At 37.6% G+C, this 288,358-nt stretch overlaps 1 protein-coding gene across 3 annotated transcripts; it reads right to left on the bottom strand.

Annotated features, from left to right (window-relative positions):
• Window positions 1–21,084: 21,084 nt before the first annotated feature.
• On the bottom strand, window positions 21,085–204,352 carry WASF3 (WASP family member 3). 3 transcript variants are annotated; one of them, XM_020997174.2, is made up of 11 exons: window positions 204,264–204,348; window positions 114,613–114,750; window positions 114,086–114,184; window positions 75,147–75,289; window positions 46,745–46,879; window positions 43,788–43,941; window positions 39,631–39,748; window positions 35,580–35,755; window positions 28,678–28,944; window positions 27,044–27,414; window positions 21,085–24,867 (listed from the first exon to the last, which is right to left on the bottom strand). In XM_020997174.2, the coding sequence occupies exons 4-11, from the start codon at window positions 75,277–75,279 to the stop codon at window positions 24,710–24,712; spliced, it is 1,512 nt and encodes a 503-aa protein (XP_020852833.1). In that variant the 5' UTR covers window positions 75,280–75,289; window positions 114,086–114,184; window positions 114,613–114,750; window positions 204,264–204,348; the 3' UTR covers window positions 21,085–24,709. The 3 variants fall into 3 exon arrangements, with proteins under 3 accessions (XP_020852833.1, XP_020852834.1, XP_020852831.1); XM_020997175.2 differs by lacking the exons at window positions 35,580–35,755; window positions 114,613–114,750 and adding an exon at window positions 29,815–29,981 and having other exon boundaries at window positions 204,264–204,352; XM_020997172.2 differs by lacking the exon at window positions 114,613–114,750 and having other exon boundaries at window positions 204,264–204,352.
• Between the last annotated feature and the right edge of the window lie 84,006 nt (window positions 204,353–288,358).

Below are 288,358 nucleotides of genomic sequence, written 5' to 3' on the forward strand. Positions count from 1 at the left end.
ACAGTCTAATGGGGGAGACAACATGCAAACAAATATATACAAAACAAGACATATACAAGATAAATAGGAGATAATTAACAAAGGGATGGCACTGGGATTAAGAGTTGGGGCAAGCTTCCTGTAAGAAGTGGGATTTCAGTTGGGAATTAAAGGAAGCCAGGGAGGTCAGTAGGCAGTAGGCAGAAGTGAAGAGGGAGAGCATTCCAGGCATGAGGGACAGCCAGAGAAAATGCCCAGAGCCAAGAGATGGAGTGTCTTGTTTGTGAAACAGCCAAGGGGGCCAGTGTCACTGGATCAAAGAATATGTATTAGGGAGTAAGGTATAGGAAGACTGGAAAGGTAGAAGGGGACTAGGCTATCAAGAACTTTGAATGCCAAACTGAACATTTTGTTTTCGATCCTGTAAGCAATAGGGAGACACTAGAGTTTATTGAATGTGGTGTGTGTGTGTGTGTGTGTGTGTATGTGTGTGTGTGACGCATGATCAGACTTGTGTTTTAGGAAAATCATGTTAGAGGCTAAATGAAGGATGGATTGGAATAGGGAGAGATGGAGGCAGGCAGACCTGCTAGCAGGCTATTGCAATAATCCAGGCATGAGGTGATGGGGGCCTGCACTAATATGGTGGCAGTGTCAGAGGAGAGAAGGGGGCATATTCAAGAGATGTACAAAGGTAAAATCAACAGGCCTTGGCAACAGTTTGAATATGGAGGTGGTAAGAGGTAGTGAGGAATCCAGGATGACTCCTAGGTTTCAAGCCTGAGGGACTGGGAAGATGGTGTTGCCTTCTACAGTAATAGGGAAGGTAAGGGGTGGGGAGGTAAGAAAGGTTTAGAGAGAAAGGTAAATTCTGTTTTGGATATATAGAGTTTAAGATAGCTACCGATGTCCACTTCAAGATGTCTGAAAGGCAGTTGGAGATGCGAGAATGGAGATCAATGAAGAGATTGGAGCAGGAAAGGTAGATTTGAGAATTATCAGTGCAGAGATGGTGATTAAGTCTATGGGAACTGATGAGATCAACAAATGAAGTAGTATAGAAGGAAAAGAGAAGAGGGACCAGGATAGAACTCTGAGAGACACCTACACTTAGAAGGCATGATCTGGAAGAGGATGGAGCAAAGGAGACAGAGGAGGAGTGGTCAGCTAGATGGGAGGAGAACCAGGAGAAAATGGTGTCCTGAAAACCTAGAGGGAAGAGAGTGTCAAGGAGAGAGTGATCAACAGTGTAAAAGACTGAAGAGAGATCAAGGCGGATAAGGGTTGAGAAAAGCCATTGGATTTGGCAGCTGCAAGATCATTTGTAACTTTGGAGAGGGCAGTTTCAGTGGAATAATGTCAGAAGTCAGATTGTAAGGAGTTAAGAAAAGGGTAAGAGGGGAGAAAGTGGAAACACGTATTGTAGGTGGCCTTTTTAAGGAGTTTATCTTAAAAAAAAGGCAGAAGAGAAATAAGGTGATAGTTTGCAGTAATGAGAGAATCAAGTGAGAATTTTTTCAGGATGAGAGACATGGGCATGTTTGTAGACAGTAGGCAATGAATTGATGGAGAGGGAGAGTTTCAAAAATAAGTGAAAGGTGTGTATGATTGATATCACATTTCTTACCTTCTCTATGGGTATGAAGGGGCAGGAGGAGGAGAATTCAGAACTCAAAAAAAATTTTAAATGAATTTAAAAATAAATAATAATTTTTAAAAAAGAAAGTGAGAGAGTAGGGATGACAAAAGAGGAAGTCTGTTCGAGGAGCCAGGATAGAATGGAATCACCTGAACACACAGAGGAATTAGCCTTGGTAAAGAGTAAGGTCACTTAGTCACATGAAACAGAGAGAAAGGAGGAAAAAGAAGAAGAAAGCATACGTGTGAGAGAAGATAGGGAAAGGGGAAAAAAGAGAATTCATGGCCTCAATTTTTTTTTTGTAAAATAGGAGGTAAGATTCTCAGATGAATGAGTAGGGGGAGGGGGAGCCTTGGGAGGTTTGAGGAAGAAAGAAAAGATTTGGAAGAGCCTTTACTGAGAGTGAGATAATGAGTTGATAAGGATGATAGGCAGAGAGTAGGATTGCCTAGCAGTTGTGTGAGCCCAATTGAGATTATGTAACATAAATTTATAGTGGATCCAGTTAGAACAGTCAAATTATTTTCCCCACCTTTGTTCAGCATTTGTTTTTCTTTACAATATTGTTTTACTTATCCATAAACTTTTCTCTTGATCTGCTCACTTCACTCTATCAGTTCATACTACCCAAGATTTTCTGAAATCATCTCTTTAGACATTTCTTTCTAGCTTTTTTTTTTTTTTACTCATGTTTGAATTTCAAAGTTTCTACTCAACTCTGGTCTTTTTTTTTTTTTTTGGTCAGAAATGGCTGTAAGTCCTATATTTTATTAAATATCCATTTTTTTTCCTTCTAGGGTTATATTTAGTTTTACAGGATAAGTTATTCTTAGTTGTAAAGAATATGGTTACTTTTTGAAAAACTGTATTCCAAGACCTCTTCATGTTTATAGTAGAAGCTGCTAGGTTTTTTTTTTGTGATACTCACTGGTATCCCTTGGTACCCGAACCACTTATTTATGGTTGCCTGCAATTTTTTTTCTTTGACATGAGACTTCTGGATTTTAGCTCCAATAATCCTTTTGAGATTGTCTTCATGAGGTGATCGATGGATTCTTTTTATCTTCACTTTGCCCTTTTGTCTAATAGAGCTGGAAATTTTTCAGTTATGACTACTTGAATTTTAATGTCCAGGTTTTAAAAAAAATTATGGATTTCAGAGAATCCAGTGATTCTTAAATTATCTCTTCATGACCTATTTTCCAGGTCATTTTTTTATATCAATTACTTTACATCTTCTCTTTTTTCCCCCAATCTTTTAAATATTTTCTTCTCTTCTTTCTTTCTCTCAGAGTCATTAATTTCTATTTAGTCTATTCTATTTTTCAGGGTGTTTGTTAATAGAGTAAGATTTTCTAATTCCTCTTCCAATTGATTTATTCTCTTTCCAATTCTTTCCCTTAGAGCTTTTGTTTCATTTTTAAAATTGCTTGCTTCATTTCATTTATGTATTGATATAGTCCTTGGGGAAAATCATTTTCTCCCTTACAGTCATAGCTTACAGTTGTTATAGAATTACTCTTTCCTTTTTTGGGGGGAACATCTAGATGTACAATAATTTTTATACTGATAGCTGAATTCTTTGATTTCCTCATCCCCCTAGCTTTAGTTTCTAAGTTAAGAATTTGTAAGAGGGCCAGGATCTGCCTCCTGCTATGCTTTTGGGTGGGGTAGTAGTTCCTTCTTCATCTCATCCTGGGTCTCCTGGGTTTCAATGCTAACCACCACCTCCCAGAGTTAAACTCTCCTGGATCTTTGAGGTTCAGAGCATTTTGTTTTCAAATCTATTTTATGGCATCACAAGAAAGAATACTGGATAACCTGGAGTTCCTAGTGTTTTAGCTGTGCCAGTCTGAGGACTGCCATGCCATTTTGTTACTGCTACTCCTTAGGACTTCCAAGGAAACCCACTCTGAGACTTTCTGACCTTCTTGGAGATTTCTTGGAGACTCTCAACTCTTGCTGCCTCAGACACAAAGACTTATAGGTTATACTCATCTCTGGCCAGTTGCTACTCCTGCTAGTTGATTAGAATTATTTGCTAGTTAGTACAGTTATCCCTTCCACATCATGGTGGTTAGGGGCACAGCACCCCACCCCACCCCAATCTGGAAAATCCACATAAATTTTTGGCCCTCCTTTCATGCCAAAGAAAGAAGTCTGATTTTTTTTTCTTTTTTATGGGGTGTTTACAGTACTTTATTATAAAATTTGGGTTGATATTATGCAATACTATGAACATATTTTGTGCATTTCTGAGTGTCCAAACTTTTTCTGTGTTGTCTTCCCACATTGTATGTGGCTTCTGCAAACCTCCCCCCCCATTCTCATTTAATTTCTTATGCTCACCTTCAATATATTGAAACCATGATGGAGAAAGTTGTGGTATGGAAGAGATAACTGTACGATTTTGCTGACAATCTTCTTACATATTTCCCATAGGCTTCTAACTAAATCATTGTTCAGTTCTGAGGTAGAAAAAATTACTTACCATAGTTTCTCATAATAATTCTTGATCATTATTTATTTAAGTATATGTTTCAATTTTTTTTCCTATTAAACGTGTTTTCACATTAGTCGTGTTGTAAGGAAGAATTAGAACCAATAGGAGGAATCACAAGAAAGAAGAAACAAAATAAATATGTTTCAAATTTTTACTGGAGTACATACATGGGCACGGGGCACCTTGCTTCCATTTGGGTAGCCATCTTGGCCAAAAGTTTTCTCCTTTCTCTTTTAAAGCCATGTTATTGACCTACCATCCCTATAGTAGGAACTCTGCTTTATCTTTCTAGTAGTGGTGACAGGTTTCTGCCTATGCTCCCTCTACTCCGTTTTGATCCATAAATAAACCCACAGATGAAATTGCAAACCTTTAAAAATGACAAACTGAAGAGTGAATATTGGCCCCTTGGCATAGTGGCTATTGAGCTGATATCAAAGCCAGGAAGACCTCGGTTCAAATCCTACTTCTTACACATACTGGTTGTGTGATCCAGGTCAAGTCCCTTAATCTCTCAGGGCTCTAGATAACTCCCTAAGACTTTAAGTTTCAGAGAAGGTGCTAACCTGCATTAGTAAAGGGAGTTTCCTGACTTAAAAGCTTCCTATACCAGTGAAATCATAGGTCCAGACTCTATGGCTATCCCCACTGACATTAGAAAGGTTTCACCAGCGTTCCTTATCAATGTTATAAGGGTTGATTTGCAGCCTTTTCATAAGGAAGTGGGAGCTCTCCCCATATTTTCATATCCCCAGTGCCTAAATGTAAAACTCTGACCAAAGGATATGCTAAATAAAATCAAAATATCATAACTTTAGAGTGGGAAGAGATCTTAGAAGTCATCAAGACCCACTAAGCTATTTTTGTTGTTTTTGTATGGTGCTTTAAAGTTTGCAAAGCATTTTTATAAAAGTAATCTCATTCAATACTCATAAAAATCCTGTGCGGTATATGCTATTATTATCCCCATTTTACAGATAAGGAAATGAGCTAAGAACATTAGGTGATTTATCCAGGATCACACAGATAGTGTCCAGGGCTGAATTTGGATTTAGGGCTTCTTGACTACAGGTTCTCTTTTGGGAGGTAAAGCACTAACAGTTGATGAGACCCAAAAAACTTCATGTAGATGGTGGTGATTCAACTGTGGCTTTAAGGAAGTTAAGGATTCTCTGAGGCAGAGGGGAAAAGGAGGAGCCCTCCAGAAATGGGGAACAGCTTGTACGAAAGCATTGAGATGTAAGTTGAGGTGCTCTCTGGGAGGAAAAGAGTTTGGCTGGACCATTGAGTACAGGAAGGGAAGACCAGAAGGACAGATTGGGGCCAAGTTTTGAAGGGTGATAAAAGCCAAACAGAAGAATTTACAGTTTATCCTAAAGGCAATAAGGAGCTTATTGAGTAGGATCTGATCTGACCTTAGGGAATGTCATTTTAGTAGCTAAGTGGAGGATTGATTGGGAGAAACTTGAAGCAAAGAGACGAATTTGGTCATTGCAATAATAGGTGAGCGATGATGAGAGCCTTAGCTAAGGTGGTAGCCATGTGAATAGGGAGAATTTAATTGATTTGAGAGGTATCATAGAGGTAAATACAGTAAAATTTGACAACTTATTGAATATGTGGGCTGAAGGATAGTGAATAATCCAGGATGATGCCAATGTTACAAACCTGTGAGTTGGGGGGGATTGTGGAGTACACAGTAAAGATGGGGGAGATCTGAGAATGTGTGAAAGCATGAGAGAAGAAATAAATCAACATGTAGAAGTTAAAGATTAAAGAGAGAAGAAATGGCTGAAGAGACAATCTGTTGGAGGAGACTGGAAGACAGGAGGGGAGGGAATCAAGGACATATGTAGAAAAGTTGACCTTGGCAGAAAAGGCCACCTCATTATCAGAAACTAGAGGAAAGGAAGAAAAAACAGGGAATGATGATAAGGAGTGTGGGGATGAAGGGAAAGGGAGAAGAATGGAGTCATGGCAAATGGTTTCAGTTTTCTCAGTTTCCAGTGATGACTTGTACTTGAGAAGTTATACAAAAGACATCAAGGGCATGTATGTCAGAAAAGTGTACAGATAGTGAGGAATCAGAGATGGACAACCCAAGCTTCCCACTGGTGTCTATGGGACATTCAAAGAACCATAGGTACTGGGTGGCTCTTGTATGGAGATTTACAGAAAAATGAATTTAAATGTCACCCAGGATGAGAGGGAAAGATGGATTGCATCTTAGGCCAGTAAAAGTACCATAGGATTTCAGAGTTGGAAGGGTCTTTAGCATCCACCTGGTTCAACTTTTACCTGAACCAGGATTACATCTGCGGCATCCTAGCTAAGTGCTCATCCAGCTTTTGTGGCAGCCCATTTTACTTTAAGAGTGCTCTGATTGTTAGGCAGCTAGGTGGCTCAGTGGATACAATGCCACGACCGAAATCAGGAAGACCCATCTTCTTGAGTTCAAATCTGACCTCAGACACTTAACTAGCTATGTGAGCCTGGGCAAGTCACTTAACCCTGTTTGTGTCAATTTCCTCACAAGTAAAATGAGTTGGAGAAAGAAATGGCAAACCACTCCAGTGAGTATCTTTGCCAAGAAAACTCCACAAAGGGTCAGAAGGAGTCAGATTCAACTGAAATGACTGAACAACAATTGTTAGAAGTGTTTCCTTACATCAACTGTCACTCTGCTTCTTTGCAGCTCCTGCTTACTGCTCCTGGTTCCACCTTTTGGGGCCAAACAGAATATATCTAATCTCTGTTCCACATAATGGCCCTTTGAAGGCTGCTATTGTATTTCCCCTGAGTCTTTCTTCTCCAGGCTAAACATACTCAGTCCCTTCAATTGACTGTCACACAGCATAAAGGTCAGGCCCTGGTCGTTCTCTGTAGAATGCTCTGCAGCTTATCCACGCCCTTCCTCAAATGTGGTGCTCAGAACTGAACGCACTATTTCCAGACAGCCACTGAAGTAAGGCTCAAAGCTGTGGTTGAAAACAAAGTACCTCTTGACCCAGCAAAAATATTTATTAATCTGACCACTAGAGGGAAGTATTTTCCAAGAGAAAAGCAGGCAGTCCCTGAGTATTAACACTATTTTTACCGGCATTGGGATCAGGGTCAGATTCTCTCCACCCTTTAGGCTTTTCTTAAAAAACCATAGCCCTGGAAGGCTTTACAAGATTGGGAAATGTAGCCTTCCATTTTTCTTCCATTTTACCTTTTACTGGCTTCTCTGTTCCTTTTATTTGGTACATCTGCCTCTGTTCCTCCCCTGTGGGCACACACACACACACACACACACACACACACACACACACCTCCATCATTACCCCACAGGGTTCTGGGTAGGAGTTCTACTAAGGCAGCTGCCCAGGCTATTTCATTTTTATGTTTACAAATGCTGGTCCTGGACAGAGGCCCGTCAGAATGCAAGATTTTGCCCTGGGGAAGGGTTCCCGAAATGGATTTCTCCTCCCAGAGTGGCCTGTTTTCCATGAGCTTTTCCTTGGGTGTTTCCATTCCAATAACACTGCCCTAATTCCCTCTGCTCAGCCTCCTGGATTTCCCCTTCTTTATTATACTTGGTTCATTTCCTAGGATTAGCTCTAAAGCAGCTTGCTGCCAGATTGCTTGGCTTTACAATTCTCCCAAATGTCCAGTGTACAAGTAAGTTCCTTTATTCATCATTAAGGCAATCAAATCAGTCCCCTCTTAGTAGCGTCAGGCCCTGCAGCAACTTCCCAAGAGCCAGCCATTCTGTCTTCTCCCAAGGGCTCCAGGCTCCCACTAGACATTTAAAAATGGAAAACAACTTGGAAAACTGTGGTAGGATCAACCACGCCAAGTGCCCTGCAGAGCTTCTCCCCTCACAAACCCTTGTATTTTGTTAGATTGCGCCCAACCCCGTCACTCTGCTTGTCCCTTGGGTGAACTTTATATCTGCAAGTCCCTACCACGCACTCCAGGCTCCATACAAATGAAACTACTTTCCATCTCCCAACAAACCTTGTCCTCTCCCTCCTCTGTCTCTTGGCTTCCACTGTCCCTTAATGACTGGAATGTCCTCCCTGCCCTTTCTTTGTCTGGATTCCCACTTATCCTTTAAAGCTCATCTCAAGTGTTGGGGACCTCTTCCAGGAAACTTTCCTTGATCTTGATAAAAATCTTTTCCTTCTAGACCTCTCATAGCCCTTCAAATGCATTTCTGCATTATTGTGCATTGGGGTTATGTGTATTCTCAGTTAGTCAGAAGTTAATAGGCATTTATTTATTTATTTAGGCAATTGAGGTTAAGTGACTTGCCCAGAGTCACACAGCTAGTAAGTGTCAAGTGTTTGGTCTGAATAAAACTCCAAGGGTGGCCACCTAGCTGCCCCTTAATAGGCATTTGTTAACAGCCTACTATGATTCAGGCACTCTATAACATACTAGGGATGCAAAGAAAGTCTAAAGACACCCTTGAGGAGCTCCCAATCTAATCATTATAACAATAGATAACATTTAGATAGCACTTGCTATGCACTAGGCACTGTGCTAAGTGTTTTACAATTACCTCATTTGATCCTTTCAGTAATGCTGGGAGGTAGGTACTGTTATTATCCCCAGTTTACCATCGAGGAAGTAAGGTCACATAACTAGAAAGTTTCTGAGGTCATATTTAAACTCAGGTTTTCCCCGCTGCACCACCTATCTAATGGAACAATGACCGTTCTAGTCCTTAAACTTAGGTAAGAGCAGGTTGCTGGATTATTCTTTCTCATCGAAGCATTGTACTCCTTCCAAGGCCTAGCATAGGCCTTTGCTTATAGTAGGCACTTAGTAATATAAGTATTTGTGCATGAATTGGGCTAGATGGCCACCAAGGTCCCTTCCAGCCCTGAAATTCTGTGATGCTCTTAAATTGATTTAAATTTCCTACGCTAGATTAGTCTTGACTCAATAGACTTGGGGAATCTCTACTTAACCTGTTTGCAGTCTCCTTGACCACGAAGTGTCCTCATTTCTCACTGGGCTGCACTCTCTCTAACCGACTTCTTTGTGTCCCAGGAAGCTCATTATTGGTATAGCCTCATTATCCTGTGAGATCTCATCAGCCTTGGCGCTCTACCTCATCACCACTCTCTATCCCTCTCAATGGAAGATGGGGACCATGAGCTCCAAACCTCCATTTAAAGAAAAAGCTCAGCTCAGGCAGCTCCTCATTTCTCACCTGACTACAACTTCTTCATCAAGACCCCTTCTCCTCTTTTCTTGCCCTTGCCCTTCAACCACTCTTTAGCTTTCTTTCACATTTTGTCTCCCCCATTAGATTTTAAGCTCCTTGAGGGCAGACACTTTCTTTTTTCATTTTGCATCCTAATCACTTAGCACAGTGCCTGGCACATAGGCGCTTAATAAATGTATATTGAGGGGGCAGCTAGGTGACACAGTGGATAGAGGACCGGCCCTGAAGTCAGGAGGACCTGAGTTCAAATCTGGCCTCAGGCCAAACACTTGACATTTACTAGCTGTGTGACCCTGGGCAAGTCACTTAACCCCAATTGCCTAAAAAAAAATGTATATTGACTCTTGAAAATATCGCACTTCTGGAATTATCCATCAAAAGCACCTCAGCTCCAGAAATGGTCTCTCTCCCATCTCCCTTCTCCTGGGCACCTTCTGTGGAGTTAATGCATTTCTGGCAAGTGACAGTAACACTAGATTCAGAGAGAGAGAGAGGCTTTTCCTGTCTTGATGCACTTAGTCAGTGACAAGTAATAGAATTGAGAGCTGAAAGTAGTCTTGGAGATCACCTCGTCCTCATTTCAGAGATGAGAAAACTGAGGCCTAAAAACACCAAGAAAGTAAGGAACAGAGTTGGGATCTGAATCCAAGTTTTCTGACCAAATCCAGGAGTCTTTCTTTGCCATCAACTATTCCCTAGACTGAGTGTTTGTAATTCAGCCCATCACTCTCGATTCTACAATTTCATTTTCAAAGCCTTCGGAGCACAGCAGCAAGTGAATGATAAATGAACAGCAGTAACTGCTCCACCAGTTCCTGAGCCCTGTCTAGGGTGCCTCCAATCTGCAGGAGCCCACACCCACTCCCGCACACACACCCCTCACAGAAGAAATTCCAGAGGTTGGATATTCAATCTGTGAAACTCCAACATGGACAATCACAGACATGCTCTAATGCAGTCCTGGCCATGTGGGGTACTTGATTAAAAGCAATCATTCTTAACCCCAGCCTCTATAAGGAAGAGCCCAGTGAGTATACAGCTGCCCTAAAAGGCCAGCAGAAACTTGGGCATGAGAAGAATAATTCCCATTTATACAGTGTACTCTCAATTTACAAGCTCTGTGAAGTCAGCACATGATATTTATCTTTCAGCTTCTTGCTAGAGGACAAATGCATGCTTCCCCTTATCTGTGGATGGTGGTTTGGGGTGTGAAAGGAGGGGAGAATAGCTCCAGAATCAGAGATCTAGGTCTGGAAGGACTCTTAGAAGTCAACTAATCCAACCCCATCTTTCTATGGATGAGGAAACTGAGGTTCATTGAGGTTGCATTGGGCAGTGGAAAAACTTTATAAGCACCTGCTTACTATGTACCAGGAACATGCAAAGAGCTGAGAATACAAAGGGGAGTGTGTGAAGGAGAGAGGATAAGCATTTATATATTGAGTGCTTACTGTGTGCCAAGCACTGTGATAAGTGCTTTACAAATATTATCTCATTCAAAAGACAAAGAAAGACAATAGATAGTCCGTCCTTTCAAGGAACTAATAGGGAAAAAGGTGAACTATGTACAAACAAGACAGATAAAGGATAAATTGGGGATAATCAATAGAAAGAAGGCACTAGAATTAAGGGAGATAGAGAAAGGCTTCTCTTATTATAAGGGACTTGGACATGATCACACAGGTAGAAGATAGCTGAGCTTGAAACTGAACCAACATCTTCTGATTCCTCTGATTTCAAACACTGTGTTTTTCACATGGTGCCAGAATGACTCTTATAATCATAACCTAGCAGGGGCAGCTAGGTGGCATAGTGGATGGACCTCTGCCCCTAGAGTCTGGAAAACCTGAATTCAAATCTAGACTTAGATGCTTCCTAGCTGTGTGACTTTGAACAAATTACTCAACCCCTGCCTCAGTTTCACCAACTATAAAATGGGGATCATAATAATAGTTACCTCCCAGGGCTGTTATGAGGATCAATTGAGATAATATTTGTAATACACTTAGCATAGTGCCTGGCACATAGTAAATGTTATATTAATTTAGCTGTTATTATTATTATTATTATTATTATTATTATTATTATCATTATTATTGTAGCAGTACCTGAAGATTACTTGGGCAGCCATGTGAAGGATAGATGGGAGGCAGAAAGACTGGTTAGAGGTCTATTACAATGGTTGAAGTAGGTGGCAGTAGGAATGCCAAGGAGAGAGAGATCGGCAATAACGGTAGAATGATAGGAAAGTCCCAGCCTGCAAGATTGCAATAGTGGCTTCTGAGGTTTGGGTAATTTTCAGGCATTTTCATGTCCCCAAAAGCTACAGTGGCAATCACTGCACCTGCTGAAATTGCCAGGGGGCCTATTCACTGTACTGTAGTTAACATTTACAAAGAGCTTTGAGCAAGAAATACTACACAGATGCTCACTCTTCTTATTACAGTGAGAAAGACATTTATGTTAACCTACTTTCAAAATCTCTTTCTTCCTGGTACCTGCAAGAATAACCAGTGACTCCTGCCCTCCTTAAGAGAAGCTGACTATGAACCCACGTAGCATCTGGCTGGGGGATCAGCAGGGCCTCAGTTCTTAGCCAGGCTCAGAGAGTCTCACTGGCTTACCCTGAGCACGTCTTTAACCTCTCTGGGCCTCCATGTGGAAAATGGAAACTGTGCTCTCTGTCTATCTTACAGGGAGATTCTGAGAAGCTCTAAATCAGGATCTCAGATCAGCTATTTCTAAAAAGAAAGAAAAAGTTGAGAAAAACACATTTCATTAATAGAAGGGGGACCCAGGAGGAGTGGGGTGAGGAAAGGACACATTGCTTTTATTTTGTTTTATATTCTAACCTTATTATTTACTATAGGAAAACAAGTGAGGGCCTAGAGCCCCATGTAAGCATTTCCCTGGAATGAACTGCTCCAAGCTGCCCCCAAAGGGAAATCCCACTTAGGGGTTTCCATAGGAAAATTTGACTTCTTTCTCTAATTCTTCAGATTTAGGTTTTGTCAAAAGTAAGCAATACCTCTTCTATTCATATAATACACTCAGTGGGAGACAGGTCACAAACTGAAAGCATTTTTAAAAATTGTTTTAAATTCTGGACCCAAATAAAAAGTATTTTTTAGATGTCATCTCTTAAACTGCCTGTACTGGGGAGAAATAAAAGCAGGATTTCCACCATTGTTCTCCAGTCACAGATACGTTTCAACTGACTGAGGAAGGACTTAATGCAAAGAGGCAGGAAGCTGGATAGGAGCCTAGGGAAGGCAGGGAAGAAGGAAAGATGAGCTAAAATGTGGAAAATAAAAGAATTCAGGAAAGGAATTACAGGGAGATGATTCCCAAGGTTTTAAGTCAACAGCAAGAATTTAGTCTGTATCTATCATGTGTAAGACACTTTTTTTTTCAGTTACCCCCCAACTTTCATTTCTGAACTGTCTCCCAAACCCATCACAAGTTTGGGAGTGTGAGATGAAGGAAAGGGGAGAAAAAAGACCTGAATATTGTTTTTCAGATGCCCCCCAAAAAACCTAGATATGGGCAGTGGAGGGGCAGAAAGAGAATCTAAGGTTGGGAAAAGGCCTGACCATTGTATTTCAGACAATGGCCAGTCACTAGGATAGGGCAAGTGAAGGAAGAGGAAAGCAAGAGGCATCCTGAGCCCCCAGTGAGTTCCTATAATGCTGATCCTTGCTCAGATGCCCCCATTAGGCATGGGCATACCTGGGATGCCACGTAACACACTCTTATGGCATTGGGGACATAAAGACTAAATGGAAAAGTCTTTGTTCTCAAAAGGCTTCTGTTCTATTGGAGGATCCAAGTTCACAGATAACCAGTTATGTGACAATCTGAGAAGAGAGGGAGGACTAATTCCTCAGAGATCCTGGAATACTAGAGTTAGAGCAAAAAGGGACATTAGAGGTCATCTAGCTGACCCTTCCTTTTACGATGTGGCAGCTGAAGCCCAGTAAAGTTTTCCTGGGCGGCACTTGCCCTTAGCTGTGAGGTAACCTAAGGATTCTGAGAGACAAAAGCAAAGAAGTAATGCACTTCAAACATGGTGGGAGACACATGAAAAGTGGAGACAGAATGCCAAATTCAAGGAACACAAAGTATGCCTGTAATGCAATATAGAATATACTGTGATGTTTAAAAAGTTTGAGAGATGTAATTCTGGGTAATTAATCATTTTATTAGTAATGTTAGCATTTTATTAGTAAAAGAAGTCAGTGGCATTCTCAAATGCCAAAGACAATCATGACAGTGGGCTCATGGCTTATATGCCCTTGGAAAAGTGGGTATTCCAGAGGGTGGCAATCAACTCTGATTGGTTAACAATTAATTAGAGAATGACAATTACAATGAGAAGTGGGCTCATTCCAATGAGGGGCTGAGAGAGTGACATCATGGCACTCTCCTCTGACAAAGAGATTATCTCTACAACCAGACCAGACCCAGCCTTGGTCAGTCTAGGCAAAAGATCTACTTCCACCCAACCCTGAGTGGAACACAATGGGCAGGAATTCACCTTAGATAAGATTCCTCATAAGATTGGGTCAGGTCTGACCATGACTGGGGAGAAAGTTAGTTCAATCCTCAGAGAATGAACTTTTGAAATAAGAACTTTAAAAAAAGGAGGAACTCTGGATCTCCTCAAATCAATGGTTATCAATAATCATTTCTCTCTGTGCAAAGTAAGCAAGATGAAATCAATCTGGGAAGGGAGGCTGTAGATTGTTCAGGGCTTTAAATAAGGCCAAACTGAAGAGTTTGTATTTTATCTGGGAGTCAAAAGGGAGCCTTTGAGGATCCCTGAGCAGGGTAGTAACATATGCTTTTGGAGACCTACGTGGCTCAGCAGATAGAACACTCAAGTCTGGAGTCAAGAAGGCTTGGGTTTGAATCTGGCCTCAGACACTTACTAGCTGTGTGACCCTGAGCAAGTCACTTAATCTCTGCCTTAATCCACTGGAGAAGGAAATGGCAAACCACTCCAGTCTCTTTTCCAAAAAACCCCCATGGACAATATTGATGTGCTACGGTCCATGGGATTATGAAGAGTCAGCTGCTACTGAACAATAACAATGCTTTTGGAAGATTTTTTTTGACAGCTGGATAATGTGAAAAATGAAATGGAGAAAATGGAGTATTGCAAGAAGACTACTTCAATAGACTGCCCAACAGTTGACAGGGGCCTGAACTAGGGCAGTGACCTTAAGTGAATAAAAGTATGGATGTAAGACATATCACTAACATTTGGCAACTGACTAGACATGGGCAGTAAATGAGAGTGAAAGTCAAGGATGACCAGGACATCGATTTTGACCTGGAGGGACCTCAGAGGCCTCTAGCAGAATCCTTCTCGTTTTTAATAGTTGAGGAAACTTGAGCCCAGAGAGTTTTACTTGCCCAAGGTAATAGAGATATTAAATGTAAGAGCAAAATTTGAAATCAGGCCCTCTGACTTATAATGTTGACTAACCAAAGTTGCTTGTTAGGGAGTAACAGGGATACTGTCATATTGGTTCCCTGAAGAGAAATAGGGAAGTTTAGAGGAAGGACAGGTTTTGGGGAAAAGATAAAGAATTCTGTTTGGGATACATTGAGTTTGAGATGTCAGTGGGACATCCTTGTTCAGAAGAGTTAGTGATATGGAGCTGTAGTTTGGGAGCAAGATAAGGACTAGGCATTTAGATTTGGGATCAATGTGCAAAGAAATCATAACCAGACCTGCAGTGCCTGATGAGATCACTAAGAGGGTATAGGAAGAAAAGGAGGTCAAGGACAAAGCTTTAGGAGAGACCACAATCAGGGGCCAAAGGAGGAGGAGTGGTTAGACAGATAGGAGAATCAAGAGAAAGCAGTGTCATGAAAACCAAGGGAGAAGACAGTAACCAAGAGAAAGGGGTGATCAACAGTGTCAAAAGCTGAAGATGGCCAAGAAATGAGAAGAGGCCTTAACTGCGAGATTTAGCAATTAAGAGATTCCTAGTAACTGTTGTAATCCAGGATGCTAATAGACCTGGAGCAGCTTGAGTTAACTCTCACTTCTATCTCTACCCCATCATTGAAGGTTGTTGTGAGCTAGGAAGCTGTGGGCATCCACTAGACCAGAATAATTTGAGTTAACTTTACCCCCAGGTGGATTGGTAGCTCTGTACTCTTTGCTCAAGTAGTGCATAAAAACCAATCTACAGTTCCACCAGAGAGCCTCTGACACTTCCCATGGAACCTCCTTGTTGGCTCCCTTGATCTACTTGTGGACAGTTTTATCCAAAGGCCATTCACTATATTTTTGCTAAACTAATTGCTCATCTGAACATTCAGGCTCTGAATGGTCTGATGCACCACATGTGGGAACCACTGCTGGGAGAGTAATTTTGGAGAGAAAGCAGTTGAGGTTGGAAACCAGATTGCAAGTAATTGAATGGGAAGGTCAGGAACTGGAAACAATACATCCGGATGGTTTTTTATAGTACATATATATGTGTATGTGTGTGTGTGTGTATGTATATGAATGGGAGGAGAGATGTAAGTTTTCAATGGGAGGAAAGTGGTAAATACTATTTCATGTTTACTGTACTGTGGTACCCATAGGAGAAATGCATCAGAGATCTCAGAGAGTAACAGTTAAGGTAAAGTGGGAGATATCAACATGGAAAGAACACTGGACAAGATAATGAAAGATTTTGGTTCTATCTCCATCTCTTCCACTAACTAATTGTGTTGTGTGACCTTAGGCAAGGGACTAGAACTGAGGTCCTTTGGTTCTCAAGTCTAATGCTTTTAAAAAAAACCTTATCTCTTTCATGCTCATGCCAAATGAAAGTAAAGCACCCTTGGGATATATGTGGACATCTCTGTATCCATTCCCTGTGCATTTACTCGGGAAGGTATTTGTTGTTCAATCATTTCAGTCATATTTGACTCTCTGTGACCCCATTTGGGGTTTTCTTGGCAGAGATACTGGAGTGGTTTGCCATTTCCTTCTCCAACTCATTTTACATATGAAGAAACTGAGGCAAAATAGAGTCCAGGGTCACACAGATAATAAGTGTTTGAGATTAGATTTGAACTCAGGAATAACGTATTTTTAAAAAATTTCTGAAGTCATGAGATGATTCTATAAGGGAGAAAGAATATTCCATAAGATCTATCCAATGAAACACCCACTTATCAAGGCAAATGCCAACTTGTGGGAAGCCATGGAGGACTGAGTAGATGCCCAATGGATTCAGTCTCAATCAGAGCATTTGGACCTTTTACTATAATTCTGGCTTTATGCCAAAGGGAAACAGTAAGTCATATTGATATGATTTTACCCAACATTTTACTCAACATCTACCAGCCATAGCTTCTACCCATTTTCTTTTCTTTTCAATTTGGATGGCTGAGGGTAGAGACAAAATTGAATAGTTAGGTTTGAATAACTAGTTTTCTACTTAAATAATTTAAATCATGTGCTATTTCTTATATCAGACCTCCCAAATCTAGTCTGAGCTGAAACTCATATGCTTAAAAAAAATCAGATTCATTGTTAAATCTTTGAGATACTCAAGAAGACATTTCAAAATTAAAATTGATGCAAGAACTTAAGGCTGAAAATCTTAAAATCCTGATTTCAAAATACAGAAGGTACATTTCAAGTGAGTGTCACATGGAAGGAAACATCCTCTAAGCCTAAATGCCAAGCTATACTTAGATTTTCGGGAAGTCTGAGGCTATAAAATTCTGATTTGCTTGAATTCTATTTAGATTGCTTTTTAGGAGAGAAAAGTCAAATCATTGCCTAGAATATTAAATGTTTTCAGATGTCACTTACATGGTAAGTACCACCTAGTGTGTTTTAAAATTGCTCTCAAAACTCAGAATTTCCTGTCTGTTTTTTTTCCATGGTAATTCATCCAGCAATGCACCAACTCTCACTAATCATGATGATGTATTTGAAGCTAATTACCCAGTCATAAGTGCACTAGGTGAAGGCAGAGCAGGATTCTTAGATATATCATATGTGCAAATGTTCAACACAGACAGCTATTATATTTTTTGCAAACAGATGGCCAGGTGACAGCTCTGTGAAGGTGTACTTTGTAGGCAAATTTCTTCATAATCTAATTATCCATTGAGATGAGTCTGCAGGCTACCCTACACCTTCAAATGTGCTCTCAAAGTCTTTGGATACACTTCAATGTTGCAGTAACCAGACAAGCTCTGAACCTTTAATAAACAGTCAGGGTAGGATGGCTTATTTTTAGAACATCATGCATGGGGAAGTCATCAGAAACCCTGGTCTGAAGGTCAGGAAGTCTCAGTTCTCTTATTAGCTTCCTCTTCATTCTCAAGCACATGTCTGTGTGCTTAGAAAGGTCCATGAGTGACTGGTCAGTCTTTCAAACTCAATACATATAAAGATGGCACAGATAAGGAATTAGGTCTGTATTCAAACCCAGATTAATAGGATTTAAAGCCAGAAGGGAACATAGAGGTCATGTAATCCAAGCTCCACATTTACGCATGTGGAAAATGAAGACCAGAGAAGTTAAGCCACTTGCTTGGGGTCACATAGGTAGTAAGTGATAGAATCAAGATTTGAACCCATGTCTTCTCATTCTAAATCATGTATCTGTTCCTTTAGAAGTTGGAGTCATTGGCAGAATAAAGCAGTTTATCTGAAGGCTTGTAGACTTTCCAAAGCTATTGTCCAAAAAAAGATTGACCTCAATTCTCAATATTGTGCTGGAATCAAATAGAGCTGCCTGCCACCAACATTTTCCAAAAGACCCACAGCTATGGCCATTGTAGTAAAGGAACTAGAAAAGCTTTCTTCTACCTACCAGCTTGCAGCTCTTCCAGTTCAGGCTTTAATATTAGCCTTCTCTTGTTTTACAGTTAGGGATAATACATAGTTAAGATGCCCTGAACTCTCTGGGAAGCTCTTTTTTGTCAACCTGATAAGACCCATGCAAGCAGCTAAGTGGTACAGTGGATAGAGCACTGGGCCTAGAGTCAGGAAGACCCACCGTCCTGAATTCAAATCCAGCCTCAAACATTTACTAGTTGTGTGACCCTGGGCAAGTCACTTAACCCTGTTTGTCTCAGTTTCCTCATCTATAAAATGAGCTGGAGAAGGAAATGGCAAACCACTTCAGTATCTCTGACAAGAAAACCCCAAATGGGGTCATGAAGAGTCAGACATGACTGAAAATGATTGAACAACAAAACCCTGGGACTAACCCTGGTAGGTAAACATGTCGAAGCTCCTCTCTGATCCTCCTCCATTTAAGAAAGGCACCCAGGGAAGTCTCATCATCATCACCTCTTCCCTGCCCCCAGCTCCACACACACAAACTTGATCACCTCCAGAAACTCATCATTCTGCATGATTAAATCAGCTCAGAAACTCACATTTCCACAGATCACTTCCCACGACTTCATCATGCCCCCAAGGTGGGCAAACTCCCTTCTCCCCACTTTTCAGTTTCTTTTTATGTGTTGTCTCCCCCACTAAACCATAATCTTTTTAAGGGCAGGGACTGTCTTATGTCTTTCTTGTGACCTTAGCACAGTGCCTGGAACATGGTAGGCACTTAATAAATGTTTATTGACTCTGACTCTAACTAATAAATAGAATCTAGACCGGACTTTATCAGAAGAGTAAAAATTATTCTGGAATCCTTGAAATTTATTGCTTACGACTTTGATGACTGTTCTATTCTGGAGTGGCAATTCTTGGATGGGAGTTTGGGTAAAAGGTTTTCCATGTAAACCTTGACAATGTATGTGTGTATAAACACACACACACACACATATATGTAAATATACACATATATATGTATACTTATTTATGTATAGTCAAATCTGAACTTAGTGGAACAGGTATAGTCACTTGTATGATTCCAGAATCTTCTTCCTAGTTGGCTTTTTTAATACTACTCTCTCTTACCCCCACACATCTGAACAGAGAACCAGCCAAATCATATTATTCTCATCTTGTGTTCTCTTTTCTCTGGACCTTTGTCCATGCCATCCCTCCTTCCTGCCTTGTGCTGCCACCATCTTTACCTGCTAAAATCCTTCCCTTCAAGGCTCAACTCTGATGTTGTCACTTCTAGAAAGCCTTCCCTGGTCTTCCTAGCTCAAAGTAATATAACTCTGTCTTATTTTTAATTCCTTATAGCACTTTACCTTTGTACTTTTCTTCTGCCTTATATGGCAGTCACTGGTGTACCTGTCTTTTGCCCATTGTTAGATTGTAAGCTTCTTGAGGGTTGGTCCCATGACTTATTTTATTTTATTTTGAACTTATGAAATAAAACAATTATTTCCATAATGAAGTAGAATAGAAAAAAAGATGATTGTACATGAAGCTGCAAATCTATAATGTATTTGCTATTCCTTTCAAATATATAATAATGTAACTTTTTTTGCTTCCTTTTTTTCCCTCCCTCCATCCCTGTCCTTGAGATGGCTACCATTAGACACAAATATGTGTGTGTGTGTGTGTGTGTGTATAATATATATATGTATATGTATGTACTTATGTATGTAAAACCATTCTATACATATTTATATTTATCAGTTCTTTCTTTGGGTGCAGATATGCAGAGAGTGTTTTCTTTCCTATGTCCTTTACAGTTTTGGGTATTTGGGTATTTGTAGTAGTCAAAATGACTTAGTTGCTCAAAGTTGTTCTTAAAACAATATTGTTCTTACTGTATACCAATATTCTCTTGTTTCTGCTCATTTTGCTCACAGTATCCTGCACAATTTTTGTTGTTGTTGTTCAGTCATTTCAGTCATGTCCAACCCAATTGGGGTTCTCTTGGCAAGATATTGGGAGTGGTTTGCCATTTCCTTCTCCAGCTCATTTTTCAGATGCAGAAACTAAGGTAAACCAGGGTTAAGTGACTTGCCCAGGGTCACACAGCTAGTAAGTGTCTGAGGCCAGATTTGAACTCAGGAAAATGAGTCTTCCTGACTCCAGGCCCAGTACTCTATCCACCATGCCACCTACCTGCCCTGCACAAAGTGCTCAATAAGTTTGTGTTAAATTTGAATATTTTTAGTCTTCCTGTATCCTACAAGGCTAAGTCGAAACTCTTCTGACAGCTTTTAGAAGTTCTCTATAATCTCTAATCTTTGGAGGCTCTATCTAATTTATATAAACTTTACTTCTCTAAACTTACTTCGCTCAACACCAACCAGGTCCTCTTCTGCATTAGGCAGGCTGGTTGCCTCACTGCCTCTGTGAACGTGACATGTTCACTTTTGACCTTTGTACTTTCACTCAGGCTTCTTCCCTTGCCTAAAATGCCCTTTCCTTCTCCTCCCCCCTCCACCTGCCAACATATTGTTTATCTTTCTTCAAGGCTAAGTACAAGTATTGTGATTGAGTGGAAGGTGGATTGGGAGTTAGATTCTGGGTTCATAGCCTGACTCTGCCGCTTCCTACCTGTGACCTTGGGGCAAGTCACTGAGCCTCTCTGAAGTTGTACCAGATGACCTCTAAGATCCTTACTAGCTCTACATCCTGTGACCTTGTGATGTGCCAGCTCTTCCATGAAGATTTCTGAAATTTGCTCAAATACTCTAATATTTTACAGTATTTATAGAAATCTAAATACAATTAATGAAAAAAATCTCCTATTATCTAATAAAGTAAAAGTCAAATTACGCTTTTCTCCTTACAGTTACAGCAAACACACAGCTCTACTATGAAAAAGTAAAAGCCTAAAGGGTCAAAAGTGGAATTTTATTTGAATTTTTTTACTTGTACATAATCTATATTAAGATATACAAACAGATAAAAATGGTCTAGTAAGAGTAGGTCTGTTTATATCACTTTAATTCAATTTACAATAATTGTGGCAAAATACTGAAGGAGATGACAAAATACTCCAATTTTAAGGAAAAAAAATTCTTGGCCACTCTGGTTTACATCCCACTAGTCGTTAACAGGTTACAATATATGACTTATTTTCAGTTTACCATTAACAATGGATGCAAATAAGTACAAAATTTTCACAAGACATCAGTGAGGTACTCATAAAAGTTCCTGGTGTTATAAATTCCACTGAAATAAAAAGTAACTATTAGCATAGTTCACTTAAAAGTATGGAATTCTCTAGCACAATCTTTTCTTAGAAAATGGTAATAACAATATGTGCCAAGCCTTCCTATTCATGGGTTGCCTTGGGATGATACTGCAAAGTCAGTTGCCCTCTTGCTATTTGACTTATTTAACTAGGTATCCGTGGTAACTTTTCACATTCAATTACATCATAATTTCTGTCCCTTTTGTCTAAAACTAATACTATCCAATATACAATTACAACAGGTTAATGACCTTATAACAACTTAAAAAATTAAGGACAAATCAAAAGTTAATGGTCTGAGATACTGAGGATAAACAATTTTTTTTGTCCAGTGACCCAAGTTACTATATATTGCTTAACTTTGAAAAAGTTAAAATATTAGAAATGAAATTTACTTTTCATGAGCTCCTTCTCCATGCCCTCCCTCTGCTTTACTTTATTTTGGACAAAAGAAATGAACATTTCAAAGAACTTCCTTTTTCATGTATTAGCATGAAGTTGAAATGGCAATCTGGAATGAGATTTTAGACTAAATCTTATTTGTGAAGAAAATATCTCAATACAACCTAGCCTGTAGAATTAAACCACCTAACAATATCCTTTTAAAAGCAGCACAAACATATCAGAGCAAAACCTTTTTTTTAAAAATACTATAGTAACAAATTCAGGTGGATGAAAATAACTTGTGGCTTACACTATAAGTAGACAGCTAGTAATTAAGCACGTGGATAATTATGGGGGGACCAATTTTAATTTTTTCTAGTGATAAGATATAAATAGAATAAGAAGAGAAAAACCATGAATGGGCAGGGGGCTGGGGAAGGTATTGGGATGTGCTCTTTTCCTCCTGAGAACAGAAGGTTCTTAGGAAACAAGGAAATTTTACCAAATAATAGGCCTAGAATTACGTAGATTTCTTCTGGTACAAAGATTATAATCCTAATGAGATAAGAAAGATTCCCTCTCCCACCCCACCCTTCTAAAATGTCCCAGGAATTAATACAGCAGAAGAGACTTCAACAAAAAGAGAATTTTAAAATTCATTAATAAACAATCAACTCTGTTCAGAAGGACAGGGAAAGGAAATAATAAAAACTAAGAATTCTCACTTATTAGAATAAACTCTAAGTACAGAAAGCCAAGGAGTCAACATCTAGTCAAGTATTGTTAAGGAGATCCAAATGAACAGGTACAAGGGTCTACTATACTCCTATGAGACAGACACCAAATTGCTAAGAGTCTGAATGTTTGTGCTCATCAAAACCCAGCGCAATGGCATTATGAGACTATGCCCATGGGCACCAAGGTAACTATCTATCTTCCTATCGGATATCTATATGTACATGCCTTAGGCCAGAGGGCTAATATCTCAAGTCTGAAAGATGATCAGATTCACTCATTAATGTTCCTGTTTACATTTTTATTGTGAACTCTGTGTGTGTACATGCGTGTGTGTGCATGTATGTAATTCAAAGTCTTCTTCCATTCAGTACAATTATCAGTAGCAGTCAAAAGACTCGAGAGTTCACTTTAAATGTTGTAAGTATTTTAGAGGCAGCATGAAATACTAGATAGAAAGATGGCCTTAGAGTGAGGAAGACCTGGGCTTAAGTCTCACTTCTGACACATACTGGCTCTGTCATCTCAGGAAAGTGACTTACCCTCTAAGTGCCCCAAACAACCCTCTAAAGCCATAAATTGCAGAATAGTTGGCTGACCTAAATTGGTAGAGGTAATTTCCTTAGCAGAAATCCCTTATACTATTAAAAACACAGTTCTAGACCCTCACAAATATATATATATATATATATATATATATATATATATGGGGTTAATCTGGTATGACACATTTTATATATACATAAGTATGTATATATACAGATAGACACACATGTGTATGTGTGGATATCTTTTAAAATTTTACAGTCTTACTTTTTTCTTTTTTTAATATGAGCAGAGTGTGAGTCAGTAGTCTCACAAACTATAATCAGGGCATGGGGAATTAATTTAGGTTAAATAAGTGGCTACTGTTCATCCAGAATTAAAAAACAGAAACTCTGATGTAGGGATTTCCTCAGGATCATTTCAAGGTGGAACATTGGCTTCTGTGGATCTTAAGCCTAAACAAATATAAACAATAGCCAAAAGGAGAGAAAAGTAAATGGGGTGATGGGTTGGGGAGTTTAGTGAGACGCTCCATCTACAAAGATGATCAAGAAAACTTAGTGAGGTACGTTTCTGTTTTATGTGCCAAAGCTAACTGCATGAGAAATTATGTGCTTCCAGGATACCAACAGTGTGGTTTATCTCTGCCTCTAGATAGAACCACTAAAATTGGGAATATACTAATTGCAAGTTTTATATAAACTCTGGCTTCTTAGACCTGTTTTTTGTGGTTCATTCACTAAAAACTCAAGATTCTCAAATGATCTTGGACAATCTCTGAAGAGTTACCATTATTTAACCACTGTCAAAACTCAACAGATATCCATTGGCAACCCCCCAGAGGTAGAAACTCCCTCTCTTTCACTGTATTACCAGAATCGAGGTCCTGGAGCCCTTTGTAATCCCTCTTAACGATGGGCCTTTGCAATTTACAGTTCCTGGTGAATTCTGAGGAACAGTGGAAGAGTATGCAAAGGAAATCGTATTCCATGAGAAACATTCAAGTTCACACACAGGCTACTAAACCAAGAAATAAAGCACATAAGCATGTTAGGAGATTCTGTTTCTGTTCACTTTGTAATTTTTCTCCCCTTGTGCCAAATTCAGGAGCATATACTAAAAGCAAAGCAACAAATTGTCTGACTGATCTGAAGACAGTCACTCTGACAGAAAGCTGTGAATTTCGCAACAATCTTACAACTAGGCAGCTTCACAAATAGAATTCAAGTCAGCAGAGTCATACTGAACAATGAACGTGAAATAAAACTCCTTCCCCAGCAGGAGGAAAACAAAAGGCTTGCTCCATAACAGTGCAATGACAACAGCATGTTTTTTTGTGTGAAGCACATGATTTGCTATGTTTAGTGGCACTTAAATATTACACAGTAAATACTGGGGGGTGGGGGAAACCTGGAATTTTTGGATGTGCAGAAAGCGTAATCACATTATTAATACAAAAGTTGCTAAGCTCTGGTGTTATAATAGCATTACATGAGCACTGAGGCCACTACAAATTTTCAACACACTGCCTTCCTTGTTGGCCCATGGTTCATCAATTTCAATTAGCTGCCCCATGTGGTGAGCTAATGGAGAGAGCCTCAGTCTGACCAGTCATTATCATCAAACTCCGAGTCATCGTCAGAATCGCTGTACTCCACAGCGATACGTCTGGAAAGGATCGTCGCCACGTCATTTCCCACGGGCTCGCGTTTCGCTTCTTGTTCCCGCTGTTCTTGCACCTTTTTCAGCTGAATTCCTGTAGGCAAAACAGTTCAGAATGAACTCCCTTATTCTGACCCAAATGCAAAAATCAAAATCATTATTAGAGCAGCGATACCAGAATTAGGGGGAAAAGGCATTCTGAAAAGTTAAAAGAACTATAGTGAAGGAAATGTTAACATTTCCTTAAGGAGAAAAATGAATGAACATCTATCCATTAAACAATCAGAAGCTGTCTTTTCCCATAAAAGAAATTAACTCAACTAGCAGGAATAAATTTCACATATGGTGTGCTAGCATGTGTTCTTAGGGTGGGTAGGTGGTGCAGTGGATAGGGTGTCAATCCTGCAGTCAAGAACTCATCTTCTTGCGTTCAAATCTGGCCTCAGACACTTACTAGCTGTGTGATTCTGGGCAAGCCACTTAACCTGTTTGCCTCAGTTTCCTCATCTGTAAAATGAGCTGGAGAAGGAAATGGCAAAATCACTCCAGTATCTTTGCCAAGAAAACCCCAAATGGGGTCATGAAGAGGTGGACACAACTGAAGAACAACAAAGCATGTGTCCTTACGTACTGCACTTTTTAAAAGAGAAGCGGTAAAACCTGTTCTAACTGCATTCTCCAATGAAGTGAAAAGTTGGTCAGAAAGCTCTATTTCAATTCTTATTATTGGACACACTTCTCAAATGTGTTCATCTACTTTTCTGTCTTAAACTGTGCTACACTCGAATGCTTCCAGGAGCAGTGGCTTCCTTGATACAGGTGTTCTCTATTCAAAAATCAGTAAACAAGTATTTGTTAAGAGCCTGTTATGTACTAGTAATAGCGCTAGGTTCTGGGATAGAAAGGGAAAACAAATAGAACAATCCCTGCCTACAAGGAGATTATATTCTAACAGGAAGGACAACATGTGTACACCCACACACACACACACACACACACACACACACACACCGCTAAGTAAATACAATTACTAAATAATAGAGAGGAGAAGGGGGAATTAAGAACAGGCTTCATGTAAGAGGTAGTGTCTGAGTTGATAAATTAAGGATTCCAGAAGATGAGGGAAGAATGGGGAGCTGGACAAAAGCACGGGGAGAGGAGTTAAATGTCACATGTTATTCACAGTGAATAGCACTGAAAAGGCCAGATAATCTGGCTGAACTAGGGGAGTAAAATGATGTGCCTGATAGGTGGGAAACAGGTTGTAAAGGGATTTAACTGCCAAACGGGAGTTTGCAGTTGATACTAGAGGCAATTAAGAGCCACTGAAGCTTACTGAGGAAGAGAGAGAAATAGTCCTATCTGTGGCAAAGATGTGATATTCCAATCCAAAGTCCATTGGAGGTGAAAAAAAAATAGTAAGCTATTCAAATAGTAATGAAGGAAGGAAGGAAGGAAGGAAGGAAGGAAGGAAGGAAGGAAGGAAGGAAGGAAGGAAGGAAGGAAGGAAGGAAAGAAACAAGTATTATTAAACACTTACTATGTGCCTGACACTATGATAAGTATTTAACAAATATTTCTCATGTAAATACTTACAACATCCTTGGGAGATAAGTGCTATTGTAATATTCCTATTTTACAGTGAAGAAAACCAAGGCAGACAAAGGTTAAGTGATTTGTCCAGGGTCACATAGCTACTAAGTATCAGGCTGGATTTGAACTGAGGACTTCCTGACTCCAAGCCCAGTACTCTCTCCACTGCACCTCCAGTTACTTATAAAACTAAAACCAATATGAAATTTTTGTGTTGAGACCACTGCCTTAGAAATATCTTATTTTGGGGGCAGGAGGTGGTGCAGTGCATAGAGCCCCGGCCCTGGATTCAGGAGGACCTGCGTTCAAATTCAGCCTCAGACACATAACACTTACTAGCTGTGTGATCCTGGGCAAATCCCTTAACCCCATTGCCTAGCCAAAAAAGAGAAATATCTTATTTTATAGTTAAGCCTAAATTTGTATATTTTCTCATTATTTACATCTTTCTCCTGAAAGTATAATTGGGGGGGATAGCACATGGGAAGAAAGGAAAGAGGGAGAGACCAGTTAACTAAAGGACGGCTGGAATCTAGTTAAGGTATAACTAGGCAATGGTTATTCCAAACAATTATTATGGACATTAGTTATTCCAAGAAGGTAGAAATATAACTAGAAGAGAGTAACAAAAACTCACTTTCTAACAGAAAAGTGTTCTGTGGCACATTTGCACTTACCCATCCGAATGGCGGCAAGAAGATCGCTACGAGCATCACTGATTGCCGGCTGAGCCGGTTCTTGCCTCTTTGCTTCAGCCCCTGGGGGGCCATGCATGGGGGAGGATGAAAGAGAAGGCCCTGCTACAGGAGGGCCCGGTGGTGGAGGGGGTGGGCCTGGAGGAGGAGGAGCTGTAACAGCAAGCCCGGTAGAAGGTGGATGAGGAGTAGCAGTGTATGTGGAACTAGTCGCTAACGAAGGATAGGAAGACGGTGTAGGGATCTGGAGTGGGCTGACGAAAGCAGTTTGTGCTGAAGGAATCATGGGAGGTGGTGGAGGCGGTGGTGGTCCTGATGGGTTGTAATATTCAATTATTTGTGCCGGAAGCATCCTAACAAAAAGAGGGAACGCCAAGTCATCAGAATGTCAGCAGAAGGTGAAATTTTCTGAGGCTCTGAAATCTGTCAGGTTAGACACCCCTAGCCACATCATATATCCTGGGTCTAATTAGAACTACGTAGCGCAAGTATATACATTTTGTGGGAGTTGTTTCAAAGATCCTGCTCAATGCATTACCCTGGGACATCATATCTTTGCTTAATTCATCTCAGACATAAAGATGGCTCCAAAGGTAAAAGGAGTATTTGTGGGAGAAAGAAATATCATTTCTCGGCTGATCCCAGAATCTAGGAAGGCAGGAAGAACATTATTAATGCATACTCTACGGTAGCCAGTAACAGGGAAACACATAGTTAATCAAGGCAGGAGGAAAATCACTGTGAAAACCTGCAGGACAGAAGTGGGACAATTGAATTTACTGAAAAATAAGTGTATTATAGAGGGCAGAGATTGCCATACCCATTTCAGCACTGGCTGTAAGGCAATGCTTCAGAAAATATATTTAAGCTGAGAGAGGGAAATAATAATAAAAGTGGCATATTTGACCAAATGAAAGGGCATTCAGGAACTATGGAATTCAGTTCAAGAAGAGGAAGACAGATATTTGTTTTCTACCTGGATGAGAGAAAATTAGGGGTCCTGGTGAGAAGACATCATTATACTAGATGATGCCAAGCCAAGCCAAGCAAGTCAAGGAGAGGGAGCACATGACTAGGCACAGGGACGGTATGAAGTTAGATGAAGCTGTTTTTTGATTTGCGTTAAGTGTTTCATTTTGACACTTGTTTTTACAATGAAATTTGTGGATTAGAGTTAGGTTCTCCAATCATTTCAATAAGCATTTGCTAAAAGCCTACCATGCAAAATGTCCTGTGCTAGGCACTAAGAGGACTATACAGATAATGGGACATGTGTCATGCCCTCAAGGAGCTTACAATCTAATAAGATTTTTAAAAAATGTTTATTCCTGGTTAGCATATGGAGTTCAAAATGCCTCCTGAAACAATCCATTCAACTTTCCTATAAAACGTGGTTGTTGTTTTTAAACATAATGTAACTAAAAAGGCGAAGAGTCTACTAGTATGTTACTGGCCCATGTCTTTACCTGTAATTTGGCACTCATGATAGAATTATTGTTTAGACAAGTCAGATTTTCTCTTGCAGACATCGTAGCCCATGAATTATTAAAAACACAATCAAAATGCCAGCTACATCTACTATACTTTCAAAGAGTCCAGGCACAAGGAAAGTTTACCCATAGTCCGATGGCACCAACGGGGCAGAGGCCTGTGAGCCCTCCGAGGCCTGTGGTGGGGGTGGTGGTGGCTGCTGAGGTCTGTTCAAGGTCATGTGCCTGACCGTGGCAGAAGGAGGTCTGTTATACTCATGCTCGAGGGGTTGATTCGTAGCCCCATACTGCTGTGCATCTCCTGCTGCGTAAGAAGGAGTCACTGGCTGCTGATGAAGAGAATGATTTGGAGTAGCAGGATAAGAATAATCAGTCACATCAGATGCATGGGACCTATAATTAAAGGAGAAGAAATGAGAAGGAATAGAATGACTTTCAGGTTTTTTTGTCTTCTAATATATATAAAATCTGCTTTTCTGTTATCAATTCATAAGTTATAAATTCCCTATTCCCTTTCCTATATTGTCATGAAAACTACAGAGCAAAAACTGGATTACTATCTTAGCCAGAAAATGCAAGTGTTGTTTGAAATTAAATTCACAGCTTCAGAATGAGTATATCAGATGAGCTGACATGTAGTAAATACCAATACCTTATTTTTTCAATACTTGAGGAATATTTTACTCAGTCATAGAATAGTATAGAACAAATCAAATTAACAAACAATATTTAAGACAAGACATAGCATTCTAGTGCAATGAAATACTGACAGCATATAATTAGAAATTATATAACAGTAGGTGAATTGGATAAACATTAACAGTAAGAGAAGTAAAAGAAATTAAGAATGCAATGCAGTAAATAATTTTTTGCTTAAACAGAGAAAATGTACTTAACCAAAGCACAGTATAATGATTTAATAAGTTTAATATTTAAAAGCCTTGTTTTCTTTGCATAAACAGTTGAGTATAACAAGCTGAAAGGAATGCAAATATTTTATTAGTTGAGCATAGAGTTCACAAAGATGCAGAGACTGCTGTAATCCAGGGTCAGCTAAGCCCAAGGGAGGGGAATGAGTAAAAGGACCTGTTTGTCCCACAGCTGCAGAGAACCAGGTGGCATTAGTAAGAGACAATCGTGCAGTTCTGGCACTCTGTTAAAGGACGCATTGAGTCAGTAAATTGAAGGCGTATCATCGCAGGAAGACTGAAGCAGGGCAGGCAACAAAAAGCCAGAGCTCTGAATAAAACAAAAAAGACCAACCCTCTGGGCATTCTGTCCTCTTTCATGCTCCCTGCCTGTTCCAGTTTCTTGGCGTCACTCATGAATTCAATACCCATTTTCCTTCGCTCCCACTCTTCTTTTCTTGTTCTGACCTTCCTCACATTTATTTGCTGGTTTCTGTTAGGATTCAGCTTGTGTTTCTCCCTCTGAAGCAAAACAGGGAAAGAGACATTGGTGGAAAAGCCACAGACTGGATGTCAGGCTCTGGGATTTTATGCAGTGCAGTCCTGTGAAGGCACCAAGTGATTTTGTTCAATGCAGAGGAGCTGTTGTCATAGAATCCTCCATAGCCGTCCTTGTCCCTAACTGCAGCATAAACTCCAGAAGATGAAGCAAATGTGAAAGCATCTTTGTAGTGTGTAAGCTGCTAGTAAAGGAGTTATAATTGTAACAGGGAAAAATGTAGGGAGAACCTGTCTCGTCCTGAGATTTGGTGTATTTTCTAGATGTGGCCATGTCAAGAACCCAACCCCACTACAGAAGGCAGCAATTAAAGACAACACCTTGAAGGCAAGGGGGAAGGACCAAAAGATACTGAGCACTTCCAAAAGAACCTTAGCCAAAAGAAAGAAATAATGAGGATTATTTAATGAAATTACCTACTTAAAAAAAAAAAGAACTGGGCTGCATTGGTACCCCTATGAAATGTAGGGATGAAAAGGGCTACAGGAGACAAAATAAAGAAGGGTGAATAGTGTAATAATGGTGACTGGATGAAGTGGGGAAAGAGGTATTTGACAGCTGGAATTACAAATTGACAATAGGGCAGTGTAGAGCACTGGACCTGAAGTCAGGAAGAACTGAATTCAAATCCAGCCTCAGAGTCTTACTAAATGTGTGACCCTGGTTAAGTCACTTACCCTCTACCTGTCTCAGTTTCTTCATCTGTAAAATGGGTATAATAATAGCACCTACCTCTCAGGGCTGTTGAGAGGATAAAATGAGGTATTTGTAAAGTGTCTGGCAAATTTAAAGCTCTATGTCAATTATAGCAATTCTTATAATGATCATTATAATCTTATAATTATAGCTAGTAAGGAGTGGAAATCTAAAAGGGGGTAGGTTCTTATGACAGATGGGTGAAAGGTCAGCATATCATTACATCTCTATAATCTTTTAATGGACTGAAAGCGAAGGATAGGTAAATGGAGGGTCTTTAGGGATGTAAGAAGCTACTGCAGAACAGGAGAAGGTCAGAGGGTAGGTGGGAACCAGTAACAAAATGGGTCATTTCAGAGCAGGTATTAGGAAGAGAGACCTATGGATACAGGTAAAGAATCACTGGGTTCAGTTGAGACTATACGTGTTCATAATGCCTCGGTGACCAGAAAGAAATGGAAATAATTCTAAAGTTGTTCTAGCCAGCCTAACAATTCTATATCAGTAAGCAGTGTGATACAAAGCAAAGGATATGGGCTTTGGAGTTAGAAAACCTTGGCTTGCATCCTAACCCTGACACTAACTACCTAGGTGATCTTAGAGAAGTGACTTCATCTCTCCAGATCTCAGTTTCCTCATGTGAAAATGAAGGTATAGGATTAGCTGGCCTCTGAATGCCTCTGTAGTTCTAAATCTATCAATCAATCAATAAGCATTTATTAAGTTTCAGGTACTCTTATAGGTACCAGACATACAAAAAAAATGAAAAAGTCCCTACTTGCAAGAAGTTTACATTAACAGAGAGAAGAACATATACAAGTACATACAGAATAAAATAAAAATGAATAAATAACAAGTAATTCAAAATAAGTGAGCTTAGGAGGGAGCATAATAGCAATTGAGGGGACGTCAGGAAAAGCTTCATTCAGAAGACGGTGCATAAGCTGCATTTTTAATGAAGAGAGTAATTCTATGAGGTGGAGGTGAGGCAGAATTACACTCCAGGAATGGGAGGCATCTAGCACAAAGGCACAGAAATAGTAGGTGGATTTACATGTATAAGAAACAGAAAGCAAGTTGTCTAGATCACAGCATAGATGAGGGAGAATAAAGTCCAATAAAGTTGGAAAGATAGATTAGAGTCAAGTTGTCTAGGGCTTTAAAATCCAAACAGAGAAGTTTTTATTTGATTCTAGAGGCAATAGGGAGCATACTATAGTTTATTGGGTAGAGACGTGATATGATTGGAACTGTGCTTAAGGAAAATAATTTTGGCAGCAGTATATCAGACTGGAATGGAGAGAGAATTGAAGTAAACAAAAAAACAATTAACAGTCCATTGCAATAATCTAGGTGAAAGGTGATGAGGGCCTAGGCTAAGGCATTAGCTGTATGAGTAGAGAAAATGGATAGAAGAAACAGAAATGGCAAGATCTGACAACTGTCCAGATGTGAGGGAAAGTCAGGTCAATGAGTAAGGATAATGCAAAAGCTACAAATCTGGGAAACTAACAGGGTGCTGGTGCTTACAAGAGAAATAGGGAAGTTCAGAAGAAGGGAAGGTTTGGGGAGAAAGATGAATTATTTTCAAATGATATATCTAATAGGAAATGATAATGCAGGAATGATGCTCAGGGGAGAGATGAGGACTGTGTGCATGTACGTCATGCGTGTGTGTGTGTGTGTGTGTGTGTGTGTGTGTGTGTTAGTCATTTTCATAATTCCATGGGAGCTAATGAGGTTACCAAAAGAAAGAGTGTGGAAAGAAAAGAAAGGCAGACCCATGACAGAACCTTGGGGAATACACATAGTTAGGGAGGATGAAATGAAACGAGGGGCTATCAAACGAGACTGAAAAGGAATGGTCGAACAAGAAGGACAAACACAAAAAGAGGAGGGTATTGTTATGAAAACCTAGAGAGGAGACAATATCCAGAAAGGGAAGGTGGTCTTTGACCCAGGAAGACCAATACTAGGTCTGTTTCCCAAGACTACTAGGGAAAAAGAAAAAGAACCTCTATGTTCGAAAGTATTTCTAGAAGCTCTCTTTGTGGTGGCAAAGAACTGGAAATCGCAGGGATGCCTGTCAATTGGAGAAGGTGGTCAACAGTTTCAAATACAGCACATAGGTCTCAACTGAGGATGAGAACCGAGAAAAGATCATCAAATTTGCCAATTAATAGATCATTGATAACTTCAAATACTTTAATAATAAGGTGTGAAGTAAGATTGCAAAGATTTTTGGAGTAAGAGGTGAGGAAGTAGAGATGGAATGCAGAGACAACTAAATCAAGAAATTTGGCTGACAAAGAAGGAAAGAGTGATTAAGATGATAGCTTGAGGGGATGGTATGGCTTAGTGAAGGGTGTGTGTGTGTGTGTGTGTGTGTGTGTGTGTGTGTGTGTGTGTACTTGGGCATGTTTGAAGCCAGCAGGAAAGAAAGTAGGAAATGGGAGAAAAGTTGAAAATAACAGAGTGCAGAGAATGACTGAAGGAGCAATTTTCTGGAAAAGATGGAAGGGGATGGAATTAAGCATACCAGTAGAGAGGGGTTAGCTTTGGCAAAAAGGCTCACCTAATTATCAGAGACTGGGGAGGAGAGAGTAGTGGAGGAAGTCAAAGGGGATTCTGAGATGAAGAGAAGGGGAGAAGCAGGAGCTTAAATTGAGTGACCTCCATTTTTTTTCTGAAAAGCAGTAGATAGGATTATGTGTAGAAGGTATGAAAAAGGAAATACAGTTTGGAATAGCTTCTGTAGGTAGTGAAAAGGGGAAGCAATTAGGAAGAAGTAAAAGAACTGTCTTTCTGCAGTGAGGGGCCATAAATCTACGATCCTATGTTTATGGAGACAATGTTCCCAGTGATCACTATGTAGGGGCAACATCACTTGCTTACGTGTATTTCACTTTCCATGTAAGCTAAAGGTGTGGTATCTGGCAAGTGAATATATTTTCATATGAAAACCTGATGAAAGAAATCATCCAAAACCAATAGTGAATTACATCGTATGCAGTGGTAGAAAAGATTGGTTGATGGATAGCAAAGTGCCATAGGAATGAGTCTTAGAAAAATGCAAATGCAAATAACAATAATGCTGCTGCTGATGACAGTATTTACATAGTGCACACAACATGGCACCCTAAATTTGCCAGGCACTATTTACAAATATCATCTCATTTTAATTTCACAGTAACCCTGGGAGGTAGGTGCTACTATTATACTCATTTTACAGTTGAGGAAACTGAGGCTTAGGTGACTTGTCTAAAGTGACACAGCTGGTAAGTTTCTGAGTCCAGATTTAAATTAAGGTTTTCCTGACCCTAGGCCTAGTGCTGAATCTACTGTGCCCTCTGGATGCCTAGACAGAATTTAGAAATTCAGAAAAAGTACAGCTCATACAACAAAACTAAGAAATATTTAAAACATAATTATGTGTAAAGAGGCTGGAAGAGTCTGAACAACCACCAATTTTGTTGTCAACTCGGATCAATTTGATCTTAAAATCCAGGATTCATACAAGGACCTTCTACAACATAAAAATGAATACTCATCTTCTTCCACTAGGGTTTCTGGAGAACATTACCTGAAATAGGATGTTTCACTTAGAATAAAAAGTTCAGATCCATAATAATCATTTCATTTCTGCATGAGTAGATTAGTAATGAAATTAAATGATAAATTAACCCAATGATTGCCAGTGAGAAAGATAAATGCTTACCCTCTCATGATGTATTCTAATATCTATTTTGCAGAAAACTATTTGGTCATTAAAATTCTAAAGCTGAAGGTAAAATTAATTAGAAAGTCTTGTACTGCACTGATTACAGAGGAGCAAAATTTAACTTAAGGCTTTTTTCATATCATGTTAGTAATAATCAAAATTTGGGGAAGAGAATGGTATTGGGACAAGGAAGTTAATAAAACTATCATAAATGTAAACCCAAGACTAAGTGGTGTTTTACGCTATTTGTTTTTAAATATAAAAACCACCACCAAGAAGAAATCTGGAAGAACAATCTTGAAAAATAAATACACCTTAAGAGCTATGGGAGATGTCTTTTTTTATTTTATATGCTGATAAAAGACTTTGCATAAAGTTTCATTTTTCCCTAATAGAAGATTTTAAGTTAGAAGGCAGAAAAATAATATAAACAAAATGAAAAGTTATCAAGTTAGCTCCACTGGACTCATTGCATCCAATGAATTACAATTGCCACTTAGTGGCCATGCATTTAGACCTGTTGAAGAAACATTTTAATTGAGCAGCTAACAGTTCACAAAAGTAAACTGCAATGATGATCATTTCTTGTAAATTAGAATACATGAGATTAGTTATTTGAAGGCCAGAAACAGACACATGTTTTCTTCCATTACTCTTAGTGAGATTTTCAAGCAGAACAATGGAGTTATTCTATTAATTATTCTGTTAATAGTAACTACCCATCATTTTCAGACACTGTATATCAATGGCAATTCAGCATGCCAAGCTAAAAATGAAAACATCATTACAGTTAATTAAATTGAAATTTAAATATCTTCTAAATTAACAGCGCTAAATTCAACATCAGTAACTCAACTAAATAATAAATTCAAGTCAGAGGGGTTTTAAATCATACAAAGAAAAACAATACACAAAAAAGCTTATAACTTCAACAAAATACTTTCAATGAATAGCCTAAGAAAGTTCTAAGATACATTCCAGACCTTTGAGAACTAAAGCTATTGCTGCATTTCCAAATTATTTTTAAATAAAACAACAAACACCTAATACATTGCCTATATTATTAAAAAAAAAAAGAAAATACCAAGAAATGCCTCATGCATAACTATTTCATGGGGATAAGGGAGCTTTAATGCACACAGACCTAGTATCTGGGGACAGGGATCCCTCGGAAGACGCTCCATGGTACACACTTTGAGACAACCTGTTGTCAGGTCTAAGCTCTTTGTCATATGCCATCATATTCCACTCCTGGCGCCTGTTCCTGGCTTTTCTAACCTTTTTCACCTCACGAGTTGTGCCATCTATACGCTTTTGCTCCTGATGTCCAGGAAAAGAAAGGAAGCATGCCAAGACAGAAGGGAAAGGGAAAACAGCAGGTTAAATGCAGTTAAAAATGAACAGAAATATAAACCTGACATGCAAATAGAAGCCATACCCTAACTGTAAAGGAATTTCTGAAGAAGGCTAATTCTAACCATCATGTGCTATGGAACCAAGAGAAGGCAGTCTATATTTTTCTCCTCATGTTATATCTCTACATAAGGAAAGCTGCTCTTTAGCTTCTCTCTACTGCCCAGATGAAAACATCTGACAAGGTATGATCAGGAAATAGTTTTCTACCACTGCACATTTTTTTTAAAAGCCTTGATATAGAATATCTGCATGGAAAAATATTTTTCTTCCAAAATAAAGATAAATAACCTTTATTCTCAGTTTCCAAGAGGCATTCCAAATGATATTTAAGCCAATTTTGTTAATGGTTAAGTAGAAAAACAGAAAACTTACCTGCCCCGTTAGTGAAACACTTATTTTTGCTCCAGCCCTTTGGCCCTATACAAAAATTGAGAACATGGCCCCACCACCAAAAGGCACAACAGTACAACCTCATCAGTAAACACTTAGGACTTAACACAGATATCTCTAGAGAGTGGTAGCTATTTACTCCTGTTATATTAATTTTTCTTACATAACCCATAAAATTCTACGTTTCTTAAAGACAAGGCCTGACTTTTCTACTTCTGTGTGACTTAAATTTTCAACTTCATCATTCTGGATGTGAGGCACTCAACTTTTTTTCAACTTATTTAGACTGATCAACTGCAGGGACAACACATGGTAAGTACCATAAGCAGGACCGAGCAATAACAACAGTAAATTAAGGTTAAGATTTATAAAGGGCACTTCTGACAGCTCTGTCAGAAAGGCAGGTAGATTAGGCAGGTGTTTTATCTCCATTTTGCAAATGGGGAAAGTGAGGCTGTAAGATATGAACTGACACAAAAGGGAGCAAGTAGGAGAGCAAAGATTTGATCCCAGGTCTTCTGAGCCCAGTGAGCTTTTCAGTCATCATACTATTTCTCCATAAAATTACAGTGAGGATCCAGAAAAGCAGCTCCCAAGACCAATGGTTCCCAACTCTGACTTGAGACATCCCTAACTGTCTCCAATTATTTCAAATAGTATCATAACTTCTAAAAAAATTACAAGTAAACATAGAATTCACTTTCATGTTCTTTATTTTGGAGCTAGATGTGTCATGTAACAATTTCAGGTGGGGTAAAGTACTGAAAAATCAAGCTAACAGCAGTAAGGGGCTGTGACAGCAATGTAGTTGGAAATCACCATCCTAGGAACCCTATGCTGTATCTATCCTTTCCAGATGGCTGATGGCTGATTATATGGTTGATTTAAACTATCATGAAATTACTAAGCTAAAGTACAGAACTGTTGGCCAGCTAAAAAGTACAATGGATAGAGTGCTGGGCCTGAAGTCAGGAAGACCTGAGTTTAAATTCGGCCTCAGACAATGACTGTCTATGTGACCCTGGGCAAGTCACTTAGCCCTGTTTGTCTCAGTTTCCTCATCTGTAAAATGATCTGGAGAAAGAAATGGCAAGCCACTGCAGTATGTTTGCCAAGAAAACCCCCAATAGGGTCATGAAGAGTCAGACACGAATGAAAGAACTCAACGACAACAATAGAGATGTTCGTGCTTGAAGCCTATTTCATTGGTGAATCTAATTTGTTGGTTTTCTGCCATTATTTTATCTTAAAGAATCCAAGCTTTTGACATCATGGGTACTTCCTTCAACACAGACTATGGTAGATTGTCTTGGAGAGCTGCTGTTAGCCTCTCTCAACATAGCTGAGATGGACAAATGCAAAGCCCACAATCAAAACCTTCCTAACTTCTGGGAAACCAAGGTCTTCCTATGCCACAGAGAGGCCATTGAAGGAAGACTTCAGTGGAGGCACTATTGCATCACAATGGAAAACAAATGGATTTTACACTTCAATAAGTGATTCAGGATGAAAAAAGACATGGATGGATTGAGATGTATTTTATACAAAAGAGAAACACAGATGGAAATAAAGTCACTGTATGTGCGTGTGGTTCACATTGGATTGGGAATCATAAGACTCACATTCACCCCCAGCTCTGCCACTTACTACCTATGTGACCTTAGAAAAGTCCCTTCATTGCTTAGGTCTCAGGGTCCGCATCTATAAAATGAAGGAATTAAGACTAGATAAATGCTAAGATCAGCTAATGCCTAAGTTTTCCAAAGATAGGACAATCTTTATTTCTACTCTCAGAATCAAACAATAATTATTGTGACTTTATAGGAAATCTCTATTTGACCTGAAGACAGTGTGATACCACAATGAAGCAATCACCACAATTACAAGTATTTGGGGAATTCAGGAAATCAAAGATCTAGAAGGAGCTACTAGTTTTGTAGACATGATAATTACAGATTTTCCATGAAGGCAAAGAAAAATGATTATATATGTATTTATGCCAAAAGCATCATTTTGGATCATCTGTAAGAGGCATCTGTAAGGTCACTGAAAGGTAAATTATATATATGAAAAGCACTCATAAGTTTCAATGAGCTTCTACATTTCATAAGAAATGTATAGCATGCCAATTAAATATTTCCTTGCCTCTTTTTTCAAGGGAATAGCATCCATCTTTTCTTCACATAGACAATAACTACAGAATCTTATAACTTTCCCATGATGTTCTTGCTCTTAATAAATTCCCCAAATCCAACAACACACACACACACAATAGAGATAACTAAAACAATCCTTTCCTTTTGAACAGGGCCCTATCTCTAGGATCTTTGTAGTTTATGTTACTTAAATGCTAAAAATCACTGAAAAAAATCCTTTGGGCTTACTAAATGCCAAACGTTTCTCTAAGTCAGAGGTTCATAAACTTTTTGTGTCATAAAGCCCTTTGATGGTCTAGTGATGCCTGTGAACCCCTTCTCAACATGTTTTAAAATGCAGAAAATAAAATAACATAAGATTACAAAGGAAACCAAGAGTCAGAAAAAATAAAAATGTAATTTTTTTCCCATTCAAGTTCATAGGCTCCCTCTCCTCTGAAATCTACTCACAGACAAGTTAAGAATCTCTGCTCCAAGCCAAAGCTTTTGGATATTTGCCATACAGACTGGATTGTCCTTTCCAGGAAGTCTGCGCAACAGATTGTCTTCCAACGGAAAAAAATAAACTTCTGGGATGCTAGGAAAACTTTCAGAGAGTGTTCCTTAGCTTTTCTTAATCACAAATGAAACATATCTCCAATAGAGAAGGCAACCTTCTGCAGAGACTGTTTTAGATAGTATCTGTACCTCTTATGATCTCCTCTCCCTTCCCCTCCACCAATCCCCCTAGAAGAGCATCATTTATGGTACATAATCCCTCCTAAATATAAACATCAAACTGGCTTTTCGTTCTAATACATACAATATACCATTTTTTAAAATAGAGTTGGTGAGTGAGAACCCAATCACTAACCACATTTAAAAAATTAAAGTTGATCATCTTCCTCTGCAATGGGAAAATAGGAGTTTTTCTGAGATGTAAGTAAAACCATAGGCAGAGAATTTTAATCACAAACTTATAAACAAAAATTGAGTTATGAGCATCTTCTCTTGTTAAAATGAAGCGGGTTGATTGAAAATGAGAAGGAATAAAAAGTTGAAAATATTTACTGCAAGATAATCACATGTGATTCTCAATTACTTTCATTTTAAAAATGTAACCAATGAAAAAATTTCAGCACCCTGTCTGACCTACCATCATTTCAATAAATAGCAAGATTCAGCAGCTTGGTTTGGATATCATACTCAAATTAGCCTATGAATATACATGTTTTCTATTCTGGAATGATTTACCTTTTGTCTTCTTTTCTCTTTCCTTTTGTCTTCTGTATCCTGTAGCATTTTCTCTTTCCAGAGATCAAAGAAATAGGAAGGATCAGTATAGAACTTCAGTCCATCTTTCTTATCATCTCTATAAAAGTGATATGGAAGTAAAGAAAAGGGAGATTATGTACATTTTTAAGCCTAAAGGTTTAAACTCTGATTCTAATTTACTGAACTACAATATTTAACAAACTGACAACAAGAAACGTTATTAAATGTCTTATTTCAATAACCACCTGAAGAAATCTGTGGAATTGTGACTTTTATATGTAATTTTAGCAACATATGCAAAACTAATTTGGTAACAAAAGCATTTCAAAACTCTCTTGGCTCCATAGTTACATGCAGAAAATTGTTGAAAAGAAATAAAAAAAATTTCCTCAAAACCTAGAAATTTTAAAATATATTCAAATATTACTGGGAAGTGTTTGTGCTGGTATCTCTGCCAACTCCTCAAGCCTGGAATTGGGTTCACCATGTGGAATGGAAACACATGTTTACTTTTATTCTGTAGCCCCAATTCATCTCAAATTTCCAACAGAGGATGCTACTCAGAAGTATTTCCTGATTCCTTCTAACGTTATAAATTTGATTCAACAAGCATTTATTCAATGTCTGCTAGGCACTGGATTTACAAAGACAGAAAGAAGACAGTTTCTCCCCATAAGGAGCTTATATTCCAGTGGATGAAGGGGAAGAGAGAAGAACATGAACACAGATAAATATACACAAAAGATATTCTAAGTAAATAGAAGGTGATTACGGCAGACAGGTGAGAAGTGGGGTGTTAACAATTGAGGGGATCAGGAAAGATTTCATTTAGAAAGTAGCACCTGAGCTGTGTTCTGAAGCAAGGCAGGGATTACACAAAGTAGAATGAGGAGAAAGAGTATTCCAAGCATGGAAGGTGGCCTAAGTAAAGACAAAGAGGAAAAAAGTTAGAGCATTGTCTAAGTGGAGCAGCAAATAATCCAGTTTGGCTGTAATGCAGCATGCACGAGAAGAGGTACATGTGTGATCAGTCTGGAAAAATAGATTGGAGCCACACAGTAAAAGGCCTTAAATGCCAAGTAGAGAAATTTGTCTTCTATCCTGATGACAAGAGGGAGACACTAAAACTTCTCGAGAAGGGAGTAACATAGGTCTGAGTTGTAGGAATATTCATTTGTCAGTTGTGTGGAAATTAGGAGAGAGGAGAAACTGGAGTCAAGGAGATGAACTAATAAATGATTACAATAAGCCAGGCAAAAAGTGATGAGGGCCTCACCAGTGGAGAAAAGGGTAGGAAAAAGATGGCAGTAGAACCAACAGAATTTAATAACTGATTCAATATGAGCAATGGAGGAAAGTTAAAAATGGAGGACACTGAGATTATGAAATAAGGGAGGTTAAGAGGAAGGAGTTCGAAGGGAAAAATGAGTTGTTATGGAGACACTGTATTTAATATTCTATAGGACATCCAGGTAAAAATGTCCATTAGGCAAGATACGTAAGTGTGTGGCTAAAAGGGGGATGGTGGTGGAATGAGGGCTGGAAATGTGGCTTTGGGAGCTACTGAGATCATCTAGAGAACAACAGAGGACTTAGGACGGAATGCTGACCTCTTCCAGCACAAGGGGGGTGAGGCATGCATGATAATGTAGGAAAGGAGACTGCAAAAGAGAACCATGAGAGCAGTGTCACGACAACGAAGAGAGAAGAGTGTCTAGGGGATGACATGGAGATCAATGTTCAAAGCTACTGAGCAGATAAGAAAGAAGATTAATAAAAAAAACATTCTATTTATCAGGTTTCATAATATTACTGGTAATATTGAAGAGTGGTGTCAGTTGAATGGTGGAACAGAAGTCAGACTGCATGAGGTTTAGAAGTAGAAGGTTCAAAAGTGGAGGCACCCACAGTTTTTCTAGGATTTTTGCTGTGAAAAGGAGAACAAGATGATACCTTGAAATGAGTGTAAGAGGCCATAAATTTACCCAGATTTTCTTTTTGGAGCTTGGCAGTGAAAGCGAAGAGATATATAGCATGGTAACTTGAGAGGACAACAGATCAAGGGAAGGTTTTAAGGTCGAAGGAGATCTGTTCAGATATCCTGGAGAAGAATCCTGGTGTGGAGTAGAGAGAGTACTGGGCTTGAATCTTGGTTCTACCATTGACTACCTTGAATAAGTAATTTTATCCACTCCTCTAAGCCTCAGTTTCCTTGTGTGTAAAGTAGATAGACTAAGCATCCCCAATGTCCCCAGAGTTCCAAATCCTATGAGCCTATATCAGACTTCCCCTTCTACTCATATCCCTCATTTACAGAAAACGAAGATTCAGTAGCTGCAAATCACTAACAACCGTCCCCATGACCTTCTGTAAAATGTAAGCTATTTGAGAACATGGGCAATGGCACTGTTTATTTTTGTGTTCCCACTGCTTACTATAGATTTTGCATTTAGCAAGCACTTAATAAATGTTCACTGCACTGCACTGATAGTATCTTATCTGAACTTTGTATCTCTGCCAGTGCCTAACTGCTCTGTACACAGTAGGAATTAATTTCACAGAATCCCAGAAAATAAATAGGGGACTTCAGAAGAAGTAGGGAATAATTGATCAAAGCAAAGGACAAAAGCTGCAAGGCGGATGTCTGACTAATGATGCCAGCATAAGACCATGGTCATTATAGCCAGTCTGGTTGGCATTGAAACCCTCAAGTCCAAAGAACCAATGATGAGGGTCACATTGTTAAGGAGCTATGGGAAGCTGAGGCCTCCTGTTGGTATAAACTCCCAGAAGACGCTTATCTACCAGGCAAGATTTCTTTTCTACTCACCCACTTTTTTTTTTGTCTAGAGGGTTCCAGCGCCTAAATTATTTCCCTTTCCACTATGTTACCCTATTCCTTATGGCCAGAGCTTGTCTTCTTCCTTGGACCTCTTGGAGAATATAATACCACCTCCCACATGTCCTTTGAGGGTTTCCCAAGGTTTTGTTGCTGCTGCTGCTGCTAATTAATAGTTCTCCTCATCCTTCAAGTCTCCAGGTATTGCCTCCTCCAAGAAGTTGCCCTTCCCTTCTCCTCCATCTCTTTCCTCTTTGATTTTCCTTCCTAGAGTACTTTGCCTAGATCTCTTCTCTGCCCCAACACATTTTCTACATTTTATTATATTTAATCTATATACATGTCATATTCTCCTTCTATAAAATGTAAGCTATTTGAGAACATGTACAATGGCACTGTTTATTTTTGTGTTCCCACTGCTTACTATAGATTTTGTATATAGCAGGCACTTAATAAATGTTCACTGCATTGAACTGATAGTATCTTATCTGAACTTTGTATCTTTCCCAGTGTCTAACTACTCTGTACACAATAGGAATTAATTTCATAGATTCACAGAATGTTAAGCAGCAGAGATCTAGCTCAGTAAACATCTTACTTTACTGTACCTCTAAACAAGGGAGTGACCCTTACGGCAATTTAGTTCAACAAAATGGAATAGATGGGTTAGACTAGATGGCTGCATTGTATAGGGGAAAATGAGAAGAAAAAGAAAGAATGCATTTGCATTGGGTGGTTAGGCAGTATTAATTCTTTTGGGGTTCATTTTTTATTTGGCCTAAACTGTATGCTCACTGCTCTATAATGATGGTGGGTTAACTTGTTGATCAAACTGTCTCCCTATAGTCTGTAACACTGCATAATATTCTCTGCTGTCTGGAATGATAAATGTCTCTGCATTGAAATGTGGAGACAGATCAATTGTTTTCTGTATGGTAACTGAATTATGTAGTTACCTTTACATAGTCTTGGAACATATTAAGCACAAATCCCATACACCATCACTGACAAACGAACCATTTCCATTGAAGAAATCCAGAGTTCACTCTTTTGCTAACAAGCATGCTGATAATAAGAAATAATGCAACAACAAGAATTCAAGGCTTTCAAGTTTCATCTTGTTTTGGTCCCTTTGCAACAATCCAAGAATTTAAAAGATTGTCACCTAAAAGAATTTCTCCTCAAAGAAGAGTTTCTATCCAGTTAAATGAGTCTTTTCATAATACTTGTTCATTGCCTAAAACCAGATTTATAATGAAAAAGTAAAATCAGACCTTATGGCTACATAAATCCATACCTGTAAGGTGTGAGTATATTCAGGGGAGGTGGCTTATCACTCTGATTGTAAATGTCAGAAACTGGATTGGGAATACTGTTCTTGGAAACCACCTGCTGGTCTTGTATTGTAGAGCTTTTGAATGCTTTCTTCATGTTAATATCCTGTAGCGATACTGTTGAAAGACCCAGAAAAGTCTGGTTAACAGAGAATACATTTATTTTCACTGCTAAATTCAATTCCTACACATTTAAACCGATCACAAGGTTTTCCAGGACAGCTTTTCAACAGTCTTTGCAAGTAGCCATGTACAGCCATATGTACACACTACATCACCTTTCCCCTAGACAAGCATCTCTCTCTCTCTCTCTGTCTCTCTCTCTCTCTCTCTGTCTCTCTCTCTCTCTCTCTCTCTCTCTCTCTCTCTCTCTCTCTCTCTCTAGGTGTGAACTAATTCAGAACTGACTCCAAAGTAAGAACTTCCTTCTCAGCTTGTGAGGGGATCTGCCTAGTATACTTCAGGTATATTAAGTACCTTCCTTAAATAAAATGCTTTTTTTCTCAAAAATGGCACGTGGGCTGCCAAACCACAGTCACTGTGTAACTATCCCTCTTTAATACATATGAATGGATGCTTATGTGTATGTAACAGTCTTTTTTTTTAAATAGAGAAAATGGCAATAGAGATTTCTTTGAATTAAGCTTATGTTCTTACTAACACCAATGAAGAGATGTAGAAATAGACAAGTGACGAGAGATTCTATCCAGCAACATACACATGTACACATACACACACACACACACACACACAAATAGAGGAATCAGTGTGAAGCCTTTAGTCTCTAGAACAATAGAAGTACACACACCAAATTCAGTTTCCCATGGAATAAATCCATTCAAATAGCAAATATTAATCAATATTTACTTAGATAATTGGACTATGGTTCTACTAGTAACATGAACAGGACTTTTTTTTTTTTGCTGGAAGCACAAACTAGGAAAGATGGCAGAAGTACTACACCAATTATATTAAAAAGCTACAGGAAATTATCAGAACCACAAAATGATCAATAAAAGCATTATGATATAAATCCATCTACAAACTAATTAAAAATGGGGGTTCAGGGCTATTAAAATAAGGTTCAGCTCAGTATTACATAAATTCTGATCTATATATTTACCTTCATGTGGTTTTAAATCTATTGTACCATAAACATTTTAATTATAACAAAGAACTTGAGGCCATGCATATGAAAAAAGTTTGATTTCCAACAATTTAAATAGTCAATTATAGTATAACTTAAGATCAAAGTCCTTTACTCCACTGATATCTGAAGGTCCTAAATTAGTCTCCAAATTTTTGTCTTCTAAAAGAATATTTAGCCATTTTACAAGGCAGAAAAAAAGAACTCTATAACTTTCTAATGTTCAAAGTTGCATTTTTCTTAAGCAGAAAAATTAAAACATCAGGGCGCTGATTGTTATACATTTCTGTCAAATTCCATTTTGTAAATTAGATATTGAGAAGAAATTTGTTTTTAGCATGTACCAGTAGGAACTCTCTTTTTCCTCTTTTGTATTCTTTGTAAGAGACGATGACTCTTTGAGAAAAGGAATGGGGCCACATGTTTGGAAATGCAGGTGACATTGAAAACAAAAGAAAGCAATAACCAATAGTAAAAGGAAACTAAAAACTAAAAAAAAGTGCAAAAGATGGAATTCCATGAAAAACAGCTTTTTAAAGTTAAACTTTACTATATGTTACCTTACAAAAGAGCTAAGCAAATCTAATGACAGAGAGAAGAGGAGAAAGAATCTTTTATCAGACAATGTGAAAAAAAGATTCCATAAAGGTATACAAAAGGGAGAGTGCATAAGGATTCCCTAATGTCTTAAAAACTGTGTCCCATTTTTAAAAAAATTATTTTTTAAATAAAGTTTAGTTTTTTTTAATTAGCTCTTTTAGTTTCTTTAATAAATAAAATAATGTCCTCTATAAATGAGTGTTCAATAAATATTTGACATGAATGAAATGTGCTGCATATACCATTGGCCCAGCAATATAAAGGCAAAAGCAACTTAGGATAAACATTTTTTAATAAAATTAAATTTGAAGCAATAATACAGTCTTTTTTCTAATGCTGGTTTTTTTTTTTCAATACAATCTTTTATAGTAAATACTCTAGTAATGCAATTTTGTTTTTAAAAAGATAAAGGGATGTTGATTGCTTTAAATTTTGTGCCAACTGCCCTAGTACACAATTCCGGTCACTTGGGGTCCAACATAAAAACATTAGTAATGGCACAACCCTTGCAAACATTAACATTATTTAAAAACACAAAGTCTAAAAGCTCCAGATACATGTCACTTCAAGAAGTTTTGAGGGACCCCAAGTGACCAAAACACTTACCCTAAAACACTTACAAGAATTAGTGGAAAAAAATGAATCAGTAGGAAACCTTCAGTTTGCTGTACAATAATGCACATAATTTTCTCTCTCAGTCTTGCTGTCATTCTTCTCAAAAGGACACCTACTGTCCCTACGGCTAAAGTGACTAGATAATGTGGACAAGTTTTCAGGTGCAACAATATTTGAGGCTATTACTTATAGCATGAAGTAGTATTTCTGGATGGAATGGGTGGCATGTATGAGGTCTCATACTAAAAACCTTTTAAAAGAAAATTTTCATTTAGCAAGAATTTTTTATAAATTGGGCATGAGGATAAGATATAGGTAAGATGTATGTATGTATGTATGTATGTATGTATGTATACACACATAACACATAACTTTTTTCTAACTCCTTTCCTAATTAACCCAATGTTGTACATTTCTTTTCTTATCAGAATGTCCTAGGAAAAGACAAAATGAAGGATCAACTTACTGTCCTAAGGAAAAGCTGTAATTGTGCTGTAATTAATTACTACCATCTTGTCAGCATCACTTCTGGCTCACTGCTTTCATGCAATTACCTACCCTCTTCCACTGTTGAATCCAGCTGGGTAACTTTGACAGCGAGGCGATCAATTCTGTCTTGAAGAGAATTTGCTCTGATGTAAAAGTTGTTGGCCTCATTAAACAACTCACCAAATATGTCTTCAGCATGTTTGCCTATAACAAGAAAATGAATGGGGAAAGCCATCTGTTGAAGATCTGCTGAAGCAACCTTCACATGTTTTCACCATTGCCATAATACTGTCAACACATATTGTTTTTTTGCAAAGAACTTCAAAAATGTTTTATTCAAGCACTTTCAAGACTCTCTAAAAATGTATTTGCAACATTCAAATATATGTGAAAGGGACCTGGAGTTGTAATGTTTTAAAATACTTTAGAGATACCTTAGGATTTGCATTTCACTACCTTATGAAATATAATTTAGGTCTAATTTCCCTGAAATTTAAATCCTTTTTCCACTTTGCTGTTATCAAATATGTTTTAAGCTAGAGACCATTTGGCACTAGCCCACAACAGAATGTTTAGTAATTGAAATGATGTAGAGAGTTCTCAGGAATTAATCTCTCCCTTAGTTCCAATATTACCAAGTTTGCATACATTGCCTATATGAGAAACCAGTGCCTATCTGACAAGACAAACCTCAATTACTGTGCTACTAAGGTGATAAAATAAAAGTTGGAGAAACAGCCAGCCCTCTGCCCACAAAAATAACAACACTGTAGATTTCCCTAATATTTAACCTAAATATACCTTAAAAATATATTTTGTTAGGTCATTCATGTTATTTCACAATATCTCAAATATTGAGGCTTTCCCAATAGATGTTTATACCTTTCGAATATTTAGCATATCTTCTAAAATAACTTTCCAAATTTGGTCTTCAACATTTCCTCATAACCATTCTTTTATTTTTTGGAGGGAGGGAAGAGAAGAGGGGAGGTAAAATACTAACTGACTTCAGTTTTCACACCCAATATTCACATTAAACAAAGAGAGACTTGCTGTTTGGGGATGTAATAACTTCACATAGCAGTAACACCATACTTTTGTATACAGCTTTGCCTTTAAAAAAAGTACATACATTATCTCACTAGAAACTCACAGCAGTCCTGTGGAGTAAAAGCCTCCAAAGCCCTGTCGAGTAAAAGCAGTGGGGATAAAGACTGGATCTAAGATTTAACTGAAGTGAAAAGCAGGGGAGATATTAATTCTCATTTTGAAGATAAAGAAACTGGGGGAAGCTATAACCCAAGGTCATAAGACTAGTAACTTGAACCAAAGTCATCTGATTTCGAATCCAAGCACTTTTCAGTGGTTTAGTGGAATTCTTATTCCCCCCCAGATTATCATTTTAAAAATTCAGGTCTAATCTGCTGGATTCTAACAACTTTCCACTTTTGCTCAAAATTCCTACTTTGAATTCTCTTTTGAATCCAACTGTTTTTCTCCAGAATTCTCATTTTTTTAAGGCACACAATACCTCCATGTTCTTTTGAGTACTAGATGCAACTCCAACTTAATAATTAATTAATGAAGCATTAAGTAAGGCAGGATGCTGAATTTACCTTCCTTTTTAGAATCCCCTCCCACTTAGAGAAATACCTTCATGTCTGTCGTTCACTCTATGTGTGGATTTTCACTCAATTTATTGAACTGGGACAGGGACACACAAAAGTACCTAATTATCACAGAACATCAGGGATTGGTAAATTCAAATTACATTAACTAAATGGACTGAGAATGTTAAATACTTAATATGAGGACTAGAACTGTGATATTGATAAACGGAACTCCTAGATAAGAAAATTCCCTTTACCAATGATGGTCAGCCCCATGTCTGCTTCTGCAAGAGGGAGCTAGGTTGTACAGTAGACAGTGGTGGGACTGGAGTGAGGAAGACCCAAGTTCAAAGCCCACTTCAGGAACTTGCTAACGGTGTGACCCTGTGTGACACTTAACCTCTGTTTGCTGTTGGGACAATAATAGCACCTATATGCCAGGGCTGTTGTGAGGATAAAATCAGATAATACTTATAAAGCACTTAACATATGCCTGGAACATAGTACGCACTTAATAAATGCTTGTTCACTTCCTATCTACCATAATCCTAGGGCAGGAGTTGTTCAACTTTTGTTATGTCATGGATGTCTTTGGCAGACTGGTGAAACCTAGGTACCCTTTCTCAGAATATGTCAAATGTATGATATATAATATGTAAGAGTACAAAGGAAATGAATTATATTGAAATATAGCATATATAGTATGTATGTGTGTATGTATGTAAACAGAGAGGGAAGGGAAGAGAATAAGAATTCATGTGGCACCTACTTTGTGCCTGGCACTCTGCTAAGTGTTTTATAATTATTATCTCATTTGACCTCACAACAACCCTGGGGAGTGGGTACTAGTATTACTCTCATTTTATCATCAAGGAAATTGAGGCAAATAGAGGTTAAGCGACATGCCCAGGTAAAGGTCCAGTAAAGGTTTAAAGCTGATCTTAAATTCAGGTCTTCCTGCCTCCAGGTCTAATGCTCTCCTCACTACACCATCAGCTACCTTCTATGCAAACTTGTAGAATTCTGAAAGGATGAGTAACTTGTCCAAGTAATATGGATCAGAAGTGGGACTTAAACTCAAATCTTCCTGGCTCCAAGGCCAAAGGACAGCTCCCTCATGATTCCTCTTATATACTTCATGGTTGTTCAGTCTTTTTTTCCCAATTGTGTCTGACTCTTCATGATCCCATTTTGGGGTTCTCTTGGCAAGGATACTGTAGTGATTTGCCATTTCCTTCTCCAGCTGATTTTACAGATGAGAAAACAGGCAAACAGGGTTAAGTGACTTTCCCATGATCACATAGCTTGTAAGTGTCTGAGGATGGATAAGTTTTCCTAACTTCAGGCCCCCACTATTACTAGCACACCACTAAGCTATTCACATTGTATACTTAACTACTTAAATTTTACTTCTCTAAGGATCTGAGCTGGACAAATGTGGCTCATTGATGTCCTTGAAAGGGAACATCTACTTGAGAGAAGGTCCTTCCAAGCAGAATCACTTCCTGAAATTTATGCATAGTCTAGGAACCATGAAAACACTCAGTAAAAAAACCAAACAAACATTAAAACACCACTCTGTTTCAATGAACAATTTTTTTTCTTAAAAAACACCATCTGCAAGCAAAATCTTTTATATTTCAGTGTGATTTGCTTAAATATGCTCATTTTCAATATAAATGTGCTGAGCAAAATTCATAAATTCTCATGAATTTTCTGAGGAAAATTCAAAAGTCTTTACACAAATTATATGAAGACTTTCATGTGTTCATGTGCACATTTAAAAAAAAAAACAAGTAAACTGAGGGCCAAGGCATCTAATAAGTAGCAAAGGTAAGATTCAAACATCTCTCAATTCCAAAAACATTTTCACCCAAACAACAAGTCTGCCAATATCAATGAACAAACCATGAGGGGGGTTTTGGACATTATGGAGGAAGGCTGCAGAGTAAGGAAGATTCGTGAGGAATTGTCTTCATTTTGGTTCATTTGCCACAGAACCTGAAGTGTGACTCAGTCTCAAAGAATGATTCTTCCTCCAAGTTGGTCTGTGCCCAGAAAGGATAATCAGAACAATGCATCTGAGGCTCCAAATGGAAAGTAACTTGAAGACTATTAGATTGAGTCTCTAGAAGCCTGTGTCTGATAGCGTTTCTTTCTAGGAGGATGTAGCCAAGAATTCAGTGAAACATGGGAAGACCATATGTTCTGATGCAGAGTGAGGTTAGCAGAACCAGGAAGCAATCTATATAACGCCTACAAAAACATACACTAAAGGAATAAAACAAAGTTGTACACTATATAATCTGAATAATTCAATTTGGCCTCTGAGAAGAATTGGAAAAAATGCACCTTCCCCTTTCACTGAAGAGCATGAGGGACCACGGGTATGGGATGTGACAAATGCTGTCAGACATAGTATGGTGGTGGGTTTTACTGAGTTATCTTTCTTTTTCTTTTAAAATCTTTGTTAAAAACATAGAAGATTCACTGAGTAGGATATGGATATTTTCAGAAACACTTATTAAAACAAAAGGCAACAACAATAAAGGAAATAACAAAACTAGAACATCACGGGAATTTTTTTTTAAATAGGAAAAATAGAGAAAGGTAATTTGTACTCCCATTTTAAATTATACAAGGTTAGCTATGTACTTCAGGAAGATCATTTTGGTAGCTGAGTGGAGGACAGAGTGGAGTAGGGGAGAGACTTGTGATTGATAGGAAGACCAATCAGGAGGGTATTTCCTATACTCCAGGTGTGAGATGAGGGGGGCCTGAACCAGAGTAACAGTGGGAGAGAAGGAGGCATAGTCAAGAGATGTTATGTAGGTAAAATTGGCAGGTCTTGGCAACAGGTTGGACCAGCGCATGAAAGAGAGAGCAGAGTAAAGTATGATACCTAGGTTGTGAGCCTGGGTAACTGGAAGGATTACCTTTGACCGAAAAAGGGAAGTTAGGAAAATGTACAGGTTGGGGGAAAGACGAATTCAGTTTTGGAAGAGTTAAAAGACATCCAGTTCCAGATGTCCCAAATATATTTGCCATGTTGTTGCTTGAGAGGCAACACAGTTTAGTGAATGGAGAGTTGGCTTCTAAGCCTGGAGACCTGGATTTGAATCTTCCCTTTGACACATTTTGTCCAGGGGTATGTTACTTTGGACAAGTCGCTTAGTATCTCAGTGCCTAGGCCAGCAGTGTCAAATTCAAATAGAAAGAGGGTAGGGATGCCCACTACTCCACAAATAAGTATCCCTGCAGAATATATATTGACTTGTTTTAAAATTTTAATATTATCTGTTTTATTATACTTTATTTTGTTAAATATTCCCCAGTTAAATTTTAATCTGATTCCTACCTTACTTGGGAATCTTGTGGGCCATGTTTTTGATACCTGTGCTTCAATGAAGTTCTTTAAGACTACAAATTGCAGAGAAGGTGCTATCCTGCACTGGTGGAAGAAGTTTACTCCCCTGACAATTGTCTATAAGACTGAAATCTCAGGGGCAGTCACTATCCTAAGAGTCAAGTAGAACTTAGAACAGAAGGCAGTTCTGTGCTGTCTACAGAGAACTAGGACCAGAGTGGTGACTAAGATAAGACCCAGGCTTCAGCCAGAGCCAGTCCCAGGACCCATCACCCGCTGAATTGTGATACTCATTTTTCAGTTCCATCCATCAATTATAAAAAGGGGTTTTGGGAGAGGGGAGTAGTAAATTTCTATCTTTTCTGAAGTGTATAGGGTAGGGAGAGGTGGGGCAGGGTCATAGGAAGCAGTCTTTGAAGGTCAGGCCCAGTACTAGAGGGGCGGCTGGTCTAGGTGGGAAGAAAGGGCTCATTTCATGGCAGATGGATGCAGAGCTAGATGCCCAGGAAGGCTTTGTTTTCCTGGGGGTGGCTGCCTTTATTTACTTCAGTGTTCTCTGATATGTTAGGCAGGGAGAAGAGAGGGAGATAGTAGGAGTAGGGTTGCCGATTTGAGGGAGTTACTTGGGCCCTACGCCCACTGTGGCAACAGAATCTGGACCCTGAAGCAGTTCTCTTTCCTGCAGATACTCCTGGGTCTGGTATCAGTCCCTTTCTTCTTCTGAAGGAGGGGGGAGAGAAAAGCCCAGACAGAGCAAGGAGTTTGTGGTGTTCTTGCAATGGGGACTGGAAAGAGAGGGCAGAAGGCTGAGAGGGAAATGACTGATTATCAGCCTGCCTGCCAAGAAGGGCACTGGTAGCTGACTTTCTAAGTCAGAGTAGCCCATGCTGGATACACCAGGGGAAGGAAAGAAGCAGAGGCAAGTGATGGCTGCATGCATTCAGCAATGTGGCACTACTCTCCTTATTCTAGAATTTTCTTCCTCCATTCCAATGAATCATCTTGTATATACCACTTTGGAGACCTCTGCTCTAAGAGGAAAGTGGGATCAACAGATTAATGCCCTCCTCTCTTATATCCCAACATCTGAAGAGACCGAGTCTCTCTACAAGCAATTTGTTGGATAGGTCAGGGATGCCCCAAGATTTGGTGTTATAGCATCTACAGTTGTCAGTAGTACATTGTGCTGGAGATCAACTATTGGCTTATTGAAAGAATAGGTTTTGTTTATTTGGTGTGGGGTATGGTAAACTAGAATGACCACGAGGCATACAATATAGATCAAGTTCCTGATATCACCACCAAAGTGCAACACATTAACTATGAATTTTAACATGCCTGGTCCTATAACTTAGGGACTTTGACGGCTGAGAAACTTGGTTCATTAGACTCCCACGGTCATTAATGATAACATGACAAAACTCAGAATCCCTATCTTAGCTCTTTATAGCTCACTAGGGATTAACAGAGACCATCTGGCTGTCCACATGGATGTTGGCCTAGAGATAGGCAATGTCATCCAGCAAAATCATAAGTAGGGTAGGGCAATCAGTATTCTTCTGTCCTGAAGCACCAAAACTTAGAGGGTACAAAGAACATATTTTTCATGTTGCTACTACCATGAGCTATATACCCCAAGTAAGTTCCTCCCTACCTGGCCCAAGTGAAAAAGGTATCTCCTTAACTAAGGGGGCATCTCCTCCTCACACTATAACTAAGAGAGTTTAAGGGACACTGCTAGTGTCTTGATTCCAAGTAGAGTCTTCCTGACTCCAAATCCAATCCTCTTATCTACTGTGCCAACTAGCTGCCCATCTATTAATACTAAATTCACTTTTAGGTATAACTAGCAAAAAGAAAAAACAACCCTAAAGATTAGATGTTGCAAAAGACAAGGGAAATTTGTTCATGTTTCAGTGGCACTGGCCTGGTCTAGCTTTATTGACAGCTCTTTATAGTTTATCATCTATGGTCATTGTTGTTTAGTCACTTTCAGTCCTATCTGACTGTTTATGACCCTACTTGGGGTTTTCTTGGCAAAGATACTGGAGTGGTTTACCATTTCCTTCTCCAGCTCATTTTTTATAGATGAGGCAAATAGGGTTTAAGTGACTTACCCAGCCATGGTCACCTAGCTAGTAAGTGTCTATGGCTAGATTTGAACTCGGGAAGAGGAGGCTTCCTGACTCCAAGCCCAGCATTCTATCCACTGTGCCACCTACCTACTCCCATCATCTATGTGGACATTATGGTAATAAATATTCCATTAAGTATCTCCAAGAGTAAGGATTCTTTTACTTTCCACTGTCCCTTGAGAGGAAGATTAGTTGTTAATGACAGAATGTCTGTCATTACCTTAGAGCTTCACAACAGCTTTTCTGAAGAGACTTTCCTGTGGAACCATGTCACAGAAAAACAGGTCATAAGATAATTCTTCACTCATACTCTACCATGGGTATTTTTTTCCAGGCCCACCTACACTGAATTCAGCACAATAACTGTCTATAATACAAAGCCTGTATTTTCAATGTTCCCCAGTGTCCTTCAAACAGTCCATCTTTTTTAGCATCAATTTATCAACGACTATCTCAGGGTCATCTGTGATGTCTTATAGCTAGTAAGTGGGAAAATATCACCAACATACTAGAAATATATCCTCATATTGCCTCATCACATGTTTAGATAAAATGGGTAGAAAAAAGTGGACTAAGTGAGCGATTTATTTAAATGACCACAGAGTCTTATTTCAAAAGAAATCAGACCTTAAAGAAGATAGGTTCCAAAAAAATTTAAATTAAGTTGAAATTAAGACACACAGCATTCATAATGCACCATTGACCAATAATGCTTGCTATCACCTTCACATTGCCTTTGTTATTTGTGAAGAGAGAGAGAGTGAAAGTTTAAGAGACCTTCAATATTTTACAAGCTGGAAGGCACATGGGTGTGTGGGTGTTTTTAAAGCCTTTCATTGAAGCTATATTTTTTACCTCTCGCTCCCTTTCATAATAATGGACATTTTAAAAAATGGATGAAAGAAAAAACATAACAAATTCAAGCATTCTGCCATGAGATTGTGAATTCCTATAAGAATTGGACTTTAGAGAGATGACATTTAGTATCATACTAGAAACCCAAAAGATAATCAATACATATCTGAAGAGAATGACAGTGACGAAGAAATAATCTACACATGATGTTATACTGATATACTTTTCAAGGCAATATAATTTATGCAGAAGTTCTCACCATCCAGAGCTACTGATGATACCGAATTATTTGCATAGATTTGATGAAGCCAGAGGTCGTTGCCCCTATTTCTACTGTCTTTGAAATATGGCCAAGTATAGTTAGCATGTGTTCCTCGTTGTGCTTGTTATTACAAAAATCCACATGGAAGAAAGGGAGAGAAAGCACCCAACTCCCCAGCTTACTTGGGTTCTGCACAAATTTCATGGTGCTTTGCTTTGATTCCATATCAAATGAACAAATGAGAGTGAGCCAGAGCTGGCAACAGCACCTCTTTGTAATGTTCACCCTCTCTTACTTGTCTCCAAAGTATTTCATTCCAAATCCCACTACTTAACTAGATTTCCATCTTTCATTACTCTAATTAAAATTTCTGCTCCAATGTCACATTAAGGCATGGAAGTCACCTAGGTTCTCAAAGGTTATGGCAACAGCGTGAAAGTTCTGGCAGGTCCAACACAAGCCTGAGTGGTTTCAGGTATAGCTCAGCAATGAATTTTATGTCTTTTTTTTTTTTCCTGAGAACCAGCCTACTTAGACTACACAAAGTGTGTGGTCAGGTTAACCATGGGAATAGTGGTATTTTTCTGACACAACAATTCATGCAGACTGTCACATCTATACAAATATATTCAGTATCCAACGGCGCTGGCCTGGTCTAGCTTTACTGATACTTCTTTATAGTTTATCATTTATACGGTTGTCGTTGTTGTTGTTGTTGTTGTTGTTGTTGTTGTTGTTGAGTTGTTTTCAATCATATCTGACTGAACAGATCTGGATGATGAGAACTTCTGCATAAATTATACTGCCTTGAAAAGTATAACAATTTAACAGCATTTGGAGATTATTTCTTCATCACTGTAATCTTCATCAAATATTTACTGATTATCTTTCGGGTTCCTAGTGGAATACTAAATGTTGTCATCTTTCTAAAGTCTAAGAGTGGAGGGGTCATAAAATCTGTGTCAGTAGAAGCAGTATCTGCAGTAACAAACTATCACAACTTCTTGAAGAATTGTTCTAATTATCCTTCTTGATTACCCTCCTTATGGCTCTTTATCATATATTCAAAGTTGAAAGAAAGGAACTTGAAGACATGTTTCCATCAACTTCTGCATGATTTCCAACAACTCTTGTGTCCATCTGCACAGCCACAATTCATCTACTTGCTGTTGTTAGTAATATCCTTCACCCTCACAAAAACACTTTGGATCAGTTTTCTTTGTACCTTTTTTTCAAACTCTTTCCTTTTGTGAGTGCCATCTTCTCCCATCTATACAAAGGCAAACATTCACCGTATCCTTTCAAAATAATCTTTAAAACGTCTATGTGAGACAATGCACTTATCATAACTAACAAAACCATTCAGAATTCTAGCTCTCATTACGTGTGCTTAGCAGAATTTATACTCAGAGTACAAAGTCTCTAAGGATAGTATTTTTGTGACCAGTTTTGCACCCAGCTAGAGAAGCGACTTGTACATATACATATTATATTTTTAAAAAGATAGACAAACACATAGATATGCCAAATATTAGTGGAAACTTTTAAAAATCTGTAAAGAGTAGTTTTAACCTACTGCATTTATTGTCTACTTATTCTAATAAATGAAAGGGGAAAGAGAGTTCTTATGGTTAATAAAAATTGTTAATAAAGGAGAGAAGGGGAGCCTGAAAGATAAACTATGATGGAAAGCCATTCAATTAAAGCAGGAGGAAAAGGAACATGGACAGAACAAATAGCTGATATGATGGTCTGATTTAGTCCTTGTGGAATTTTTCACACAAATACCATTGGGTCCATGGTATCTAGTGTCTGAGGAGGCCTACTTACTCTACTTTTACTGACTGGCATTCAGGAGATCCAGAATCTAATCTTGGTTCTACTGTAACTAGTTAACCCTGGGCAAGTCACCTAAGTTCTTCGGGCCGCAAGTTACTCATCTATAAAAGAAGGGGATTAGATCAAAATGTTACTACAACTCCATCTGACAGATGGTAAAGAAAGCATAAAGACAATCAAACATGAAAAATGATAAGAACCATGATATAATTTACCATTTTAATTCCATTATTTGAAATCACATACTAGGAAACAACAAGGAAATCATGAGTGTTACACCTATTAGCCAAAAGAAAACAAAAGCTAACTTTGGTTCCTCAAAACTCTAGAATCTAATTGACATGAGGTATGAGTGAATAGGAATGGAGAGATGCAGCATGATAAATATAACAATTCTAATGTATGGCATTGCTTTACCTTACACTAAGATTTTATCTCGATGAAGCAATCTTTTCAAATAAGATTTTCTTTATCTATATAACTACTCATGATTCAAATTAACTCCTTAACCTGTGAAATTCTCTCTATATGCTTGTTATTAAAAGTTGTTAGGTTATTTCTGTTACAAACCCTAAACTTAATTCTAATGCTCACAGTGTTTCTTACTGAAAAAATTATGATTCCAAAATGTAATTCCAAAGCAGGAGATAATTTTTTTAAAAAAGCAAAATGCATTGGTATTGCATTTTATCCTCAAGATCTGAACGGTACCAGTTTCCTTGGCTCTTCCTGTGCTAGAAGAAGGGCAGAGAAGGGAATCTATAAATTTAAATGTTATACAGAAATGTAACAAGTATACAGGATAAGCTTGATATAAAGGGACCATATAATTTGTCTCCTTTATATGATAGTTTCCACTTTCTCCTGGTTCTAATTTCTACTCAGCTGTGAAGATTATTAGCATATTACCAGAAATCACACCCTTGGTTTCTAATTATTCTTTTGTTGGTAGAGGTAAGCAACAACCACTCGAGTTCTTTGTCTCTCTTCCCTTAGGATTTCTTATCAAAAAGATCCAGAATAAGCCCTCTTATTTTCTGAGCAGGTCTTCACTATTCAGTACCTTAGGAAAAAAGTAAGACTCATCATGTAACTGGAGCGTAGCAAATCTACCCACTGACTGATGGACTAAAGACGCAGAGATGGTCAATATGGGAATTTGTTTTGCTTAAAGGAATATTTGTCATTGTACCATAACTGTTATAGTACTATTTTACTATAAGGGTTTTGTTTTTTGGGGATGGGGCAAGGTGGAAAAAGGGAGAGAAAATAAATGTTTGTTAATTGAATAAAAGTTAAATTTTAAAATGTTAAATGTTATGTAGACAATCTAAGACTGTTTCACCTGCTGTAAAGTCAAGGTTGAGATGTTCTAATCAAACCCTTCTATCAGTACTCATTGGTAATAGCGCTACAACCTTGCCCTGAGATATCTCAAGGAAGAGCAATCAGTTGTAAACATCCCTTCCCCAATTCTCAGAAGAAAATGAGGTCCTAGTCCAGGGGGGTAGTACATGTTTATAGTCTCTACTCCTGGAGAGGCAGAGGCAGATCCTGGTGTATCTTATCACTTGGGCTCAGAATTCTGTGCTAAAGGAAAACAAATGCCAATCAGATGTCTGCACTAAATTTGGTACCAATATGGTGAGCTCCCAGGAGCAGGGGGCCTCCAGGTTGCCTAAAAAGGCACAAAACAGCCCAGAACAGAAACAGTAGGTTAAAGCTCCTATGCTTATCAGTACTGGGATCCAGATCATGAGTGGCCACTCTATTTCCAGCCTAGGTATGACAGGGGAAGTCCAGTCAAACTGGACAAATAAGCATGCAAGCAAACAAACAAAGCAAAAGCGAGGTTCTTGTATTTGAATTTAGTGGGGCTGGCAGTTTGTTTCAGTCTAATATAGCTCTAACCCACTAAACAATGACCTCAAAGAATTGAGACCAATTCAAACTCTACTCAGGAAGCATGGAAAGAGCACAGGAGAGACTTGGGTTCAAATCCCACCCCTGACAAATACAAGTTGCATAAATATGGGCAAGTGACTTCAGCTTTCTAAGTTTCAATATCCTCATCTGTAAAAGTGGAGATAATGGGACCAGAAGTAAGGAAGGGACCATTTATTAGGTGGTGACTATGTGCCAGGCTCTGTGCCAATCACTTTACAAATATTATCTCATTTGATCATCACAGCAACCCTTGGGGGTAGGTGTTGTTATTATTCTTATGTTACAGTTGAGGAAACTGAGGTAAATAAGGGATTGTGACTTGCCCACGGTCACATGGCCAATAAATGTATGAGCCTGGATATGAAGTCAGGTCTTCCTAACTCCAGCTTGAGCATTCTGTACACTGTACTACCTAACTTACCTTAACTCATGGGGCTGTGGTAAGGATTGGAATTTCATATGTATCTATATGTATGCATGTATGTATATGTGTGTATATATATATATGTATATATGTATATATACATATATATACACATGTATATATATGTATATATATATACATGTGTATATATATATGTATATATATGTATATGTATATATACATATATATACACATGTATATATATATGTATATATATATACATATATATATACATATATATACACATATATATATATATATGTATATATATATACATATACATATACACATGTATATATATGTATATATATATATATATATATATACACATGTATATATATATATATATATATATGTATATATATAAAGTATTTTGCAAATCTTAAAGAGCTATATAAATGTCAGTTGTTATCCTATTATTAGGAAAATCACTAATATGACAGAGTCATGTAATACCCATACCCAAAGGTACAAAAAGGACATTTTAAAAACATTTTTAATTTGAAAAATTTAAAAACAAAATTTGTTCAGTCTTAAAAATTACATAACATAGTACAGGGAGAAAGTCCTGGATATAGAGCTATAAAACTTGAGTCCAAAGCTCACCCCAAATACGTGACATGAGGCAAGTCATTCAACCCCCCCTGGGACTCATTGTCCATGTCACCTCGGAAGTCCCTGCCGGCTCTAGACCTGATTCTTAAGATCTTTGTGTTGAAGTTTCTCCACTAAACCTCCTTCGATTTACAAAATCAATTCACATTCTAGAAAAGTCTACACAAAATAAACAACACTGTGATGTTCCCTCATCCTTATATTGTTCTGCTGTTTGTCAAAACTGGACATGTCTGTCCTCATATCCATGAGGGTGCTGGCTCTGAATAGGTAGGCACCAGATTTGTTTATTTTATGTAGAACATCACAGAGGACTATGTGGATTTCTGCTATAGAAATACTACCTGTGACCAATAAATGGCTTTTACAATCCATTATCAAATCTTGTCATTTTTAACTTCACACCCCTCATATACATCTCCTTCTTTCCATTCACTCAGCCACCATCCAGATTCAGATACTCATCAAGCATCTCTTGCCTAAACTATTACAGTAGCTTCCTCATTGATCTACCTTCAGCTAGGTGGCACAGTGGGTAGAGTAATAGACCTGCAGTCAGCATAGTCCTGAGTTCAAATCTGGCCTCAGACATTTACTAGCTGTGTGACCTTGGGCAGGTCACAACCTCTGCCTCAGTTTTCTTTCTTTAAAATAGTGATAATAAACACCTCCCTCCCAGGGTTGTTATGAGGGTAAAATGGGATATTTGTAAAACATCCAGCACATCTGAACATGCTATATAAATGCTAGTTATTATTATCATTACTGGTTTCTTCCCTGTCTAATCCTGCACAGGGCTACCAAAATACTCTTCCTAAATCACATGTCTGACAAGATTACTTCCCCGCTCAAGGATCTTGAATTAACCCATTAACTCTAGGATAAAAATCACCCCTCAGTTGGACATTCAAAGCTGTTCAATCTGGCTCCAATTTACATTTTCAGACATTTCACATTGTTCTGCTTGATATATTTTATATTCTAGCCAAATTGGCCTGCTCACTGTTCCCAAACTCAGCATTCCCTCTCCCATGTCTCTATTCTTTTCTACAAGCCATTCTTCCCAAGTCTGAAATGCAATATAGCTTCACTTCAAGGATCAGCTAGGAGGCTACCACCCATGGTAAACCATCTACTGATATGCTCACTTTCCTCAAATTATTTTCTATTTATTGACTGTAAGCTCCTTGAGGTCAGGGGCATTGCTTCTCCTTCTTACCCACAAGTTGCTGCTGCTGCTGACTGAGTACACTATAAATTCATGTTTTCTAATTACTACTGGCTTTCACTGCAGGAAAGAAATGCCTTTATCTCTCCCTAAATAGCTGTCTACCACAATACCTACAAAAGCTATTCCAAACCTTCTCTTATCTCCTCAAATCTAATACCTCCCACTCCTCTACTTGCTCAGCTGTGGACCTCACCTCTTATTTAATAAGAAAATCGAGGCTACTCAAGTCTCCCTTTCCAGCATCCCGAAACTCCTTAACTTCATCCTCCACTTTGATCCTTTTCCCCTAGTCTTTGATGAGGCAAACCTTTTCCATGACAAGGCCAATCATGTATACATGTGTGTGCTTGATCTTATTCCATCCCATCTTCTCCAGAAAATATTCCCTTTAATCTTCTTCCTTCTCTTGAATCTTTAGTTTTTCCCCATCTACTGGTTCCTTCCCTACTCCTTTCAAACATACCCAAGTCTCCCCATCCTTAAAGTAACTGTCCTATAGCTCTCCTCTCTTTTGCAGTCAAACTCTTGGGGAAAAAAGTCTACACTTTTCCTCCTCAACTCTTTACAATCCAACTTTAACTTCATTCCTTAAGTAAAATGGATCTCTCCAAAGTTACCAACAATCTCTTAATTACCAAATCTAATGGTCTTTTATCAATCCTTGTCCCAAGCAGACACCTAACTGCTGCATTTGACACTGAACACCATCATCTCTTCCCGGATACTCTCTCCTCTCTAGGTTTTCAAGACCCTACTTCTTCCTGGCTCTCTCAAGCAAAGGCATTTGACCAATCTATCTCAGACTCTTTTTTTGGCCCATTATCCATCTCCTATTCTCTAAAAATGGGTGTTTTTTAATGCTTTGAGTGCTCTCCTATTCTCTCTACACTTTCTTTCTTAGTGATGTCAACAGCTCCCAGGAAGTTGTCATTTCTATACAAATGATTCCCAGATTTAAATACCCCCCCCCGAACTTTTAGTCTCATACCAACCGCCTATTGAATATTTTAAACTGGATATCATTGGAAATACCTCAAACTCAACAAGTCCAAAACAACTCATTATCCTGCCCCCCTCCCTCCCCCCAAAAATACCCTAGTCTCTTCCAAACTTCCATATTTCTGCTAAAGGCACCACCATTCTTCCACATCAACTAGGTTCGTAATCTAAGTAATCTTAACTCTACCTCACAACATTCTACCTCACAACACATATCTAATCAGTTGTTCAGTCTTGTCATTTCAACTCCATAGCATCTCTTGCATCCTATCTTTTCTCCCTACTTACCAGCCACTGTTCATGCCCTCATCACCTCTTACCTAGACATTGCAAAGTCCTCTTTATGGGATTTCCTGCCTCAAGTCCCTCCCTACTCAAATATATCCTCCACACAGCTGCCGAAACGATGTTCCTTAATAACAGGTCACTCGCCTCAAGAAAGTCTAGTAGGCTACCTATTGCCTATAGGCTCAAATATAAACTCTTTCTGTTCAGCTTTTAAAATTCTTCACAATCTGGCCCCAATCTCTCTCCCCAGCTTAGCTGAGCATTACTACTCTACTTCTTGTACTCTGAAATCTGGCTAAAATGGCTTTCTTTTGTTCCTCATACACAATAATCTATCTTCTATGTCCATTCATGGGTGCTGTCCATTTGCCATGCCTAGAACGCACTCCCTCCTCACCTGTACTTTATAGAGCCCCTCTCCCCCTTCAAGACTCAGCTCATACACCACCTTCCCCATGAAATCCTTCCACATGCCACACTATCACATGCTAGTGTTCCTACCTATCTTGTACCTATATACTTTGTATTTATTTTCACATACTCTCTTTATACTTAATTTGCACATATGTATATATGTACTTCTCCTCTCCTGTGAGTAAAATGCCGTCTTGAGAATAGATTGTTTCATTCTTTGTATCTGTCTCCCTAGCACCAAGCACAATGCGTCAAACATTGTAGGCACTTAATAATGCCTGTGGCTTGATTCATTTTTGTCTATTTTGAGCACAGCACACCATCTTGCTTTGGGGGGGGGGCTTGGGGAATTGGACTGAATCATGAACTTTCCCATTACCACAACTTCCATTGAAAGTATCTTGGACATCTCTAATTGCAACTATTCCACAGAATGAACCCAGATTCCAGAAGCAATCTATATAAAAACCAAACAAAAATATTTTTAAAAAATGGTGTCTAAGGTTATTTTCTATATACAAATGATTAGGGTTGTTATTGGGAAAACAAATCAATGATTCAGGCTGTGATGATTACTGTGGTACATTTTTTTTAAACCACCCACTAGATAAATAAAAGCACTTGAGTGTTCAAAGAGAGGAAGATTTTTTTCATGCTTGAGGCTACCAGTATGTGAAATTCCATGGAGGATTTTCAACTTATTAAAGAGTTTCTGAAAACTTAACTATGAAAACCTGTCACCCAAGATGCAATATAAACTATTTAAACTGAAAAGGAGTGGGTTGAAGTGAGAATGCAAATGTAAAAGTTAGAAAAATAAATCAACTTGAAAGTCTTTTAAGAAAAAAGGCAGCAGAAGTTACATTTTTCCCTTACACTTCAAAAAAGCAATGTTCTTTTGGGCTTAAATTTAAAGTTGAGAATTCAAACAACAGAAGGGACTTCTCTCCTTCCTTATGTTTGGGCTGTTATACAAATCTCTGTGTACATATTATATATAAGCAGAGTACACATGGAGTGTATACACACACACACACACACACACACACATACACACCCCAATTTGTTTTCCTCAAATAGAGGCTCCCTGAAAATGGCCAGATGGGCCTTACTCAGGTTCAGAGACCTATTTGGAGATATTTAAAACCAAACACATTCTCTACCTGTCAAATCACTTTGAAGGAGTGCTACATAAAAAGAACCCAAAATGAAGGAAGAAATAATCTACTCTTCTCTAGCCAGATGACATCTAGAGTATTATGTTCAGCTCTGAACACCACTTTTGAGGAAGGGCATTAACAAATTGGTGTATATAGAGAGGAAGTGAACATTAAAGGATTCAGAAAGGATAGAAACCCATGCCCTAAGAGGAGACTGAAAGAACTGAGAGAAAAGAAGGAGTAGAAGGACAAAACTGAAATAATATAATTGACATTATTACTATTATAACTAGCACTCATATAGCACTGTAAGATTTGTAAAACATTTTACAAATATAATCTTATTTTATCCTCACAACAACCCTGAGAGGAAGGTGCTATCATTATCCCCATCAATGACTGGCCCAGAGTCACACTCCAAGTACGTGAATAAGGCTGGATTTGAACTTGTGTGGGTCTGATGTCTTCAAATAGCTCAAGGGTTGTCATGTTGAAAAGGGATTGATTAATCCTATCCTACTTAATCTCAAAAGGCAGAATTGTCCCTCAGAATATGAGCTTCTTGAGGGCAGGGACTTATGTTTGTGCTTTTTTTTTTTTAATCCCCAGAGATTAACACAGAGCCTGGTACATAAAGAGCATTTAATAAATGCTTGGTGACTGGTTGCCTAACAACTGAGGCCAAAAGGTAGAAGTTGCAAAGAAGATATAATATCAAAAAGAAATTCCTGATCATTTTTGTTCAGTCATTTTTAGTTGTATCCAACTCTTCAAGACCCGATTTTGGGATTTTCTTGGCAAAGATACTGGAATGGTTTGCCATTTCCTTTTCCAGCTCATTTTTACATATGAGTAAATGGAGGCAAACAGGATTAAGTGACTTGCCCAGGGCCACACAGCTAGTATGTATCTGAGGCCAAATTTGAACTCAGGAAAATGAGTCTTCCTGACTCCAGGCCCAGTGCTCTATGCATTATACAACCTAGCTGCCTAAAAATGCAATGGATTGCCTCTGATGATGTTGAGTTCCCTATTACTGCAGGCCTTCAAGGGAAGGCTAGATGATACCTGTCAGGATGTTCTATTGAGGGTCCATCCTTCAAGCAACAGCCCATTTATCTCCAAGATTTTGTCATTATAATAAAGATGCCACATTATCTCTGAATGAGATAAAGAGAATCAGCAAGTTCTTGAGCCTGTGAGAGCTAGGCTGCTTTTTAAAGGAAAAGTCATTTTCTCAAGGAAGCAAACTCTAATAGGGTTTATTTTTTTTTCTTCTGCTTGTCTCCAGTTAGAGTTTGATATGTTCACTTTAACTTTTTATATCTTTACTGAGTTAAGAAACAAAAAAAAAACTCACTAAGATTTTAATTTAATTTTCCTCAAATTAAAAATTATTTTTGAACCTACCATTTTGAATGTTTGAGTCAATAGGTGTTTTCAAGATCAAATTTCATTGTTTTAAAGCCTTGAATAAATAGGCAAAACCAGTCAATGCTGAAAATAGGTCAGTTTTTTCACACATAGGTTTAATACATAGTGTTATAGATGAAAAGTCAGTAACCAGCAGTACATTTCACACTTTATGTAACAGACTAGCTAGTCCTCTAGCTTGCAGATAAGGTAGCTACTTATACAGTCACAAAATCCTCAGCATGTTAAGAGCTGGAAGAGATCCTAGAGATTACCTAATCCTAATTTTGCATGTGAAGAAATTAATGTTACAAAGTCAATCAGTGAGTCACAAATAAAATCATCCTCATTAGAAATCCAATGTTCTTTCCAGTAAACTATAACCCTTCCTCCCACCACCATCCCAGGCATATTTAAATGTTTGTCTAATATCTCTTCTCTAAGTAAATGAACACTGTATATAACAAAAGCTGATATTTCCATAGCACTTTGCATTTTGCAAAGCTCTTTATAGAGGGTATCTTGTTTGATCCTCACAACAACCCTGTGAGGTAGACGCCATTATTAACCCCATTTTATAGAAGAAACTGAGGCTGAGGTCAAACGACTTTCCCAGGATCATACAGCTAGTTAAGTGGCTGAGGCAAGATTCAAATTCAGGTCTTCCTGACTCGAAGTCCAGAGTTCTCTACCCATTATACCCCTAGGTCTCTCAATACTACATATAATAACTAGGCAAAGATCTGAATTAGTGTATTAAAGAATCATAGTGTTAGAAGGAACTTCAAAATACCCTAACAAGAATCTTTCCTTCAATATATTCCACAAGTGGCCAGCCAACCTTGATAGAGGGCTTATATGAAGGGGGAGTTCACTACCTCCCAAAGTGGCCCATTCTACTTTTGGATAGCTTTAATTGTTAGGAAATTTTTGCCACATGAAATCTAAATTTGTCCCACTGCATCCTTCACCCATTGTTTCTAGATCTGCCCTCTGGGATCAAGCAGAACAAACTGAATCCCTATTATACATGTTCAATTGTTTTTCAGTTGTGTCTGACTTTTTAGGACCCCATTTGGGGTTTTTTTGGCAGAGATATTGGAGATGTTTGCCACTTCCTTCTCCAAATCATTTTACAGATGAGGAAACTGAGGCAAACAGGGTTAAGTGATTTGCCCAGGATCACACAGCTAGTAAGTGTCTGAGGCTAGATTTGAACTCAGATAGATAAGTCTTCGTGACTCCAGGCCTGGCACTCTATGCACTGTGTCACCTAGCTGCCCTCTATTACTACACATGACAACCCTTTGAATACTTGAAGACAGCTATCATGACCCCTAAAGTCTCCTTTTCTCCAGGCTAAACATTACTAAGTCCTTAAATAAATCTACATGTGGCATATTTTGAGGTTGCCCCAATCTGGATGCTCAACAGCTTATCATCATCATCATCATCATCATCATCATCATCATCATCATCAATTTCCTACCAGGTGATGATGCCCAGAACTAGACACTACTCCAAATATCGAGCAACCAGGACAAAGTAGATTCCTTCTTTCAGTGCAGCTGAAGAGAGCATAGCTTTCTTCAGCTGCCATGTCACACTATTGATTCAAATTGAGTTTGAAGTCTACTAATGTGTCTAAATTTTTTTTTATATGAACTGTGTACAAACATTCCCATGTCTCTCTCCCATCCTCCAAAAAACCCAGCTTAATTTGCCCGTCCCTACTAGCTGTCATCCAAAAACTCTCCTCCCTTTGTGACTGAGGTCTTTGAGAAGGTCATCTTCAACAGATGTTGCTACTTCCTTTGTTTTCTGCAGTCTGGCTTCTGCCTTCATTTTAATGAAACTGCTCTCTTCAAAGTTACCAATGGTCTCTCTTTTTTTAAAAAAAATTGTTTTGTTTTGGTTTGGTTTTTTTTGGGGGGTAAGTGTCTGAGACTGGATTTTAAGTCAGGGCTGGTGCTCTATCTGCCTCTATCTACCACCTAGTAGCCCCTCAATAGTCTCTTAATTGCCAAATTTAATGATCTTTTCTCAATTCTTATCCTTCTTGATCTCTCTGTAGCCTTTAACACTGTTGATCATCCTCTTCTCCTTGATACTCTCTTCTCTCTAAGTTTTCCTGTCACTACTTTCTCTTGGTTCTCCTCCTACCTATCTGACCCCTTCTCAGTTTCCTCTGCTCTCCTTTGATCTTCATCCAAGTTAGTCACTTACAATGAGTGTCCCCCAAAGGCTATATACTGAGTTCTCTTCTCCCTCCACTATTTCACTTGGTGATTTCATCAGCTCCCATAGGTTCAATTATCATCTCTATGTTGAGGATTCTCAGATCTACTTATCGAGCCCTAACCTCTATGCTAACAACCTCCAAACTTGGACCTACAACTGCCTATTGAACACCTAAAACTAGGTATCTTGTAGACATTTTAAATTCAACACATCTAAACATGAACTCATTATCTTTCCCCCAAAACCCTCCCCTCTTCTTAATTTCCTTAGAATTGTACAGGGCACCAACATCCTGCTAGTCACTCAGGCTCATAACTTAGATGGCATCCTCAACTGATTCTTTACTCTCTCTCACTGCCCATATTAAATCTATTGACAAGGTCAGTCAATTTTCTTCCTAAAATCTCTCACATACACTCCCTTTTCTCTTCTGACACTGTCACCATTCTGGTGCAGGTCCCTATCCCCTTATATATGGACTACTGCAACAGCCTGCTGGTCAGTCTGCCTGCCACAGGTCTTTCCCCACTCTAGTCCATCTTTCATCCAGCTGTCAAAATGATCTTACTAAAGCACAGGTCTGACCATGTCACCTCCACTCCCTTTTCCCTCAAAAAGTCACATTATTTCCCTATCTCCTCAAGGATCCTCTGTTTGGCTTTCAAAGCCCATCATAACTTGTCATCCCCAGACACACCCCTTTCTAGTCTTCTTATGCTTTAGCCTTCTCCTAATCTTCCCCTACCCTCCATCACCAAATACTTGTGAAGCTACTCTCTTTGTTCTCCCTCAAACAAGACACTCCATCTATTGACTTCAGGCATCTTCACTGGCTGCTCCCATGTCTGGAATGCTCTCCATGGCTTCCTTGTCTTCCTTCAAATCCCAGATAAAATTCAACTTTCCACTGGAAGAATTCTCCTTAATTTTAATGCCTTTCATATAGTGCTTATCTCCAATTTATCATGTATATAGCTTGTTTATACATGCATGTTGTCTCCCCGATTAGACTGTGAGCTCCTTGACAGCATGAATTGTTTTCTGCCTTTCTTAGTATTTCCAGCTTTTAACCCAGTGCCTGACACATAAGTAGTTACCTAATAAATGTTTAGTGGCTGACTGGTTGTCTAGACATCTCTGCCATCCCATCTGTGAAGTCGATCTTTTTTAATGTAAATGTGTAATTTCAAACCCTTACTAAATATCATTATGCTCAATTCCTTATGTCAGTCTTGTCTGTTGAGAACTTATAAATCTGAACTCCAGAATACAAAGTATTAGCTATCCCTCCCAGTTTTTGTCATCTACAAATTTGACAAACATACGAAGCATATCTTCATACCAGTCCTTCTACAAAGGTCAATCAGCAGAGGGCCAAAGATAGATGAATGCTGCATACCACCAAAGTTGTCTCCAAACCGTCTGCTGCATTCCATGTCTTTTTGTCATACTTATAATACTGACAGAACATTGACATTGAAAAGATTGGCCTTTGCATTTGACAATAGTTTGGAGCCATCGAAAGAGTTTTGCAATTTCCTAAAGGCAATGAAGCCCACTCTCCTCCTCCTGTTTAGTTACAGGTCCAAGTTGTAGTTTATTTGTATTGTCTAGCCAGATAAACATACTGATGGAAAATCTGTGTAGGTGGCCCATATAACCACACATTATACTCCAGGAAATAAACATTCCAACTATTGTGCCTCTTCCACTTGAATTCTGCCCTGGACCTCCTTCAGCACAGTGGCAAAGACCTTGGTGAGCATGTCTCCCTGTTGCACGTTTCATGTGGTGTTTAGGATTCAGATTTGTTGAACAAAGTTCTCTTTCTTATGATATATTTTAAAGAATTTGTATGATTTTGACATATTGGTAAGAGATACCTTATTAGAAGAGAGCTTTGCACTGCACTGAATGAGATTTTTATAATCCACAAACAACAGGCACAGTAGGATTCTGTATTCTCTTCTCTTTTTAGTCAACTGCACAATGGTAAAGCTATAATCTACTATGGAAGGTCACTTGGGAATGGTTGCCCTTTACGTTATTATTATCCTCATCAAGGATATACTATGTGTGTGTGTGTGTGTGTGTGTGTGTGTGTGTGTGTGTGTGTATGTATGTATGTATGTATGTATGTGTATGTATGTATATACACACACATACACACACACACACATATATATATATATGTATGTATACATGATTCTCATAAAAAATTTACACAGATTAGATCTTTTCCCCTTTTTTTTTCCCTGAGGGAGAAAAGTCTTACTAAGACTTCCAGATCAGAATGCAGTCAGAGAAAAGGGAGAAGAAAGAGAAAAAGTATTCCTCTTGACTTCAAGGAGCAGAAAATGGCATCTTGTAGAGGAAGCACATGATAAGAGGCCAATGGTTGCCAAGGTGAGCCTAAGAGGGGAGTTTCAGTTCTTGAATTCCTTCTGTCTTTCCTGAGCAAGGAGCAGAGACTACTGTTCCTGAAAACAAATGTTTCCATCCTTCAGTGTTTACCTCATGGATAATCCTGATTTTGACAGTTCATGGATTTGAGAGCTAAGTACCAGTCTCCCCAAGGGAGAAGTTTTTCTTAACAGTGAACTTCTCAGAGGAAAAGAGGATCATCCCCAGAGCACTGCTTGACAGCTGAAGGACTGAACTTGTTATGAAAAGATCTAGACCTTTCTAATCTTCTAAGATATTGCAGCCTAGATCTAGATTCTTAAAGTTACAGAGGTTGTTTCTGTAAGGACTTGTGGGTCCTCTGAAATTTATGCATTTTCTGTGGTTGATATGATAAAAGCCGTCCCATATCTTATACCCATATTGAATACTGAATACTTTGTAAGAAAAAGAGATATGATTATCTACATTTGGGGTGACATAAACCTAGGCCATACTTAAGCATTATTCATATTTCCTCAGAGTTTCATTCTGAATAAGAAGGAAAACAAAAACAAAAGCTGAATCCCCAGTATTGAATGTAATCTACACGAGCTCTCAAAGTCTTTGGACAGGTAGGCCACAGGTATCACTCAGATCATTGACAGTTGGTTTCCTTTAAAACATCAATCTCTACTTATTTTTATATCTTTTTATAATTTTTAAAAAAATTTATTTTCCTATTTATCATATATTTTGCAGTTAGAGTGTAACTATTTGAGAAGGGCCATATCTATTTAGTGTCTTGTTTCTACCTCAAAATACCTAGTCCATTGCTTTCTTTTATGGTTAAATGCCTTATTTAAAATTGAATTTGAGCATCAGTGCAAACTTACCTTAGTTGGTAATAATTTGCATTTAAATGAAATTATTTTAATGTTTACAGAATCATAACTTTTCAGTAACTTCTTCTAAATCCCCATCAGGTTTATTTGTCCATTCATTCTCATTCACTTTTCCCCTTATACAGTTATAATTACTTTGCTCTCTTCTCTTCTCTTCTAGTTCTGTTTTTTTCCATCTAAAGTATTCCATAAAGATCTTTCCATAATTATTTATGTTCTTGGTATTTGCTGGCATCTACCTACTAGAAATTTCAAACTAGATATTTCATAAACATCTCAAGCTAAACATGCCTAAGAAAGAGCCCATTATCTTTCCACTCAAACTGAATCCTCTCCACAATTTCCCAATGTCATTTTAGGGTACCACCATCTTTCCATTGCCCCAGGTTTGTAACTTAAACCTTGTCCTCACTCACTCTAACCCTAAACACAGTTGCCAAATCTTGCCATTTCTGTCTTCATAACATTTCTCCCATCCATTCTGTCCTGATTACTCATAAAACCACTATCTTAGTTCATGTCTTCATCACTTTTACCCTGGACTATTGGAATCACCTCCTAATTGTTTTCCTTGCCTCAAGACTCACCCATTCCAATCCATAGAGCTGTCAAAAAATGATTTTCCCTAAGTAGAGGTAAAAACATAACTAAACTTCATCAATAAATAGCAATCAACTGCAGTGACTACACATATTGCCTCTAGAATAAACTACAAAGTGCTGTTTGGCTTTAACTACCCTTCACAACTTGGCCCCAATATATCCAAAGACATGAGTTCAAATTTAGCCTCAGATACTTATAAATGTGTGACCCTGGACAAGCCACTATGTCTGCCTTAGTTTTCCCATCTACTGATGAGGGGTAGAACTCAATGCATTCCAAGGTTCCTTCTACTTCTAAATCTGGATTTATTTCTCTTTGTGCTTCACTCAGAGCACTCCATATCCCATCTTTGCCCATGGTTGGAATGTATTCTCTTCTCACAGAATTTCTCTTTACCTTCACAAGCCAATTCAAGGTCTATCTTCTACACAAAATATTTGCTGATTTTCCCAACTCTTAGTGCCTTCTCTCCTTAAATACCTTGTACGAGGTGACCCAAAAGCTCATTGTAGCTATAAGCTTTAATAACTTCAGAGCTGTAAAGGCTACAAACTTATAAAAGAATCATTTGAAAGTTTAATTATTTAAATTGCTTTTACACTTATTAAGTCTTATGAATTTTGAAGAATAAAAGTTTAATTTTAATGAGATAGGACATGCTATGATTGCATTGCATATGAGACAGTTTCAGGATGACACCTTCTCACACAGGTGGCTCTGTTGAGGGAATCCTTTTGTTTGGCCACTTTAGTTACCTCACCTATTTCAGCTACATTCTTTCTTGTGGGGCTACATCAAACTGTCATGTATGCACCAAAACCTCATTCTTAAGAAGGCATCAAGGCTAGGATTGCAAATGCAATCCTTTCATTCATGAGCTATAGCTAATGAAAGTTTTTACAAGATTGGAAAACTGACTAGAGTGATAAGTGATGAGCACAAGATGATGGTGACAAGGAACTTTAATAAACATCAATATTATAAAAAATGAAATATTTTGTAAGTTTGTAGCATTTATACTTCTGAGGCATTGGAGGTTAAAACTGCACTAAGACTTTTGAGACACTTGGTATTAAATACTTTTTATTCTGTATATACTTAGATATGTACATAGTGTTTCCCCCAACTAATCATAACTTCTTAGGGGACAAGGCAGGGAGTGTTTCATTTTTTTGTTTTCATATCTCTAGTGCCTAGCACATAATAGGTGCTTTATAACAAATGTTTGAATTATTGATTGATTAATGATCCATTAACATTCCATGATCATTTAACTATCCCCTTATTGTTGAATATTTAGGTTATTTTCTTTCTTTTTGTTTTGGAGGGGATTTTTGACAGTTACATATAATGTCACTATGAAAACTTTGAACATAAAGCACTTTCTTGTGTGGTCATGTAAAACTTCTGTGTATGCCTAAAAACCTTGTTCTTTGATCTTAAGGTGAAGATTACAAAACACAATCCTTTTATTTTATATTCCCAACAATGCACTTACTGGGTGAAAAAGTATGATTATCTTAGTAACTTTTACTGCATATTATGCTGATTTATGCTCAATAAATATTGCTGTGTATTGCCAATAAACTTGAAAACAATGTTATATATATGGAAAGTAGACTTTTGAGTCAGTAGTTGTTGATGATCTCTAAATCACCTTTTTCGTTATTAATAAGATTTGAGATTTTTTTCCATGTCCTCTTTATATACTTTGTGAATCAATCTCTCAATGATACTGTAACTGCATAATTTCCAGCAAAGATGCTGGAACAATGAATACAACATATATTAACAATATGAGATTTGCTATGGTGACTGCAGGAAGAGTGTGGAATCTAGGTCTGAAATGAACATGTAGTGAATACAGTGGCAGAAGCCAAATAGCCACACTATGCACACTTAGCCTAATCAGGTTATTTCCCCCATCTTTGTATTCTTTAGTGTCATTTCTACCTCCTCTTCTATAAGCCCATCCAAGACTGTGATGCTACTGAGTCCAAGTGTCTATCTTTGATGGTGAAAAGTTTGTTACAAAAATGTTTATACCTCCATGAGAACCTTGAACATCCTAGCCTAAGATGCCTTTCCTTCCTTTCTTGTGTTAATTTTGTATTTGTTTGGCATATATTAATTCTGTATATATTTATACATACACATCTTTTATTCCCTAATAAAACATACTAAAAATAAAAAAAAAACTTTATAAATCTTTTCCATTTTTCTGTTTGTTCTCCTATTTTTGTCCTTGAATGCCCTCTGGATGCCTGTTCAGTTGAGGCTTTCACCAAGCTTCCTTTACATTGGTTTTACCTCCTCTATTTCTCTCTGTTTTAAGATTCTTTAGAAAGAAATCCATTCATGGATCTCATTTTTAGCTAACTGATAGTTTGGGCACAACAATGATTATGTGAAATCTTAAGCTACTTTTTCAATTTCTATGAGCCACAAAAAAAAGCACCAGGTCACCAAAGAAAAAATTTAAAAAGAGTATGTTTAATTTATAACCAGAATTACTTAGTTACCTGAATTGAATTAAGGAAGTTAGTGAATATTGTACCTCTGACCACTTCTCAATTACGCCATTGTTATAACCCTTCACTCACAGTGGTGTAAAATTACATTATGGTGCTTGTTTACTTGTTTGAAAAGAACTAAAGTCTTAAAAACAAAACCCCAAAGAAATAGAAGATTATAAACCTTGTACTTTTCTAACTAGCATTAATGTGATCTCAACTAGGCTCAAAGATTATATCTAAGTATGTAGCATTTCAAGCTTTCCCAAACTATTAAAAGTACCTAAAGGATGGAATTCAAAGTGTTTGAAAATTCTGAAAGGAATTAAGAGCATATACATATCACTCCTTGAAAAGTCAGTTTAAAGTGGCTCAGCCAACATAGCTAGAAGCTCATTAAAATATTGTCAACCATAAAGAATTCATATTTAAGTTCTATTCACAAGTATTAATGCTGGAGGCATAAGAAGTGAAGTCTAAGTTAAGTAAAAACATCCTCAAGAGGGCTTAAGAAGAGTTTAAAAGGCAAAAATATTTCACAAACTGCTCTGCAAAGTCCTTGATTTAAATTTAAGTTGCATTATTAATCCTTATATACAACATGGAATAGTTGTCAGCTATTGGCTAAAGACTCTATCATAGCTCATGTCTCTTTTTAATTATTTGCAGATGCTTCATCTGTTACTTACTTTAAAGCAATAAAATTCTAAGCATGCCTTTTCAAATACTCAGAATTATAAACTGTTAAATCTAAAAAAGGGGACCTAAAGACTATCTGACCCTACTAACTCATTTTATAGATGCTGAAACAGAAAACTTGAGAAATGAAATAATTTGTTCAAGTTCATGCAGCAAATTAGTGGCAGGATCAAGATTTTACTTATTTCACTTGATTATAGTTGAAAAATGCCAACAAAAGATATTATCCCTTAATGCAAATATTAAGATTAATGGGAATTTTTGAATGCATCCCTCTGAAGCTCTAGTTTTATTTATTTCAATAATTTAATAGAACTCCATGTCCAGAATGATTTACTGCTATTTCTGCCTAATGCTAGAGAGATGGGATTTTAAAAAATGGCCGAGGGTCATGTCTATATCTGAAGTAGGTAAACTCATGCACTCTTACATATTTCAAGCAGTCTCACTAATACCAGAGGATACTCCTCTATCAGAATACATCTTCACATTTTCAAAATATTTTACTAACATTAAAATGAATAGGATACCACTGGTCATCAGAAAAGCTTTTCAGGAAGGAAACTTACTTAGACTGCTTAACTGTCGTATAATAGCTGCCAGGGTACTATTGGTTACACATTCCAGTTCACTGGAAATCCCTTCAGGTAGCGCTCCTCGGCAGAGATGCCTGGGTTCGATGTTCCGCTTGACTAAAGGCATGGTTTATGGTCTGCAATTTTAAAATGATATTTATGAACAACACATACATTCACATCTTAACAATCTAAGAATTATGGTACACAAGGAAATGATAAGCCTCTTAGAGCTAGGTGTTCCTATATCATATCTATAGTGCTAGGTAGGCCCAGACCTAACTTGATAATGTGATGATAATGTCTAAGCTCAGGACCGATTTTTTAAAAATACTTACACAGTACATTATATTCATAAAGTACCATAAATTAGGAAATTTGTTGATGTATGAGGAGAGGAGTGAAGGAGGGGAGAAGGAAAGGAGAGGGCAACAGAGGGAGAGACAGAGAGAGAGAGAGAGAGAGAGAGAGAGAGAGAGAGAGAGAGAGAGAGAGAGAGAGAGAGAGAGGAAGAAAGACAGAGATAGAGAGAAAGATTTATATAGTGGTAAGTCAGAGTTCAAAATTGACATTTCTCGTTTAGAGTCTAATGTTCTTCATACTGGAAATATTGGTGATGATTGAATCTTCATTGGCATTCCTAAGAAGAGGGCAGAGGTCTAAGTGTACAAACAGAATGGACAATTTTGAGAAGTCAAAAAATAAGGTAAATAATTTCTTTTCAACAAATATACTTCAACAGTATAGGCTTGTCACGAACCTCTTGAGCAGTCTGGTGAAGCCTGTGGATCCCTTCTTGGAATAATATTTTTAAATGCATAAGATAAAATACATAGGATTACAAAGGAAACCCAAGATTAGTGAAAATAAAGATGTAATTTTTTTCCCCACCCGAGTTCCTGTACTCCCTGAAATCTATCCATACATTAGGGTTCTGAAATCTATCCATCCCCAGAGTAAGAACTCCTTCTCTAAGGAAATGTGCTGCCCATCCCAATGTGCCAGCACTGCTCCACAAAGAAACACCTTAGTGAAATGGCCTGGAACATTTGATGGTGTGATACAATTTCATTCTGCAAACAATTCAATGATTCCCAGACTGGTAGCCCCATATCCTTCATTGGTAGCACATTCATAAAATACAGTTTCTATTGGATTAAATTATTTTAAGACAAAAAGTCAGAATAAGCTAATATCTGTATATTTACAAATATTCTGTTGAATTCTCTATCTCATGTTTCTGATATAAACCTTACCTCATGTTGGCTCACTATCTATTGCTTCAGCACTTCAAACCCAAACAGTCAAGTGAGAATAATTACCAAAGTTATTGAATACTTGCAATTCTAACTACTCTTCTAACCTCAGATGAGGCAAGTAACTTTAAGATGAGAGGAAATGTCTCACCCAATACCAAGAAAGGGTGAAGATGTTTCTTAATGTATATTAAAAGGTGAAGAGAGCAAAAGGGGACAAAAAAATTAAGGAAGCAGTAAAATATACAAGTTACAAAGGAAAGGTTTACAGAACTGCAAGCTAATATTTTTTTCTTGAAGGCATGCTATATTATAGAATGGTGTGCTAACAAGATAGATTAGAATTCCATATTTGAAAGTGGAGAAAACAAACCACTGTTAAAATATATGGCAAACTGGGAAATACAGGTGAGAGAAATGCTAAAAACCCAGAAGGATCAATTCCATGACAACTAGAAAAAGTGTTAAGTAGAATTTTAAAAGCTTGAGGATAGCACACAAGAGAATAATTGCAGAGAAGGACATAAAGTAAATACTAGAGGTTTATGAGCAGAGGGGGAAAACAGAGCAAAAGATTTCTTCTATGGTTAATGGATACCAGCTAATAAACAAGACAGTAGGCTTGAGCTCTGAGCCTGGGGTTAAGAAGACCTGAGTGGAAATCCAGCCATAAACACTAGTTGTGCAACACTGGGCAAGTCATTTAAACTTTGTCTGCCTCGGTTTCCTTATTTATAAAGTGGAGATAACCCTACTTTGTAGGGTTGTTATAGGATCAAATAAGAATAACTGTAAAACACTTTTCACAGTGAGTGGTACACGGTAGGCATTATATAAATGCTAGCTATCATTACAAAGAATGAATGGCTAAATTTATCAGCAGTCAGTATGTCATGGTAGTCTCTGAAAATGGGTTTCCTATGAAATGTCTTTTATTTTTGAGTTTCTCAAGTGAGACAGTGTATGAAAGGCACTTTGCAAACCTGTAAACATGTTATGATATAAATCCCAACTCTTATCATTAGGGATACAGCCTGACTTGTGATATCACTGGAACAGGGAAGTCCTAGATGAGGAAGTTCCTTACACTAATTCAAGTAGTGATTGTCATCTCTGTAATTTATAGTTTGACAAAGTGGCCTAAAGTACTGAGAGATCAACTGACTTGACCAAGTTTGCACACCCAGTATGTTCTAGGCACAGGACTGAATACACATCTTTCTAGTTCTGAGGCCAGCTCTCCAACCACCATGCCAGCCTCATCATCATCATCATCATCATCATCATCATCATCATCATCATCATCATCATCATCATTTATAAATACAGGTACTGACATCATGGGATTAGGAGATACAAGTTTTTAGAGAGGTGTTGTTAAGAAAACTGAGTACAGAATTATTTAGCACAATCTCTTCCTCTAAAATCCACCACATCACTAACATCATCACATTTAGCATTCACTTTCAGTGTTTTCCAAAATATTTGTAAATTTAATAGAACCCACCTTCCTCATTCCACCCTGCAACCCATCTGTCAATCCTATGACCAATCCATCCAATGTGTATAACTCTATTAAATACAAAGTTGTTTCCAGACCTATTGTTCCTTGGTAATATATAACTGCCTACTCTTGCTCATTATGCTGTGTCCATTATATTTTTAATAAACTGCAAATTCAGTTCTTCATAAACAGTAGTATATTGTATCATTCACAGCTAAACTACACTATTGGAAGAATTCTGACAGTGAGATGGGCATGTGTGTGCATGTGTGTGCATATGTGCATGTACATGTGCATGTATATGTACACAACCATATGCTTGTATACAGACTTGAGCCAGAAAGGTGATATAAAAGATATCATCAGAAAAATTAATGACTAGAAGAAGAGATGGACTCATCATTCAGTAACAGCAAGAGATAACTAAAGGATGGGCCAAATGCCTGATTGGTACCCATGAAACATCAGAAGATGTGGAGAGGGATATCCAGCATATTGATTGGACGGAATATGGCAGGATGCCTATGGACACAGCCAAGAAACACAGGAAATTAAGACATGGTTGGGTTGTGATCTACACTAATAAAGCTAGTAGGCATATCAATGACCCCTAGATTTCATCCAAGTTACTAGCACATAATGGGAGTCTCACTTAGATGCCTTTACCTAGCACAGAGATGACCCTGGGTGTAATCAAAGCTATGTGAATGCAACACAAGTTTTCCAGACTCCACCAACCAGGAAAGGCTCTGAATAGAGGCTATTGATAGCCTAGTGTGGATTATGTTATAACAAGCCTAAGTAAGTTCTGAGAGGCTTCTCTCTAGAACGTTAGTGCCTAAGTGTTGAATTTCTTTTTTCCCCTTTCTTTTGTTTTTGTTTTTGTTTAAAGAGCACAACTGAGGAAAATTATTTACAAAATACTTAGTAAGGTAGTTGGCTGTAAACTCCACTGATGGTGGGGGGGGGGGGAGAGTGTCGTTCACAATGACGAGATCATGGAACTTTAAAGTACTAAATCAAATATTTTTCAAGCATATGTATATACATATCTGCTCTTTGGCTACTCTATATATCTCTTCTCCCCTCCTTTATCAGGACCTAATGTCCAGAATGGTGCCATCTTCTCTATTCCTTGAAAGGTTCCTGACAATGTCCAAACACAGGGAAAATAAAAGTGTTCAATCAGTCAAGATATTTTTTATACCTGTCTTTTCCAAATCTGTGAAAGAGGTTTCTGAGTTCCATCTTAAAAGTCCCTAATTAACCTGTTAATTGCTTTCTCAGCTTTCCAATTAAGTGTCAAATGCTCTGAGAGCTGTTATTTATTGTTCCCAGTGGATTGATTTTTTTTCTGGTATTAAGCAGAATTTTGAATAAACTCAGGAAAAAGTTAAAGCAGAGACATGTTGGATCAGCCTTTTCTTTTGAAAAATGCTTTTCTCTGGGAAAAATAGCATAATTATTAACAAAAACCTATACCCACAAGGGTTTGCTGAGTAGAATAATTTATTGAGAGAAAAAGAAGACACCAGCTCAAATTTGATTTTATGAGATGTAGGCCATTCAAATCATAAGAAAAAAATCATTTTCAAATTCTAAAAGGAAAAGCAATACTTTTATAAAATAAATATTTAATTAACACTTACTATGTTATGCTATGGTTTATTATAGTAGGCATTAGTTAATTTATTTAAAAGCATTTATTAAATGCCTACTATATGTAAGGCTAATTTTTAAAAAAGTAGTTCTTGCCCTCAATAAACTTGAATTCTACTAAGGGTGGAGGGACAACTTTATACAGATAAATTCTGGGTATGTCATGAAAACCTTATCTGGAAAATGGCACCAAACCTGAGTTTTGAAACATTCTAAGGAGCTGAGGTGCTGAGGCAATATATTCCAGGCATGGGAGACAGATTGCACAAAATAAATGACAAGTTTAGATGACAGCAAACAAGCTAGTTTTGCAAGAATCTAGAGTATGTGAAAGGGGGTTGTATGAAATAATTCTGTAATGATAAGCTAGAGACAAATTGAGAAAGCTTTTAAATGAAAAGCTGGAAAGTATGTACTTTATCTTAGATACAACAATAAGCCATTGCAGATTGTTGAAATTCGAATGCCATGGTTGGACATGATTTAGAAAAATTATCTCGACAGCCAAGTGAAGGATCATTTGGAGAATTGGGAGGTGAGAAACCAAGGAGAACAATTAGTAAACTCGTATAATAATTGAGGTAAGAGGTGATGAGGAATTGAACTGGGTAGTATTGGCTTTATCTGTGGAGAGAAAGGGATTGTGTGGAGGGACAAATGACAAAATTGGATTGGATGAGTGGGAGAGAGTGAAAAGTAAAGGCTAACTCCAAGGCTGTAAACTTGGTTGAGTGGGAAAATGGTGGCACAGCAGGGTAACAAGATCATAGATTTACAGCTAGAAGGGACCTCTGAGGTCATCTAGTAATCATGCTGCCATATATACCCAAAGGGGAGTAAATAATGCCATCAGAGAAATGTATGCCAGGAAGAAAAGATGGCAAGGACAAGTAGTGACAGATGGAGAATTAGAGAAAGAAGGGAAGGTTTACCAGCATGTTGAGTAGCGTCCAGGTAGTGAACTAATGGGAGTCCACGGACAGTAGCCACAGTATGAGCAAGTACAAATAAGTTTGTAATCTGCATCATTGGAAGAAATATCCAAATGATGAAATCATAGATAGATTTGAGTAACATCATGTTTTTCACAGAATTCCTCTACCTCCTCACCCTTATAACTGATATAGGTACATGACCTGTAATTATCTTCATGGTGGTATTTTTGAAAATGTATAACATAAGCACTATAATATCATATGAACATATGTCCCATTAAATGAGAGTTAAAACCCACTCCACCAACGCCTTTATTCACTCACTTTCCAAGGTGAGGCTGTGAGCCATCCTTGCTCTTAGTAACATTTACTTTTTGTTTTCTGGTTTCACTTACAGAAAGAATGTCAAGATTCATAGGATCTGGCTCCTTAGTAAGATGTGAGCATTGGACGAGGAATTCGTATTCCAAGAACCAATAGTTAATGTTCATAGACTACCTAAATTCTGAGATTTTTAACCTCTTCTGCCTCCTTTTTTGCTATTCTCTCACCACAACTGCAGAAGAGGAAGGAGATAGACCTAGAAAAAAGGACCATTCTATATTATCTTTATTTCGTGAATTGCCATGGCCAGAGAATCCATGAACTGTAAGTTCACTGATGATGAACAACTCCAAATTTAGCAAGCCTAATCCTCAGGAAGCTAACCTAAGGAAAGTGACTGTCACTCGGACCACATCCTCATAAGAACTGCTTCACTTGTTCTATTTGAAATTATGAGATAATATGTGTAAAGCACTTAGCTGCGAGATGGTGAAGTGGACAGAGTGCTGAGGCTGGAGTCAGTAGGACGTGAATCCAAATCCAGCCTCAGACACTCAGACACACTAGCTGTGTGACCCTTGTCCAAATATTTTGGAGATACCCTGTTTTCCAGAACTAAGGCTTAGCAAGCAGGCTGTACCCTGAGCTTGGCATAACAATAATCCTTTGCGCTCAGGATGACATCACCCTCTGGCAAAGTGTAGTGCTTGGACCAGGTGTTCACTGAGAGATTATTGGAAGAAAATAAAATCAAAAAACTTAATGAAGTCCAAAAATAGATTATGGCCACTGCTTCCAATTTATTCACAAGGTCTGTCTATTGTAATAAAGATACTAGTCTGCACCATTTTCTCCTCAAGAGGGGAGTACTTTTTACTTTAACATTGTTTAATCACAGTCTCATGATTTGTTTTACTATACTATCCAAGTAAATAAGTTAACTATTCTACAATTTCAGAGCTGATCATGTTCATTATTTTTCTCTCCCCAAGAAAAATAAAGATGGAGGTAGAAACTATCTACTTAAAAAAAACACCCTCTATATCCTTCTTGAGGTTCTAAAAAAAAATTCAGTTCAAAAAGTATTCTTAGAGTGCCCTTTACATCACCAACAATCATTTATTATGTACTTAATATGCGGCAAGCTCTGTGTAAGGTGCTGGAATAATAATAATAATGATAGTTAGCATTCATATGGTGCTTTATGATTTGCAAAGAGCTTTACAAATATTATTCTCATTTGATCTTCATAATAACCCTGATATGCAGTTATTATTATTATTATTATTATCACTATTTTACAGATGAGGAAACAGAGGTCGAAAAAAGTTAAGTGATTTGCCTAGAGTCACAGCTAATAAGTGTCTATGATAGGATTCGATCTCAAGTCTTCCTGATTCCAGGCCCAATGTTTTATCAACTGTACCCATCCATTCGGCTGACTCTGAAGTGAGAGTGATACAAAGAAAGGCAACAAAATCATAACTATCTTCAAGGAAATCATATTCTAAGGGCAAGAAAGATGTGAAAATAACTAGGTACATATAAAATATATGCAGAATAGATGGAAGATAATCTCAGAGGGGAAGGCACTAGCAGCTGGTGGGGAAAGGGAAGGCAGGAAAGTCTTTCTGTACAAGGTGGGATTTTAGCTAAGTATTGAAAGAGGCCAGGAGCTGTTCCCCTATCAATGCAAGGATATGAATATGCAGCTTTCGAAGGAAGAAATCCAAACTATCAACAGTCTTATGGGAAAAAATTTATTCTAAATATATTCCAAATGACTAGTAATTAGAGAAATATATATAACTTTGAGGATCTACTTCAGACTTATAAGCCTGACCAAGGAGACGAAATTTAAAAAAATGGCAAATGTTAGAAAGTTTGGGGGGAAACAGGTATACTACTATACTGTTGGGGGTGAATTGATCCAGGCATTTTGGAAAGCATTTTTGAACTATGCCTAGAAAGTTAGAAAATTGTACATACCTTTTAACCTGGATAGATCATTAATAGCCTATACCTCAAGAAAATAAAAGATGGAAAGGATCTATATATAAAAAATTATTTGTAATAGTTTTTTCTGTGGTAGCCAAAAATTGGAAAATAAATGAGTGTCCTTTTGAGGAATGGTTTTGGATATAATGGAATGTTATTATCATGAAACATGATGAAAGAGTAAACTGAGTAAACTGATGCAGAATAAAATGAGCAGAACTAGGAGAACAATTTATACAAAGATAATATGATACGTTAAAAAAAAAGAAATTTGATCAACTCAATGAGAAAGCACAAGTTGAAAAGAATGAAGATGAAATGTGGCATTTACCTGGCTTACAAAGGTAATGAACTAAAAACACAAAAAGTAACATACATTTTCAGATGTGGCTAAGATGGGGATTTGTTTTGCTGAACTATGCAACTCTATATTAAAGGAATGTGAATGTGTGTGTGTGTGTGTGTGTGTGTGTGTGTGTGTGTGTTTAATGTGCCCAATGGTGGTGGGGGATGTGGGAGAGACTAATAAAAACTAATAAAAATGCTATTAATTGAAAAAAGGAATGTACATGAGAGATGTTGTAAAGGTAAAAAACAAGATTTGGCAACAGACTGGATGTGTGGGGTGGTGGGAGGAGTTGAGGGTGATACCAAGGTTGTAAGCCTAGGTTACTGGGATGATGGTAATAGCCTCAATAGTTGATTAACAGAATAACAGCTATTTCAGAAGGTACAAGGGTTTAAAAAGAAAGACAGTGAGTCTTGATTTGGCCATGTTGAGTTTGCAATACCACTCCTGTTAGAATGTAAGCTCCTTGAGGGCAGGGACTATGTTTCCAACATTCTTTTTATTCTATTCCTTTTTTTCTAGGCACTTAGCCCAGTGCCTAGCACATAGTAAGCACTTAATAAATGCTTATTGACTGAATTACTGAGGTCTTCCTTCATTAGGGGCCTCTTAACCCTTGATTCCTCCCCGTCCTCCTTATCCATCACCTCTGTTCTGGCTTAACTTTTCACCCTTCATATGTTTGGTCATTTTAATTAGTTTCAAGGATCTCATCCACCCTTGCATCCCTCGCCCCCTTGACCTTTGTTGTTCCCACCCTGAGCATCCACAATCCTGGAAAACCACTCTGAGACATTTGTTATTGCCACTGTCGTCGTCATCATAGTTGTTGTTGTTCCTATTTCCCAGCAGGAAAGTGCTACTGGAGGAAGTCTGGAAATTATCTACTGTAAAGGTATGGTTCCTAACCTTAACTCAATTCACAAGGCTATAAAGCAATCATTTTATTAATCTACTAATTGACTATCATACTGTTCTCAAAAGCTATTCAAAACCTCCTCTCAAGCATCATCCTACCAATCCTTCAACAAATGACCTTGCTTCCTACTTGGCTAAGGAAACAGGTCAGTCATGGTGAGAATTCAGAATTCTTCTATTACATAGCTTCAAAAGTCTGTCATTTAACCACACTTTATCCTTTCCTCTGGTATCAGATGAGGTAACAGACCTCTTTGTTGACACTAACCATTCAATCCATGTCCCTAAGCTCATCACCTTCTAAGACTATATAACAATAATAATGATGATAATGATGATGAGAGCATTTATGTAGTGCATTAAGGTTCGCAAAATGCTTTAAATTATTATCTCATTTTATCCTCAAAAAGACCCTGGGAAGAAGGTGCTGTTATTATTCACATTTTACATGTAAGGAAACTGAGGCACATAGAAGTTAAGTGACTTGCCCAGAGTCACACAGCTAGTAAGTGTCTGAGGCTGAAATCAGGGCTTTCTGACTTCAGATAAAGCACCTTTCATATACATATATATATATATATGTATATGTGTGTGTATGTATGTATATGTGTGCATGTATATATGCATATATATGTGTGTATGTATATATGTATATACATATATTTAACTGCTCCCTCTTCATGTCTTCTTCCTTTCTGCCTAAAAACATATCCATATTTCCCCTATCTCAAAAATGTTATTACTTGAACCTTCTGTGTTCACACCCTCTCTTTTTTCCCCTTCACTGATAATCTACAAGAAAGAATAGTCTGCTATACATGCCTTTGCCCCTTCCCTATCTATTCACTCTCAGAACCATCCAGTCTGGTTTTTGTCCCTACTACTTTATTTAAATTGTTTTCTCCAAGGTTACCAGTGACCTCCTAATTGATAAATCTAATGGTTTCTTCTCAGTCCCTATTCTCCTTGATCTTATTGAATCTCCTTTATCTTTTTGAAATATATGGCATTAACCCCTCTGTTTTTACTGAATATTTTCTCAACACTTACCTTTTGTGACACTGTTCTTTCCTGTTCCTCCCACCTCTCTGACCATTTCTTTGTCAGTTTCCTTATCTGGCTTCCTAGAGGGTGGTCATTAGCCAAAGCTCCTTCCTTGACCTTCTTCTTTCCTCTGTATTTTCTCCTTCAAAATCTCATCTACACCCACACTTTCAATTATCAGCTAGGCAGATGACTCACAGATCTGTATCTGTAGCTCTGACCTCTTGTCCCACATTTCCAACTGCCTACCTGATATGTCTGCTTGGATATCACATCTGACACCTCAAACCCAATTTTCAAAAGAGAATTCATCATCACCATGCCTCCAATATCTTCCCCTCTTACTAACTTCTTTTTTTTACTGAATTTCACTCTTCTACAGGTCCCTCAAGTTTAAAATCACAGTGAGCCTCAACATGATTCTTCACTGCCTCTCACCAAAGTATCTCATCAATTATCAAGTCCTCTTGATTTTACCTCCAAAATATCTCTCAAACCAGTTTCCTCATTATTCCTTTCCTGGACTTTATAACTGTTTGATAACTGGTTTCCTTATCTCCTGGCTCTTCCCTTTTGCCAACATTTGTAATGGCTCCTAACCTTCATCTCTTGGAATTTCTAATAATGATAACAATTGACATAGTGCTTTAAGGTCTGCAAAGTGCTTTACTTGTTCCATCCCTCTGAGATTTGCTTTGCAAATATTAAATGCAAGCTTTTTTGGTTTGGTTTTCAAGACTCTCTCCATACTGGCTTCAATTTACCTTTCAAGCTTTGTTTCCCAAGTCCCCCTTGTATACCCTAGCCAAACTATTCTAACCACTGTTAGATCTCATGCCACTCTCCTCTCCTACCTTCATGCCTTTGCATAATCCATCATTCAACCTGGAACAGATTTCCACATTCTTCCATTCCCACTCTCTAGTATTCCTCTCCTGCTTTCAAGCCTAGCTCAGATGTTGACTCCTCCACAAAGCCTCCCCTACAGCCTAGCTAGCAGTGATTCTCTCTCCCTCCTTGGATCTTTCAGGTTACTTGGTTTGATCTCTCCTTCACACTACATCACTTTCTGACCTGTATTATAGTTATCTATTCATCTGTCTCTCCTCTCCACTATACTTCTTGAAAAGAGCAGCTGGGTTATTTTTTTTTAATCTTTGTATTCTCAGCATTTAGCACATAGTAGGTGCTTAACAAACATTCCATCTCATTAGTTGTTCAATTGTAAACATTTGTGCCAGTGTCTTTTTAGAACTCTGCCCATTTGGTTTTGCAGCTATTCTATTTCAGCTCTTCATACAGCAGCTGCTTGGGCAGACTGTTTTTAGTCATTCATTCAGTGTTGTTTTCTTCCAGAGTCAGAAAAGACTGAAATTGATCATTTCAATGGTAACAGACATGCTACATTCCTGGAAATGTTTAAGACAACTTTTCTAGACCCTTCCCCATGTGGAGTTGGCAATACAGTCCCAAACCTCAGACATGAGGCTGTTAGCTGAGGTCACACAGCAAGTGAGTGTCAGATTCCTGATTTTAATACAAGGCTCCTGCCTCTAAATCTAGACTATTTCTACTACATTTTTGTGTCTCTCAAATACAAATATTCTGTACAGTGGTAAAATACTTTTAGAGTTGTCTTTTTCTTGTTGAAAAAGTGTGTTGCATTGCTACATCTACCCAATCTCACACAAGGCCTCTATGACCTATACACATTATGGAATCAATGACTGGGTATGAGGGTACAGACAGAGGTCATAGAAGTCTCTCCTCAACAGCAATAGCTATATACCTTTTCAATTCCTATGGCTGCTGGACAAAGCCCTCAGATCCATCATATGAACCATTGTGGTCTTTTCTACTCAAATAGTAACTGAGGATATTATCCAATTCAAGAGTGATAGTGAATGTCAGTATCCAACACACATGTGGCTTATAGTAATAGGCTATGAATATTGCCGGTGCCCTAGATATTAGAAGTGACTGAATTTGAGAAAGGTTACAACTATCAGGTCCAATCTCACCAAATACGGAATTCTTTCCCAGTTAATTAAGCATTTAATCTACTCATTCCATCTCAAGTATTCTTTGGGTTTTTTAAATTTTTAAATTTTATTATTTGTTATTTTATTTATTTATTTTATTTTTGGTTCCAACTTTTCTTCCTACTTCTCTCCCCCTTACCCACCCATTAAGAAGGTAAGAAATACAATATTCATGTGCATAAAGTAATTTATAAACTTTGAAATAGTTATTATTGTTGTTACTGTTGTTGTTTTTATATCAGTGAACACTATACTTTTTTAATTAGAGGGAAAGTGTCACACGAATTCTGATAACATCTTCCAGTGGTTTCCAAGCTCATTGGTGAGTGGACTCATTCCATTAGCTTCCAACGAGGATTAGAATCAGAGCTAGAATTAGCAATGGACAGCACTGTCAGGGCTTTGTCCTGAGCAACAACATCGGGACTGAGGAAAGGAATGCTTCCTCTCCTCCCTTCCCTCTAAGCAAAGCCATAATGGCAAGCCCTAGAGGCCTGATTTATTGCTTGGCCCCCACAATGACTGCTCCAGTCAAGGGCCCTATGGCCAGATCTCTCTTTCTGGCCTGCCTTCCCATAAGGGACCCTAAATCCCTGTAAGAGATGAGGAGAAACATAACTCAGAGGTTGATCAGACAGGAAATAAGTCATGAGAATTAAGGGGCATGAGGACCTGAAAGGCCAGGTTGTTTGTGGGAAGGAGAAGGAAAAATAATGACTGGGGTGGAGAAGAAGAATATGAAGTAGATCCTACACTTAATGAAAAGGCAGGAGAGTGACCCAGAGGTCCATAAATGACAGCAGTAAGAATCTGGAAAGGATGGAGCTGTGGTTGCTGAGTGATGGTGACAGATCTGAAAGTGCCAGCAGGATACAGGGAGTATGTCAGTAATTCTACCTGGTACTGGATGTGAGAGAAGGTCAAAGGGTATGAGAGAAGAAGTCAGCAGGCCTTGGAATGGGAGTGAAGAGACAGTTATCATGGGAATTACAGATCACAAGAGTCACAGGATTATAGATATGGGGCTAGAAGGGGTGTCAAAACTCACCTAGTTCAATTATCTCATTACACCCAGGATGACTGTTTTGCTCAAGGTCACACAGACAGTAAATGGCAGAGCAGGGATCCAAATGTAAATCTCATGAAAACAAATTAATCAATCTTTCCTCTGCACCATGCTGCCTCTTTGAGAAGCAAAATGACTTCAGTGAGTACAAGGAGATGGAAGAAATGTGAAAGGAAGAGATCTAAGATGAAAGGGAGTCTATCAAGCGAGGATGATTCCAGACAACGCAGTGAAAAGGGAAGGCAGAGGAAAACTGGGCTAACTGTGACAACTGGAGTGAGGGAAGCAAGCAGTCAGCATATGCTGCCTTTGCCTTTCTGCTGGACTTCCTGAGTAATATAGGTCCTCTTATGAGAAGTCAAGTCCACAGGAGAAAGTTTTGGGAATAGGATCCTCAGAGAGGAAGGTCAACATGGAGGCAAGCAAAGGGATGGGCCTTGGGCTTGCCAGTGTTTTACTAAGGGGGGGCAGAGGAGAAGCATACCTTCCATCACTCCAGATGTTAGTGCCAAGGACAAAGCTCCAGCCATGTTACCCATTGCTAATTCTAACTCCAGCTTTAATACCCTTCAGACACTGATGGAATAAGCTCATTCACCATTACACTTGGAATCCTTTTGCCACTGGATGATTTTATCAAAATTCTTGTAAGTCTTTTCCTATATTCCAAAGAGTAGTATTCACTGGCATAACAATAATAATAAATAATAAATAATGAATTTATCTCTTATGCTGAAATTTCTAATTATGTCCCTATTAATGAATTGAACTTTTTCATTTTTTTCATTTTTATTAATGAATTGAACTTTTGAAATTAAATTCTCATAACTAGAAACTCCTCTCATACTACAAGATACAACACAGGCACCAGCATCTCTGAAGCTGTCTATGAAACTCTCAACTGAAAGTTTTTCAGTGATCTTAATATTTCAATTACTCACTCATGAGGAAAAGAATGTTCACCTTTGGCAAAAATTTTCAATCTGAAATTAAAATTATTTTTTCATTTTTGCTTGGTGATGTAGCCAAGTACAATATGTTTATTCCTCTGTAATATTTATTTTTGAATGCTCTACTTGGCTAAAGTGACAGCAGAGGAGCTTAATGGCAGAACTGTTTCTATCCCACCACTTTCCACTAGTGAAGTATTCAATCCCTTGGAATATTTTTTATGATATTCTGTTTGAGCACAGAGTTTAACAGGTTCATTAGTTACTCCAACCACACCCCACAGGCAAAACAAACCCAACCAAATGCCAATCAAGGGAGGGAGTCAAAGCCAAATTCATTAGACTTTCCGTTCCTAAGGGTATCAGGAATCAATTTGGTTTGTGAGAGGCTGAGTAAAAACAATGGCATCAGTATCAAATGAATATTAACATTTTCGAGGCACAAATTACAATGAATATAGAACTGTTAAAGATGTTATTTTGATAGTTTTGTTTAAAGAAATTATACCTCTCTAGAAAATTTATCCAAAGGATAAATTCAAATGCAACAGGATAGGTTTTAATTGAAAGGCAAAGTAGTACAATGGAAAGAGTGCTGAATTTGGCATTAAAGGACCTGGGTTCAAATCCTGGCTGCCAGTTTACCACTTATATAACCTTAGCAAATCACTTAATCTCTCTTGGCTTCAATTTCTTCAATTGTAAAAAGAGGGGGTTGGATTAGGATTCCAATTTTTAGCTGTCAATCTAATTCAAAGCATTCTCAATTTCAAACATTATCAATATTAAAAATAATCAGAGCATCCATTGGTATGTGAACTTAATTTTCACAAAGCCCTTTTCTCCCTGTATCCTTGTGTGGCTGCCCATTTTGCAGATGAAAACAGGATCATATAAATAGTCACTGGGTATGAACAGGCAGTTTTCAGATGAAATTAAAGTTATCTGTAGTCATGAAAACATGCTCTAAATCACTATTGATTAGAGAAATGCAAATCAAAACAACTCTGAGGTACCACATCACACATATCAGATTAGCTAACATGACAAAACAGGAAAGTGATAAATGTTGGAGAAGTGTAGGAAAATTGGAACTCTAATACATTGTTGGTGGAGTTGTGAACTGGTCCAACCATTCTGGAGAACAATTTGGAACTATGCCCAAAGGGCTATAAAACTGTGCATACCCTTTGACCCAGCAATACCACTTCTAGGTCTGTATCCCAAAGAGATCACAAAAATGAGAAAAGGACCCACATGTATAAAAGTATTTATAGCAGCTCTTTTGGTGGTGACCAAGGATTGGAAATTGAGGGGATGCCCATCTATTGGGAATGGCTGAACAAGTTGTGGTATATGAATATAATGGAATACTATTGTGCTACAAAAAATGATGAGCAAGTAGATTTCAGAAAAACCTGGAAAGACTTTTATGGACTGATGCTGAGTGAAGCGAGCAGAACCAGGAGAACATTGTACACAGTAACAGCCACATTGTGAGATGACTAATTTTCATAGACTTGGCTCTTCTCAGCAATGCAAGGACCTAAGACATCTCCGAAAGACTCATGATGGAAAATGTTATCTACATCCAGAGAAAGAACTATGGAGTTTGAATGCAGATTGAAGCATACTATTTGATCTCTTTTTTTCTTTTGTTGTTTTGTTTCATGTCTTCTTTCTTGTGGCTCCTCCCATTGGTTCTAATACTTCTTTACATCATGACTAATGTGAAAATATGTTTTATATGAACGTATAAGTAGAGCCTACAAAAGATTGCATGCCATCCAGGGAAGGAGAGAGGGGAAGGAGGGGGAGAAAATTGAAAACTCAAAATCTTATGGAAGTGAATGTTGAAAACTAAAAATTAATTAATTTAAAAATTTTTAAAAGAAAAGAAAAAAAAAACAGGATCAGAGAGGTTAACTGATTAGCAGTAGATCCCATGACATCAGAGCTGGGGAATGATTCCAGGATTCCTTAGAGTCCAGGGCTCTCTCTATCATAATATCTCTCATGATATTAGCATTCAGGTTTGCAAAGCTTTTTATGTTACCTCATTTGAAACTCACAATAATTCTGGGAGGTAGGTGCTACTGTTATCTCCACTTTACAGACAAGAAAATTGAAACACTAGTAAATATCAGAGGTAGGATTTGAACTCTGGTCTTCCTGATTCCAAATCCAGGAATCTACCCATGGTGCCTGTTTTGCTTCCTTTTAGCTGATATTCTTTATTACTAGAATGATTATTAATGTTTTAAAGAATAGACCAATACCAATGGCTAGCTGAAGAAAATTCAAAGTTCAAAGGCAAAACATATTAAAAACTTGGTATTGTATTTATAAAAATATATTTTTGAAGGAAGGGTGAGAAGGTGTTTTCAATCTGTGATGAATTTATCTGTATAAGGAGTTCCCAGTGTGGAAGTCTTTTCTAGCAGTGGAAGAAAGACATCTGTTTTGTCTGAAAGAGTTTCCTGGGGCCCTGAGAAGTTTATGACTTGCTCATGGTCACAGAGCTAGGTCACAAACTGAATTTGAAGACAGTCCTTCCTGTCTCCAAGCTGGCCCACTAGTGACTAGGCCACGCTGCCCCATTAGATAACATTATCACAAAGAAATGCCTGCTATAAAATTCAGTAACTCATGGGATCAGAGATTTAGAGATGAAAGTGATCTTAGAGGCTACCTGGTCTGACCTCCTTATTTGTTTCTTTGGATTTTTGGAAGCAACTGGGGTTAAGTGACTTGCTCAGGGTCACACAACTAGTAAGTGGCTGAATCCAGATTTGAACTTAGGTCCTCCTGACTCCAGAGCCAGTTGCACTATCCACTGTGCCGCCTACCTGCTCCTGACCTCCTCATTTTACAGAAAAGAAAACTGAGGCGGACTGAAGTTAAGTGACTTGCCCAAGGTCACATAGGTCATAAGGGCAGAGTTTGAATTTAAATCCAGGTCTCCCTAACTCCAAATCCAATGTTCTTTCCATTGTACTTCTACCTTGTGATGGAAGTATCATTGGGGCACTCAAATTCAACCCTTTTCTTCAGTCTACATTTCCACCTGTCCATTTTTATCACACATATTCTTCTCATTCAGTTAACAGTCAATAAGCATTTATTAAACACCTACTATGTGTCAGGCATTATGCTAAGTGCTGGGGATATAAATAAAGGCAAAGAACAGTCCCTACTCTCCACAAGCTCACAATCTACTAAGAGATATAACAAGCCAATGGCTAGGTATACACGAGATATATACAGGATAAAATAGAGACAATAATAGTAAATTTTGTGACTCTTTCTTACTTCTCTTCAAGTGTTTTTTTCATTTAAAATGTACAATGAAATCTGTGTTTTATTTATATAAGGAAGAAATGGGAGTTTTTTAAATCTAAATTTTGGATACGAACTTAGAATAGGAATATGTCATTTCAACCTATAAAAATGATAAAGAACTCATTCTTCAGAGCTAACCTTCTCTATTAGCACACTTTAATGTGAAGGGTAATTCACAGAAAATATTTTAATACATCAATTTATCATCACATAATCTGAGAGTGCCCATGGTATCAAGCAAATGTGAGAACTTTTGAGACACTGTATCCTTGCAGGATTTATGAAGATCTTGAACATGATAAAGCCATCTCTCACAAACAGACCACTCTAACAAATGTTATGATTTATAACTCCCAGCACCAGAAAGCATATCAAAATATGGCTTTTATAGACAACACATTGCTCCAAGTACTTCAACAAAATGATTCTGGCATGTTGGGTGTATGGGGTGTTCAGGCAGGACTAGCTCCTCTGGTGTGAGGGCGTGCTGAGTCCTTTTCAGGGCTGCTCATTCACCTTTGGTGTCCACCTGACACCCAACTCTCACGTGTGGCTCCAAGAAGCTGTAGCATGCACAAGGGCCACAGTCTCCTAAAACCATCTCAGCAGACAGGCTAACCCAGTTTGAGGGCAACTGACAGGTCTCAAACAGATTGGCGAATTAGGGAAATGTCTACCCCAAATATGTGAAGACCTCCCCTGGTAGAATGGGTAGATGAAAACAATTTGTTCCAATGGCCATGAAGGCAGCTTAAGCAGGCACTGTGGAGTGCTTACAGCTTGGTCAGACTTCAAAGACATCAGGCACCCTGGGCCATCACCAGTCATCTTGATTTGTCTCTTGCTACTGGGCTTTGATGACTCTGGAAGAAAGAGTGAGGCTGACGACTTTGTGCAATTCTGCCTCACTTAAATCCAATTCATGGGCACATCAAGACATTTCTTGATGTCATTGGTCCTTTTGGAAAATGAAAGACTAACAACAACAGCTGACATGCTAGCATTAAATATAGTGGTCATCAGACATACAACCATGTTTTTTCAGTCTTCATACTGTGATGTGATTTTTAAGTAGAAAAATTTGCTAGCTTACAAATCTCAATTATAAGAAAAATGTCACCTTAATTAATATTAAGAATTATCAAGCACCAGAATGTACTAGGTATGGAACAGAATAGTCAATGAGCCCCAGGTTTAAAAAGATAGCTTTTATAAACCCAGACAGTGGCCAGTCCCTCGTTCCACCCCCAGACCATATCTCTGCTTTTGTTTATTCTTCTATGCATACAGAAGAGCATTTTGCTATTCATCCTACAACACATCTGCTCCTTTTGTACAGTGAGTGATTCCAACATTAGTTATCTGAGCAAATATCAACTCAAACAGCAATGCTTGGGTCATGACAACAGTGGGTCATTTAGAATTACGGATTCAGGAAACAAGAAAATGTCAGTGTCAAAGCAGGGACTGAGAAGCTAGCCAAAAATGGGAAGTATGCAAATATACTAATAAGGATTTTAGACAGGAACTAAGATGATCAGAGGGTCATAGAGCTATAGTTAGAAGGAAATTTAAAGGTAACCTAGTCTAAACCCCCTATTTTACACAAGAGGAAGCTGAAACCCAGAAAGGTTAAGTAATATGCCCCAAGTCACACAGATAATAAGTGGCAATTGGCAAAGATTCAGAAAATTCAAGCTTGGTTTTTGAAATTTCTTCCCACTCCAAGATTTTACAATTCAACTAGAAATACTCTACTATCAGTTACTTCAATATAATCATAATATCAATGACAGGGGCACAAGTTTCTAATTTTTGCCTAACAATTAAGTTGCTCATTTTTTAATAAAGCTGTACATGAAAACTGTTCTATACATCAATATTATTTTTACCCTTTAGAAACAGTCTCCTTGATTCAGGTCCTGCAAACACAACACTAATAACCATAGTGCACAAAACATTCACACCCAGGGGATTTCAGTTTACTTTGTCTTCTCTAGGGCAAATAGTTACCAGATTAAAGTATTAACAAAAGAAGATGCTGACATATTAATCCTGTTCTAACTGTGACAGTTGTTTATCCCAAACATAGGACCTTCTGGATTGCTCCGTGTGAATGAGAATGGAAATGGAAAAAGAGGTTCTGAGTTTTCTGAGTTTTCAAACTATTTTAAAATCTGTTTAAGAATTCTTGCATAATTTTTTAAAAATAAAACTTATTTTTATTAAAATATGCTACAATAAACCTTTGTGAAAACTTCCAAGGTGAAGCATTTGGAATAGAGGGAGAGGAAGGAGGGAAAAAGAGGAAGAAAAGAAAGAAAGGGGTAGACTTAATAAAAACTCTCAATTATGTAATTTTTCATCATTAATTACCAAATGGCTCCAATTAAAAACATATTTCCTAAATCAGGGCCAAAGTACTGTTGTACTTACTATATTCTCACAAACATTTTTTTTTCTGTGAAAACGTGACATTTTCTAATTTAAAAGGTGCAAAATTCTTGCCTTAATAAAAGCAGTTCCAATGTGGGATCTCAGAGGTGACAGAGAGCAAATCAATAATATACCTTTCCCTAGAATGGTGCCACTAAGTGGTGCAGTGGATAGAGTGCCAGGCCTGGCGTCAGAAAGACTCAACTTTTTTATTCCAAATCTGGCCTCAGGCACTTACTAGCTGCGTGACCCTGGGCAAGTCACCTAACTCTGTTTGCCTCCATTCCCTCATCTGTAAAATAAGCTGGAGAAGGAAATGGCAAACCACTCCAGTATCTTTGCCAAGAAAACCCCACAAGTGGTCATGAAGAGTCAGACATGACTGATAACAACTGAACAACAAAAGAAGGACCCCACTGTTCAAGTAAGCACAGTAATATGTCTAAACGGGTAAAAGTAGTTGAAATTTGAAAGTGTATATAATGAGGGTTATATATAAGGGTTCTTCAGCCCATATATTGATATTGCCTCAAAAAGTCTACCTTATTCTTCAGTTTCTTAAGCTTCTATATCCTACTCTTCCAATTCACCTCAGTTGCACACAGGAATGATCACACCCTTGATCTTGCCAACATCCACAAATATTTCACTTCCATATGAAAACCTATGAAATTCCCTTATCTGACCATAATTTCTTATTTTTCCATCTCTCTCTATGCCTCATCACTCCTACATCTATTCTTGCTTCTCACCCGTACTTCCAATTCCTACACTCCTGAGTAGCTTCATCACCTCTGCTCCTACTGCATTCTCCTTTCCCAATCTCACTCATTAACCATTTCAGTTCTATACTGTCCTCTACTCTCAAATCTCTTGCCTCACTGTTCCATGACTTACCAAACCCCTAAGTTACTGCCACCATCTGCCTCCTCCATTCCTACTCAAATGCAACTGAATAAAGCTGGAAGAAATCACCCGACTGAGCTGATTGGTTCCAAATTTAAGTCATATATTTTCAACTGGACCCTCTCACAGTATCAAGTCAATCTTTTTACGTTTCCTTAACTGAATCTATTTCATTCACCAGAGCCTGTTTCAAACCTCTCCTCTCATCAAACCTCCATAAACTATTCCATCCCCCAATCTCTTAGCTAAGGATTTATTGAGAAAACACACTCCACCTACCACGAACTCTCTCTTCTCCAACTCTCAAATCAAGAGATATTTGTAAAGTGCTTAGCACAGTGCCTGGCATGTAGTATGTACTCTATAAAAGTCTGTTTACTTCCTTTCTCTTCCCTCTTAATATACCTTGTTAAAAATCCTCTATTCACTCCAACTTTATTCCATTCCCTGAAAAAGAAGTGGCCCTTCTCACCAAGGTTAAGAATATACTCTTTAAATATATTCTAAATCTCATCTGTCCCATCTGTGTTCCCTAGCTGATTGCTCCAAACAATCATCTCTTCACTCTAATCTTTAATCTCCTCCTATCTAGTGATTCCTTCCTCCAGTCCACAAACACACCATCCTTGGACCCTCCATGCCCTCAAGCTATCATCCTATATCTCACCTTCCATTCACAGCCAAGATCTTAAAAAAGAAAAATCTCTGTTCTCTGGCTTCCATCTTCTCTCCATTCAATCACTTCTTAATATTCTGCTGTCTAATGTCTGACCTCAGCGTTTAACTGCAGCTGTCCTCTCCAATGTTACCTGCTAAATCCTATGGCCTTTTTTCATTCCTTATCTTTCTTGATTTCCCTATAGCAATTCTCTTCCTGGATACTCTTTCTTCTCTGGGTTTTCATAAAAATCCTTCTTTTGGTTCTCCCCCTTCCTAACTATCAGCCCTTTCCTTGTCTCCTTTGCTGATTCATCATCCATCTCATACCCATACTTGTGGGCATACTCTAAGTATCTCTCTTGGCCCCTATTCTCTTCTCTCACTTGGTGACCTTAGGTTCAATGATCATCTCTATGTAGATGACTCACAGATCTATATATCCAACCTAATCTCATCACTGAGCTTCAGTAACACCAATTACTTACTGGACATTTGAGACCCGATGTCCCCCAGCCATCTCAAATTCAACGTGTCCAAAACAAGCCTTTATCTTTTCCCCCCCAAAAATGCATCACTCTTCTGACCTTCCCTCCTATCACATTCCATCTAAGTTCATAATCTCAGCCTTATCAATTATTCCTCAACTCTCCCTTGCCCCACACATCCATTCAGTTGGAAAATCTTTTATTTTTCTACTTTCACAACAGCACTAGAATCCAACCTCATCTTTCTCTTCATTCTAGTTCAGGCACTCATTATGTCTGGCCTAAAGTATTGTTGTTTGTCCTTTGTTTTGAAGAGGACCAATCACATCACAGAGTGATGACTTGCATATGAATTAGATGTAAGTGAGACAGAGTTGCACAAAGTCCCTCATTCTATCTTCTAGAGGCACTGAAGTCCAGGGGCAAGACAAAAGTTAAGAAGAGTGGTAATGGCCTGGGATGCAGCAGACAACTTTGGCTTCTTCAAAATCTGACAAAGCTATAAACACTCCATAGCACCTGTTTCAGATGCTTTCACGGCATTAGAATTGTTCTTGTCCATCCATTCCACCCAAGGGAAGTCTGCATATACTTGGGATAGACAACCCCCTAACTCACCAACAGGTTTGAGGCCTATAGGTTACCCTCAACCTGATTTATCTGGTCTGCCAAGACAGTTTTACCTGGGTATGGCCACTGCTCATGTTACACCCCACCTAAAGCATTACTCTCACTTTGTCATCTTTCTGCTTTCCTCAAGTCTCTCCTCACTCCAATCTATCCTTCATTCAGCTGCTAAAGTGATTTTCCTGTTGTTGAGACTTCCGCTTCCAGGATCCAAGATGGCGGAGTGAAAAGGTAGTTGCTCTCACTCTCCTCTATCAACCTCTGAAAACCCAGAAAATATCACCCCAGAAAAAAAACCCTGGAACACCTGAACTAGAAGAAAGACAGGGAGCAGCAGTGCAGCAGCCCAGCAAACCGGTCTCCCAGTGGCTCAGCAAAAATAAGGGAGGGAGAACTACAAGGGGCCCCAGGCAGATAAGTGCCCTGTGGCATTCATCTGAAAGGAGGTGAAGAAAACATGATAAAGGCTTCCTAAAGCCTCGGCCTTGCTGATTCCAACCCAACACCAGGCTATCAGAGCCCTGCAGCCCCCAATTGTGAAAAAATCCTGAAGCCCAAGTGGTAGAGCAGGCAAACACCAACACCAGGACCTCCAAGTGACTCAGTGAGGGTGGGGAAAACCAGTGAAAACCAGCTCAGAAAACCACCAGGTGCCTCGCACTCCACCAAAGGAATCTCTCAGTGCATTAGCAGAAACCAGGGAGACAACACTGCAGGGGCCCCCAGGCAGATTAAACACCCTACAGCACCCATCTAAAAGGAGCTGAAGAAAGCTAAAGGAAAGGAAAAGCAGGCAACCTAGAATTGCCTGAAAGTTCCAGCCTTGCTGATTCCAGCCCAACACAGGTAAGCTGCCAGAAACCTACAGCCTCCAATTGCCAAGCATAAGAGGCCCAGCACGCAAAGCCAGTGACCAAGACCTAGGCTCCCAACACAAGAAGCTTGGGTCAGTACCCTCTGTTCCCCAGCAGGAGAGCTCAATCTCTTTAAAGGCCAGGGAATAAAGAAACACCATGAGTAAAAAGAAATGTACCATAGATTCATATTATGAGAAGAGTGAAGATCAAGACAGAAATTCTGAAGAGGACAACATTGTCAACAAACCCACATCTGCAACAACAAAAGGGAATATGAACTGGTCTGAAGCCCAAAAAGCCTTCTTAGAAGAGCTCAAGAAGGATTTTAATAGTCAAATGAGAGAGGTAGAAGAGTCCTTCAAAAACACAATTGTCCAATTGGAAAAAAAATACACTGAAGAAAACAAGTTCCTAAAAGCACAATTGGCCAATTGAAGAAGGAAGGACAAAAACTAACAGAAGAGTATACTGAAGAAACAAGTCCCTAAAAAACAAATTGGCCAGTTGAAGAAGGAAGTACAAAAACTAACAGAAGAAAAGAATCTGTTAAAAATTAGAATTGGACAAATGGAAACTAATGTCTCTATGAGAGAGCAAGAATCAGTCAAACAGAAACAAAAAAATGAAAAAATAGATGAAAATGTAAAATACCTCATCAGTAAAACAACCGACCTGGAAAATCGACTCAGGAGAGACAATTTAAAAATTATTGGACTACCTGAAAATCATGATGAAAAAAAGAGCCTGGACAGTATCTTTCAGGAAATCATAAAGGAAAACTGCCCGAAGTCCTAGAACCAGAAGGGAAAATAACCATAGAAAGAATCCACCGATCACCACCTGAAAGAGATCCCAAATTGACAACGCCAAGGAATATAATAGCAAAATTCCAAAATTACCAGATGAAAGAGAAGGTGCTGCAAGCAGCCAGAAAGAAAAATTTAAATATCATGGAACCACAGTCAGGATTACACAGGACCTTGCAGCTTCTACATTAAAAGACCAGGGCATGGAACATGATATTCCATAAGGCAAAGGAGCTTGGAATGCAGCCAAGGATCAATTACCCAGCAAAAATGAGCATCATTTTTCAAGGGAGGAGGTGGATATTCAATGAAATAGGAGACTTCCAAACTTTCCTGATAAAAAGACCAGAGCTCAACAAAAAATTTGATCTTCAAGTACAGGACTCAAGAAGGACTTAAAAAGGTAAATGGGACAGAAGGATACAATATGTTGTTAATAAGGGGGGCTGTTTAAACCCCTACAAGGGAATATGAGACTTGCAACCCTTGAGAACTGTATTGTTATTACACCTTGTTAAAGGAGTATACATAAAGAGGGTGGATATTAGTTGACTTTGATGTAATGATAAAAAAAAATCTAATCAAGTGGGTTAAATGGATCCAAATAAGTGGATCAATCTGATCTTAGAAAATGTACTGAGAAAGGAGGAGGCAGACAAGGGTAAATTACATTACAGGAAAAGACACAAAATCCTATTACAGCAGAGGGAAAGAAGGGAGGGGGAGCATTGTTTGAACCTTACTCTCATCAGATTTGGCTCAAGAAGGGCATAATATAATCAGTTAGGTATAGAAATCTAACTTGCCCTATAGGCAGTAGGGAAAAGGGGAAAGAAAAGGGAGGGGAAAGAAAAGGGAGGGGGGAAAGAAGGGAGGAAGAAGCAGTAAGACTAAAGGGGAAGAAAAGGGAAAGGGATAATAAAAGGGGGAAGGGACTGAAGGAGGCGGTGGTCAAAAGCAAAACACTAGTGAAGGGGAAAGGAAAAAGGAGAAAGAAAAGCATAAATGGGGGAAAAGGATGGAGAAAAAGACACAGATAGTAATCATAACTGTGAATGTGAATGGGATGAACTCTCCCATAAAACGGAAAGGATTGCAGAATGGATTAAAAACCATAATCCTACAATATGTTGTTTACAGGAAACACATTTGAAAAAGAGTGACACATACAGGGTAAAGGTAAAAGGCTGGAGCAGAATATATTATGCGTCAGCTGAAGTAAAAAAGCAGGGGTAGCAATCCTGATCTCAGACAAAGCAAAAGCAAAAATAGATCTAATCAAAAGAGATAAGGAAGGAAACTACATCCTGCTAAAAGGCACCATAGACAATGAAGTAATATCATTACTAAACATATATGCACCAAATGGTATAGCATCCAAATTCTTACAGGAGAAGTTCAGGGAGTTACAGGAAGAAATAGACAGCAAAACTATACTAGTGGGGGACCTGAACCTCCCCTCTCGCACTAGATAAGTCTAACCACAAAATAAACAAGAAAGAAGTTAAGGAGGTGAATAGAACATTAGAAAAGTTAGGTATGATAGACCTCTGGAGAAAACTGAATGGGGATAGAAAGGAATATACTTTTTTCTCGCAGTACATGGCACATACACAAAAATTGACCATGTACTAGGGCATAAAAACCTCACAATCCAATGCAGAAAGGCAGAAATATTAAATGCATCCTTTTCAGATCATGACAATAAAAATTATATGTAATAAAGGGCCATGGAAAGATAGACTAAAAAATAATTGGAAACTAAATAATCTAATCCTAAAAAATGATTGGGTCAAACAACAAATCATAGAAACAATCAATAATTTCATTCAAGAGAATGACAATAATGAGACAACATACCAAAACCTATGGGATGCAGCGAAAGCAGTTCTTAGGGGAAGTTTTATATCTCTAAATGCTTACATAAATAAAATAGAAAAAGAGGAGATTAATGAATTGGGCATACAACTAAAAAAACTAGAAAAAGAACAAATTAAAAATCCTCAACTAAACACCAAATTAGAAATATTGAAAACCAAAGGAAAAATTAAAAAATTGAAATTAAGAAAACTATTGAACTAATAAATAAAACTAAGAGCTGGTTTTATGAAAAAACCAATAAAATAGATAAGCCTTTGGTTAATTTAATTAAAAAAAGAAAGAAGAAAACCAAATTACTAGTATCAAGAATGAAAAGGGAAGCTACCACCAAGGAAGAGGAAATTAAAACAATAATTAGGAATTATTTTGCCCAACTATATGCCAACAAATTTGACAATCTTAGTGAAATGGATACATATTTACAAAAATATAAATTGCCCAGATTAACCGAAGAGGAAGTAAAATACTTAAATAACCCCATCTCAGAAAAAGAAATTGAACAAGCCATTGATGAACTCCCTAGGAAAAAATCTCCAGGGCCAGATGGATTTACATGCAATTCTATCAAACATTTAAAGAACAATTAATTCCAATACTATATAGACTATTTGGGAAAATAGGTGAAGAAGGAGTCTTACCAAATTCTTTTTATGATACAAATATGGTGTTGATACCTAAACCAGGAAGAGTCAAAATAGAGAAAGAAAATTATAGACCAATTTCTCTAATGAATATAGATGCAAAAATTTTAAACAAAATACTAGCAAGTAGATTGCAGCAACTTATCACAAGAATAATACACTATGACCAGGTAGGATTTATACCAGGAATGCAGGGTTGGTTCAATATTAGGAAAACTATCAGCATCATTGAGCATATCAACACAAAACCAACAGAAACCACATGATCATCTCAATAGATGCAGAAAAAGCTTTTGATAAAATACAACACCCATTCCTATTAAAAACACTAGAAAGCATAGGTATAAATGGAGTCTTCCTTAAAATAATAAATAGCATATATCTAAAACCTTCAGCAAGCATTATATGTAATGGGGACAGGCTAGAAGCATTTCCAATAAGATCGGGGTGAAACAAGGATGTCCATTATCACCACTGTTATTCAATATTGTACTGGAAACCTTAGCTTTAGCAATAAGAGAAGAAAAAGAAATTGAAGGCATTAGAATAGGCAAAGAAGAAACAAAGCTATCACTCTTTGCAGATGACATGATGATATACTTAGAGAATCCTAGAGAATCAAGTAAAAAACTACTTGAAATAATAAACAACTTTAGCAAAGTTGCAGGCTATAAAATAAACCCACATAAATCATCAGCATTTCTATATATTACCAACAAAGCCCAACAGCAAGAGATAGAAAGAGAAATCCCATTTAAACTTACTGTAGACATTATAAAATATTTAGGAGTCTACCTCCCGAAAAAACCCAGGAACTCTATGAACACAATTACAAAACACTTTTCACACAAATAAAATCAGATCTAAATAATTGGAAAAACATCAGTTGCTCATGGGTAGGCCGAGCTAATATAATAAAAATGACAATCCTACCTAAGCTAATTTACTTATTCAGTGCCATACCAATCAAACTACCAAAAATTATTTTATAGAGTTAGAAAAAATAATAACAAGATTCATTTGGAAAAACAAAAGGTCCAGAATATCAAAGGAACTAATGAAAAGAAATGCAGGGGAAGGTGGCCTAGCAATTCCAGATCTTAAATTGTATTATAAAGCAGCAATCATCAAAACTGCTTGGTACTGGCTAAGAAATAGGGAGGTGGATCAGTGGAATAGGTTAAATATGCAAGACACAGTAGTCAATGACTATAGTAATCTATTATTTGATAAACCCAAAGACCCCAGCTTCTGGGATAAGAACCCACTCTTTGAAAAAAACTGCTGGGAAAACTGGAAAAGAGTATGGCAGAAACTAGGCATAGACCCAAATCTCACACCATATACCAAAATAAAGTCAAAATGGGTTCATGACTTAGATATAAAGGCTGATACCATAAGTAAACTGGGAGAACAAGGAATAGTTTACCTATCAGATCTATGGAGAACAGAAGAATTCATGACCAAACAGGAGATAGAGAACATTATGAAAAGCAAAATGGATAATTTTGATTACATTAAATTGAAAAGTTTTTGCACAAACAAAGCCAATGCAACTAAGATTAGAAGGAAGGTAGAAAATTGGGAAAGAATTTTTACAACCAGTCTCTCTGATAAAGGCCTCATTTCTAAAATATATAGAGAATTAAGACAAATTTATAAGAACACAAGCCATTCCCCAATTGATAAATGGTCAAAGGATATGAACAGACAGTTCTCAGATGAAGAAATTAAAGCCATCTATAGTCATATGAAAAAATGCTCTAAATCGTTATTGATTAGAGAAATGCAAATCAAAAACTCTGAGGTACCACATCACACCTATCAGATTGGCCAACATGACAAAACAGGAAAATGATAAATGTTGGAGAGATGTGGGAAAATTGGAACACTAATACATTGTTGGTGGAGTTGTGAAATGATCCAACCATTTTGGAGAACAATTTGGAACTATGCCCAAAGGGCTACAAAAATGTGCATACCCTTTGATCCAGCAATAGCACTTCTAGGGCTATATCCCAAAGAGATCAAACAAATGGGAAAAGGACCCACATGTACAAAAATATTCATAGCAGCTCTTTTTGTGGTGGCAATGAATTGGAAATTGAGAGGATGCCCATCAATTGGGGAATGGCTGAGCAAGTTGTGGTACATGAATGTAATGGAATACTATTGTGCTATAAGAAATGATGAACGGGATGACTTCAGAAAAACCTGGAAAGACTTATATGATCTGATGCTGAGTGAAGTGAGCAGAACCAAGAGGTGTTGTACACAATAACAGCCATGTTATGGAATAACTAAGATGGTTAAACTGAACCCTTCTCAGCATTACAAGGATCTAAGACATCTCCAGAGGCCTCGGATGGAAAATGCTGTCCACATCCAAAGAAAGAACTATGGAAGTCGAATCGCTATCACTTATTTTTACCTTGTTGAGTTTTGTTTCCTGTTTCTGATGGTTCCTCCTATTGGTTTTAATTTTTACTTACAACTTCGCTAATGTGAAAATATGTTTAATGGGTATGTAAATGTAAAAGCCTATATCAAATTGTGGGCCATCAACTCAAAAGCATATGGTAGTGATTGTTGATAAATCAAAATCAATTAATAAAATTAAAAAAAAATAAAGTGATTTTGCTGAGGTACAAGCAACAGTCATTATACTTGTATTAAGGGCCAAGAAATGCAATGAACACTGGGGATACAACAAAAGGTGAAAGAGTCCCTGTCCTCCAGAAGCTCACAATCTAATTGGGGAGATAACAAATCAACAGGTACAAATAAGTTATGTGGAGGAAAGATAGGAAATAATTAACAGAGGGAAAGCACTGGAATTAAGAGTGACTGAGAAAGGCTTCTCGTAGAAGATGGGATTTTAACTGGAACTTAAAGGAAGCCAGGAAAGCCAGCAGGCAGAAGTGAGAAGGGAAAACATTCAAGGCAGGGAGGACAGGCAGAGAAAATGCTGGTCTAACCACCTCACTCTCCTACTCCACAGACTACTGCATTGGACTTCTTGGGTCAAACATAAATTCTTCTCTTTGACATATAAAGCCTATTTTCCCAGGTTTATTATACACTACCCCCTCCTTATACTCTATAGTCCAGCCCAACTGGCCTTCTTGCTGTCCCAACACACCCCATCTTGGTGCTTTATCACTGGTTATGCCTCCATGAATAGAAAGTTTTCCGTCCACATCTTTTAGAATCATTTGTTTACTTCAGTAATCAAACAGCCCAAGCACTACCTTCAACCCCAAGTCTTTCCTAACTGCCCTACCACCCACATTCTAGTGCCTACTCCAACAAAATTACCTTGTATTCATTTTGCATATATTCTATATGTGTATATCTATATCTACATCTATATCTATATCTATAATCTATCTATCTATCTATCTATCTATCTATCTATCTATCTATCTATACACGTGTATATATATACACACACGAATATGTTATCCCCCAGATAGAAGAATGGAAATTCCTTGGGGGAAAGGACTATGACTTTTGTCTTTGAGTCTTATGTCTTTCACGATGCCTGGCACATGGTCAGCATTCAGTATATGCTGATTAATTGATTGGTTTTAATGCAACATTTCTTAGTCTGTGTGTGTAAAGATCACTGGATCAGAGTCAGAAACCACAGTGTCCAAGTCTTGTTCTATTCCCATTTCACATCCCCCAATGCCACCTTTTGGACACGAAGGTCAAGAAAGCCTTTACAGCATAGGATCCTACGTATACAATTTGAAAGATCCTGGTTCAAATCTCACAAGAAAAGCAGGATCCAGCAGAACAGAAGATCACTGAGCAGTGTCTCCTACTCAAAAATATCTCCGCCACTGTCCATTACAACATCTGAAGTCCTACCATTATGGATTCCTTCCCTCTTATACTGAAGACTTTGGATTCTTTATGAATCTCCTAATAAATTAAAATAACCCTACAATTATTCCACCTGATCAGTAACCATTCTAGAATACACCAAGAGAGCAATGAGCAGTGTGAGAGAGCTGGAAGCTATGTCATGTAAGGGTTGTTTTAAGGAAATATGTGTTCCATCTTGGAAAAGGGAAGACTTAGGAGACAAAGTTAGAGCTTTCATAAAAGATAAGATGAATTACTGAAAGGCTATGGTATGGAAGAAGTAATAGTAATAATTCTGCATGTATAGTAGAACTTGGATCAATGGGTGGCAACTATGAATCACCAAGGTACCATCATGGTATTATATTTAAGAAATCAAGTTCAAATCCCACTTACTAAGTGACTTCATTTCCCTTTCCTGAGCCTCAGTTTCTACATTATAAAATGAAAATGTTACAAGACAATAAAACTGCAAAACCCAGAAGCCAACTTGGCAGAAAATACACTCAATCCAGCTTCTTTAACATATGTCATGATATATTCCACATGGATGAATTATGTAATAGAAAAAGTTGAGAATGAAAGGCCATATACTTCACAACTATAGATAGAAAAGAATTCATAACCAGATCTAGGATGAAGGAGGTTAGAAAAGACAAAATAGACTATTTCAATTATGTAAAATTTTAAAAGATCTTACATAATAAATAAAATCAATGTAGCTTTAAAGTCAAAAGAAAATAAGTGGATTGAGGAAAAATCATTTGATAAAAAATCTCACAAAAAATCTATGGTGAATGGTGAATCTTAAGAACTTTCATCAAGGATTCAAGTGATGTAAAGATATGAAGAATTAGTTTTCAGAATTAAAGTATGAACAATTATCTGAAAAATTGCTCAAAATTACTAGTAATCAGAAAAAGAACAATTAAAACAATTCTGAAGCATCACCTCACATCTATCAAATCGGCTAAGGTGATAAAAGACAAAAAATTCAATGTTAAAAAGACCATGGGAAGACAACCTAATCTGATGAATTAGTCTAGCCATACCAGAAACTAATTTTGAATTTTACAAGAAAAGTTACTGTTATTCGTTACTCTTAATTCAGTGATTTCAAAGATAGAAATAAAGTTTCTATATGAGCAAAATATACATAGTAACACTGTTTTCAGTAACAAACCATGTGCCCAATTCCTGGAGAATGGCTATATAAACTGTGTTATAAGAAGGTGATGAAATATCATTGTGCCACATTGAACAACAAATTGAGGAATTCAAAGAAATTATGGAAAACTTAAAAAAAAAGATGCATAGTACAGAATGCAGAACCAAAAAATATACACAATGACTACAAAACATAAATGAAGACAACAACAAAAGCTAGCAAAACTCAGGTCAAATGCAATGGTCAATATTGGTTCCATAGTAGTAAAGTTAACTTTTCTGTTAACAAACCAGAAATTAACATAGTTGATCTTACTCACTAGTAAGCTATTGGACTTAATTGTTTTTACAGGAATGTCCTATATAGAGAGGGGAGGAGAACAAATAGTAATTAGGGAGTGAATAATGAAGAGAAACAGTATGTATATATTTTTTAAAAATTAATGAAAAAATTGGTTCTGACTAGATTATTTCTCAGGTAGCTTTTTGTTCTAAAAGTCTATGAATCTTAGTTGTAATAAAGTAGATTTCAGTTCAACATAAGGAAGAACTTCCTAATAATTAGAGCTATCAAAAAATGGAATGATCTGACACAAAAGGACCTCATTAGAGTTCCTTGTCAAAGAAACTGTTCAAGCAGAGCTGGAAAGCTTGTCTAAGTTATTGGATGCATTCTTTAAGTTAGAGTTAGATTAGATGGATTCTAATTTTTTTTTCAAATTCTATGATTCTCATTAATCTGTAACCAAAGATTAGAACATAGCTAGCTGAAAATAAGGCCTTGTAGGAAAAGAGCCTTGGGAGGGGTGATGGGATACCAAAAAAGAAGAAGGGAAGTTACCCAAGATCAGAACCTTGTCTATTAGGGGCAGGTCTAGTGACAAAACCCATGTTAACTTCAACCTAATTTAAAGTGTCATTTACAAGTGTAGGAAAGACAGTAAGTAGCTCAAGAAAGGACGAGGTAAAAAGCAGGAGTGGGAGACTTGAGAGGTAAAAGGAGAAGGTGACTTAACGTATGCTAAGTGTTAGATGCCTCCTTCATACTCCCTGGCAATTCCGCAATCCATGATTAAATCAGAAAATGCTTGCCTGACAAACCGTTGGAATATTGATTACTCTCCTTTTTCACTTTAATTGGATCAGAGTGGGGTGTGGGGAGAGACAACCCTGAGTTATAACAATGCTGAAATCATAGTATGTGATGAACATATAAAGTCCATAAGCTGTTTACCACAAGTTTATTACTATTTATAATCTACACTAAACATTTGTTAAATTGATATCCTTGTAAATCACAAATTGTCTTTAAAAACTTCTTATTTATAATGCAATAAAGACCACGATGTACAACAATTTTTCAAACACATCTTTAACTTCCTCTAAAGCTGAATTATTTTTCAACATAAAAATCAGCAATAAACACTTCAGACTCTAAAACTGTCAGCTTGTTTTAATAGATGAATTCTGCAGAGATACGCCTTGCTGACTAATATTGATCCCACTTAACAAGCGCTTATTGGATTTGAAGATGCTCAGAGTATATGTCTGGGTCACACAGAATGGTAAAGCTCCCATGTTCTGACTTGCTGTAAAAATACGCTATTTAAATTCTCAGGAGTTTTTTAACCTAATCATCAGGCTATAACACTTGTGTTTCTCATTATCAAATTAAAATTTGATTAAAAGTCTGAAGGAAAAACAAATATTATGCCTCCATAATAACCTTATATTTTTCTCTCCCATTAAATTTTATTTTGTTTTTAGTACTAAATTTTCTCCCTCCCCTATCCATTAAGAAGGCAAGAAAAATATAACCCTGATAATAACTTTAAATTGGCAAATTAAGCTCCAAAATCAGTCTAAGAATTTTATAGCTAGAAGGGACTTAAAAGATTATCTCTGCCAACATCTTAATTTTACAGATGAGGTAAGAGAGCCCAGAATGGTAATTTGTCCAGTGATGCAGCCAGTAAAAGGCAGAGTTGGAGCTCTCAGGCTATATTCTCTATAAAAATGCACTTACTTATGTATTATTTAAAGAACCCTAATATATGACCATATTTATTTTTGAATATTTTAAACTAGATCTGAGATTTCATAAGGAACTCTCCAATGAAGAAATATACACTACCAATTTAATTCTTTACATGCCCTGAAACTTAACAGTCAGAGAAAGCTTTGTGTGGCACTGAAACACTAATGACTTACTCAAGGTCAAAAGTTGTTGTTTGTTTGTCCTTCGTTCTCAAAGAGAGCCATGACATCAGGGAGGTGATGCCATGACACTCAAGTGAATTGGATTTAAGTGAGGGAGGGCTGTGCAAAGTCACTAGCCTCACTTTCTCCTCCAGAGCCATCTGGGCCAATGGCCAGATATGGATCAGGACAATTGGAGATGGTCCAGGATGCAGTGGGAGACCTTGGCCTTTTTAAGCTAAGGTCATTAGCAGGCCTCAATTTGACTGAAGCAACACCCATTCAGTGATTAAGGCTAGGTAAGAAATGAGACAGAGAAAGGCCTCTTTTACCTAGTCAAAAAAAAAAATCTATCTGGGAGGGGAAGACCCGCAGGGTTTCTGGCCAAAATAGAAACAATTGCTGTTTACATTCACTCTCAGCCAATCAGGGCTCAAAGTGGGGCTTGGCCTGGGACCTACTGCTGGCCAATCAGTGACAGCCAACGTGATTTGGGTTTAAGGTGTGGTCCTTAAGAGAGCAAGGTTTGATCCAAGGTCAAACATAGAACCCTGAACCCTGGTCCTCCTAACACTGAAGCCAACTTTAATCACTATGCCACATTGTCTCTCAAAGTGTGTACAGTACATAAAAATGCAATTCCAACATATTACAATTGTAATCTTAACCTACCTATAACTATTTTGCTTGATATCATCAATAAACAATAATTAAACATTTAATTAATAATTTGTTTGGCACATTAGAATTTAGAACAACTTGTGGGGAAGGAGATTGAGAAGGTTCAAATTCCTTTTAAAAACTGTCTAAAGATGTTTGAACTTAAACCATTTCATCTTTATTTAAATTTCCCCATAGCAAACAAAAGCATTAAAAATCTGTAACCTATTTTTTCCCAAAAAAACTGCTGTTGAAATGAGCAAAAAATGTGTCAGGTACAGTGTTAACTATGCACTAAAGATACAAATGCAAAACTGAAGCAGGTTTACCCCTTAAGAATCTCACATTTGGATAAAAGTATATACATACAAAATACAACAGAGGTTCCCAAACTTATTTGGCCTACTGCTCCTTTTCGAAAAAAAAATAATAATTATTCAGTACCCCCCTGGAAATCTACTTTCTTTAACCTTTTAATTATTTTTTTTAACTTGAGTCATTTCAAAAAATATGATTAAAAAAAGTTGCATCTTAAGTTTAATAATTTATTGTAAATTTGTAGGTTTTTCCTGCATTGAAATTTTGATGACACAATATTCCATCATGTAATTGTATAGTATTGTATCGTAAGCAAGTCATTACAAGCACATGTTCCTGCCAATACATGCCGGACTTCCCAACAATGGGCAACACTCTTGCCTGCCAACATTTGATTGTTAAGACCTGTCAATCGACTTGACCAGTGATCGGTTATAACTTGTATTTTGTGTGTTTATTTGGAAAACAATGTAATCACTATGACTTTAACTCTGCTACACAATAGATGAAACACGTACAAAAAGTTTTTCAAAAATTTTCTTCTCTTCTCTTCTTTCCTTATGCTTCCACTGCCCCGTTACTTTTACTCAACATCCCCCAATGGCACCTGAGGCTACTCCTGCCCCCAAGATTGTTCCAGCACCCCCAGGGAGCGGTATCACCCACTTTGGGAACCTATGGAATACAAGATGGTTGGGGGAGGGGAGGCACCAGCAGCTGGAATGCACTCCTTCCTCACCTCTGACTCTAAGAAACACCTGTCAGGTGATGTTCTTAAACTGTCTTTTTTTCCTTTTCTTTTATGATGAATTTAATAATCAGCAACAATATTGCAAGACACAAACATCAGGGAGGAGGACTGTGCAAGAAACTCAACTTCTGCTAATTTTCTTTGTTTGTTTGTTTGTTTGTTTCTTTCTTTTTTAAACACAGACAGCTATGTAGCATAGTGAAGAGAACAAACTACTTGGAGACAAAAGGCCTGAGTTCAAATCCTGCCTCAGATACTTACTAGCTTTGTGACCCTGAGCAAATCACTTAACTCTCTCAGCCTCAGCTTCCTTATCTGTAAAAGGGGGATAATAAAAGCACTGATTTCCCAGGGTCAAATTTATACACACACACATATGTATATACATACATATATACACACATATGTATATATTTGTATAATGACTTGATATAATGAACTGCCTTTAAGACACTATTAAGGGCTTTAGCTGTAAATGTTTGAAAAGCAGAAATCTTAGCCTGAATATGTTTCTCTTGTTCATCTTGTCTTTGTTGTTCTGTTCCTGTCCTACCCACAGCAATGGCAAAGGAGAAAAGAAGTTAGGTGGTAAAGGAAAGGCAGAAAACATGCCTTTTCCTTAATGATGGTAGAGATATCTGTGGACTAAATGGATTTGACCCCACCTATCCATACATTCATCTCGGTTTTGTTTTGTTTTGTTCTTGTAAAAATACACAAACTGACAGGTAGTGCTTAGCACAGTGTCCACCACTTAACATAGTGCCTGGCATATAGTAAGTGCTTAATAAATGGCGGACAGAAGCCAGCTTCTTGTACTCCTTCCCTACACACTGAATTGTTGCTGCAGCTATATCTCTCAAAGTACTGTTCTTAGTTATCCAAGCTCTTTGGCACATGGCAAGTTAATGAGGATGTAATAAGCTATTTCAAACTAATGATGAGTTTTCTACAAAACTATGGGCTGGAGACCATCCACTGCATTGGAAAAAAATTGGGAAGTTGTCATCAACTGCACGTAATATGGTTCTCTAATTATTAGAAAAGTCATTCTTCACTTTCATCTGAAATCCACCTCCTTACAACTTTGAATCATGACTTTTAGAATCCTTATATATGTTTAATACAGGAGATTGGGCCTAATGAGAGTGATTTGGTAGGAAAGAAAAGAGAAAGAGATCCAGAAATAGTAGCTTTCAGAATAGCAGTAGTAAAACTTTGACGTTACAGCCATCAGAAAACAGATGGCACAATCTATATTAATATATGTAAAAACAAACACTCATTTCCTAGTTCATATAACTGTAACTATGTTCCCCCCCCCATCACTGGATGTAGTCCTTGGAAAACTCTAATGCAATTCGCCGCGATAAAAGACATCTCTTTAAAAATCTTATTACTATAACTCTCATAAAAGGAAGAAACATCCACCATTACCACATTCGAGGCATTTTTCTTTAGCCAAAAAAGGAAACCATATTATACACAGACGTCCTGACCTCAGTTGAAGTATTAATAAGGACCTGTGAATGAGGTAACAGAGTACAGATTATGCTATAGGAACAGTGAGGGGAAAAGAAGAAAGAAGGAATGAAAAGGAATGGGAATAAAAAGGTCAGTTTGAGATACCCAGTGATAGAAAGCTCTCATTTCTCTCATAATGATCATAATCACTAGTATGTATAAAGACATCCTCCTATGGAACCACTGGCTTCCATATGGCTTATTCAACTAAGCCAATGAGAAAACAGTATTTCATTTATAAAATTTCACTTATTAAGTAACTTTCCAAGAATCAATCAATGTGCATTTATTAAGGGATTATTACGTGGAGGTCAGTAACATGCACTAATTTGTAAGTCACGTGTGTTAAGTTGTAAAGATAGGACGGGGACAGCTTGTGAAAGTTTTGAATATCAAACAGAAAAGTTTGCATTGGATCCTGAAGGCAGTAGGGAATCCCCCGAGTTTACTAAGTGTAGAAGAATGTAACATGGTCAGATTTGCACTATAGGAAAAACTAGCTTGGTGGTTATGTGAAGAGCAGATTGAAAGGGGAAGGTTTGAGACAGAGAGACCAATTGGAGGCTAAAATAATAGTCAAGGTAAGAGGTGATTTGGGCCTGTTATCAATATGGAATATAACATAGAGCAGTAGTGTCAATCTCAAAAAGAAATGGATCTCTATGGGTTCACTTACTAACTTAGAAAATCACAAATAAGCACTGTGTTGTACAGTATTTTTATTTGTTTTATCAATCATTTACCAATTGTATTTTAATCTGGTTCTGGATGCCAAAATTTGAGACTTTTATAGAAAAAAATTACGAGACTGGCAAATGACCTGATGTGGGAGGTGAAGGACAGCATGGAGTCAAGGGTGACATTTAGGCTGGGAATGCATGAAAGATCATGAGTTTATTTTTGTTATATACTACTAGCTTATATTTGCCCAGGGCACAAGTGTTTTCAAATAGTATTCACATAAATTATCGTATTTGACTTTTACAACAACCCTAAATAGGCAAGAAAGATATATCATTTTATACGTGAGAAAAATGAGTCTGAGAGAGGTAAAAGTGATTTGTCCAATGTCACATGGTTAAAATCCAGGTCTTCTGTCTCCCAATTCAATGTCATATGTACTATAACATTCTGCTTCTCTATATCAAGAGATATCTGTAGGTCTTAAGGATAATGTGGATCATTTAAATTCAAAAGTAATACAAATCCTCATGTCAGTTGCTCATCTTCAGTTCAAGTGATCATCTCCAAATTTTCAATTAGAGTAATAGTAGCAGTATATTAGTAGTAGAATATAATAGTAGTAGAATAGTAGTAGAATTGACCAGTTAGTGTTTTGCGTGCGGTTGGGTTTTTTTCCTCTCCTACTCGGACACAAAGTAGAGATGTGTTTGCAAAATAAAAAATGGTCAAAATCTAGGCTAATGGAAATTAAAGGGGGGGAGGGGAAACACTCCTGGGTAAGATGGGAAAAAGAAAGAAGTCACAAGCTCAAGACTTAAGAACTAGATAATTATCTCCTGAATATGAAGAGCTAATAACATTTGGTTCTCAAAAAGGGATTTGGATAAAATGAGTATTAAGATAAATGCTTATCACTTAAATTCTTAATTTGGTGATTAAGATCTGTGCTCTAAGATATCAACCTTTCTGACACTGTGGGCCTTTGCTGAGGTACCAGAAATTAAACTGCAGAACTATAAGGCCAAAAGGAATGAAATGACTTAAGGGGGGTAAAAAGGCAAAAAATCTTACCGTACAAGCAAGCTATACGTGGGCTGTAAAAATTTTCTTCAGCTAGCATCAACACCACCTTGTCTCAGATCTTAGCAGTGATAGCAATTAATGTAAAAACTATAAAAAAATGACAAAATTAAACATCAGTAAGGAAAAATCCAATTAAAACATTTTAAGAAACCAACATTTAAACTATACATTTGAACAATTCAGCAGAGGCAGTTCTAATCCCAAAACTAGTTCCCTTTAGTGTTAATGAGTGCTTGAGGTATGCAGAAGGTTATTAGAGGCCTGGAAAATATTATAATTCTTACTCACAATCCCAGAAGAGCTATAATACTATCTTTAAATGCCTATAGCAAATGAGAAGAGAATAAACAGGCAGAAGAAAAGAAACGTGAGGCAAATTATAGGCAGGCAGCTGAAATACTCAAAATAGTGACCCAACATATACTTTGTGTTAAGCATCTATTTATGAATGTGACATGCAGAGCAGGGAATATATGAATAAGAAGGCAATAAAATACATGTGTTTTGGTCCCCACCTCTGAGTAGACAGCTACATAGGAAGAGAAAAGCGCAGAAGATGTAAAGCTATCTGGATTCATTTCTGCCACATCCATACAGTACTAACTTCTGAGGACAGGTCAATGGCACATGTATAACTCCACACTGAGGCTAATCTGAATAGAGATCAAAGAAAGGGAAAAAGAATATATATGTGCAAAAATATTTATAGTACTTTTTTCTGTAGTGCCAAAGTACTAAAAACTATGGAGGGTGTCCATTAATTGGTGGGTAGTATGGTTGAATGGCTTATGGTATATTAATGCAATGGTATACTTCTTTCTGCATAGTAAGAAACAATGAAAGAGCCAGTTTCATAGAAACCTGGGAAGACTCACATGAACTGATGCAAAGTGAAGTGAGCAGAACCAGAAGAACAATGCAGATAATAACAATAACACTATAAAGGCAACAAATGTAAAAGACTTAAGTATTCTGATCAATGAAATGACCAACTTATTTCAAAGTACCAATAATGAAACAAATATTGACCTCTGCTCAGAGGGATGATAGACTCAAGATGCAGAATGAGAAGATGCAGAATGAGACATGCATTTTTTTTAACACACGTAGGAATCTGTTTTGCTTGACTAAGCAATTTCGTTACAAGGGTTCTATCTTTTTTCCCCTCAAATGGGGATGGTGTATAGCAAGGAGAGGCATAGAGTCTTTCTCTTTGCCCCGAAAAAGAGAACAGAAGGAAGGTCACAAGGAATCAGAGACAAGCAGGACAATTTCAAAAATTACAAGTTGAATTTATACACATTTAAGTAGAAAAGTAAGCTCTAAATAGATTTGTGGTTTTATGAACAATCCTCTCTTGTTCCATAATACATATGGAAATGTTTAATTTATTTAATGTTTCTCAAGTTCCAAACCAAAATAAGCAAATTTTTAAAAAAATACACACAACACACACACCACACAAAGTGATGAATGATCTACAACAAAACAAAGTACTAGTGGTCGCTCAATACTGGCAGACTATCATGTGAAAAGTCAGCAGCTGGTCACATTGCTGGCAAGATGAACAATAGATGAGCCATCCTAACAACAAACCACTTATGATCCTGTGTGAACCAACCAGGAAGCTGAAAACTCAAATGATATGAGCCAGTGAGTTTAATCTTTGGACAAAGATGGAAGGAGTGAGCACAGAATAACTGGTTCTAAAGCCAATAAATAGTTCATTATTGGCTCTGCTCCTAACTAGGTATCTGATTGTGGTAGCTCCGCCTGTCTGAGATCCATAGGGCTCCCTTACTACGGGGTCACATACTATCCTCCTGCATAACACTCCCTTCCTTTCTTGGAATTTTCCATGTTAGATATTTCTAGAGCAGAAAGGTCCCTGGATCAATACCTGTCATTTCCCTACGTGTGAGAAGTGAGAGTTATGAAATCACATATGTCTGAGCAAGTAGTTTCCACTCCCTAGAAAATCCATGGCCCTTCCCAGCTACATCCCTACTATGTGTGTGCTGTCCTCCTATATTGACCATGACCTAGATGTGTCAGGTATGGAGGGCAGACTCACACAGGACCATTGTTGAGCTCTTCCTCCTCCTATTGTGGCCTGACAACCATTTCGCCAAAGGTTCTAGGGATCTCTCTGGTTGCATCCTTGACTGCTCTTCCTTCTCCTCAGCCCCATCCTTTATTACCCTTTATTGTCCCTTCCAACTCTAGTGTCTCATTTTAAAACTTAGGTTTTCCCTTGTGTGAATTAAAACATATCCATAATACAAGCTTACTGCTTTTAGCATCACTGTCTGATATGACTTTTGTGAAAGTCTTTAAGTCCCAAAGCAGCTTTAATAGACTGGGATGGAGACCTAAAACAATCCCCTAATCTTTCAGGTCTCAGTTTACTCATATGTAAAATGAGGGGACTGAATGAGAAGGTCTCTTAGAGTTCAACCACATACACAGTAATGGGCACTAAAATATTTGTTGAATTGAACTGAATCTATTAAACTGCGATACTGAGTAGTTGGTCTGAGGAAGCAAAAGAAAGAAATGTTAGGTCAGCTTTTACTTTTTAAAAAATGCTTTGCAGTCAAAAAAAATACCTAACATTAACATCTACAAATTGAACACCTAAAACTTTAAGCAAAGCTCAAGGTCAATGGATGTTTTTGAAAGGTTTTGCTTCCTACAGGGAAATTAGCAAGAGAGAAATAAAGCATCAGTTTATCATCTCTAAAAATTCCTTCTAAATTCTAAGAAAGCCAACAGTTAAATATTTCAAGTTTACTAATAAGTATATATAAATATATACATATATTATCTTGCATACTATATGTATTGTATATATTTATATGTATATACATATATATGTATGTACATAGCTATATTATATAGTGAGCATCAATCTATTCGTATATTATCTACCTATATTTTGGGACTAGGCTGAGGACCGATTTCATTGGGGTAATAAGCTCCCAGTGAAGAACTTTCTCACAACTAGCTGTGAGAAGCAGTGGGGGGAAATGCATAGAAAATTAGCTTTAGAATCAGAAAGACCAGGGTTCTGATCCTGTCTCTGCCACATGATACATGATACTGACTCAGGCAAGTCACTCAATAGTAACCTAGCCAATTCTCTCAGACCATAAGCAGCTGAGAAGGTGCCAATCTGCATTGGTAGAGAAAGTTCACTGGGAGCTCCTTACACCAATGAAATCACAGTCCCCAACCAATCCCCAAAATAATCAAACAATAGATGGGTAGACAGATGGACAGAGAAAAAGATATATAGTATGTTAATTGGAAGCCATATTTATGAGAAAATAATGATATTTTTACATTGCAGTAAATTAGAACCTCTCCTAAAAGCAATGTATACAGCATATTCGTCTATTATATAGCATTGAGAATTAATTTTACTATTTTGAATGATTATCCTTACTTACAGTTTTATCTTTGGCTTCATGACAGGATAATACCTATTTAAGAGCCCATTCCTCAATTTTAACATTCTTATAGTAAAACGTGATCATTTTAAGATGTTGTTTATAATGTGCATATTCTAGAACAAACTACAACAAAAAGCAGTGGCTGCTTGAATCTGCTGGAATTGTCAATTATCCCTTGAATTTCTAAGTACTGGGAGAAATTTCTGAGTCAGATACTGCAAAGATATTTTTGACCAGATAACCTCTAAGATTTCCTTCCAATCTTAAGTTTGTATGATTTCATGAAGATTTACCAAAAAAAAAAGTATCTTCAATCAATATAACTGGGCAGTAAAGCAAGACACCGCCATGCTTGTAGGAAGCAGTCTAGAAGGCTGTTGTTGGCTGCAGAGATTTCTGTTCCTTTTATGGAGGAATTCTCTTTTATATAGAAATTAAGTTCACATTGATCCTTTCATCAGTTTTAGATTATGTAATCTTCCATGATATACCAACTGTTGGATTTTGATTTACTTGATTTACATAGAACAAAAGCACGTTAAGCTGAATAAGTAACTACAGCAATATTAGCCTGATTCAATAGACAGGTCAATCACAGCATAAAGGGCCCTGAGTGAACAAGTGAGCGACTGGGGAAGAGAAGGGTGTTGTTATTGTTGTTGTTGTTCAGTTGTGTCTGACTCTTCATGGCCCCATTTGGGGTTTTCTTGGCAAAGACACTGGAGTGGTTTGCCCTTTCCTTCTCCAGCTCATTTTACAGATGAGGAAACTGAGGCCAACAGGGTTAAGTAACTTGCCCAGGGTCATACAGCTACTAAGTGTTTGAGGCCATATTTGAACTCAGATCTTCCTGACTCCAGAGCCGGCACTCTACCTGTTGTACCATCGATAAGGGATCTTGTTTCAATGGGTAATCTTTGAGAACCCAGGATCACTTACCTCCATGCTACAATAAGACAATAAAGCAGCATGCTTTTATTCTGAAATGTGTAATCATAAAATTAGACTTGAAGGCAGTGAAATTTCTGACTGTGGTATTTGAATTCCCTAATAACTAGTAAAGTACATGGCACAAAGCACACAATAAATGTTTTTTGACTGATTGATAAAATGAACTGTACTAAATTCTTACATATTGAGTAACTACAAACTCTTATTTCCCTTCTAGAGGTAACCATTATGATTGAATCCATGACATGTGAGGAAGAGCTGAAGGAACTGGGGGTAGGGAGGTTAACTTGGACAGGAGAAGACTCACGGGTTCATGTGGTACTCGATCTTCAAATATCTGACGAACTGTCATGTGGAAGAGAATTTAGATTTTTTTTACTAAAAAACCAGGAGCAATAAGTGGAATTTATAAATATGTATATATGTGTGTGTGTGTGTGTGTGTGTGTGTGTATGTGTGTATATATGTATATATATATATATATATATATACACACATATATGTGTGTGTTATATATATGTGTATATATGTGTATGTATGTATGTATATATGTGTATATACATATGTATGTATGTATGAGCAATTGTACCCATATTACAAATGAAGAAACTGAGAATCACAGAAGATAAATAAGCTGCTCACAAATTATCAAAATGTTAATTTTCAGAGGCAGGACTGAACCCTAGTTTATTGGCTTCAAAGTCCAGTACCCTTTCCACTAAACTTTCAACTATACATCCATCCCTCAACATTTCCTTCCATGTATCTCCCTCACTTTAAAGTGGTTTTATGCCACAAAAACATTTTTTAAAATGCAGATGCTATTTACAGAATCTAACCTTATTATAAAACTGAATATGAATTCCAGCACTGCACAAATGTGTTTAGTTATCTGTGCCAAGATGTCATCTATTAATAGAGTTTCATGTCCTTAACCTTTAGATTCAAATTCTAGGGAATTTAAGATATTAATGTGCATTAGCCTATGAAGTTAAGACTATAAAACAAAAAATTTTATAACCTCGAGTCTTCATTACTCATCCAAATTGCTAAGGTGTAGAGACTAGCAGTTAGAATAAATACATGTATGTTTAAAATGTTGTATAATGCATTGTATAAAAAAGGGAAAATTATCAACAACATTCTGTGAACATGGTTCCCAAACAAATGATTATAGGAAAAACATGGTGGATAATGATTATTGTAATAAGCTTTATTAGTAGCATGACATCACTGCTGAGAACTGTCGTAACACAGTGTTTGATACTTCATGCACTATTCAGTACAGCCTCAATATCAATGCTGCCTTAGGAGAACTGGGTTCAAAATCTTGCTTCAGATACTTACTAGCTGTGTAATGATGGACAACATGCTTCACTTCTAAGAAACTCAATTTCCTACATATCAAGTGAGGTTGTACACAAAAGCACTTTGCAAATCTTGAAGCATCATAAATCTGCTGATATTATGATAAAAGAGGCAACATGGCACAGTTGAAAAAGAGATAGATGACTGGCCTCAAAGCCAAAAAGACCTGGGTTCAAGTCTCACCTTTGATATACTGGCTATGTGACCCTGGGCAAGTCAACTAAACTATGATGGATAACTTTTCTGAAGATTTAATTTCTCCCTCTTCCATTGTTTCACACTATTTTACGAAATGATGCTACTTCCAGTCTTCCACCACTCTCTTCCATAAGGTTTTACAAATGAGTTTATATTCTCAACTAATGTCTTGGTTACCATATCTCTTCCTATGTCAAGGAGATAAAGTGCTTGTTGGCTAAGCCAAGTGGAGGGCTCTTTTGGCCCCCTCACCATTACACACCAATTACACTTCCATAGTCTGAGTCAGTCTTCTCCGTATTCCAGTGGCCATTTTTGAGTATCTCCAGCTTATCTGAATTGGTCAGATTGGAGCTCTTATAACGGTATGGCCCATGTTCTCATATTTATCCATTTTTCTTTTTGGGCCTTGGCTTTTATCTTTGATCTATCGACTCAAAGTTCTGACCATGTAAACAACTGATGTCGATATGACTCCCACATCAGTTTCATGCACAGTAAGGAAGTCAATATTGGTATGACTTAGTTCCTTTTTGAGTATACTGTCACACTGTACAAGGATTCCATGCCTAGAGTACCAACAATAAAAACAATGTTTATAGATAGTTCCTGGCGTCCTCTTCTCCCTTTTATACCGCTCTATAAATATGGATGCAAAACTGAGCTAGATAGAACTAAGGGCTATTTAAAAATTTTTTTCTTCGTTTCATGGGCTGCCATGGCTGAAAACTTCATCAGTTTATAACCATTCTACTAACTGGTGATAGGCCTCTCCACACTTAGTAGGGCTAATACTCTAAAACACTAAATATGAAAATGTTTTTTATCAAAATGTATTACCTCTGGCAATTTTCTGGATTAAAATAGGCCTAATTGTGCAAAAAATTCCACCCACACATAATTTATTCCACCCCATGCCCCCAGTTTAGCACTGGATCATGTCAAGAGATTGGAAACATAAATGTATCCTATGGCCCAATTAATTTTAGAAATATTGATGAGGTCCAATGTCTTCATTTCAAAGAAGAGAAGGAAAATAAATGAGAACTAATACAAAGGCCAAATAATTATTGGTGAATTCAGAAACAAACCAAGACTGAGCATCTTATCAGATCACCACCATACATCTGTATAGGAGATTTCATAAGAAACTCACAAATCCTATTTTGGGTCTTATACCATTACTCAAAATCTGTAGGCAACAAAATCCACTTAAAGATTAGGCTAGAAAACCTTGTGCTAGCTTAGTGGTTCAAAAGAACAGCACTGCTAAATTAAATCCTTTACCTCAACAAATTCTCCTGCCTTCCAGTAAAAAGGAGAAATAATCACATCATGAAAACATAGCAGTCTATAACTTGGGGAATCATCATAAGACTGGGCTGACCAAGAAAGGTGTCTTCGTAAAAAAGAAATGATTGCTTAGTAAAATATGCCCACTATAAAAGAGAGTCCCAGAGAGCTTTACTACACAAGACCCCAGCTGTACTCATCAAGAGAGGCTTGCCTTAAAATATCGCTCTAGACACACAATCACTCCCTAGACTTTCAAGTTGGGGTTAATTTGTATTCTGAAAAAGATTTCTGAGCTTATGCAGTATGTCATTTTTGTCCCATATTTGCACTAGAGATAGCTAAATCTGTGTTCCAGTGAGGCATGCTCTTTTCTAGCCAAAACCAAGACAGGGTTATTGACTTTTGCCAATTTTGCAGCATATTTCTTTCCATAATAATAAGCATTTCCATAATGTAAATTTATCAGAACTTCATGAAAGGCTTTCATCTGATATTACAGTATTTAATTATGGTTGACATTCAATTATAATTTCAAACAAAGAAGCTACTTTAATCTCCCATTTCATCCCCTAGCTTTCAAAAAAAAATCCATCCAGAGCATGTTGCTGTTGTTTTTCAGTTCTTTCACTTATGTCTGACTTTTCATGACCCTATTTGGTGTTTTCTTGGAAAAGATACTGGAGTGGTTTGCCATTTCCTTCTCCAGCTCATTTTACAGATGAGGAAACTGAGACAAACAGGGTTAAATGACTTGCTCAGGGTCACACACGGTAAATATCTGAGACTAGATTTGAACTCAGAAAGATGAATCTTCCTGACTCCAGGCCTAACACTCTATCCACTACACCACCTAGCCACCCAATCTAGGGCATACAAATTCTTAATATAAAACTTACAATCATATCAAAGTCTTCCAAACAACAAAGAACATAGTATTATACAATCACAATTGGAAGGTACCCTATGAAGAAATTTGTACAACCTCCAGCTTTTGCTTGAATATTTCTAGTGACAGAATTTCTTGCCTCACAGAGATTTTTAGACTTCTTTTTCATGAAGCTCCTCTTTATACTGAACTAAAGCCCATCTTCTTTTCCTGCGGTCTCTACTCAATCGTCCCCAGCTGTTCATGTCAAGCACCTGCCTCTTCTGGTGATCTTACCTCTCTTCTCCTCCTCTACACCAGTGGGTCAAACTCAAGTACAAATGGGGCCACTAAGCCATACATAAAAATCCCCAAGGGCCACATATTGACTTTAAAAACCACATATTAATATTATCTATGTGTTATTGTCTCTCTATTTTGCTAAATATTTCCCAATTACATTTTAATCTAGTTCAGGCAGCACTCAGGACTGTTGCGGACAGTACGCTTCATGATAGACTCTTCTGTCCTACTATATCGTTTGCACTACTCTTTTGGTACTTACTCTAGGTGGCCTTGTATTGTTCTATATCTTATTCATTATACTGTCATGTGAGAGGGCTTTTAAAATAGCAAAATATTCTGCAAATAATGACATCAAAATCCCATTCTTCTGTCTTACTTCAGCATAAGGGGTGACCCTGGAGATTTTGGCAATAGGATGTAAGAAGATGGTGCCCGAGCTGAATTGACTTTGGTGGCAGGCTAGGTGACAGGCTATCGTCCAAAAAACCAGACAACTTAAGCTTTTAAACGATCATTACCAAAAGTTTCATTGCAAAGTGGCAAACATTTTTGTACATATTAATTCATTAAACTATATATATGAAGATATAGATCAGTTGAAATGTATCTTTGAAAAGAGTATCTATATTGATGAAATAATGGATTTTTTCCAAGTAACTTAAGTATTATTACATTATTATATTATCAATAATATCATTATTTTTAAAATACCTTATCAATCCCATAAAAAAGCAAAGTCTTGGCCAAAGTACTAACCAAATGCACAGTATAACAAAGCGCAATTCAGTCATTGATAAATTTCTAAAAAATCTTCCTGAACATGTAAAAATTTAGGTTGTGCAAAGGTTTTTGTTTTTTATATTCAGACTTTCATGGCCCTTTTCCTGTTTGTAATTGTGGTGACCTTTATTACTATAATTAAGCCCCTTCATAGTCCTGTAATCACATATAATAAATTAATTAAATCATAGGTATGAAATAGATTCGCTCTTCACCATATGTGGCAAATTGTCAAGTGATGTCCCTCCCTATCTGATTATAATTGCTATGTTATAAAATTATATTACTATCTCACTTGCACACAAATATCCATGAAAAAAATAGCATACTAGGTAGTGTATGGAAAATACCAGGTGTGGAGTATAATTAATGCTGTAGTCATTCAAAGGAAGGAGCAATCCCTGACCATTTGAGAACTCTAGGAAAGGTTTCAGGGAAAAGCTAAAACTTAGTCTGAATTTTAAGGGAAGGTTAGGATTAGAAAGATGGAATAATAAAGACTATTAGGTGCAATAGCTGCCTGCCAAACACAGTTATTTAATCTTAATCTCAATGCATTGGGATTTCCTTATAAGTATTTTGATCTTTGCATTCTCTATCACCTAAGGGACAACTTTTTAGATACAGAAATATTCTGCATTTGCTGCACATCTCACATCCAAAGAAAACTCAACCAACTGCTTTGTCTCCCACTTCAAACTGCAAAAGGACCTCCTTTCTTCAGATTTTAACTTTAAATAGTTGTCTATATAGAAACTCATGACATGTATTTTCTTAAGTATTTTACTGGCAAGGTATAATCGCAAGAATCTCAAATGTCTTTGCTTCTTTTTAGAGTCAATGACATTTTACAAAAATATAAAAAATGAAAAATTAGACGTAAGACTCATCATATCTCAATAAATTAGATATACTATATTTCTATTTCCTTGCTCTCTTAATTTCTGGTATTAATTTTACTTTTCCAAGCAATGCAGCTATATTTCTTTCCACTTCAGTATTTTCTAACCTCTGCAAGTACTTTTGTAAAATGTAACTTTTCCTATAATTCCCAAAATCACAAAGCCAAAGTTCTTTGACAAAAATATCTCCTCCCTGTGACGTACTTGAAGAGCACTGAATCTGAAGTCAAAGGACCTGGCCTTGAATTCTGACCCTACTACTTAATTACCTGTGTGACCCTGGGCAAGACAAATGACCTCTCTGGACCTGTTTTCTTATTCAAAAAGCAAATGGGGCAGAACAAATGATTTTGATCACCTATTCCAACTCTCAGTCTTGAATGTAGGATCAAGTAATCTCAAATTACTAAATGGTGTTGCAAAAAGCACACGGACCATTCAAGGCTGACAAGAGGACTCAAACTACATCACTGCCAGAGTATTCTAATATCAAAACTAACCAGATGCTTCATGGCTCAAATATCTTGTTTTCTGTGAAGACTTTCAACTCTTTCCAACATGGTTGAGGAATAAGGAATATCAGATAAGTGAACTAGGCACGGAAGGATGAAGCTAAAATATCAGACAGGTACCTAAATAGTTGAAGACAATTATTATAATCACTGAAGGGTTGGAAGAATATTAGAAGTCATCAGGTTCAAATGTATTATAATCACTGAAGGGTTGGAAGAATATTAGAAGTCATCAGGTTCAAATGTTCACATGCCATCCAAATGCTGACAACTCCTATAATATCTCTACTTGAACCCTTCCAATGTCAAGGATTTCGCTACTTGACTGGTCACCTTACTCCATTTAAAGACAAATTTAATTGCTCAACATTCTTTATTTTGTGCTAAAATTACAATAATTTTGCCTTCTAAAACAACATTAAATAAGTCTTAGTCCTTTTCAAAATGACTGACCAATCCTTCAAATATTTGAAGACAATCATGTCTCTGAGAGACCTTTTCTTTATCAGATTGTAAATTTACCTAATTCTTTCAATTATTCCTCAGAACATGATTTATAGATCCTTCACCATCCCAGTTAGCCAGACATATGATCTGGCCAATACATAAAGTATGGTTAATCTGTGAATTCCCTTGGTCTGGGTATTACTTCCCTAATTAATATAGTTAGATTTCTGCCATCTTTGCACACTTGCCTTTTTCAATGTAAATGTAAGACTTTCCATGGATCCACATTAAATTTATCATTGTTCAAGTTGGCCCATGTGTTGCTGTTTTTTCAAATTTTGAGTCTCATCCGACATACTGTTAACTTACCGGGTTTGTGTCACATTCAACTCTGATAAGCACATGTTTGGTGAAGTCCTATAAAATGCTGAACACAACAGGGCCTGTGGCAAGTTACTGAAGATCATCATCCAAGTTACCCTCAAACCATTAAGCAACATCTTCTTGAGTACAGTTCTTCAGCCAATTGCTCCATAGCTGGAGTTGTTCAGTGGACAGAACACTAAACCTAGAGTCAAATCCTCATCTGAATTTAAACTAAGCCTCAGACACTTACTAGCTGTGTGACTCTAGGCAAATCACTTAACATGTCTACCTCAATTTCCTCATTTGCAAATGGAAATTAAAATGACACCTACATCCCAGGGTTGTTGTAAAGATAAAATGAGATAATAAAATCATTATTATTAATTATACTAAAACCCAATGTATTTCTTCATTTCCCCACAAGGATATCATAAGAAACTTTTGATTAATGCCTTACCAAATCAAGATACATTATGTTTACAGATACTCCTGATTGATCAGCCTAGTAGCCCACCATGATCCAACATGGCTTATCATCGCACTGATAAGTGTTCTAAAATTTTTCTTTATATTAATATTGCATAAGTTGTTATGGATTAGGACACAGAGATATTGCAAATAAATATAACAAGACAGAAATAGTAAACACATCACACAGCATGATAAAAATAATCATCAGTTCTGAGAGCACAAACAAAAAAACACAGACCCAAATGAATACTTAACAGTGAAATTCTAAATAATGAGTAGACTAAATAACAAATCATAGAAACAAATGACACAACCTAACAAAATTTCTGGTATGCAACTAAAGCAGTCCTCAGGGAGAGAAAATCATATCTCTATGAACAGATATTAACAAACTAAAAAAGAGGATTTATGAATTGAATATGAATTTTAAAAATTAGAAAGCCAACAAATAAACAAACAAACAAACACAGGGGAGATATTAAAAATTAGAGAAGTAGATAAACTGGAAACTAAGAGATATAAAAATAATTTTACAAATTAAAAGGTATTTCTTTGAAAAGACTGATAAAATTGATAAGCCTTTAGACAATATAAAAGAAAAATCAAACGAACAAAATAACAAAGAAAAGAGGTGAAATCAAAACAAAATAAGAAAAAAAAATTATACGGGTTTACTATGCACAATTCTATGTTAGCAAAACTGAGAATACTAAAGAAATAGAAGAATATCTTCGAAAATATAAATATCTGAACTAACAGAATACCAAACAGATGTTAAATAAGCCAATCTGAGAAAATGAAATAGAACTAGCTGTAAAGGAACTATCAAATAAAAGAATTCATGGTTCTAATAGATCCATAGGATAATTCTATCAAATTTTACAAGAAAACTAGTACCAAATATGAAACAAATTATTCTCAAAAACTGAAAAAGAAAGCAACCTACAAAATTCCTTTTATAAAATGAATGTAGTTTTAATACCTAAGTGAAGGAAAGATAAAGTACAAAATGAGAGTGCTAGACCAATAAATATAATCACTGAATATCAATTCAAAATTTGTAAATGAAATCCTGTCATACAGAACACAGCAATTTATTCTTGCATACAAGAAATCATTCATGAGCAAGCTAGAGTTTTGTTTTTTTTTAACCAGGTATACAAGGATGGTTCAACATTAGAGAAACAGTCAACATAATTAATCCTATTAAAAACAAAATCATCATTAAACTGTGCATACCCTTTGATCCAGCAATACCACTGCTAAGTCATTAAAAAAGGGGAAAGGGCCTATTTGTACAAAAATATTTATAGCAGTTCTTTCTGTGGTGGCTAAAAATTGGAAAATGAAAAGGATGCCCATCAATTGGGGAATGGCTAAACAAGCTGTGGCATATGATTGTGATAGTGTAAGTAAGGCAAATTTTAGTGTGTATAAGGAGGATGTTATTCCTTTTTAGATAATAGTTCCAAGATCCTAGATAATATTTCCCATGAATTATGATTGAAAACATCTCCACCACACTTGCGTGGTGAGATAGAAGGATGACATAATAAATGCCTGTGCTAGGTCATGACAATATTGCTAAAGTTAACCTGTGAGCTTAATGTTGGCATGAGACCTTCCTTGTCTGTTGCCCTATAAAGCCAGTGGGCACTGATCAGTAATTGAGGAATCCATTTTGGGATTTTAGTAATGAATAGAGGAATGCATGTACATGCCTTGATTGGCCCTCATCAAGGCTTGGGGGGAATCTGTGTTTGCCTCAAATGGCCCCCATTGAGGCTTAGGGGATCTTGAAGGAGTTATACTCCTATTCTTGCCCACCCCTGTGAGAAGTGTGATTAGGGAATGCTGTAGGAGGAGTTGGTGCTCCCTTTATCAGCAACCATCTTTTAAGAAAACTAGACTAGAATGAAGTAAGCTTATTTAACCCCTCTGAAGCTGTCTTCCTGTCTGACCAGATCAAAAGTGAACCTGTGCTAGAACACCTGTTAGTGTTAGGAGCCCTCCTGTGTTCTCCTGCCCAGCAAATGGTGTTACCTGTGGGTTTACCTGTGAAACAGATGGAATATTACTATGCTATAAGAAATGATGAGCAGAATGATTTCAGAAAAACCTAGAAAGGCTCCCATGAACATGAAAGTGAAGTGAGCAGAACCAGGAGAGTGTTGTACACAGGAACAGCAATATTATAAAATGAAGAACTGTGAATGGCTTAGCTATTCTCAGCAATACAATGATCCAAGACAATTCCAAAGGATTAATGATGAGGCATACTAACCACCTCCAAAGAAAGAACTAATATTGTCTGAATATGGACTGAAGCATGCTATATTTCACTTTCATTCTTTTTCATATAAGTCTTCTTGTACAAAATGACTAGTATGGAAATGTTTTACATGATTGCACGTGTATAACCGATTTGCTTACTGTCTCAGGGAGGGAGGAGGGGAGAGAAAAAGGGAGGGAAGGATAGAATTTGGAACTCAAAACTTTAAAAAAACCCAAAATATTAAAAAAATGTTTTAAATGTTTTAACATATAATTGGTGAAAAATAAAATATTTTTTAAAATAAAGATATCTTCATATTTTAAAAAAATAATTCCAAACCACATTTATTTCAATAGATGCAAAAAACTTTCACTCATTCTGAAAGCCCTACAAAGATAGGCATGGAGGGAACCAATTTAATATCACACAAAGTGTCAAAAGTAAGCATCACATGCAATGGGGATACACTAGATTAGAACCTTTCTCAATAAATATAGGAGTAAAGCATGGAAGCCCACTCTCCCCACTATTATCTGAAATAGTTTTAGAAATACCAACAAGCAATAAGATACGAGAAAGAAATTAAAGGCATAAAGGAAAAGTAAAGAGGGGATACAACTATCCCTATTTGCTGATAACATGATTATAAAATCTTAGGGAATCTGCAAAGATTCAAATTATTCAAAGACAATAAAAAGCTTCAGCAAAGCTGCAGGGTACAAATAAACCTTCAAACATCAGTAGCATTTCAGTATTTCCCATATTTCTCCATATCCCTCCACCTCTATAGCCCCTCTCTCTTTTTCCCAGAACCTCCATTATAAGGACATCCAACGCCACCCTTTATCTACATGCTTCTCCAGGCTGCATGACTGACTCTTCTCCCAGACTTCCTTTATGAAGTCCCTGACCGGTTCTCTTGGCCCCTAAATTCCCTCTAGCTTTCTTTATATGTTGTCTGTCCTCATTACAATATAATGAGCACTAGACATTAAGCATGGGGACAACCTTTCTTTTTTTCTTTATATGAAATCCAGAGCTTGGCACAGTCCTTGGCATATAGTAAGGGCTTAATAAATGCTTCTTGACTTGACTTGTTAATTAAATAATAATAATAAAATCTAAGAGGCAAAAATAGAAACAGAAATTTCATTTCATATAACTACAAGATGCATAAAATATCTGGGGATTAGTCTACCAAAGCACACAAAATACCTGTACGCATCCAATCACAAAGTGCTCCTTAAAGACATAAAGAACAATTTTAATACCTGCAGAAGTATTCAGTGAGCATGGCTGGGCTCTGCCAAAATGAGAAAAATGACAATTCTATAGAAGCTAACATAGTTTTCATTACATACCAATCAAATTATGAAAGATATTTTATAAAACTTGATAAAATAATAAATTCATTTAGAAAAAATAAAATATCTAGAATATCAAGGGAAATCATAAAAAGAAGAAGAACGAAGCAGAATAGCACTTCTAGACCTCAAAATATATTCTATGGTAGCAATGATCAAAACCACTTGGTTTTGGTTAAAAAACAAAGGGGTAGATCAATGGTGGTTGTTATTGTTTGTCCTTCGTTCTTAAAGAGGACCATGACATCAGGGAGGTGATGTCATGACTTGCAAGTGAATTATATTTAACTGAGGGAGGGCTGTGCAAAGTCACCAGCCTCACTTTCTCCTCTGGAGCCATATGGATCCAGTAGCAAGATACAGATCTGGAGGAGTGGAGATGGCCGCCGATGCAGCAGGAAACTCGGCCTGTGTAAGCTAAGGTATTTCCCAGGTCTCAGTCTGTCTAAGACAACACCCATTCAGTGATTAAGGCTAGATAAGAAATGAGGCAAAAAAAAAAAAGGCCTCTTTATAGTTTTTTTTTAAAAAATCAGTCTGACTAGGAAGACCCTCAGGGTTTCTGGTCAAAACAGAAACAATTGCTATTTACATTCACTCTGAGCGATAAGCTAACCATATTGGACGAAGGAAAATCAGAAACAATGAAATTCAACAATCTAGTGTTTGATAAACCAGAAAACATAAATTATTTAAGTAAAGAACTCCTATTTCATAAAAAAAAACTTCTGGGAAAACTAGTATGCAATTTGACAAAAATTAGAATTTAGCTAATACCTTATACCATATTCCACAATACATGGATATATGGTTATATAACCTTGATATAACAGATACATAACTTTGATATTAAACATTATTAAAAAAATTAGAAGAAAAGATCATATACCTTTCATAGCTACAGGTAGGTGATATATTCTTAACCAAACAAGGGACAGAGGAAATTGCAAAAGTTAAATGGATAATTATAATAACACAAAAGTGAAATGCTCCTGAAAAAAATAACATTCATACACTTAGGATAAGAAGGAAAGCAGTTGAATGGTGAGAGGCCAAGAGAAGGAAACAAATCTCTCTATCAAATTTCTCTGATAATGCTCCAAATGACTAATAATAAAAGAAATGTTCAACAAATAACCCTTAACATCCACCTCACACCTTGCAAATTAAGAAAGATGACAAAATATTCAAATAGCCAATATTGGAGTGATTGTGGAAAGGTAAGAACACTAATGTATTACTGGCAGAGCTGTGGTTCAGTACGCTCATTTTGGAAAGCAATTTAGAATAATGCAAATAAAGTGATTAAAATGCCCATAACCTTTGCCTCTCAGAGCTTCTATGTTGAAACCTCAAAGAGGCTAGTGATAAGAAGAAAGTTCTCATATACACCAAAATATTTATGGCCACACTTTTTGTGATAGCTAAGAACTGGAAATTAACTATCCATTGGGAAATGGCTCAACAAATTGTAGGATACAAATGTAATGCAATATTGTGCTGGAGGAAATGACAAAGGTCATGAACACAGAGAATTATGGAAAGATCTACATGTATTGATGAAGAATGAAGCAAGCAGGGCAGAGCCAAGATGGTGGAGTGAAAGCAGTGACTTGCTTGAGCTCTCCCCCAAACCCCTCCAAATACTCATAAAAAATAGCTCTAAACAAATTCTGAAGCAGCAGAACCCACAAAAAGACAGAGTGAAACAAATTTCCAGACCAAGACAACCTGGATGGTTGATCAGAAAGGTATATTGCGTAGGGCTGGGAGTACAGCACAGCGCGGTGTGGGCGCGCAGGCTGCAGTGAACTTGGAGCAGGCCTCAGAGGACTGAATCTCAGGCAGCTCTGGAGGTTTCCAGACTCCTCAATTCACGAATGCCAAAGACAACTTAGAAGGTCAGTGGGAAAAGTCTGTTTCTACAATGCTGAGACAGGAAGGTGGGGCCTCGGCTCCATTCCCCAAAAGCGTGACCCTGGGGGGCACAGCTGCTTCCCAAGCTTCCAGCCCATAGACTGAGGGGGAATCCAGTGGCTGATCAGAGAGGGATTGCAGGGATCTCTTTGTCAGTGCTGAGGCAGGAATCTCTTACTTTGCCCGTGTTTGGATCTGGGTCACAGTTCTGGGCAGCAGTGCTGGGGTGAGGAGGAGCGCTGGTGTGGTGGAGCTTGTAGGGGCTGTGGAGAGGAACCCCTCCTCACAGTTACAGGACAGAAAGGAGTACTTGTGGTCACAGGCCAGGAAAGGAATAAACACCTCGCCCCTTGTCATACCACCTTGGAAGAACTGAAAATTTACAAGTCCCTACAAGTATTTCTGAAAACAGCTGTACAAACCCCTGAAGCTTGGGACAGTACATTCTCCACATTGGAAGCAGATTTGTACCTTAACAAAGAGTTTAAGACTCAAGTCAAGTAATTGGCTGGGATCATGAGCAAGCAGCGCAAAAAGAGTCTTTACTTTATCTTACTTTGGTGAAAAAGAAGATCAAAATATACAACCAGAAGAAGACAACAAAGTCAAAGCTCCTACATCCAAAGCCTCCAAGAAAAATGTGAATCAGTCCCAGGCCTTGGAAGAGCTCAAAAGGGATTTTGAGAAGCAAGTAAGGGAAGTAGAGGAAAAACTGGGAAGAGAAATGAGAGTGATGCAGGAAAATCAGGAAAAACAAGTCAACAGCTTGCTAAAGGAGACCAAAAAAATAGTGAAGAAAATAACACCTTAAAAAATAGCCTAACCCAAATGGCAAAAGAGGTCCAAAAAGTCAATGAGGAGAAAAATATCCTAAGAAGAAAAATTGGCCAAATGGAAAAGGAAGTCCAAAAGACTACTGAAGAAAATACTTCCTTAAAAATTAGAATAGAGCAATTGGAAGCTAGTGACTTTATGAGAAATCAAGACACTGTAAAACAAATCCAAAAGAATGAAAAATTAGAAAACAATGTGAAATATCTCATTTGGAAAAACAACGGACCTAGAAAATAGATCCAGGAGAGAGAATTTAAAAATTACTGGACTATCTGAAAGCCATGATCAAAAAAGAGCCTAGACATCATCTTTCAAGAAATTATCAAGGAAAACTGCCCTGATATTTAGAACCAGAGGGCAAAATAGAAATTGAAAGAATCCACAGATCTCCTCCTGAAAGAGATCCCCAAAGGAAAACTCCTAGGAATATTATAGCCAAATTCCAGAGTTCCCAGGTCAAGGAGAAAATATTACAAGCTGCCAGAAGGAAACAATTCAAGTACTGTGGAAACACAATCAGGATAACACAAGATTTAGCAGCTTCTACATTAAAGGACCACAGGGCATGGAATATAATATTCCAGAGGGCAAAGGAGATAGGATTACAACCAAGAATCACCTACCCAGCAAAACTGAGTATAATCCTTCAGGGGAAAAAATGGTCATTCAGTGAAATAGAGGACTTTCAAGCATTCTTGATGAAAAAACCAGAGCTGAATAGAAAATTTGACTTTCAAATACAGGACTCAAGTGGAACATGAAGAGGTAAACAGGAAAGAGAAATCATAAGAGACTTATTAAGATTGAACTGTTTACATTCCTGCATGGAAAGATGATATTTATAACTCATGAGACCTTTGTCAGTATTAGGGTAGTTGGAGGAAAAAATTATATATGATAGATAGATAGATAGATAGATAGATAGATAGATAGATAGAGGGCACAGGGTGAGTTGAAGATTAAGGGGTCATATCTGGAGAATAAAATTAAGGGATGAGAGAGGATTATACTCAGAGAAGAAGAAAGGGAGAGGTAGAATGGGGTAAATTATCTCACAAAAAAACAGAAAAGAAAAGTCTCTTACAGTGGAGGGGAAATGGGGAAGGTGAGAGGGAATGAGTGAATCTTATTCTCATAGGATTTGGCTTAAGGAGGGAATAACATACACATTCAATTGGGTATGGAAATCTGTCTTACCCTACAGGAAAATAGGGGAGAAGGGGACAAGAGAGCAGGGGGATGATAGAGAGGAGGGCAGATGGGGAAAGGGGGTAATCAGAAGTAAATACTTCTGAGGAGGGACAGGGTCAAAAGAAAGAATAGAATAAATGGGAGGGCAGGATAGGATTAAGGGAAATAGAGTTAGTTTTTCACAACATGTCTATTATGGACATTAACTGCACATGTACAACCTATATTGAGTTGCTTGCCTTTTCAATGAGGGTGGGTGGGGTGGGAGGAAGAAAGAAAATTTGAAACCTAAAGTTTTAAAAAATGTTTAAAAAAAATGTTTTCACATGCTATGGGAAATAAGAAATACAGGAAATGGGGTACAGAAGTCTATCCTGCCTACAGGAAAATAGAAGGGGAAGGGGATAAGAGAAGGGGGAGAGATAGAAGAGAGGACAGACTAGGGGAAGGGATATTCAGAATGCATGCCATCTTGGGGTGGGGGGAAGGGGGAGATGGGGTGAAAATTTGGAACTCAAAAACTTGTGGAAGTGAATGTTGCAAACTAAAAATTAATAAATTTAAACTAAAAAAAAAAGAATGAAGCAAGCAGAGACAAGAAAACTATATACACAATGACTATACCAATGCAAATGGAATAAAGAGCCACTAATTTTTTTTTAATTGAACGTTTCAGAATGACAAAGAGCAAGCATGGCTCAAAATAAAAGGGGGGGGAGATGAGAAGATACTTCCTATGCCTCCCTTTTACAGAGGTGTGAAGTCTACAAATGTAGCAGATTGCACATATTTACAATTTTTTCAATGTATTGATCTATGATTTTCCCTTTTTTTCCTTAAAAATACTATGTGTTATATGAGATACTTGGGACAATTATAGTGGTATAAAAAAGACATTAATAAAAATTATTTTTAAATAAAATAAAAACAAAGGCTCTACTTTGAATGCCACATAGAAGAAATGAGACCAATTTGCATCTTTTCTACTACACAGCCTATCTTTATGCACATCATCTTTCACATTATACATTGAAGTTGTCCTTGCAATCATGGCTAGCGAACATGCTCAGAATTCTACAAGCACCATTAATCTCAGAAAACAACACTCTTCTGAAGAAAAAAAATCAGGATTATAAAGTTATATTAAAGAGGTCAATTGCTAACTTTCTTATCTTCCTCTGGAGCCTGGGAAGAGAAGATTCCACTCCTAACCCTGGGATAGTGTCAGGGACCTGTTTTTTCCAGAGGACAGATGTATTGTATTGTATGCTGGGGTGGAGATTCCTTTGTTGCATGCGGTGTACTAGATAGCCTAACTTTCCAATTCTGGGATTCTATGATGGGGACTGTAAAGATGCAAAACACCTTGTCAATATTTTTGCAGAAAATACACAGCAAATACAGCCACCCTATTACTACTCAAAGCTTGGACCTTACAGTGATAATGAATGGATTCTGTGTCTAAAAAAGCAATGAAATTCAGATTTGAACTGCTTCTTCACTCCCAATATCACCTGCCTCTGAACCTCTTAAGGAATAAGCAATATGGTGATAGAATCTTTGTCAGGATCAAGGTTACAGTTGTAAATGTTGGGTAGGGAGGGTTGCTATATGATTCTTTCAGGTCTAAAAAAATCTGCATGAAGGCACACCCCTCATGTTACATATTTATCCTTTTTCCATACTGTACAGCATATAGAAAAAATATTATATTACCATTTTGCCCTTTAAATATTTTAAAATTCAGTATACATGCAGAATTGAATTCAAAAATTAATATTAAATTTATACTTGGCACTTAACATTTCATCCTGAAAGTGATTAGCAACCTAATGATCAGTAAGCAGCAATCACTCCCTACCCTGCACAACATTTGCATACAATAGAAGCAACATCCAAATTAGAAAAATGTCATTTTCTTTAGGAATTTTTGAAATAAAATCTTAAGTCAGAGAGCATTTCTACTGAAAGCTTATTACCCTTTATCACTTAGAATACAAAGTGATCATTAGGGTTTTTTTTCAAAAATGCCCTTCCAGGCAACAGAATGTACCACTGTATCAGGAAATATTCAAAAGGATCATAGACTTAAGAGCCAAGAGTACCTTAAAAGATAAGCTTCATCTTGCAGTTAAAGAAGTTGAATTTTACAATTAAACTCGTTTTGAATTGGAAGACAATTGCAGTGTTCCTTAAATATAAAATGATGGTTATGTGTACAAAGCAAAAAAGCAAGTTTTACCTAAAAGAATGGTGTTTGGTCATTATACTCACAAAGAAGGCAATTACAATTAGTTAATACTTTATACATGGGGGAAACTTGACGCATTGGAAAGAACACTGGGCTTGGCATCAAAATACCTAGATTTCAAGTCCTTCTGTGTGACATTGGCCAAATCATGTAAACCCACCAAGCTGCAGCTTCTTCATCTGCAAAATGAGGCTCATAGGACAGATCATTAGTTTAACCTCATTTTATGAAGAAGAAACTGAGATCCATAGAAATTACATGACTTACTAGTTTCCATATCTGTCAACCACCAAAGAGAATAGAGGGAGAAAAAGGACTCATATGTCTGAATATATTTATAGTAGCTCTGTTCACAGCAGAAAAAAAAAAACCCTAGACATTAACAGAGTGCCCACCAATTGGAGAACGGTTAAACAAATTATGACATGTGAATGTAATGGAATATTACTGAGCCCTAAGAAATAACAAAGTGAACAGCTTCAGAAGAAACTAGTAGAACTCTAGGAAGTTATGTAGAGTGAAGTGAGCACAATTCATGCAATAACAACACTACAAAGAAAAATCCTTTGAAAAACTGATCAGTGCAATGATAAACCATGTGTCTAGAGGACTGAAGATGAAGGATGCTACCCATACCTCCTGTCAGAGAGGTGATGGATTTAAAAATGCAGAATGAGACATGTATTTTTGGACATTGACAATGTAGAAATTTGTTTTGTTGGAGTATGTACATTTGGTAAAAGGGTTTTCTTTTTATTGTTGGGGGTTAGAGATAAGGGAAGGAGAGAAATGGTTGTAAAAAAAAATTAATTACTTGTATAACATCATACAAGTAAAAGTATCAAAAGCCAGGATTCAAACCTAGATTGACTCCAAATATAATGACTCTCTTTTCACCGTTTTACTCTGGACAACACTATTTGTTTTGTTTACTTTGCAAGGGTGTCAAACATTCAAATGGGATACCATGAAGGAAAGTATTTTGTAAACTACAGAGCGTGAAACAAAGTCAGGACCTGTTAATAAAATCAGTATGAGAGGAGGAAGGAATGGGAATTACAGAAGCAAAACATGACAAAAGAAATTGGGGAAGGAAAAGGGGAAAATCCAGATAGAGAATTTATATCAAAAGGGACTAAAGCACAATTTAACCATCAAAGGAAAACCCACACACCTGATCACCTGAAGTACAGTTTACTTAATCATTTCACTACAAACAGGACCATATCTCCTATGGAACCACAACTGCTTCTTCCTAAGACCAGATCTGGATTCTAGCTGTCTGTCTTCAGAGCAATGGTAACCACAAACAGCTCCCAAAACCTGGTCTCTGCATGAGACCGCATTTGAGTTCATTTTCATGAGCCCATTGCTGGCATGCTTAAGATTAACTGAGCATTTTTTGTTCTGACAGTGTGACTTAGTGAGGTCTTTAATGTTTTAAAAGTAACTCCTTGAAAGTAGAGCATAGTTGTATTGTATGCCTGTAATCCCTGCTACCAAGGAGTCTGAGACAAGGGACCACGTCGGCACCAGCATTCCAAGACTCAGTGGGTTAAAGCTCATTTGATGTCTGCACTAAGCCTGGCGCCAATATGGTGAGCCCCTGGGGGCAGGGGGCCACCAAGTTATCTAAGGAGGGAGAATCAGCCCACATCAGAAATGGAAAAGATCGTACTTCTTTGCTGACCAAAAGTCATAGCAAGCTTATAAATGTTCACTGCATTTCCAGCCTGGACTAGATTTTAAAACACTTTCAAATCTCCATTAAGACCCTAAAATTTCAAACACTGGATTTAGCTTGTATCTTCCCAAAAGTTTACAAAAACTGACCTCTTTTTCAAGTATTCCTGAAGACTGAAGGTCTTAACCATTTGATAAGAATTTAACACTGCATACACTTTCTTACAGTGTGAACAGCCTTCATCAAACTATAGAGAAGACCATCACTCATAAGTGTAATTTTCTTTAGCTTTAAGAAGAAAAAAATTACCTTTCAAGCTATCAAAATCTCATTGCCTTAAACCAGCCAAAGAAATGGATTAAAAGTTATTATCCTGCTGATAAGTTATCTTATCCTCCTGATACTATTTCTACTATTTATCCTTCTGGTGAACTTTGGATATCTGTCATTTGTTGAGGATGGAGGGAATTGAGAAATAAAGATGGGCAACGAATTGCAAAATAAAAATGGGAAGCATTTCAGCATCTGGATTATTTGCTGCCCCTTGGGAACAATGACCACCCAAACTCAAACACTAGCCCTATGTCCAATATATTGGTCTTTATAGTCACCACAATCAATCAAAGCATTGTCCAAAATCAGTCACATAATTATAATAATAAAATTTATTTGCATAACATTTTATAACATATAAAACATTTCCCTTCTTATAAACCTGTGAGGTAGGTAGTTTAGGTATACCTATTTTACAGAGAAAGAAGCTGAGACCCAAAGAGGTTAGAAGGTGATATGCCCAATGAGAGAGTTAGCACCAGCCAGGACTCAAATCCAAGCCGTGTGATTGCAAGTCTGTATTCTTTTCACTACACTATGCTGTCAAAACAAAACAGAGAGGGATAACAGCCAAGACAGCCGCTATGGCCAGCACTCACTCTCCCAACAAAGATCTAAGAAGAATGCTAACTGAAAACAAAGTACAACATCTTATTAGCCCAAGATCTCAAATTGAACCCACAGGCAAATTAACAGGGTAGTACCTGTGGAATAGAAGTGGTCTAGGACTCAGCCCCCAAGACTCTCAGTAGATAGGAGATTTAGCTCCAGAACAGGGCTAGGCAACAGCAAAGTAACTCTGAACCTAATGAATCTTCCAGCCAGCTAACAGTGGTTGGAGCCAGCTACTGTCTACTAGAGTGCCACCTAAGGGCAAGTCTGTAGCTGTATTACCTAGAAACAAACCAGTACCCTAAGCATGGAAGGCCCAGGAAGGTAACGATCAGATCTTTCTCCTCATCTGACTATAAAGAACCTACTGAAAGATTGCAGCTCCCAGGCTTAAGCCAATAAATTTAAGTTTCTGTGATTTTTGAAGAAGACAACATTCAAATGCAAAGAACACTGGGGCAGAATCCCAGATAAGAAAGACTATGGCCAGGACAACAACCCCACCAGAATTGCAAAGAATCTGATTCCAAGACAAAGTCCAGATCTAGGAAATAAGACTGGTAGGATGAGAAACACATACACACATATGCATACACACACAGAGCATATTATATTGCTGTTGTGGGGGGCAAGTAGATGGTGAAGTAGATAAAGTACTAGGCCTACAGACGGTAAGACCAGGGTTCAAATTTTACCTCAGATACTAGCTGTGTGACCCTAGGCAAGTCACTTAACACCTGCACGCATAAAACTGGAGAAGGAAATGGCAAAGCACTCCAGTATCTTTGCCAAGAGAATCCCAAGGACAGTTGGTCCATGGGGTCATGAAAAGTTGGATACAACTGAATGACCAAAAAACAATATATTTAATAACTATATACAAAGTCCAATCTGGGGAATAAGACTTGAAGAATGAGTAACACAGAAAATGTGTGTTATATAGTATGTGTTAAATAATTTACTTGTTTCACATATAATACTTATTGAATTTATTATTATATAATAATGGAGAGAGAGGAAAAAAGACAGAGAGAGAGAGAGAGAGAGAGAGAGAGAGAGAGAGAGAGAGAGAACTAGTACAATGCCAGAGATGCCCAAGAAACAAAACCATTCTCCAGAACACCTATAAGCAAAGTCTCAAAGAAAAATACATCTCGGCCACAAGTTCAATTAGACTTCCTAAAAGAATTGCAAGGAGCAAGCATTCCTAAAACCTGACTTTCATCTCAATTGGTCAAAGGGAAGAAGACCCACACACATATGCAGCAAGAGTTTAGTGTAGAAATACATTCAACTCAACAGGAAAATAGAAGGGAACAGGGAGTGGGGTAAGCAGGGAATAGTGAGTACATTTAGAGAAGGATTAATCATAAGCAAACGGCAAACAAACAAACAAAAACACCCAAATTTATAGGGGAGATTATATAAAAGAGTTTAAAAAGAAAATTTTAGAACTTGTGATTGAGGTCTATTTTTAAAAAATTTACCTTATTTTTATTGATGCCTTTTGTTTTTATATCACATTCATTTCTGAATGTATCCTTTCTCTCTTACCTTATATCTAATATTTATATAGTCCTTTAAGGTTTGCTAAGTGCTTACATATATTAATTCATTTGATCCTCAAAACAATGCTGGAAGGTAGATGCTGTTATCATCTTCATTTTACATATGGAGAAACTTAGGCAAACATGACTTGCTACTGTCATACAGCCAGTAAATGTCTGAGGCATAATTTGATCTGAGGTCTTCCTGATTCCAAGTCTCACACTCTATCCACAGGATCACCTTGCCAAGAGCACCATTCTTTGTAGCGAAGGAAAAAATTAAAAAGATTATTAAAAAATTAAAAGGGGAAAAAACTATTCGGCAAAGTTGACTAGCACAGAGTGTCTGACAGTATAAGCAGTGTTCCATACTCACTATCCCCCAAGTTTGCAAAAAAAAAAAAAAAGGAAGTATATTGTATCATCTCTTCTTTAGGGCTAATATAATTACATAGCATTCAGTTTGGGATTTTCCTTCTCTTTCCATTATTATTGTTATGATTATAGTTGATATTCTTTTCCTGGTTCAGCTTACTTCATTCTGCATCAGTTCATATAAGCATTCCCACGCTTCTCTGGATTCTTTATATTCATTGTTTCTTATATAATTGGTCCACAATTTGTTCATTCCCCATATAGACATTTATTTCCAGTTTTTTTGCTATCACAAAAAATCCTGCATGAGCATTTTGGTATGTGAACATTTGATTTTTAGACAAAAAAGAAACAAAATATGTATTTGAATGTCATCAAAATCAGGTGTGTCTTTTGCTTTTTTAATTATCACACTAACATCTTATTTCAAAACACAAGGTATCTAACCAAATTATAGGTGTTATAGAAAGGGGGCTCTCCCTATATTAGGTGAGCATAATGAGTAAAAAGAGTCCTGTTCATGGGGTCTGGAGACCGCACTTTACAATTTACTGAGCTATATGACCATCGGCACATAACCTGTATAGATTTGGAGTTTTATGGCAAAATTTCTTTTGCTTTTCTCTTTGTATCCCAAACACAGTGCATTACACAGAATAGGCATTTAATAAATTTGTAACACTGTAGTATCACTGTTTTAGACCTTGAAGAAATCTGAGATTGTCACATCCAATCCCCTTTGTTGTCATTGTGGTTTTTGTTGTTGTTATTGTTGCTGCTGAATTGTTTTTCAGTCATGTCTGACTCTTTGTGACCCTACTTGTGGTTTTCTTGGCAGAGATACTGGAGTATTTGGCCATTCCTTCTCTACTTCATTTTACAGAAGAAGAAAGGGAGGCAAACAGGGTTAAGTGATTTGCCCAGGGTCACACAACTAGTAAGTGTCTGAGGCCAGATTTGAACTCACAAAGATGAGCCTTCCTGACTTTGGGTCTGGCCCTGTATCCACTGTGTACCCCACCCCCCAATTTTACAAACAAAACTGAAGATTAGAGAGGTTGCAACCTGTCTATAGTCACAATGTGGAACAGTTCAACATATGATGGATTTGGAGTCAGAAAGCCTGGTTTCAAAGTCCAGTTTTATGACCTGCTAGATGTGTGACCATTGGGCAAGCCACATAACTTCTTTCTCTGGGCCTCAGTTTCTTTATCATTTAGGTTCATTCCAACTCCAAATCTATAATCCCAGGTAGAAGAGCCGGAAAGAGGAACCTCTATCTACTCTGACTCTTAACTGAATATTTTTTTCCCACCACACCTTGTAGCCTCGCTTTGTTTAGTTGCATTATCATGATGAGTCAGCAAAAATAACCTCACATTTCTATTATGCTATAAGGTTTATAGATCATTTCTCTTACAATAATCCTAAATTAGGATTATTATTCCCATTTTACAGATGAGAAAACTGAGGTTTAGAGAGGGTTAAGTGATTTCCCCATATTCAGACAGTAAGTGTCAGGGCCAAGACAACTGAGGTCTTCTAACTTAGGATCCTAGTGTTCTGTGACAGTATCAAATGTCACCATTTTAATTGAATATATACATACACATACACAGATACATCCATATACATATATAAGGTGTCCCAAAAGTCTTCATGCTGTTTAAACCTTTAATAACCTCAGAAATATAAATACTACAAATTTACCAAAAAATTGAAAGGTTGATAACTTAAATTTTAATAGCGTTATATTTCTTATTTAAATTCTGCATAACCATTGTCTTATGCTATATTATACTTGCATTGTAGTCAATTTTCAAATTTTTTAAAAACTTTCATTAGCTGCTGCTCCTTGAATGAAAGGACTGCATTTGTAATCCTAGCCTTAAGATTGTGTGAAGAATAAAGTTTTGATGCATACATGATGGTTTTGATGCCATTCCACAGAAAAAAAATCTAATGGAGACAGATTAGGTGACCGAGATGGCCAAGCAAGAGTATACCCTCTACAAGTCCACTGGGGCAGAAAACTGTCATCCAAAAACTGCAACACACAATGCATAATTATAGGGTGACCTGTGTAGTTAAAATTAAATTTTAAATTTTTTGTTCAAAATTCACAAAAGTGTAGAATAAATTTAAATAATTAAACTTTCAAATGATGTTTTTGTAAGTATATATCATTTATACTTCTGAGGTTATTAAAGCTTAAATGGGATACACTATATGTTCATTCACATGGCAGTAAGTTCACAGCCCATCTTCAAGAAAGAAAGTTTCATGATAAATCAAAATAAATTAATAAAATAAATTTAAAAAAAAGAAAAAAGAAAGAAAAAAGAAAGAAACTTTCAGCTTTGACAACTGTTTATCCTACAAATAGGAAGAATACTCAAGTTTTCAGGAAATGTCTCCTAGTTGTGTGTATGTGTGTGTATTTTAATCAAATTTCATATTCAGCAAGGACAACAGAAAGGTGAAAAATTGAAAGAAAAAAGCTAAAAGAAAATCAAGAAGGCTTCAACTTTTTATTCCCTTTCTCTGATCTTATTCTAGAAGAAGAAAGAAAAATGCCAAAATAAAAAACCTTACTCAAGTAAAAGTAAATAATTACCAATAGCTGCACAATCTGCCCTGTGAACTGGTTACTAGTATCTGCTTGAAAAAAAATTAAAAAAACTGGTAGCATCAGATTTTATACCATTTTCCCTCAGGCAGTGATTAAACAGGAATCTACAAACTTCTCTTCACATGTCCCTGAGAGGAAATTAAGAGGTAGACAATCAAAGCAGACAGATCTAAAACCCAATAGTCCCTGACAATGCTTGACAAACTACAGGGATTAAAAAAGAATGAGGAAGCCAGTGGGGTTAGATATTTAGATATGTGTTTTCAGTGACACCCTTCCCAATTGCCTGTCTCCAAAAACAAAGGGAAAAAGCTACCATGCTGCATAGAGGGCACTTAGACCTTTCATTCATTCCAGATAAAAGCCAAAAGATTGAGGTGGCTGTAAAATGAGCCTTCACTTGAACAAGCATAGACCTACACAAGGGAAGGTGGGGAAGGATACCAAATGAACCAGTACAAAGAAATACGGAATTCCCTTGGGAAAATTACAGTATCACCTCGGCCTCAAATTCAGTGTAAAGCCCATGACTGTGACAGCTATCCAAAATGAATACATCCAACAGCAATGATGATGACGATGATAACAATCAACAAGCATTCATTCAGTGGCTGTTACGTGCCAGCTACCGGACAGCTATGTGGTGCGGTGGATTAAGTGCCAGCTCTCGAATCAGAAAAACTCACTTCCTGAGTTCAAATCTGGCCTCAGTCACTTACTACTTGTGTGACCCTGGGCAAATCACTTAACCCTGTTTGCCTCAGGTTCCTCATCTGAAAAACGAGCTGGAGAAGGAAATGGCAAACCACTCCAGTATCTCTGCCAAAAAAACTCCAAAATGGGGTCATGAAGAGTCGGACATAACTGAAGAAGTAGGTGCCAGGCATTTTTCTAAGTGCCAGGGATACAAATTAAAAGAAGGCATCCCTACTCTCAAGGACCTTGCTTACATTCTATTGAGTAAGACAAGAAATATCTATATGAGTATATTAAGAATAGTTATGGGGGCAGCTAGGTGGCACAGTGGATAGAGCACCAGCCGGGGAGTCAGGAGGACCTGAATTCAAATCCAGCCTCAGACACTTGACACTAGCTGTGTGACCCTGTGCAAGTCACTTAACCCCTTGCCTAGACCAAAAAGAAAATAGTTATGAAGTGACTAAATGCAAGGTACTGGGGAGAGGGGGAAGAAACAGGAAAGGTCATCTATAAGGTGGTGCTTCTTGAAAGCAGAAAGGGCTTATAGGAGTTAGATAAGAAGGGAATTCAGTCCAGCGTAGAGGACAAATATAAAGTCACAAAATCAGTTTACGAGACACAGAGAGGCCAGACTGGTTCAGTCACAGAAAACAGGAAGGGAAGTAATGTACAATGAGGGTGAAAAGAGAGGATGGAGCCAGGAGTCTAAATCATTACCTGGAACCACTGGAGTTTAATGAGTGATATGGTCAGATCCGCCTTTAGGGAAAATCACTATGGCAGGTACATGGAGGATGTATTATGGGGAAGAAACACTTAAGGTCCCTGAGGAGATCAATTAAGAAGCCATTGCAAAAATCCAGGTGAATAATGATGAAGGTCTGAACTAAAGTGGTGGAACAGAGAGAAGGCATGGGCTGCTAGAGGTGTTGTAGAATTAGAAACAGTAAGATCTGGCAACTAACTGGCTATGTGGAGAGAGGGAGAATGAGGATTCACAGGTAATGCCAAAATTCCAAAACTGGGAGACTGGAAGAATGGTAGTAACTTCAACAGAAATTGGAAAGTTTCACAGAGGGAAGAGGTTTAGAGGGAAAATATAATTATTTATGCTTTGGAATTCTTGAATTTGAGATGTCTTTGAGACATCCAGTCTGAAATATCCAATTGGCAATTGGTAATGCAGAAACAGCTGAGGGGTGAGACTGGGGATAGATAGATAGATAGATAGATAGATAGATAGATAGATAGACAGACAGATACATAGATACATAGATACATAGATAGATACATAGATACGTAGATAAGATAGACAGATAGACAGCTGCCCAGTCTCACCCCTGACCTGACCTGTATATAATAGCTAGCATTTATATAGCAATTATATATTATGAATATGTGTGTCTCTCTCCATACATATATATATATATATGCATATATGTATATATATGCATATATATATGCACATATATATGTATAGACACACATACATACATGCTATTTTTAGCTGGTTTTCAGTCATGTCTGATTCTTCGTGACCCCACTTGGGTTCTGAGATGTGCACACGTACGTACACACACACAGAGTGAGAGACGCAGATAGAGAGAGGCAGGTAGGTGGCACAGGGACCAGAGTACTGTATATGGAGTCAGGAAGTCCTGAGTTCAAATCTAGCCTCTGACACTATCTGTGAGACCCTGGGCAAGTCATTCAACCCTGTTTGTCTCAGTTTCCTCATCTGTAAAATAAGCTGTAGAAAAAAAATAGCAAGCCACTCCGAGAAAATCTCAAAAAGGGTCACAGAGTTGAATATGAATGAAAAGACTGAACAACAACAATATATCTCTATTTAGTTACCTATCTCCACAAATACATGAGGTAGCTAGGTGGTACAGTGGATACAGCACTGGGCCTGATATAGAGAGGACCTGAGTTCAAATGTTGTCTCAGATATTTATTTACCAGCTGTATCACTTTGGGCAAGACACTTACCCTTTGTGTCAGTTTCCTCATGTGTAAAATGGTGATAATAATTGTACTTACTCACAGTGTTGTTATGAGAATAAAATGACATATTTGTAAGGCACTTTGTAAACCTTAAAGCACTATACAAAATGCTAGCTATATCTATAGGATTAACTAAGGGGGGAAATAATGCATACAATTCATAAATTCTAAAAATATTCCCACCAGAGTGACTAGATGGTTCTAAATGTTCAACAAATATTAAAACAGCACATCCACTACTGTAAATGTGTTTGCGGGCACTGCCACACCAGGCTAAAATCTTGGCTTTAGCTGAATTTAACAGCTTGCTGACATAAGTAACCTTTCTGAACTCTCGGCATTCAGTTCCTGCTGAGCTAAGTTTAGAGTACCGGTTTGCAGTCCCCTCATCTAAATCCTCACCATGACATCCAGTACAGAGATAATCTCAAAGCGAGCTTTCTATTCCCTCTTTGATGCTTTTTAGTTATACTGCTAGTCTACCTAACTCAAGTCCAAAGATAAATCACTTTCCAGTGTCAAATTTAATAGATAATAGAGGAAAAGTGAGAATTTTACCCAAAGTAATACTCTCACAAAATAGGAAACTCACTATGGCCAACTGGTACACCTGAATGAAAACAGCAGGGAGCCAAGTGTTCCCACCCGGTGATTATTAGCAAAGTGGGCAATGCTACAGATCTGCTGAACTTTTAAAAGAACTACTTGTACAGTGGCTATTTCTTTACTACTACATGACAAGAATTCCAAAAGATTATTGTCACACAATACTGCCCTAATAAGAAATGACAAAGGAAAATGCCAGGTAATCTGCTTATGACTTATTATATAACCAAGCATGACTAAAGTTTGACAATCTTTTCCTTTTATCTTTTCCCTTACTGAGAGATTAAAATGAATATATTTCATATTTTCCAGTTTCTTAATTTCTTATAAGTTAAATTAGTAATCAAAAGCAAAGCTCTTATTTAGTGTTCATGTTAGCCACAGACAACACAGTTAGCATAATTTTTGTCAATTTTTGCTTTCGCTTGCTTATTGAATCATAAACCAGATTAGGGGCAATCCCACATTGACCTATTTTCTTTGTATGCCTCCAGACACACAAGAATAGCAACCATAGCTGGATGGCTCAGTGGCCGCAGGAACTCCTACCCTACCTTCTCCCCTCTGCTACCCCTTGGAACTGTCCTACCCACTTCCTTTCCTTTATGACCCCAACTCATGCCAGTACATTTCGTCCCAAGGCCAACCAAGGGATGAGGAATAAGGGGGACAGAGGAAGCCTTAAAGCTTCTATCCTAGGGTCTCCTTGTTTTCTTCACCCAGGTTCCAAGGCACAAATGGTGGAAAGGAAATTTCTTTTTTTCACTGCAGGGATGGGGAAAGAAGTGGAATTTCCTCCCAAGTAGTTGTAATAACAGTACAGCTAGAGGCAGAATAGTGTAGGGCAGATCTGGCTTCTGAATCTAAAAGACACAGGTTCAAGCCCAGCCTCTGACACATAATGGGTATGTGGTACTGGGTGAATCACTGAGCCTCTGAGTACTCCAGGAAATTGTCTAAGACCTTAAGTGGCAGAAAAGGTACTGAATGTCCTCATCAGGAGCTTTCTGTGCTAAAGAAATATAAGTGTAGTCTGAAAAATAGTACAACTAACTCAATTCTTTATAATAACAATAATGCTGATAACTGACATTTATATATCATTTTAAAGTATTAAGAGTAGCTAGTTGGTGTAGTGGATAGAACTCTGGACCTGGAGTCAAGAAGACCTGAATTTAAATCTGGCCTCAGACACTAGCTCTGTGACCGAGGGTAAGCCATTTAATCCTGTTTGCCTCAGTTTCCTCATCTATAAAATGAGCTGGAGAAGAAAATGGCAAACCACTCCAGTATCTTTTTGCCAAGAAAACCCCAAATGACTGAACAACAAAAAGAGTAATAAAAGAGAAAAGGCTGGTAGAAACTTACTTGATATTTGGAATGTACTTTGTATTGATATTTGAATATGGTTCCTATTAACATTCAAATAATTTATAGTCATTCTTATGGAATAATGAACTCTGTATTGGAAAGTCTCCACTTTGGAAAAGATAGAAAATCCACAAATTGATCATGGAGACCTATGTGAGCTTGGGCCATCCACGTGCCTGCTCCAGCCTTGATTTCCTTCTCTGAATAATAATAGAACTAGATGGAAGAATGTGTAAGGTAGGTCCCTTTAGCTGGAAATTTCTATGATGTACATCTTTTTCTTATGCTTTTCAGCCATAGAACATGCTCTGGGTTCATTCTCCCAACCTTCACTTGCACTTGTCAAGGTGGGCCCCCCCGGGAAGGAAGCTGACTATTTTGTCCTTTACAATTCTAGGGGTAACCCTGATCATTCACTGTACCCACTGGTGTATCTCCCAATATCATTTAACCAATTAGTATCTCCCCAATATAAACTGACCAGTTACCATAGATTGGCTTTTACAAAAGTGGTATTTACTAAGAAGGCACAGCTAGAAACGGAAATACATTTCATCAAACAGGGAGGTGCGATCTTCCTTTTACAATCCCACAAAGTCTCTGGGGAGAGTGGCCTCAAACTTAAAGTGAATGCTACAAAATATTCATCCCTCACCCAAAAGAGTCATGTGGCCATGGGAGTCCTTTTCTCTCATCCAAGGGTCTCTGCCAAGTTTACTTCTATGTGTAGCACAGCCAAAAGATGAGCTATTCTGTGCATCAGCTGGGCTGGATCCTTGCAACAGATTTTTATGCATAAGCTACAACTATTTTTCATCATGTTCTCTTTATAACATACATCAGAAGCACTCAATATGAGATAACCAAAAATCCCAAGAAATGTCTTTTTTTAACCTTTGGATATGTGAAAAAGCCAACACCACCAACTCCTTTATTTGCCTCTCCCAGGACAGCCTGTGAGCTACGCTTCTTTTTGGCTTCAATTTTCCTTCTTTCTTCTGATTTCATTTAAAGAGAGAATATCAGAACTGATATGATTCAGTTCCTCCAGGAGAAATGAATCTTTTTTTAAATCAATCTTTTTATTCAAAGACCACAGACAGAGCAAGTTAGTTGGGATTGGCTAGAGCTGGGAGACTCCTTTCAATGGACAGCCCTGCTCTGTCTTTGGGCAGTGGAAAGTGGTTAAAGGAACAAAGAAAAATAAACCAACTAAGGTCTCCCAAGCCCCTGCTTTGAACCTGGATGGGGAGCACTATGGGTTTCTGTGTGATGTGAGAAGGAATGAGAATGACCTCTTCAGCACCCTCTCTAGGTGTCCAAGAGCTTGAAATTGGAATTTGAGAATCTTCAGTTGCTGGTCAAGGTACTGAGGTGCTTCTGCATGAAGCCATCCTCCCCACTATGTTTGGCAGGTCCTCTGTGGCCTCTCCATCCTCAGCTAAGATCACCTTCACTTTGTTGTTCTTGTTAGGAGTGAGAGGCTTAAGGTATTCACCAGAGATACTGACTACCTTCTCACTGTCTTTCAAATATAGAGAGCACATACCTCCAGTTGACACTCCAGATGATGTCTTTCTGTCCAACCACTTTGCTGTCCAAGTAGGTGCCTCACACTTTCCCCTGGATATCTGTAGTCACCCAGTCATTGGAATTATGTTCAATACCAGAGCCTGGTGTATAAGGGTTGTAGCCGCAAGGGGATAGTACTCCAGGGGTCACTGGACTAAGGCTAGGACTAGCCTGGTAAGCCATGTGAATGAGTAGGTATTCTGGTAGCCAACAGGATTTAGCATCACTTGGTGGTAACTGGATGGGATGGTAGGAGCCTTGTGGCAAAGTCACCAACTCAAGGAAGACTCTAAAAACACCCAGGTCTGACAGGCTGGACAAGGAAAAAGCTAGTGGCAATGGCTGGGGAAAGGGACATATCTCTGTGTGGACCTGTAATAGAGAGCTGTCATCCCCTCCTCCATTTTTCTACATTTTCCCTGTGTGAAGAATAGATCAAAAAAGCAGATCGGGAGTAGTGTTATGATTAGAATAATTAATGGCTTCCTTGAGGCAAAAGCACACATCAGTTGTTTGGGATCACCCACAGTTTTCTGACCAGGGGTCAGAGATCAGACACTTCCATGGACTTTCCCAGCCCAAGAGATGACAACTGCTGGGTCAGTGGCAGCACATCAAGAAAGAGTTCCTGCACTAAGACCATAACAACTGTGGACATGCTTTCCCACGTGGCCCAAGAGGGGAGGTCAATGGACAATGTTCCTGAACCCCAACTTCCTGTGTACATAAGTGTAAAGGAAAAGGGTTGAGGGCAGGAATCTAAATCTAGGCAGCCAGAATTCCAGAATCAGCAAAGCCTGATACTACAGCTACCTTATCAGAATGCTGATGAAGCAAGCAAGGTCAAGGGCAGGAAGGGCAAAAGATGCTTAAGGAAAAGTTGAGCTCCCAGGCCAAAACAAAAAACAAAACTCAGCAAGGACCTTCATTAAGACAGAAGATTACCAGAAAAAGGCCCTTCAATTAAAAATAAAAACCCACAACTAAATTAAACAACAAAGGGGGAGGAGGGAAGGAAGTAGTGAGAGTAATTTGTGACTGAGCTAAAAGATAAATGGAACAGGGGAGAGAACAGAACTTTTGTCCTTCAGAAGTTTTACCTCGAATAAACCACATACAAAAAACAAATATAAGAGAATATAACCCATGAATGGGAAACTAGATTTCAGAGTACACTAGCAGGAAAGAGAAAGAAATAAGAGGGAGAAAAAGGAAATTAATATATCTTGTCTAAGAGTAACACAAATGAATGTTAATCAAAGTAAGAGAAGGGAGGAGCAGAATTCTGAAAGGAACTGTTATCTAGATTGGGAGAGGAAAGAAGAAAAAGAAAATTTCTTCAATTAAAAAAAAGAGAAAATAATAATTAAAGTACATTTTTAAAACTTGAAATAGGGCAGGGAAAGGGTAGAATCAAAGAGTAGATTAGAATCAAATTAATGTAAGGAAAGCTAAGTGAGGAACAAAAAGAGACTTCATTGAAAAAGGAAAGGAGAATATCAGCAAACAAGGAAACAGGAAAACCTCAATCTAAGAATTATAATGTTAAATGTGACTGATTAGTTCCTCGATAAAAGGAAAGAGAATGATAAAATTTATAAGAAAACAAACTCTAATGCCTGTTGTATGTAGGAAATGCATTTTAAAAATAAAGACACCAAGAATGAAAGTGGCTAGATACTTTTTATAGTAGCAAAGAAGTGGGGGAGGGGGAAGTAGGTGTCCATCAAATGGAGAATGGATAAACAAATTGTGAAGTGTGAATGTAATGAAATATTACTGTGCAAAAAAAAAGTATGAATATGCAAAAAGTAAGGATTTCTATGACCACTACAGGGTGAAGTAAGCAAAGCCAAGGGAGCATTAATTAAACGTAAGGACTAGCAAAAAGTCAAAACAAAGAACAAAGGAAAAAAGACAAAACAAAAATAACAAAAATTTTTTTTAAAAAAGCAAAAGTGAATTTTGAAAAATTACAAAAAAAAGAGCAAGACCCCTCCCCCTCCATGCTGTCCCAGGTCCATTGGTGTAGAACACTGCATATTCTGTATTTTCATATTTTTTAAGTGTACCTTTTTGCCAATTGTTTTTTCTCCCTCTTTTTCTTTATTTTCTTTTAAAAATATTCTATAACATAGGACGGCTCTCTGGGAGCAGAAAATTTAGGCAGCATAAAAACAAAGGATTATAAAAATTATTTTAAAAGGAAAAAAGAAAAGGAAAGGTTAAAATAAAATTTACTAAGTATCAAGTCATGAACAGCACACTTGAATCCCAAATTAATATATATGTGTTGGGGGTGGGGAATCTAAATCTCTTAGGCAATTAAAATATAATATGTTAAGAGGGATAAGAGTGAAAACACGCTATAAAAGGCACAACAATGAAATAATATAATTATTAAATATATATGGATATATATATATGTCATAGCATTTACATTCAAAAAAGAAAAGGTAAAGTTAAAAGTCAGCATACAACTATTAAACACCTACTACATGCAGGTATTTGATATAGTTCTAGAAGTGCTAGATATTACAAGAATTATTTATTATAGTATATATTAATTATATATGATGTATTAATTATTAATAATAATTAATTATTAACAAAGCCATGAGTTTAAATGAACTAATACATAAAACAAATTCCAGAATGGGCTAGGAAGCAGAATCTGTTGTTTACAAGAAGCACATTTTAATAAGGGGCTAGATCAGAATTTATTATTTGTCAGGTCAGTCATTTTTCAGTTGACCCCATTTGGGCTGGGGGAGTTTTTTTGTTTGTTTGTTTTTTGGCAAAGATATTGGAGTTGTTTGCCTTTCCTTTCTCCAGCTCATTTTACAGATGAGGAAACTGAAGTAAACAAGATTAAGTGACTTGCCCAGGGTCACACAGCTCTAAGTATCAGGGGTCAGATTTGAACCTAGGAAGATAAGTGTTCTTAACTCTGGGTCTAGCACTCTATCCATTGCCCTATCAAGAGATCTCAAAAAAGGATGAGTAATAATCATGACCACAGAAAAATGAATGTTAAAAATAGACATGATTAAAAGAACCATGTTATGCGTAAAGGCACCATAGACAAGAAACTATCAGTACCTAAGATATAAACCAAAGGACATATTCTCTAAATACTAAAGACTGTAATCAATTTATAAGAAGAAATAAGTAGTGAAATTATAAGAGAGGTACTTCAAGGCATCTGTTTTAGACTTAGATCCAAGAACAATAAAAAAAAGAAAAAATTAGGGACATGAACAGACTTTTAGAAAAGTGAGATATTTTAGATCTCTGGCAATTACCATATGAGAATAGAAAGTCACATATATATTTATAAGATATATACTGTACCATTACAAAAATAATCATTTATTAGGTATAAAAATCTCAAAAACAAATACAGGATAAAAGAAATATTAAACACATCATTTGCCAATCACAATTTAATAAAAATTATATTTAAGAAAGTCTTTGAGGAAAGGATTAAAAATTATATAATAATTTAGTCTGAAAGAATTGATGGGTCAAAGATCAAACCACAGAAACAATATAAAATTTCATCAAAGAAAATGACCAACAATAAGACAACAAACCAAAATTTTAGGGCCATGACCAAAGCATTAATTATTTGGAAATTTCTATTGCTAAACAACTTCGTCAGCAAAAGGGAAAAAAGAACAGATTAGTGAATTGGTCAGACAACCAAACTATGAAGCCCCATTAAACACTAAAACAAAATTTTGAAAATCTAGTAAAAGATTTTAAAAATTGACAGAAAAAAAACACAACTGAATTAATAAGTAAAGCTCAAAAAATACAATAAGTGGACAATCAGCTAATCTTATTTTTTAATGACAAGAAAGCTAAATTACCATTATCAAAAATAAAAAAAACACAACAAAGAAGATGATATAAAAACTACTTTGTCCCATTATGTCAACAAAATTAATCCCCAGAGTAGAATAACAGAGAATTTAAATAACCCAATTATCAGAAAAAGATAAGGTGATTAACGTACTTCTAAAGAAAAAGCCCCAGGACCAAACAGTTTTACAAATTAATTTTATCATATGACCAAAGAACAAATAATTCCAACATTAAGTAAACTATTTACAAAAATAAGAAAATGTCCTACTAAACTTCTTCTATGATACACATATTATCTTCATGCTTAAACCTAAGACAGATAAAGTAAAACAAATTTTCATTAAATATTGATGCAAAATTAGAAAACAAAATACTAGCTTAGAGGCTACAATATGTTTTTTTAAAATCATATGTCACGAATATCTTAGATTTATACTAGGAATGTAGGATTCATTCAATGTAAGAAAAAACTACAAACATGATTATATCAATAGATGCTGAAAACTTTTGACAAAATATTTGACAGAAATTCCTTTCTGTTAAAATATTAAAAAGCATAGAAATTAATTATCTTTTCTTAATATGGCAAATTTTTGTTGTTTTTCAGTCATTTCAGTAGTGTCCAACCATCCATGATCCCATTTGGAATTTTCTTGGCAAAGATATTGGAGAGTTTTGCCTTTTTCTTCTTCAACTTACTTTACAGATAAGGGAACTGAGGCAAAAAGGGTTAAGTGACTTCCCCAGGGTCATACAGCTGGCAATTGTCTGAGGCCAGATTTGAACTCAAGAAGATGAGTCTTCCTAACTCCAGGCCCAGCACTCTATCCACTGCACTTTCTAGTTACCCCATTATGACAAACAGTATCTGTCTAAAATTAAGAGGCAATATTATAGGTAATGGGAAAATACTAAAGGGCTTTTCAATACTAAAAAGGGTAAAGCAAAGATGTCCATTATCACTACTATTATTTGATATACTATTAGGCATGCTAACTATAGCAATAAGATAAGAAAAATAAAGTGAGAGAATAAGCATAGACAAAGAAAAAACTATCTTTTGCAGATATGATAGTCTATTTATAGAAACCCAAAGATTCAATTAAAAATTAATGTAAGTAATAACTTCTCAAGGTAATAGAATATAAAAAAATTCATGCAAATTATTAGGATTTCTGTATGCTACTAATAAAGACCAGCAAAAAAGAGAGAAAAATAAATTTTATTCAAAATAACTACAGAAATTATAAAATGTTGTGAGTTTACTTACCAAGACAAACATGGGAACTATATTAATACAATTAGAAAACATCTTAACAGAAATAAAGACAGACTTAAATAAATGGGAAAATATTACTTGCTCATGGTTAAGCCATATTAATATTACATAAATAACAATGCTACCTAAATTGATTTACTTTTCAGTGCCATACCAAACTGTCAGAGGATTACTATCTGGGCCTATTCTTCAAGGTTCTTTTTTTGAATTATTAAAATTACGAAGGAAACCAATTACACTGAAATACACACATCAAGATTTTGTTTTTAAGCTCACAGACCCTAGGTTAATAACCCTTAAATTAGAGCAACTGTTTTGTCAAAAAGAAAGAGAGTCACTGAAAAATTTTTTAAATGCAAAGAAGCAAATAGGGTGTGGGAAATGTGGCATACCTAAAATACATTCCCCAGTGTCACTCAATGGCTTTGTATCTCTAACCCTGTATAGTTATGTTATTTCTCCTTTTTTCTTTTTTTTCTTTAACAAGCACATATAGCTAAATTCACATTAGTTAAAGGTTCTTATGATACAACAAATACAAATGCAGTACTATGCCAACCAAGCTTCCAATAGTGTTACTTTATAGAAATTGGCAAAATTATGACAAAATTTATTCAGAGGAACAAAAGAACCAGAATCTCCATGGAAATAATTGAAAAAATAAAGAAGGAATAAAGGAGACGTGGAATTAACAAATCTCAAGCTATATTATAAGGCAATAATCCTCAAAAGTAACACTGATCTATAAAAGAGAAAAACAAACAAGTGGAGCAACTGGTATTGATTTGGTATTGATTCCATGTATTTCTATATCAGACTTTTATCAGATACTAATATGAAGGGTTTTATTCCCACTTGAGTTTCTCTTCTGGCTGCATTGATTTTGTTTGTGCAACAATGTTTTGATTTTATTTGATCTAAATTGTCCATTTTCTCTTTTATATCACCTCTGTCCCTTGGGTTAAGAATTCTATCTTTATTCCTAGTTGAAGCAACATCCAAAAGTAAGTTAATAAAGCATCCCTGTACTTGATAAACCCAAGAACACCAACTAACTAGGGGAAGATCTTCTATTTAACAAGAAATGCTCAGAAAATAGAAAAGCAATGTGAAAGAAATTAAGTTAGGCTGGCACCTTACAACCATACACCAAAACAAACTCTGAATGGATTGTGGCCTGAATATAAAAGGCCATGCCATACACAAATTAAAAGAGAATAGAAGGCAGTATCTTTCAAAACTAGGAATAAAGATAGAATTCTTAACCCAAGGGACAGAGGTGATATAAAAGAGAAAATGGACAATTTAGATCAAATAAAATCAAAACATTGTTGCACAAACAAAATCAATGCAGCCAGAAGAGAAACTCAAGTGGGAATAAAACCCTTCATATTAGTATCTGATAAAAGTCTGATATAGAAATACATGGAATCAATACCAAAGCACAAAACCAAGAGCAAGCTCTCAAAATATATGGAGTCAAAGAAAATGAAATTATCTTCAGAAGAAAATGGAAAGCAAATGATCAACAACCATATGAAAGATTATTCCAAATCATTATTAAGAAACAGGCTAATTAAAGTAACTTTGAGGCTTTACTTCATATCCATCAAAACTGGCAAAGTTGGGTAGTATAGATGAAGAAATTTAGGCAATATAAAAATAAGAATTATCAATAAAAATCTATTTTTCTTAACTGGCAATGATAATAAAAAAAGGAAATAGTTAATATCAGAGAGGTTGAAGGGAGAATAGCATATTAATGTATTATTAGTGGTGCTATGAAATAATCCAATAATTCTGATAATCAACTTGAAATTACATGAGAAAAATCACTGGCTCTTTGAGCCAGCAATCCTATTACTTAGTACATATCCCAAGGTTAGTGACTGAAAAAAAATCCTGCAAGTGTCTTAAGTAAGATAATATTACTGTTCCATAAGAAAAATGAATATGTGGACTTAGAGAAGTATAGAAAAATTTATGTAATGTAAAATGAAAAAAGTAGAACCAAGAAAACAATACATACAACTACAAATAAGAACAATAACAATAAAAGGAGTCCAACTCTATTAAATTATATTAAACAATTTCAGTCCTGCAAAACTGTTAAGTAGTAAACACTCCTTACAATTCTCAGATGAGTACAAACTGGGCATGTGCAAAATATACCATATGTAATAGCTTTGATTAGCTATTTCTCTTGTTACAAGGAAGGGCTCAATGTGTAGTCTCAAGGAATTAAGAGGAGATGACTATAATAGGGCAGGTAGGGAGCATAGTGGACAGAGCACCAGGCCTGCAATTAGAAACATCTAAGTTCAAAGTTGGTCTCAGACATTTAATAGCTGTGTGACCCCAGAGAAGTCGCTTAACCCTGTTGTCCTCAGTTTCCTCCTCTGTTAAGTGAGCTGAAGAAGGAAATGGCAAACCACTCCACCATCTTTGCCAAGAAAATCCCAAATGGGATCACAAAGAGTTGAATATGACTGAACAACAACCACTACGATATAGAAAGCAATAGGCAAGAAGACAATTTCAGTTCTTTTATAGTAACATTTACAACTAAACAAAATGCCACAGCATAGTCCTACAAGCACTTCTCACCACTTCTAACAAGGGGATCATTAGTACCTACCTGTACACTTTTATTAGGCCAGAGATCACATCAGTTTTTATTGGCTAACATATCACACTGCTGATTTAATATGGAGCTTGCAGTCAATTACAATCATTTGCAGTCAATTGCAGTCTCTGTCTTTTCAGTGACTACTGTATAGCCATACCTCTACGATCTTGTATTTATAAAGTTTATTTTCTTTTAACCTGAGTACAGAAGTTTATACTTATCTCTATTAAATTGTATTTTTTAAAATTAAGTGAATAATTTTAATGTCTTTTTGGAATTCAATTCCGTGATCAACATCAATGATCATTTCCAACTCCATTGGTCCTCTAAAACCTAAGTATACCATCTATGCCTTAATATAAAGTACACATAAAGAGTAAATAGAAAATGAAAATAACAAAATTCTGAGATCTATCACTGGAGGTTAACAGATTGGCATTGACCAATCCATCAACCTTCCTTGGGAATTTTCTTTCAAACAGTTAGAAAACCGCTCAAGTTTAGTGTCATCCAACAAACATTTCTCCATCTTTTTCATAAAAATCCTATAACCCTGTCCCCCAGAAAAGGTTAGGCAACAAGTCAACAAATATTTATTAAGCACCTTCTATGTGCTAGTACTGAAGATACAAATAAAGTTTAAAAAAAATAGTTCTTGCTTTCAAGAAGTTCATAGTCTAATGCGGAAGAGAACATATAAACACCTATGTGCAAAAAAGATATATATATATATATACATATATATGTATATATACACACACACACATATCAGATAAAGTGAAAATAAATTCAAAGGGAAAACACTAGCATTAACGGGGATTGGGAAAGGTTTCTTGCAGAAAGTGGGATTTTACTTGGAACCTAAAAGAAGCCATAGAAGAGAGAAGGCAGAGTTGAGGAGGGAGAGGATTACAGGCATGAGGGACAGCCAGAAAAAAAATGCCTGAAAATGCCTGGAGTGTCTTATGCAAGGAACAGCAAGTGTCATTGGATCACAAAGTATGTGAGGCAGAATAAATTCTAAGAAGCCTTAAAAGGTAAGAGAACAAGTTGTGAATAGTTTTAAAAGCCAAATAGATAATTTCATATTTAATCCTGGAGGTGATTAGGGACTCGAAGTTTATTCAGTACAAGTGTGACAAGTCAGACTTGCGTTTTATGAAGATCAAATTGATACCTGAGTGAAAAATGTACTGTCATGGGGAGAGACTTGAGGCACGGATACTAGCCAGCAGACTGATGCAATAGTCCATACACGGAGTAATGAGAGCCTGTAGTAGGGTGGTGGCAGTATCAAAGAAGAGAAGGGGGCGTATGTTACACCTTACACATTACAAAGGTAGAATTAAAAGGAATTGGTAACAAATTGTATACGGGAGAGAGTAAGAAAGGATGAATGGTCAAGAATGACACCAAGGTTGGGAGACAGACAGATAGTTATTCTTAGTGAACCAACCCATGTTACTTCCAAGTGATCATTTCCTTTCTAAATGATCATGGACCATCAGTTTAGCAATTTGTCCTATAATTTTACCTGTTATGGGTATCAAAGTTAATAAGGAGGCTTCCAAAAAATACCTTCTTCCATACAAAAATGTGAATATCTGCCTTCTAGTATTCCAGTACCACTTCTATTTTCCATGGTTCTTCAAATAGGGAATCAGAAATCAATTCTACAAGTTCTTTCAATACTTTTGAGTATTGTCTGACCAAGCCAACAGGTGAAAAGCTAGGTGCTCTCTCCTAATCTCTCTACTTATCTGGGGCCTTAATTTCTTCTTGGTCATACTGGTTCTATACTTTCAAGTCTGAAGACAATTTTCTTTGAGAAGACAGAAAAAAATGGAACCCTAAGAATTCTGACTTCTCTTTGTCATTTCTAACATGATACCATCTGGTCTAAGCAGCTGGGCCTGCCCCTTTTTTCTTTTTGCTTTAATAGTCCTTTTGTTATCTTTCCCATTTATCTCTCTCTTCAGTTCATTGTGAGCTCTACCCTTCCTGACACTATTCTTCCAGGTCCAGACCCACTCTTTTGCTCTTTCTTGATCACATATCTCTATTTCCATCTTTTCTACATGGCCTTTCAAAATATGTGTACATCAGAGATCTACTTCACTAGATAAATAATATACATTATTGTATTTTTTGAAAATATAAATGGCTGAGTATGATGGCGCACTTCTGTAATCTCAATTACCACAGAGACCGGCTGGTGGATTTCTTGAGCTCAGGAGTTCTAAGCTGCAGTGGGCTATGCTAATCTGGTGTACACACTCTATTTTGGCATTAATATGGTGAATCCCTAAGAGTGGGATTCTCTCTCTTCTCCTTTCCTGAGTCAGGGTCTGCCTGAGCCCAATGTTATTTGCCCATGGCCTGGATACAGAGACTGGAGTGACAACACAAGATGATGTAGAGGGCTGGGTTGGACTGGCTCTCGTAGGGTAGACAGTTTCTGGCTCGCCTTCAGGGTTCTAGCATGGAATCCTCTATGCACAATAGTAGTGGAGTCAGCTTAGGTTATTAATTTGGTTTTATTTTTATTTGTGGAGAAATGGGTTGAATCCAAAGAGCTCCAAACCAAGAAAAATCTAACTTAATGCCACTCCTGTGCTTTAAGGAGGACCAAAAAAAATAAAATTAAATAAGTCCCATCTGACAAATATTTTGTGTCCTCTTCATCAGATATCTTCTCAATCACAATAGTTGTTTTTGTTGTTGTTGTTGTTTTTTATGAGGGTAGTGCTTTGTTTTTGTTTTGTTTTGTTGTCTACCAAGAGATGTAGCTGGGTTTCTGGAGCAATCAATCAATGAGTTTTAGTCTGCCTCTGATCTGTGAGGCTAGACTCTTGACTCTGATCCTGGACTTCCTCCATAATACCCCAGAAACCTCTCCACCTAGAAAGTTTTCTCTGGCCCTGAATTTTACACGCTAGAAATATCTACCACAATAGCCCTTCCCTCTGATTGGCTGGCTCCTTCCAAAAACTTTATTTTTTTTTTGTGAGGCAATCAGGGTTAAGTGACTTGCCCACTTAAGTAAGTGTCAAGTGTCTGAAACTGGATTTGAACTCAGGTCCTCCTGACTCCAAGAGTGGAGCTCTTTCCACTGTGCCACCTAGCTGCCCCTCTAATTTCCAGAAACTCTGTTTTAAACAGAATGCCCAAGTCTCCTGTGACTTCATTCATCTCCAAGCAGCACTCTTGACTCTCCCTCTGGACTTTCAGGGTACCCTCAGTCCCACTCACTGTCCCAACTTCCTTCTCTGTGTTGTCTTTCCCCCTTAGATTGTAAGCTTCCTTGATGGTAAGGATAGTCTGTCTTTCTTTCCTCTGCTTGCATTAGTATTCCAAATACTTAGGATAGTGCCTGACACATAGTAAACAATCAATAAATACTTACTGATTTGACCAGATTGCCTAAGCAGGGGCAAACTGGCCCAGGTTAGAAATAGAATGGGTCAAAGTTCCCAGGATGATAAACAGTGGTGTAGATAAAGAAGTTATGTGTAGCCCCAATTCCAGCTTGAGTAAGATAGGGAGACCCAATCTTTTTTTTTTAAGGACAAATGCAAGGTAATTCTGTATTCCATTTACATTATATTTTAAAACTTAGATATTCCTCAAGTCCATGTGTTTTCCTCCTATTTATCTGTAATGACAAATGCTATTTTATTCAAGTTTTAGTATCTTAGAAATTTAATATGGTCCTAGGTGGTACAAAAGGAATATTCTAGAATGCCAGGTTCAAAAATGAACAAGTTATTCAAATTACCAAAGCTAAATCCCCCTGCTCACCTATAAAGACTTCCTGTTGTTTATATGGTCAGATCATAAACTCAAGGTTTATGGTCGCATTGGTCAAAATTTCCTCCAGTATGACTATTAAACAGCAATACAGAGAAAAGCACATCAGACACAAAATTAATTTCACACATTTACATGTTTCATGGAACCAGGATCAATGCAGTTACCTCTTGTTACATGATACTAGTATAATGGGGGTCTGGCACATCCATACACCCACCAGCTCATTTGGATGATGTAACCGTTCTAAATGGAAGATTCTGAGGAGCAGCAATGGAGAGACAATGACATGCAACAGAAGTGCTCTGGAGACTGTGGAGCATTCATAGGCATTCTGTAACTGGCTCCAATGGTTAAGCTGAAAGGGAAGCTTTTGGACTGGGGCCCTAGCTTTCTCTATTACCCTCTTGCCTCAGTCCTTTTGAATGCTCTGTTCTTAGTAGTATGAATCTTTCACCTACTGCAACTGGTGACGATCCTCTAAAAGGAGAAGCTTTGGGGTCTTCTCCCCCCTGAGAGTATATGTCTCTCCAAGAAGCAGACCCATTTGTTCTTTTCCCTTCTAGATGAAGGGTGTGGAGCCCCGTGACCTTCTTCAGCATCCCAGGATCCCAAATAAGGCTTTGCGGCCAAACCCAGACCTGCTGACCCAAGGAGCAAAGAATGAACTTTGGGATACTAGGACAGCAGAAGTTAAGACAGATGACTCATCCAGCAGTCATGCAACATCTGGACATGAACTTGGCAGCACCAATGCTATGTAGGAACTGAGCCAAGTGTTGAGCTTCTATCCCAGAGATTGAGGTGATACAAAAGAGCATGCCTCAGAGGTATTTAGAAGGAAGAGGGGTGATAAGAAAAAAATATACATTTGTTCTTGCTACTTCTTTAAAGTAAATGTCCCTCTGTAAAGGCTATCTGGCATTAAGTGGTTAAATGAAACTGAGACTCTAGTCACAGATCCCTAACAAGAGGAAAACACAGCCAATGAAAGATCAAGTCAGCGAAATTAGAGAGCAAAGACCCCAACTTCTCAAGGTGTCCCTCTGGGACCCTGAGGGTCAATGCAGCAGATGTGGATTTGGGAGAGAAAACCAAAATACTAGCAATAATTTCTCCCAATTCAGAAGAAAGAGGGCACATCTTCGTTTTCCCCAGGGGACCAATATAACGGTCCAATAGAATTACTTCTGATTACACATATCTCTTCAGTCAAAAAATATTGATGGTTTTAGTTTAGCCATAGAATTTCCCTCATCCATCATTTCTGGCCAGGTACTTCCTTCATCCTTTCCTCCCAGTCAACCTCTGTGTCAATTATGAGAAAAAAGAAAAATCATCTGAAACTGAATCCTTAAAATCAACAAAACAACCCAATGGGGAGAAGGCAGATTTTTATTTTTACCTCCTCATATTTTTCCTCTTATTTTATAGCAGGGTCAGTTGGCAGACTAGCTGAGTTGCAGAGTAGTACTTAGAGAGATATCTATAGCTATGTAAAAAAATTAGAGCAGATAATCAAATTCTACATTTTAAAATATAATTACTTGAACATTTCTGATGTTTATGCATTATTTAAATTGATAAGATTATTATGGGTTAAAATGATTTCTAATTCAATCTTTGAGTGGTTTGCACTTAAGTAATTGAAAGGCAGTTGACTTTCTATTTGGTATTTCATCCATTAGGCATCTCATCAGAAAGGTTTCATCTTTGAGAGATGGATCTTTGGACATTATATTATATTTACAAGAGTCAATGTGATAAAGTGGAAAGAAGAACTGAGTGAGAGTAAGAAAAAACTAGGTTTGAATACCATTACTTAGCTATGAGCCCACAACTAAGTCATATAACCTCTTCATGCCCAAGCTAGGGCAGCTAGGTGGCAAGCTGCATAGAGTGCCAATCCTAGAGTCAGGGAAGACCTGAGTTCAAATCCAGCCTGAAAAACTTACTAGCTATGTGACCCTGGGCAAGTCACTTAACCCTGTTTGCCTCACTTTCCTTATCTGCAAAATAAGCTGGAGAGGGAAATAGCAAACTACTCCAGTATCTTTGCCAAGAAAATCCTAACTGACATCACAAAGAGTTGGACATGCCTGAAACAACTGAACAACAACAAATGCCTGAGTTTCCTCCCCTACAAAATGGGGAAAATAATGTAAATGACCACTGTCACAGAGCTGCTGTGTGGAAGGCACTTTGTAAAATATAAAGCACTGCAGAAATGTGAACTATTATTGTATTTTCTTGGGATTTTAGAGTTAGAAGGGGCCTTAAAACCTCTAATCCAAATCCCTTTTCTTTTTTCCTTTTTTTTTCTTTTTTTAATTAATTAATTTATTTTTAATTTTCAACATTCACTTCCACAAGATTTTGAATTCCAAATTTTCTCCCCATCTCTCCCCTCCCCCACCCCAAGACTGCGTAGAATCTGAATACTCCTTCCCCCAATCTGCCCTCCCTTCTATTACCAAACTCCTTTTACAGATGAAGAAACTAAAACATGTCACTCAAATGGCATTTATCCCTAGTAAACCTTATCTTTCTCTATTAAAGTCCTACCCTGATACCTCATGGTGACGTAGAAAGGACTTTGAATTTCCAAAGCTTTGCCAACAATGTGCAGGCCCTGGCAAAGGCTTACTAAATGGCAAAGTCTTCCAATTTAAGCCAAAATGGACTTAGGCTGGCCCTCCAATGACAAAGTTTGAAAAGACTCATCAGCAGATTGGCCATTGAGTGACAAATTGTCTGGCCACACCAATTCATGAAATTAGCTACTAAGACATGAGGGGGATAATTAGCAGCAGCAGCAGTAATAGTAATAACTAGCATTCATATAGTGCTTCAATGCTTGCAAAGCACTTTAAAAATATTATCTCATTTTACTTACCCTCACAACAACCCTGCGAGGTAGATGCTATTATTATCTCCATTTTACAGATGAAGAAACTAACGCAGACAGAGGTTAAGTGACTTTCCCAGGGTCACACAACTAACCAGTAAGTGTCTGAGGCTGGATTTGGGCACAAGTATTCCTGACTCTAGGTCCAACATTCTATTCATTGGGCCATACAGCTGTGGAACTGAAATTTGCGTGAGTGGAGGGCATATCCAAATCATGGCTCTTTGAAGTAATCAAATTAGAAGGTTTCTCTTGTTGGTTTCAGCCTTGTAATATTGCTTTTGGAAATAATTCTGAATTCAATTCCCTCATTTATCACACTAGCTTTTCTTCCCAGCTTTGTGTCATCTGCAAATTTGATGATGTGCCTTTTATGCCTTCATCTGAGGCACTGATTTTTTTTAAAGTATTTCTTTTTTATTTTGCATAATTTAAAACCAGAAATAAAAGTTTTTAAATAGTACTTCAAACTTAATTACTATATTAAATTGTTTCCAAAATTAAGTTGAAAAGAATGCTACTATACATATCTGAAAGTCATAACCAAAACAAAATTTTGCAATACCATTATAAAGAACTTCAAGAAAAAAAAATAAATAGAAATTGTAGCAAGAGGACAGTCCAGGAACTAGCTTCAGAAATGCATATTACAAATATACAAAAAAAAATTTTCCCTAACTGAATGTGACCTTGTCCACAAATGGTTGGTTGGTTGTTGTCCTTCATTTTCTAAGAGGACCACAATGACATCACTACATTGGAGTGAAGGTATAGTGATCAGATTGCCACAGGCTTCGCACAAATAATCCATAGGAACATTTGGAGTAGAGACATCTCTACACCTGCACACCTCCACAAATAAAGAGACTCCATCACACACTATAAATTAGACGACCCTTCTCAAACAAGGGTCAAATTACACCCAGTTTTCAGCCCCTGAAAATAATTTTGCAAACAACAAAAAACAACTATAGAGTTGTTTTGTTTTGTTTTGTTTTGTTTTTAAGTAAATAAGGCCCCTAAGGACACCATGACAAGATCTTACCAAGTTCTAACAGAAATACTTTTTTCTAGTGTTGCAGTCTGTAACTATAACTGAAAACTTAAATCATAAAATCTGCATCTTAGAATGACTTACTAATGTAATTAACAGAAAGAGACAAATATCCATGGAGAACTACTTATGAGGACACATGTAAACAAGAAGTAAAAATGGCAAATGGCTCAGAATACAATTAAGTATCTATTACATACCTACTATGTGCCAAATATCATATTAGGTGTTGGAAATACAAAGACAAAAAAAAAAGTGGGAGCCCTCAGAAGATTACATTCTGCCGGGGACAGAATACAGAGGTGTAGCCAATGTAAGTTCTGAGGATCATTATCCCAACTCCCACTCTCAAAGATGAATCTCATGTATAGCCAAAAGTTAGTCAAAAATAGTAAATAAATTTTATAAGATACAAACTATACAAAAATTATTTCAAACTATAAAAATCAAAGGCCAATTTGAAAAGCCATTAAGCTAATTTAAGCCAGACAATCCCCATGTAGCCTAAGGATGATAATAGTTCTTCAAAAAAAAGTAGAGACTATTCTTACATAAGCAAAAACAAACAAAACAAAAACCTCAGAAGAAACCTCAAGAGTATCTCTCATCTCTGCACCCTTCCTTAAATAACTAAATGCTGCCCATCTAAATTTTATCATTTTCTAATCAAATGGAATAATTGTTTTAAGGCTCAGTAAGCAGCCCCAGAATCTTACCTGCTGAACACAAAGTAGACCCTCAATAAACAATAGTAAATCATATTTCTACAGTGCTTTAAAGCTTACAAAGCACTTTGCTCACAGCAACTTTGTGAGGTGGGTGATATAAGTATTGTTCTCCCCATTGTAAGAACAGGTAAATGGAGGCTTAAAGAAGTTAAGAGATTTCCCGGTAGGAACAAGGGAGGTAGCATGATACAATGGAAAGGCCACTAGATTTGAAATCAGAGGGCATAGGTTTGAATCCTCTCTGTCCTTTACTATCCATGTGATCTTAAACAAGTTACCTAACTTCCCTGAGTCTCAGTTTCTTTAACTATAAAATAAAGGGGTTGGGCTAGATGGTCTGTACAATTCCTTCCAGCTTTAAACTTAAATCAAAATCCCATTACAATATCTCAGGAATGCTTTCTAGTCAAGATGGCTCCCCAAATGGGAAGCAGACCATTCAGCTCCTATATATCTACTCCAGCAAAACCGTGAAAACCTGACACCAGACTGAATAATGACCATGAAATCCAGTAAGACACTACAAGTAACTGGTCATTCTGGGAGGTTCCCTCCGGATAGGCAGTAGAAGCAGTGGTATCATCTTAGTCAAGGAGAACAGTAATTCTCACCAGGCTTCTGGCTCCTTCTTGGTCCCTATCTGTGGCGACAGTATACAACTCCTGGGTATTTCCAGGTGAAATCGATGCTGATTACGTGACTTGGTATCTCTATTCTTCTCCAGCAGCCCTGATGTCCTGATATGACCTGGTAGGTGTCTGGCCACTAGTGTGTCACTACTGTCCCTGGAGATAGGGTGTTCCTGGAAGCCAAGTCTGGGGAGACATCTTGGGAGCTGGAAGATCTCCAACTTCTCTGCCCTTCTCATCTTTCCTCTCTGAGATATAATGTTTCTCTCCCCTACCTAACCTCTGTAAAACATACACCTGGCCTCTATCAATACAGTCTCTCTCTGTCTCTCTGTCTCTCTCTGTCTCTCTCTGTCTCTCTCTCTCTGTCTCTCTCTCTCTCTGTCTCTCTCTCTGTCTCTGTCTCTGTCTGTCTGTCTGTCTCTCTCTCTCTCTCTCTCTCTCTCTCTCTCTCTCTCTGGATTAGGACATCTATTGCATTTTGTCCCACATGTCTATACTCACCATATTTTCAAAACCCCAAAAATCAGGATACAGAGTATGACAATGACCTTATACAAAGAAAAGGTCTACTCTCTTCTCCTAAACTTAGGACTTTCTAGGAACATCCAGTATATATGCTCTATATACTTATCTTTAATACAATGTTACTTCTTTCATCCCCCCTCCCCCTTACTACATGGAAACAAGTAGAAAACTAAAAGGAACCAAGTTACCAGAATTGGGGGGGCAGGGATTAAAATTATCAAAATTACAAATGAAAAAGGAGTTCATAATGAACTCAAAAGAAATTAGTACCATGAGATCACTTTGTGTGGTTTTTATGCTAATACACTTGGTAACTTTAACAACTGGGTTAGGTAGTTATAAGAAAGACTTTGGGTAAAAAGTGGCACCTGAACAGTCTTGAAAAAAGAGCAGGACTGAAATTCAGAGATGACAAAGTACATTTGAGATATGAGACACAGCCTAATGCAAATGCAGAGAGGTGGGTGATAGTATGCCCAAATGGGAAAACAGATAACCATCCATTTTAGCTATAACATAATGTGCATAAAGGGGTTAAATGTGAAATAATGCGGGAAAGGTAGGCTGGAGCAATATTGTGGAGGGTCTTAAATGCCAGGCTAAGAAGTTTGTATTTTATCCTCTACAACAGAGCCACTAAAGACTTTTAAGAAGAAGAGAGATTTCATCAGACCTCTGCATTAAGATAACTTTGTTAGCTGTGAAAAGGATAGATTGGAAACGGAAGAGAAAGGATGCAGGTAATTAGGGATGCCAATTACAGCTATCCAGACAAGAGATGACTAGAGCCTGAACTAGGGTGGTCACAGTTTGAGAACCACTTGGTACCAAAATTCTTCCAAGGATCTGTGATCTCATCTTTCTACTGATAGAGAACATGCCTTCTATGTATCTTCTCATTCCCAGGCAATTCTTATTTATGTCTTCATGAAAAATTTTGAAGAAGATAAGCCCAATAAAGGAAAGGCATTCTCTTTTATTTCACTTCTCAGAAATACCAAATGTAATACTTGGGCTATCTGTCATTTCCCATTCTTTCCATACAACTTATGTGCCTCGTTTTCCAGTTCTCCTACATCTCCACTTTCACTGTGTATGCAGGTTATGAATGGTATATATGCTACAGTTGACTTACAACTGTCATTCATTTCTCTAGCATCCTTTGGGCTACTTTTAATTTGTATTGCTCTAAGATCACAGTATTCCAGGATTGACAACTACATGGTATTACTGGGGGAAAAAATGTTGGTGTTAAAGAGATAGGGTTTTGCAGTAGCAAGCAGTTGGAAATTATACAAATTATAAGATGTGATACAGACACAATATTCCCCTCCTATTCAACTCTGGGAAATATGAGAGTATTGCCTATCTGAAACAGGAGTTACTTATGTGTGTGTGTGTGTGTGTATATATATATATATATATATATATATATATATATATATATATACATATATATGTGTATACACACATAGTGTGTATATATATATATATATATATATATATATATATACACACTATGGATGTGTATACACACATAGTGTATACATTTATGTGTGCTGTACATGTATATGTATGCCTTGTGCTACAGACAATCCACTCACATTTCCCAGACTTGAATAAGAGGTGATTGTATCTGAATCACATTTGAGAATCTGCATAGTGCTTTAAATAATTCTCAAATATGATATGGACCAATCTCTTCCTCCTATTCAATTAACTCAACAGCTGTCCATTCAGCTGCATGGTATCAAAGGACCTAGAAGTCAAAGGATCCTTGGGTCATCTAGTCCAAACAGCTGAGTCAATGTGTGATATTTTTTCATGTACTTCAGTTTTTTTTTTCTAAGCAAGTATTGTTAGACTGATCTCTTTCACATGATTATAGATTGTTTTACAGTGTTCTAGAATTACATCACCTTCAACTAGGAACATTTGGAAAAATTTAGGAGTGACGGAAAACCTTTTTGAACTCTGTACAGATATCTTCTGTGATAAAAGCGGGCCCTTCACTTGAACAAATGTCCCCTCGTCTTATGTCCTGTTTCATGTGGTTATTCAGAAGATTACCAAATTAAGTTAGGCCCCTAGTGCCAACTGTCATAGATACTAAATATGAATTGTAGACACTTTAGGGAGAGTCTTTAAAGGTGCATTTTGTTCTACGGAATCAAATGTCTTTTTTTAACTCCATAACATTACAGACATGGGATTGTAAATTCCCTGCAGTTTTCAATCAACTGTATGACCACAAAAATACAGTGAGTTACAGAAAAACATCTGAGAATCCCTGCTTATTCACTCATCCTGTTTTCATCAAGCATATCCTCAGCATGAGCATGGACCATTTAAATGTCACTACCACTTTTTCAGAGTCAACACACTATTTAAACAGGTCACACAATGTTTTTTTCTCATCTTTGCCAACATCAGAAACTAGTCATTTCCAATCTGTTTAAATGCAGTCGATTTCATTTTTTCCAATACTGTTGGTTACTCAACAAATCTAATGCCTTCCGAGTCTCAAAAAAATTAATTATACACAGGTGTGACGCTTCTGAGCCGTGTTGCAAACCTTTGGTCTTGCATATATTGATCTAGAATTGTATTTTCCAACAAGTTTTCTCTACCTACCTTCATAATGAAGTTACCAATAATATCATAAATACCATAAATAATACCATAAAACCATAATGAAGTCACCATAAGCACCAAGGCATATGCTGATTTGGTTTGGAAGTTCTTGTTGAGCTCTTAATAGAATTTCTCTACTTTTTCATCCTCTTCAATAAATCATAGATGTAGTATGAGAAGAGTCAACATTCCAACCCTTTCTTTTTATGCCCAAAGAAATGCCCCCAAAATTAAGCAAGTTGCCCCAAGTCCCATAGGTAGTAAGTGACAGAGTCAAGGTTTGAACTCTGGCCAGTGAGGCCAAGCTCAGCATTCCAAGTTGAGCTCTTTCTGCTACATCATGTTTATGTTGGCAAAAAGCAACAATTAATTTCATGGGAGTCTTTTTGTTGATGCTTATCATGAGCATCACAAGGCAAGATGGCAAAATGACCCTCGAGACATTTCTGCTCTCTCTGATGCACAATGAAATGACCTTCGCCCAACGCCTTTGTCTTCTACTCTTAGAAAAGTTTATGAGTTCCATTATATTAGGAGTTCAATGTAACAGGAATGACATTATGCATATGACTCAGTTTTTCTAGAAATGTGTTAAAGCATTAGTCACTGCACAAAGATGGCACATTAAGAGTACCTTTCTCAGCTACAGGCAATAGTTGCTCCCATCCCCTACCTTCAAGAAACAATGTCCAAATTCATTTGAGAGTTGTCATCTCCCTGAGCTTAGAGGAGACCTGAGGAGGAAAGATGAAGTCCTTCTTCCTAACCTCCTTCTTTGATGTTATTAGATTCTTTAGTTCTACCACTCTGCAAATGCCTTCAGAAGGCTCCATTCATATGTTTCTCATTCTCTAGCCAGCTGTTGTTTCTTCTCTCTTCTCTCATTCCCTGCCTCTATCTCATTCTCTGCTATACAAATAAAATCAAAACCTCATAATTAGGAGGAAAACAATTTTGTTAGTCCACATTGGAACAGGAACACCCTGTTACAATGTCCCCAGTTTGTCATCTAGCCTCTCCCTGAAGATGTCCCTTGATAAGGAATCCAGTATCTTCCCCCCTGAACCCCATCTCCCCACCACAAGGCAGCTCTTCCCCTTTAGGAGAATTATTAGATTTTTCTTTATGCTGAACCAAAACAATCCTCTGTATATTCTACTCATCACTTCTTGTTTTACTCTGTAAGATCCTGAAGAAAAAGTCTAATCCCTACTTCAAATGACGGCCATTCCGAGTCTTAAAAACATCTACCATTTTCTCTCAAATCTACCCCAAGCAAAATAAACATCCATCATTCCTTCCTTCCAGCAATCTGAATTGAATTCTCTAGATATAGCCTAATCTGGGTAAAGTACAATGAAAATTACCACTTCCCTGGTTCTGGACATTAGCCCTCAATTAACACAGCCTGAGATCATGTCACCTCAAGATGAGACAATGGTATGACATGGTACTTGAAAACATGATGTGTTTCTTTGATCTCTTGATTTTATTCACAAAAATAAATCTGTGCCGGACTGGCATTCTGTGCTTGTGCAATTGATTTTTTTTTAAAACACAAGTTTACAACTCTACATTTATCCCTCTTCAATTTTATCTTATTGGATTCAGTCCATCTTCCTGGCCCTTCAAGATGGTTTTGGATGCTGACTATCCTCCAAAGTGTTAGCAGTTCTTCCTGGATTTGTGCCATCTACAAATTTGAGAAGTGTATCATCTATACCTTCATCCAAATCACAGATAAAAACTACCGCACAACACAAAGCTGTACAAAAAATCTCTAGCTCACCCTCTTAGATAATTCCCCTACAGGTGACATCTATGAATGCTTATTCTTTGGGTCCAAATTCAGTGAACTCTATTATCATGAATTCAATTCAATAAACATTTATTAAGTACTTACTGTGTGTGACAAGCATCTTGCTAGGCTGTGGGGATACAAAAACAAAACACAATCACTGGGGTGGCTAGGTGGTGCAGCGGATAGAGCAGTGGCCCCTGGATTCAGAAGGACCTGAGTTCAAATCCAGCTTCAGATATTTGACACTTCCTAGCTGTGTGACCCTGGACAAGTCACTTAACCCCAATTGCCTCACCAAAAAGAAAAACAAACAAAAAACAGAATCATGTCTGCCCTAAAATTCTACTGCAAGTATCTGTGGTTTGTCCTTCATTTTCAAAGAGAACCATGACATCAGGAAGATGATGCCATGACTTGCAAGTAATAAAGGCCAAGGTCTCCCACTGCATCCTGAATCATCTCCAGTCATCTTGATCTATATCTGGCCACTGGACCCAGATGGCGCCAGAGAAGAAAGTGAGGCTGGTGACTTTGCACAGCTCTCCCTTACTGGAAGTGTCTAGCTCACATCTCTCTGCCTTGTCCACAAGAATAGCAACAAAGACTGTCAAAACTATTAACTCCAAACCTCAGGGTTCCCTCTAATGACTTTGAACTTCCAGTTTCCATACCTCAGATATATTTACATACTTAAGTAATCCTATTCAGCCCAGCCACCTACAAGGACCAATTTTAAGATTTTAGACTAAGTTTTGGCTACCCAGAAATATATTTCTCATATATAATATTGTTGCTATGGAAATAATTGCCTCCTTCAACATACCATTTCACCTCGAGTTGCATTTTCACAGAAACTGTACTTCTACCTTCTTGGTTAATAATGATAGCTTTGAACTTGGAACTTCTATATAGAGAAAATTAAAGTTTGCTGTTTCATCTTAGAAGAACCCTTGCAACTCCATCTGGAATTTGAAGAAATGCTATTATCAGGTCCAATTCTTTTTTCTTATGAATCCCAATAGTCCAAGTATCTTTTATTGCTGATTAGTACAGTATCAAGCACTCTTTAAGTGGTTGAGAAATGCTAATTAAGTTGTGTGAATCTCTCTGATTACATTCTAAGGTTATTTTTTGCTTATGTTCCAATCTCTTACAAATTCTCTTCTATGATCTTTTTCCTTTCAATAATGTTCACAACATAGCAGCTACTATTTATATCAGCTAATTCAACTGTATAACTGTTTGTTCCTCTTCAGAGCACTAATCAAAGTTTAAAATTAGACACAGAATGATACCATTCCCTAGTGTAACTAAACCCACCTACTCAAATTGGGCACAATATTCCATCAGCTTTAAAGTTTTTAAAAGTCTTATCAAAAGCTTAAACATAATATCTTTACACCATTACTACATGAATATTCATCCCCCTCCCTCACTTGACATATTTATAATCAATTAACAAATACTGTCAATTCTACCTCCACATCTTTCATATATGTTCCCTTCTCTCTATTCCTATTACCAACACCAAGTCTGGGTGTATATTACCACCCAATTTGTCTGCTGTGGTAGCATCCTAACAGATCTTCAATCCCATTTCCTCCCCTATCTATCCCAGTTCCCACAATCTATTTTGCCTAACATTATCAGAATAATCCTTCTATATATAAACCTTTATGAGAAAAGATCTTTTCCTGTTACTTCTCTATTCAAAAATCTCCTGTCTACCAAATTAAGGTTCAAATTCCTCTACCTGTCATTCAAGCCCCTCCACAATCAGGGACCGGTCAATCTATCTTCTATACTCTACAGTCTGACCAAATTGGACTATTTTCTGTTCCCCCAAACACTCACTATGTTCTTTATTACTGCCGTGTGTCCTTGTTCGTGCTGTTTGTTATTGCTGGAATGCCTTCCCCCTCTTCACCTGATCAATTCATATCTATCCTTCAAAGTTAGAGTACCATCTTCTCCAAAAAGCCTTTCTTAATTCTCTGGGTCAGTGACAACCTTCCCCCTCTCAGTGCACACAAGTTTTTGAAACTCTAAGTTACACTTACTCTGTAATATTATATATTAGATGTAAGTACACTTGTGTCTTATTGTCCTGCTATACTGTATTATCCTTGAGGGCAGATACTGGATCTCCCCACACCCTGTGTCCTCTGCACACAGCAGACACTTAATGTTGAAGGAATGGAAGAATGTATGAATGAACAGAAAGAGAGAGAAACTATGATTGGCATTTGTGAAAACAGTGTTTACTCTTATGATGCTACTCACCTACAGATGATTAGCTATTTTTTCTCATCATTTGCTTCATTATCTCAAAGGTTAGTGTCTTTATGATGTGCTTTCCAATCAGTAACACAATTCCAATTATAATATTATGCAAACTGAGGTTTGATTTAGATTGACCTTCAAAATTTAAAATTCATCTTTGCAATTACTACAAAATACAGAACCAAGAGAACATTGTATAGAGCAACAGCAATGGTGTTCAAAGAACAACTTTGAAAACCAAGTTATTTTAAGTAATATAAATACTCAAATCAACTACAAAGGACCTATGGAGGAAGATGCTATCCACCTCCAGAGAAATAACTGATAAACAGAAGTACATATTTTTACATATATATGTGTATGTCTAATGGTGGCCATGTCTAAGGTAGGGTGGGAAAAGAGGGAGAAAAAAATAAAAAGTGCACTGCAGAAAACAAAAGAAAACTCAGAAGGAAGCACAGAAAAGCATGATTGCTTCAAAAACAATGTGTAGTATTTATTACACAGTTTTTTTAAAAAAAAGCAAACAGTGTGAAATGGAGATTCATAGTTTCATATTGAATCCTCTCTTTTTTTTGTGCTGTGTAAATGGAAATTTTTTTTTGTCTTTTTGTATTCAAGTTCAAAATGAATAAAGAAAATTTTTAAAGAATCCCTGGGGCGGGGGTGAGAAATTACTGCAAAGTGATTATGCCTTACTCCAAGAGCCAGTAATTTTATCCAAGTAACTCTTACTACGTAATATTAAAGATTTAGAAAGTGTAAAAGATAGATATAGATATAGATACACACACATATACACATACATACACATATATAATATCATAAAGAACTCTGACAGCAAATTCAGGTTTTCTAAACAATGAATTCTGCTGAAAGCATATGCTTCAAAAATAAAGTACTCCCCCTTCCAATTTTTTTGGCAGTACTTTGAAAATCTGGACAATATGTTTCCTTTCAAAACACCAAATGTTTATAAGGGAAAAGAAAAAACACACAGATGATGTTGCCAAGAATCATTCTGCAGTCTCTTTTACAGAGATGACCTTTGAATGACTGACATCAGCAAGAACTTACATATAGTGCAATCCTAAATATATGCTACATCTAAATGATTTAGATACAATAGAATCAATTACCAAAATTAAAGAATGCCACCCAACCAAAGGGCTCAATTTTTTAAAGTAATCCTCAAACTTACCCCAGAAAATAAGAGGTCAGGGAACTATAATACATTCAGATTTCAGAACTATTTAGTCCAACTCCTTCATTTTGCAGATGAGTCCCAGAGTAGTTAAGTGACTTTCCTGAGGTCACAAACATAAGTGGACTGAAAACTCAACAACTCACCAGAGTAATATTCAAATGAAAAAGAAACTAATGCAATCTTTTGCTGAATTAACAGAAGGAAAGCATACAGACTGAGGGAGGTAATAGTGGAATTGTACTCTGCTTTGATAAAACTACATCTGAAATATGCATTCAGTTAATTCTGAGCAAAATAATTTAGGAAAGGCAATGATAAGCAAAGTATATCTATCTTGGCTGCCTTCATCTCAATCTCAAAATTATGGATCAACTCAAGAAACTAGAAACATTTAGCCTAGAAAAGAAAAGAGATCTATCATCAGAACTAGGGACCACAACCAAGTTACAGAGAAGCAGATTATGTCTCAAGACAAGGCAAACCTTTTCAGCAACTAAAGCCAACCCAAAGTAGAATAGATTGCCTTGGGGTTGTCTCAGATTGCCTTCTCCATCAACTAGAAATCAAATTGGAAGACTACTTTCAGGAATGTAGTAGAATAGACTTCTGTTCAAGGATGAGGTAAAGTATGTAACCTCTGAAGGTCCCTTCTATTGCTCAAAGTTTGTAATTCCAAGTTTCTTGATGTCCTTGTAAAATATATGTACACATATGAATTAGATGATAATGCAGTTAAGGGGATTCATCTCTACATAGATAACTTTCACCAAAGAGTATTGCATAGAAGAGTAAGGGATGGGGAGGAGAAGAGGAGAGAGAAAGAAGAGTTGGTGAGTAGTGAGGCAGAAAAAAAAAGTAATAAAAGAGCATCAATGAATTGTTTAAAGAAATACTTAGAAGAGAGCAGAAGGAAGCTCAGAAAGGGACACAGGCATGCAGAACAAATTTTTACTAGCACATTAAATGATACACCTTAAAAATAACTGTATGTAACAAAAGTTCCCTCTTTGAAATGCAATTCTCAGCTATGCTCTTTGTATATTTAAATGTTCTTATCTATTGATGATTAATTTTAAAAGAAAAAAAGGAAGAAAAAATTAATTTGTCGATCAGCCACTAATGGCACATGATAAGTTCTTAGCCCCATTCTGTTTACCATTTTTACAGTTTGAAGAAACAGAAAACATGCTTATTAAATTTAAAAACAGAACCCAGCTGGGGGGTGGGGATGGATAATATGGTGAATACCATGATCAGGATTCAAAAAGATCTTAATAAGCTAAGGAAATTAACAAGGAATGTTTATATGAGATGTATATAAATTCCTTCACTTAGGTTCAAACAATTTAACTGCACAATTACAAGCCAGAGGAGATGTAGCTTAATATCACTTCATATGAAAAAGACCTAAGGGATTAAGTTGATTACAAGCTCAATAAAAACCAGAAGTATTATGTGGCTGCCACAAAAGCTTATTCAGTCCTAAATTTGCACTAAAAGAAGTACATTGTCTAAGGAAAGGGATACAATAGTCTCATTACATTCTGCTGGCCTAGAAGGTTCAGCTCTAGGTGTCCAATTTTAAGAGGACCATTGGTCTTCGTATGATAAAGGATAAAAGGACTTGGTAAAGTAATAAAACCTATGGGGAAAGGGGATAAGTGCAGTCTTCAAATATTTGACAGGTTGTTACATGGCAGACAGAATAGACTAATTTGTGTAGCTTCAGAAGACAGACCTAGGGCCAGTGGGTGCAAATTACTCTGAGGCAGACTGTCTCAATATAAAGAAGATAGCTGTATCCTCAAGGCTCAATAAGATTGATAAACAGGACTATGATTAATGTTGCTATGTTGAGAGATTCAAGACTAAAAGATATATCAACCACACAAGATATAAACACACAACACATATACTTGCATGTATACCTACATATACACATATCTTCTGATATATGTAGTTTATGTGATCTATATATAAAAAGAGAGGAGGGAACACAGGTCTAGAAGAGCCCTTAGAGATCATCTAGTCCAACTCATCTTATAGATTAAGAAACTGAGGCACAGAGTGGCAAAATGACTGCTTAGGTCCTGTGATACTGCATTCTGCATTCTTGTTACTGTTTCACACATGCAAGAAGAAAAGTCTTAGAGAGTCTAATTTTGGCTTTGTCACAGTCCACTTTGAGTAAGTTACCTCTCTGCATCTTACTTTTTTCCTTCATTGAAGAGATAATGCCTTAAAGGAAACACTGTGGCATAATGCTCTTCTAATTGGGTTGCTCTGTGCTAACAATTCTATCACAACAAGGGGCAGCAAGTACCAGCCCCACAAAACGGTGCTGTACACAAATGGAAAAGGGCTTTCTGAATGAAGGGTGGAAAAAGCATTATGATTCAGAGCAAAAGAGTTCTGGCAGTCAAACAAAGATTACTTCCTCCCATGTACCCAAAATCACAACAAAGATTGCAGTGATGCTCGAAGGTGCTGAGCTCAACTGCAGATCTAAGAGGATGCTGGTCATTGTGAAATATACTGATTCTGAATTTACAGTAGACAAGAAAAGAAAGGGACAAGAGATCCAGTTCTGAGTGTCCTTTTTGGGGGGGAATAATAAAATATTAATACATTGAAGCTATGATATTTACATTCCTGGGTGCCAAATTTATTGTCTGGGGAGAGAAAAGGTTTGAGCAAACCAAGTTATATGAAATGAAGCTTTCCTCAAGTAGAAACTTGAGATTGCTGCTTGAACTAGACTGAATATGAAACTCTGATCAGATACTGAATCAAATTGAATGTGGTTCACACAGATGTGTTCTAATCAATCTTCGCTCAAAATCTTTTCAGAATAGGGATTTCTGGGGGACTTGGCTACTAGTACTATTGTTCAAAGCAGCCAACTGCAAAGTACCAAAGATATAGTTTATCTTCTATTCCTAATGTATAGAGCTTAGCCATCCTGATCATTCAGAAAAATCTCGTTCATTACTTTCAGAGGTTGTCTACTTCAAACCATTTCTTAATGAAATGGTTACTTCCCACAAATACTTGGGGCAAGTAATCCTTGATGAAGAACTATATTTATTAGTGACTGAAATGCCTGGTAGTGGATCATTAAAAAGATAGCCTGTTAACTAAGAGAACTGCTGATGGTGTTGATTATGTGATTAAGGACTGTGGGAATGACAGATATTTTTTAAATAAATAACTGTAATAAAGAGGACATGTATAGACTATAATATTACTGTACTTTTATATAGTAGTTATTTCATTGTAACACTCGTACTAGGCTACAAACTCCATGACAGCAGGATGTCTGCCTTAAACTTTATATCTTTCTCCAGTGCCTAACACATTATTGTTCAAAGAGAAGGTGCTTAATAAATGTTTGAAATGAACTTTTTCAAAAACTGGACCGGGATTCATAATGCCTGGTTTCTACTTTCCACTCTTCTAGAGATGCTATAAAAATAGAATCAATAAGAGTTGGCAACTGATTGAACATGAAGTCAGGAAGAGGAAAGAGTTGAGGATAACTCCAGGGTTACAAGCTTGGTTGCCTGGGAATGGTGATGTTCGAGGAGGGTATGAATGAGAGGCAAGTTTAAGGGAAAAGACTATTAATTCTCTTTTAGACGTGTTGGATTTCAGATGCCAACTGATGTCCAGGTATAGACAAGCAATAAAAAGCTAAAGATGCAGGACTGAAGTTAAAGACAGAAATTAAGCCTGCTTATACAGATTTAGGAGTCATCTGCAGAGATGATAAAGCATGTGAGCTAATGAGATCACCACAGAAGAGAGTATAGGGAGAGAAGGGGAAAAGACCCAGGACAAAACTTTGAAGGATGCCTGTAGTGTCAAAAGCTACCATTAGGATCAAAGAGAATGAGTATAGGCCATTGGATTTAAAGGTCAGGACATCACCGGTAAACTTGGACAAAGGAGTTCCTGTAGGATGGTAGACTTACACTACAAAAGGTCGAAAAGTGAGAGACAAGGAATTGGAGACAACCAGTATAAATGACATTTTATAGGAGTATGACTATGAAAGGGAGAAGAGTTAAAAATGATAGCTTAAAGAGATTATGATGTCTATTGATCATTCTTACACTGTGGGGATGAAGAGGTTGTTGAATTTTGAGGCTAGAGTATTCAAAGGGATGAATACTGAAGCTCCTAGGTGAGTTAGCACCAGCTCATCAGTATACCCCCTTATGGAAACATATTAAAACCTCCCTTTTTGTTCAACTGAAAATATTAAGAAATAATATTTCTTTGGTCTAAAAACCTAAAAGAAAAAAGGCTGAGGTCCCAGGAAATGTATTAAGGGTGGAAACCAAACTTATTGCCTACCTATACACCAATCAAGTAATTGATGTTTTGACCCATCTCAGGCCGATATCCTCTGTTCCATTCAAGAAATAAGATGCTAGGGACAGCTAGGTGGCACAGTGGATAAAGCACTGGCCCTCGATTCAGGAGCATCTGAGTTCAAATCCGGCCTCAGACACATAACACTTACTAGCTGTGTGACCCTGGGCAAGTCACTTAACCCCATTGCCTAGCCAAAAAACAAACAAACAAACAAGAAATAAGATGCTGATGACAGGGAGAAAGACATTTCAATCCTTAAGAGGAGTGGTCAAGGAAGGAAACCAGTAGTTCAAGTAGTTTTAGTAGAATGCACATTTAATAGATTAATTAGGAGATTAAGTGAATGTTGTTTTGGGAAATTATCTCAAATTCGTATTTTAAGCATATTATGACCTTTTTCTTTTTCAAGATTCCTATAAATGTCACCTCAAACTGTTTTGGAGTAGAACAAAGTATGAAGGCTTAAGGGAGGTTGGGTAGAGGGATAACTATGCCAGTTTGCATATGGCTTGGATCTAAAATGTTAAATAAAATTGTTTCTGACAGACTTGTACCTAAAGCACAAAGTACAGCATTAATATTTTTCTTCACCACTCTAAAATACAGCATCTGGAATTGCACACAATCTTCCTGAAGTGGTCTCATCAGGGCAGAGCACAGAGGGATGGATGCTCATCCCTCTTATTCTGGCTGTTCTCTTTTACTGTGGTCTAACATGCACTAATTCCTTTGGGTTCCTGATCACACTGTTTACTCATTGCTCATATTTTCAACTAGAATTCCTCAGTTCTTTTTCCATGAATGCTTTCTAGCTATAGCTTTAACAAGTGACTTCAAACACAAATGCTAAACTTTACATTTATCCTTACATCCAGTTCAGTAATTGGATTATGAAACTAAATTAATAAAATTGCTAAGTAATTAATTTGCTAATATTTGGATGATATTTTCTAATATGTTTTTAAGAATTTCAAATATTTTGGAGCGGCTTTGGAAGAACTATCTTACCAGACTTGGGATTTTTGCTTAGCCATAAAGATTCTTCTTCACCCATTCTAAAACTTACCCTTACTTCTTCACAAGTTAAAATCTAGAATTATATCTAACTGGCATCTTAGAAATTAGAGCTTGTAAACGGTTGTCTTCATTATTCACTAATAGTGGACCCAGGAAAATTTCCAAGTTGATCTTAATATATTTTTTAAAAACCTTCTAATTAGGGAAAAAAATAAAATATTAATTTTTTAAAATCCTTGCTAAATAGTGTGAATGTTCTTGATGAATGAAGATATCAGGAAGGAATTTATCCCATACTTGACATTTTGCCAGCATGAGCTAAATTTAGACTGTGATATACACATATGTGTATGTATGTACACAAGCATGTGCATATATATATATATATATGTGTATGTAGATATACATAGTTATTTCTGAATCTACACTCAACCACAAACTGATAAAATATTGAAATTCTTCCCCCTTTTGATGAATTAATCAATAAGTATTTAGTTAAGTGCCTATTATCTATGAAGCACTATTCTAGGCATTCTACTGTTCAGTTGAGTTAAACTAAGACAGTTCAGCAAAGTTAAATGACATATTAACCAGGCCCAACACTTTCGCCTTCATATTTCATCTCAACCCCACCAGAACCTTGGACTCTGTCCTTGGAACCCTGGGCTCTAAGCCAAGGCTATCTTGCCCAGAACCACATCTCCATGCCACCTCCTGCCCCTCTCCACACCATGCTAGCTACACTTCAGCCATTATCTCCTTACCTTCACTAGAACCTGAAACTCAGCCCCTGGGACACTAGGCTCTTATAGGTGAGCTTTCTCTATTATCATCATCATACTTATATAGCACTTTAAGGTTTATAAAGTGCTTCACAAACACTGTATCATTTTTATCCTCACAACAACCATGGGAAACAAATGCTATTATTATCTCCTCTATAAATGAGAAAATTGAGTAGCAGTGGTTAAGTGATTTGTCCAGGGTCACATAGCTAGTAAGTCAGAGGCAAGATCTGAACTCAGGTTTTCCTGATTCCAAGGGCAGGTTTTCTTGGCTGGAACAAAGTTTCCCTGCCACTTCTTGGCCATTTCTAAATCATACCATTTCCTTCCCCTCCTATCTCTCCCCAAACACTTTTCTAGCTCCCCTTTAGGGTGTCATCTTCTGCCATTATAATGTAAGTTCCTCTATACCCAAAGGACTATAAAAATGTGCACACATTTGACCCAGCAATAGCACTTCTAGGGCTATATCCCAAAGAGATCATATAAATGGGAAAAGGACCCACATGTACAAAAATATTTATAGCAACTCTTTTTGTGGTGGCAAAGAATTGGAAATTGAGTGGATGCCCATCAGTTGGGGAATGGCTGAACAAGTTGTGGTGTATGAATGTAATGGAATACTATTGTGTTATAAGAAATGATGAACAGGCTGACTTCAGAAAAACCTGGAAAGACTCGCATGGGCTGGTGCTGAGTGAAGTGAGCAGAACCAGGAGAATGTTGTACACAGTAACAGCCACATTGTGCCATGACTAATATTGATAGACTTAACCCTTCTCAGCATACAAGGATCTAAGACATCTCCAAAGGCCTCGTGATGGAAAATACTATCCACATCCAAAGAAATAACTATGGAGTTTGAATGCAGATCGAAGCATACTCTTTGCTATTGTTTTTCTTCTGTTGTGTTTTGTTTCCTTTTTCTGGTGGTTCCTCCTATTAATTCTAATTCTTACTTACAGCATCACTAATGTGAAAATATATTTATTAGGAATGTATATGTATAGCCTATATCAGATTGTGTGCCATCTTGTGGAGGGAGGTAAAGAGAGAGGGGGAGAAAATTTTAAAACTCAAAAGCTTATGGAAGTGATTGTTGATAATTCAAAATAAATTAATTTAAAAAAAGAAAGTTAATTTTTTAAAAAATGCAAGTTCCTTGAGGACAGGAGCTGTCATGCTTGAATTCTCAGCATTTAGCACAGGGCTTAGCACATTCTGCCTATTTACCTATGTATTTTTCTTTCCATCTATCTACTGGGAGATACAATATGCCGACAGAAAAGTAAATAAAGGAAATGTATGGAATAAATACCCAGTAATCGAGGGGCAGGGCAGAAGACAGCAGGAGGAACCAGCAAAGATCTCTTGAAGTCAGTGGCAGTTGAAATCAGCCTTAAAAGGAGCTAAGGAATTATCGGAGACAGAGAAGAAGAAGTGCATTTCAAGCCTGAGAAGACACCCTGAGAAAAAGTATGGGAAGGCAGAAGATGTAATGCCCTATATGAAGAACTGCAGGTAGACCAGTTTGTCTAAGACGCAGAGTATGTGATGGGAAGTAATCTTTAATCAGCATGGAAAGGTAGGTTGGAGCCATGCTGAATGGCTTTAAATGCTAAACAGAGGCATCTGTATTTTATCCTGGAGACAAGAGGAAGCCATTCAAGCCTCTAGAGCACAGAAGTGACTTGGTCAAAGCTGTGCTTTAGGCAATTTGGCAGCTGTGTAGAGGAAGGGCTGGAGAGCGAAGAGTTTTAGCTACAGGGACCCATTAGGAAGAACAGCCTCATTACAATAGCTTTCTTTAGTTTAGGGACCCAGGATGGAGAATGAAGCCTAAAGAAAGAAGGAGTGAAAGATGAAAGGAACAACATAAAGGAAAAGCCGAGTTTTTTTGAAGTTTATAATTTTAAGGAATAATGACTCTTAGTAGTAATAGCTTTATTAAATAAGTCAATTTAAAAAAACTAAGGTTAGGAAACATTGGTGTGAGAAAGAACAGCATCAAGGAACCTCTTTTTAAAGTTTAATAAATTTTAAGAAATGGGGCAGCTAGATAGAGAGATAAGGCACCAAGCCTGGAAGCAAGAAGACCTCAGTTCAAATCTGACCTCAGTCACTTGCTATGTGATCCTCGGGCAAGTCACTTAATCCTGGTTGCCTCAGTTTCCTTATTTGTAAAATGAGTTGAAGAAGGAAATGGCAAACCACTCTATTATCTTTGCCAAGAAAACCCCAAATGGGGTCATGAAGAGTCAGACATGACTAAAATAATTAAACAACAAGATCTTAAAAAATAATAGTGGAAATAAAGGGTCACAGAAAACTTGTGATGGAAATATATTGGGCTGGGAGTTGGGCTCTCTTCCTGGCTGTCAATGACTCAACATGTGACCTGGAGATTCATTTATTCTTTAGGTGCCAATTTTCTCATCTGTAAAATGAGAGGACAGGACTAGATTATAGAAAGACCTGTTCAGGTATAGAATTCTGATCCTCTGTACAAGTATATGCTGCCTGAGGTTATTAGCCTTCCCAAAAGAGTTGAATTGGGTAGAAATGATCTCTACAGAGATAGCTGAGAAGAGTTTCAAGCAGGAAATGATGAATCTCTATAACTGGAATCTGAGATGCTCCCATGGTAGGCAGCAGGTATGGTCTCAACAACCTTATTATTCAAACAACTTTCCCTTCCCCCTACAAAGACCAAAGTGAACTTCTCTGCCCTTAAGGAGCATTCTAAAGAGAGGAGGGAAGAATTATGCAAAATAAATACAGTATAAAGTAATTTAGGCTAGGAGTACACTAGCAGCTGGTGGGATTAAGAAACACCTCACGAGGGATTCTAAGAGGAGTCTTGGCATGGGGGACAGATGATGCAAAAGCAACAGAGAAGAAAAATGGCACTGTAAGTATGTGAACCAATAAGAAGGCCAGTCTGGCTGATCTAGAGGGAGGCTGAAAACATAGGAAGGGGCCAAGTTGTTATGGGTTTTTAAGTGCCAAATTTGTATTTGATCCTACAGGTAATAGGAAGCCAGAGGAGTTTGTTAAGAAAATGATATAATCAGATAAACCTGGTCTTAAAGAAATCCAAAATGGCCTTATCCACATTCATTATATTTCACTACTCAAATACTTCTAACACAGCTTGTCCAGGACCCTTGGCTTCAAATTCTGTTAGATGTCAGGTTTTCCTGATGGCTCAATTTTGGTATCCACTGAGGTTCCTTACCATGATCTTTCCTATTTACCGCATACATACTAGTTGATGGATGTTCCTACCTACTGTTACCTGTATGTCATATTCTAAGGCTTAATTTTAAGAAATCAAACCATAGCTATGCAGGCTGTTTGGTGGTTATTAGTTTATGGCTTCAGAAATGGGAGAGTAGCAAGCAAAGTAAGCTTGGACACGTCATCCAACCCACTGCCTAACTTCCTCTCCAAGATTCCCATTTTCAATACTCCCAAAAGCCCTTCTAGATTTTATAATTGCAGCAGGGCTGAGTTTACATCAAATTGTTCTCAAGGAAAGGTTTTCTAGTATGCAATTAAAATACACACATATGAACACCTCTAGTGTCTGATCACCTCCAATCAAGAATAATGTGCCTCCATAAACCACCAAAGCTATTTTGGGCCCTCTTCTCTCCTCCCTCTAAAATCTTCTGATAGAAGACCTCATCTGCTTTTATAGCTTTGATGTGAACTTTAGCCGGTGATTTCTAATTATGTCTCTATACTTAATCTCTCTCCTTTCATCTCCTTATTTTGGTTTCTTTCTGTCTAAAGAATAGGGAGCTATTTGCCTCTGCCCGATGTCTCTGGAAAGTATGAAATTTTAGGATTATCTCTAATTGTTAACTCTCCTCCTGGTTTTCCAGAATTTACAATATTTCCAAAACCGTTACTTTTTCCACAGCATGTACTTATAGATATCACCCTTTGGGGAAGGGCATGTATAGTAAAAACAAACAACAACAAAAAAACCACTGGCTGTAATTGGAAAGGTTCAGTCCTATTCACCTGTACCACTATCTGAAAGACTTTGTCCAAGCCACTTATCTTCTCTGTGCCTCTGTTTCTCCACCTTTAAAAAATTACATTTAACTAGATTTTCTTGGAAACCCTTTCTAGCTCTAAATTTCTATGATTACTCTTCGTTGATAACACAGAAAGCACAAGCTTCAGTTAAAGTAGAAAGGCTGTTAGATATGGGAAGAAAAAAATCACTAAAATAGGAAGCCTCTCAGTGAAAAATTAAAATAAATGAATTTAAATGAAAATTAATTGACATTACATAGCTGGGAAAAAAATACTAGTGGTTAGGAGAAAGAAGATTCAATCACACTGAAATTGATTTCAATAATATGAATTGCCTATACTAGCAAGAAAGCAAATTAAAACTCAGTTGTCGAATAATCAAATCTAAGGTCTAGATACCTTCAAAATGGGGCTTGGGCTTGTGATTTCATTGGTACAGGAAATTCTCTACAATATGAGTTCTCACCTTCTCTGTAATTTATAGTCTTAAGAGAGCTGCTTAGAACACTGAGAGGTTACAAGACTTACCCAGAGTCACACAATTGGAATCTGTCAGAGGCAGCACTGGAACACAGTTCCTCCTGGCTTCAAAGCCAACTCTCTAAGCATTATACAAAACTGCTTCTCTAAGTACTAAGGTGTATATAATGTATTATAATTGCATTTTAGTGATTTCAATACTTCAATAAGACCACAAACTAACTGGCATAAGCATTCCTCCTCCATCAGAGGAGTTCATAGACTACAGTTTATAGACCATCCATATTTTCTCATCCCATGAAATTTTTGCTTTTGTAAACCTTGTCCCAAAGCCTACTGATATGGGACTCTATCCTTATTGGTAAGAGTGGAAGACAGGAGAACTCTTCAGTGTTATCTTCAAGTTTTGGGATCTGCTTTGAGTTCTTCAAGTAGCTTCAGGTACTTTTGACTTCTGGCTTCCAGTTTCAAGAGAGAAGATAAGAGATGCCAACCCCACTTCAGGTTGCTGAAGGAAAAGACTATGGGAAGAAGATGACTTGAGAGGAATTGGCAGTCTCTACCATGTTCCTATCACAGTTTACTACAACAGAGACTTGAGGAAATTTTCCCTTAGGTAAGAGGTTGGATACTTGGTTGAGCTAAGTAACCTCACTCACAGTGGGAAAGCTCCTTTTCTCTGTGTGATCTGGGGGGACTGCCCTCACCACACCCTGCAATATCCTGGAGAGCTTCCTCTCTTTCTCTTCACACCTAGAGAGTACCACGGCAGCACGTCAATGATCCATCTGTCAGCCTCACCAATTTTTCTCATTGTTTTCTCAATGTTTTCTCAATATTATCACAAAAAATGTAAATACTTTCTTCTTTGGAACACTCATGAGTATTAGTCCAAAGCAAAGATTAGAAAACCTGAATTGAAAAATCCAGAAAAAGGAATAATTATAACATGACATTAAGGAACTATTTGACCCTTCAAGTATCAATCAATAATAACAGTATTTATAAGTACATCTAAACAACCAGGCTCAAGACCTACCATCTAAAATTTCAGTACAACTATATTTATTCTTGGGAACTTATTTAATTAGCATGGTAGAAACTAGGAGAAAAGTCACACAAAATTTATTCTTAATTTAATAAAAATTAAATTCAAAGTGTTTGAATGTAGGCTTCACATTCCATCAAGAAGAGGAAACACCCCAAAATCCAAAACACACCCTCCATGGTTGTCCACATGTTTTACCTTTCAAAAATTAGCAACTGTTTTAAATGTTATCATGAGTCACAGAATGAAAAATCTCCAATACTAAATCTAATACTTTTAAAAAGACTATGTGACAGTTGAGTCTAAAAGAAAACATGAAGCTAACACATGGGCAATTTTATACAAAACCCACTGAAAGTAGAGTCTAATTTGTTTTAGTTCTTTCAGATGATTCTGAAGAGGAACTGAACATTTTGAAAGAACAAAAAAACTGCATCTATTTATAAGCAAAATTATTCTGCACACAATCAACAACTCTAAAAGATGTTTAAAAAAACAAAGCATGAAATCCAATATCTGGGGCACAGTTATGTGGTTGAAAAGGAAAAAAAAAGTTCTATGTCAATATTCTTGAACCCAAAATTATGTGAAGTTACTGAATACTATTTTGTTAGTGCATGTTTGCAAAGTTGTTTTCTTTTTACATTTATACTTTCTTTTGTGCATGTAGGAATACATTACCTGCCCCATACCTGATTCATATTGTACAGAGAACCTTCTAATTTGGTTTATTAAAATTGTCCCCAGGGAACAGGCCCTAATGATCCAATAAGTGTGAGAACAAGATGCCTAAAGGCTCTGATTGGGAGCAGGCTCCCACAAGACTGAATCCCAGCCTAAACTCCACGCTTGGGTATAAAACAAGGAGCTAAATAATACCCCAACTTCCCATAGGCCCAGTAGTAGATCCTTGAGGTTACACTGGAAACATACAAGGGTCTGGATTTAGACTAAAGGTAAAACAATGGAGTCTTCAATTAATGGAAATTGTTTTAGAACAAATGATCACTACAGGTAGTCTCCTCATCACTAAAACAGGGGGTTGGACTACAAAACCTCAAAGGTTCCTTTCTACAATGAAATTATGTGGAAAGGCCTACTTCTTTCTTATGTAGACAGTTTATTTACTAAGAAGAGTAGAAAAAAATTCATTGGCATGAAAAACATAGAAAGACAGACAGTCTGAGGGTCTGAGAGAAAGCAATCCTTTAGATAAAAGTACTGAGGAGGCATGAGAGAAAACAACTTTTCTCTGAGGCAAAAATATTGGCTGATGGCTGCATGCATTGTTTTCTCAGAAACTAATTTACATAGTATGCTATATTATATAATATATTTATATAGTTTTTAGTTCTGGGATTTTATTACTAGGAAACTCCAAATCAAGGAAATATTTTAAAACAATGAGACTACTGCAACACACAGCTGTGTGTGTGTCATATCTTACTTCTAGACATAAGGCTTTTTTTGTTTTTGTTTGGTTTGGTTTGGTTTGGTTTGGTTTGGTTTCGCAGTCTAAGTTAGAGATATGTCATAATGCATGAGGAGGCCAATTTAAGGCATTAGAAACCACATCAGAAGGTTAAGAAGCCAGCTTAAGAAGACAGAGAGTAATCGACAAGAAAAGCTGTTTTCAGAAGGTAAGATACAGAAGTCAATGGATCTGAGAAGCTGCACACACCTATCAGGCAAGTTCTGAAGCTGATAAAGGGAACTGATCTGATTCGAGGAAAGTTGTGATGCTGGGAGCTGATCGGGGAAAGAATCACCTTATGCTGTTTTCAATGCTGGCTGGGGAAAGGCTGCCTTAATCCATGGACTATTAACCTAGAATTCATAGACTTCTAAAAATTATTTTTGATAACTGTGTTTCAATATAATTTATTTCTTTCACAATCTTATTTATTTTATATGTATTTAAAAACATTGTTAATAGGCTTCAGTAGACTTCCAAAGGGGTACACAACACACACAAAAATATTAAGAATCCCTGCTCAAGATCCATCTGGAGCTTGAGAGAAGGGCAATCCCTTAAAGCCTATAAAGAATGTATCTGTATAGCTTTAAAGATCTCAGGACTATGTTTTTCACTAAAAAAAGAGTGTCAAGTTGCCTCACTTCTTAGCCAAGGAATCAACCCTGAGAAGTTCTAAAGAAGGTTGCTCTTACCTAAAAGAGCTTAACACTGTTTTAATAGTCCAAGGGTAGCAAAGAAGTGACTCTTTCTAGCAGAAGTGGAGAGGCTCACATGAACAGCAGATGACATGTGGTATAAATCATTCTCTAAAGAGACCATAGACATCTAGGCCTTCAGTCTATAATCATGAGGAGCCCAAGGTACATGAGTTTCCCAATTCCTGTGCCTCACTGCTGGATTTCTCCAAATTTGTATCTATTTGCAACCCTTCCCCCAATATATGCATTGGTGGGAGAATATGATCCAGATTTATGAGCAGATAATTATGTTTTGATTATTCTTGGTTAGTAAATTTTTCACAATTAAGAGTTAATGATATCATTGTGACTGATTTGTACAAATGAAAAGCATACTAGTTGGAGCTCAGAAGCTACAATCATTAGTACAAATGTATATTTAAATAGGCAAGGAAAAGACACTAAGAGCATGGTTCATCAAGAACAGATGGTGCCAGACTAGCCTTTTTAAACAGGATTATTAGACTGATAAATCTATGAAACAAAATACACATAGTATACCTAGATTTTTAGTAAAGCATTTGACAAATTATCTGTTCCCCTTGTAGATTAAATGATAGTTAAATGACTGTACAAAGAGGTGGTGACTAGAACCAAAGAGTAGTCAATAATGGTTCAAAGTTAAACAAATAGTTAGTGAAGTGCCCCAAGGATCTATCTTTGACCCTATGTTGAACATTTTAGCATTGACTTGGATGAAAGTATAGATGCCGCATTTGTCAAATTTGTAGGTGACGTAAAGCTGAGAGGAATATCTATCATTTTGGATGACAAAATCAAGGTTCAAATAGATCCCCAACAGTCTCCAACAATGAGCCAAGTCTAATCTTATTATATTTCAAATTCTATACTTGGGTTCAAAACAGTCAATGGAACAAGAACAGGAGAGCAAAGATATGGCTAAATAACAGTTCATGAAGGAAAAATTGGGTCATTTTTATGGACTGTAAGTGTAATATGACTCAACAACTAAGATGACATAGTAACACCCCCCCCCCACAAAAAGGTAACATCATCTTAGGCTATATTCATAGAAGCATAGTGCCAGAATGAGAGGGCATACTATACTCTGACCTAGTCACACTACATCTAGATAATTATGTTCTGTGCTAAGCATATTCTAAGAATAATATTATCAAAATGGAACAGACATAGAAGTGAGAAAAGAAGATGGCAAGGAGAAGACAGGGAGGGAACTGGAGACTTGGGCCAAAGGAGGACTGACTGAAGAAATTAAATATAAGAAAAGAGAAAACTTAAGGAGAACTGGAAAGCTGTTTTCAGTATCTGAAAGGCTGTCCTAAAGAGGGAATGTTCTATTGATACAAAGAGAGAATGCCACAGAGGGCAGAGGTAGAAGCAATAGACAGAAGCAGAGAATGGTTCCATGTAAGAAAGAAATTCCTAATCACTGGAGCTGTCCAAAAGTAGACGGGCAGCCTCCCTAAGTACAGAGTTCTCTGTTAGTGGAAATCTTTACACAGAGGTTGGATTATCATTGCTTGGAAATTTGTTAGAGCAGATTCTTAATCAGGATTAAATACAAAGGAACACAGATTTAGTACTGGAAGGTCTCTAGACCAATATGTTCTTGCCAGATGAGGAACCTAAGGTCATTGGGATTTGCCCAAGGTCACAAAAGTAATATGTGGTAGTGCCAGTATTTAATTTCAGGTCGTCTGGCTGCAAATCATTCTTTCCACTGCACCATGCAGCCAATCAATGTACTCAGATTTTACCAATCTGTTTATTCTGCATTTTTCCTTAAAAGCATCTGTATTTTGAATAGATTTTTGCTCTGTTTGATCAGTCTATTTCCACTGCTGATTTAGACTCAACTATTCCCAGTCCCTCATAAACTTTGTTAGCATTTCTCCTTACCCATGAAGGGTACCACATAATAGTACAAGATTTTGACTGCAGGAGATACAGTGGCTATAGGGGACATAAGAAAAATAAAAGGTACATAAGAAAAGAATTGTTTCTCACCACTTTCCATCTGCAGCTCTGCTTGGTTTGAACTCCAAGGAACATGATGACCTTACGTTGGGGCAGTCTGACAGAATAGCCCCCAAAAGCTCATGTCATCTTTGGCTATATTCATTTCAGAAGCCTTGTGTCCAGAATGAAAGGGCATGCTATACTCTGCAATAGTCACACTACATCTAGATGTTTCTGTTCCATCCTAGGCATATCTAAGAATAATATTAACAAAGTGGAGCAGCTCTGATCCAGCTTTTTAAGCTTCCTTTTGTGTGTTGTCTTCCCCCATCAGACTGTAAGCTCTTTTAGGGCATGTACTGTTTTTGTGTCTTATTTGAATTCCCAGTGCTTGGTACACAGTAGGCACTTAATAAATGTTTCCTGTATTATATTTTACCTTTCTGAGACAGCTTTCAAGGATACAATACAGCAATGAACAAAACTATAAATTTGAAAAAACTAACATGTTGCACTCTGAGTCAACGGTTATTTAGTCATTCAGTCATATAGGACTCTTTGTGACCCCATTTGGGGTTTTCTTGGCAAAAATATTTAAGTGGTTAGCCATTTGGGTGACACAACTATAAAGTGTCTGAGGCCAGATTTGAACTCATGAAAATAAGCCTTTCTGACTTTAAGCCCAACACTCTATCCACTGAGCCACCTAGCTGCCCACAAGAGTCATGTACACAAAACAACTCAAAATAGCAGAAGTACTAGATAAGATAGCTATATCTTTAATTTCATTCCCTAGGACAGGGCTGGCCAACATGGTACCTAACCCTGACTTTTTTGTTACCCTCATTTTGGCCTTTATGTACACTGTCTAAAAAATGTTAATTGAGGTACATTTTAATGCTATAGTGACGAGACCTTACCAATGAGTAAAAAGGTTCCTTCTTGTTTGCCTCTATAGCTAGGGTTGTAATGCAATTAGTTACCCAAAACTCAAAAAACTGCTTCACTCTTTTAAGCCACTCTTCCTGGGAAGTGGAAGCCCTGAAGAAAATCAGCATTTTCACCAACTACTTGACTGAAAACATTCCTCAATGACAGCTGCTCACTTGGAAGGCCAAATGAAGCAGAACACAATGGTGTCAAAGCAAAACATCAAGTGTTTACTTCAAAAGCAGTAAATGCCAATAAGTCATTAAAATCGGATTTCCTTTTGTGCACTTAAAAAAATATTTGAAATGTGTGAAGGAATGAATGTGCTCTTTATGTTAGCTTTGATACATAATGTTATGGAGAAAATCCAATCTGATTTTTTACATTAAACATAACTTCCATTACATGAAGCCTGATGGGGATGGGGAAAGAATGGGGAACTTCTTTGAAATGCTTTTGGCTTAATGAGAAAAGGTGCTTCACTTCAGTTTTGGGATTACTATTTAATATTTTCTATATTTGTCTGGGATAGGCCTTCCAGCAAATGCTTAATGGGACAATTTTTAATGTAAATTCAGGTAATATTCTAAATAACTTTTATGGCTAATTAATAGCCATTCCAAAGAGCCATAAATACAATCACTACCCTAAAATTAAATAATCTATTTGATTCCTCCTTTACCATTTTCTCTAGTGCTTCTGTAAAAAGAGAGAGAAAAGAAAAGGAAAACATTAACAGAACAAGAATGCAAAAATGTAGTCTAGTTTTTCTTACCATTATCATTACAAAATAACAACACATTTGTGTAATGTTTCAAACTTTACAAGATATTCTTCCTCACAAGAAACTGTGAGATGGAAGTACAAGTGGTAGTATTCACATTTTACAGATATGGAAAACTGAGGCTTGAAAAGAAGCAGAGCTAAGATTAAAATTGTAGTTTCCTGACTACAGAAGAGCAAGGTTTCTTTCCACTCCATCTAGCTACCAGTATTTCTTCAGGGAATTAACAAGGCAGTCAATTTCACAGTCTTCATTTTCAGGCTCTTCTGGTACAGCAAACAGTCAGTTATCCAAAAACAATTATCATTATTTAATACCCTTGAAGTTAAATACCCAGCATTCAGAAAGGGCTAAGAGTAGTTATCCAAGAAAGCTCAGAGAACTATGGGACTGAACCAAGTAGAACCTACCCTACACGAATGGCTAACCCACTACCACCCTTCCAATTCTTATTAGGAGAAGCCTTATATTACAGTTTATATATAAGAAAAACAGACATCAATTTGTGAGGAAAAATAATATATAACAGTTTACAGTTACACATGGTTTTTACAGCTATATATCACAAAGCTCATTTATATAATTATCAATTATATTCTATATACATTTTGTTAGGGACCTACTCTGTTCCCAATCTGATGTTAAGACACTACGGAGATACAAAGTTTAACCCTCAAGGAACTTATAATCTAAATAGGACAGAACACAAATGCAGATAGCCACAAAATGCATTACATTTTAAGTGTGTAAGACAGCTGCAAATGAAACGCCATGTGACTTTGAAGAAAAAAAGGAATTTAGCAATGGGGATGAGAATAGGCTTCATACAGGTGGTAGCACCTGAGCTGAACTTTGAAGAATGAGTAGGAACTCAACAATCTGAGAGGGAGAGGGAAAGTATTATAACCCCAGGAAATAGTTTGTGAGCTCAGGGAGAAAAAGAAGATCATAGAGTGTGGAAAGCTGGAAAGAGGGAGTGAGACTAGATCATAGAGAGCCTCAAACTCCAGGCAAAGAAATCTAAACTTTACTTGGAAAGCAATGGGTAGTTACTGAAGATTTCTGAGCAGAAGTGATATGAGAAGCTACACATGTAAGGAAGATTATTCAGACAATGACAGAAGGGAGAAAGTGATGAAATGGGGAGAACTTTTAGGAAGTCAATTTATTTATACAGGCAAATGGCAAAAAGGGCCAGTATTAGGGTGTGAGTGAAAACAAAGGAAGGGATATATGTGAGAGATGTAGATGTGAAATTGGATACCAGTAGAAATAGGAAGAATTAAACTGCCAAGCCAGGGAACATCTGGGGGGGAAAGGGGAGGGGTGGTGGAGTTAACCAAGTATAGATCCCTAAGGAACACCCATACAGAAAAGTCAGGAAGAGGACACAGAACCAGCAAAGAAGAGGTTATCAAATTACAGAGAAGTAAGAGAAAGTGTGATATCTCTGAAGCCAAGGGAATAGATAGTATGCAGGAGGGAACATGAACACTGCCAGAAGTAAAGGAAAGATCAAGGAGGATAACACTGGGGAGGAAAGCCATTAGACCTGGAAATTAGAAGATGATCAATGACCTTTTAAGAAAACAGTTTCAGTAAAGAGGTAAGGGCAGAAGTCAGATTACAAGGTTTCAAGAAGACTGTATATGAAGAAGAAATAGAGAAATACAAAACAAAGGTCACAAAGTCACTGACATGGATCAGCTTTACTTTATTACCTTCCTATTATCCTAGAAAAATAAACTTGGAAATAGCAATAGACTAACTCCAGTAGGAAAGGCTTATAAATTTAGATAGCCTATATCAGTCACATGAACCAAATTTAAAATTTGCTCAAGAGATATAGAATGATTGCCAAGGCCACTAAATAAAATAATGGAGGGTTGGTGAGCATTCTTAGCACATTTGGCTAATGCAAAGCCCATGTGGAAGAGGATGGCAAGACTGATTCCAGAAAGGCACAATAACATAAGGTTGTCATGATTTGGAACACATGCAGATATCATATAACCAGTTCTGATCTGCTGACCATACAGAAAAAGGGCTTTTTTGACTACTTTCTGAGCTGAAGCAGGGCATGCTTTCAAAAGGAACTAACCTGAAAAAGCAGAATTGCTTTCTTTTTTTCTCTTTCATCCTAGAAAGTAATACTGAAAACCTATGAGTATGCCTTAACGTCCCCACCCAAGAGCAGCACGAAGCCAAGAACACACAGTCCTGCTGTTGCTTTCGGCACTTTTTCCTGCTTTTAGGTAAAGGAATAGTGGAGATGACTACAATCTTGTATGCTTCAAAAGGTCATTAGAGCAAGCCACCAGAAGTCTGGCAGCCGAACCCCATGCAGAGATTTGCTAGACGCCAGATGATAAGGAGCAAAGCTCCAGTTGAACCTAGAAGAGATCAAAGGTAGCCAAGAGGGAGCTACAGTTATTCTTGGTGGAGTGAATGCCATGCACAAATTGCTTTTAAGCTTGAGCCCATTCTCACCAGGAACCAAGGTAGTGTATAGGGGAGAGTGTCTGGGAGAAACATTTTATTTCTGTTCTTGCTGTAGCTTCACAAATAATGATTATAAAAACTAATTGAGTTTAATGAGTTAAAGAAAACTAAGGTGCTAATCATTGATGGCTACCAGTGGGGCTCAAGCTGTTGGCATTGAAAAAGCCCCACTGCCCTTTGGGGGTACCCCTTAAATTGTAAGGGGGAACGTAGTCTTGTTTTGGGGAACCTGACCTACTAGTATGCTTGTGGGTTGGGAGTATGAGTCCAGAGTCACTACAATAATTAATGAACACATGGCATTGTGTTGGATGTTTTACAAAACAAAAGCACGTAACATGACAAAAAAGGAAAATAACAAATACTGGGGGAGATGTGAGAAAAATTGAACACTAATGTATTGTTGGTGGAATTGTGAACTGATCCAACCATTCTGGAGAACAATTTGGAGTTATACCCAAAGGGCTACAAAAAATTTGCATACCCTTTGACCCAGCAATACGACTCCTAGGGCTGTATCCCAAAGAGATCATGCAAATGGAAAAAAGACCCATGGACACACAAATATTTATAGGAGATCTTTTTGTGGTGGCAAAGAATTGGAAATTGAAGGGATGCCCATCAGCTGGGAAATGGCTGAACAAGTTGTGGTATATGAATGTAATGGAATACTATTGTGCTATAAGAAATGATGAGCAGGCAGAATTCAGAAACACTTGGAAAGACTTAAATGAACTGATGGTGAGTGAAGTGAACAGAACCAGGAGAACACTGTACACAGTAACAGCCACAATGTGCGATGACTAACTTTGACAGACTCATCTCCTCTCAGCAATGCAAGGATCCAAGACAACTCCGAAGGACTCACTGCTACCTAGCTGCCTCTAGCGTAGGGACTAAAAGTTGTATCCCCAACATGTAGTACCGTGCTTGACACATTTGTTGTTCAGTCATTTCAGTCATGCCCAACTCTTCATTGGAGGTTTTCCAGGCAAAGATACTGGAATGGTTTGCCATTTCCTTCTCTAGCTCATTTTACAGATGAGGAACTGAGACAAATAGGGTTAAGTAACTTGCCCAAGGTCATACAGCTAGCAAGTGTCTGAGGCCAGATTTGAAGATGGGTATTGCCAACTCAAGGCCAGTCACTCCCTCCACTCTACCACTTACCTCCCCCACTTGGCACAGTGTACTCATTTAATAAATGTCTGTTGTTTGACTGACATTATATGATTGAGTACAGTACAATATTGTGTAAGATAGTCTAGAAGAGCTAGAGGAGATTAGAGGACAGAAAAATTAAAGAAGGTAGGGAAAATGTCATGGAATAGATGGAACTTTATCTGAGTCTTGGAATAGCTAATATTTTCCTTTAAAAAATCATTAGAAATCTAGCAAACTGAGGAAAATGAGTCACGGACATCTCAATCTATCTTATTTGTGAATTGGTAAGAATAAGTGATCAAATATATTTATACATAACTTAAAAGAGACATTCCATTCTAAACCTTTAACTCCCTATAAGGCTTTTCCAAAAGTCATCTCAAAATTTCTCAGAGGCAAAAAAAAAATGCGATTTAAAAAAAATTTCTGGGAACAAAATATAGGAATAGAAATGATAAAAACCTCTCTTTAGGACTGACACTGGGTGATTCAATGGGCTAATAGTCCAGAAATTCAATGACAAACTTTGATCTTGGTTCTGCAACTAACTTCATTGTCAATGAAAAGTTACTTATATTCTGAATAATCCAGTGTTCTCTCGGAAAGCAGAGATAATTATTTAAAGCAGTCTTTCTCACAGGGCCATTAAAAAGAATGATTAAATGATGCAAAAGTGTTTCTTACAGATTTGTAATTAGAATTCTCCAGTTAATTTAGCAATAGATTTTTGGTTTTCTGAGGGAAGATATTTTTTTCCCAATCAAATAAATTTGAGCCTTGATAACATATGCTAAAAGAAATAATATATTATGGATCATCCAAAACAGTCCAAAAAAAAGCCATTTATTATTGGGTTTGCATTTATGTATATCTTTTATAAGGTATATGCAAAGTTTATAATACTTCTACAAAAGAAAGAGGTTCTGACCAGCAGTGATGTCTCTCAGACTAACTCACAGCATTAACAGAAGCAAAACTGCCCTTTCTCTGTATATACTTTTAAGGCTCCTCTCTTCCTCTGTGTAGAGGTAACTGAATCAAAAGCCCCATCACTGAAGGCTATTACTGGCATCATAAAATACAAATATACTAAAATGGTAATGATGTCAAATGAATTTACTGTGTAGAGCAAGTGAATACCTCTCCAGAGAATTTTCTCTGGCTGTACCCCACACCTGGAATGCTCTCCTTCCTCATCTCTACCTCCTGACTTACCTATCTTGCTTCAAGTCCCAACTAAACATCCATCTGTTAGAGAAAGCCTTCCCTAGTTCCTGACTTCTAGTGCCTTCCATCTGTTAATTATTTCCTATTTATCTTGTATGTACAGCACTTTGTTGTCTCCCCATTAAACTATGTGCTCCTTTTGGGTAGTGACTGTTTTTAGTGTTTTATCCCACCACTTAGCACAGTGCCTGGCATATAGTAAAGCGTATTGACTGACTGACTGATAATGTCCATAAAAAGCTGAAATGGGGGCAGTTAGGTGGTGCAGTGGATAGAGCACCGGCCCTGGATTCAGGAGGACCTGAGTTCAAATCCAACCTCAGACACATAACACTTACTAGCTGTGTGACCCTGGGCAAGTCACTTAACCCCTTGCCCAGCCAAAAAAATAAAAAAAAACTTAAAAAGCTGAAATCGAGGCTTGATTATAGAAAAGCTCTCATAAGAAGTTAACTATATTTTTTAAGAATAAAGCTATCTTGATGCTTTGAGTGCCTTTATGTGGAAGACATACAGTTGTAATGTAAAGGTATTAAACACGAATAAAGAGTTGTTATAGATACCTAAAAATGATCACATAAAATCTACACATGCAATGTGTAGATCTCTAGAAATATATTTGCCTAAGTATTTGATCTCTGGAAATCTGTAGGCAATAAGTATTCAAATGCGTAAATAATGAAATGCTTTAAATGTCACAGTCTTATAAATATTAAAAGTTTTGTGTATAGAGTTATTAATCATCCTGTCCCACTGGACAGAAAGATATTTGTAGATAGTTACTAATCATCTTGTCCTATTGGACACAATTAAATTAGAATGTCCACTCCTTAAGAGTAGAGATTTGGGATGACCAGGGAGGGCACGTAGGGACTTTCCAGTTGCTTTTCTTTGTGTCCCCAACACTTAGCACAGTACCTGATATGTAGCAAGTACTTCATAAAGGCTTCTTGACTAACTGGCTGACTCAAAGGATCCTTAATCCAATGAAAGTACAAAAAGTTGCACTATGCTGTTAGATCAAGAATGCAGGAATCCCATCCAATATTAGGCATTAAAACACCTAGTAGATTGGTCAGCACCTTGTAGTTACTCAAACACTTGTTAAATATCTAATGGACTTTTCAAAAACCCTCCTATTCAAGGCTCAAGTGGGCTACTCCGGACCTCTGAGACATCATGTGCCTGCCATGAGAAATTCAATGCCTCACAAAAACAAATCTGGCAAAATGAGCCTCTGGACGAATATTAAATCCAAATTTATTTGGGAAGAAAAAAGCATTGCTAAGATTTACAGCTTCAGTACAGCTCTGAGGTCTGCTACCTGGGCAGTGCCTTCTTTCATGTTTCACTAATTGATAAAGAAGACAAACAAAGCAAATACATACTTCGAGAGGTTTAAAAACATATGCTCCATCAACCACCAGACTAAATTAAAGGGTGGTGGTAGTATCCAACTTCATAGAAGGGTACAAGGCAAATTAATCAGTGAACAAGTATTTATTGGGCATCTACTTGGCACCAAAAACAAAGTTTCATTGCCATCAACTGAAGCTGAGCCACATTTATGACATGGCAAGATAGTTTCTCCACCCAGCCAGTCAATCAGCACAGAAGCCTATTCCTTGTAACACAATTCTGCTGGGTTCTGTTGGAGTTGTAAAGGACTGTTCTAAGATGAACTGAAATAGAACAAATGTAAGGGGGGAAAAAAGCAACAATTCCCTGGAAGCAATACTTTAAATACACAGTGAAGCATATTTTTTTAAAAATGCAACACAGCCAGGAAACAACAGAATCAGTAAAACTCCTGCAACCCTCAAGAATGGGGTAAATTGTCTTAAGAACTCAAATTCATGTAGCACTGGACAGCCACTGAAGCACTTTCCTCCTAAAAATCACCCAGGAAGAAAAGTACCAAAGCTAACGCTCAAGAAATAGCCTAATTACCTCAACCAAAACATTAACCCAGGTCATCTGACTCTAAGTTGAGTGTTTTTTCCCCTACATGGTGCCATGACTCTAGTAAAAACTTCAGAGGGAATGGGGAGTCTCAGGAACTTGATGGCCAACAGTAAATCTAAACACTGTGTGCAGGGTGAAAAACCTACCCTTAGAGGTAGAATTGCTGGGGGGTGGGACAGAAAGGCAGAGAAATGGGGGGGGGGAGAGACAGAGGGAGAGAGAGATGCAGAAGAACAAAGGATTTAAGAATGAGAAGACTAGAGTATGAGTCTTGATTCTGCTATTCATTACCCATGACCTTGAGTCATGGCTATTTAACTTAAATGAGCCTCAGTTTCTCTATCTGTAAAATAGGGATAATGATAGGACTACCCGAGGAACTATATGCAGGGACAATGAGAATCTCACCTTCCACAAGAAGTTTTTCATGATCTCTGTTAATTCCAAGGCCTTTCCTTCATTGCTTATCTGTAATTTAAACTATATAGAACTCATTTATGCGCAGTCATTTGCATGTTATCTCTCCCATTAGACTGTAAACTCCTTGAGGGTAGAGACCTGTCCAAGTGCTTAGCATAATTCCCAGGAACATGCTTAAAAAATGTTTATTGACTGAGTTATTATTATGCAACAAAATTAAACATATTTAAGGGTCCATTACATGCACAGCACATAAATGATTTGGGAAATGATCCCTTCCCCCAAGAATTTACAATCTAGTTAGGGTTCTGAGACATACACATGCAAACAACAGTAAGATTTAAAGATCTGTTCAAGACAAAGCAAGACTGCAGAAGGCAGCAAATGATTAATTGGCAGATGAATCTTTCAGACAGTAATTGCCACAGGAGCTCAGATAAGGAGAGCAGGGGTTCTGAAAGACATGAACAGGGTTCTAAGAGTAAAACAACAGGTTCTGAGGAGGATACCAGGTACAGGGTCAAAGCCCTGGGAAAGAAGTCTAAGATCAAGAGCCTTTAAAAAAGCAAGGAAGAAATAAAAGACACTAAGAAAAAAAGGGCTGAAACATGAGAAAGGAGTCCAAATCCAAGATAGGGAGAAGAGTCCCCAAAGAGAAAAATAGGTTACAAAAGAATAAAAGTTAAAGCTCTAAAAAGAAGAAAAGAGGCCAAGAGCAGACCCGGCCATGAATAAGAGAAAACTGCTCTTCTCCCAAGATGTTTTTTTTTTCTTCACAGAGAATAGAGGCCCCTGAGACCAAATCCTGAGAAAAGGACTAGGTCATGAGACAGCAGAGCCAAGCATTAAGAGAATACAACACACTGGGGGGAAGAGAACTGGACCTAAGAGAGAAGAACACATTGAGAATAAAATTACCATCCTCCCAGGGGGAGCCTACCCTGGGAAAGAATAGGTTCTGGGACAAAGGTCAAACTCGGAAGAAGGAGGTTAGCTTTGAGGGACATGAACAGAACCTTGGGGAGATGAGCACTTCCAGGAGAGGAAAACAAGACCTGGGAGAGAAGAGACTCAGAATTGAATTAAGTGTAGTCCAGGAGAGAAGAAAAATAGAATCTCTTGGAGATTGGGTCTTGAGAAAAGAAGACAGGCCTGGGTAGAAGACAACAACCTTGGGAAAAGCAGCATAATCTATGAAGAAGTAAACAAGATGGTTAAAAAAGAGGGGTTCTAACAAGATAATATGGGTATTTTTGAGCCTTATCTACATGACAATTATCTATGAAAATGAAGGACAATGATTATAAGAAGCAAGCTTTTGAATTATTGCCCTATTTTGTGAATGTACTTCAAACAAAAATAAAACCCTCTTAGACCTGGAAACTGGGGCAAATCTGAAAAAAGGACCACCATAATTAGCATACCACTTTGTCTCAAATTCTTTTTGGACTCATTATGAAATTATTTTAACTAAGATGTCCCTATAACTTCTAATAATTCATTTAAATTCTTCAGGAACACTAAACATGTAAAAATAAAAATGTCACTAACAGTAGATTTTGATGTTGACATGATCATCTTTCAAAGCTGTGCTTTATAAACTTTTTTGCTGCTTAAAAAATATCTGCAGTTTATGGCAAATCATTTACTCACTTCAAGAAAATAAGTGGAAGAAAGCTACAACTTTCAAAATTGCCAATGGAAAACTCTATGAGGACTTCTTTTTATATCTCTAGAAAAAGTCTCTTTCCCACCAGCAAACGTCAACAACATTTTAAGTCAATATAAAATAAGCCAGAACATAAGTACCCTAAGTTGGAAATAAACTTTCAACAAAATTACTCTTATTTGAGCAGACATAAACATAAAGCTTTAAGCATGTAAATGCTACACAACGATTTTCAAAAACATCAATACTTACTTGCTTAACAAGGAAGTCTTAAAAGTAGAGGAAAACACCATAGTGATGTTGAAGCTGTTAAAATGGGAGGAGGGGAGTTGGGAGAGATAGAATGAGGCAAACTGAAAGGTCTATGGGAAAGGCCAGGGACAGCTTTCTTTTGTCTAACCTCTCAAAAAGATAAAAGAATTGGTTTGCAAGAATTACTACATTGTTATACTGCTAGAGAGGCAAAATTGAATAACTCATGTGTACAGAAACAAGAAACTAATATTTAGTACAAAGTGCCTGAAGCATACTAAAAAATAACTAATCTCTATGATACCTAAAAGCTGTATGTTATGAGAACCATAAAATAACAGAAATTTTAAAAAGCATAGTTTAGCCAAGGAAATCACTATACTTCTGATTTAAGTAATTCCAAATACTTCACCTCATAACAAATACGAATTCTGTAAGAGTTAAGCATCAATGCCCTTTGAAATACATTTTGCTCATCTTTTGACAAGCTTCTATACAAATTAAATAAACTGATCCTTTAATTTTTAGCTTTTAAAAATGGTAAGGATAAAGCAACACTTTAACATAAAACCTAAATAGGACAACAATCCAGCCCATAACAGCTAACATGATGGGTTGCTCAAAAAGGAAAGAATCCAACCCCAAACCTATCTACTACTCCTGGGTGATAATGAATAACTTTGTTCTTTTGACAGCTTTGAAACTAATCCTGGCGCGGCTTCTGAGTCCGGGGAGAAATCACCATTGCCCGCAAGTACCCAAGACCCGGACGGAAAGTCCTTGCAGAATAAGAGATTTTTCCACTCTCTGAAGCCTCAATGCGTTGGCGGAAGAGTCAGGCTCCCCACCCCCACCTCGGGCCCCCACAGAGAAAGTCTCCTGGGGATTATCAATCAAGGCAACACTGCTCCTTGGCTAGCCAGACTCTTTCACCCCTTCAACTCGAGGCTTGCAGGCTTTCCCCAAAAGCCTTCCCACCGTGACCGAGAACTGAGCATTGTTACTGAGGCTGAGAGTTACTTGGCGGCCCAGGCCAGGGCTCTCTCAGAGGTTGGGGGATGGGGGTGGGGGGGCCACAGGCGAGCGGGCACGGGGCGGAGTGGGGGAGGTTGAGCCAGCAGCAAGCACAGGAGGGTAGGCTGGAGCAAAGTGCCCTGGCTCATGAACCGAGCAGAGGAGCCAGGATAGAGGGCAACGACCTGAAGAGGGCAAGAAAGGGACAGGGAGTAAGGAGATAAGTGGGGAGCAGAGAGCTGGGAGATGATGAGACACCCCACGGCAGACGGTGGAGGAGATGGAGGAGGAGGCAGGGATTACGGAGCAAAACTAAGAGGAGAGAAGCAGATGGCGGGCGGGCAGGGGGATGGAGATCAAACACCTGGAGGGAGGTGTGGGGACAGCCAGACAGTAGGAATAGGGGAGGGGGGGATGCCCTGGAACAGCTCTGAAGGTGAGAGAAAGAGAACGAGAACCGGCCCAGGGAAACTGGGAGGGAAAAAAAGCTTGGAAAGAGCACGGGGTAAAACAGGTCCAAGTGGAAGACAGTAGGCGCCTAGCTGCTGGGAAGATGCGAAGGATGGGAAGGAGAGGACGGGGTCGAGGTGGATCAGCCTTTCAGAGACAAGAGATGTAGACAGAGGAGCGGGTCCCATTGGAAGGAAGCAGGAGAAGCCTGGCTGCAAGAAAGGTGGTGGGAGAAGAGTAGGTCCAGTGCTAGGGGCCAGAAGCCTGGAGGCATTAGATGGAAAGGAGCAGGTCCCAGCGGAAGAGTAAGAGTCTGGCTTCAGAGGATGTGGGGAGAGTAGAGGAATGGGCGCAGTGGAAGAGTGCAGAAGCCTGGCTGCGAGGTGAGCGTTAGAGGAGAAGAGTGGGTCCAATGCAAAGAAAAGGAACCTGGGACAAGAAATAGAGTCGGTCCAGGGAAACAGAACAGGATCCTGGGGGCAAAGGTCAAAGGGGAAGGGAGGTTGAGGGGAAGTTGGAGAGGAGGAATGGGTGTAGGAAGGAAGACAGCAGAAGCCTGGGGGCAAGGAAAGAGCAGGAGTCTGGCCGCAGGGTGAGGAGGGGGAAGTGGCGGGGGGGGGGAAGGACGGAGAAGGGGTGCTTGGAGCAGAAGAGCAGGTCCAGTGTAAGAGAAGGAGCCCAGACAAGGGATGGAGGAGAGTAGGTACAGGAGAAGAGAGCAGGAGCCTGGAGGCAGGGGTCGAGGGGGAGGGGAGGCTGGAGGAGAAGAGTGGGCCGAGAAGAGATCAGGAGCCTGGAGCAGGGAATAGAGAGGAGTGTGTCCAGGGGAGGGGAGCAGGAGCCTGGCTGCAAGGGGACGACGAGAGGAGAGGACCGGTCAAGGAGGAGGAGAGTGGAGCTGGGCTGCAGGCAGGGGTGTGGGCTCCCCTCCAGGCAGGCGGCCAGAGGAGCGGGCAGTCCGGGGCCCTGGCCCGTGCAGGGCATCCGGAGGCGTCCTGGGAGGGGCTGGGCAGAGGATGCGGCCGCAGCAGCTTCGGGCACCAAGGGGAGCACCAAGGTCCCTCGGGGGGCTGCGGACAGACTGTCGGCTCCGAGGCCCGAGTTAGGCTCCCCAGCCAGCCCGGGCCCCGGAGCATGGCCGACCGCAGCGACCTAAGTCGAACGCGAGGAGGAGGAGGAAGGAAGAGGAGGAAGAAGGCTCCAGGGTCCGAGGGCCCAAGCTCCAGCTCCCGCTCCAGCCCCCCATCCCCATCCCGGAGGAGCCGCAAAGCTTGGGAAGGAGGGGAAGGGGAGACAAGAATGACTAAGGACTCCAGCCCGCACTCACCGGCTCCGCCACGGCTTCTTCATCCCCTCTGATCGCAGCCGCCAAGCCCGCGGCCGCCGAGAGCCCGCCGCATCCACACCGCACACAGCAGCAGCAGCGACAGCCACCAACGCCGCCACCGGCCTGGCCACAGCCACAGCCACGCCCCCTCCTGGCCCTCCCTGTGAGGAGGGGGCACCGGCCCGGGAGGAGGAGGCGGGGAAAGTGGGGGGTGAAGGGAACAGCGACTCCCCCTCTGCCAACCAAAGCCCATTCGCTGGCCTGCCCCGCTCTGATTGGCGATGGTCTTGGCCAATCGCCGACGTGAGAGAAACACGGAGGGGGCTGCTGAGGGGGTGTGGGTCATAGACCTCTCTCCACCCCCATAAGTGGGTATAGCTAAAGCTGAAGCTGCTGTTGCCAAGAGGGAAGGTGAGGGTCACTTTGGTCTTGAATACTGCCAAAGGGTAAAACAGAGAGAGCGAGAGAGCTCTTGTATTGGTAAATATGTACCTACTGCAGTCACTTGAATGTCTACCTAATCACTCCCATTTATAGGGTGGGGGTGGTTCCTGGGAATTTACACCAACCTATAGTTTTAGGGTGAAGGCATCCTTGAGTTGCCGATTTAGGATTCTGAGTGTCCTTTTGGTTTCGTGTTACTTTTCAAGTCATTTTAAATTCTTTCTACAAAAATCTTTTCAGTTTCAACCAATGCTGATTATTTCCTTTTTTTTTTCAATGGTTAACATTTATCTACTTCCACCTCAAATTCAGTGGTTCAGATATGGTCAAGCCACATATTACCACAGTAAGTGTGAGATAGCTCTTAGGTCATCCAACCCAAGCTCTATTACAATCAGACACGCTGAATGCTTGGTAACACCAGTTTTGACAAACAACTGAAAAAGGCCATAAAAACCGCTAGGGATACTGTTAGTATAAAATCCAAACCTGCCCATCCACACTCTTTTTTATTTCTTTATCATTTTTCTTTGTGGTTTTGATTATGTAAAGCAAATCACTGAGTTACTGCTTGTCCTTTTAGAGAACTTCTAAAAAAAATCGTTCTGAGTAAAACGTCCAGAGGTATTGAACTTTTAGCCCTTTTGCAATACTTTAAGCCCTTTTGCAAATAGTCACTGATAACAGTAAATGATTACTGGAAAACTAACACAAACCTGTGTTTCTTCAGTCATATACTTAGAGACAATATAGATTGAAAGAGTTAAATTATCAAGGCAGCTCAGTGTCAAGAACCTGCACTATTTTCAGTGTTTTGTTAAATCTGGGCAGGATTTTTGTCCCTCTGTAAAATTAATTACAGCCTTATTGAATAGAACATTCTGCCATTACTTGTTTTCAATTCAACAAATATTTATTCAATGAAAGGCACAGTGTTAGGCACTCAGTGTCCAAAGAAGAAAAATAATGGAGGCCCAACCTTCAAGCAATTTACAATACAAATTAAACTATGATAAAGTGTTTAGCAGATGTCAAAATGACATAAAAGAAGGTTGAACCTTCAAGGAAAAGAATCATGTGGTGGCCAGGAGAGGATATCCAAAAATTCATTCAAAGCATAGCAAATACCTTGGGAAAATGCAAGGAGTTTGGGTCTGGTTTTGTTTGTTTTGTTCTGTTTGGGGGAGGGAAGAGGGAGGCAAGGGAGGAGAAAAGTTTTATTTTGGACATATTGACCTCAATGTGTTTGAAGGCCACCCAGGTGTCATTCACACCTGACTATATCCCAACTCTAATAAAGAAGATTTTACCAGTAGAATAGTGTTGTTAACCCTCATTTATCTTGCCTCTCTATCTTTACCCCAGGCTAACCCTGTCATATTACAAGTCCCTTAATACAGTTTTGTAGAATAGAGAACCCATAAAAGTTAATGGAATTTCTAGAAAACACCCCCTTCCAGACACATGGTCAAATTTTTTACCTAGCCCATGAACTCATTATAAGACTTATAGGTAATTTTGAATTCATTCAATGCTATGTTTTAGCCCAAGTTTTCTTTTTCTTTTCTTTTCTTTCTCTTCCTTCGTTCCTTCCTTCCTTCCTTCCTTCCTTCCTTTCTTTCTTTCTTTCTTCTTTCTTATTTGATTGAACTTTTTAGATCCCTCTGTTTGGGATAAGTTTTTTGTTCTTTAAAGACTTAAGTCTTTAACAATGGTATTTCATTATGAAGAAATTTGAGTTCACAGGACACGTATCAGACATGTTTAATCCCATAGAATTTTTGTGAAGCAGCAGGACACTGTGAATAGACTCCCAGGATCGCAATCAGGAAGAATTATGGGGTTCAAGTCCTGCCTCTGAAACTAAATGCATAACTTCCAAGCAAGTCACTCTTAGAGAGCTCCCTAGAACCTAATTCTCCACTACATCACAGATGGGTTGCTATCTACATAGATTGGAGGAGTTTCACACCTGAAAGAGCTCCCTACCTCGATAAAATTATAGATACTTCAAGTATTTTTAACATATTTTATTGATATCTTTTGTCTTCAAAATACTTTCCTTTACCAACATAACTCTCCCTACTGCTCCCCTAGAGAACCATCACTTACAACAAACAGTAAAATAAGAGGGGGGAAAAACTCATAGTTCAGCAAAACTAAATAAGGCATAGAAAAAGTTTGACATTATATATAGTATTCTATACTCGTAATTCCTCATTTCTTTAAAGAAGTGAGGGTGATAATTTCTCATATCTCTTCCTGGGTACAAACTCAGTCAATATAATTCTACAGTATTCCTTTTTGGTGGGGTTTTTGTTGTTACTCTTTCCATTTATATTGTTATTATCGTTGAGTATATTGTTTTCCAGGTTCTGCGTACCTCATTCATTTTGTATCAGTTCCTATAGGGTTTCTCATGTGTCTGTTCTTGTCTTCTTGATTATGTCTTACACCACAGTTCTCTTTCATTACCTTTATGTATCATAACCTGTTTAGCCATTCCCCAATTGATGGCCATCTTCTTTGTTTCCATTCTTTGCTGTGACAAAAAGTACCACTGTAACTATTTTGTTGTTTATGGGGCTTTTCTTTTTATAATTAATCTCCTTGAGGTATATGCCCAGCAGTGAGTCAAAAGATACACGCATTTTTGTCACTTTCTTCACATGATTCATGTGATTCACTTTTTATTGTTTTGTAGTGGTTGTTTTTTCCATTTACATTGTTATAGTCTTGTATGTTTTGTCTCCTCTTACATCACTTTGAATCACTTCATGTAAGTCTTTCTATGCTTCTCTACACTCATCATATGCTTACATTGTTTCTTACAACAGAGTAATATTCCATTATATTCATATGCCTTAATTTATTTAGCCATCCCCCAGCTGATGAGCATCTATTTTGTTTCCTGATCTTTGCTACCACAAAAAGAGTTGCTAATAAGTATTCTGGTGTATATGGAGCCTTTTTTTTTTCTCCAACAACCTCCTTTGAGCAAATATTCAGCAATGGAATCTCTGGATCATGACATGAACATTTTAACTACTTTATCAGTATGATTTCAAATTGCTTTCCAGAATGAATATACTAGTTCACAACTCCACCAACAATGCATTAGTGTACCTGTCTTTTTATAATCCTTCTAACACTGACTTTTTCTACATTTTGTCATCTTTGCCAGTTTGATGGGTGTGAGGTACCACAGTACTGTGTGTCATCTTTGCCAGTTTGATGGGAGTGAGGTACCTCAGATTTGTTTTGATTTGCAGAGAAATGAAAATTAAAATGACTCTGCAGTTCTACCGCATAGACATACGATTGACAAAGATAACCAAAAAGGAAATTATAATTGTTGGAGAGGCTGTGGAAATGCACTATTGGAAGGAACTTTAAAGTAGCCAAACCATTCTTGAAAGCAATGTTAAAACTATATGCAAAAATTCATTAAACTGTGTCAAACCTTTGGCTCACGAGTATCACAGACAAGTATGTAATCTCCTTCCCCAAAAAATTATTGAAGAAAGAGGGAGGGGACCTATATGTACAAAAAAAATTTATGGCATTGTTGTGGTAACAAACACCTAAATTTCCAAAAATAAAATATTTGTAGGACTTTTGTAGGAACAAAGAATTAGAGGCTAAGGGGGTCCACATTAATTGGGGAATGACAGGCCTTGGGTATTGAGGATGACACCTAGGTTTTAAGCCTGAGGTATTACAACGATGGTGTTGCCCTGTAAAGTAATAGTGAAGGAAGGTGGGAAGGGCTTAAAGGGAAACAAAAATGAAATAAATTAGGAAATGGCTGAACAAATTATAAACATAATTGAATAACATTGTGCCATAAACAGTGAAAAAAGGCAGCAATTTAGAGAAACCTGGGAAGACCTGAAATGACAGAGAATAATTTGAACAGAATCAAGACAACTATTTATACAGTGATTACAATATAAGGTGGCTAGGAGGGACAATGGATGGGCTGCTGGGCTTGGAATTAGGAAGCCCTGAGTTCAAATGCCCCTTTTGATGCTTACTAGCTGTGTGACCCTGGGAAAGTTACCTAACCTCTGTTGACTCAGTTTCTTCATTTGTGAAAGACAGATAGTAGCACCTACTTTGCAAGGTTGTTCTGAGAATCATTTTGTAAACCTTAAAGCACTATATAAATACTGGTTATTATTATTAATATAAAGAAAACAACTTTTTATATTTAGTATTTTATTTTTCCCCATCTACATGTAAAGACAATCTTCAACATTTGTCCTTAAAACTTTGAGTTCCACATTCTCTCCCCTCTTCCCTTCCTACCCCTCCTCACTGAGAAAACAAGCAGTTTGATGTAGGTCATACATACGCAGTCACGCAAAACATATCTATAATAGTCATTTTGTGAAAGAAAACATAGACAAGAAAAAAACCTCAAGGAAAACAAAGTTAAAAAAAAGTATGCTTCAATCTGTATTCAGATACCATCAGGTCCTTCTCTGGGGATGGATAGCATTTTTCATCATAAGTCCTTCAGAGATGGGGCAGCTAGGTGGTGCAGTGGATAGCACACCGGCCCTGAAATCAGGAGGACCTGAGTTCAAATCCGGCCTCAGACCAAACACTTGACACTTACTAGCTGTGTGACTCTCGGCAAATTACTTAACCCTAACTGCCCCCCCCCCAAAAAAAAGGTCTTTCACAGTTGTCTGTATTATTGTATGGCTGAGGATAGCCAAGTCATTCACAGCTGATCCTCTAACAATATTGCTGTTACTTTGTACATAGTACATTTCACTTTGCATCAGCCCATGCAAGTCTTTCCAGGTTTTTCTGAGAGCATCCTGCTCATCATTTCTTATAGTATAATAGTATTCCATCATAATCACATACCATAATTTGTTCAGCCATTCCCCAATTGAAGGGCAGCCCCTCTATTTCTAATTCTTTATTCCCAGACAAGAGCTGCTGTAAATATTTTTGTACATGTAGGTCCTTTGCTTTTTGTTTTTTATCTCTTTTGGGATATAGACCTAGTAGTGGTATTGCCAGGTCAAAGGGTATGGTAGCCCTTTGGGCATAGTTCCAAACTGTTCTACAGAATGGTTGAATCAGTTCACAACTCCACCAACAGTGCATTAATGTCTAATTTTTCCTACATCCCCTCCAACATTTGTTATTTACCTTTTTTGTCCTATTAGCCAATCTAGTAGCTATGAGGTAGTACCTCAGAATTGTTTTAATTTGCATTTCTCAAATCAATAGTGAGTTAGAGTATTTTTTTTCATATGGCTATAGATAGTTTTGATTACTTCATCTGAAAACTGATCATATCTTTTGATAATTTATCAATTGGGGAATGGCTCTTATTTTTTATACATTTGACTCAGTTCTTTATATGTTTGAGAAATGAGGCTTTTGTCAGAGAAACTTGCTTCAAATTTTTTCACAGTTACTATTGCTAACTGTATTTCCCTCCATCCCCTGTTTATCCTATTCTCTCTCTCTCCTTTCACCCTCTCCTTCCTCAAAAGTGTTTTGCTTCTGACTACCCTCTCTCCCAATGGGCTCTCCTTTCTATCAGCTCCCGCCTTCTACTATCCCTTTCCTCTCCCACTTTCCTGTAGGGTAAGATTGATGTCTATATCCAATTAAGCATGTAGATTATTCCCCCTTTGAGCCAATTCTGATGAGAGTAAGGTTTACTCACTTCCTCTTCCTTTCCACTGTAAAAGCTTTTTCTTGCCTCTTTTATGTAAAATAATTCATCCCATTATTCCTCTCCCTTTCTGTTTCTCCCAGTATATTCCTCTCTCACCCCTTAATTTTATTTTTATTTATCATCCCTTCATATTCAACTCACACCTGTGCCCTCTGTCTATATATACTCCTTCTAAATACCCTAATATTCTTGTCTTTTCATCAGGGATTATTGAAAGTCCTCTATCTCATTGAATATCCATTTTTCCCCTGAAGGATTATACTCAGTTTTTCTGGGTAGGTGAAGGAAGACAACTTTGAAAGACTAAAAAACACTTTGATCAATGCATTGACTGATCATGACCCAAGAAAACTGATAGAGCCTACTTCCCACCTCTCAACAGAGAAATGATGTAGTAGAGATGGAGGAGACATACATTTTCAGAAATGCTAATGTTTGGATATGTTTTGCTACACCAAACTTATTTTTTACAAAAGAGAGATTTTATTTTGGGGAAAGGAAAAAATTAAGTGGCATAGGTAGGTAATGATATTGATACGAATGAATGAAAGAAAGAAAGAAAGAAAGAAAGAAAGAAAGAAAGAAAGAAAGAAAGAAAGAAAGAGAGAGAGAAAGAAAGAAAGAAAGAGAGAGAGAAAGAAAGAAAGAAAGAGAGAGAGAGAGAGAAAGAAAGAAAGAAGAAAGGAAGGAAGGAAGGAAGGAAGGAAGGAAGGAAGGAAGGAAGGAAGGAAGAAGGAGAAAGAAAGAAAGAAAGAAAGAAAGAAAGAAAGAAAGAGAGAGAGAGAGAGAGAGAGAGAGAGAGAAAGAAAGAAAGAAAGAAAGAAAGAAAGAAAGAAAGAAAGAAAGAAAGAAAGAAAGAAAGAAAGAAAGAAGGAAGGAAGGAAGGAAAGAAAGAAAGAAAGAAAGAAAGAAAGAAAGAAAGAAAGAAAGAAAGAAAGAAAGAAAGAAAGAAAGAAAGAGAGAAGAAAGGAAAGGAGGGAGGAGTAATGGAAGGAATGAAAGAAGGAAGGAAAGTCAATGAAACCTTTTTAAAATGCACAAAAGAGAGCAAAAAAAGTTTCAAAAGGGGAGTCAGTCAAAAAGGGCAGTTTTGTTACTATTATGCTAAATATAATACAAACTTTTAAAAACTGTGTGTTATAGAAGTTCACAGTTTTATATACTATCCTATTTTCCCATTATCTATGTAGTGAAATGTTTGTGTCCATCAAGTTTATATTTTTTTTAAATAAATGAATGATGTGAAAAATATTGAGGCAGTAGAATTGACCAGTTGTATGAAATATATGATACATATTCATTTTCAGCAAAAAGTACAGAGTGATTCTTTAACCCTACACTTTAGGAAACAGATTACAAATTTTAGAAAAAACAGTAATAGTGAAAACTAACTGGGGAAGGGTAGTTGCCCAGGTTTTCATAGTGTGACAGGTAAAATCTGAAGTAACTGAACAAACAAAGCTCAAGCTGATGAGCATATCAATTTATTAAGCAATGCATGCCAATTGCATAACAAATCAGAAACAGGCCTCCTCAGATTGGCACTGGATCCCAAATACAGAGGTGACATTTTTATGCATTAAAAGAAAATAATTAACAGGATATAAACCAGAATATAAGATCAGGTCATCTCATTTCAAGTTGAAAGAAAGATGATGGATTTTCCAAGTTGGGAGAGGGGAAGAGTAAGTTTTAGTAGAGTTTGGAGGAGGGCAAGTGAGATTCAAGTTATTTTCTTTCCCATAATTGAAAGATACTGATTAATTGTAGCCACCTGAATTTCACAAAACAATAGATGGCTTATAATGTCTATTTTCCCATAAATGATTTGTGGAAAAACAATTTGGATGATAATAAATGTGGCCACACAAGATGGAGATAAAATCCAATTGGTTCTCTTGATTCTGAAATGAAACCAAATCCATTTTGTAACTGGTTTTCACTTCAGGTTGTCAATAAGCACCTGGCATTTTCACTGGAAAAATAGATGTGGCAATGCAAAAGCAAAAAGTAAAACTTAGTATGATTTTGTACAGCACCATTTACACACACACACACACACACATGCACACATGCACACACCACATAAAATGCCTGGAAGAGGTGGGAGAGAACATGCTATAGAGCTCCCAGTGTATAATTTGTAACACTATATTATTTAGAAAAGGAGTATTTCGTGTGCCTTACTTTATAATGCCAAATACTTGTTTTCCATATTTGTCAACATAAGCCATTCTGAGAATTGATAAGTGAACCCAAAATGTTAATGAATGATTTATAATGTCCTAGTCTGTAGGCTGCTGATGGCAAAATGATATCTGCTATTTTCAAGGTTGAAACAGTTTTCAGAATAAAATGACTTTCCTTTCGTCCTGACTTCACTCACACTGGGGAATAACTTCTGTTTCTATATATAGATCATTGATTTAGGAGAACTCAGGCAAATATAGGTAAAGGATACCCAAAATATATCTCCAGATGGAGAAGTTCAACTTCTAAAGTTGCTAATCACATCCCCTCTGTGTCTTTCTGGGGAAATTTGCTTTTATCTTGTTTAGTCATTTCAGTCAAGTCTGACTCTTTGTGGTCCCATTTGGGGTTATCTTGGCAAAGGTACTGGAGTGGTTTGCCATTTCCTTCTCCAGCTCATTTTAGAGATGAGGAAACTGAGGCCAATAGGGTTATTGGTTGTTGTCCTTCACACTCAAAGAGTATCAAAATGGCATTACTATAAATGGTATGGTGGTGTCTTTTGACTCATGCATAAATTGGATTGAAGTGAGGCTGAGTTGCACAAAGTCTTCAGACTCTGTCTTCCACAGTCATTGGAGTCCAGTGGCAAGACAAAAGTCAAGATCGAGGAGATGGCTTGGGATGTGGTAGATGACCCTGGCATCTTCGATGTCTTAACCAAGTTCTAAATATTCCACAGTGCCTGCTTCCACCGCCTTTATGACCTGTTGGACACATTGTTCATATCCAACTATTCTACTGGGGGAAGTCTTCATGTGCTTGGAGTAGACACCTCCCTGATTCACCAACAGGTTTGAGCCCCATCAGTTTTGCTCAGCCTAGTTTAGCCCATCTGCCAAAAAGGTTTTACCAGGGTGGGGTCATTGTGCATGCTTCACTTTCTTGGAGCCATAGATGAGAATTAGGTGGCAGATAGACACCTAAAGTGGAAAGCAGCCCTAAAAAGGGCTCAGCACCCATCACATCAGAAATGCTAGTCCTCCTTTGATATCCCATATACCTTAAACAGGCTTAAGTGACTTACCCAGGGTCACACAGCTAATAAATATCTAAGGCCAGATTTAAACTCAGGAAGATGAGTCTTCCTGACTTCAGATCTGGCACTCTATCTCCACTGTGCTAACTAGATGCCCTGCTCTTATTTTAGAAACCTGGAAATTCAATCCCAAAACCAGAAAGGGAAGGACTGTTTTATCTTTTCTCAGTGTTCCCCAGTGCTCAGCACAGTGCCTGGCATACAAGTGCTTAATAAATACTCGTTGTGTTGACTTGCTAGAGAGGAACAAAATGGTTTAGGAGTAAGAGGACTAGATTGGGAGTCAGTGGATATGGGTTCAAATCTCTACTTTTCCCTACCTGTGTGAACTGAAGGCAAGGCATTTATCCTTCTGGGCCTCAGTTAATTACTCTGCAAAATAAGAGTCAAGATGATTCTGGGCCAAGATGATTCCTAGAGTACTTTGCAATTCTAAATCTGTGATGTAGTTTTTAATTGATTTGTCCCATCTCTGATCTCTTCTATGATTCATAGTATGTACCACACAATTAAGTCCTTAAATCCTATTTTATATTGTCTGATATTGTTTCTGCATGTTAGTCTTATCTTACTAGATCAACTGGGGGCTTCATGTGGACAAGAAGCTATGTCATATATCTCTCTGTAATCCCCACAGTACCTAACACAATAAAGAAGTATAGAAATTGGTCGATAAGCAATTGTTGACTAAGTGTAATACTGGGCTTGCTGCGTAGCTATGCTATAATTTGGTTTTTCCAGGAATTTTTAGCAGGGTCCAAGATGGCCTCTCATTCGGCTTAATACCAACCTTGTTGAAGTGAGAGCCATGGGTAGACTTACTTTAAAATACCCCACAGGTATGATTGTCTAGGTGACCAAGAACAAATGTTTCCTGAGGTTTCTGATAAAGCTGCTGCTCACTTTCCTTTTATTTAAGAAGATTACTATATGTAAATAAATTTGCAAGGGGATATAGAAACTTCTGAAGATGCCTGAGGATGATCTTATATACCCAAATCCTTAAACCTTCCTGCCTCCCATGTATGTGGTATATAGCTTTTAAATAATATCTATTTGAAAAGATTTATTTTTTAATTTTTTTAAGTTATACAAGTGTTTTGCCAAACCAAATCCTCCTTCCTTCCTGGGGACTAGGTTGATATGGCAACATGCAAAGAGAAAGCTAGAGCTAGTGACTTTTAGTAAGTGCCTCATTTGTGGTTATGTGAAGACAGCTGAGCAGTCTCTCACATGAAAAGAAACCCCACTTTTCCAAATGCAAGCATCCTTGAATATGGAATCTATTAAAAGGTCTTCAAAAAACAATTTTTAGGCTTATAAATGTATTAACATTAGCTCCTTTTTCCTCTAACTGGTCATACTTAAGTATGTTTCCAAAAGGTTTCCAAATACAAAATGGGAAAGTTTTATTGTTTATTCTCAGGGTCCTCAAAGGGAGATGGTGTTAACACAAAGATTTGTTCCAATAAAGATAAAAAGGTTTGGCTATTTGCTTATGAAATTATTTATAGAATAATAGGATCCTGGATTCAGAGAGGAAAGGGATGTCAGAGGTGATGTAGTCCAATCCCCTCATTTTACAGAGAAGCCCACAGAGTTCAAATGGCTTGCTCAGGGTCACACAGGTATCAAATGAGAAAGCCAGGATTCAAACTCAGGTCCTCTCATTCCAAACCTGGGATCCTTTCCATTGTAACATGTTGTATCTTTCATATTCTCCTTTGACATCACAAAATCTTGAACATAAAAACAAGTATCATCTTTTTTAGTTTAGGAGCATGTCATCATAAAAATTATGAAGTGTTTTACATTAGGAACAAGTTTCGCCTCATTTGGGGAAAACTAAGGAACAAAGAATGGTTACTAATTAAAAGAATATAATTAGAGTATATAAGAAATCAAATTATAAAAGTACAATAATTGTCATTATTTTTGACATGTTCATTTGTACTTGTTTTCAATATGAAGTGAAACAATAACTGTAAATTTCTCAGTACCCATGAACTAATTTAGATCCAGAGATAAATCTTCATAAACACACTTCATTTACTCCTATATTCTTTTGAAGGAAAGGCTCTATTTTTATCTCAGAGAGAAAATTTCCTTGCCATTCAAGAGTGATAGGTATACACAAATACATACACATCCAGAGGCATGGAGAAGGAATCAATATAGCTATGAGAAGTACTAAATATGCTGAGTGAGCCCCAGAGTACACAGCCACGGATAAACCCAAGGCAACTAAAGAAATCTTTGCCTGATCACAAAGAATTTGCTCCATCTTAGAATCCTGTATGCAAATGGCAAGCAGTCTTGCCAAGAGGATGTAATACTGTTATTTCTGCTACATTCAGAAAATCGTGGTCATGAGCAATAATTGCATAGATCCATATTCAAAATTGTCCAAGAGGTGGTGGAGGGTTCAGCATTTAGTAGAATAGAGAGAATTTAACATATACGTGAGGAAACCAAAGCAGGAGGGGATAAGTTAGATAACTGCATAAAAAGTAGGTAACAGACCTGGGGTATAGTTCCCAGGTCAGGTAATCAGTTAGCAAGCATAGATTTAGCACTTGCTATGTGTCAGGCAATGTGCCATGCACTAGGAATACAAATTTATTTTTGCAAATAAAAAAGAAAGATAGTCCCTGCCCTCAAGGAGCTTACATTCCAGTTGAGGAAGATAACACAAAAGGAAGGAATCTGAAAGGGGGAAGGAGGTGGATTGTAGCCTGGCAAAAAAAAAAAAAATGAAGAGATGCCTGGCTGGGTGCCCACGTTAAATGGAAGTTCTGGGAGGAACCATCCACAGTGTATACTTTGGGGAGAGGGGTGCACTATTGATATCTCAATTCCAAGATTGAAGTTATCATACAGGATGAAGAATTTGGGGTAAGGTAAGGGTAAGGCATGATAGAGAAGATCATATTGAAGTCTGATGAGAAATAAAGAGGTGTCTTGATTCCTGGCTACCCTTGACTATACTACCTATAAAAGGTGTTAAGAAATACTCAGAAAGATAGGAGCACCCACAGTTTACAACAGATAAATGGTCAAAGAATTGGAATAATTTTCAAATAAGGAAGTACTAGTTGCTAATAACTATTCAAAGGATGTTCCACTTTACTAATAATCAAAAATGCAAATTAAAATAACTATGGCAATTAAAACAATATCCTTCAAAATGACAAAAAATAAAAGCTTAGAAACTCAGTAATGGCAGAGTTTCAGAGAAACGGGTACACTCATTAATTGCCAGTGGAATTGCAAACTACTGGAGTATTTTTGGAAATCAGTAGGACAGTACTTCGTTAAAGATGCAAAAAATCATCATACTTTTTGACCCAATAGTTCCACTGTTGGAAAGATAAATTGAGAATGTTATCAAAAATAATTTTAAGAGATATCCCAAAAATTGTTTTAGTGGTTTTATTTGTAATTTTGAAATAAGACAATATTGGAAGCAACCTAAATGTTCCAGCAATAAGGAAATAGTTAAATAAATTGTAATACATTAATGCAATGGAATGCAATAATATAATTTAGGCCAGTGTAAGGGATATAAAGAATCTCAGACAGACTTATGCGAAAATAATAAGAAACAAACAAAAAAAATCAGAACCAGAAAGAAAGAACACCAGCAAATGATGGCCATGTAAGAGGGAAGGTGAATGAGGATGAATGGACAAATTAATAAATCTGATAGAGCAAGACTTAGTGACTTAGTGTCATAGCAAAGTTGCCATGACATTTTATGTTTCGAAACTGTTCAGTTGTTTTAGTCATGTCTGACTTTTTGTGACTCCATATGGGGTTTTCTTGGCAAATATACTAGAGCTGTCATTTCCATATTTAGCCCATTTGACAAATGAGAAAACTGAGACAAACAAGGCTAAGTGACTTGCCCAGGGCCACACAAATAGTAAGTATCTCAGGAAGATGAGTCTTCTTGACTCCAGGCCTGGCACTATCCACTGTGCCACCTAGCTGACCCTTTGAAATATGTCATTAGATTATAGATATAAAGTTGAAAGAGACCTCAAAGGCCAACTAGCCCAGCCCTCTCATTTAAGGCCCAGAAAGGTTAAGTAATTTACCCAGTCATTATACAAGCAATAAATGTCAGAGTCAGGATTTGAACCCAAGTTCACTCACTCTAGAGCTAGTGATTATATTCATTGTACACACTGCCTCATTTCAGTTGCAGAATAAGTTTAGTTGGTTGTATTGGTATTTGATATTAAGTTTATAATAAATTATTAAAATAGGCAGCTATAATACAAAAATAAAAATAAATAACTTTGCATGGCTTTTTATAATTTGCAAAACGCTTTTATATGTCACTTCCTAGATTGTGAATTCATACACAAATCCTATCCTTTTTAATCTTGTGTCCCCAGAGCCTAACAGTCTTGCAAATTACAGGGACTTAATAAATGTTTGTTGAATTGAATAATTATATCATTTGACCTACTCCATTGAGTTATGTATAAATGCACTGCTAGATATATCAATAGCCAAATAATAACTGTGCTGAGAGGTAGGTTTGATGGAGTAGGAAAAAATCCAAATGAAATTTTGCTATAACTTGCCACCCAAGTTAATATGTGGCCAATACTGTCTACTCAATAGAAATTCAATTAACAAGTATTTATTAAATATCTAATTCATGTTAGGTCCTGTGCTACATAACTGGGGATACAAACACAAAACTGAGCCAGTCTCTGCCCTCAAAAAGCTTTCATTTTGTTGGAGGTGGGAAGAGGAGGATAGGAAATGATATCCTTCCATCTAACTTTGGAAACTATTCCTAGGCTCACAGGAGCTGAGGTACTACATCATTCTTTATTCTCTTTAGTCCTGAAGATGCTAGGTTACTGTTCTCACACTCACGAGTTCATTAAAATCCACATTCTGTAATCCTGGAGATAATTTAGAATACATGTCTAAGGTTTCCCCCCAAAAAAGGGGAAAGGGCAAAAGTACTCATGTACCTTTTACTCAAAAGTACTCAACGTACCTGACTTGAATCAGGTATAAGACAGAAATAAGGAAATTAATAAGAGGTAGTGAGTGTAGAAGGTAAAATAATGAGATTTATTTTAGGCATATTGAGTTTTTCCAGGTGGAAATGTTGAGCAGACAGGTAGAAATGTGGAAACAGAACTCTGGAGAAAGATGAGAGCTGAATTTAAAGATTTGGGAGTCTTCTGCATGGAGAAAACTGTCTAATTCATGGGAGCTGACGAGATCACTCAGAGAATATAGGATGAGAAAAAAGAGTGCCGAGGACTGAACTCTGGGCTACATAAACAATGAGTGATCAGGGCAAGAACCCCTCCCACAGATAGAAAGAGAAACATGAAAAGAAAAACAGAAAAGAAAAAAAAAAGAACAGGAAGGAAAAAATCTCTCAAGTTACATATTGATGCAATGAAGTTCATTCTCTAAAAGGCAAATTTTAGTATCAGTGCTATCTGCTAACAATAAATATCTTATGTTGCTACTTACCTTTTATGATTCTGATTTATTAGCATGTATTGTAGACGTTTGTGTATATATGTGCGTAAACAAATGTGCATTCTTCCAAATGGGCTTTTATTGGCTTCCGTTCAACGTTATTCACACTGAAGTTAGTCGTCTTAGCCTTGGTAAATATCTGTCAAGAATTTCACTTGCACGTGATGAAAGTATTAGTCCTAGGAATACTTACTTGCAACCAGATTGTTTCAGGTTGCAAAAAGCCTTTACTTATGCATGAAGTTATTTCTAACACTTAGTGAAAAGTATAAGTAGGATGTACTTTTGTCTGGTTTTGCAGTTAAAAGATGTAGATAGAGGAACTCGATTTCATCTCAGTTTATCCAGAGATGATTAGGCTCTGGGGGATTTGAATGACTAACTAAACTCACTAGAGACTAATCAAAATGATCGTTTTAAATAATGTACGTGTAAAAATGTAACTAAAAAATGGACTAGAGTACTCATGTGACTGATCAATACATTATCCTTTGTAGAAAGGTATATTAGGGAAAACAAATGAACAGCAGAAGGCTGATAGGTGATTCAGAATAAAAATAGAGTTTGCTTACATTTATATAGTGTTTGAAGGTTTGTGAAACACTTTACAAATATTGTCTCATTTTATCCTCACAACAACCCTGGGAGGTAAGTGCTATTATTATCATCCCCATTTTGTTGTTTAGTCATTTCAGTCATGTTCAACTCTCCATGACCCCATTTGGGGTTTTCTTGGCAAACATACTAAAGTGGTTTGCCATTTCCTTCTCCCTCTCATTTTACGGATGAGGAAATTAAGGCAAACAGGATTAAGTAACTTGCCCAGGGTCACACAGCTAGTGTCTGAGGCAAAGAAATTTTAAAAATCTCAGAGTTGGAACAGATTTTATAAATTATCTAACCTGTATCAGATCAAGTATTGCAAACCAAGCCAAAATTAGGCTTAATCCAACAAGGTTCAAAGTTTAAAATGGAATGGAATGGAATGTGCAATTAAAAACCAGCTTGCTATTTAAGTATGAAAAGGACACACTTTAAAAGGCTATATAAATAAAATAAAGTACTGCTTAGCTCCTCCTTGTAGAGTCAACATGGCAAACAGGCGACAAGCGCCTCTGAACCCTAGGGCAGGGGTAAGGAACCTGTGGCACATATGGGCACATGTGGCCTTCTAAGGTCCTTGGGTATTGCCTTTTGAATGAGTCCAAGTTTTCCACAATAAATCCTTTTTTTTAAGGGGATTTGTTCTGTGAAGTTTGGATTCAGTCAAAAGGTTGCACTTGAGAACCATGGACCTCAAAAGGCCCCAGGTTCCCCACTCCTGCCATAGGGCTACATCTCTTTGTACTACAAGCAACAGAATGGTCCCTCCAAGCTCCAGCCTTCCTAAGGGTCCAACCTATTTCACCTTCCTCTGGTAGGGGCAGCAAGCAGAAAGAAGGAAAATGAGGTAGTAGGAATAGAAGGAAAAGGTGAGGAAAGGAATACCATCTAGAACCCAGCTGTGCCACAGACATGACTCTGTCCTCAGAAATTAGAAAGCACCAGGAGTTTCATCTTCAGTATCCCCAACAAGTCATCGTGTGGCCTCCACTTGAAGACTTTTAGTGAGGAGGTACCAACTCCCTCCCAAGGTAGAGTTCCTTCTGCTTTTGGATAACTCTTGAGTAATATGGAAATATTTCCTTACATAGAGTATAAAATACCTCTTTGTAACTTCCGCTCACTATTCATTGAATAGATCAAGGTTATCCTTCCACAAAATAGTCCTTCAAATAATAGATCACTGTCATATATTCCCTCTTCCCCAAATCTTTGCTTTTCTAGGCTAAACATCCCTACTTCCTTCAACCAGTTATTATATAGCATGATCTTCTCCAATATGGACTGTCCTTCTCTGGAGGCAATCCAGCTTTTCATTGATCTTCTTAATATGAGGCACCAAGAATTGAATATAATACTCCAAATGTGGGCTGACCAGAACACAATAAAGGAGGACAGTCACCTCTCCTTTTGTGGATCCTCTGCCTCTCAATGCAACCTAAAATCACATTAGGTCTTTTGGTCACCTTGCAAAACTGTTCACTCATATTAAGCTTGCAGACCATGTTCATCATAGTTTAATGACCTGGAGGGATACTATCACCAAGCTTAATGAGCCTTTTCCTACTATAATATGTACCTGCCAAGCAGACTGGAATACCCTATTGGTCAGCTATGGATAACTATGGAGTAATTACTCTTTAGATCTGTTTTTATTTTTTCTAGACTTCATGTAGAATACTCTTCTAAGATTTAAAAATTACTTCAGACCTATGACAAGCAATCAGATAACAGCTTACCTTAAACTAGTTGCATATTCCAGACATATTGCCTGATTAAATTTCAAAGAAACTCTAGCCTTCTTACTGGACATCCTCTCTCTGTGGGTTAGGATTTAGAGTGACATGCTGGTAAATGTTTAACTACTGGCTCTATAGTAAGGAAAATATAGCAAGATATACTTTTTGGCTGAATCTGCATTATAATTTTCTCCATCACTTTATTAAGTCTAGACAAATGACAAAACAATAAATCTAGCCCTGATTTGGAACACTTGACAATTTCCAAGCTGTAAATGACTACACTGATAATTTAACAATCAGCTCTCTGAGCCTAGAAAAGCTGGCTCCAGCACTTCCCTGATAGGGAATTACCCCAGCCATTATACCCCAGAAACACATTCTGTATTTTTTATCTTGCTCCTAAAATCTGGGCTTGCACTCTATTGGTGCTGTGTAAATATAATCTAATTTTAAGAAACTGTGTTTTTATGAGACATTGGGTAGCTCCCATGGAGCAGGAAAGGATAATATAAATGAGGAACAAAAGTAAGCAATAAAAACTAGTTAACTAGATAATTTACTCTGGTATTTATTATTTTTTAATTTTAATGATGTTTTGTGTTTCGACAACACACTCAGTTCTGAATATACCCCTCCAAGCCCTAGGCCTAGAGTCAGGAAGACCTGAATTCAAATCTAGCCTCAGATACTTACTGGCTACATGACTCAGAACAAGTCACTTACTTTCTGTCTGCCTCAGTTTCCTCAATTGTAAAATACAGATAATAATAGCACCTCCCAGGCTTATTGTGAGGGTCAAATGAGATGATATTTGTAAAATGCTTAGCATAGTGCCTCGCACATATTAGGCATGTCTCCTTCCTTCCTTTCTTCCATAAGCAGTAAGCCTCCTCTAGTAGCAAAGATTAAGGGAAAAGGGGAAAGAAGTAGTGCAGAAAGAAAGAAGTAGTGCAGAAGCAATACATCAATAACATCTAAGAATGTATACAATATTCTATTCCTCTAATGACCCACATTTGCAATGAAGGGAAGATTTATTTTCTTGACCAATCTCCAGGGCCATTGTAATTCCACACCATCAGTTTTCATTAATTGTTTTGTTTATATTGTTTTCTTGGTTATGTTTACCTCATTCTGTTTCAGTACATATATATCTTCCCATATTTCTCTGAATTCTTAATTTTTTAAATTTCTTATAACTCAGTAAATATTTAATGATCTTTCTATTCCTCAACTTAGCCACTCCCAAATCCACTGGGCATGTGCCAATTCTTTCCTAACTCACAAAAAAAATGCTACAATTGATATTTTGGCATACATGGGAATTTTCTTTCTATATCTGACCTCCTTGAGGTATATGCTTATCAGTAGGGTCAAAGGACATGAACATTTTAGTTGTTTTTTTCAATTTAATTCAAATGCTTTCCAGAATGGTTGTACTAATTCTCAGTTCCACTAACCATGTATTAGTATGTCTATACAATTTGCTAATTGTGAGCTGAACTCTCAGAATTGCTTTAATATGCAATTATCTTACTATCAATGATTTGGAGCAGTGTTTTATCCAGTTATTGATAGTTTATAATTCATCTTTTTAGACTCATTTGTTTATATCCTTTGACCACTTATCCACTAAGGAATGCTGGTATCCCCTTGAAATAGCCAGCTAGGGCTGTGTGATGGCATGATTCTCAATCTAAACGAATCTAAAGAGTTAGAAATCTGCTCTCTTCCCATATCTAGGCTACCTATTACTTCTCTCCCTGTCTCTTTCTGTCTCTCTCTCTCTCTCCCTGCCCCCGCCCCCACCCCCATCTCTATCTCTGTCTTTCTCTTCTCTCCCTTTTCTCTTTCTTTCCCTCTTCATTCAGCCTTGGCCATAGCAACCAATTCTCAAATCCCTCTGCAGGGGGTGAGGTAACATTCTGTGAATCTGTGGGAGGAGAAGAGGAGCCAGACTGTAAACAGAAGCCAGCAGCCAGGACACCAGAAGGCAATTAGGAATGAATAAAATTCAGGCAGTCATGGAGAAGAAAAGCTGTCCTGTGACAAAAGACCACCTATCCATGACTTCCTTTTGTGAGTAACAATAAATGGGGTTTCATACAGCCCCAGTTTTCCTTTGCATCAGGGAGGAACTGCTCCTATGGGCATCTAGAACCTTAGATTAGCATCAATCCCAAACAGTTTCCATAAGGTGATATCTTGAAACCAACATTCCCCCACCTAAAATGTCTTGATTTGGGGTTTAACCACAAATGCCTCTGAAACCAGAATGACATTATAGGCCACTAAGGAAGAGCTGAGACTGAAGAACACTGCTTTCTCCATTAGGAGTCCTTGTCTGCAATTTATCTTTTACTGACTCCATCCCTTCATCCCCTTTTATCTCTCTTTTTTTCTGATGTAACCCTTTCCTTTTATCTCTATGTTAGTCTTTAGTTTACCTCCCAGTTCTAATTCTATTTCCTAGCTTAAGCAAATCCTTTAATCCTCTTGGCCTCATGAGGTGCCTCATCTGTTAAAATTGTGACCTCAGACACTAACTAGCTGTGTGATCCTGGGCAAGTCACTTAACTCTATTTGCCTCAGTTTCCTCATCTGTGAAATGAGTTGTAGAAGGAAATGGCAAATCATTTCAGTATCTTTGCCAAAAAAAAACCCCAATTAGGGTCACGAAGAGTCAGACACAATTGAAAAATAACTGAACAACAAAAAATACTTATACTACTTCCTTCATAGCTTTGTTATGAGAAAAAGGTCTTGAAACTTTATGGGGGTGGAGACTGAACCTATGGTTTCACCTTCTTATAGGGATAAAGATTGAACCTATGGCTTCACTGGTATGAGGAGCTCCTAAACCAGGTTAGGACCTTTATCTGCCATTAATAGGCTTAGACAATTGTAGAGAACTGGGACAGTGGGGTCAAACTCTAAAAACGGGGGCTACTTTTCTATACATAAGGATCCCTGTAGGCTATATATTGTCTTAGTTTTAAAATGTGATGCTATCTATTCATATTTATTTTGTTAAATATTTCCCAATTTTATTCTGACTTAGCTGTACAAGAATGTATGTTTGAAACCTCTGTACAGGGACATTAATCAACTAGTCCAGAGACACATAGGCAGCACATCTCAAAGTCAGGACATGAAGCCAGGTCCTCCTGACCTCAAGTACAGCTCTCTATCCACTGAGTACACCGTGTTTCTTTTCTTTTGTAAACCTTATATCATTACGTAGATATGAGGGCTGAGTATCATCATTGCCATTATTATTATTATGTATGATTACTCCTTCGGGAGTACTCCCTTCTCCTTCCTGTCCTACCCTTCTCCCCATGACTTAGGACTTTAGTAGATGAGATTATGAGAACAACAGGTTACCATGCACAGCCAGACTAACTTCACACAGAACTGAACTAGGATGAAGGAAAGAAACAAAGACTGTAGAACATGAAGAGGGGAGGGAAAGAAGATAGGATATAAAAGAGAGGCAAAAATATCCAAGGGGCAGCTAAGTGGCTCAGTGGGTAGAGTGCCAGGCTTGGAATCAGAAAGACTCATTTTCATGAGTTCAAATCTGGACTCAGATACTTACTGCTATGTGACCCTGGGCAAGTCACTTAATTCTGTTTGCCTCAGTTTCTTCATCTGTAAAATGAGCTGAAGAAGAAAATGACAAGTTACTGTAGTATTTTTGCCAAGAAAACCCCAGGTTCGCAAAGAGTTGGGCATGACTGAGCAACAATGAGAATGTCCAAGAAGGAAGGAATGTCAGGATAGAAAAACTGAGAGAAAATTAAAGAGAGAAAAAAATAAAAGTGGGGAGAGTCAGAAAAGTAAGATAGGAAAGGGAGTAAAGGGAATGTCAGACAGGAATCACATGTGTATTAGATGTGTTCTGCCATTTTGAATGACGTAGCTAAGCCAAATAAAGGAGCTGCATCCAAAGTCTTTCTCTAGCAAGTCAGAAATGCTACTTTCCTAATGCCACAGAATGTTTACATAAGGCACTATTCTTGGGGAAGATAAGAAATAAGATGCTAAAGGAACTTCCTCCAAACACTAGACCCTCTGTTTTCCACGTACTCTCCCTCCTGGTTTCTGTACCTTGGTTTCTCAGGCTTCCTTCAGGACTCAGCACAAATCCCACTTTCTTCAAGAGGCCTTTTCCTAGTCTCTTCTTCACCTCCTTTTCTGGTGACTATCCTATAAGATTACATCCGGTTTACACATAGTTGTCTGCATGTTGTCTCCCCCATTAGAATGTGAGCTCCTTGAGGGCAGGGACCTTGTTTGTTTGTTTTTTGTTTTGTTTTTATTATTCACATTGAAAACAGAGAACATGTCTTAAAAGGTCCCTAAGCATATTGTAGCTAAAATTTTTTAAATTTAAATGTAATAGGTTTAATTAAAGCAGCAAGTTTCTCACCATACATTTGATGAATTTTGGAGAAAAACAAAACCCTCAGTAGTTTTATTTGAAGGCTGCTACACTCATTCGTAGCAATTGTTGGAGAAAGGATTCCTGCTTGGGCATGAGTTGGAATAGGTTAACAATATGGTGAAGTGGAAAGATCACTGAATGGGTTTGGAGTTAAAAAGTCTTGGGTTCTATTTCAGCTTTGCCACCTACTACCTGTGGGACCCTAGGTGGGTCACTGAATTACTGCAGCTCAGATTACTCATTCTAGAATAAAGAAACTGGACTAGCTGATCTCTAATGTCCCTTCCATCTTTTAATCTCTGATCCTAGAATCTCTGAGGTCATTTGTAACTCCAAGTTCTATGAATGGTAAATATTTATTTTAGAGCTAGGTAGATCTACAAACACATGAGAGTATTTAGGGCTTAACCAGACTCTCTACACATACAAAGGAAGCCACCAAGAAGAGAACAAGGGGAGGTCCTGATAAACATAGATCCTCAGATCAACAAAGCTAGTCTCAAGAACTCTCTGCCCATTTTCACCTTCCATAGACACACTACAATTCACAAAATCCCAGAAGAATGCTGGGCTCTGCCTCTGAATACATAGCACATGTTGCATGGAAAGTTGCCCAGAAATCCTACATGGCCTGGTGTGACTTTCTTATTCTCTTCAGATCCCCTTCCCTACAAGAATTTCCAATTTCATTCTCACTGCCCATAAACATAAACACTCTTTTAAACTGCAAACCTTTTGAAGGCAAAGATTACTTCTGCCAGTTCTTTTTATTGGCTTTCGTGAGGGTAGAATTAAATAAAGGAAATAACACTACCAAAATATTGGATGGGTTGTGGAAAGATCAGCATGCTGCTACAGTGGTGGTTGCACTATGAAATGATGTAATCATTTTGAAAAGCAATTTGGAATTATGCAAATAAAATGACTATACCGTACATACCCTTTGATAAATAGATGCCTTACTGAGTGGTTTATGCTCAAAATAAACCATTGATAAGAAAAAAAAGTCCTAATATACTCCAAAATATTAATAACAGCACTTCTGTGATAGCTAAGAATCAGAAACAAAGTAGATGACTATCAAATGAGGAATGGCTAAACCAATTGTGGTACATGAATGTAATGGAACATTAGTGTGCTGTAAGAAATGATGTGTGATGAAAAGCATGGAAAGATCTATATGAACTGATGCCAATGAAGTAAGCAAAACAATGACTATAACAAGGTAAATGGAAAGAACAACACATTAAAAAAATTTTTTTGAATGCAACAAAATTACCAAGATCAAGTGGGACTTGAATAGATATGAGGAGACAACCCCAACCTATCCCTCTGTGGAAGTGGGAGGGCCACAGGTGCTACACATGGCACGTTTTCAGAATTTTTAAATACTTTTTTTCCTCTCTAAAAAAATGCTATTTTTCTTATGGGATGGCTCTCTGGGAAGAGGAAGGGGAAGGAAATGAGATAGCGTGGTGATATAATAAATAAAAAATATCAATAAAAACTTTTTTTTAAAAAAATCTCTTCTTTGGCTTTTAAAACCCTTCATAACTTTCTCCCCTCTATCTTCTAGTCCTTTCATGCCTTATACCCCACCACATATTCTGTGATCCAGAATCTGGTCTCCTTGCTATTCTTTGAACAACATCCCTTGAGTCTAGACATTTTCACTGCCTGTCTCCCATGCCTGGAATGCTCTTCTTCCTCACCTCTGCCTCTGGCCTTCCCTGGCTTCTTTCAAGTCCCAACTAAAATGCCACTGCTTCCCCTTAATTCTAGTGTTTTTCCTCCACTGATTATATCCAATTTATCCTTCTCTGTAGATTTTTTTGGGAGGCAGCTAGGTGGTGCAGGGGATAGAGTGTTGGGCCTGGATCAACTCCTTGAGTCAAATCAGACACTTACTAGCTGTGTGACCCTGGGCAAGTCTCTTTACCCTGTTGATGTCACTTTCCTTATTTGAAAATGAGCTGGAAAAGGAAATGGCAAACCACTCCAGTATCTTAGACAAGAAAACCCCAATAGGATCATGAAGAGTTGAACACAACAGAAAACAATAAATAGACTGCTTATACATAGTTCTTTTCATGCTGTGTCTCTTATTAGACTGTGACTTTCTTGAGAGCAGGAACCATCCTTTGCCTTTCTTTATATCTCGAGCACTTAGCATAGTTCCTGGCACATAGTAGATGCTTATTAAACATTTATTGATTGACTGATCATCAGAAAACAAATGTTTATTGAATGTCTATTATTTTCCTCTTTTAAGAGTCTTTTAAATTTTATTTTTAATATATGGAATACAAGTATTTCCATAACATAGTACAATAAAAGAAATTGTTGCACATGAAACTGCAAATCTATCATGCACAGAGCAATAGTCATGTTGGTCAGGAAATGTAAAGTTGGGATATTCATTGGAACTGAGGTGGTATAGAGCAGAGACATGTAACCCACAATATTCCTGAGTGGGACAGAATTGGATTAAAATATAATTGGGAAATATTTAACAAAATAAATATAAATACAATAGAACATAGGTAATGTCAATATATGGTTTTCATATGTGGCTGGTTCATTTCTATTTGAGTTTGACACCAGTGGTGTAGAGTGTCATTGTAATTTACTATGTTTCTGTTTTTATGCTCACATGTTAATAAAATGTATTTTGCAACTCAGCTCTAAACACATTCCTTCTACATAGAGTGTACATGGTTCTTGGCACTGAGTCACCTGAAAAAAGTAGACACTTGGTCAATGTTCAATATCAGACCTTGATGAGTGAGAACATTGAAGATTTGTGGGTGTCTACTACAATAACCATACCATGTTCCTATTGATCCATTTCCTTCCCTGATGCACTTTTTTCTGGGCACACCAAGCCCACTACCAAGTATGCTTATGACAAAGGAGAGTGGAAAAATATTTTGGGAAAAGAGGAGCGATGGTCTGCAAAATGAAAGACTCTTTTGTATGCCAAGAAGAGGCAGCTTGCCATAGAGAAATGGCCTTGAAACCAAGAAGACCTAGAGGTGCAAATTCTACTTCTGCCACATACTGGCTGTGTGGCTCTAGGCAAGTCCCTTAACCTCTTAGTAGTCTAGAAAAATCTTAAGATTATAAACTGCAGAAAAGGTGTCAACCTGCATTGCCAGGGAACGTTTCCTTACCCAGGAAGTCCCTATACCAGTGAAAATCACAGGTTTCAGGCCCGGTACTTATTTGCCTATATGTATAGAACATAAATATAATCAAAATTAAAGCAAATTTCACAATTTTATTCTCTAAAAATATTATGCTGCTGACACTTGGCCAGCTGGCCAGCCCTGGACAGCTCCTCACTTTAAAACTGGCGATGAAGGAGATGCCATCACAGGCTTGGCTTTGGAAAACAAGCATTAGATGAAAATATTTGCTAACTGGTAGCCAGATATGGGTTTAAGTATCTAACCGACATGCAATCTTATTAATAACACACTTTGCAAATAGCAAATGTGTAAATGGGGATATTCTTTACCACAAAGGCCTTTGCATGTGACAGAAAATCATAATTATAAGGAGGTAATTTATCTTTCTTGTGCATGTGAAATGACTTAGGTATAATTTTGTTTAAAAAGTAAATCAATTCCAACACTTTAATGGAGCTCAGACCGTATTTTAGTTTGGCAAATTTGTAAGGTAAATGGGTCATCCTCCAAACATTGCTTGATAATGATGGAGGGCTGAGGAAATAACAGATGCTATTGACTAACTACAATATTTTCTCGCTTATTAACATTTTCTGAAAGGAAAATGTATAAAGTTTGCTAGCAAAAATGTTTTCTGGATTTGCACATTTTTAGCTGCAAGATTTGTATTTTAGGTAATAACGTAATTGTGGCTCTTGTCAGCTCTGAAAAAAGAATGAACTGACAGGTGTAGCAAAGCAAAGTGAAAATTTGTCATAGAAAAAGATAATAAAGATTAGTGAGCCTATACAAAAGAAGATTAAGACTTCCTGCAATACACATAGCTTTTGAAATGCAGATTGGGGGTGAGAGCACAAAATGAGAAAAGCCTACTCTTGGGTTGGTTTCAGAGCTGAATAGGGGTAGCTCCAGTGCATTAAAAAGATGTCTTCCAACCCAAGAACCAAATAATGGCAAAATCAGGATGTATTTGCATTGACATTCCCTTTGTCCACTTACGCTGTGTACAGCCCAAGTGTGGCCCAAGTGACTGAGATACACTTATCTAAGGGAACTAGGGACTCATTCATAGATAGACCAGGTAGTGAACTGCCCACATGTAATATTGAGATAGGATAATAGGAGAGTCCTAAAGCCCAAAAGGAATCTCCCTTACTACCATGAATAAAATCAAGATCCCTAAGATCCTATTTTAAGACTCACATACTTTGGGACTGAGGGAAACACCTTCAACAAATTAATCCTAAGGTGTTGGTAATCTTACTACAGGAAGATGAGAATGGTTACTGAGAAGGGGTTTGTAATCACATTTTACTTATCTCACAATTTTGTCCAAGATGGGCCTTTCTGTGGAGACGAGGAAGAGGGAGCTCATCCTTCTAGGGTTGCTACGTGTAAATCCCAGTTATTCTGCAAAGATGAGACTTCTTTAATTATGTTTCTGGAGGGTAATTTTTTCACCCCAAACTGATTTTAAAGGTTTATATTTTTAAAAAATGAACGGATAAAAAAGCAATTATTAAGCATGTCCTATGTGCAAAGGGCTGGTGATTCAAATAGAAATAGAAGATTTTCTTTAAATTTGATAAAATTCTATCAGTTCCTGCTGTTGAAACATGTGACAGGGTCAAGCACTTTGGTGACAAGAACTTTCTTTTCTGGGTCTTCAGTAGTTGTGGCTACAGCACCCACAATTGCAGCTGCCAGGCCTCATCTCCACAGTTGTTGCTTCCTGAAATGATGATGGTTGGAAAGGAAGCAGGATGAGTGGTCTGGGTGTTGCTATCACTTCTGGAGCAATTGTATTAAACTACCAGTTATAGTGGCAGCTGGTTGGCAGTTGGTGTGGCTATGGTGGTGTGGAGGAAGGTGAACCCCTTTTCCAGTGCATTTGCTCCACTCTGTGATTTCAGGGTTGAGGCTAGAAATGGCACCGGTAGTCTAGTGGACAGTGGAATTCCAAAGGCTCTTGGGCTCAGAGTTCTGGGCTATTTCTGTGTGGGTTTGAGAGGGGCTGGTAGTGGTTTCATTTGCCTAGCATATGCTGCTTCTTGCCTCTTTCTAAGAAAGTTTTCTTGCTGTAGCTAGGCTGGCTTGCCTGTCCCACAGGTGGGTGATTGAAGGGCAGTTTGTGAGGGTAGTTGACCTCTTCTCCACAGAAGTTGCTTCTCAGAGTATTATCTGTGGGGGATTGTACTGGAAGCAGGATTGATGATCTAGTGGGAAGGGGGAGGTCTGCCTCTCCCAGGGCTCATGGGTTTTTTTTGCCAGTTGGTGGCAATTAATGGGCAGTTGGTACTGGTGAAAAAGAAGGTCCATTGAAGTCCAGAGTATAGATTGGAACCAGACTGTGAAGTGCTCCTATCCATTTCGTTCTTCTTAGTTCCTTATTTTCTTAAATTGTTTGAGACATTTTGCAAACCAAAGAGCAGACAATCTGTAGAATCCAGTTGCTATGCAGATGTTTCTCTGGAAATAAGCATTGGAATTATCCTTTTCAGCTTTCTGTCTTTTGCTAGATACTTTCCAGAAGCCTCAAAATTAAAATCCTCCTTTCAGCCTTTGTTAATGGTTTTCCTTACATAATCTCCACTTTTTTGCCATAGCAGGAGAATAATCAAAAAGGATATGCACTGAGGATTTTTTTTGATTCAGATGAATAAAATTCCTTTGCCTTTGTTGATCATTGTAGTACACAACTAGGCATTGTTGTTGTTCAGTCATTTCAAGTCATATCTGACTCTTCATGACCCAATTCAGGGTTTTCTTGGCAAAGATAGTGTAGTGGTTTACCATTTCCTTTTCCAGCTCAGTTCACAGATTAGGAAAGTGAGGTCAACAGGGTTAAGTGACTTGCCCATGGTCACACAGCTAGTAAGTATCTGAGGCTGGATTTGAACTCTAAAAGATGTCTTCCTCAAGGAGAAAATATTACAAGCTGCCAGAAAGAAACAATTCCAGTACTGTGGAAACACAATCAGGATAACACAAGATTTAGCAGCTTCTATATTAAAGGACCGCAGGGCATGGAATACAATATTCCAGAGGGCAAAGGAGATAGGATTACAACCAAGAATCCCCCTACCCAGCAAAACTGAGTATAATCCTTCAGGGGAAAAAATGGTCATTCAGTGAAATAGAGGACTTTCAAGCATTCCTGATGAAAAGACCAGAGTTGAATAGAAAATTTGACTTTCAAATACAAGACTCAAGTAGAACATGAAGAGGTAAACAGGAAAGAGAAATCATAAGAGACTTATTAAGATTGAACTGTTTACATTCCTGCATGGAAAGATGATATTTATAACTCATGAGACCTCTGTCAGTATTAGGGTAGTTGAAGGAAAAAAATTATATGTATGTATGTATGCAGATAGATAGATAGGTAGAGAGATAGATAGATAGATAGAGGGCACAGGGTGAGTTGAAGATTAAGGGGTCATATCTGGAGAATAAAATTAAGGGATGTGAGAGGATTATACTCAGAGAAGAAGAAAGGGAGAGGTAGAATGGGGTAATTTATCTCACAAAAACAAACAGAAAAGAAAAGTCTCTTACAGTGGAGGGGAAATGGGGGAAGGTGAAAGGGAATGAGTGAATCTCATTCTCATAGGATTTTGGCTTATGGAGGGAATAATATAAACATTCAATTGGGTATGGAAATCAGTCTTACCCTACAGGAAAATAGGGGGAGAAGGGGACAAGAGAGCAGGGAGATGATAGAGAGGAGGGCAGCCTGGGAAAGGGGGTAATCAGAAGTAAATACTTCTGAGGAGGGACAGGGTCAAAAGAAAGAATAGAATAAATGGGAGGGCAGGATAGGATTAAGGGAAATGGAGCTAGTTTTTCACAACATGTCTACAATGGAAGTGTTTTGCATAACTGCACATGTATAACCTATATTGAGTTGCTTGCCTTTTCAATTAGGGTGGGTGGGGTGGGAGGAAGGGAGAAAATTTGAAACCTAAAATTTTAAAAACATATGTTTTTAAAAAAATGTTTTCACATGCTAGTGGGAAATAAGAAATACAGGAAATGGGGTATAGGAGTCTATCCTGCCCTACAGGAAAATAGAAAGAGAAGGGGATAAGAGAAGGGGGGAGATATAGAAGAGAGGACAGACTAGGGGAAGGGATATTCAGAATGCATGCCATCTTGGGGTGGGGGGAGGGGGGGAGATGGGGTAAAAATTTGGAACTCAAAATCTTGTGGAAGTAAATATTGTAAACTAAAAATAAATAAATTTGTGTTTAAAAAAAGAAAAAAGAAAAAGAAGAGAAAAGATATCTCCCTGACTTTAGGCCTGGTGTTCTATCCACTGTACCATCTAACTGCCTTATAACCAAGCCTAAAAATTTATATTTCTTAGTCTATATTTACTAGCATAGAGAGAGCACATATTGAAAACTAGATGATAAATAGGATTATAGATTTTGGTTGGAAGGGACTTCAGAGGCCACCTAGTTCAAACTTCTCATTTTATAGAGGAGAAACTGAGACCCAGAGAGGTTGTAACTTGGGTAGGTGTGCTGGTAAATGTTTAATAAAAGGGTCTTTGAAAATGTAGGACACACTTTCAGGGTTAATCGGTATCATCAGCATTTTATCCATCACTTTATTATGTCTAGAAATCAACAAAATACACAATAGGTGCTTAATAAATGTTTATTGATTGATTGAACAAGACAATAAATCAAGCCCTGATTTGTAGTGATTGTTGATTTCTGAATTGTAAATGTTCACACTGACAAATTAACAATCCTTTTGGGGAGCCAAGAAAGCCTCTGGTCATGCACAGCTAGTGAGTGTCTCAGATGGAGATGGTTTCCTGATCTCAAGTTCAGTGTTCTATCCATTACAACACTGTCCCTATCAAAGTTAATGCTGTAGAGATCTTTCTAGTAGAAAGAAAGTAGGATCCCTGTAGGAAGCAGAAGGGTTTCTAGCCAAAGAAGCCCCATTTTTCCTCTCTGGTGGACCTGGCTATCACCTTCTAGCAGCCACCCAGCTTCAACACTACTACCTCCAACTCCACCCACCCAGAATGAAGAAGCAGACCAATGCTAGGTAACAACCTCTCTTCCAAGAATATGTGCATCATAATTCACCTGTTAACTACTACTACCCCTATGGAGAACAAACTTCTACCAGCTGTTATTCCCTGTATTACCTCATCACCAACTACTTTGGATCAAGTTATCTGCAATCCCCACTTCCCAATCTGTTCCTCCCATCCTTCTCGACTCTACCCCACCTATGTCCTTCCCACCTCTTCCACTGCGCTCGATGGAATTCTTGTTTTATAGTAAAATTCCTTTCTTTCTGGGCCTCTTACTCTCATATTCTTTCCATGTATTTGCTCTCACAGGGCTCTTTGCTTCACCTAGATGACACTATCCTCTCCAGCACTTGAATGCCTTCATTTTCTCCCCCTCCCCACTACAAACCCAATACAATGGTCCTAGAGGGGGAATTGGAATGATCCTTGGTCCCCACCATCACTCTCAGGATTGTCCTTTTGCCATCATCACTCAGACACCTTTCTGTCTATGAAATTCCAAGTATTAAAAATTTCTACCAGATTCAGATTATGGTGGCTCTTGTATACCAGTCACAAAGTCATCCTCCCTCCTTTTTTAGGGAATTCAGCACCTCACTCTCTCCTTCTCCCCATCTTAAACTAGGGGATTTCGACTTTCATGTTGATACTCTCTCAAACTACCTGACCTCCCAATTTCTCAATCTTCTCAAATCCCATGACTTGTTCATACATTCCAATTTATCCATAAACAGTGATCATTCTTACAACATGCATCTCACCTTTACCCACAAGTGAAGTTCCACTTCCTTGATTAAAAACTCTAACATTTTATTATCTGACTATAACCTGCCATCATTCAATCTATCCTTATACCTCACCCCTCATAATCTATTCTTTACCTTCATCATGACTACCCATTCCTCTACTCCTCAGTGTTATCTCAAGCCATTGGACCATTACTGTTCTCTGATTACACTTTCCTCTGCTTCCAACCTCAACTTTCAACTCTACACTGATCTCTTCTCTACAATCCCACATCTCTGTGATTTGTTGCTACTCCTCTCTCGCCAAACCCCAGCCTTGGATTACTCCCACCAACTTCCTGCTCAACTCTTACTCACATGTTACTGAAATGCAACCATGCTGATTGGAGTGCAGTATAAATTCATGTTGTCAACTTCAGTTGGCCCCTCACTGCCACAAGGTAATAATCTTATATCCTCCCTAATTGGTTCTCTATCTCTCTCTTCATACAAACTACTCTAAACTTTTTTTTTCTCTCTTCTCCTACTTCTCACATCTCTTTCCACCACTCTCTCAACTGAGGACCATGCTTCTTACTGAGAAAGGTAAGGCCATCCACCATGAACACCCTTTTCTTCCTTTCTCTTCATTTTAAAAAACCTCTTGAAATTATCTTCTACTTTTTACTCCTTTCATCCAGTTTCTGATAATGGTGTGGCCCTTCTTTCTGCCAATTCCTCAGTGACTTCTCTTGATCACATCCTCTCCCTTTCTCCAGAGGATTGCATCCTCAATCACCCTCCTCTTTTAAATCTTCAACCTTGCCCTATCAACTGGTTCCTCCCCTACTGCATTCAAGCACTTTCAAATATCCCTCATTCTTTCTCTAGGGCCTAGGCCCTCCCCTCCCCTCAAGATATTATCCTATATCCTTTCTCCCTTTTTCAGTCAAACTCCTTGGAAAAGTTGTCTATGCTTGCTGCTTCCACTTTTTCTCCTTTCACTCACTTCTCAACCCATTACAATAGAACCTATAACCTCATCACTCAACTAAAGAAGCTCACTCCAAAGTTACCGATTTATCTCTTAGGTACCAATTCTAATAGCCTTTTTCTTAGTCTTCATCCTTCTCAACTATTCTTCAGCATTTGACACTTGGCAACACTCTCCTTTTGTGATTTTCTCTTCTTCTCTAGGATTTCATCTCCTGCTTCTTGTAGAGTCATTCTTTCTCAGTCTCCTTTGCTGTCTTGTCATCCAATATTATGTCCACTAACCATGGATTTTCCCTAAGGTTCTGTCCTGGACCCTCTTCTCCATCTACGTTCTCTTCCAGTGACCTCATCAACTCCCATGGACTGAATTATGAGGATAATTCACAGGTCTCTCTATCCAAGCCCATTCTTTCTCCTAAGCATGAGTCCCATGTCATCAACTATCTATTGGACATTTCAAACTGAATGTCCTGCAGACATCTAAAACTCAATAAATACACATCAGAACTCATTATCTTTCCTCTAAAAGCCTCCCTTCTTCCAAATTTCCTTGTTTTTATCAAGTCCTTTCCCCCAAACTCCTGATTTCTGCATTATCCTCAACTCCTCCCTCTTCCTCTCCCCATATACCCAAACAAGTGTCAAATTTTACCATTTTGACCTCAGTCTCTTTTTCATATATCCCTATTTCCTTACTCACACAACAACAGACTTAGTTTAGGCACTAATCACTTATCAGCTCTATTATTTCAAAGGTCTTCCTATTCAGTTTTCTGGCCTCAAGCCTGTCTGCAGTCCATACAGCTGCCAAAACTGTTTTTCTTAAGCACAAATCTGACTGTCCCTCCACTACTCAATAAACTTCAGTGGCTCTCTATTACTTCTAGGATGAAATATAACCTCCTGTGTTTATCATTTAAAGTCATTCACAACCTGTTCTCAGCTTATCTTCCTGGACTCCTCCTAAATTACTCTCTTTCCTACATGCTATGATACAGTCAAACTGGCCTCCTCACATACAACACTCCATCGCCCATCTCCTTGAGTCTGTACTTGTCATCTCCCATGCCTGAAATGCACTCCTTCCTCACCATTGCCTCATAGAATCCTACTCTTCCTTCAAGATTCAATTTCTCGATGGAGCTTTTCCTGATCCCCCTAATTACTGGTGTCCTCTCTCCCAAACCACCCCACACTTACCTTTATTAACTTTTATTCCCTTCATATTTATTTTACGTATTATTGTTGTTGATAATGATGTTCAGTTGTTTCAGATACGTCCTACTCTTTGTGACCTTTTTTTGGGTTTTATTGGCAAAGATATTGGAGTCGTTTGACATTTCCTTCTCATTTTACAGACAAGGAAACTGAGGTGAACAGGGTTAAATGACTTGCCCAAATTCACACAGCTAGTAAGTGTCTGAGGTCAGATTTGAACTCAGGTCTTCTTGACTCCATGTCTGGCACTCTATCCACTATGCTACCTAGCTACCCAATTTTATATATACTTATTCATATATTTCTATGTATGTAAGGAAATGTAAGTGTGTATAGATCTAGATCTAGATCCATGTCTCCCTTGTTAGAATATAAAGTCATTGAGAGTAGGGATTGTTTTCTTTTTTGTACTTGTATCCCCGATAACTAGTACAGTGTATGGTATATAGTAGGTGCCTGGTAAATGCTTACCAATCTATTGGTGCTATATTTTAGATTCAGAGCAAAAGTTCTTAACTTGGAGCCTTTGAATATGTATGTGAGTATATATGTGTTGCATGTGTGTGTGTGTATATATATATATATATACACACACACACACATGCATAAATGAATTTCAATATCATTGCCTTCCCTTTGTAATGCTATGTATTTCATTTTATGCATTTTAAAACACTATTACTAAAAGGGGCCATAGGCTATACCAGACTGCCTAAAAGGGGGGTATATTACACACACACACACACAAACATTAAGAACCTGGTCTAGAGACTTCCTCTTATTTTCCTTGCATTCCTCTCTATCTAGAGATGTTCCTGTTTCAAAAGCCCAAAGCTTTGGAATGCCAACTGGCTTCAAATTATGGCATAGGATAAAAAAAGTAATAGAAGTATAATTCCATGGAAATATGAAAGAAAACATAGTGGAGAAAGTATTGATTAAGCTCTCATAATTCTTTAGGCAGCTAGGTGTCACAGTGGGTAGAGCTCTGTGCCCGGAGTCAAGAAGACCTAAATTCACACCCAGCTTCAGACATTTACTAGCTGTGACCCTAGGTAAGTCAATTAACCCTGTTTGCCTCAGTTTTCACATCTGTAAAATGAGCTGGAGAAAGAAATGGCAAATCACTCTGGTACCTTTCCCCAAAAGTGGTCCTGAAGAGTTGGGCACTACTGAAAAATACTGAGCAACAATGCATCTACCTCCCCTATTCTATCTATCAGAATCCCTAGTTTCTTTCTCAGCTTGAGTACTGCTTGCTACATGAGGCCTTTCCTGATGCCCCAAGCTGTTAATGTTGTCCTCTAAAAAAATCACTTTGTTGGGGACAGCTAGGTGGCACAGTGGGTAGAGTACTGGCCTTGGAGTCAGGAGGACCTGAGTTCAAATGCGGCTTGCTGTGTGCCCCTGGGCAAGTCACTTAACCCCAACTGCCTAAAATAACAAAAAATTAAAAATCTCCTTGTATCAACGTGTATCTATATTGTATATACATATGTGCATGTACATGTTGTTTTCCCCTCAGCCTCTTAACTACTTCCGGGTAGGGGCTGTTTTCACTTTTGTTTTTATCAGGATTGTTTTCTTTTTTGTCTATACAGCCTCAATACCCAGCACAGTGCCTGGCACATAGTAGGTACTTAATAATGGTTGATTTATTGTAGTCAAGAAGCATGATTATATGTACTAAGCACTGTGCTATGCACTGAGGATTGCAAAGAAAAGAAAAAAAGAAAAAGAAAAAAACCCAGTTCCTACCCTCAAGAAGCTTATATTATAATGGGAGAGACAACATGTGAATTACTAGATGTGTACAAGATAAACACAGAGTAGTTGGAAGATCATTGAGGCAATGTGGAATATTGGATAGAGTGCTGAACGTGGAGTCAGGAAAACCTGTGTTCAAATCTCACTTCAAACACTTAATGGCTGGGTGACCCTGGGGAATTTGCTTAATCCTTTCTGTTCTCAATCTCTTCATTTGTAAAACTAAAGGGGGTTGGACCCTATGGCCCCTGAGTTCTCTTCCAGCTGCAAGCATATGATCCTAAGATAAATTAGTAAAAATTTTGAAGCACAATGATGGGATAGTGGGACCTGACCCCAAAAAGCCCTAAGACCATGTTTCTGAAAGTAACCTAGCCCTGCTTCCCCCCGCCATGAGAAATTCTCTCCTTGTTACAGACACAGAGTTGATCCTGTAATTCCTTAGATAAAAGACAGACAGGAGTGCCTGGCCCAAGGATTTTTTTCCCTGGCTGGCCCATGGACTCTCTTGGTGCCAGATCCCCAAGGTCTGTGCTTCTGACAACTCCCTCAGTGTCTGGTAAAATCCCTACACTTTGTCATCCATAGATCCCAAAGACATCTGGACAACTTAGATTACCTAATTAGTATCCCTGGCATTCCTTTCCCATGCCCCCTTTCTATATAAACTTTGGATTCACTCCCATCAGATTGCAAATTCCCCAAACGGAACTTGTCCACTACTATTGACATTATAATAAACTATCTCTTGACTGAAAGAGAGCTTGATTGTGTGAATTCATTCCAGGTGATTCTGCCTTGGCATTCTTGGGGTCCCAGCACCTCAAACCTCTTCAACAACACAACTGAACATTTTAATGGAATTTAGGTTTCTTTCCAAAACCTCCCCCCCTCAAACAAAAACAACCCTATAAAGAGAATCCCCTTTACATAGTCAATCTATGACCTTTCTATTTAACCGGAAGGAAAAAAACCTTTGACACAAAGAAGAAATAAGCAATTCTTTGGTGTTATTATATGCAAAAGCAAAGTTAATATTGGCATGATTATGTGGAATTAGTAAGATCCTGAAAGTGAGGGAATCAAATGTCATATTGTGTTAAATCTCCCTGGTAGTAGGGAATCACTCACAATAACAGAATCTATGATATGCAACAACTTCTTTCCATTTCTACATTTTCAAAATAAGTATAAATTTGAATATCTTTTGCAGGAACAAAATTAATACTTCTAGATTAATAAAGGAGCTGTTCATTGGCGAAAAAAATCTTTGACTTCAAATATCTCTGCTAAAATATATAAGAAACAAATAGAATACCATGAACATTCCCAGTGGATATGTGACCAAATGAGATAAACAGTTCACAAAAAATTTAAATTATTAGTAATCACATGACAGATGTTACAAATTACTATGATAAAAGAAATAAAAATTAAAAGAACTCTGAGGTTTCATCTCATACCTATCAAATTGACAAAGATGACAGTCAATGCTGGAGGGAGTGTGGGAAGACAGGCTCATTAGTATATTTTTCACTCCCTTCCTTCCTTCCTTCCTTCCTTCCTTCCTTCCTTCCTTCCTTCCTTCCTTCCACCCTTCCTTCCTTCCACCCTTCCTTCCTTCCTTCCACCCTTCCTTCCTTCCATCCTTCCTTCTTCCATGTATGTAGTTATCTAACTATTGATTCCCTTTGTTATACAAATAATTTAATGGCCACTAACCCTTGTTGCATATTCAATCCTAGCATCATGGATAGAGTTGGGGAAACTGGTCAGTCTGACAAAAGCAGGAGAAACAAAAGGAGGCCATTATTCTGCCAACACTCCAAAGGAGAGGTGGCAGAGTAATGACTTGTCTCTAGGCAGATCACAAACCTCTTGGCCCCTCTGCAATCATATTCACTAGCCAGCTAATTTACAGGAGAGAATATAAAACAGAGAGATATTTGTAAACTGAAGTAAATTTTAAAAATCCCTTAGACTTGGTAAGTCCCTTGGGAGCAAATTTGAACTAGCCTAGGACTTTCCAGGGATGCTCCCTGGGACTCCCCCGTTCCACTATTTCTTCTTCTATCAGTTTACCAGTAGGTGAAGAGATTTAAAGGATTCCCCCCTGAACACCTCACAAATTGCCAGCCTCCTAATACTTTTATACTAGCTTCTTTTTACATTTGTAGGCTTATATTACATGTGAAAGCTACCTACTGTGGAGTTATTATTCCTCTGACCAATGGTCCCCTGTTTAATTATTTTTAAATGGGGGGAGAAGCAAACTTAGTTTCTCATATTATGTTTCTTCTTCTTTTATTCTTTTTTTTTTTTTTAAAGAAAATGGCCCTTGGGGGAAGATAAAGGATATTTTCACAAGTGAAAATGATATAAAAACAAAAAGGACAATCAAATTGTTTTCAACAGGTATAGGGCCTAGTTCTCTAGTCTACAGGTAAATGTTAGGGGAAAAAATAATCTCTTTTTACAGGGGAGAGAATTCTTTCACTCTCTACAATTCATAGTTATGTCAGTCCATGAAAATATTATTCAGGGGTACAGACCCTAATCCATAGGGTGCTGATGGGGTGAGGTAAGGACAAAGTTAACTAGTACTCCAGGGTGTCTTTGAAATGTGTTGCTGCCATATTCCCCAATGGTATGGTTTCCTTTGAGAAATACTTGGGAAATTGTGTGAGTAGATAGATAGATAGATAGATAGATAGATAGATAGATAGATAGATAGATAGATAGAGATATGTGTGTATATGTATATGTTACATATATATTTATTCAAGTTGCTTAACAATAGCTGAAGAATTCTTTGCTTAAGCCAGTCATAAACTTCCTTTAAGCTGAAAATCAGAGAGAAATATGGAGTGAGAATTTTCTTTTCTTTGTGGCTTTGAAAAATATATTATTGGAAGAAAAGGTTAAATTTAGCTGCCAAAGGAAGTGTGGTAGACATGGCAGAAAAGCAATTTTTGGAAAAGGAATTATAACTGTTCTGGAGATATCTGAGCATTGGTGTCTAAACTTGCTAACTCTCCTATGGTCATGACCAATGAAGGCAGCAGTGTCAAGAACCTTCCAACTGAAGGGGACACAAAAGAATTGGTCCAGTTGTACACATTTAATCCTAAGAACATGTGTGTACTTCAGAATATTTAAGTGGACCTAGTGATGAAGACTCTCTGTCAAGCTTGACCCCTGGTTTCTAACCTCTATACACCATTTCTGTAGCCTGATCCCTGACCTTGATTCTTTCTACCCAACTTGAGTTTTGTTGTGATCTTCATTTTTCATTCTGCTTTTGCTTCAGACACTGATTGCCACCTCTGGCCTGTCAGCTTCACAATTTTTTCTCCCAGTTATCTATTTATCATGGCTTGTGGGGAAGATGATTTTGTCCCTACATACAAAAGAACTACAACTATAACCAATAATTTTGACATCTGGGGCGAATCGAATACAAGATGTCATCAAATCAACTTTTTACCTTTTGATGTGAACATATTACAGGAGGTAATTAAGACAAATTCAACTAAGCAGCAGGAGGAATTAGTTACTGTAATGGCTTCTACATTCCCGGAGGAATGCATGTGTTAAATTTTTCACACACTAAATTTTAGTATATTGCAGCAATGTCCTTATTGCCCTGCCCTAGTTATGCCTTTGTGAGGAACTTCTTTAAATCTCTTTCCCACCAAACCAAAAAGTTCTAAGTCAGTCTCAGACTGTGGTAGGCTATAACCTAGCCCTACCACTGGGAACAGGATCACAATCTGCCCTAAAATACTTTCCCAATGAGAGAATTCTGCCACATATAAATTGCCAGTAGGCCACACATGGTTAGGGTATTATTTTGCCTTTTAAAAAACGCCCTTTCCATGCCTCTACAACTAGAAAACAAATAGGAAAAAGGGAAAAAAGTATTTGGCCTAACCAAGGAATCATGGCTGTATAATATTTTTTTATGCTTTCATAATCTAAAAGACCTTTTTTATTTCTCCATTTTACACTTTTGTGTAGCAAAATCTTTTGGAACAGTGCATCATGTCTGTCATTTAGAAATGAAAGACACAGGGCAGCTAGGTGGTGAATAGAGTACTGGCCCTGGAGTCTGGAGGACCTGAATTCAAATCCAGCCTCAGACACTTAACACTTACTAGCTGTGTGACCTTGGGCAAGTCTCTTAACCCCATTACCTAGCCAAAAAGAAAAAGAAATGAAAGATGGACCCCTTTTGCACTCCAGTGAAAAATGTGGGTGTCTGTTAGGCTAGGTTTACAGTGGAGGCATTTCCAAATTTTGGATCTGAATATGTTTTGTTTTTTCTTGTGAGTACATATTATCTGTTTTCATGGAGCTTGAGAAGATCCTAGAGAAAACATAGAGGGAAGGACAGACTAATTGACAATCAACAAGGAGAGCTTTTTTTCCCTGGAAAACTTTCTTCAGGATGACAGAAATAAGCCATTAGGAAAGAAGCTAGGATAAAGGTGAAGGAAAAAAGATAAAAATATTTTAGAGGTTAAGACACAGCCTACTACAACCATATGCAAATGTAGGCATCTCCCATTTCCTACCTAACATCTATGAAATGCATTAAATGTAGTTGTTAAACTCTTTACAAGATTTTTAAAGATTATCTATTATTTATTTCAACTTTCTATACATTTAAACTCTATTAACCCTGGCTCAATATTTAAGTCTATATGTAATGTATGTATTGAGGGACCTGAACTTTGGTACAGAGAGAATCCTCCTTACAGTTCCAAGGCAGAAAAGAGTGTTTGTAGTCATTCATAGACCAGAGCATAGGCCAGGAAAGGAGTAAACACCTCACCCTTGATCATATCACCTTGGAAGAACTGAAAACATACAGGTCCCTAGAAGTATCTCTGAAAACTGCTGCACAAAACCCCCAAAACTTGGGACAGTACATTCTTCACACTGGAAGCAGGCCCCTACCTTAATTAACAAAGAGTTTAAAACTCCAGAAAGTGGCTGGGATCATAAGCAAACTGTGCAAAAATTAGTCAGACCATAGAATCTTTCTTTAGTGACAAAGAAGATCAAAACATACAATGAAAAGAAGACAACAAAGTCAGTGTCTACATCCAAAGCCTCCAAGAAAAAATGAATCAGTCTCAGGCCATGGAAGAGCTAAAAAAGAATTTTGAGAAGCAAGTAAGAGAAGTATAGGAAAACTGGGAAGAGAAATGAGAGTAATGTAAGAAAATCATGAAAAACTAGTCATCAGCTTGCTAAAGGAGACCCCAAAAAATACTGAAGAAAATAACACCTTGAAAAATAGCCTAACCCAAATGGCAAAAGAGGTCCAAAAAGCCAATGAGGAGAAGAATGCCTTAAAAAGCAGAACTGGCCAAATGGAAAAGGAAGTCCAAAAGCTCACTGAAGGAAATACTTCTTTAAAAATTAGAATGGAGCGACTGAAAGCTAGTGACTATGTGAGAAATTAAGACATTGTAAAACAAAACCAAAGGAATGAAAAAATAAAAGACAATGTGAAATATCTCATTGGAAAAACAACTGACCAGGAAAATAGATCCAGGAGAGATAATTTAAAAATTATTGGATTATCTGAAAGCCATGATTAAAAAAAGAGCCTAGACATCATATTTCAAGAAATTATCTAGGAAAACTGCCCTGATATTGTAGAACCAGAGGGTAAAATAGAAATGGAAAGAAACTGCCAATCACCTCCTGAAAGAGATCCCCAAAGGAAAACTCCTAGGAATATTGTAGCCAAATTCCAGAGTTCCCAGGTCAAGGAGACAGAAAGAAACAATTCAAGTATTGTAAGAGTAATGTAAGAAAATCATGAAAAACTAGTCATCAGCTTGCTAAAGGAGACCCAAAAAAATACTGAAGAAAATAACACCTTAAAAATAATCAGGATCACATGATTTAGCTTCTACATTAAGGGACCGGAGGGCTTGGAATATAATATTCTGGAAGACAAAGGAGATATGATTACAACCAAGAATCACCTACCCAGTAAAACTGAGTATAATTCTTCAGGGGGAAAAATGGTAATTCAGTGAAATAGAGGACTTTCAAGCATTCTTGGTGAAAAGATCAGAGCTAAATAGAAAATTTGACTTTCATATGCAAGACTCAAGAAAAGCATGAAAAGGTTAACAGGAAAGAGAAATCATAAAGGACTTATTAAGGTTGAACTGCTTACATTCCTACATGGAAAGATGATATTTGTAACTAATGAGACCTTTGTCAGTATTAGGGTAGTTGGAGGGGGAAAAATTATCTGTATAGATAGATTAATAGATAGAGGGCACAGGGTGAGTTGAAGATGAATGGGTGATATCTGGAGAATAAAATTAAGGGGTGAGAGAGGATTATATGGGGAGAAGGAGAAAGGGAGAGGTAGAATGGGGCAAATTATCTCACATAAAACAGACAAGAAAGGGGTTTTACAGTAGATGGGAAGTGGGGGAAGGTGAGAGGGAATGAGTGAATCTTACTTTCATTGGATTTGGCTTAAGGAGGGAATAACATGCACACTCAATTGGGTATGGAAAGTTATCTTATCTTACAGGAAAATAGGGGGGAAGGAGATAAGAGAGTGGGGGGTGATAGAGGGGAGGGCAGATTAGGGGAGGGGGTAATCAGAAGTAAATACTTCTGAGGAGGGACAGGATCAAAAGAGAGAGTAGAATAAACTGGGGGTAGGATAGGATGAAGGGAAATATAGATAGTTTTCCACAGTATGACTGCTATGGAAGTGTTTTGCATGACTACACAAGTATAACCTGTATCAAGTTGTTTGCCTTCTCAATGAGGGTGGGTGGGAAGGGAGGAGGGGAGTAAATTTGGAACCCAAAGTTTTGAAAACAAATGTTAAAAAGTTGTTTTCACATGCAACTGGGAAATGAGATATATAGGCAATGGAGTATAGAAATCTATCCTGCCCTACAGGAAAATAGAAGAGGAAGGGGATAAGGAGGGGGGGAGGTAGAAGAGAGGGCAGATTAGGGGAAAAGGTATTCAGAATGCATGCTGTCTTGGGGTTGGGAGAGGGACGAGATGGTGAGAAAATTTGGAAATAAAAATCTTGTGGAAGTGAATGTTGAAAACTAAAAATAAATAAATTAATGAATCTTAAAAAAAAAGAAGAGGAGTTGGTTTGGTGGAGGAGATAATGGATTCTGTTTTGGACATGTTGAATCTTAGATGCCTATGGGACAACAAACTTAATATGTCTAACAGTAAGTTGGTAATATGAATTGAGCTCAGGAGAGAAACTAATGCTCAATATGAAGGAGAGAGAGAGAAAGAGAGAGAGAGAGAGAGAGAGAGAGAGAGAGAGAGAGAGAGAGAGAGAGAGAGTAGTTAAATAAGTTTTGAACCTGTGACTTGGGTGACTTTTGGGGGGATAGGAAATGGAAGTATTGAAACCATGAAAGCTGATGAAGCCACCAAAAGAAGAATTTAGAGAGAAGAGAGAAAAGGGGCTGGGATGGAGCCTTTGGATGTACTCAGTTAGGCTATGCAATATAGGTGATTATCCAGCAAAAGAGACTGAGAAACAAAAGTCAGATTGATAGGAATAGAAAGGAAAGAATATTGTTGTAAGTGTTCTTTTTTCATATTTCAATGTTTCCTTTAGTTTTTCCTTGGAAGAGACAGAATATCACTGAGAAGAGTGTAGTCAAAAAGGATGAGAACTAAGGAAAAGACCATCAGATTTGACAATTCAGACATCTTTGGTAACTTTGGAGAGTTTGGTAGCTAGCTTTGCAAAGGGCTGAGAAATGAGTAAGAGGAGAGGATGTGGAGGCAAAGAGTATGATAATAGCTGGCACTTATATAGTGCTTTTCATTTATAAAGCACTTTAACCGTCTTACCTCATTTAATCCTTATAATAAACCTGAGGTAGGCCCCAATATTATCCCCATTTTATAGATGAGGAAAATGAGGTATAGCAGTGAGATAATTTGTGCATGTTTGCATAGCTCTAGGAATAAGTTTCTGAGGAAGTATTAGAAATCAGATCTTCCTGACTGCAAGTCTTATCCTCTATAAGTTACTCCACCTAACTTCCCCTGATGTATAGAAAACTTTTCCTAGGAATTTGACTGTGAAAGGGATGAGAGCTCTAGGACAATAGCTTGAAATAGCAGGGTTTAGTGGAGATTTTAAGGAATAGGGAAGATTTGGAAATTTTTATAGCAGAGTAGTCAGTAGGTAGATATTGAAGACTAAAGAGAAAGGGAATGATTATAGGAGCAATCTGTTGGAGGGTATGGAAGAGAGTTGGATGGAGAGTAGAATTTTCAGATACACTGACAGTTGGCCACAAGGCAGCCAGCAATACTCCCAAGTGTAATTGGGAAATATTTCACAAAATAAATAAAACAGAGCACAAATAATGTTAACAAATGGTTTTCTAAGTTAATATGTGACCCTCATGGATCCTTATGTACAGATTAATGGCACCATTTCTATTTGAGTTGGACACTACTGATATAGAGAGTTTGGCCTTGGTGAAGAGAAGGGCCACTTCTCCACCAGAGATTTGAGTAAAGTAAGAGAGAATGGGGAAGGGAAGTTATATCAAGGAGATGTGAGGTGAAGAGAAAGTGTGAAAAAAGAGCTTACTGCAGGTAACCTCTAATTTCTCTGTTAAGTATGAGGCAAAGTTGCCTTCCACGAATGGTGAGGGGGAGAGGGAGAGTAAGTCAAAGAGTAGAGATTGTTTGTGAGGCTTTAGAAGGGAAGAGAAAATTTGAAAGAGACACTATGGGGAGTAGGATAGGGCAGTGGTCTCCAAACTATTTTATTATACACTCCTGTCAGTAAAACATTTTAGAGCATATCTCCCCAATATAAGCATATTTATTTATCCATAAAATATATGTGTGTACTACTATAGTAATATTTTTATACATTATAAAACTTGCTCAGAATAAATATTTTGAAAGGATGAGGTCATGATGAAATAACAGAGTCAATAGAGAGCAATAGTAATTTATTGAGTAGTGACATGGGTAGAGACATGGGAGAATGGCATAATGCATAGAGCACCAGAACCTGGAGTCAGGAAGACCTGGGTTCAAATTCAGCCTCAGACACTAGCTGTGTGACCCTGGGGAAGTCACTCAACCCTGTTTGCCTCAGTTTCTTATTTGTCAAATGAATTGAAGAAGGAAATGGCAAATCACTCTAATAACTTTGCCAAGAAAACCTCAAATGGGATCATAAAGAGTTGGATATGACTGAAACAACTAAACAAGTCACATTGTTAGAACTGATCTTTAGGAAAATCACTTTGGAAGTTATATGGAGGAAGAATTACAAAGGGAAGAGTTTTGAGTCAGGGAGGCCAATTCGCTATTGCAATATTCTGAGTGAGAGGTGATGAAGATATGAATTACGGTAAGTAACAAGGAGACAGATGCAAGAGATGTTATGGAAGGAAAAATTGCAAAGCATGACAACTGACTGGATATGTGGAATGAGTGAGAATGAGAAGTTGGAGATGACATTTAGGTCATGAAATTGTGACTAGCAAGATGGTGGTGCCGTCAATAGTCACAGGGAAATTTGGCAGAAAGGTTGGAGTTAGGGGAAAGGAAAAATAGTGTAAGGAGATATTTGATGCAGATTTCAACTCATCCCATGCTTGCTTATCCTCTGAAACTTTGCCACACCCAAAATGAAAAAGGTGGTTAGTCAGATCTCTTACTCAAAAGTCACTGCCCTAAGAACAGAGCCTTAGGGTACCTGCTGCATCCACAAAGTGATGGAGAAAATGGGGGATGTGTATCTTGGGTAAGGCAATTTTCCCAATAGCACATAGAATTGCTACTGTGAGTATCCAAAAGTTAGATTACAACAGCTCTGTGTAGAGAAAAAGGTGAGAAAGAGAGATCCTATAGTGTTGGGGGAAGCAGAGTGGTTGAGTGTTGTGTAAGATTTTATGTGGTTGCATTAGAGACAAGTGTTATGATTGGCTCTCACATGAAGGGTGAGATGCAACCCTTCTGTACACCCTTTGATTGACTGATTCATTCTCCATGGGATTATTCTACAGCTCCCACTTTGGAGATCACTAGTATAGTCAATCAATTAAGAAGGAGTAAAAGGATTGCCTTGCTTCAATAAGAGCTCAGTTGATATTAGATGACATAAATTTTCAGTGGAACCAGTTGTCAGTTGTCTGAGTTTCTCTACTTCCAGTAACACATAAGTGGGAACAAAGGCAGCAGATTGTGAAGTAAACCAGTATTGGGTTTACAAAGCTTATGTTGCATTAGGATAAGGATTCTAGAGCAGGGATTCTTAAACTTTTTCTGCTAGTGAACCCCTTTCTGCCTTTCAGCAGCATTTGTTGCCATTGTATGGCTGAGGGCATGTGCAGTGCAAAGTACATGCTTTGTATTCAGAACCAACGCTTCAGTGAAGTTACATGATGCAATGTGGGCAAGCAACACCAGAAACACCTCAGATTCATTAAGCATACGATTTTGAATTAATTTTTAGTCGTTGCACTTTCAGAAACCTTATGGGGTCACAAACCACAGTTTAAGAAGTGTTATTCTAGAGTAGAGAATAATGTAGAGTTGAATTGATTAACTAAAAGTAGAGACTGGTAAGGGAGGAAAGTAAATATATTTCTTAATTTCAATTCACATAACTATATTCCCAACACATAATACAGTGCTTGTCATACTGTAGGCACTTAATAAATGCTCATTGATTGACTGGAATAAAAATTAGACTTGTTTTGTTTAGCTTCAGAAAGCAAGAGTGTATAATTGCTGGAAGGCAAATTTAAGTTTGATGTAAGGGAAAACTTTCTGATAATTAGAGCTGTTCAAATGTATAATGGGCTGAATCAGGAGATGGTGGATTCCTCTCACTGTCAGTCTTTAATAAAAAGCTGTCACCTTTCTGGTGTGCTATAGAAGAACCCCTTTCCCTCCATCATGGATGGGCTGGACTAAATGGTCTCTGACATTACTTCCAGCTGTGAAATTATGTGATTCTGTGTTTATTCAGTAGATCTGGTGGAGAGGTAGAGGGGCTGAGCTCTGGTTTGGATAATTCAACCATATTGGATGTTATAAATTAATTAGTGAGAACACCTACACCTAATTAAAAGGGGGTAGGCCAAGGAAACAGCAGGGTTATCTCCCAAACTTCCTATCTTAAAGAGTCATACAGTTGTGTAATTAATTGAAGGCTTCACTTTTCATATCTAAATTCAGCTTTCAGTGTTAGGGTAGCTCTATGTGCAAGGATTGAACTGTCTATGGTCCTGACCAGGTTGTGCCAAATAAAGGAATAATCAGTACAATCGTTTAGCAAAGAATGGTATAGCACACTCAAGCTAGAAAATCAGCCATTAATAAAGCTCTTACTGCTTCTCTAGGTCTTTTATATAATTAATCACTTTATCTCTTTCTGTTTGGTCTATATTTTCAGGTGAGAAGTCACTATAAATTAAAGATGCAGGTAGAATTGCATAAACTTACCTTCTCTTTACTCTTACCTGAGAACCATTGTCTTCCAGCAAAATGAGATGGAATCATACTTTTATCTGTCATTTTTTAATATTTTTACCCTGAATAACAAATCTAATGTTCTTGGTCCTTGATTTTTCTAACCTTAGTCACCTTAAAAATCAAGCAGAATTAATCCAGTCAGTAGTCTAACAAAGCAAACAAATTTCCTTCTTTTGTAATGTCTCTTATTTTGCATACATGTATATATTTTCATAGCATTCATATAGAAATCCACATTTACCATACATGCATGTATATGTATGTATCATGATATACATTATGAATCAATATAGTTCAGAAAAAAGATAAGCATTGAGTGTGCAAATTTACACATTAAAGATTTCAGAATGTACATACACATATTTTACTCTGTTAATAAAAGGCTGGTGATTGAATTTTACAGCAGTTTTATATTACTCTCTCATTTTTTTGTCCAAATGTTTTATATCATTTCTGTAATATGAACTGCAAAAGTATGATATTTTGGAACCTTGGGATGAAAATTGTCTCTGTAAGGCTTTTTCAAAAATTTAAGAGTAATGAAAAGACAGAGATCTTTTCAATTCATGGTAACTATTCTTTATATCTCATCAAGAATTAATTATAAGAATTGAAATTAAGAAATATACTTTGTTCCTTTTCCAATCTCTAACCAGTTCAACTCTACATTGTTTTTTATTCTAGAATCCTTACTCCCTTGTCCTAATGCTACATAAACCTTGTCCTAATGCTTCACAAGCCTGAATTACTCCCACCATCTGCCTCCTGTGTTCCCACTTATGTATTGGCAGAACTAGAAAAACTCATACAACCCTGTTGACTGGTTCCCCTGAAAATTTATGTGATCTAATATCAACTGAGCTCTCACTGCACCAAGGCAATACTTTTATTCCTCGAGGAGTTTATATTCTACTAAAAAGCTGCACTGTGTTTACAGATAGGATAAAAATAAGGACAGGACCTGAGATTTCACTGGTACATTATATGGATGTGAAGAGACAGCAAGGTGGTAGAGAGATAGAGCACTGGACCTGGAGTCAAGAATATCTGAGTTCAATCTGGCCTCAGACACTTACTAATTGAATAACCCTGGGCAAGTCACTTAACCTCTGTTTGCCTTTGTTTCTTCATCTATAAAATGGAAATAACAATAGCACCTATCCCATGGTTGTGAGGATGAAATGAGATAATAATTTTAAAGTGCCTAACAGTGGCCAACACGTAGTAAGTACTAGAAAAGTGTTAGTAGCAGCAGCAATAGTAATAACTCTTCAATGAGGAAACCCTCTCTTGCAGGTTGGCACCTTCTCTGCAACTTACAGACACATAGTCCCAGAGAATTGAGAAATTAAACAGCTTGCTTAGGGTTATACACAGCCAATATGTGTCAGAAGCAAGAACAGCTACATGGCACAGTGGATAGATCACTGGGCCTGGAGTCAGGAAGACCTTAATTTAAATCCAACCTCATATACTAGCTGTATGACCCTGGGCAAGTCACTTAACCCTATTTGCCTCATCTTTAAATGAGCTAGAGAAGGAAATAGCAAACCACTCCAATATTTTTGCCAAGAAAACTCCCTAGGGCCACACAGTGTGAGACGCAACTGAAACAACTGAACAAAAAAAAAATGAGTCAGAGACAGGAAGTAAACTCAGGTCTTTCTGGCTCCAAGACTAGCTCTCTGTCCACTATATTATACTGCCCCTCTTATTCACAGAAAAGTAGTGTACTTATGTGTGGGTTCGTAAGTACACGTATTTGTACATACAAACAAGTGTATAAATGTTGCACATAAATATATAATATATGTATTTACACACACTGAAGCATTGTGTATTTATTCTGAGTGTTTATACACATATATATTGTATATATTTACATACAAGTATATGCATGAATTCTGTATTTCTATATACATATATGCATATATACATATATATTCACTAAGAATAAATATGTAGTTATTTAGCCTGTATGGGGTCATTAATAACTAGAGGCATTAAGAATATATAGACGTAGATACTGACACACACCCACACATACATACATACACAAATATGTATATATAGACACAGCCACATACATAGATATTGACATGCATATACACATGCACATACATATATACATAGACACATATTTACATATTTACTTGTGTATACCTATACATATCACTGACATAGATATAAATATACCTAAATACAGTCGGAATAAATACATGGTGATTTAAAGAGAGGGGATCATTAACAACTGAGGAATTAGGAAGTCTCTCAAAGCAAGTAGCACTTGACCTGAGCCTTAATGGGTGCTAGACATTACACAAGGCAGAGGTGAAAAGAGAAAGCTTTCCAGGTCTGAGAGAAATCTTGTTCAAGTTACAGAGACAGTAAATAGAATGTCCTGTATGAGGGATAGCAAATTCATAGAATCATAGGCTCGTAGATTTAAATCTGGAAAGGAATTTGCAGGTCAGCTAGTCCTCCTCATTTTACAGATAAGGAAACAAAACCCAAAAAGTTAAGTGGTTTGTCCAGTTGCATGGATAATAAGTGGTAGAGCGGGGAAATGAACCTGAGTTTTCTGATACCAAACCCAAATTTCTTTCTGTGGCACCACAGTTTGGCAGAAACCAAAGTAACTATTGCTGGTGGTTGGGGGAAGTAATATGTAATCAACCTGGTGAGACAAGCTGAACCTAGATCATGAAAAGATTTAGATGTCCAACAGAAGATAGCTATTGTGTCCCCTGGAGTCTTTCTCTGGAGTATACACCCTCAGTTCTTTCAGCCAATCATCACATGGTATGAAATTGATCTTGAAGCTTTACCTGAGGGAATTCTAGGAGAGTCCACAGCCATACCCCAACTTTCCACTACAAATTCCAATTTTTTACTGGCCTCCCCAGCAGGGATGATTAGTAAGGCAGTTGTTGTGACTCCTCAGTCATCTACCCTTACCGCTAATGACTTAAAGGAAATCAAGTCATTCACAGTGTCATGAAAATAGTTGGGAACCCTTGACCTCAACCAAGGAAGAACGTCAGAGAGGAAAGTGGTTATGTTGCTGTGGGAAGATCTCTCTTCCAAACTTTAATAAATAAGGCATTCAGTTTGAATTAGTTTGCCGCTCTCAGCTGTTGTGTTTCCTTAAAATGGGCATGAAGCCATGGCATTTTTTTTTGCACATTTTCACAATTTCTTAAAAAGCAAATCCTTTATGGACTGATAAAAAGTGAAGTAAACAGAATCAGGAAAGCAATATGCATGACTAAAACAATGTAAGTGGGATGAACACAAGAACAAGACAATAGAAACCTAATACTATAAATTTCAGTAATTAAGCTTGCCCTCAAAAAGAGATATGAGAAGGCTTCTCACCCTCTTCTCCTTTTTTGCAGAGGTGGAGGACAATGGGAATGGAACATAGTGTATGGTGTCAGATGTTTTCAATAAGCTAATTAGATCTGCTGAACTTCTTCCCCAACCCTTATTTAAAATTATTTTTATAAGGTATTGATCTCTTGGGGGGGGGAGATGCAGGTGATGTCCAGAGAAATCAATTAAAAATGTATTTAAAAAAATAAAAAAGCAAAGTCCCCCACCTTGAAACTATTAAGCCATGTATTTTAAATCCTGTCTTGTGAAAACAGTTGGAATGATTTGCATATGGAGAAGTTTTAAGATTCAGATTATTGATGCTGTGGACTGAAATGAGTTTGTGGGAGTTGATTATGTTATTAATGCAGATGTTAAACATGTACATTGTGTTTTTCACTCTTCTGTCATGGTATTTGATTTATAGCATAAATTTCACATTGAAGGCTTCATTATGCAGAGTGTATCTCATACTAATAAGGATTTGTGTGCAAATTTTTATCCTTAAAGCATTTTGTTAATATTAATTAATCTTCCTAACCCCTTGGTGAAGGAGGTGAGTATTAATATTTCTATTTTCAGAAAATCATTTACTATGTAAGACTCACCTCAGGGTACAGAGGAAATTAGTAATAGGGCTCAGGTATGAAGGATATACTTTCTAGCTTCAAATTTTTCTTACTAATTTCCATACCCCCTTCTTTCTCTCCTATTGTTGGGGTTCACTTGTTTCAGTCTTGTCCAACTCTTCTTGACACCATTTGGGGTTTTCTTAGAAAAGATATTGGAGTAGTTTGCCATTTGCTGCTCCAGCTCATTTTACAGATGAGGAAACTAAGGCAAACAGGGTTAAGTGACTTTCCCAGGGTCACATAGTAAATGTCTGAGGCTAGATTTGAGCTCAGGAAGATGAGTCTTCCTGGCATCAGACCCAGCATTCTATATACTGACCTAGCTGCCCTTTTCTCCCATTACTCTTTTCAATAATACCAATTTTCAAGATGGATCGCTTTCTTGAAGAAAATGTAAGTTAAAGAGAATCAACAGAGAAAGGAAAAGACTAAAAATAAATAATATAATTTGTGAATAATTCACAGTAAGTTTCCAATGGTTTGTAAAGACATAACAGGTGGCACATTGCATAGATGGCCTTGCAATTCAAATCCAGTCTCAGATGCCAGCTATGTAATACTGGGCAAATCACTTAACCAGGGGTGGGGAACCTACTATCTCAAGACCACATGTGGCCCCTGAACCTTTCTCAGTCTCCATTTCCTCATCTGTAAAATGGGCACCTACCTCACAGGGGCTGTTGTGAGGATAAAATGAGATAACATAAGTAAAGTGTTTTACCTTAGAGCACTATGTAAATGCTAGATATTATATTTATGTGTGCATCTATGTTATCTCTACATATCCCTCCATTAAGTATGACTCAAATGAGATAATGTATATAAAAGCACTTAGCAAACCTTAAAATGCTAGATAAGTATGAGATATTATTATTGCTAGTAGTTTTATGTTACTTTGTTGTTCGGTCATTTTTCAGTCATGTCTGACTCTTTGTGACCTCATTTGGGGTTTTCTTGGCAAAGATACAGGAGTGGTTTGCCATTATCTTCTCCAGCTCCTTTTTACAGATGAGCAAACTGAGGCAAACAGGCTTAAGTGACTTGCCCAGGGTCACCCAGCTAGTAAGTATATAAGGCCAGATTTTAATTCAAGAAGATAAGTCTTCCTGACTCCAGGCCCAGCACTCTATCTACTATACCACCTAGCTGCCCTGCTATGTGCTATATACATACATTGTATGTGTGTGTGTGTATGTATATATACACATATGTGTTAGTATATATACATATATGTGTGTGTATATATATATGTATATATATATACATACATATATGTATATATATGTATATATATATGTATATATATATATATATATACACACACACACACACACACACAGGGTGCTCCAGAAAGTCTTAGTGCAGTTTTAAGCTTTAATATCTTAAAGATAGACTTTTGGGACACCCTTTACCGTGATAAAGAATGAAAATATTGCAAATATATTTCCTCACCCAACTTTCATTAGACTTGACTCCTTCTTTTGGACCTGGAAACATCTCCTAGCCAAGGCCTCCAGGTCATTTAAGCTGCTTTGCTTATAGATCTTCAAGGTATATCATATAGCCACTTGCCCTATTGTCCAGATTATTATATAATCAGATTAACAATTCTCTGTGAAAAGCAGCAAGGAGTTAGATCAGAGGTTCTTAACCTAGGGCTCATGAATAAGTTTATTTTTTAATATTTGATATGTTTCAATTTAATTGATTTCTTTTATCATCCTATGTATTTTATTTTATTTAGAAACATTAAGTCCGTAGGTTTTGCCAGACAGACAAACATTAAGTCCGTGATATTAAAAAGGTTAAAAAAAACCCCTCTGATTTATATAGTAGAGTAGATAAAAGAATGCTAAAAATAAATGAATGAATGAATGAATGAATGAATGAATGAATGAATGAATGAAAGAGTAGATAAATGAACATGAGTTTTGATTGGAAACTACTGCCTAGGCAGTGGATGGATGGCCAATGAGCTCCTCTATCGTATGTCACTGATAGAAGGATATTACCTGGTGCCTCTGCTTTCCTTTTAGAGGTGAATAAGTTTGGGGGAGTCAAAAAGGCAACCCAAGCTTTGTTCTCTAACATTACCAAGGAAATGAGGTGTTCACCATATTACATATTTCTGAAGCATTTTGCACAGTGCCTAGAACAAAGTAAGCACTTAATAAATGCTCATTCCCCATTACTCTCTTCCCCATAAGCGATTTTAGTTACTCTTTAAGCACCAAATGTTTGTATTTATTTTAGCCATTTGGTATAATCAAAACCATGCCAAAAAGCAACATAATAGATGGCTTCATGAAGATGAATGGCTGGAAAAGGAAGTGAACCAGTTAAGTCGCAAGAGCCAGAGAGAGAGAACTGATAAGTAAGCCATATGCTCCTTCTGTGCCCATGTAATATCCAGATACCTACAGTAAGGCCTCCAGCATATTGGGTAGATCCTCCTGGGAGATTTTATGAGAGAATAAGGACAAAAGTCATACAGGATGGAAGGAATGGATGAATGTGTTGTATTCCACACCATAGGAGAGAAATCCCCATATCCCTGAGATTACAGATCCATGGAAATATTGAAGTAATCATTTTGAATGGAGACCATCCAATATATAAGACATTTTTCTGCCTTCCCTGAACATAACTGAAAATTTCTGGATGAATCAGTTGCTATTATAATAAACAGTTACACAGGGTATCCCAAAATTAAAGTTATTGAAGATTAAAACTGCACTAAGACTTTTAGGAAAATTTGTATTACGTTGTCCTCAAAAGCTATTGAGAGCCATCACATAGCACCAGATGACTTTGAGTTTTTGTTTTCTGTTTTTGTATCTCTTTTTTACATTTTTACTGCTGTTTTAATGGAATTTTTCCCCAAAAGTAAATATCCTTAACAGCTTCTCCCAGTTCTCATTTACTGTTACTTACATACTGTCTTAAGTTTGTATAACATCATATATTTGCATATGTTTCCATGTTGGCCACATGAGAAGACAGGACTCGTTGGAAAAGATCCTGATGTTGGGAAAGATTTAAGGCAAAAAGAGAAAGGGGAAGGCAGAGGATGAGATAAATAGATAGTGTCATGGACGCAACAAATATGAGCTTGGATGGACTTTAAGAGATAGCGGAAGATAGAAGGGCTGCTGTTCTATGGTCCATGGGGTCATGAAGAGTTGGACACATATGAACAACAAAACACAGACTGGCTAAGTTCTCAAATAATTTTTATGTACATTTTGTATTTGATCATCAGACATAAACAAGGCATCCATTACTTCAAATTCTTAGGGGTCTGTGACTTCATCTGTGTGAGTTCTCCTTCCACAGATACAGATCATGTCTTCTTTATGTCTGAGTAGATAGTTTTTAAGAGCTAGTGTGAGGGGCAGCTAGGTGGTGCAGTAGATAGAGTGTTGGCCCTGGAGTTAGGAGGACCTAAGTTCAAATCTGGGCTCAGAAAGTAGCTATGTGATCCTGGATAAGTCACAACTCCAATTATCTCAAAAAAAAAGAGTGTGGCTAAAAAATTAATTACCCTATAGCTGACATGGGAATGAGATGGGTTTTTTTTTTGCCTGGACCTGTGATTTCTTAGTGAGGGACTCCATCTCCTAATGCACATTGCTGCCTTCTCTGCAACTTAGTCTTAGAGTTGCCTGGGGCCCTGAGAGGTCAACTGGCTCACCTATTGTGAGACCTCCAGTTTGTGGCAGAGGTGCAAGGTTTTTTGACTGGACCAGTTCTCTATTCACAATGCCACGGCACCTCTCTGAGTTGTTGTTGTTATTCTTATTCCACACCTTAATATAGGCGTGATGATATTATTGTCTCTATTTTGAAGATGTGAGAGAACTGAAACTTGGAGAGGTTAAACAACATGGTCAAAAAAGGAAAGAGATTAGAACTAGATCCCAAAACCTCTGACTTTAGTCTGATGTCATTCTGCTACACCTTGCTACCTTTTTTTTTCTTATAATTACTTTTCACCTGTGTTGGTCTAGGGAACCAGAGTTCAAAAGTCTTAAAATTGTGTCCAAAATAAAATAAATAGATTGAAAATAAGATTTTGAAGGTCAATTAATCAACAAGCTTTTATTGAGTGCCCACTAGGTGCCAGGCTCTATGCTAAACATGGGGAATGCAGAGAAATGCAAAAACCATTCCTGTCCTCAAGGACCTCACATTCTAGGGGTCTATCCTTCAAACACAGTGTGCAAGCTTTTAGTGCATGGAGATTTGCTTCTTTAAAGCTTTTGTGACTTCTATTTTGGTTGCTAGGATTGTGTCTCTTCTTCCTTGTAGATCCTCAGCTCTGCTTTGAGGAGGTGGAGTTGCTAGATGAATGACCTCTAGACAGCTGAGATGTGAAGTTATTTGGTGACATTTCCCTTGATGGAGTAGTCACCTTCATAAGTGCACAGTTTTCTGTTGAGGGAGTTGGGCTCAGGTCCACACTTGCTACTTCTGCTCAGTCAACTTCCTCATCTAACCTGCTGTCTTTTGTTTTGCATTATTCTATTGAGTGACTGTCAGGAATGCCTTTCCATCATACGTTCCCAGCCTTGAGGTTTTGCTGAATTTGTAACTTTTGTCAGAGACAGATGTAATTTATCTTCCCCCATTTCCACCAAGAACCAGAAGGATGTGCTAATTTGTTAGCTGACATTCTGATCCTCCACACAAATCAGGACCCACAAACTGGTGAGATAGACACAATTTTTAAAATGTCAAAACAAATACTTTAGTGCCCCAGTGTAGGATTGATTATGACTAACACTGGACTGGAAGAGAGCAAATGCAGTTTATAGAAATGTATGAAATCATAAAGTTGAAAGAGAGCTCAGGATTCAGATAGTCCAATTTGACAGATAGTACTAAATTGACTTTTGACTCATGGTTGTGCAGGTCATCTATGGAAAAAACTATTCAATTAGCTTTGCCTCCATGTAAAAATCATAATAGTAGTCCCTATTTTTAAATAGCATCTTAGGTTGATAAAGAACTTTACTCACTTTTACTTTACTTAAAAGGTAGGTAGTATGAATATTGTTAGTCCCATTTTACAGATGATAGAACTAAGGCTCAGGGAATTTGAATAATCTTTCCATGGCCATGGGGGTAGAAAGTACCAGAGGTCAAACTCAGATCCAGGTCTTTTGGTTGCAAATTAAGGTTCTTCCCAGTGTACTATGCTGCCTCATATTAATTATCCCTTCCTTTCTATCTCTGTGAGAGATAATGCAGTATAGTGGATAGAGAGCTTGTTTTAGAGCAAAAAAGACCTGAATTCAAATCCTGCCCCTAACACATACTGGATCTGTGACCCTAGCTAAGTCTTTTAACTTCTCACTGCTCTCAAAAACTCTCCAAGTCTCAGAGAGAAGCTTCATAGAAGGTGCTGACCTGTATTGGCAGAGGAAATTGTCTTACCTGAGAGGTCCCAATAGTAATGAAATGAAAAGTCAGTGCCTGTGGACCTCAAAGCTGAGTTTGTAGCCAGGACCTTGGAAATCTGTGAAATGCTACCTCCTTAACTCCCAACAAAGCTTAGAGGGAGCAAAAGCCAGGGAAAATATACCCTCACATACTTCCAGATTACCTAGGAAGGCCTAGATCCTAGAATATATTGTTCTTTTCTCCCTTGACTGGATTTAAAGTGTTCTGAGAGATCTATAGCCCCTTCCTGGGTGATACAGGAAGCAGACAGAAACAAGAAGGGAGGAGGCTAAGAAGGAATGGGAATGAGTATAAGACAATAAAAATGAGTTAACAGGCACAAACTGTATTCAGCAATAGGATGATGAAAGAATTGTGGGACTGGTTACTAGTTACATCTTTAGTGATCTTTGAAAAAAACATATAGTTATACCTATTTGTGTCCAAATGGTAGCCAACTCTGGGCAGGGGCAGGGGGAGTGAGGAAAGAAAAAAAAATAAATTTACATGATAATTTTTTGTATATTTGAAAGCAATAGTAAGTTGTGCATAGTAGATGTGCAGTTTCATATGCAATCATCATTTTTATTGTACTATGTTGTAGAAATGCCTGTTTTATTCCCATTTAAAAATTAAATTAAAGAGTCACAAGTTGTGAACTGATCCAACCATTCTGGAGAGCAATTTGGAACTATGCCCAAAGGGCTAGAAAACTATGCATACCTTTGACCTAGCAATGCCACTTCTAGGTCTATATCTCAAAGAGATCATAAAAAGGGCAAAAGTACCCGCACATGCAAAAATATTTATAGCAGCTCTTTCTGTGATGGCAAAGAATTGGAAACTGAGGGGATGCCCATTAATTGGGAAATGGCTGAACAAGTTGTGGTATATGAATGTAGTGGAATATTACTGTGCTATAAGAAGTGATGAGCAAGCAGACTTCATAAAAACCTGGAAAGACTTGCATGACCTGATGCTGACTGAAGTGAGCAGAACCAGAAGAACATTGTACCAATAACAGCCACATTGTGCAATGACTAACTTTCACAGGCTTGGCTCTTCTCAGCAATGCAAGGATCTAAGACAACTCCAAAAGACTCATGATGAAAAATGCTATCCACACCCAGAGAAAGAACTATGTAGTCTGAATACGGATTGAAGCATACTATTTGATCTCTTTTTTCTTTCGTTATTTTCTTTTATTTCTTCTTTCATTATTTTATTTTGTTTCTTCTTTCTCGTGGTTCTTCCCATTGGTTCTAATGCCTCTTTACAACATAACTTACGTGAAAACATATTTAATATGAATGTATATGTAAAGCCTATATCAGATTGCATGCCATCTTGGGGAGAAGAAGGGGGGAGGGAGAGAAAATTTAGAACTCAAAATCTTATGGAAGTAAACGTTGAAAACTAAAACTAAATTTTTTAAAAAAAGAAAGATTGCTTTAAGAGATAGAATATATTCCTAAATATAACAAAATGAATTGAAAAAAAATTAAAAGCAACCCTTTTTGTGATGGCAAAATATTGGAAATTTAGGGGAGGCCTATCAATAGGAGAATGGCTGAGCAAGCTGTGGTATGTGAATGTAATGGAATACTACTGTGCAATAAGAAATGATGAACAGGCAGATTTCAGAAAAATCTGGTACAAAGTGAAGAACTAATGCAAAGGGAAGTGAGTGAAACCAAAGGCCATTATACATAGTATCAGCAACATTGTGTGATGATCAACTATGAATGACTCAGCTAGTCTCAGCAACACGATTGCTAAGTAGTATAAGTACTAATTAGACAAGTACAAAGGACTCACCAAGGAAAAGGTTGTCCATATGGATCCAGATAAAGAACTCTGAATGTAGATCAAAGCATACTTTTTTCACTTACTTTATTCTTTTCTTTGCTTTTTTCCTCCTTTTGATCTGTTTCTTCTTTCACAACTGTAACTAATATAGGAATATTTTTACATGATAGCACATGCATGAACTATATAAAACTACTTACCATTTTCAGAAGAGGAGAGCGAGGGAAAAAATTGGAACTCAAAAATCTTGTAAAATGAATGCTAAAAATTTTATTGACATGTAACTGGGGAAAATAAAATACTATTAAAAATTAAATAAATTAAAGAACCACAGACCTGAAGATAGGTAAAAGTTGTCTTGTGTTATTTTTTTTTAAATGGAGAGATCATGGAGTCTTCAAATTGTAGGCTAGTGAGCTTGATTCCTGGTTATATTCAAAAACAGTAAAAGCTAAACCTAACAATATGAAATTTAATGTGTTCAATTGGGTTTAAAAAATTAGTTATACAAGTTTAGGATAGAGACAGTTGGCTGTAGAATAGTTCTTATGAAAAAATTATGGGGATTTTTCAACACAAGGATTTCAAGATCAATATGAGTCAGCAGTGTGACATGACAGCCAAAATTTGTAATATATCCTTAGTTTAAGGATACATATGGGGGTGTTGTTTGGCTTTGTCATGTAGGTTATGTCTTCCCCTGTGAGTCTGTCTAGATGTAGCTTGCAGGGAGGTAGGAATAGATATCTCTAAAGTCTCTTCCCCCCAAGAGAGTTTGATTCCTGCCAGGAGCTTGGGACAAGAAACTAACTACTCTGCTCTCCTCAGAGAATGAGGCTACCAGGCTAGAATTATATCTATGCGATTAAAAAAATTGTTAATCTAGGAGTAGTTTTTAGGTTCAAGGTACACTACTGATCACTATCCCTTATCAGGAAAGGAGTGCCCCAAGCTACATAACCAAGGCTTGACTACCCTCCCCATCATATGCCAGTTCCACAATGAATACACAGACCAAATAGTAAATAAACTTATTTATCCAAGTTGATAGAAAAATAAAAATCAGAGAAAGTTTATGTAGGAGAATATATATTAAACAATACAAAGTGAATGAATGGGAGTGAGATAACGCAATTCAATAGAGAGAGAGTCTCAGAGCTCACCCACAGAGAAATTCCCTGAAGTTTCTGGTATAGTAAGCTGAGCAAAGGGACACGATTAAAGTGCTGCCTCCACCACATGTCAGATTCTTTCCAGGGTCTTTCTCCCTTAAAGGGGTTGAAGAGAAGTTGGAATGTCATATCTTTCTTCTCAATGCAGGAAGCCAGAAGAGCCAGGATCTCTTTTCTTTCCAGTTCTCACAGACTCCATCTGCCTGTCACGAAGACCAAGGCATTGAGTAATTAATCTAACATCAATGAGGAGAGAGCCCATACAATTGACTCTTTGAGCCAAGGGTTGCATTTCATTAAAGAATGTCAAAAACAAGGAAGATATAAGTCCCATTGTACCATACCCTTTTTAGACCATATCTAGAATATTGTATTCTGTTCAGAGTGCCACATTTTAGAAATAACATTAACAAATTAGAGGAAGTCTCAAGGAAGGTACTAAAATGTAAAGGATCAGAGACCTTGAGAGCTCAATCAAAGAGATCTAGGATATTTTGCTGGGAGAAGCAAGACTTGGGGTGATCTTATAGCTGTCTAAATATATCATATACAAGGGATATTAGATTTCTTCTCTTTGGCCCCAGAGGGAAGAATTAAGAGAAAGCGGTAGAAATTGCAGAGAGGTGGATGTAGGCTTGACATAAAGAAAACCTTCCTAATAATTAGAGCTGTCCCAAAGTAGAATAGGTTGCCACAGTACTGCCTGGTGGTGGGGTTCTCCATTTCTGGAAGTTTTCAAGTGGTAGCGATTTAACAGTTTGTTGGGAGTATGGTAGAGAAATTTCCTATTCAGGTATAGGTTGGACTAAACGGCCCCTAACTCTGGGATTCTGTGATATTGCTAAGAAGAAGAAGAACAAAAAACTAGAATATTGAAAAAAAAATGCACCTGCCCAACAACACTAAAGATAAATCACCTGCCCCATGCCATCTGGTAAGCTACGGAGACAACTTTACAACAAGAACTGTTGGTGCAATTTACATTTTAATTAGTGTATTTTATGGGACTATTACATTTTACCGAAATATAAATTTGTTTACAGAAAGGTGGTAGTCACCATATGCTTCAATAATTGCTCCCAGTCTTGTATATTGTATGTGGTCAGGAATAAGAATTGTATCATTGCTCTTGTTCATGTTCATCCCAAGAAAATTTCAGAATATGGTACCTGCCTTCAAGGCATTAACAATATAAATAAATAGGTGAGGCAAATGTGAAACATGAAATTCATGACAATGTCTTGTATGTTGTGTGGGACTGAAAAATGATGTTTGTTGTTGTAATCTACTCCAATTCATCCTAACATAGTTTCTGCAGGTGGGGAAAGCCACATCCTAAATGAATGGCGGGACCCCACCGTACCTGAAAAATCCTGGAGGACTCAAGACATCATTCCAAAATTTTCCTCTTAGGGGCACTGAAATTTTCTCTCAGAGCTCCAACCTAAATATTAAATGAAAACATTTCTAGAAAGACTTACTAAATGCTTGCTCTGTGCTTTGTAGCTAGCCCACCTCTGAGTCAGGGAGAAGAGAGATCACTACTCATTTGCCACCAGTTACTCTGCTTGATTTTGTCTCCACTATCTTCATCATCAAGCCCACTCCTCACTCTCGAGCTCATCATTAGGAAATTCATCAACATGCATCATTAGGAAATTCATCAACATGCAGATGGCTTCAGCTTTGATACTCACCTTATCAGTATCCTCAGTGGCTTCTGCCCTTCTGATTAGAGGGCTAGAGGGCAAAGTTTAAAAAAAACAACAACTCCTCCCATAGCCTTCCTTTATAGGGTGCTCAAATTCCCAGCCATCTTTTCGTTTGTCACCAGCTGCTATGCTTACTTTCAACTCTACCACTATCATCATGTCCTTGCAGGACCTGCTGTCTTCTATGGTCAGCTTCTCCCCTCAGTAGATTGTAAGCTCTTTGAGGACAGGGGCTGTCTTTCTTTTTCTTATTTGTATCCCCAGTACTTAGCATAATAATCAATAATAATAATAATAAACATTTATTATATTGTAATGTCACTTGTTCATAGAAGGCATTTAGCAAATGATTTTTTAAGTGATTGTCCCACCTTCCTTATATTTTCTTCTGGGGTAATCAATTTTCCCTTATGGCGCTGGATCCAGAGGTATGACAGGAAGGTCATTGAAAGTTGAGTAATTTAGCTGCCAATGCACTATGACTGTAGTTAGCAACCGTTTAGATGGTTTTACCCAGAAGAGATCCATGGTCATGCAGCTAGTAACATGGCACAGTTATGACTCAAACCCAGCTCTTTCCACTACACATGAAATGTAAATTACAGGGACATTCTAATATCGACTGGGCAAGCTTCACAGGCCTTCTACCCAGTGCCTTCAGAATATCCTTAGTTATCTTTCTTTCTGAAAAGATTGAAGACGGAAAAAGGTATCTGACCTTTTTAATAATGCTGGACATATTGCCAAACCATGTGTTTAGTTGGCAAGGTCAGACTTTTGAAAGTTTTCACAGTCCACCAGCAAGAACAGTAAGGTCATACCCATCACTCTCTTATGTTTAAACTTTTTCTTTTCTGTTTGACAGGTCTAAGGTTGCTTGAAAACAAGGAGCAAAAGACATATTAGACAAATTTTGGATTTATATGGAAACTCTGTTTTTAAAATTCTATTGTTCCTTTTTTAACTTTCAAAAGTTTAAATGTAAAAGCTGATTCAAGCACTTTGCAGATTAATAAAATGCCTTAGAAATATTACCATTGACAATCAGTCTGGTTGGGGAGACAAAGCATAGAAATATATTAAAAATGACTAAAAACATCAGTCAATAAATGATTAAGTGATACATTAAGAATATATAGAAAATGGCTGATAGAGTTTAGGGGGCACAGTCAACGTGGTAATCAAGCTGGTCTTATTTCAAGAGATAAGATTTGAGCTGCATTTGCATGATAAGCAGAATTTAGATAGGTTAGGTCAGGTGAAGAGAATGGGATGAAAGGCACAAATAGAAGTTGATCTTGGAAGTAAGGGTCACCTTTTCATCAGAGGCTGGAGAGAGAGAGAAACAAGAAAGAGAGAGAGAGAGAGAAGAGAGAGAGAGAGAGAGAGAGAGAGAGTGACAGAGAGAGAGACAGAGAGAGAGACAGAGAGAGACAGAGACAGAAACAAAGAAAGAGAACTTGTAGAATTTGTTCATGCATTTTGAAGTATAAAACAGAAGAAGAAAAGAAAGTCCACAATAAGAGCAAAGTCCTCTGTTGAAAAGGAGGAGGTTGGTCACTTGGGAGGCTTGAAGACAGAAGAGAAGCTCTAGCACAGTTGCTATGTGAAGTACTATAGAGAATCAATTAAGGAAGGAAAAGATAATTGCAATGCAGTAGCAGTGAGGCTCCATTTGGGATGAAATAGCATCAGTTTGTAACGAAGCTGGATATCACTGTTGTGTGGCTTCTTCCAGCACTATTTTGTAATCCCTGAGCAAAAGAAGACAGATAGTGGATAATGTAGGGTTGGGTTTCATCAAAGCTTAAGCGATTTGACAAGAGACAAGAGATTTGAGTGTTGAGGATAGTATAAGATTGAACTGGTTAACTATAGGATCAAGATGGAGAATGGAAGAAAGCCAGTCTAGGAGCAGTAATGACAGCCTGGGAGAGTAGAAAAGAATAAAGGTCACAGCGTGGACGAAGAATTGGCTTAGGAGTGGTGAGGGACAGGGAGAGATCAAAGGATTGAGAGGACATGGTCAGATAGAGAAATTTCAATTTTGTGGATCAAGATGATAAATACTTAATGGGTGGTGACAATATCAAGAATAGGACAATTCCTATTTTTGGCTGATTCAGGGTAAAGGTTTGGTTTGGATCATAGAACTTAAAGGGTTGGTGAATAGACTTTGTGGCTTTTTAATCTTTGATATTTTTCTATCCTTATTTAAGTAGCTCATAGAATCATAGGCATAGAGCTGGGAGGAATCTTAGAAGCCATCTAATTCAATCTACTGTTTTACTGAAAAAGAAAACAAAGCCTAAAGAGATTAAGTGACTTGCCAAGGTCATACAGGTAGTAAGTATTGGAGGTGGTAATTTGAGCCCAGGACCTCTACCTCCAGAGTCATTGATCTTTACTCTGTGCCAATTTTATGTAATCACTTTCAAGGAAACAGGAAGAGACTGAAAACTGGTTTCAGACTTTAAAATGTATACTTATTTTGATGTTTTAAGTGATTTGTGATTGTATTGGTGGGAGTATGTTCTTCACCAACACAAACAAATCTCTCCATCCTCCATCCTAGCCTGTGTAATTCTCCCCTGTATTTTCACAGTGAATCCTCCACAGACAACGTATAGAGCTAGAAGCATTCTTTCTGATTTGTTTGCATTTTGAGGCTACCCAGCTACCACTCAGGTTCTCTGACTGCTGTGTCTCATCCTTGCTATGTGATTGGCCTATAGTTTACCCCCACGTATATTTTTGACAGTGTTTCTCACTCTGCTTGTATCCAAGTCATCTTTGGCAACATGTAGCAGCCTGCATCTTTCCATTGCCTTTTGAATTATTGTAATTTCAGTCCTTCTGAAATGAAACTGTTGGCTGGGTGCCCTACAAGTTAATGTCATCTAATATTTTCTGGGGCAGCTAGGTGGCTCAGTGGATAGAGTGCTGGGCCTAGAGTCAGGAAGCTTCATCTTCCTGAGTTCAAATCTGGCCTCAGACACTTACTAGCTGTATGACACTTAACTTTGTTTACCTCAGTTTCCTCATCTGTAAATGAGCTGGAGAAGGAAATGGCAAACCACTTCAGTATCTCTGCCAAGAAAACCATAAATGGGGGCATGGATAGTTAGACAGGACTAAACACACTATCTTTTAGGCCTCAGTGCATCAAATCAATCCTTCTACTCCTCCCTAATGTGTTCTTTTTATTTCACCCTCCAAAATTGTTCTTCTGTAATTGTTCTTCTGTCTTCAAGCCTCCCACAGCACCTCCTACCCCCACCCTCTCAGATGAGATTTTGCCTCATATTTCACCCCTAAAATTGAGACTATTTGCCATGAGGTCCCTCTTCTCCCCTTCTCATGTCCTTCTGACATCATTGTCTTCTCCTTCACCCTCCTATCTGATCAAATGGACAGCAGCTAGGTGTCAGTGGGAAGAGCTCTAGACCTGAAGTCAAGAAAACCTGAATTCAAATCTAGCCTCAGATACTCATTAGTTCTATGAATCCTGAACAAGTCACTTAACCTGTCTCAGTTTTCTCCTCTGTAAAATGGGGATATTAATAGCATGTATTGCCTAGGATTGTTGTGAAATTAAGATGCGCTAATATTTATAAAGCACTTTGCAAACCTTAAACACATATAAATACTAGCTATTATTGTTATTGTTATTATTATTATATATTCCTGATCTGATTCTCTCCCATCTTCTCTAATAGATTGCCCCCATTATCACTATCATGCCCCACCTCTTATATTGAATCTTTCCCTATCTACTAGTTTCTTATGCCTACAAACAAGATCAAGTCTCTTCCATGTTTAAAAACATATAACTGGGGTGGAGCCAAGATGGTGGAGTGAAAGCAGTGACTTGCTTGAGCTTTCCCCCAAACCCCTCCAAATACCTGTTAAAAAAATGGCTCTAAACAAATTCTAAAGCAGCAGAACCCACAAAAAGACAGAGTAAAACAAATTTCCAGCCCAGGACAGCCAGGATGGTTGATCGGAAAGGCATATCACACGGGGCATGGAGAGGAGCTCAGTTCATGGGTGTGCAGGCCACAGTGAACCTGAAGCAGGCCTCAGAGGAACAAATCACAAGCAGCTGTGGCAGTTTCCAGACTCCTCAATCCACGAACACCAAAGACAACTTAGAAGGTCAGTAGGAAAAGTCTGTTTTTTCAGTGAGAGGAGAGCTAGGTTAGAGCCAGTTCCAGTTCCAGACTGCAGAGTGCGGGTGCCAGGGCAGTGGCTGCATCCTGAGCTTCCGGCCCACTGAGTGAGGGTGAATCAAGTGGCTGATCAGAGGGGGACTGCAGGGATCTCTTTGCCAGTGCTGCGGCAGAAATCTCTTGCTTTGCCCGTGCTTGGATCTGGGTCACAGTTCTGGGTGGTGGTCCTGGGGTGAGGAGGAGCTGACGCAGTTGAGCTTGTAGTGGTGATGAAGAGGAAACCCTCCTCACAGTTCCAAGAGAGAAAAGACTGCTTGTGGCCAGTCACTCAAAGACCAGAGCACAGGCCAGGAAAAGAGTAAACACCTCGACCCTTATCATACCACCTTGGAAGAACTGAAAATTTACAGGTCCCTAGAAGTATCTCTGAAAACAGCTATACAAACCCCCAAAGCTTGGGACAGTACATTCTCCACATTGGAAGCAGACTTTTACCTTAACAAAGAGTTTAAAACTCAAGTAGTTGGCTGGGATCATGAGCAAACCTCGCAAAAAGAGTCAGACTATATTATCTTACTTTGGTGACAAAGAAGATCAAAACATACAACCAGAAGAAACAACAAAGTCAAAGCTCCCACATCCAAAGCCTCCAAGAAAAATATGAATCCATTCCAGGCCTTGGAAGAGCTCAAAAGGGATTTTGAGAAGCAAGTAAGAGAAGTAGAGGAAAAACTGGGAAGAGAAATGAAAGTGATGCAAGAAAATCATGAAAAACAAGTCAACAGCTTGCTAAAGGAGACCCAAAAAAATACTGAAGAAAATAACACCTTAAAAAATAGCCTAACCCAAATGGCAAAAGAGGTCCAAAAAGCCAATGAGGAGAAGAATGCCCTAAAAAGCAAAATTGGCCAAATGGAAAAGGAAGTCCAAAAGCTTACTGAAGAAAATACTTCCTTAAAAATTAGAATAGAGCAATTGGAAGATAGTGACTTTATGAGAAATCAACACAGTAGAACAAATCCAAAAGAATGAAAAATTAGAAAACAATGTGAAATATCTCATTGGAAAAAAACTGACCTGGAAAATAGATCCAGGAGAGAGAATTTAAAAATTATTGGACTATCTGAAAGCCATGATCAAAAAAAGAGCCTAGACATCATCTTTCAAGAAATTATCAAGGAAAACTGCCCTGATATTTTAGAACCAGAGGGCAAAATAGAAATTGAAAGAATCCACCAATCTCCCCTGAAAGAGATCCCCAAAGGAAAACTCCTAGGAATATTGTAGCCAAATTCCAGAGTTCCCAGGTCAAGGAGAAAATATTGCAAGCAGCCAGAAAGAAACAATTCAAGTATGGTGGAAACACAATCAGGATAACACAAGATTTAGCAGCTTCTACATTAAGGACTGCAGGGCATGGAATATAATATTCCAGAGGGCAAAGGAGATAGGATTACAACCAAGAATCACCTACCCAGCAAAACTGAGTATAATCCTTCAGGGGAAAAAATGGTCATTCAGTGAAATAGAGGACTTTCAAGCATTCTTGATGAAAAGACCAGAGCTGAATAGAAAATTTGACTTTCAAATACAAGACTCAAGTGGAACATGAAGAAGGTAAACAGGAAAGAGAAATCATAAGAGACTTATTAAGGTGAACTGTTTACATTCCTGCATGGAAAGATGATATTTATAACTCATGAGACCTTTGTCAGTATTAGGGTAGTGGGAGGGGAAAAATTATATGTATGATAGATAGATAGATAGATAGATAGATAGATAGATAGATAGATAGATATATAGATAGATGATAGAGACACAGGGTGAGTTGAAGATGAAGGGGTGATATCTGGAGAATAAAATTAAGGGGTGAGAGAGGATTATACTAGGAGAAGGAGAAAGGGAGAGGTAGAATGGGGTACATTATCTCACACAAAAAGACAAGAAAAGGTTCTTACAGTGGAGGAGAAACAGGGGAAGGTGAGAGGAAATGAGGGAATCTTATTCTCATAGGATTTGGCTTAAGGAGGGAATAACATACACACTCAATTGGGTATGGAAATCTGTCTTACCCTACAGGAAAATAGGGAGGAAGGGACAAGAGAGCAGAAGGGCAGATTGGGAAAGGGGTAATCAGAAGGAAGTACTTCTAAGGAGGGAGAGGGTCAAAAGAAAGAATAGAATAAATGGGGGGGCAGGATAGGATTAAGGGAAATACAGTTAGTTTTTCACAACATGTCTACTATGGAAGTGTTTTGCATAACTGCACATGTATGGCCTGTTTTGACTTGCTTGCCTTTTCAGTGAGGGTGGGTGGGGTGAGAGGAAGGGAGAAAATTTGGAACCCAAAGTTTTAAAAGCATATGTTTAAAAAAAATGTTTCCACATGTAACTGGGAAATAAGAAATACAGGAAATGAGGTACAGAAATCTATTCTGCCCTACAGGAAAATAGAAGGGGAAGGGATAAGAGAGGGGGGGGAGAGATAGAAGGGAGGGCAGACTAGAGGAAGGGGTATTCAAAATGCATGCCACCTTGGGGTGGGGGAGGGGCAAGATGGGGTGAAAATTTGGAATTCAAAATCTTGTGGAAGTAAATGCTGAAAACTAAAATTAAATAAATTTATATTAAAATTTTTTAAAAAAAAGAAAGAAAAAAGAAAAAAACATATAATTAACTCCTACCATTCCCACTAATTAAAATTTTATATCTCTCCTCTTCTCAGCTAATACACATGATTCCCAGCTATATCCAGTCCTAGTCTCTCTTAAATTTCTCTTTCTCAAATCAGTGGCAAAACTTAGGTTTCAGCATGAGCTTTAAGGTCTTCTCCTATCTCCTGTCTCTGCTCTGGTACCTGATTGCCAGTTCCTTCCCTGTGGGGTCAAGCTGTAGGTTTCCCCACCTCCCCTCTAGTGTCTAAAATTGTGAAGTAGATTGATATCCTCTGCTCAACAGCCATTGTCCTGTTGTCTCATTTGCTCCTGCTCTCTACCATGTTCAACATGTTCTCTGTGGCCAGGAAGAAGGTTATGCTGTTAAAATTTTCCCCAGTCTGATGATGATGATAATGACAATTGTTAGCATTTACATAATACTTTAAGGTTTACAAAGCACTTCATATATGTCATCTTTCATTTTATAAAGTATGCCAAAATTCATCGCTTCTTACCATGGCTCTCTCCCTTAATCAGCCCCGGGTTTCCTGATACAATCTCTGTGTAGAGGCACAAGACTCATAGGAGTTTGACTTCCTGTATCTTCCCCTAACAAATGGTAGCTTTCTTCATCTATTAGGGGCAATGAGATCAGATTGGCATCAGCTGTTTTGGGAAAAGACCCACATACCTCATTATATCACTTATCAGTTTTCAAGGCCTTATTTCCCAACACGTAAATGGTTGAAGGACATGAACAAACAGTTCTTAAAAGAAGAATTGCTAAGTGTTAACAATCATGTTAACAAATCACTAATGATAAGAGAAATGGAAATCAAAACAACCCTCAGATTTTAACTGAGACCCTGAAAATTGAAAAATATGACAAAAATGGCAATAGTCACTGTTGGATGGGTTGTGGAAGATAGGCACACTAGTACATTGTTGATGGAGCTGTGAAACAGTACAACCATTTTGGGAAGCAATATGGAATGATGTAAATACAATGACTAAAATATCTATACTCTTTGAACTAAAGATTACATTTGGCTTATGCCCCAAGAAACTATTGATAAAAAGACAGTTCTCATTTACTCTAAAATAATTGGAAACAAAGTAGATGCCCATCAATTGTGGAATGGCTAAACAAATTATTGTACATGAACATAATATTACTGCACTGTAAGGAATGATGTGTGTGATGAATACAGACATGGAGAGATCTATATGAACTGGCATTTAGTAAATATAATTGATTGATTGATGGAAAATGAAATAAGCAAATCCAAGAAAACAATATGCACACAGTAACTCCAACAATGTAGGTGAAAAGAATACACACCAAAAATTAAAAGTAAATGTAACAAAATTATAAAGATCCAGCAGGACTTAAATGAAGAGATAAAAGAAGACAGTCCCAGCCTACATCTTTGCAAAGGTGGGAGGTCTACATATATTATACATTGTGCATGTTTTTTGGAGTTTTTCAATGTATCAATCAGTTATGTTGTGATTTTTTTTTCTGTCTTACAAATGCTATTCTTCATATGGGATGGCTGTCTGGTAGGAGGAGAGGTTTGGGATAACTATGGTAATGTAAGAAATAGAAAATATCAATAAAAACTTTAAAAATACATTTCAGGGCTTGCTGCAGCCAGTACAATGGTCACCTCCAACAGAAATGTTTGGATCCAGAATCATCTCCATGCTGAGAGGAAGCATCCATTTTTGGCGAACGTTAGTGACTATTAAATAAAAGTGATCATGGAAGTGCTGTGTAAATGCTATAGACATAACTATGCCCATACCAATATGCCCTCATGAACAATTGTCTCTATATGTAGTATATGTAGTTAGCAAGTATTTCCATGCCCCTTGTAATTTAAGTTTGCATAGTTAAATAGTAAACAACTCCCAGCTGCAAAAAGGAAGTTGAAGACAGTGTATAATTTACCATCAAACACAATTCCAAAGAAGTCTATAATTTGCCCTAATGGTATTGCTAGTCCAATTCTTTCCTTATATGTCACCCACCATTTAGCACAAGGTTTTAAAAAGTGTTCCATGTTTAAAAGCATTAATACCTCTAGCCAAAGAACTAAGGGAGAATGGACAATTTGCCCATGGCAGCTATATTTTATTCAAGTGGCCAACTGCAGTCAATTCAGGCCAGAGGCTGTGAGGCTGCTGCCAAATGCTCTTAAATATTGCCAAGGTGAAGAGGCAATACCCTTATTGCTCTCTTGTCATCATAAATCCTGATAGCATAATCGCTTCTAAATTCACTTACTGTAAAATTCAGTTGTGTGTGCAAAAAGAATAGCTCAAAATTTATGAGGGTATAGAGGAGCTCAATTTTTAAAAAGAAAATATCCAAATGAAGCAATTGTGTGGAACATAATTTGCAACACTGATGCCTTTTCATTCTGTAGACGTGACTCTGTTCTCTGAAAGGCCATGCCAATGGAGGACATGCTCTGATAGCTCCTCCCAAAGTGGGAAGACTTCCAACATGTGTATGGTGACAGACTTTGTGGTTCAAATACCACCCTAGCTAAGGTTGAAAATGATCTTTGTCAGAAAGTTGGACTTCACACAACAAATTTTCTTGGCTACAGCAGCTCCTGAAATGTAATAAAGAGCAGAGGGGTTGAAATCTGCAAGGCAAGAGTCAACAGGGATTAAAATCATGGCCCTTTTGAAGTATTAAAATAGCAGTTAGTGCTGAATAGAAAATAGACCATCATCTTGGTGATTCAAAATGCTACTTTCCCCCTTCCAAATTCCTAGGTTGTGTCCTGCTAAAGTTTCCTGGAGATCAGTTGAATTAAATGCCCCATCAACTGAAGACAAAACAATCAGAAGCTACTGGTATGTATAATGCTTTAGCAGCATTAAAGAAACACAAATTTGTGTCAGCTGGTGAATTTTGATGATATAGTCTAAAATAGAGGAAGTTTCTCCCACTGATAATGGGTCAGGAAGACATTACTAGAGTCCGTCCAAGACAGCAGCATTTGAAAGTGTGTGGTTTTCCCAAGGCTGCTAGGACCAGTAGGTCCAAGATTCTTGAGATAAGAAAGAGCTGTATTTGGATATTCTAATTCTTACTTTAGTATGGCATGAAGAGGTAGAGTTTATTAGAGTATCATTGAATGGATGGGAGCATTGGAAGAGATAAGCAAAAAGCCATGGTACAGAGATTTCTTTGCAGAAGCCAAGATGGCTGGGCTGGATATGCTAGCATACCTAGGCTAGTGAGCATTCACACTGACCATTGGAGGAAAGGCTAACGAGAATGTACATGTTCTGTCATGCTCTGTATATGCCTATGCTCTTCTTTGCAGGTATTTTGAATACACTTATTTGTGTACATATTTTATCTCTCCAGTGAAATGTATTCAACTTCAGATCAGTTTGATTAAATGGCCCATCAGTTGATCTCCAGCCAACTTTATCAGGACACAATTGGGGAATTTGGAAGGGGAAAGAGCAGTGTTTTGAGCCACCACAATGCTGGCCTATTTTCTATTCAGCATTGACTTCTCTTTGATAGTTCACAAAAAAAAAACCACCACAATTTAATCTATGGCCTGAATTTAATCCATGGCTTGAATTGACCACAATTGGGCATTTGAATAAAATATAGCTGCCATAGGCAAATTTTGGTCTTCTTGATGGCAGAATCATTTCATTTTTCTTTGTGTCCCCTGTGCCTAGCACAATGCCTGGTACATAGTAGGCATTTAATAAGTGTGTACTGATGGGTTGAGGGATTGTTTTGTTACGTAGCTCCCCATGGGAAAGGATGAAGCATAGTGAGCTCAGCTATGATAACAGAGGAAGCTAATTCTGGGAATTCTTTAAATCTAGAGTCTGAGGTGAATGTATTTCAATGTAAAATAAGGTTCATTTCCTTGCTATGTGCTTTAAAAAAGAATATCAAATGAGTCCTGAGACCTTCCAGAGCCAATTAAGGTGCTTGCCTTCCTCTTCAAAGCCTGGGAGAAGACAGACCTTTGATATTTAAGGAGCTGTCATTTACTCTACCTCATATAATATGCTCTGCAGAGGAAAAGTCAACTTAGCCAAGACTACACAGAGTTCTCCAGTATCAGATGTCCAGCTCAGTGGTGCTATCAAAACATTCGTAAGAAAATTTAAAACACATATCTGGAATCAGAGTTTCTATGCAGGTACTTGCATTCCTTATCTTAAGGGAACTCATTTTGTTGAATTTTTTTACTTAAGCTTTAGGGACTTTCTGGCTAGAATACATCACATTAAATGGTTGCATCTACTGGTGAATTATGATATTACAGCCTAACTACATTAAAAGTTGCAAATACAGTAGGACTATTGTCCCTTTTAAAAAACGAGGCCCAAAACACTGCTAATATGAAAATATGTTTTGCATGATTATATGTGTTGATTGATACTACCTTTCTTGCCTTCTCACTGGTTGGGAGAGGGGTGGGAGAGAGGGAGAGAATTAGGAACTCAAACTTTTTTTAAATGAGTGTTGAAAAATAAATAACATTTTTTAAAAATGAGGTCAAGTTCTTAAAGAGGTGGCAAAATGCTCAAGCATGGTATGCACTTAAGAGACAGGTTAAGTGTATGTCCATGGCAACTGATGAATTCTCATGGTTACAGATGAGGCTAAGTAGGCTGTTATCTGAGAATATAGCTCCCAGATTAGGTGGGTAGGGCACCATCTTAACCTTTCCCCACAAAAAAGCATTCAGGTCAGTCTATTTGGGGGTTTTCCTCTCTTCTCCAGCTTTAGTGTCAAACAACAGAAAAATGAGATTCATTTCATAGACATTTACTTCATAGAATTATAGGAGAAATATTTCCTCTCTGAGTTTACGCGGTAGGTAACTATTGTCAAAATATACTTACCACAGTGTAGAAATTATAGAAGTAAAAACCTAGGTTTTATTATTGTGCTCAAGCACAGGTTCAAGTCTTAGAGAAAACCTGAATCCCCACTAGTATCCTCACAAGCCCTCTTCTAAGTAAAACTTATGTCAGTGACACTGAAATAACTCTTTTACATATTGCAATCTGGTCTATTTCTCTTGGGCCATAAAATTTAAAGAGAAGATAGATCCATAATATTATACTTCTTTCAATGTCATAAAAGTTGAGCAAAGTTAAAACAGAATCATAATCACATAGATCCCCTGAGGAAACAAATGTTGGCAAACAAACTCTATAGGTAAACTAAGTCAGGTTACATATTAAGCTACATTTAAAGGGTTCACAAATAATCTGATTGAGGAGGAAGATTTACATATTGCCAAGGAGTCAGGGACAGTTGAGAGGCTTTCTCTGGCTTGGCTTCTTATCTAAAGATTATTTAAGACTTTAAGTAAATTTCACTTCCCTTGGAACAGGTTTTGGGTAACTCAACAACCTCACCACTTGGAGAAACAGCCCCAACTTTGCTTTAATATTACTGTTCCATGAGTTAAGTTTTGGCCAGCTGAGGTTAGTAGATTAAGAATCAAAAATTACCATTACAATAGTCATTTTTTTTCTGGAATGCTCTTAAGAGAAAGACATACAGGGACTGCCGAGATATGCTGTGTTTCAAATTAAGATCCAAGGATTATAGAAGACTTAGAGCTCAATGAGGTTTTGCAAATGAGGAAATTGAACCCCATGGAGGTAAGGTGGCTGGCCCTAAACTCACACTTCCAAGGTATTTCATATCAATTTCATGAAAAGAGCACCAAGGACTTCTACATCCCCTTATGTTCAACCTTACCAGATAGATTTAATTTAACAAAATGCCAGCATTGGAGACTTGGGAGATATCACTGTTCTATTTCAGCATCTCAGACTGCTTGTCAGGAAACTATAAAAATGCTCACAGACAAAACATTGTCACCAGGGAATCCAAAACTTTCTGTTAGATTCATGATTTCAAAAGCTTTTACACAGAGAAAAAGAATAACTCTGGTCCTGAGAAAAGAGCCTATTTCCTCTACAAATCCACTAGCTCTGCACAAACATGTTGAAAACTTAATTAACCCTGTGTAAACCCAGGGGTCTCCTGTTTCAGTGACTGGCTTCATTGAACAAGTATTAGAACATGGCACTTCTTAGCTGATCTGTAGGGAAATAAACTAAGTTGGTATATACACAGCACTAGGTTTTAAGCTGACCAGGCGGCTTAGTCCTGAATTACATAGTCATAGCATATGCATCCAACCCTGGACCACCATATCACAGTGTATGCTCTTAGTCAACCAATCAACAAACATTTATTATGTTTTTATTTATTGCTAGGCATTGGGGATACAAATACAAAAGTAAGATATTCCCTGTCTTCAAGGGCTTACATTCAACTGGAGAAACACAAAACATTCAGAATCAAGTAAATTCTGGATCTTAGTAAATACAAGGAGTAGGAAGGAATGGAGAAGGGAGAGGGCGGGTCACTGAAAGTACCTTACCACAATTGGAAAAAACACTTCAAGGGCATGACTTGAAAATGATGCATCAAATAACAGCACACAAAGCAGATGGCCAGCTGTTGAAAAAGTACTAAACAAATCATAGTCCATGCATGTAATTTCTTAGAGCATTGTAAGAAATAAAGAATATGAAAAATTCAGATAAACAAGGAAAGACACATGAATTTATCAAAATGAAATAAGTAGAATGAGGAAAACAATACACATATATATATGCTATAACAATGTAAATTTATTTTTTGGCTTGGCAATGGGGTTAAGTGACTTGCCCAGGGTCACACAGCTAGTAAGTATTATGTGTCTGAGGCCGGTTTTGAACTCAGGTCCTCCTGACTCCAGGATCAGTGCTCTATCCACTGCACCACCTAGCTGCCCCAACAATGTAAATTTAAAAAAGGGAAAGAAACCATAGTGTTATGTAATTATAATGACTAGCTTGTCTTAGAAAATTTGAAAAAATAAAAGCTACTCTGGTACTTCTTTTAAGAGGTGGGGGACTATAGATTTGAAATATTTCATATATCCTCAAGCTCATTTGATACGTTGGTCAATTTTGCAGAACTATTTTTTCCTTTCTTTTTTTATTCTTTGTTACAAGGAATGGCTTACTGGAAAGAAGACACGAGAAGAACATAGTCAAAAATGAAAGTTACATAAAAACAAGAGTTTAAAATAAAAATTAATTTTTTAAAACTTTATTTTAAATCATCTACATTTCTTAGGCCATCTGTCCCTCCTCCCCCTTCCAGGAAGACATCCCTTATAACAAAGAATTTAAAAAAAGAGAAAAATATAAAGGCCAGCAAAACTCACCTACCTACCTATCAACTAAGTTTAACATTATAAGTAGCATTCCATACCAATAGTAACTGTCCTTTACAAGGAAGGGTGGGGGCGGTATTCTCATCTCTCTTCTTTTGGATCCAGTATGGCCATTATAATTTTGCAGCATTCAATTTTTATTACTTTGTAATTATTGTTATTTCTGATGATTTTTTTTAGTCATTATGGGCATTGTTTTCTTCATCCTGATTACTTCACTTTACAATAGCTCACAGACGTCTTTCTAGGTTTCTCTTCATCCCATTCATAGATTTGTTGTTGTTGTTCAGTCGTTTCAGTCATGTCTGACTCTTTGTGGCTCCATTTGAGGTTTCTTAGAAAAGACACTAGAATGGTTTGCTATTTCCTTCTCTGGCTCATTTTACAGATGAAGAAACTAAGGCAAACAGGGTTAAGTAATTTGTCCAGGGTCACACAGATAGTAAGTGTCTGAGGCCAGATTTGAATTCAGGAAGATAAGTCTTCTTGACTCCAGGCCCAGCACCCTATCCACTGTGCCATTTAGCTGCCCACTCATGGTTGTTTTTTTGGTCTTCTTGTTGTTGTTGTTTTTACATTGCAGTAATATTCCATTAAATTCACGTGCCACAATTATTTAGCCATTCCTCAGTTGATGGGCATCAACTTTCTTTGTAGCTCTTTGCTACCACAAAAAATGCTGTTATAAATACTTTTAGTGCATGTACAGGCCATCTTTGAGTCATTGACCTTTTCCAGATGTGTCTTGCAGAGGAATCTCTGGGTCAAACAATATTGACATTTTAGCCCCTTACTTAGCATAGTTCCAAACAGTTTTCCAGAATGGGTGGTCCAATTCACATCTTCACCAACAATGAGTACTACTATACTCAATTTCCCACATTCCATCTAAAACTGTGACTCCAATCTTTCATTGCTATTGCCAACTTGCTGAGTGTGAGGTGAAATCCCAGAATTGTTTTAGCTTTCATTTCTTGTATTAATTAGTTGGAACATTCTTTCTTGGTTATTAAAATTTGCAATTCTTCTCTTGAGAACTTTTTGTTCTTATTCAGTGTGGAATGGTTCACTGACCCAGAAGATGGCATAAATTTTCTCTTCTACAACTGCCCCCACACAGAATGTCTAGAAGTTTCCTATGTGACAACTACTCTCATTTTTGACAACATGTATCGTGTCCACACTAAGTCTCCTCCATGTAAGAGAGTCTCGGTTTCTTTGATATTGTGAAGAGCCATCGAAAAATAGATCTAGGTATGAAAGGGAACCCCTAATCCAGCTCCTTCATTCTATAAGTGAAATACCCGAGGTACTGGAAAGTTAAAGCAACTCATTACCTTTGACCACCTGTTAGCTCTCTTTTGGGTGTGCTCTAGAATGTCGAATGCATGTAGCCTGGGACTGAACACAGTACTCTAGATTTGTTCTGCATGGTATAGACTATTCTGTCTCTTGATCTGAACAACATTTCTATAAATGCAGACCAACAATAATTCCATTACTGCCATTATGAAAGGGATCTAGGGCAGAATTCAAGCGAAAGATGTCCTTCAGAGACTCCTCTTTGCTAATGATATTGTGCTGATAGAATCAAGACTCAGTGGGGCAGCTAAGTGGTGCAGCAGATAGAGCACTGGCCCTGGAGTCAAGGAGGACCTGAGTTCAAATCTGGGCTCAGACACATAATATTCACTAGCTGTGTGACCCTGGGCAAGTTACTTAACCCCATTGCCTAACAAAAAAAAAAAAAGAAGAAAAAGAATCAAGACTCAGAACATTAAAATTTTTTTAAAAAACCTTCCTAAATGGGATCCATGAGCAATCAAAACAGTTTGGCCTAACTATCCACACTGGAAAAATTAAATGAACCAAAAATGCTTATTGTTGATATATGCTTCATATAATGCTTATGTAAGTTTGGATATATAACAGATCATCAGTCTATCAGTATATGTGTGTGTATAAATAAATAAAGTATATGGGAAGGGAAAGGAATAATCATTTATATATTGCCTACTATATGACAGGCTCTGTGCTAAGCACTTTTTGAAATAAATTTATCTTATTTTATCCTAAAAACTCTAAGAGGTAGATGCTATTATCATCCCCATTCTATATCTATAAAACTGAGGCAAATAGAGATTAAGTGACTTGCCCATGATCACAGCTAGTAAGTATCTGAGGCTGGATATGAACTCAGGTCTTCCTGTTTCTGGGTCCAGTGGTCTTATCCACTGAGCCACCAGTGGCATATGTGTGCATATAAATATATATGCATATGTGTGTGCATAAGTACATATATGTAATATATGTATAATTTATTATACATACATACATATGTATATACATATATATATATGTATAATATATATATATATATATATATATATGTATACATATATAGTTTCTGTCCGGGATTTATCTATCATATCCACAAATGATTGACAGAGAAATAGAAGTAGAAAGAGACAGACAGAGACAGAAAGAGAGACAGAGAGACAGAGAGATCTTAGACAGAAACTATACATGCACAATTAGCTCAGCCCAAAATTGAACAGGAGGAGGAAAGATAATTTGATCTCCTTTGGGAAATTGTGCAGTGTTTTTAATTACCCAAAACTTCTCTCTGAAAGAATTTCCTACCTTTTAAAAACCAATGTTATGGATGTTGTGATGTTGTATAGCTTTCAGTCATGAAATACTGTAGTCTCCGAAGAGACAACTTGAAAGTAGCCCAAAGAACAAAGAGATGCATAGTATGTATGAGCAGACTGTAACACTTCACAGACAAGACACTGTGCCAGAGAAGTGGGACAATGGATGTCATCAGAGAAGTGGATGACTAGAAACAGATAGGCCAGTCATGGAGTGACAAAGGGATAATTGATGTGCAGTCCATTGTGCTCCATTGGTACCCATTCCATGTCAAAAGATCTCAAAGAAAGATTACAGTACACTGGGGGGACTCTCTGAGGCATATTTGTAAGAATTTAGAGACGAGAGTCATACAATTTGGACAGGCACAGGAAGGCTATGATCTGTATTCTAGGAGGGAATGCCCACATGAGGGATGTTATAGATCCTTCAAAAGATGATTTTTTAGTTTAATTTTTTTATTATAACCTTAACTAATATCAATAAACATAGACATTTCCATGTTAAAAAAAATAGAAAAGGATTGTAAATAAAATCATATGTCTATTACATACAAATTATTTTTCAAGTGTATATTAAATTTTACATGATAGCATCAGTAACACCTTGCCCATCCACATGCCATTTTGAATTTCCTATTGCCCTTCTCTGGAAAAAAAATGTTCACTGATACTATTTTCCTTCTTTTGTCTTTTTCACATTACACTAACCCCTAGAAATATTTCCCCCCCTCAAAAAATAAAAATCCTCCTTTTTAACAAATAATATAATCAACCAAAACTAATTTGCATGTTGACCCTGCCTGAAAAAATATATTTAAGAAATACATTTAAAAAAATACATTGTAAAGTGCTTTGCAAACCTTAGAGCACAATGTGAATGCTAGCCATTATTTCTATTGTTCTTTATTATTATTATTATATCTCATTCTGCACCTCTATGTCACCACCTCTATGCTAAGAGGTGACAATCAACTAAGTCTGCTCTGGATTCATGATTAATCAGTGCATTAGTCATAGTTCTTAAGACATTAAAAGTTGTGTTCCTCATGATATTGTCATCATCATATCACTTCAACTGTGGCATTATATCTCATGAAGGATGGGAGAAATGATAGCTCCCCCTTTTCCTCAACCCAGTTGCAATACAAGCCTGACGTCACGGCGTGTCCTATTTAGGTGAGCCTGAGACTGAATCTCACAGTCCTTTTCAGTTTTGTGTTTCTTTCCTGAGTATAAGTGTACAAGTGACTGAACATTGATCTTGATATGAATGGGCCAAAGCTTGAAGGTACACTTGTGAATCTGAGAGGTCCAGAGGGGTGTCTCATAGTAAGAGCTGACCAGTGGCAGGCTGCATCAAAGCACATGACCATTGACAGGAAAATAAGGACAACTCCTGGCATGGCTAGCCAGAAAGCATGGACTTTGAGGGGACATTACAGACTCAAGGGGAACTGTAATAATGTTTATTTAGCATGTTCTGATGAAGCCTAAGCTTCAGCTTCCCAGAAAAGTGTAATAATAACTACAAGCTAAGTTTCTCAATCCTGTTTATCAATTCACACTTGTGTTTCATGTTTTGCATTCTTTGATGTGTAGGAAATAAATCACTTTCCCATACCTGATTCATATTTTACATAGAGTACCTTTCTATTGGCTCCTTTGGGGAGGCCTTGGAAATTAATCAATTTAAACATATTTCCCCAAGATCTCAGGATAAGGAACACAAATAGCCAAAGAATACAAGAAAAAGAGTCAGATGCTTCTAGGTAATCAGGCTCTCTCAGGACTGAACATAGTACAGACCATATAAGAGGGGGCCAGAGCAAAGAGGTCTTTTAATGGAGAGTGAGAAAGCTCAGTGCCTAGGCTCCTGGAGCCAAACAATGGTTTTCTTAATAGAATAACAGTGGTATCACTAGGTCAAAGTTTTCCTACTGCTTGGTGACTTTTGGAATACAGTCTCAATATTACATTCCTGAACTGTTAGACTACTTCAGTTTCATCAACAATTCATTAATGTGTCTGTCCTCCCACCCATTCAAAAATTGTAATTTTCTTTTTTTGGGTCATTTTTGTCAATCTTATGATGTGAGGCAGAACCTTAGAGTTGCTTAAATTTTTGTTTCTGTTATTATTAGTGATTGAGGATATTTTTCATATGGCTGATGACTTCCATTTATTCATTGAAAATTGCCCTTCATATTCTTAGATATGTGTTATCAATTTCTTGCATATCTTGGATAACAGACCTTCATAAGAAAAAACTTATTTCCAAAGATTTTTTTTCCCAGTTAACTAGCAAACTTTTCACCTTTTGGTTCTAACAGTATCAATTTATTTGTTGTTTATTTATTTATTTTTAGTTTCCAACATTCATTTTTATAAGATTTTGAGTTCCAAATTTTTCCCCCTGTCCCCTCCTCTCCTCAAGACGTGCATGTAATCTGATATAGGCTATACACGTACAATCATATTAAACATATTTCCACATTGGTCGTGTTGTGAAAGAAGAATCAGAACAAAAGGGAAAAACTACAAGAAGGAAGAAAAAAGAGAGAGAGAAAATGGTATGCTTTGATCAGCATTCAGAATCCATGCTTCTTTCTCTGTATGTGGATAGCATTTTTCATCCTGAGCCTTTTGGAATTGTGTTAGATCCTTGCATTGCTGAGAAGAGCCAAGTCTATGAAAGTCAGTCATCACACAATGTTGCTGTTACTGTAGGTTCTCCTGGTTCTGCTCACTTCACTCAACATCAGTTCATGCAAGTCTGATTTCAGGTTTTTCTGAAATCTGCCTGCTCATTATTTCTTATAGCACAATAGTATTCCATTACATTCATATACCACAACTTGTTCAGCCATTTCCCAGCTGATAGGCATCCCCTCAATTTCCATTTCTTTGTCACCATAAAAAGAGCTGCTGTAAATATTTTTGTACATGTGGGTACTTTTTCCTTCTTTCTGATCTCTTTGGGATACAGACCTAGTAGTGGTATTCAGCAGCATAAATTTTGTGCAAAAGCTCCTCAATTTTATGTGATCAAAATTGTTCATTTTGTTATTGTTTGGTCAAGATCTTTGACCTTATCCATAGTTGAGAAAGATATTGTTATCTCTTTTCTCCTAATCAGTTTATGGCATATCCTATTCGGAGACATTCAAAGCCATGTTTATTAAGTCCTTAACCTAGTAATTGGTTTTCCTGAGCTTATCAAACACTATGTTACTGTATTTGACTGCTTCTGTGTCTTGTATACCAAATACGCTCGCTGATCAGCCTTTATATTTTTAACTAGTGACCATTTTCTTTAATGATTACTGCTTTGTAGTGTAGCTTGAGATATGATAGTATTAAGTCCCTTTTCTTCCCACTTTTTAAACAAATGCTCTTGAGAATTTTTGGTCTTTAAAAAAACAGATTAATTGTGTCATCATTTTTTCTAGTTCTGAAAAAGTAATTCTTTGGTAGTTTGATTGTTATCACACCAAATGTGTCAATTAATTTAGATAATATTATTATTTTATTATATTGGCACAGCTCAATGATGACAGTACCTCTACAATTATTTGTCTTCCTTTATTTTTGTAAAAAGTATATTGTAGTTGTATTCATATTAATCCTGTGTGTCTCAGTAAATGGACTACCACATGTTTTATGCATTCTGTAGTTATTTTTAATGGAATTTCTTTTTCAATAACTTCCTGCTGGGTTTTGTTAGTGATATGCAGAAAAGCTGATGACTTTTGTTAGTTTATTTTATATGTAGCTACTTTGTTGATGTTATTAATGATTTCAATTTTTAAGTTGAATCTCTAGAGTTCTTTCTGTAAATCATCATACATTTTGCAAAAAGTAATAATTTTATTTTTTCTTTGCCTAAGCATATTCCCACTACTTCTATTTCTTGTTACTATAGTTAGTATTTCTAGGACTGAAAAAAATAATAGTGATAATAATGAACACCTTACTTTGCCCCTCACATTATTGGAAAAGTCTTTAGCATTTCTCCACCACAGACATTGTTGATTCTTGGTTTTAGATAGATACTATTTACTCTACTAAGGAAAGGTTCATTTATTCCTATTCTTTATATTATTTTTAAACCAAAATGTATTATATTTTGTCAAAAACTTTTTAAACATCTATTGATATAATAATATTATTTTATTGGTTTTATTCTCAAAGTATGCCTTTTAAGCAGATGTATTATATTGAACTCTTGGTTAAACAGACCCCATGGCCAGATTAGAAATTATTTTTAGCATGCTAGGTGAAAGAAGTTCCCCATCTTGGCACTAATTATATGTCGTCTCATGAATAAGCATTGCAGCAATTGATTTTTACCACCAAGCTGATTTGAATAAGGAATTCACTTCTTTGGTGTCCAACAAAAGCAATCAATCAATCAATCCATAAGTATCAATTAACTACTAAATGCTCTGCTCAGTTCTAGGCACTGGGGATACAAAAATAAAAGCAAGATACATATTCCTGGTCCTTGAACTTGTGTTCCATTTGGGAAGACAATATGCAAAATATATACAAAATATGTACAAACTAACCTCCTGTGGAAAGTCAGGAGTACAATATATTCCAGGCATGGAGGATAGCTATTGCAAAGGTATGGAGACAGGAGATGAAGAGTTGTATGTGAGGAACAGAATCAAGGTCAAATTGACTGAATTATTGAATGTGTGGAGCAGTGTATAATAAAGATGGAAAAGTTCATCTGGGTCAGGTTGTAAAGCACTTTAGCTGCAAAAAAGAGGAATTCCTATTTGATGCTGGGAGTTAGAAGGATCCACTGAAGTTTACTGAGTACAGGTGTGATATGGTCAGACCTGCAATTTAAGAAAATCGCTTTGGTAGCTATGTGGAGGATGGATTGGGGAGGGGAGAGACCGATACAGGGAGACCAATTAGGAGGCGATTTCTATAGCCCAGGCGAGATGTGATAACAGTGTGGACCAGAAGAGTAGGAATGTGAATGGAGAAAAGAGGAGGTCCGAGAATGACATAGGTGTAGATACAATAAGATTCGGCAATTACATATGTGGCATGAGGGAGAGTGAGAAGCCAAGGATAACACTGAGGTTGAGAACTTGGGAGAATGAAAGGGTAGAAGTGCCCTTGGAAAAATATGGATATTTAAAAGGTAGACAGATTTGTGGGGAAAGAAAATGATCCCTGGTTTGGACATGTTGAATTGAGATATCAATGGGACTTCCAGTTTGAAATGAGCATTAGGCATTGGTGATGTCAGACTGGAGCTCAGTGGGGACTACATCTGGATATATAGATCTGAGAGTCATCTGCATAAAGATGACAATTAAGCTGATAAGGTCCAAGGGAGCCAATAAGGTCACAAAATGAATACATGTAGAATGGAGAAAAGAGGGCCTAAGACAAAACTTTGGGGTATGGTTAGAGTATTAAGTATGTATAATGGTAAAAAAAAAAAAAGACATTTCAAAGTAGTGGTCATGTACATAGGAGGAAAACTGAGGAAGAGCAATGTCATAAGAACCCAGAAAGGAAAGAATATCCAGAAAGAGAGGGTGATCAATGGTCTCAAGTGCTACAGAGAGAGATGTATTTTTGATGTATTTTTCGTATGATGAGGATTGACAAAAAGCCATTAGATTTGGCAACTAAGTGAAACTAAGTGGAAAGAGTGATGAGGTCAGAAGCAAGATTGTAAATGACTGGAGAGCAATAGAAGCAGAGGCAGTGAATGTAAACAGCTTTTTTCAAGGAGTTTGACTTAGAAAGGGAGGAGAGATACAATATGATAGCTTCAGGGGATGTTAGGATCTAGTGAGGAGTATTTTTTAAAGATGGGAGGGACTTGACTGTACTTGTAGCCAGCAGAGAAGGAGCCTGTAGATAGTGAACAACGAAAGATAAGAAAAAGGGGGATAATTGAGAGGGGGGTGACAATCTGCTGGATGGGATTGAGGGTGTGTGCACCATGGTTGGATTTGGAAAGAAGGACTACCTCTTCACCAGTCTTATTTTGGTTCTGAACAACAGGTCTTAATTAGTAATCAGGAACCAACACAAAAGTAATCCTTTGAGAAGCCAAAATGGACAAATGAAAGGAATGTATTCTTGCATAGTTGTTTTTTTCCTTATTAGAAGAAACCAGAGAACGGCACAGAGCTACACTGACAGACAGGAGACTACTTAGCCTCATCTGGGCCTAGTTCTCATCAGCTCTCATTAATATGCTCAGTTCTCTGTCTGATACATCCTAGCTTTCCCAGTATCTCTCAATCAAAAGCACTTATTAAACAACTGTTATGTTCAAGGTACAGTGTTAGGTGCTAAAGATATAGAGACAAAAATAAGGCAATTCCAGCCCTCTAGATTTCAGAATTCTTCCTGTCTGCCTTCTAATTGGAATCTCCTCCCCAAGTCTTCTTTGGTTTGTCCTCAAGCCTACTCCATCCTAGTCTGCATATGTTGTTCCTGCAAATATCGAGTCGAGAGTAATCTGTTTATTCACTCACATAGGACAAGGCTGCCTGCTACCTTCCGTTCTTCAAGGTGAAACCTCTGCCCAGGACCCTGCTCACTCTGTCAGTCCTCTTCGGTTTCCCCATGGATTATAACAGTAAAAAATAAAAGTTTACATTTGCAGCCAAGATCTAAATTGAGGCAAACTTTCTGAGGGAAAATAAAAGTCCAATGGAACTCAACGATATTAGTGGCAAACCTTTTTTTTCTTTCCCTTTTGCAAGCAAATTGCAATCTTCTTTCCTACCTTAGTAGATAAGAATGTAAGAGCATACATAATCTCTTTCCTCTCCCAGTGCTACAATCTATGATCTATACTTAATGTCAAATGGCAAAGGAATTGGTATTGGTGGATCCTGTGCCTATTC

The sequence above is a fragment of the Phascolarctos cinereus genome, unplaced genomic scaffold (assembly GCF_003287225.1).
Source record: "Phascolarctos cinereus isolate Bilbo 61053 unplaced genomic scaffold, phaCin_HiC Scaffold_726;HRSCAF=1367, whole genome shotgun sequence".
NCBI classification, from domain to species: domain Eukaryota; kingdom Metazoa; phylum Chordata; class Mammalia; order Diprotodontia; family Phascolarctidae; genus Phascolarctos; species Phascolarctos cinereus.

What these genes read in the sequence shown, in the direction of transcription:
- WASF3 (XM_020997172.2), bottom strand. Translation starts at nt 75,279, where the DNA reads ATGCCTTTAGTCAAGCGGAACATCGAACCCAGGCATCTCTGCCGAGGA. An exon ending in GGATTCAACAGTGGAAGAGG is followed by an intron (nt 43,942 to 46,744) that starts GTAGGTAATTGC and finishes GTCTTTCAACAG; the next exon opens with TATCGCTACAGGATATTAAC. An exon ending in TCCCTGTCCCCAGATACTAG is followed by an intron (nt 28,945 to 35,579) that starts GTCTGTGTGCAT and finishes CTTTAATTATAG; the next exon opens with GTCCCATGCATCTGATGTGA.